The sequence below is a fragment of the Chlamydotis macqueenii genome, chromosome 3 (genome assembly GCF_036417535.1).
Source record: "Chlamydotis macqueenii isolate bChlMac1 chromosome 3, bChlMac1.mat, whole genome shotgun sequence".
Taxonomy (NCBI): Eukaryota; Metazoa; Chordata; class Aves; order Otidiformes; family Otididae; genus Chlamydotis; species Chlamydotis macqueenii.
Genome location: NC_141558.1, coordinates 65,009,193 through 65,269,008, shown reverse-complemented (window position 1 = coordinate 65,269,008; position 259,816 = coordinate 65,009,193). Strand labels below are relative to the sequence as shown.

At 38.5% G+C, this 259,816-nt stretch overlaps 4 protein-coding genes across 9 annotated transcripts; 1 reads left to right on the top strand and 3 right to left on the bottom strand.

Moving 5' to 3' along the window:
* Nucleotides 1-16,922: 16,922 nt before the first annotated feature.
* ADGRG6 (adhesion G protein-coupled receptor G6) lies at nt 16,923-131,332 on the bottom strand. Of its 5 annotated transcripts, XM_086745063.1 has the most exons (26): nt 131,231-131,332; nt 125,074-125,174; nt 85,360-85,701; nt 79,070-79,690; nt 74,064-74,132; nt 70,915-70,998; nt 64,694-64,779; nt 63,263-63,315; nt 63,129-63,182; nt 53,422-53,564; nt 52,601-52,715; nt 50,519-50,580; nt 48,822-49,029; nt 48,163-48,328; nt 44,810-44,950; nt 41,023-41,139; nt 39,923-39,968; nt 38,070-38,176; nt 35,769-35,896; nt 34,166-34,434; nt 32,484-32,598; nt 31,121-31,404; nt 27,084-27,185; nt 24,564-24,716; nt 22,277-22,323; nt 19,760-19,898 (listed from the first exon to the last, which is right to left on the bottom strand). In XM_086745063.1, coding segments are annotated over exons 1-25 (3,582 nt in total). In that variant the 5' UTR covers nt 131,233-131,332; the 3' UTR covers nt 19,760-19,898; nt 22,277-22,309. The 5 variants fall into 5 exon arrangements, with proteins under 5 accessions (XP_086601185.1, XP_086601186.1, XP_086601187.1 ...); XM_086745059.1 differs by lacking the exon at nt 22,277-22,323 and having other exon boundaries at nt 16,923-19,898; XM_086745060.1 differs by lacking the exons at nt 22,277-22,323; nt 131,231-131,332 and adding an exon at nt 130,393-130,514 and having other exon boundaries at nt 16,923-19,898.
* Nucleotides 131,333-170,156: 38,824 nt separating this feature from the next.
* Nucleotides 170,157-212,804, bottom strand: VTA1 (vesicle trafficking 1). 2 transcript variants are annotated; one of them, XM_086744089.1, is made up of 8 exons: nt 212,623-212,804; nt 198,063-198,157; nt 194,481-194,608; nt 192,590-192,665; nt 189,666-189,777; nt 179,418-179,594; nt 177,487-177,567; nt 170,157-171,302 (listed from the first exon to the last, which is right to left on the bottom strand). In XM_086744089.1, the coding sequence occupies exons 1-8, from the start codon at nt 212,729-212,731 to the stop codon at nt 171,157-171,159; spliced, it is 924 nt and encodes a 307-aa protein (XP_086600215.1). In that variant the 5' UTR covers nt 212,732-212,804; the 3' UTR covers nt 170,157-171,156. The 2 variants fall into 2 exon arrangements, with proteins under 2 accessions (XP_086600215.1, XP_086600216.1); XM_086744090.1 differs by having other exon boundaries at nt 179,418-179,591.
* A 4,129-nt stretch (nt 212,805-216,933) lies between these two features.
* On the bottom strand, nt 216,934-218,401 carry GJE1 (gap junction protein epsilon 1). The gene is given in 5 exon segments (XM_086744599.1): nt 216,934-216,999; nt 217,002-217,291; nt 217,294-217,327; nt 217,708-217,890; nt 218,270-218,401. Coding segments are annotated over 5 exon segments (705 nt in total).
* Nucleotides 218,402-227,803: 9,402 nt separating this feature from the next.
* On the top strand, nt 227,804-247,006 carry NMBR (neuromedin B receptor). Its single transcript, XM_086745053.1, has 3 exons — nt 227,804-228,219; nt 243,899-244,247; nt 246,605-247,006. The coding sequence occupies exons 1-3, from the start codon at nt 227,804-227,806 to the stop codon at nt 247,004-247,006; spliced, it is 1,167 nt and encodes a 388-aa protein (XP_086601179.1).
* The last annotated feature ends 12,810 nt before the right edge of the window (nt 247,007-259,816 follow it).

Here is a 259,816-nt window from a genome sequence, read left to right as displayed (position 1 = left end):
CTTTCCTGATTCTGAATAAACTGCCTTATTTTCCAAGCATTAGACTGATTTACTTGATTCTTCCTTAGGAACATATTATTTTTAGGAGTTTTGCCTATTTGGTTTGCTAAACAAATACAACTGTAAAATTAATGGGTTTTTGCCTGCCCTTGTGTGTTTAAGGCCTCATTCAAAGTGAAATCTTTTAGAAGGATAAAAAAATATTCCTCTACTGTATTTCCTGTCTGGGTTTTGATTTTATCCAAGTTCTCTTTTTAATGTTGTAATAATTCTTGTGGTACAATAGCTTTCATTTGAAGGAAGGGAAAAAAATATTCTTTGCTCTGCATGTCTAGTAGATGGCCTTGATTTTTCCTTTCTAATTTTTAATTCATTTATAGACCTGTAAGGTTTCTTGTGCTTCATGGCAGGAGAGAGTGTTATAAGAAGCCACATAAAGGATACTGCCTTGGTCTCGGCAGTTATGCTGCTGTGTCCCTTACTCTGAGGAGGGACCATGTTACCAGGCAGCACCTGCGACAAATAGAGCTCTTGGTATGTACTACAGCTCTTTCAACACTGAGGGCAAGCAGTCTTTCAGCTGCTGACCTCAAAACACAGCATCTCTGGAAATAAGGAAGGTTCAGTTTGAGGCCAAAGATCCCAAAGAGCATGGACTGTCTTAAGTCTGAAAATGCTCAATCTGTGAGACATGACAGGTCACACTCTACTTCCAGTCAAGCTCTAGGTCATTGCATATGACTTCCAGCTTATTACCCAGAGTATGTCAGACTAAGAGGAGAATAATTTCCTTCTCACCACAGGTGGTACCATTGGCAATTTGATTTCTTGTTCCACCAGCATCACCTTGCAATCCCAAATTAGAGAGGAATTTTTTATATATTACTTTCTTTCATAGTACAGAGTCCCACCTTTCTTTTACAGAGAGGTGTTCAGCAAATGTATCAGCAAATTGCAAGAGTGATGTTTGCAGGCATGGTTTCAGTAAGCCCCCTTGTTAAATATGGAACTCTCCCTAGACATTTCTCTGCAGCCAAAGATTTAAATATTCAAATAAATATTTAATGACTCGTTGGTTTTCTTCTTCACTGGTGTGAATTTTCCTTTACACGCCAGAGGAACTTAACAGAAGAGCCAAGTGGCTTGAATCATGATAACCATGTTGCCAGTAAATGGCAAGATGTATGTTTTGATTGGCAAAGACACGAAGGAACATACCAGCTGTGAATTATTTCTTCTCCCTGAGTAAGTTTTTGCAGGACAATTAAAAAAAAAGTCAGATAATTTTGGGCTGGAAATGACATGGAAGTTGGGGAAAATACTGAAAAGAGCTGAGAAAAGTCCAGAATGAGCTCCCCTATGTTCTTCAAAACTGTGCATAGTTAGCATCTATGGTCAAGCTACAGATGGCTCTACGTGCCTCTGAGAAAAAGGGAGTGGATGAACTGGAATGAGGATGAAGACTTAGGAAAATCTACATCTATTCTCCTGATGTAGCCGATATTAGACTTTCTAAAGAGGAGTGTGCATGTGGGGAAAAGCTGCGAATTAGCACCCTTAGAAAACTATGGAAAATCTTAGTTAAGAAATGGAAGCTGCAGATGGAAAGATCTTGTTAATCCATCTAATTCAGAGTTACCACTCCATGAGGGCTCCCTCATGATGCTTTCTAGTGACTCATCTAGCCTCACTTAAATTCATATCTTTGAGGTTATTACTTGCTCTTGCTTTTTAGGAGTCATGATCATGGAAAGCAGGAATCCAGGCTTAACTCCTAAGAAGTTGAATTTTTTCTGCATCAGAAGGCACAGTTTAGCTCCAGCAGAATGCTCCCTTATCCTTTCTCATTTAACAGGGAGGGCATTTTCACCTACTCCTCAAATACCGTCATTCTTTTTTGTCTTGTACCTGAAGTACTACATAAAGCATGTCTAAATTATGTTGTTTTTTTTTTTCTGATTAGCTGTTATGGAACAAGATTCCTTCAGTACCGAATTAGCTGTGGGATACCTACAGGGCAGTGCCAGTTACAGGCCTTGACAGATACTGACTTTATTGAAGGTATGGTTAATGCTGCGGCTGGAGTGGCAGCACGTATAGATTGTACACAGATTTTTAGGTATGTACTAATGACTGGTATTGTCCTGTGTACTTTGAAGCCCCAAACAAAAAGCAATTAGATGAATAAAGAAGGCCATTAAACTACTTCTGTCCTGATCCCATGAGGTGCTACTCACTGAGAAAAGGCTGGCAGGACGGAGCAAGAAGCCCAGAGGTGAACTGCTCCGTGCACCTCTCGTGGCCAGCTGCTGGCTGGGTGATGCCGTCTGCGTGTAGAGGCACAGCCTGAAGGAAGAGAGATCCCAGAAAAAGGCACAATGCATTTTCCTTTTGCTGGTAAGAGTGTACTGCCTTGCACATAAGTAATGGGAAAGACTTTGTTAAAACAGAAAAAACCCCATATTTTTCAGGTCAGACTACCATCTAAACCTTAACAGAAGTTCTGGCAGGTATTTAAATTTCAGGCTTTCTAGTGAACTTTACAGATCACCAGGACTAGATGATGCTAGTGCCATGAGTTCTGAAGAATCTCAAACATAAAATTGCTAAACTATTACCTGTGGCAATAACACATAGTTTAAAACTTCAGCAATCCCAAAGAAGTGAAAGCTGACAAAGGTAACTTCAGTCACTGAAAGAGTGGCCTTAAAAAATGTAGACTAGTGGGTCTAATTTTTAATTCTGGGAAATCAGTAAAAAAACAAATAGAGTTGAATAAAGTTATACTACGTGACATATTACAGGAAGGAACAAGCAGTATGGATGTTATCAAAGGCAGATAGGCCTCATGGAGCTGTTAGAGACCTTTGTAAGTAATTTATGTATATTCGTGTGGTATACATGGAGTTTCTACAAGCTTTCAGCAAGATCATTAGCCAGAGGTCGTAAAAAAGCTAAAAATGCGTAAACCCCCTCCAACTAGGAATGAAGCCCCTTTGGAGTAAATAATTGCTAAAAGATAAAGAATGAAAACTTTTAGCAATGGAATGAGGTTACTAATGTAGCCTTATGAGAGATGCATTACTGCAGGCTGTACTGTTAAATACAGCCATACATGATTTGTGAGGAAAATAGAGAGGTGATGAAGTCTTAAGGTGATTTGGGATACTCAGCTGGAAAGATGACAGTAAGAAGCTGGAGTGTGATATCACAGTACTGGGTGACAGGGAAATAAATTGAAATGTAATGTAAAGTACTGCATGGGAGAAAAAAATTACAAATCCAGTCAATGGGCTCGAAGTTAGCTACCACTAATCACTTCAGACATTGCTTGGTTTTTATATTTTTTCCCAAAGTACCTGCAGATAGCCTTTATTTGCCAGACAAAATACTAAGCTGGATGAATTTTCAGTCTGAATCCATGTGACGTTTTGTTGTGGTTAGAAACGTTAATTGAAATATTGAGAAGAGATGTAGGCTTCATAAGCCTGCTTTAATATTTTCTTCTTCCTTATCCTCTCTGTGATGATCAATATTATCTTAAAATGTTTGAACCCTTAGAACTGTAATAATGACAGAATACAGACTTACAGGACAATATATATAAAATTGTGTCGTTCCCACCATGCAATCAAAAAAGCAGGGGAAACTCAGGTGACATTGTAAAGGTGATAGGATTCAGGAATATAAGCACGTGTAAATACTTTAATGCTTCTGTTTTAGGAAAGACATTAAAAAAATTTTTTTACAATGCGAGTTATAGAACACTGGAACAGGTTGCCCAGAGAAGTGGTGGGAGCCCCATCCCTGGAAACGTTCAAGGCCAGGCTGGATGAGGCTCTGAGCAACCTGATCTAGTTGGGGATGTCCCTGCTCCTTGCAGGGGGGTTGGACTAGATGACCTTTGAAGGTCCCTTCCAACCCTAACCATTCTATGATTCTGTGATTCAGGAGTTCATTTCTGATCCTATAAGACACAGATAAAATGTTATGTTTTGAACAAGAAATGAATTTTAATATTAGCCTGGCTAAATCTAGCATGTATTATTATATTCTATTTATGTAAATATCATAGAAAGTTTTAACTTTTTTTCTTTGTTTTAACTCCTAGTATTCCTAAGTGTTCCTGTACAGACACTGTATTGCACTTGCATTTGTTATATTCCCCTGGTGCTTTAAGAGGTTCCATTCTGTGCCTTTTTCAGAAAGATCAAGGTTCTCTGGAGGATGAAAGTGAAAAGCAGTGTCATCAGTGCCTTGCTCAGGGCCTTTCAGTCTGATGCTGTCAAGTTACCGTACACCAAAAACTGTCTGGCAGTGGCCTTTATGCACCAGCACTGAGGGTGCTCTGCTTGTTCTTCGCCCTAGAGGCTGCCATAAATTCTACACTGGAATGTGCTGCACAGGTTTGAAAAGCATTATCTTGTGTAAATTATAAGCTCAAGAGTTGCAAGCATTTTGCGATCCTTGTGTGTCAGTGAGTGGAACCTGGTCTATTGCTGAAACAGAACCTCTGGAAAGGCAGCAAGAATAAGTCAGAAAATTGTTTCTGTCTGGTGAAGTAGGGGAAAAAAAAATCTATGGAAAGAATTCCCCTTTATAAACTTCAGATTGCACTCGTAGTTTCTTGAGCCCAGAACAAAGATTTGATATCTACTTCCTTTCTCTTACAGCTCGTGAACTCATAACTGGTATTTGCTTTTTGTGAAAAAATAAAAGGAGAAGAAAAAAAAAAGGTGCAGTCAGCCAGCCCATAAAACAGTATTGGACTCTTCGAAATTATATTCTAATTGGAATTTCTAAACCTATGTAGAATCATTACTGTGCTGAAATATCTGAAATAAGATATTTTCAACATAAAAGTTAAATTAAAATACATACCAGCAGTACAGGGTAGGAAATTACAAATTGAAGCACTCAGTTTAAAAGGGATTATGGCTAACGTAAAATAGACCTTTCACTTAACACTGCTCTGCTACTTTGGCAACTATGCACAAACACAGGGTCAAACAGTTGCATTATTTGTGGCTATAACATGCAAAGTCAAGTTATGGAATAAATAAGCTGAGAAAATTAACTTTGTGAGGAGTCCTCTTACACCCCTTAGGCTTACTCCTGGCCCAACGATGGTGATATAGAAAGGAAAACCAGAGCAGGTTCCCTAAAAAGAGCAAAACTGAGTGCCAAGGCCACAGTAATCTGTGACTCTCAGCTTACCTTCAGTTCTCCTAGTCTGGGATCTTTGGCTGCCCACCATGCTGAGGCCATTTTTTTTCTGAGACGAAGGAATAGCTCTGGGTTTCCCATGAAAAAAATAGCATGCAGGGCCCACAATGCTTGCCAAAGATCAGCAGGTCCATACAGGTAAACACTAAAGGGAGCCCAGCTTTCCCAAGCTGGTGTCCAGAAACATTTCCCTACAACCTGCCCTCTCGAGCGATCCAGGAGGAAGAGCAGAGGAGGGACAAAACAAAGGAGGAAGAGGAGTAAGACGACCAAAACCAAGGCAGGCTTAGCAGAGGAGTAGAAATGGAGATGTTGGCACTCCTGTGTCTGTGTTGGTTGCCCCTTTTCTAGGTGTGTCAGTTATGGTTAAAAGCAAAGCATTCAGATTGTCACAGGGTAAATGTCACTTTGTAGGCATTTATATCTTAATTCTTTAGAATTTATTACAGGGTTGGGAAAGAAGTAGCATGTGAAATAAATGGAGTGACAGAAAGACATATGGCAAGAACCTGTGGTTATTAACTGAAACAATTCACCGTAGATTGTAGTTCCACCAGTGTGACTATGCTGATTTACACCAACTGAAGTTGGAGTTTTTTGCTTGCTTGTCTTAATGGCATTTGAAAACTAAAGTATTCATTTCTAATCCTCCTATTTGCAGAGAAATGCTTGAAAACATAAATGTCTCTAATTGTTGAAGAAGCAGAATGCAATTATAGGAGAACCTAATAGTATTATTATTTAATCTTGTGGTGTTTAAAGAAAATTATTCCTATTTTTTTCAGACTATTTTGAGAATTTGATAGGAGTTCGGTGTAATGGCAGTTTCCTATGTGTTTTTGCGTATCTTTCAAATAGTGCCAAAAAGCAGTAAACATTACTTAAGGTAAGAAACCTTTAGCATAAAAATCAGGCAAGTTTGACAGTAGATGTAGTGAATGTCTCCTGCTTGTCTGGAGGAATTGATTAATTGCATCCTGTACAAAGATTCCTAGAAATTTTTGACACTAGAATTTGTAAGTATCTTTTTTTTCAGAATCTCACATCAAAATAGTTGAAACCTCCTTTGACTGAATGATCAGAAAGAAAAGAATTGAAATCCATGGCCACATTGAAATGAACTACAAGCTTTTTAGTCTTTTCATGAGGATTTTTTTTTCTGATCAATTTAACACAATAGAGCGTGGTAGTTGTGTCATACTAGAGATGGAATTTTCCGTCCATCAGCCAGATACAGAACAAGAAGCAGCACATACAATCTATCAAACCTTTACTTACTTGTATGGCTTGCCTTTAGTGGTGGTCTGCCAATGCTCACTGAGTTACTGGTTTTGCTGCTGAGCCAGCCTATAGTATATGCCTGTTTGCTATGGATGTTTTCATGGCCTCCAGAAAGAGAGGAGGCAATTATTTTCTCATACTTTCAAAGAGTGCAAACCTGGGAGAGGGTGAACTCAGTGTCTTGGAGGAATGAAGAGTTCAGATGGGAGGTGGGAAGCACAACAGCTTTGTGCTGCATCTCTGCATGACCGTGCTGTGTGTTTGCATGTTGCTCTCGTGGGCACTAGTCGGCGAAGGAAAAGACCAAACCCTTTCTGATACCTGCATGCCTGTCTTCTTCACAGACCAGTCTACTTGGTATGCTAAAAAGCCCCAGACACCATGCAAATGTAGAAAAATACTCAGTGAAGTGACAAAGACTGTTGCACGTGAACTTCACAAAGATGTCTAAATCTTCTTCTCTGCCTAATATTCTTGAAGAATACCAAAAAGAGTAAAAACTGACACTGAAGTAGCTCTAAGGCCCCTTTTATTCACAGCTGGGTGCTCCAGAGCTGGGACATCTTGCAGCAACAACTGATCAGGCATTTCTGCAGCAGCTATTTATCATTCAATCCCTCCACATGTTGTTTTTGTTTGTTTTTTTTTTTTTTCTCTTCCTTTTATTGAGGATGTCCTAATTTTGCTAAGCCCAACAGTTACCCAACAGCAGGTAGCATCTAGGGGGTTGACTTGCCCCCCTGGACACCAAAGAGCAGAGCCTCAAAGAATGGCCTACAAGCCAAATGGTACTTTCGGGGTGACAAGTTGAAGACCCCCCTGGGACCCCAGCACTATGAGGAGGTTGGATGCAGGCAGAGGTTGTGCAGCCATATTGGGAGGTAAGTTTTGGATGTACAACATATAACTTAGTCACTCTGTAGATACTACGTGAGACAAAATTCGCACATGTAAAAAGCCATATGAAACCTCTAAAACAGATGAAACTTGAAAGCCTATAAAATAGATAAGATCATTCAGGAGGCTGCCCGAGAGGGTGGTAGGAGGTAGAGGCAGTTTTTAGACTGTTTACTGCAGCCTTACTTGCCCACTCAAAGGACAGTAGAACTATTTTTAATTCAGCCGTACACCGCGGTCTGCAATGTCCTCAGTGGCTGGACCACTGCACTGGATGAGTTCAGAAGAAACTTATGCTGGTGCCTTGAGTTATTAGATCCTCTGCTGGGAATTCTCATTTCAGTGAATTTTCCTTGTGCTAAGCAGGAAAAATCCTAGAAGTTCTTGCAGAATGGGAAACATGTGTTGTCCTTGGCAGTGCTTGCGGTCAGGTGGCACTGTTCAGGAATAGAGGGGCTCCTCTGAACACGCTGAAGTGCAGGCTTGAAACTCATGTGGAATGAAGAGTGATTTCTGGCAACAAATAAAACTTCACTTAAACCACTGTTTCCCATAGCAGTTTTCTTTTTGAAAACATAAAAAAATACAATGAAAACATCTGTCAGTGTCTGCAGGTTTTTTGTATATGCAGTTTTTGTTTTAAAATGAAAAAAAAGGTGTGGAATAATTTAAAATATATAATTTGTAAACATATCCCAGTAAAGATATTTGAAACTTTTCCAACATTTTCTCTTACTTCTTTTGAATGTCTTTGTTGCCGTATAGCTTATGCATCAATTTGTCTGTGTCTTTATCTGAATTTGAAGTCAGTTGTGCCAGACAGAAGTTTAACATTTGGCATGCGACAGATTTCACAGGAACATCTTTGGACATGAGCCTGTGGCTCTTTAGCGTCACTGGTGAATCTCAGTGACATTTGCCTTTCCCTGCTTCCTCTCTGCTGTGCTTTTTCCTGAACTGCTCCATACAGAAGCTGGATTGGGTTTATTGAGCCAAGCACTATTCACAGGGAGGAAACAGCTCAAAGAAAGGTAAAGCTTCTGCTTTTGCATTGCTGCTGCTGCTGTGGCTACGGGACCACAACAAACACAGGCACAGCTGCATTTACAACCAGCAGCAAGGCTTCTAGTGGCAAAGACTTCCACATGGCTTGCCACGACTTGATCCACGGCTGCTTATCACTGATTACTCCTCTACATTTCTAGATGGGATTTTCTCTAGTTGCTCAGTACCCTGGGCTTGATTTAGGTTATTTTTAATAATCCGCTCATCCCTGCGTGCTCCCAACTTGCCTGAAGCCCCAGGGCTGCACAGCAGGATGGTATCGCTGTGGCTTTGCCCTCTTCCCACGCGTGGCTTTGTGCCCATGGCTGCACCTGCCGCCAGGCTGCCGGCTAAGAATAGTGCTCCATTAGCTGGAGTTATCTCTGAACTGCCGCCGAAGGAAAACAGATCATGAAAAACTCAGCGCTGCTGAGGGTCACAGAGGAAGCATAGGGCTGAGGTAAAGAGCACGAGGCTCTTAGGGTGCCAGCGGTGCGCTTTGAAAGCACGATCTCCTTTCTGCCCATGTGTCTACCTCCGAGCGTTGGTGTGCTCCAAGTGCTGGCGTGCTCACCAGGAGATCCACGGGGAGTTTGAGGACAAGATGACAGTCGGATTAATGAACTCAGAGAAACTGAGCTTTGCCTAACACTGCTGTCAGGAGGAAGGTCTAGTTTCAGTGGCATAATGATTGCAAGATGAAAAGGGCCAGGAATGAGAGGGAAAAGCAAAACAGTGTCTTGTTCTGTAATGCAATTTCCTGGTAGGGGAAATGCTTCTCGTCTTGTGCTCTAGAAGGACTCCCACTGAGCAGAGCGAACTGGGCTCACAGGACTCAGGATTTATCAGTGCTCCATTGCCCTTGTGGTGCTTTGATGCCTGTCTCAGTTGGGCTCCATTTGGTCTCAGTGCAGAGTGCAGGAGCTCTCACAGAGCCACAGTAAAGATGCACATGGCGCCCACACGTCAGGCTACAGGCTGAATGCTCAACTCCATTCTCCTCCCTCACTCCCCACTTTCCAGGGGAAGGGCAGCTCAGGTGGGTGCCCTGGCAGGTCCCTTCCTTTGGGGTTAGGTCAGGTTCCAAGCCCTTTGCTGAGCAGTGAATAAAAGTTCTTCCACCAGGACCTGGGCCCCTCAAGCCTGGACCCCTCATTGTAAGACTGGTGCTCTTCCAGCAAAGTGACTCAGAGGGCTGTTTGCCAGGCATCACAGGAGTCACCCACTGCCCATCAGACTCAAGATGACCTCTATCCCAGAGGTTCATATCTTGCAGGAGACGAATGACAAAATTTAAGGCTGCCTTTTGCCTTGATTTTTAGCTTTGACTTATTTCTGAGTCTTAACTATAAATTTGCTCTTGGTTTAAGCTATCTGACAGTTTCTTGCAACTGATAGACTTATTACAGCAAGTGGAGACTGTCAATTTACATTTTGGTAAGTGTATGTACAAAAGGTTTTTTGTCTTCCCAGATGGAGAATTGCAAGATGTGTTGTTCATTCTCTCTCATGAAGTGACTGACCACCTGCAATTCCCTTTTCCCTACTCAGGACTTTGAAATCTGCTTTGGTCTAAAACTCCACTGCCATAAACTTGTGAGTAGCCTTCCTTCTACTGACAAAAGTGTAGTGAATCCAGTATGGTAGAGAATGTATTTTCCTTCCCCCTCCCCTCTGCCCTGCAACCATGATATAGTGCATACTACTAAAAAAAGTATATCTATTTTTAAACAGTATATATGTGTCTTGGGCACGTGGTTTCTGTTACAGCAATTCAATGTGCATCATCATCTGAGTGACGACTGGCAGCAGCTAACTCAATTCTTAACTTGTGGCAAACGTGAGGTAAACACATTAGAGAGAAAAAGAGGTGGATGAAGAACCTTCACCTTGGCAGTCCCGATAGCAGGACTGAGGAGGATTGAACAAGCTTTTAAAATGGCGGTAACTTGGCTCTATGTCTAAACCCCAAGATTTATGGAAAGGGAAAGCTGAGTTCTCGAGAAAAGATGACAAACTTTGCGAATGTGAGAGGCCAGCCAAGGAGATTACACACGGCCAAGCATCAGCCCTGTGGCTTTAAGCTTCTGCTACCTCTACAGTGAGAATACATGTCACGTAACTACCCGAATTTAAAAATTATTGCTGTGCAGCTAAATGTCTCCTGATAAAATGGAAAAGTGAGAAACTCATAGGGGTTGTTTTTGTGCATTTTTGTTGCAGTGTGTGAGCAAGGCCTGGAGAACCACTGCACTAGTGCTTCACTGAAAGGAAATCCATGAGAGAGAACCAAAAAAAATAAATAGGCGGGCTATGCACAATGATAGGCTCAGGCTGAGCCCTCTATCTGAGGAGAGAAAGAAGGAGGGCTCTGTTCAGCCTGAGTGAAGCTGATGCTCCTCATCCTCCTTCAGTAGTGCGGCTTAATAAATAAACCACAAGTGTATGGCAAAAGAGTTAAAGCAAACTGGTCGTATTTTAGACTATACAAAGAAAACAATTTCTACAAGAGCTGTGTATCTTGCACGTGGGTGTTGGTCCAGTGGACCCTATCCATCCCAAACTGGACAAACAAAATTGTGCTAGACAAACAACTTTTGTTTCCTGAACTCAAGCACTTAGTCATCAGTAATTATTTAGAAAGAGTAAATGAGCCAAAACACTTCATAAAGCAATATTTTTTTTTTTGTTCCTCAGCAATTGCATCTGCTGCTTTTCCACAACCACCTTAATATTAAAATGCTTCTCTTGGCATTGAGCCAGCCATGCAGGAAACAAGCTGGTTGAAAGTAGCCACATGCCAATCACAATCATAGGGCTGCTCTACACATGTTGAAATGTCTGGTTTACAGGAACAAGGCACCACAGCTCCTATCATCAGGCAGTCAAAACCTTGTGATTTGTATGGGCCAAGGCAATTCAAGGTTTGTGGGCATAGAAACCCTGTTAGGCAGAAATTGAGATCTAAGGAGGAAGGACTCTCTGCCAAAGTGAGAATTTTTTCCTGTGGTATAAAAAAAAAAACAAAAATCCAGCCATTTCATTAGATGCCTAAAGGTGGAACTGGGTTGATCCATTTACTTGCAAATATAACGGAACACTATCTGTTAGATCCTGGACTTTGGGACAATTGCAGCTAATGTTTTGTGCTGGGTTGTGTATGCAGCAGTTTAGAAAAAAGGAAGAGAAGAAACATATGGCCTGTTTTTCAGACCTGGCTGGGATGTGTGTATGTGCATCAGGATATTCCTCCCTCCACATGTGGCACCAATATGAGTTGTTACTTTCATCCCTCCCATCCTGCTGGCTGATGAGCACCTGCTGAAATGGCTGCTTAAACAGGGAGCACTGCAGCAGCCTCTGCGTCTTCATGCTCAAGCATTTGAGAAGATAATGCTTGCCATCCCTGGCAAATGTCAACACTTTTGAATCAAACTTATAATGTTAACATTATCCCTGAAGCTTCTTTCTCATGTTCTTTTTTTCAGGCTCACCAAAAGAAAACTCTGAAATGTCTTTTGCAGTATCTTCACAAATCAATAGGGTTCTTTTAACTGTGAAATAAAGGGCCTCTCAACTTTGGCAGAGTCAAAGGAGGTGCAGGCCACCACGCTCAAGGTAGCAGCTCACGCAGGCAACTGCATTAATTCAGCACAAAAGTTAAGAAGAGAAACAAATACCTGAAGCTCTCTCACAGATTAGGCCTGGTCCATAAAGGCACTGGTTAGAAGCCCTGGTTTCTAGTGTTAATAGCCCAAACAAGTCTACTGGAGATGGCAACACTCCTACAAGGATGTTAATCTGAGTAAAATAATATTAGAAAAGGAAAATGGAACCAGAAGGTTTCTTAGGAGGGCATCTAATTTTCCTGCCTGCTTTGAGGCAAACTTATCTTTCCTTAAAATCAACCCTGAGATACATATGCCTAACCCAGAGGTTTGCAACCCACCTCTTAAACGATCCAGGGCTGAGGGGCGGTGGTGGCAATGGCACCTGTGACTGCTTCTCCAGCACATGCATTGCCTGCACACGGCAGGTTACTGCTGAACAGCTGCACCGCAGCACAGTGCCAGTGCCAGTGCTAGGCTGCCCAAAAGCTGGAAGTCGTTGCTGTTGCAGCCATCTCTGCTTTAAATCTGCAACAGAGGCTTCCGTAAGTGAAGGGATGGGAGCTGTTGCCTCAGTAAAGGGAGGCTGGTGGCTGGGGTGATGAATGGTAGCAGGGAAGTGTGATGGGTGTGGGGTCCTTGTTTGGGAGGGTGAAGCTGTTTGGTGGATCTGGCAGCTGTTACCAGCTGGTTTATGGCTGAGAAATTAGGTGGGGGGAGAAGAAGAGAAGCTGTGGAGGTAGGGTACTGATATGAATTTATTGTGGGAGCATCTTCCTCCTCATGCAGTGTACTGTGTTAGTAAAAATAGTTACATGAAATTAAAGAGGATCACAGGGCAGGAGGTTGTCTCTGTGTGTCATCTGATAACTGCTGTCGGTGTTGACGGCGGCATCCACATGAGTGGGTTTAGGAAGCCCAGGTTCAGCCTGTTCTTAGACATCTCCAGTGACAAGAGGGTCTCCTCTGTCCTGAAAGTCTTACAGTGCTTCACTAGGACATATCCTCCACCTTTGCCTTGTTCAGGAGGCAACTTGTAGACTATGCTTACACTAGTCTCCAATCGATGTCGAGTCCGGTTGCAGTGAAAGGATTCCTTTGCTTGAATGTAGGAAACATCATACATAGCATCTGGTAGCATAAAATATGGTCAGAGGATTGCTTATTTGCTGAACCAAAGCATGCATCAGTCTCAGTGAAAATAACAGGCGAAGTGAAAAAGACCCTTCTTTGGCACACATTAAAAAGCAATGAGAATAAAAGAGCGGTATGCATTAAAGTCAGTGGTGTTACCCAGCAACAATATCTGAGTCACACTCCCTGGGACAGGCTGCTTCTGCTTGTGCTCATCTTTTTGGGGTTGATATTTTCTGCAATGAAATGTGCATTTGACTTTTCTATCAGTTCTGCCCAGCCACCTCAGAAGTACCATGACAGAGGCACTTCACCCTGTCTGTATCTGCAGCAGGTACAAAAATCTGGAGGGGTGCAGGGTGGGGCTTGAACAGGCTCACCTTTTCTTTGAAAACCCAGTGAAGTATCTCCACAGTGTAACCCTTAGAGTCACCCACTAGGAACTGGCAGGCTTGACCCCAGCTTCTCTTCCATCTAATGTAGCTAAAAATCTAAGTTCCCAATCTTTGGTAAGAGCTGCTGCCTAACCAGACCAGGGCTGTGGGGGCTGGTTTGGATGACCATTTTAAGGCCCTGTCTGCCTAAATACATCCTGCTACCCTGCAAGAGGCATTAGCCTGACCGCTTCAAAAATCTTGCTTCTGTTAACATCGTTTCTAGGCTGCACCAAAGAAGCAGTGAAGAAACCATCCAGGGGCCAAGGTCCAGCTAGGCTGCTGGAGCTGCATCCCCCTGAGCTGCCCTCCCTGGGGAGCTCAGCCTGGGCACATCCCACACAAAACTCCTCTGAGAGATCTTTGAGTTGCAGTCTGTGTGGGAAGCCACAGTATTTCCCTGTTGAGGGAAAAAGTGGTGGAGAGGTATGGGCCTGCATGCTGCTGTTTTTTTTTTCCCCTCCCTGGACAACTATGCATACAGTGAATTTCAGGATGGCATCCTAGCAGACCCAATCATTTGCCCACTACTGGAATAAGCTAGTGTGCAAGCCTGAAATGGTGAGCTGGCTGGGTTTGCTCAGCTGACAGCAGCGCAGCAGTTGCTAATTCCATTGCATGCCCTCAGAGCAAAAAAGGAGAAAATGTAGGGACCCGCAAGAGAAAATACAAAGAGACTCTGTATTCCTCTTTCCAAATGTGTCCAAATGCAGGCAGACAGCTCTCTCCCCTCACTTCCCCGAGCGCACAGTGTTTGCTTTATCCAGTGATGTAACAGATTGCTAAATAATAGACAAACCTGATGTGAACTCTCCTACTTATCTCTGCACCCGTGCTCACACGTGGAAGAATCTTGGGTTTTTTTTTGCTTGATTTTAACAGCTTTACAAGGAGCAATATGCCACTGCCCTCTGCTGGAAAAGCATAAGCAGTTGTGGCAGGCGAGTGGAAAAGAAAACTAGAGTGGAATTTTGCAAATGCATAGTATTATTGCATTTACTGCACTTGGAACCAGAGCACTGTGAAACGCAGCATGACAGGGTCAGCGGGAGCAGGATGCACTCCCCTACCACGGCTGCCTTCTTCCTTTGCTTTGGTGGGCTCCCAGGGTGGGAAAACCCTAGTAACATCAGACCAGAGTTACCAGCAATTGCTCTTTCTCCTATACTTCGCATATGGAATTTAGTTGGGATTTTTGGGAACTCTTTTCTATCTGAAGTTGTTCTTTGAGAACGCTTACTAGAATAGTCTGGATACAAAGTGCCCAGTGTAAGCTAGCTCCTACATGCTAAAGATTCAAGTTGGCATTTATTTTGTAGGGTCAATCATGCAGTACTCCTGTGCCACTCAAACTGCTGTCAGATGGCTGTGGTTATACAAGCCATATAGACATCACCACAATCTGCATTCCTCATGAGCACTAAATCTGGGCTTAACCTAAGGACAATAGCAGCATTGGCTTTGAGCAAGCAGACATATCTGAGGAAGGGATATCTTTCCAGAAAAGTTTTCCATGAGATTTATTTAGCTGTTTCTGGTGTGGTGCTTGAACCTTATCAGACTAATTTCTCATCATGGGAGGCACTAGGTTCTTCCTGAGCTACAGATATTAATGCCAGGTTAGCCTCCAAGCATGGAAATACTGAATTGCTGCCCTGAAGAACCATGGTAGATCTTCAGCTTAAAGCTAGAGGCTCAAAATTATTAGTTTTACTTGACAGGTGCATAAATAGCCATGATTGCGTGTTCTACCTACTCCAATGGCCTACCTCCATCACTGATCAGAGTGACACATCCTGGGGAAGAGGCAAGAAGTCATGTGGAAAGTGTAAGAAGATGCAGAGCAGGCTTTGACAACCAATCTTTCCCTTCTTTCCCTTTCAGTTTCCCTTTCTCTTTTTTCTTTTCCCTTTCCCTAGCACTGCACCAAATGATTGTCCTGAGGATGGGAGTGCCACCATGGGGTCAGGAGATCTGAAAGCTACATAGACGGAGAAGGCAAACGCCGGATAAGCAGAGGTTGAAGGGGAAAGTCTCTTTAGCATAGCAGCAGCGGTATTACTGGGGATGAAACGGCTGCTCCAGACTCATTTGCTTGATTGGTTTCCCTGACATTAACTTCTAAGCCCTTTGCCTAATTTGCTGACCTATATATGGTTTTACATCTTCATATATAGTAAATGCATAACAACTTTTTATAACAGCTCCATGAATGACACACTGCTGCCCTGTAACTCGGTAGCTGTCCTTGTGGTTACATAGATATGTCTGATTATAGATGAGCCTTTCAAAAGTAATAACATCGAGTGGCATTTTATGTAACTCAATGGGTTACAGTAGGAAGTTGTTAACAGTAGAGGATTAAAATAAAATTGTTCTAGATATTTTAAAAGTGATGAAATGAGGAGAAAAATAAATCCACCCCCAAATGCTGCAAATCACTCCTTACAAGTTTGGCATCTGCCAAGATCCTACTTGGAAAAAAAAAAAATTTGGGCTCCTTCCCTCCCACACTGTTCAAGGCATAAAGCTCAAGGGTAGTGTCCACTGTCCGCAGACACACATGGACAGACCATCCACAGGCATGCCTAGCATCCTAATTAATAAATGCCACATATCACAGGGGGCTTTTTCAATTGTTTTCTAAAAAAATATTACCTCTAAATGTTCATATTCTGTGTATTTTCTGTGATGGGACTTAAACACAGGGGAGCAGCTCTGAAACATTTCAGCAAGCTTCCATGTTCTTTAGAGGTAAATATCTAAAGGTTGGTCATTAGTGTGTTACATTTAATGTTTATAAATTAGTGTGTATGAATCAAGTGATTGTCTGACTAAAATATTTCAACAGTGATCAAAGTACGACTACAAGTTAAATCAAATTATTGATAATGAGGGACTACATTCAGCTGGAAAGAAACATATTAATAGAAATAACTCCTGAATTTTACATTATTCATTTGTATTACTTCGAAAATATCATCCCAGCATATTGTATGTTGCCTTGATCTTCCTTTCATTTCTAGGACATGACTGCTACCATAAATAAATGAACTTGTGTAACTTTCAGAACATTCGCTGGATGAGGCATTGAGTAAATTACAAAAGGGAAAAGCATATTCTGCAAAATGTGTTTCTCTGATGTGATGGAGTCAGTTTGGCACATTTATTTCCAACTTTTTGGCTAGGCATGTACCTGTGTCACATACTTGATAAACACAAGATTATTTTCCAGAATTCCACTGAGTAATTTTTGCCATTAAACACTAAAAAAATAAATAAAAAAAAAATTCAACCATTCACTATTAAAAGACTTTAATTATCTGGAACACTAACATCAAGAATGTTTACTTGAAAATATTTCTTTCCACTTTAGTCCATCTTCAAACCTGTTACACTATATTCCACTGACTAGTATTACAAATTACACTCACATGTTTCCTCATACTTCTAAAAGATAGAACTACAGTAAATTGTTTCACAAGGTGTTTGGAAAAAAAACATATATAAGAAATTATTCCTTCCCTCTTCTTCTATGATGAAGCAGAAGCTTAGTTTTAAAGTAACAAAAACAGTCATTATAGAGCTAAATATATTTGACATATTTAACCTCACAAATAAATAAATATATACAAGGGAGGTTACAGCATGTCAACTACAAAGTAGAAGCTTTACATTGTAGAACTGAGAGCATTCAAGAGCATTTAACTGACACAGACAGTTTACAATTACTACATGGTAGTAAAAAAAAGAGAAAAAAATCTTAATTCAGCAAAAATATAGGTAGCTGTACATTAAACTGATAGGTTACAGCTCAGCTTCAGGCAGGATACTGTTGGCTTTTTATCTATATTTTACTAATCTGTTATGTTTTTTTGATTCCTCATTTTTTTGGGAATGTTTGGTTTTCCTTCTCTTAACTTCTGAACACCTTAGTCAGGTGGAAATCTCACAGTAAGCTGCTATGTGAACGCTATTATCTACAGTAGTTAAGCAAGTGGGATGATAAAACATAAGTTCAGTAAATGCTTGTACATAATCTCTCCCTAAATTATTTCCCTAAGATATCTGACAACACTGACCTCTGTCAATAATTATATTTTAAGTGAATTGGGTTGACTTTCATCCAGACCACCATGCAAGTATTTGCAGTTACGAGCCTGAGGTTTCGTTAAAGTCCGTGTAGCGACAGCAGTGCTTCTGGACGGAATACCGTCAGGACATCCTCCTCCCGCCAGGTGTTTGCAGCCAGGGAAAATATGCCATTTGTGCGGTCACAGCATTAAATGATCTCTGCACACAAAAGCGTGTGCAAAGAGTAGAGAAAGGCACAAATCCACATCCCTAATCACTGAACATCCACCTGCTTGGCCACTGAAAAATCTCACAGCACAACTTTCTGGTCACCTTCTGAAGACAATTAATTAAAAATTCGGCTACAAATATTTTGGTAGAAAAAAAAAAAACGCAACAACTTTTTAAAAATGAAATTTTCCATTAGGAGACCTTTTCCTCTTAAAACATTATTTGAAAACACCTTTGATGTTTTGGTCCATGTGTTCAGCCACATGTGCAGTTACAATTTTTATAAAACCTGTCATGGGGTGAGACATGCTTCGTGAGGAGAGATGCACTTTTAGCAGTCATGGCCGCATGCTAACGTGTCAGATATTTATAGAGATTAAAACAAGTAAGCATTTATGCTCTTGTCTGTTCTCAGCACACACGCACAACTCAGTGTCATTGTGCACACAAAACAGCGATGCGAAATTCCCTGGTGTTGTCTCAACACTGTTTGAACTCTGTGCCTCCAACAACCTCAATCGAGTCAACCAGCCGGGGGGCAGGAGAGGGATACTGATACTGATAACCTTATGTGCCTAGAAAGATGTTATTTATTTATTACTGGTAAATGTATTCCAGGTTATTCTAATGTTGCAATGCCATCTGATGGAGGTGTCTATACATACAGTACACCTGAAGTACGAAGACTGACAAACGAACACGTGGGCTTACAAAATATTCATCTTGTATTTAAGTTTTAGCACCGTTCATTGTTTTTAGACGGTCTGTAGTACACACTGTGGTTTCCTCTGTAATATTTACTGTGTGAATTATTATAAAAATATGGGTGGACAGCGACCTACGCATATATTTATTTATCTATATATAGTTGAATGTCTTCTACTTTGTTTCGTGAAAAAGAACATTAAACATAGGATTGCACATATTGGTGCAGACATTGTGTGACAAATGTTGCGATGGAAGATGCCGCATTTCATACATACCTACTAATAAATGTTGAAAAATGACTTTGTGTAAACTTTAGATTTACCTGTGTGCTTGTTCTGCACCGATGCAAATCATATGCACGACTGTATGTTTTCATATATATATTAGTGGGCTTAGAATTTGCAAGAGTGACTTGCAGCCTACACGCCCTTCTCAGCCAGCACATCTATCTAGTAAGTGTGTTTCTATGTACACGGATACAAAATAGCCTGAATTTACACCACATACTGTTTTGGTAAGCAAGATTTGCATGATTAAGTCTTTTTAGTAAAAAATGGTTTAAAATAATCCTTTAGCACTGGTATTATGGTTTTATCAACTTATGAATACAGACAGCACTAGACAGTCAAGAAGCAAGAATTTAACAAGTGTCATAGGGAAAATCCATATTCTTCAGAAGAAAAAGACCATCAGTAAACTGTTCAATAAGAGCTTGCCTGTTCTGCGTGACATGTCTGCTGTTTTCTCCAGGAGTCAAGACTTGCTTCTGTTTGGACTGTATAATTTAGATTTAGGCTTGTGGCTCTTCAGTCTTAAAAAATATTTACACAGCATTACAATTAGCTGTCCAGGCGTCATGTTGGCTGGCACACATTTGAAAACAGCTCAATACCATGGTGGAAAATTGTCTTTTTCCACAGAGTAAAATGGTAGAGGAATTGGTCCTTGAGTGGAAGCCGTTAACAGGAGACCATTATAAACTGGGAAAAAAATAACTTAACAGGTCACATTCTATGACATCCAGTATTCTCAGTTCCAGGCAGACTTTTGTCTTCCTTGGTTCAAAAAATTCAGAAGCCCAATTAGAACTTTGTGCTGCGACTAAATGTGTCAGACATGATGATATTTTTATAGAAGTTGTCGGAGTGAGGATTGCAGTATCCCTTGACCTTGCCAATAACCTGGTGGACAGGGATGATTGATGTCTGTTCTCCATCCTCTTGGGCAAATTTTGAAGATGGCTTGTCAAGAAAAACATTCTCTAGGAAGAGGAAAAAGGACAACAAGAAGTTAGCACTTCTTAAGCAAACTCATAGTTTAAGAGTTGTGTCCCTCTCACACAGATATGCCTTCAATTGCCACTACTGCTGAATGAAATTACTGCCCTAAAAGCCAGCAAGCCATTTTTTTTTGGCTTGGTATTGCTTCTTCTAAATTATTTTCAGACACCTGGTTTTGTGGGCAGGCCTCTCAGGTCTCTCTTGAAATTATCCCCCTATTATTTTGCCTAAAGTGTAACTGACTCCTACAACCCTTTAATATATTAATTTACTGTTGAGGCTTCGAATCTTACAAACTAAAAACATTTCAGTACCACTGGAAAAGGGCTGACCTCTGTAACATCTGGTAAATAATATCTCCACAGAATATAGTAGCAGAAAATGACAGTAAATAGATTTAATTATTTCAACAGTGGAGGTTTTAAGCTATGCACAGAAAAAAAAATATTCTGTGCAGAATATAGAAGATGACTTGCATCTTAAATCAGGTAACCAGAGCCAAAACTGGCACAAATCTTGCGCTTGCCTAGGATCACTCTGTCTTTTCCACAATGATGTGGAGGGCACAAACTGTGTGGGGAGGAAAAGATGCAGGAAACTGGCATCTCTCCAGAGTTCACGTGCTATGAACCACAGGTGGAGCTGAAGAGAAAAAGTAGTAAGGCAATTCCCAGCTGGGCTGGGAAAATCTGCTTCAGCAGATAACACTACTGCTGTTCGGAGAATGGTCAGCAGGTAGAGCTCATGTAGTGAGCAATGAGAAGGAGAAAGCCTGCATCTCATTTTCTCAAGTATGTTGTCCTAATGAGCTTTCTTATCTCTTCCACTGTAGTGAATACAGCTGGAATTCATTCTCTCAACCTAGGCAAGGTCTGGACCATCACAAGCCAACAGTAAGATGGAGTATCCTGTGAAAGAATGTTTTCTACAAGTGACATTTTTGATGTTTTTTTACAAGACCTTGGTGAAATGACCTTCAAAAAGATCTTGGTAAAGGATCATTTAAGAATTTAGTGTATTACTTAAACTATGATTTCATACAAAACTTTTTTCTTATAGGAATAAATTAACTAAAAACAAACAGAAAAGTAACCCACCCCTGCAGAAGTCATGATACCAAGCCACAAAGAGTATGAAGTGTTGCAAAGGAGAAATGGATTGCAGAGTGAGAAATTAAAAGTTTCACTCATGAAAAAGAAACTGTTCAGGCATATCAGGATGATTTTTTTTCAAAGCGCAAAAGAATGTCCATAAATTGCAGCAAATAACTCCATGTCCAACAGCAAACTGCTGAGCACTTTGTGCCTTTCAAATGTATGCATTTACTAGCTAATGGCACTGCATTTTGAAGTTTTTCTACATATTGAATATCTTACTACAAAGATTAAAAGTTAATTCTCAGTCTTTAGGGAAAGTCTGAAATTCCTCGCAGATATGCACTTTTTTTTTTTTTTTTTTTTTCCACAAGGCACAATTCCATTGTTAAATACCAGCTATTTCCTCATGAAATTTGCATGCACAGGAATTATGTAAGGCCTTTGAAACCAGTGAGGCTCTCTTTTTCTGTAGCTCAATGGCCTTCACACTCAAGTACAGCACTAAAATCCTGTACCAGTGAAGTAAATGGGAGCTGTACCACTAAGTTCTCTGCAGAAATAATCTTAACTTCTATTCATAGTAGTGTTACATATGGTGTTTATGTACTATCTACAACAGGTTTGTGTCAGTCTTGTATTCAGCAGTGCCACATGATGACAGAGAGATTTATTTTGTCCACCCAGTGGGGTCCACCCAACATTCGTGTCCCAGTAGCTGCATTCTGTATTCAATCAGCAGTTCATAGCATGGCTTTCAGGTATATATAGTTTGTCATTCAGACTTACTTTGGGTGTGATTGGATATGAAAAAAAAAACAATGGCTAGAAGACTAATTCCATAATGGCCATAGACTAAATAGAAATGCAATATCTTAAAATTTCTGTAATAACTTTAAAAAATATTAAAAACGTTTACATTATTCAATCAAATTGGTTTTGCTTTTTAATATATGCTTTGTGTAGGGGTGTTTCAGCTTAATCTCCTTTCCTCAGAATACTGAACACAGGCATTAATGTCAGGACATGGTCTGTTTTCTAAAACGGTATCTTTCAAATGCTTCATGCACCATGCAGAGTGCAGACACCCAGAGTTTGAAGCACACTTATCCTTTGATTCGGCATCAATGGTGCAAGATGTAATAGTGAGAAACAAGCAGCGTTTCTGATTAGCAAAGTCCTTTGTGCCAATGAAGACATCATGCAAGTGGCATCCCTCCACCCTGTTCAAACCATGCATTCAACAAAAGCAATTTTCACTTTACCTGTAATGCTCCACCACTGATGAGGAAAGGGCCTTAGAAGACATTATCTATACCACAAACACACGAATGCTTGTGTCAATTCCAGGGAGCACATTATAACCATATTAACAAGAGTTGCTACGACATGTCACTATTACATTATTTGCCTGCAGTTTGGCTAAGACATCAAACCAAGAAGTTCAGTTGTATTAAAAATCAGAATCTTAATGTTATTTTCTATTATTTTAACATGTGAGAAGACATGTCAGTATTTTAAAACCTAATGTTAGCAAAAATTCCTTTGGAGTATCGTAATAAAATGTATATTTTCAGAGGTCAAAGCAAAATGTATTAAAATTTTAAAAATATAGAGAAGACTGGTATTCCCTTAATGTCTAATAAACCATCACTTTTCAAACTATGATTACATTACCAACTGCAGTCCCTTTAGGAAATAATTTATGCATGGGATTAAGCTCACCACTTTTGAAGAAAGTACATGAGCATGTTCCTAGCTGCAAGTTTCTTTCAACTTACAGTTGCATCTGGAACTGTTTTAGTGTTTTGCTTCAAGACTTCATTGCAAAAACTCCAGCACTAAGTCTCTTTCATTGTCAGACTGATAAAAAGCCCTGAGTCCAACAAATCATATAAGCATATTTGTATAATTAATCCCAATAGTAAGGGTCCAAGGGTCTAAAGATTGATCTGCCATGAGTACAAATGGGAATTCTCTGTTTGCGGAACGGAGAAGTCTCTGCAGTGGAAAAGGCATGATGCTCTCCTTCTCTACTATTAAATTAATAGCAGCGCTTTGATCAGACTGCTGACAGCAGTGTTCCTTCATAGGAGACAGAGCTGAAGACAGCTTGCTCAGGGCAGCTGGATGTGTGGCACATCAAACCTGAGATGGCAGCAGGGACAGGCACCCTGGTGAGGCAGGTGCCAGCGGTGCGCTCCCACCGTGGCTGTGAATGGCAGTCCTGAGAGCAAGCTCAGGTGCACTGGGGAATTTCTAAGATATCGCTCATTTTTGCTGTATTGAAAGCAAATGTTCTTCATGTATATTCTTGATAACCAAAAAAAGATTTATGCTCTTAAAATGCCTGATGTGCAACCTCTCATGCTAATAGATGCACTGAATATCAGTTAGTGGTTACAGGCAAAGAAAATAACAATCTAATTCTTTAAAAAATGGGAATTCTAGATAAAAATTGTGTGCCTAACTGAACCAGGTAATGATAATCAATAAAAACAGGAAAGTGTTGCCTGGAAATGATGCCATATATCAAGAAAGGAGACTGTATCATCATAAATGAGAACTTGGGGACTTCTGAAAATCATTTATTCTTAAGAAACAATGTAACTTTCCTTCTGATAAAGACATTTACTTCATATCTAAAACATTGCCTTTAGTAAATACTTTAAAGAAGAAAATACCTCTTTGGGTTAAATATGCTTGCAGACTTTATTTCTGCAATGGTTTAGAAGAGGATTCTGTGATACTGTTATGTGACTTGACACAATACAAAACCACGAATTCACAAAACCCCAGTAACAAAAAAATTCAAACTATTTAAGTGATTTTCTGAAATACTATCATCTCAGACATAAGCAAACTGATTTGCAAATCATTCCATCTCCTCTCTTCTTGTGTGCCTTTATTCTTAAAATGAGCACATTTTTATGGAGTGAGTGGAATACAGATAAGACCTTTTATTGCATACACCGTTGACATCTAAATAAATAAGCAGTAGATACAGCATACTATTTGTAGAAGGGAAAGACAATGCATACTCTGGGAACACAGTATCCATTTCTAAGTAGCCTCCATTTGTCCCTTTACCCATAAATGTGTTGCAGTTAAATGGAAGCAGTTTGACCAAGTGAATCAGTTGTGGACTTGGATGCAGAAGACTTGATTGCCAGCAGTGCTGCTAGCTTTCATGTTACCTTGGGTGATGAACATCATCTCCCTGTTTTTTGGCTACCCCGTGTTTACAATGGGATAATAAGACTTACCCTCCTTTAGCCAAAAAAGTTGAAAGTGCTATAATAAAAGCAAGATTTGCTTCCATCACATCTACTTTGTTTAGTATGGGAACATACTGAGATCAGAACTATATCTTGAATGTATTGTATATTAGGTTAAGATTCTTATTAAACAGTAACACATATTTTAAAAATACTGAAACTATACAAATAGGTGACATTTTCTCACATTAACCTTTGGGTAGAAGTCCATACTGTACCTTTAACATGAAACTACATATTTACAGACACACTGTGTTACAGTGCAAGGACTCACCTGTATGGCTGTTTCGTTTGCAGTATGTATTCGTTGTAGATTTTGATTTGGATGTTAAGTAGGTTGAATTGGAGCCGATGGAACTAGAGGATAAGGATTTCCCAAGATTATCAGAACTCTTCTTTATAATATTTGTTGCTGTTTTGCTCCAATCTGAAAATGATGGAAATTTTTACATAAATAATTACCATAAGTACTAAACACATCATGTATTAAATTATGAACATTTCAAGTATCAGACGCATTTCATAATGTTGCTTATAACAAACAGTCTATCCTTTTCCTGTTAGGTATCCTCTCTAGTTCTTAAGAAACACAAAAATTATTCCAACATTATTTACTTTGCTGTTTACCACAGTAGTTAAAATTGGTGGCTCTGACACTCTAACAATCATTTGGCTGGACGGCAGAACTCTAAGAACTGGCTTTCCAGGATACAGGAGAGCAGTGAAGATCTGCAGCAGTATAAGGATGCCAAAGTTTCATCACCTGAACAGAGAAATTGAAGGGGATGGATAGGAAAGTGATGGATAGGAGCATTTACAGATATCTTATCATTTGAGGGCTTGATCTGTTAAGGTAGATACTTGTGCATTTGCACTTGTTGTTACAGGGTTTAGGATATTGGTGCACTGTTAATAACAATGAATAATAAAGGTTATTCAGCAGTTCACATTTGAAGAGTTTTGTCCGAACCATTAACACAACAGGATCTTATACTGGAACAACCTACAAATTAAATTAAATAACTACTACTACCAATAAATTTACTGAGGAAAACTTACACTGAAAAACTCATCACAAGTGTCCCAATAGCAGTATCCTGCAGAATAAATATATCTAACTACTTTTATATCATATACATGCAGGTAGGCACAGGTAGTTTCACAGTTTAGTCTTGTTGCCATTACCATTCTAATTCACCGTACTGCAATGAAATCCACAAAGTGGAAGAGAAGTCCACACTAAAGACACATGGCCCACTTTAGCCTTGGTTTAAATCAAAACAAAGATTTTAAGCTAAATCATTACTATACGGTATAGGTTACTATTTCTCTGCTCTAGCTGTAGCAGTGTTGCAAGGGTTTGGCTTGTTTGTTTCTTTTCTTTATCAGAGCATGCCCTGAAGCACACTTCAATCAGATAGGTATGCAAGCTCCCATTCAGCATATATTTCACTGTTCTGCCTGCAAACTCTGTTAAGTTCATGGAGAAAAGCAGACGGTGGTGATGGACTGGTTAACGCTAGGTGAAACGATAGCACATTAACTACACCACTGAAGTACTCGGATCCTTCAGGTTTTTATTTCTATCATACCCACATGCTGCCCAACAGCACCACAAAAATCTGAAAGTAATTTGATCCATCTTTGTTTTCCAGTCCAGGAGTTACAGTATGAACCACATGGAAACTGAACATATGAAACAATCTGGATGCCTGATCTGAATTAACACCCTTTTCCTAATTTGTGTTAACTCTTTGAAATTATGAATCAGGTTTTCCCACCACAAAGTGAAAGCAGAAATATTTTATAGTGTACAATGAGAATGCATTCCTTAAACAAAACAAAGCAAGACAAAGCAAAACTCTTGACAGCAAAGTAGTTAGTTAAAATCTTGAAACAAACCTTGGATGACAAGAGGAAGGACACGAGTATTTGGAGCACTGTTATTATTCTGGGTAGACTGGCTTAACTCGCTAGGCAATGAGCTTATGCTACCTTACATCAACTGTAGATTTCAACCCTAGCCATTGAGCAAGAATCATATGAGCAAGAATTATACAGCCCAAAATCTTTATATCATAAAGCAAACCAAGATCCAGTAGCCTAAACACAGATATCTAATGCCATCTGAGATGACTAAGGGTGCAGGAGACTATAAACAGTGTCCCAAGTGCTGCATTTCAAAGCATCCAAACCAACCACTCTCCTTTCTCTCCGAGAGTCACAGATAAAGGTGAACTTCAATTCTGGAACCTAATCAGGCTTCTGCTAAAGGAATTCCTTATGTTTTCCAGTCTCTAATGGTCTCTCTGAATTATATGGTGAAGGTCAGAACAGTTTGAAAAGGCAAAGATGAAGGCAAAAGACCTCAAAGTATTTCTACCTGCCTTTTAAGAAGTGCTCCTACATCAATCTAGCAGTCCACACAATTCAGTGAACGTACTGTAATGTAGGAGAAAATGAATAAGATTGGCTTTTGAATTGGCTTTTTTTTTTTTTTTTTTTTCCCCCAGGGTCCATAGGGCCCTCCGAAACCAACCTCATAGCACCACAAAATTTAACAGCTGCCTTCAGTGCAAAACTGAAAGAGAAGATGAGAATTATTATAAAGTGATATCTGAAAAGTCCTTTGGCAATTGCTAGTACTGAAGTGAAGTGACATCCTATGATTAATCTATTTTTCCACATCTCTGGCTTACATTGTATTGTCTTAAAAATAACATAGCAAGCTGTTCACCTGGATTTTTATGGACTACTGCAGCATCTAAGGAGGAGAGCTGTGACTTGCTTTTACCTGAATTGTCTGCCAGTCGGAATCTGCCACAACAGAGATGTCTTCTCCATTGTTTCTGCACATTTTCTTTCATAGCGCAATGGAATACAAATATAAATAAACCTGTGACAAAAGAAAATAGACAGCAGATGAAGTATGTATTTATAAACAGACAAACTGATTAACTGAAATCTGCTAACAAAAGACTATGAAGCATAAATATAGTTTGTTTTGCTTGTTTTCCTTAAAGTTTTCTTATTGCCATCTATGCTTCATTTAAGAGGTATGGAAATTAATTAAAGCTTTCCCATCCTCTAGCTTCTATGTAAGTGTCTGGGATATCACAGGAGAGAGAAGAGGACCTCTTTTATTGACATTGTTGATTTAGATCCAGCTTACCGTGGATCTTCTAATTATTACTTTTTTTTTTTTGCTTAGAGGAAAATAATTAAAAGCTTTGTCTTGGAACCAAAGGAATATTTTGCACCCAACAGGATTACAAGACTCATATTCCAAAGTAAATGCAGACATTATTATATTAGCAAGAAGATATTTTATCTCCTGCTGTTCCATATCTAGAGAACTGTGGGCTGCATTCTTTTAAAACCAGAAGTCTTGTAATTGGCACTAAAGAGTGCTCTGAAAAAGCACGCTTGGATTTATGTGCATCACACGCATGTACTTGAAATGATTATGAAAATGGTAGGAATATGTTCACAAGTACTAATTAGGTGTCCAGCTACTTACTTCTGAAGAAAATTACCTGGTTTGTGCATGCAATTGCAATAAAAGTGTTTTAAGAATGTTTTTGTAGAGTTCACATTTCCCATGCAATTGTATAATCTTCATTTTCAAGACAAGCATCTACCATGTGGTAAAGATGATCTTAACTGAGCGTATGGTATGATTTCATCATTCTACAGAGATACTTTGGAGCTAAATATAGAAGTTGTAAATCTCATATGCTCCTGGCACTTCCCAGGCAGGCACTGATTGCGGAATCTTCTGTTGTTCTCTGGCTTGGCCTGTTCTTGTTTTACTCACTGGGAGAAAGCCAGCCTGGGGCTGAACACCTGATGGCAAAATGTTGCCACCAAATCCCTCATGATTATATTTTAAATATGAATACATGCTACATAATGTGGGCAAACGTGGGTAAGTACCATCCTCTAAGACTGTTCCTTTATGATCATTATGAATAGCTCTGTATACTGATGCCTAATGTTTCAGCTGGTAGAACACAATGGCAAGGTATAGCTTGGAAAAAAAAATGCTCTGGAGCATAAAATTATCCTCTCTCCTCCAAAGTGCTGAGGTCTACTTTTGCATGAATGCTTGACATTGAACTGGACTTGTATTTGCTTATAGCCATCAGGCCAGGCTGTGACCAGTGAGATCAGTTAACTTTAGGTAAAGGTTGTGCCATGAAACACATTTTTTGCAAAATTTTTCAAAAGCTGATGGGAAAAATAAAGGAAAAGCACAATTTAAGAAAGGCAAACATACCTTAATGCATCCCATATGCAAGCTCTGCTGCATTACAGTTACTGTGTTTGCGTTTAGTGAAATATTTCTCTGTGTGATTTGTTTTAACACTGAGTAAATTCCAATGTAACCACTAGCAGCTCTTAGAGGCTTAGAGATATGCAGTTGTTTGTGGCCCAAAGCACCTCTTAGGACTTTTATACTGCTACAAACTTACTAAATTGATGATTAATTAAATTGTGGTGAATGTTTGGAACATTCTGAATGGTTAAAAAAGAAAATATGTATGTCTATAATAATATAAAAAAAAAAAAGTACCGCATTAAGTACTTTGCCTTTGCCCTGTCTGGGCTTGGTCTCCGTTTTTTTTTTTCTCTGTATTTCATTATTCATTAAGTTTACAATGTGCTTTAGTAATGCAGCTTTGGTTTTGTTTCCCAGAGCCAAATCAGACCCTAGGCTTGGCTCTAGCTTGGCCCTGACTTGAAAGTATTTGGCTTCCCCAGGCATATATATAAAATGAGCAGCCAAAAAAAGAGATGTTCCCAGATTTTTTACTCTGAGCATCAAAGAGGGAAAAATAATTTCCTATGTAGAGGAAATAGCAAAGTACAGTAACACCAGTAGTTGCTGCAATTTACTTTTTCACTGCCAGTGCACAGAAATCTAGGTTGATAGAGGGTGCTCATATAGCAGTGCAGTTTTCAAAAACGTGAGAGAGAGAATAAACACATTTACTGAGGGCTCAGTAATTAGATACATGCTAAAACTGATGACAGACTTGCCATACTGAACTGCTTTTTGCTGCTAGGAAATGACACAAATTCTAAATTTTTCTTTGCTCCATTCCATCCCCTTACTGCTTACTACCAGTAACCGCTTGCAGTGCACCAGTTACACGTTATTTTAAATATCCTCTTTCTCGTTTCTTTAGCTTTCTTTAGCCTAGCTTTTTCTGACACAGCAATAAGCATTTTCAGATAAGGCACTGTTATATTCCTGTGCTTGATATGACGTACCTGAAAATACACTGTGTCATCATTGCTACCACAATCCACAAAAAGTTAATCACTCTTCTTTTTGCATTTACCCCTCAAGTTTTTCAGTTTCATCTTCCGACTTAACTGCTTTCCAAATATTCATTTTCCATTGAAGAGTGCTATTACCCCGCAGAGACTTAAGCAGTGGTGGTCAACTTTGTGTGCACTCTGCACATACAAACTTAATTAATTGCACTGGAAATTCCAGTTACAGAAAATTTGTTGAAATTCACCCTTGGCATGCTTTTCAGAGTTTTAATCTTTTTTTCATGTTCTTCCCATAGCTTTAATCTCTCTAGGTCCTTCTGAATTTTTAACACGGACACATTGTCCATGCTAAAATAGTTCATTATGCTGCTAGGGGAGTATCAGAATCTGTCCTTGGGAAAAAAAGTCTTTAGTAAGAACACCATATCCAAACAATTTTTGCCATTTTGCCTAGCCTTTTAGCTTGAAACTGACCCAAATCCAAACCCACAATATTATTCTCTTTCCACGAAAGCTCAATAAATCTTTTAGCGCAGTAAATACATGTCGACTGTAACAGATAAAATCCAAACAGTGTAACATTAAGTACTTTTTCCATACAGGGAAGATATTTTCTGACCCTGGGAAAATTTATTTTTGATCTCAATATTTGTGTGGCATAACACACGCTCCTCCAATGACATTCTTGGTTTTGCTTTTTGTTATCTTTTTTTTTTTCAGGCAAATTTATTTTTTTTTAAGTCAATATGTGTGTGGTATAACACATGCCCCTCCAATGACCTTCTTGGGTTTTTCTTTTTGTTATGTTTTCAGTTGTTCTTTATTACTGGCTAGGGTAAGCAGAGGTGGAGATTCTTGCATCATTTGGTACATACACAAATTTCAGCTCTGAGATGAAATTCTTTTAAATGTCAGCTATATAATTTTGTAATTTATAACAATTTGATTACAATTGACAGCATTTTTTTCAAAAGGATGAACTACTTTGGAAAAGAAAAATATTCAAAACTTCAGTAAAGGAAAGAAAATAAGCTGACTATAATGGTCACTGGATTTTCCTTAAAGAACCAAAGAATATCCCATATTTTTGTGCTATCTCTCCACAAAGAAACAGGACAGACTTTTGTTTTACGAGCTTCTTATGCCTTAATAAAATAGTTATGGGCTTAACAGATTCCCTACAGGAATAAATTAAGGCAAGAGGCTTCCTATATTTGTTATAATCAGTGAAAGGAAATGTTGATGGTCATACAGCATCTATCTCAATAGAGATCACTGTGGACTGTTAGCTAAGAATAGCACTATTTATAATACAGTGGCCTTTATGGAAAAAACCTTGAAACATTAATTAATTTAACTAAGATATTCAACCCATATGTAGTTGGTATCATTGTTCCACATAAGGGAAAACTAATGATGGTTCAGTATCAAATAAAAATCTAGAGAGCTTGGTCTGAGTTCCCTAGTCAAATCAGCGGACATAACATGTCCCAGAAATGCAACAGCTCAAATATTATTTGTTCACAGAACAGAAATTCTGCTTACCTTGCAATGAATTGAAAATTGAGAAGAGGTAGAGGAAAGGAAGAGTTAAGGGACCCCAGGCAAAAAAGGCAAAGCCCCATGTCATGCCCAGGAGGAAGGTCAGGCTGACGACACTACGGAGGTTCCTCAGGATCTCTTCCTTCAGGCTCCGATTAGTTCTTTTCCCATTCCTCCCACAGATCTGCACCATCACCACAATAAACATGGCAACGTTCAACAGAAACATGATTCCAAAGTAGCCAGCGCAAGTCACATAAAAGACAACTTCATTCTTGATCCAGCAGCTGTAAAAAAATACAAAAATATGATCGTTTTTAGATAATGCAAACTATCCTCCAATTGTTTGAATGACTACAAGGAAAATAAATCTATGTCTGATACCACTGATGCAGAGCTACACTTTAAAATGAAGTCTGTCCATATTCTGTTTGTAAATAGAATGAAGCCCAGTGGCATCTTAAGTCACTATGGCCCATAGTATTATCATGTCAGAAATCTGAGGGTTATACCGCATTTTAGTTAAAACTAATTAAAAAGGAAATCGACCTTAGGTACAAGCTGTGGGTACTGCAGTCCCATCATGGAAAGTTTAGACTCAGTATGAGTAGCTCCACCACTTCAATCTGTGTGAAGCATAGGATGCTTTAGTAATAAAATGGGAAAACCTGGGTCTTCAGTGCCAAAATCTCAAGTTTCTGACACTTGAGCAAAAGGAAAACTCATATGTCTCTGGAGAAGAAGCAGGACACGTAGTCCTTTGAGGAAGCTATTTGACAGTTAGCCGTGTGAGAGATCTAGCTTATTCCTCTAGCAGCAAATGGCCAGAATGCTTAGCATGATACTTCAATAAAAATACAGAACGACATTTTTATTTATCACTATGAAGCTTTGCCAGGCAAGGAACAGAAAATGATGTAACAGTCACATAAAAATGTTGGCATTTGGAGATTATCTGGACATCAAGAGAAGAACATAGAAAGCTATTGAACTACATTGATAAAAGGTTGGTTTATTTACAAAAGGGACTATTTTTATACTACTTATTTTTTTTTGCTTTTACTAGAAGATAGAGCTTTCATTTAAGATAAACTAAAATAGGTATTTATATCTTATTTTAATGATAAAACTTATGAATTATTCTTTTGCCAGATGAATGTTTGTACCTGCCACTGGGTAATGCAGATTTCCCTCCAATTTTCTTATTATCTTCTTCACACTTCTTATTCAAATAATATAGAAGATTATTTTACCCACTTGGCTTGTTTAATGCACCTCTGACCTTTCCAAATCAATCTGATCAATGCTAATCATTCCTTTGCAGACTGTAAATGATAAATTGTAAGAGATTAAAAGAAATACTCACAAGTCGTCTCCTCCTTGCCCATTAGCATCTTTGCCGTATAAGTCTTTGCCATAAACATGACTTGCATTTGTATTGGCACTTGCTAAAACAATTGCTATCACCAGAGCTGGCAAACCTGTAACACAAAGAAAAGCTTGCAGATTGCTCTCAAATATTCTAAACTTTCAAAATCACCATGCAAAGTTGAATCCCTATGGCTTTAGTACAGAATATCCTGAGGTAGTACTATGTCAGAAAACTGCAAGAAGAAGTAGAGGGAAACAATTTTTCAAACAGTAAAAATGTATAAAGCTTTCAAAGCACTTAATGGGCATTAACAAATAAGCCTCATAATGTTCTGCAAAGTAGAAAATGTTCTTTTAGTATGTGATATAGAAACCAAAGTAAAATAATCTCTCTTAACCAAAGTTAAATTTGCAATTGCACACAGGCTCTCATAATATAGTAGGAAGAAGATTAACAAACTATTACAAAAATAAGATCTAATGAAGGGCTGGTATTGGGATTTATTGGAAGGATTTTTTTTTCAGAGGTGCTAATGTCACTTGATTAGGCTGGGCAACGGGGGGAACTGGGGAACATGAACTTGAACCTGTAATTTCTCCACTGCTTCTTTCAACTGCAAATGTCTTCTCTTTTTCTACAGTATTATATATCCTTTATATAAATGTGTCTGCCAATAAATAAAGCAAACTATATATTTTTTAATAATAAGGTAAAGGGAATATTTTGGGAAAATAGACAACTATGTGGAACAGAACTCTGTGCAGAGAGGTACAGCTCACACAAAAGAAACATACATTTCCTGACATGCCTTATTTACATGTCTTATCCTTGCTATGACAAAACAGATTCAAAGGGGAAGAGGTTAATTTGCTTTTCCGACCGCTCAGTTCTTGTCTTCTGCTGAGGTTGCCAAAGAGGATGCTAGTTGCCAATGGAAAGACATCAATTATCAGCTGGCCTGAGGTCAATGCCCTAGCCATGAGGTTAATGGTTTTGTATTGTGTTGTATTATTTCAAAAACAATATGTGCATTCAGGCAGAAGGCACAGATTCCTGATATAGAAAAAAAAATGAAGAATAAAAGCCTTGCTGCCTGAGCCTTGCAGATATTTTTCAGTACTCCATTTTCCATTTCAGTCCTGCAGTGTAACCTGCTTAGGGCAGGCAAGATCTTTCTATGGTTTAAACACTGTGCTGAAGCTCAGGAAATTTTGGTTGTTTCAGATTCCGCCACAGGCTTTGTACTTGTTGGCAAGAATCCTTAAGCTGGATTGAAAGCTTTTTGAAAGTCAATGCAAAGATCTCCTCAGGCTTTGTAGTAACCAGAAGAGTTTCTGAATTGTGGGCCACAGTTCTCTGCCTCTGATATGACACTAACATTTCCCCTCTCCCATTCTGGCCTCTCCGGAAAGTAAGCTCAGTTTATCTGGTCTCTCCGCTCCTCCTCGGTCTGTGACTTGCTCCAGGGGCAAAGTGCTAGTTATGATATATTTGCACAGAATTATATAGAGGAACTGGGTAGCAGAGAGGGCTGGCTGCACGCTGGCACTGCCGAGGGGCAAGGGGAAGGAAACGCCATGCTGATTTTGATTCTGCTCTGCATTTGTGATAGACAGCTTTTATATCACACCATTTCAAAATACATGCTATGCAAATACTGCATCTTCTGAACTCACCCCAGCCAATGATGCAAAACTTGAGTATGTATCGCCGTATATAGGTGTTGAACACTTTCACTAGAGCAATGTACATATGAACGGCTTCCAGTCCCATCCATGTGAAGGTGGCCAGCAGAAAAAAGTGCAAAAGTGCCGCTACAGCTATGCAGAGGCCATCTATATCAAATGATGCAATCCAACCATCAAGCAAGAAGATCAGGTTAAGAAAGAGCAGAGCTGTGCTCAAATTCATCAGGATTTTGGATGGATAGTCTCGTCGCAACTTCCTAGTGAGAGAAATACAGGTGCATACGGTTAGTTGGCTTCAATCACCCAAGCCACTTAGAGCAGCTGGGTTTACCAGTTTACCAAGTAAATAAAAGCAAAGGGATCTCCTCCTAGTTGTAAGTTTTTGTGGCAATGAAGCATAGTGATGTGTACTTCTGTGTGATATCACTGAAGGCTTCTGTTGTGTGTGGTGAGGGAAAGCCACCACTTCTTTGGGTCCTTCATGAGCTAATTAACTGCCACAATATTTTAGCAGCTGCTTTGTTATTAAAAACCTTTCAAATTAAATATAATACAATGTGGTTTGTACTTTAAATGAAAATTGAAGAAAATGAAGACTTTCAAAACACAGCTGGCCAGAAGCTCATCTCTGATCATTTCATATGTTAATCTTTGCTTAATTTTTGGAATATATTGTCCAGTGGATGCCAGTTTTTTCTGTTGTGTTTTTTTTTTTTTTTTTTGGAGGCGGAGAGAAGTTGTTGGGGTTTTTTTAATACGATCTTAGGAGGACTGAAGATCAAGCCAATGTTCTTTTTTATCTGATACACATTGAAATGTGTGAACTGAGGGGCAAGCCAACAACTTCTACTATCTTGGACCAGACTGTTACACTATAGGTAATGCAACAGGAGTGCAATAGTTAGGACGTATTTGGAACTCAAAAACATCCTTTCCTCCTCCCAGCGAATTATCCTTCTTTAGCAGCTACTCTATCCTGTCCAATTATAGGCAGAATGGTTTCTTTGTGTTGATAGGACTTAATTTTCTCTTTTCACTGTTCACAGAACTATATAACTTCAAAACTCTTCCCTTGAGTCACTTTCACATTTCAGTAGGACTGCTGTTGAAACTGTAACACATCACAATTTATCTTCACTTTACTTCTCTTCCCACTTCCCTCTGAAGGACTCTAGAATGTTATTGTTCTAGTTGGAAATTTCTCTTTTTACACTTAGGACTTGTTTTATTCACACAGGCAATTTTTTGTTTTGTTTTTACAAAAAGCCTGATTGTGGATTTTAAAATTATGCGTCCCTATTCAGAATCTAGAGGATACTGTATTCCTGACAAAATTTTGAGACACATTAGCCTTCTTGCCCAGCCTGAGCAGCACACGCATTGGAAATAGGAGGAAGGAGTCTGAACTTACATCCCTGTGAAAAAAAAATTCCACTTCATTGTGGAACTACATGATTTTGTAGTTATTTGTTTTTAAAACACAGATTTCCCTTCCTAGACAAATAAACCACACAAACCATATAACTAATTTATTTTATTCATCACACACATACAGGTACTTTGTGATGTTTTTCACAGAACTAATACTTACTCAAATGCAACATATGTCAGAAGAGTTGCAGCTGAAAATATAGCAGATATCCCACAGCCTACGTAAGTGATAAAGGTGAGGACCTTGGTATTCTGTGGGTCTATTTGTGTAACGGTTCTCTGAAGGTCCTATATGAGAGAGGAGGAAGAGGCATCAGTAAAAGCAAACACCTTTTCCATGAGCACAACAGTCTTTCTTGGTAATCAGTCAAGTAAAACTCAACAGCACTTTGGCAATACCACTATAACCCTGACATTAGAGTTCATGTTTACTGAGTATACTTAGTTTACAGTTGTTACACCTCTCATTTCCTTCCCATAGCTCTTGAAAACATTGTGCTTTAAGTATTATAACTGCTGGGATCAGCAGATAGAGCCTGATACTGACGCTTATAGTTCTGTACCAGCAATTCAAATGTCCTTCTCTGGAAAAGTCTCCCTTTTTCAAACTTTTTAGTTCGGTTGCTTGTAGACAACTCTCTCTAAGAAGATAGTTATGTTGAATGTGTACTGGAAATGTAACTTAAAAGTATTCATACTGAAATGTGCAACATTCTGGGGAGTTTCTGACATCACTCCTCGCTATTTAAAGTTCATAAGAGTCAATGTAGCTAACCATCTATGGGTGAAACCAAGGGCAAGATACTGGGTTTTGGTTTTAAGGTCTGTTTTGACATGCAAACTACAGTTTTAAATAGAATTGGTCAGGAAAATAGTGACAAGGACAACATTTAAAAAAAAATTGGAAATGAAGCAGGAACATTCTGAGGATTTTTTTTCCAGTTTTCTGTCCAACTGTAATTGCCACATACTACTGCCTGAGAATAAATGCCAGTGTTATTTCCTTTTTTAAGGACAAGAAAAAAATAATAATTTTTTGATCTATATCACTGTGGAGCAAATGTGAGCAAATACATTTACAACAGTGCTGTATACAAATATGCAAATACATTTTCATACATACAAAAATGCAAATACATTTACAACAGTGACACTGACTGTAAAATGGACACCATTATCAGTGTCATTGTTGTCCCTAGCAAAACTATCTAGCAAAGAAAATGCTAGAAAACACACCATTCTGTATAGGAACAGGAAAGCATTGTATGCAGTTTTTATACCCTGTCCCAACCTTATACAACAGTTTGATTATTTGTATAAGGAGGATGTTATTTGAAAATACTTTAATATGTAAATCAAAGTCAGAAAAGATTATTCAAATTGAAAAGCCATTAGAGGGCCAAAACTGTGTAAAAATCTATTGGAACACAGCCCATATTCAAAGAACTTCTGCCTTATTTCCTACTGCCAGAAAAGCATTTGGGGAAGAGAAGGGACTCATTGAATATATCCTAAAGAAAGCCCTTTTTTTTCTCCCTTCGAGGATGAAAAGTCAAACAAGACCACAATTTAGCTTGCAAAAAGACAAAAAGCTTGTGGCTTTTTCATATCTACATCTGAGCCTGACGTGAAGAGAGCAGCTCTATTAAGAAAGCTCAGGAAGGCCAAAGCTGAAAAAGTCAGTCCGTGTGGCTCCCTTGTGTGGTTAAGTCCAATGTGTCATTGCAACAAGTTAAACCAAAACCCAAATACTTCCACAACATTGCTGTGATCAGGAGCAAAAATCTTCTCTTCAAGTATGTTTTAGAGGCTAAAGAATGTTAATTTCAGATGGAAATAAATGTTTCAGCCCATTACTGAGTATAAAAAAATCACCAGATGTTAAGAAAAGAAAGCACTATTCCATCTTTTTCATGTTTGGATTTTTTTTCTCTTGAAAACACTTCACACGTGCAAATTGCTGGAGGCAACTGAATGTGAGAGGAATTATGCTACTGAGGCTGAAGTGCTCTATATGCTTCCCTCTTTCACCTCCTTGATAGGCTATGCTTTACCTATCTCAGCCACCCAGTCTGGAGACTTTGCTCCAGGCTGTGATAGAGTGCGAGTTACACATTTAGTACCAGCCTTCAGTGGGCAGATTTTTTCCAAGAGAAGGCTTATACCGCAAAACATCCCTAAAGCTGATTAAAGCCATTTATAAGAAAACAGCAAATATGAGTTTACACATTTTGCAAAACAAAGTATTGCTTTATAATTTCTGACATTAGATAAATATCAATCTTGTCAGACTTGCAACCTAAATTTGCAAATGGCAATTTAGCCCCTTGAATCTCAGGATGAAAGCTCATTTGACTTTTCATCCTCATTAGCAGTTTTACTGACTACAGCATATTTTTATTTCCCTGACTGTTTCCCTGTTCCTAGGAAAGATAACTTGGTGAACAGTAAGTTTGCCTACCATTAGGACCCCGAAGTGTGTGAGGTGATTGCATAAGCAAACTGTCTCATTTTCATTGGACTCTGCGTCAATGTGGCAGCCTGCAGGGTTCCAGCCACCATTGCCACCTGTGGAAGTGAAACAGGAAAAAGTGTACTTTCCATTAAACTCATGTCACCCTCTCTTTTAATAGATTTCCCGTTTCATCTTGTTCAAATGCAGAAGTGCTTTCTCAAATTGAATGAGTGAACATCAAAAACAATCAGGAAAGAAGTAAGAGTCAGATTTCCTAGTTTCTGCAAAAAATCACACCAGATGAGTGTCCCAGTAACAGACTACTGAGCAGAAGCAGTAGATGGAGATCTGTAATAAGGCTAGGGAGCTTTCTGGTTAATGACGGATGAATAAGACTTACTATGCGGGTCGCGTATTAAGGCACACCTTAGGCTTACCCAGCAATAATACGGCTTTAGAACTCCCTTTTACCACACTGATGTGATGTCTGCACCTGCCTCCCTTCTACTCATATATTCCCAGGCACATGAAAGCATTTATGTTCCAGGAACAGAGGGTCCCACCCTTCCTCTCTGCAGTATGTAATGCAGAAGGTCAGAGTGGATAATCTAAATGATCCTTTGTGGCCTTAAGAAAAAACACTAAGTAAACTATCCCCTACTCGTCCCACCAGAAAAGGTCATTCTGAAAAAAAGGTAGAAATATTTCATTTTTAAATTAAATGTTAAAAAGTAAAATCTGTACTTCTGATTACTTCTCCTTTCATTTTGCTCTGCTAAAATACGAACTAATGTTGTGAAATAGTTCATATTCTCTGAGCTCTTAAAGACATTTTTGCACAATACCAGGCGAAATTGAGCAAATTATCTGACTGGCCCTAAGACTTTACCTCAAATTCAAGACAGAATCACCCAAAAGACTGTGAAGATGTTCCAAAACCACTTAAAACTCTTCCTCACTCAAGGAGCCACTGGGAATAGTTTCCTCCCTGTGTGGTTCTCCTTTGATGTGCTTCTTAAGTTTAGCCTTCTAACTAGATTCTTTTTTTTCCCCTCTTTTTTATCCTTCTGCATTCTCCTTAGTTTTCCTGTCTGAATTTCTTGCTTTCAAGTACAACTTTGGATGGTAAATTTTATTTCTTGCAAGACTCTCTGTACTAAACCCCTCAAATCTGAGATCCTACTGCTAAGGACAGTTACTTCTTCACTTTCTCTGTTTCATCATAAGGAAGAGTAACATCTCAGTAGTGATCTCTAAAATAGAAGGATCTGGAAAGTCATCTCAGAGAATGACTTTGTCTGTGCAAAGGATGACGAGCCTGAGAATAGCATCACACATGGGTTAGGCAATAGCAATGATGAATGGGCTAAAATGCTGCCTTGTTAATGTATGTCTCCATACTGGACCTTATCATGCTATCATGCTGACTGTCATCCACTTATAAGGTGGATGAAGTTTTTGTAATGTAGTTCCTAAACTTCCACGGAAGGAAAAACAGCTTAAGATTTCTAACAGGCACAATCTCACAATTAAATAACCAGCTAAAAGTATGGTTAAGAATCATTCATGTGTCTGAGTAGCATTATTATTTAATTTGCATGTACAGACACAGAAAAGTACAGAAACTTAATTTACAAGTTTAAAATGTTAAACAAATTTACATTAAAAAACTTAAAAAAATAATATTTAACATCTGCTATTACAAGCAACAGTACTAACCAGAAAAAATGATACAGTCTAAAGACTTCTAATTCTGCAAGGATTATTAAGAAGGAAAATAGCCAAAGCTGAGAAGTGATTTTAAAACTTAGACACCTTTATTCCCCACATAAAAGAAATTATAGTATTTTTAAACTTACCATTTTTGTTCATATCCCAGAAGACACAGGTAGGCTTAGGATCTTCCTAAGAACATATGCAAAAGTAGACTTTGTATACCTCTTGAGACAGAAATCTTATCACCATACACATTTACAACAGATGTTTTACTACATATCTTTTCACTTAATGAGTAAAAGAATATGTGTCATTTGCATTGCTGAAATTTTGTCTAGTGTCAAATTAGAACTTATTCTTCTAGTAAGAGCTGCCCAAATTACAAAATCTAAAGCATTGCTCTTCTGCACTGTTCCTTTTCCACATACTCAGAATAATGAAGTTTTATTGTCTCCCTAAAGTTAACCATGAGTATGAGGTCTTTACAGAGTCTAAATACTTTTTACTGTTCACTTCCTTAGGACTTCTCAGTGAATCTTCTATGTAATTGGCTTTGAAAATGTACAAAAGCTTGCTGAACCTATGTGGACGCTGTTTTGTCTGACCTTAAAATAATCATTATAATAAAATGCAAGATAATTGAATTGTGAAAATTAGAAACCAGGTTCTCATTAGATAAACAACTTAGGTATTGCATTTAAACACCTTCTTTCTTAACTCCTCTAGTGCTATTGTCTCCTTTGCAGTAGCTACTGACAACATTTTTCAGAACACAGTCATGCTCACACGCTTTTTAACTGAAACAGTATGTGTCAAAACGTTACATTTGGTTTGTATTTCCCTAAATTAATTGTAGTCAGCTTTTAACAATGTGACTCTGTCCATTCTTCTTCTGCTGAAAACCACATAACAACAAAATAACTTGGGGAACTATTAACAAAGCTATCAATGTTTGATCAAAGAATTTAAGTCATTCTAAAGTTCCAGTGTAATAAATAGTGTCCCTGGTCACTGGTCACGAACATGGTCTTGAAGAGAGGTTTTGCCTACAGTTATTGGCACTGAAATTGCCCCTGAGTAGCAGAATCAATAGTCTTTCAGATAATGTTAGATCATGAATGGAGTAGGAATGTGTGAGGATGGGAGAGGTTATCTGTTTTTACTTTTTGCTTACTTGCTTTTGTTCTAGTTGTAATTTCCATTTGACTTTATGCATTCCTATAAACAGTCTTTTTTTTTTTACCTGAATTTTGGTATGCTTAATTGTAACCTTCACATAATCCTGAAGATCCTGAATGGTTATGTTTCCAATACTGCATGCCACCACAAAACTGGTCAAATTGGCAGGATTTTCTGCATCCTTCGAAAGATTCAGAAAATTATAATAAATGCTTACACAGCACATAACATAAAAGCCAGAGTACACAGTTTCATTTTTCCAGTGTGCCAGAATAAATAAGTTGTCAGCACTTCTACTTTTGATCATGCAATATAAGAACATTATGTTTATAAATCAAATTATGTGTTTGCCTCATGGAAGTTTCCCTATTTTCCTTATAGGCACAATAATGGAGAGAGGTTAGAAGGCATAAATTACCCTTTTAATCATTATGTCTGATGCCAACAAAATTATAACTCAAACAATATAGCAGATAACAACCCATGATATGATTAGCTCATTTCCCTAAAGAGTAATGAATTAGCTTCCTTATCTTATTGTTGACGCTATCCTTTTTAGTAGATGCAAAGATTTGGGAGAATAACCTATTTTCTGTGTATACTTGCGAAGTCATCCTCTACCATACAATTAATGACTAAGAAGTGGTAAACAAATTCAAAGCAATGTTAAATACTGTAGGAGATAATATTTTGTACAAGGTCTTACTTGATAGGAATTTAAATAGAAGACTGCTCAGTTATCACTGAGCAATGCCATTTCTAACCTGCACTGAAAAAGTACCAGGTTGACAATTTCCAAAAGATAAGTTTTCCTTGGAAACTGATGATGTATTAAAATGGAAGTGCTTTGGAAACACTATTTTCTTTTGATGAGCTTCCATTGAAACTTGCATAGTTACATGTCTGGTTGGCCTGGGAAGCTTGGTCACTGCCTGTGGAAGATTTTAAGTCAAATGAAATCTATTGCCACTCACTTTGTCTACAAAAATATGGGCTGCCAAACTCCTGATCCCTCCTCCCCCCGCCAGATTCCTTCAGTCTAGGGGTTTTGTTAGCCTGACAAGTATCAGCTCAGCATTCGGCTCATGAGATCCCACCACTCATGAGAGAAAGAATAGTGTCAGTTATTAAGTGCATGTTATCCTGAGAAGACTATTTCATTTCTTAAGAACCATATCTCAGAGTTTTCAAACATAGTATTTCAGATTATACTGGAGCTTCGTGACATAATTTCCTAAAAACTTAAATATTGCAGAGGAATGAAAATGTAGTTTTCTAGACGATTCTTTAGCATTCAAATAAGAGAAAATCTCTTGGCTACCATCTAAATTTCAACATCTGAGAAATCCTGTGAAAGCCTTTGGACAGATTTCTATTGGTTTCCGTGGATTCTGTCTCTAGTAGATAACAAAAACTAGAAATAAATATCAGATGGTCTCTTAGCAAAGGCAATTTAATATATTCTTACTTGTCCTTTGAAAGGACTAGAAATAACACATGCATTAAAGTGAAACACAGACAGCTGCTTATTTAGCTATAAAGTTGCACTCAGCTAAAGTTAGGAGTAAGGTTTTAGCCAATAAAATATACAGAGGTACAAAGTAAAGTAATGCTGAGGCTAGCGTCAATGACATAAATCTGGTCTGGTCTAGACAATCATTATAATTCTCATATTTCTCATATTTGTACATTATTTTTATGGCCTTAGAACTCCTGAGGAATATCCTTCCAACCTAACTTTAAACATGTAAAAAGATGTCTAGAACTGAAGCAACCGTTCTAGCATTTCTTAACATAGTTAATGAATTGGCACATCCAGGGCATAATCCAGCTTATTTGATTTATTATTATTCTACACATCTAAGTTGAATAGGAGTTGCCTAAAGATAAGTATCCATTTTAGAGGCTTTAAGGTATCCTGCCCAGTCTCCAGCTGCTACTGCAGAAGATCTCACATCTCTTACAGGTTTATTGTCACATCTGTCTGCCGGTAGTACCTTTGTACCTTGGGGTGTCTCAAATTGCACTATGCTCCTTTGTCTTGGGAATTGATACATACTCTGCACTAGGATGAGATGTGACACACCTCAACAGTGTTCATTCTTTTCCATCAACTGGCTTTGAAGGCTACTTATGGACAACACTTCAGGCATAGGTATGTACATTGAACACACTTGCCTTTGATGAAATTAATTCCACCCTGAATAGCTTACATAATTTTTTCGTATAGTCTTCTAAGTAATGTAACCATCAGATTTTATGGAATGACAAGATAAAACTTACTAGCATTCTCTCAGTTGCAATAAAATAACCTCTCCACCACTGTAAATTATGATGTTTCACTGTTATATTGAATGCTTATAAGAAATACAGCTAATAGCATTGGGATTTTTTTTAATTGCAACTGCAATAAATATATTGATGAAATACTTTTATACTAATGGATAAAGTTATTGAGTTTAAGATGGCATGTGGATCAATTTATTTTTAGGCTTTATTTTTAGCCTTTATTTATTTTTTAAGACTTTATTTTTAGACTTACTAAAATGTGAGTTTTACACAATTTTAATTAGTTGTGTTGAACATGTCACCCATGACTATTTCAAAAAAACACACCAAAAATGGAAGGAATTTTAGTTGCAAATTTAGATGCAAATTTTCCTGGTTTTTGCTTCTCAATGACTTATTAAGTATCCCTTAGAAACACATTCTAACACCATTAAAGGACACATTCTGACTTTATAAGATTTTATGACATTATGACAAGCCTACATCTGTATTCTTCTGGTTTCTTTATTAAATATATCCATCCTGTTTTCTCAAAAGTGGGCTTAAAACTATTTTAAATAGTCAAAGATACTTCAGGGTGTATTTCAGAAGGCAACTGATGGTCATGGGTATTTTCTTGCCTAGATTATCTAAAGAATCTGGATAGACTGCCAATATAAACGGTAATATAGGTACAATACAATACTCCAGAGTTCTGCGGATGCAGAAGAGCCAAAGGTCACTTGAAATACTAATGGGAAAACAAATTCAAGTCTTCTGAGGCTCAGTCTGCAGTTCACTATGAAAAAATGTTTCCTTCTTAATTAAAGCTTTTTTTTTTTTTTTCAAAATAGGTATGTTTTGGTTGTTTTTTCGAAGCTGTGAATTCTTCCTAATTTTTTTTGACATCTACCGCCAGGAACTATTTACAATTACCATGTGATGGGACCCAAAGGAGAAAAAAATCAAATCTACCTTGATTTTCAGGTACAAGTATTGTTATCCTTATTCCATATTAAAATACGGTATGCTTATGAGAATACATATATTAAAAGTATGTATAGAAACAAATGTTTTCTGGCTGGTGACCATCAGCCCAGAGTTTCCAGCTAAGTAGTCAGCTGGATATGAGTGCCAACAAACTCTGTTAAGGAAAAGAGAAAAAAAGAGTGCTTGGCAGTGTTATAGGCCAAATTTCCTTCTGATAGAAAAGATACCGGCTCCACTGAACATTAAGGACCTATATTAATGCACTTTAACAGAAGTTATGCCCTTTAAGAGGACTTGCTCTTCACTCTGATTATCAGCATCTGGTTTACAGTTTTCCATAGATTACACTGAGAAAAAGTTTATCTCACCTGTGACAGGAATTTGCAGTCAAATCACTGTCTTTTATTAAATTTGGGCACTTTGACTAATTTGTCGCTCTGAACATAACATTGGCTCTAGTGCCTATTATCTATTATCACCTTCTCAATCCTATAACTCATGAGATGCTGTGAAATAATTACACTACAGGAAAATTTTAGCAGCTGGCTTTGACTCACTCTAACTGAAATTACTTCAAACACATTAAAGTTTACCTGAAAAAGACCATTTTTATTGAAGAAAGTAAACTGAGCCCTGGATATAACTTCAAAGTCATCTTGACTTAAATTCTTCAGTAAACTTGGTGGCAGAACAACAGAAGCGAAGGTATTTGTCTGATCCTTGTCAAAATCTATCTGTTAAATAAAAACAACAGAAGAACATGCTCAAACAAAAAACAAACCATCCATTGTCCACAACTGGGTTCACACCCTTGCACTAAGATATTTAAACATGGGACTAGAACAAATTGATGCTACTATGACCCGTACCTTTGTAAGAGTTGATGCAATAAATAAATACAAAAAGGCTTAGGAGGTTTTCCCACTCTTCCCGCATGAGATTAGCCTTCTGCTATACAAAGGTATTGGATAAAACAAACAAACTCCTCCACTGCTGTAATGATGATTTGGAAATAACGAGATGGCAATAATGGCAGTCATAATAATTTTCAGGAACCTTCAAGATATTTTTCCTCATACCAAACAATGCTGAGAAGTGAAAAATATGCTTTGAATCCTTCTTTCTTGAGTTGTATTATTTGGCTTAATCTGCACATCTGAATTAATTCTCTTACGAGCTTTTTTAGTTTCTCTGTTACAGAAGGGAGATTTTAAAATAATGATTAGTGTCACCTGTCTATATTTATCATGCTATGTAGCACAAAAAAAAGACACTTTCTGCCATCAATATAAGCTTAATCTATCACAGAGATATAAGAAGTGAGCAGGAAATAAAGGAGGATGCAAACTTGCATTTCATTAGCTACCAGGCAGCAATTCTATAACTGCACACTCTCCCACCATGGCATACTCAAGGTGTGCCACCCTAGCCATCAAAGGAAGGGAGCAAGCCATCTCACAGTGGCTCTACAGTAAAAGTGTTTAAGAATTTTACTGTGACATAAGGAAACTCACACTCCCATCTTCTCCAGAGGCAACTTGGTCATGTATTTATGCCTCTCATGATCAGTCATATCATTCTAAAAGCACCATTAGCTAGTAGAAAGTTAAAAGCCATAGGCTGCTGATAGATTTATTTAACTTCTAAATTTTCACTGATTTACTGTGAATAACAGACACTCTTGGAAATTAATAAGAAGTGGTTCATCAATACCTCCTGACAGGGCTAAATGCAGTTGAAGGCTTTAAAAGGATAATTCTGCCACATTAAACAGAAAGTGTGTGTGTAATAAAGACGTCTGACTAGGTATTGTCTGCAAATAGAGTGGAAGAGGCTTCCATAAAGAAGTATGGATACATTACAGGAACAATTTAATAATATGAATCACCACAAGCTAACTTAGTCAAAGGTTTGGCAAGAAACATAGACACAGGAGACTGAAATAGAATATTTCCAAATTGCCATGGATACATTTACTTGATATCTACTTTAAGAAAAAAAAAAAAGAAACAAAATCTGGAAACATTCTGACATACAACTTGAAGAGTTTAATGCTCCCTGATGAGCCTGGGATAGACCATGACATCACTGGTGAAAAACCTGGGCTTTCACAAGGGAATCTCCCTCCAGCAGGGATAGCAAGTATCTTTCCTGATAGGCATGGAAAATATAAAAGGTGACCACAGCTGCTGCAGACTTTTCTGGTAGGAAGGATGCTAAGAATTCTCGATCAGCTGTTGGAAATGTGAAAAGTCTGAGAACAAACTCATGTTCCAATAGGAACATTATAAATAATTTGACGGAGTTTGGATTTTATGATTATTTAGACAGTGCTGTAATAAATGATTCCAGGGCAAGAAAATTCCTGGATGTCCTCAAGCCACAGATGGTAATTCTTATTATACATGCGAACATCCCAAACCTGGCTTCAGAATTTTTCCTTTCCTCTTTCCATAAATACAGGATGAAATCTGGAGGAGAAATGTTCCTTTGATAACAAAGAACAATCAGCTATTGAGCTTCATTAATAGAAGAGCTAAACAAATCTAGATTTACAATCATAAAAAATTTCTAATAAAGTTGATTCAAAGAAATTCTAGCCAAAATGTCTATGAATATAAATATATGAAAACTCAATTACATTAAATACATTTGTATCTATTTAAACCAGCATTTGAGTTTTGATCTGAAGTCTGTATACAGAGCATGTAAAAGGCCTGAAGCCTATTAAATTACTACTACTTTTCCTAGCACTGTCTTCATTACTGTTTTTGATTTTTACAGTACATAGTACTTTATAAAATTACCAGACATCGGGATTGTTGTCTTGCCAATTTGCATCAAGAATTAATTTGGTTCCATAAGATGCTTGTACTCTAGTGATTAAACTTCAACTGTTTTCATAATACCATGTTTTGTTTGAACAAATGATAGTAGATGTTTGATTTTTCTGTTTAGTCTTTTCTGTGTATTTCTTCAAGTAAGGCTCACTGTATTTGAGTGGTTAGACTCCCAGGAAACTGAGATTCCATTGCCTCTGTCATAGACTTTGTATATAACTGTGAAAAAAAATACATTGCACTACATTTTTAAAGGCTTTTAGGTGCCATAAGATGCAGACAGGAATACAGTGAAATCTAAAAAGTCTTGACATCTCACTGCTACTGATTTCAACAGAACCTTTGGAAAAACCCAATAGGTGCCCATATGCATCTCAAAGGTTATTTCACAGCTTTTAGATGTCTGAGCTCTTCTATTTGTGAAAAAAAGAAGAAAAAAATATTTTTTAGGTGACAACAAATATCTTAACTATAGCAGCCTGTCTAGATACTGTAGTACTGGAGACCATTCTGCATTTTGAGTGATCTGTGTTTCTTTTATTTTTCACATCTAGGCTGGCCAAGCTCCATTTGAATGTCTTGAACCATCTCGGATATCCCAAATGGCACAAGCCCATCAACCTACATGTAGACAACTGGATCAGCCTTAGGTCTCTGTTAGCAGTAGGTGTTTAAAATATACTGGAAGGTTGAAGATCTGTTGCATCTGCAGAAATCTACATGTAGATAAGACACCTACATTTAGGTGTCTTATTCTAAAGCTGAAATGCATCAATGGAGTTGTTAGCCTTAAAATTAAAGTTAAAAATTACTTTCCCTTTTCATTAGTAAAAAAAAAAAAACAACAAACAAACAAACTAAAAAGGATAAAGTCTGTTCTGGATTTGTAAGCAAATTACTCTTCATCCGTATGGAACATGTGAGTTTATCTGGGTTTCCTGTCACTCAAGGAAATACTACATTAATCTGTTTGGATGATTGCAGGAAAAAGGAAATAGAAAGTAGGGAGAGAATTGGGAGTTGCAAGTGGTTTTATGGGAACCACAGTAAACACACTTAGAACAACAGGCACATTCCACGTTCAAATACAACTGCTTGTTCTGTACCTGGAAATCAGATGCATTATTCTGTGCACTGACACTGAAAGAACCACCTTTGAATGAAGTTGAATTTATGGAAGACACCCCAAGTGCGAGGTTTCGTGTTGAAATACTCATGGATGGTCCAGTGAACTGGATCTTTAAAGCCAAGGCATCAATAGTCTTTAGAGCTCTAAAAACAGAAATAAAATTATTCTAAAAATCAAACACAGAAAAAAATGCTATGCTTCATATGTAGGCTCTCCATATTTAAGATGATCCTCTTATTACTGACTGACTATGTTTCTATCACTTATCTGTGTATTCACAAGGAGACTGTCAGTCTGTAAATTTATGCATCTCTGTAGAAAACAAAAACTTTTGATTGACAGAAACTATCTGACTACATATCACTGGTCCTGAAATAGTTTTCCAAGAATACTTAGATCTATCCTGTGTCATGTATCAGGAGACTTCTTTTCCATCCAAATACTTTATCTTTCTCATGCACATTAATTTTAGTACAAGAAGAAATATCTGTGTATCTAATTTGGAAATTTTTTTTTGATAGAAATTAGAAAAGTTTGATTTTTGTAGTGCAATTGTTTGTCTATATATGGAAGGATGAATCCTTCTAACCTTGCAGGTTGTACTCAAAAGCTTGTCTCAAATGCAGAAATACTTACTCTGAAGATGACGCTGCCAATACACTGTCTGAACTGGTTAGAATATTGGAAAAAATTGTCACCACTGTAGAACCCAGAGATTCATCAATTTCTTCATCGTTCACAATTTTTTTGAGCTTCTGCACAACATCATTTACTTTGTCTGAGGTTAGCTGCTGCCCTTCACCAGTGAGATTCAGAAGCTGATTGGCTATATCGGCTGCATTTTCTGTAAGTGTATATGTAAAATGAAGTGAAAAGAGAAAATAATGCAGATCAGTCCAGAAGAAATTCAGAAAAACAGATTTTTATCCTCACTGTTGAAAACTAGACCATGTTCTGTGGTACTTGTAATGAACATAGGATTTTATCATTTTATGAAATTTATAACCTCATGCAAAAGTATATAGAACCTGCTAATTATTATATACTGTCCTCATTGTTTGTGTTTTTCTTTTCCTTAATTTGATTCGAGACTGTAAATCAGAACTATTATTGAAAGAGCTGACTGAAAGAAAAAAGGGGAAGTAAGGAATAAAAAGCCTATTTTCTCTCTTTTTTTCTCCTTATACTATTCTTTCTTTCTCACTGGGAAAAACAGTTTCACTCCTGAAGTGAAACAAATGCATACAAGGTCACTATTACTAACAAAATGTTCACTCTTTTAAGCTTTGGGTAGAAAGTCTGACCCCACTGCAAATATTTCAGTTCCTTCAGAGGATTGTACTCTTACTCAGAGGGTTGGCAAGCACAAGACACAACAAATCTCATATGAAGAATCTTCCTGGTAAGGAAAGTTTGATAGTGTGTCCAATGGCAAACCATTAGTCTAAATCTCATGTTAAACTGTAAGTTTGATGCCACCTGGACAGAAAACTAATGTAAACACTAACATTTTTACAATATCAAAATATTTGAGATTTATTGGAGTTTGCAAATAAGATTTTGAAAGAAGATCAACCTTCTTTAGTCTGTAACTGGCTGTGGTTTTTTAATGTTGTGTTTTATAATACAGCTTTTGCTACATTTACTGTAGAACATTCATTTTACATGAAACGATGTTTTCATATACCCTGACTGCAAGTACTCAATAATTAAGTTGGGTAGCCAGGCTCCCTAGGACCCCTCTATCAGTGGAGAAAGAAAAAGAGGCTTCTCCAAGAAAGTAATTCAGAACAGGAGCTTAGTGTAGGTGCTCTGAATTACTGAGTATCATTCCCTTCACTAGCTCTGGCACTAAAAAAAGGGGCCATAAAATTGTTGTCTATTTACTTTATTACTCCTTTAAGGCCAGAATGACATCAAGGGGTATTTTGCAAAATGAGAACAAATCTGAAAACGTCTGATCGTAAGCCCAGTGAAGAGAGTGGGAGTCTTTCCGCTGGCACCTACAGACATTGGAAACAGTTAAAAATTTGTCTGAATCTGAATATCAAATTAAGGCAAGCTACCACTTGCCTCTATTCTTGCTTAAATTACCTGAGAGTTTGATTTACTTCATTAATTGGTATGCAGAGCTTTTCATGGATGGTCTGAAATAACTTGGTGCACTTCTCCGGAGTTTAAATATTTTCTTTGCACTGATTTTTGAGAAAGATTTTAAACAACTTAGCATAAACGAGGAAGATATTCTTTCTTAATGTAACTTCCTTACAGGAAGCAGTACCAAAGACTATAAAACTATTCCTTTACCGAAAGAACAACAACAATATACCCACCTGTGCAATTTCTAAGATCAGGCTGGCCCCAGTATGATGTATAATTCTGCAGACCCAAATAGCTAAAGAGGAAAACCAACAAAATTCACATGAAATACAGCAGCAAAATTATGTAAATGTTTCATAATTATTTTGTAGGTGGCGCAGTGGTCCACTCTTTTCAAGTCACAATTTTCCTAGCAACATGGCCTCTGGTGAAATGAAATATGTATGCTTGACAATGGAAATGCATGATCAATTAAGTGACAGTGCTGAGAGAAACCCTAGATCTTTTGGACAAATTCCCAGCTGATTCCTATACTAATTTGACATCAGTGGAAATTCTGACTTTGTATTTCAGGAAAGACCCAAATGTCGACACAAACTATTATAGCCTGATCAGATGCTGTTTCTATAATTTCCCTTTGATATAAATGACTTTGATCAAGTCCATAGCAGCTGTAATATCTCTCAGAAGAATATGCACAGGAGCTATGTGGATATATAAACTTATGCCACCCATAAAAACTAGGGCAGGTCACCATCAGATCTAGGTCCAAGGTGAGGGACAGATATAAAGATTTTTTTTTCCCAAATGTTTTTTTAAAAAAGCCTTACCATAGTAAAATACCCAGTTATGGCTCAAAATTAAACACACTTTTTCCTCAGTTTTCTTTAAAGACAATCATGTTATCACAGCATGACAAAGGTAGGATGAAGAATTGGAAGAAGTCATCCTTTCACTCGGCACAAGATAGAATAAAGTTATTCCTCAATTGATCACCTTTATTATAACAGCACACTAGCAGGTAACCTTCTGCTATGTGCTGCACAGGACTAGAAGAGACCACTAGAAGAGCTTCCTCGTCTCTCAAAACACATCCCACCTGTGCTCCATATTGGCAAAAGCTAGTGGCAAGGAAAGCATAGCACAGTGCAGAACATAAGTTGTTGTTTTTTTTTTAATGAGAAGTGCTGTACATGGACAATCAATGGTATTGTGTAGACCACAAATGAACAATAAAGATAAGCAATACTGGGGCAGCAAAGGCCAGAAGCCTTAATTTTTAATGATTCTGAGGCTCTGACATAAAAACAATTTTACTTCTGCACTACTCACTCTACAATAAAAGTTGGTCAGTCAGAATCCAACAGTTGTTGTACAAGATTAAGAGGCTAAGGAAGTGAGTTAGTTAAACATAATGCTGGTTGCTTTCCTGTTTGGCACAGAACCTCAAAGCTGATTCATATCCATGTTGCCATATTGTTTTCAAAAAGTAAAAGATCTAGTCTTCTCAGAACATGTTCCAGATTCAATATGGGCAGATAAGACTACTATATTGCATTTAACGGTGGTCATTATAAATACTGAAGAAATTAATTAGTATTGCATCATCACAGCCATGTTCAAGGCACTAAAAGGAGATCAAAGCCATATTGTTTAGGTAATATATCAAAGAAAATAATAATATTCTCATTTTACAAATGGGAAATAGAGATATAGTGTCTAAATCTTTTGTAGATGTTCATAAAGACAGCCTACATCATGAAAAATTGATCCTAAACCTTAAAAACACAAGTTTAAATCTTCAAGCATAAGATTATCCCTACCTTCAATTAACTACTGGCAAAATGCGTGCTTTACAGAATTTCTTTTACTTTCCATTAATGAGCTGAGAGGTTCTGGATTAAACCAAATACACATCTCATCTTCATAGAATTTTGTTAAGAATTTATTATACAGGCCACATAGTAGTAGTGGAGTGGTAGCAAATGTGAAACTTTGGTTTCGGTAACATATATATCATGATTTGAAGAAAGCAGTTTCATTCTGTAAGAAGGTGCTATTTTTATAGTCACTTTGAACATGTATCAATTGTGGGCCTCAATGTGCCCTATAGAAGTGGTAGATAAGCTTTTTTTTTTTTCTTACCAATGAAGTACATGCTCTTACTGCACACATATAATCACTCACAATATAGAAATCTTCTTCCTGATATAAAATAACAGCCAATGGCAACCATTATGGAGAATGCAGTTTAACTATGTAACCAGAAAGTTGCATTTGAGGCTCTCAGCTTCTCAGATATTTCGATATCTTACCAGGTTCTTGATGCAGTCTGAACTGAGCTCCCATGGCATAACGTGAAGTTGGTCACAGTTGGTCTGGTATCTGGCCAAAAATAGTTCGGAGGGTTTTCTTCAGCTAAACATTTTTCTGTAAAAATAAAAGTATACCAGTGTTAATTGTAAATTTCTTAATCTAATGATCTTCCATTTCTTGTCCTCAGCTCAGCAACAAGTCTACAAGACAAAGCTGTCTTCAAATGAAATGTTTGGTTGTTACCTATAGAGTAGTGGCAATGGAGGGGTGCACAACAAGGCACAACATATACTGCTGCTGCTCAAGCAAAAGGACTGAAGGCACATGCTGCATCCACTTGCACTCCACGAGCCTCCACCTCCTCCCTCACAAGGGAAGGGCAATTTCTGGCTAGAAGAAGTTGAATGGGAAAAGGTGAGAGCTAAAAGATTAATTAAAGGGAGCAGCTGTCAGGAGAACAAACAACAGGGTTGAGGAGTGGGCATGAGGGGCCTTGGAGATCCAAAATGTCTCTTTATAGCTCTGGCTGTAAATTATACTTCTTTATCTTCAAACTCCCAGAGAAACTATTAGGAACTGTCCCAGCCTCTTTGAATCAGACAGCAAAACACTGACTAAAGCAATCTGGACAACTGTGTGTTAAAAGAGGTATCTTGAGAACACCTCTCTACGATTAGTGGAACAATGAGGCTTAAAGGGACAATTTAAAATCTGAAACAGTCATACCATTTGGAAATGTGTTATTATTTTAACACAGAAGATACTTATTTATGGACAAGCAAACAAAATTTGTTGTGTAACAAAGCCGAAAACTACTTACCCACTGGATCAACATCCACAGTATGAAGCTTATATCCTCCTTCCATGGTCCCGTTATTACTTATTAGCTTCTGTCGGATGTCTTCCTCTTCTAAATTGATGTTGTTGGTAGAATTATAAACCAGAAGAGCCAAAACCTCAAAACTGAAAGGAAAATTATCCGAGTGTTTGAGTCAGAAGAGCAGAGGCCAAATGTGTGGAAACAAAAATATCTGACGAACTGGTTTTCTGAGGATGGAACAGTGTCACCAAGACAATGTTATTCATTATCTGTACATTACTATTTTTGTATATATAGAGCCATGACAAGAGAATACGGTTGGGAAATTTCATCTCTAGTTTCCATTAAAGAAGTATCTCATGAAAAGAGCTAAGAAACATTTTCAGAAGATTTAGATTTTTTTTTAAAGATATTAAAAGATCAAAGCATAAAGTTGTGAGTTGGGAGACTTAAAAGGGCTCTAATTAAATTTAAAACTCTGGTTGCTGATAGCTTAGGAATTTAAAAGCTGATTCATCCCACCTTACAAAACTTGTTAAGATGGACAAGTCATCGCCTAGAGGGTCTATCTGTCCACTGACTACAGAGCAACACTAGAAGATTAATGAAGAACAGATGCCTAACATTTAAATGTCTACATTTTGATGGAGTGAAAAACACCCTAACACACTTCTGAAACTTTTAGTCCTAATTAGGAAAGTTTAGTTGCTCAGATGAGTAATTCAAGTTTGAGCAGTAATAGCTGTTTTGTACTGTAGCCCACTGCTACTTTCTTGGGCATAAGAAGTAGTTCAAAGTGCCCAAGTCTCTTTCCTGTGAGAGAAATAAAACAGTCCCCACCCTTGTCCAAAAACATAGCTTTTCTGGAAGAGAAATAATGAACAGAAAAGCATTTCTGGCAGAACACAGGAAAGAAGCCCAGAGTGGAAGGCTCAAAAATTTCCTCCTGGGACACAGAAAACACATGTTGGAGATGACAATATGTTGGGACCCAAGGACATTGCTTGGCTCTGGCTAGTAGGAGCTGATGCCACTGAAGCCTGGAACGTTGGATATCCATGGGAGAAATGTGGAAAAAACGAAAAAGCAAGCCTGCTCTGGGCTGTCTTCATCTCAGCCTTGCCCTTGGATGCCCAGCAGCCTGAATAAAGACAGGCCTTCGCGGTGTGTGAGCAGTTCCTGTCAGCCTGGGAAGTGGCAGCGCTGCCAGCACACATACAGTGAGCAGGGCACACATCGAACAGAGCTGCTTTCACTGGTGGCCCCCAGTGCAAGAAAGCAGCAGTGAGCTAGAGTCTTGCGATCTACTTGAAGAAGAGTAGGAGAAAAAGTTTGTAGGGGTGCTGTATGGGAGAGGGCTAGTACCCCTTCCTAGATAGACCAGGATTTAATTTCCAAAAACATTCCAGAAAGACATCCCCAGGATGACAGCTCAGAGTTGCACTTTCCAGAGATGCCTAGTCTGGTACAGTACAAAACTACAGCTTAGTGTACAGACATTGCTATTAGAGGGCAGATTTAACCCTGTTTCTGTCAGACATCATTCTAAAAACTGATTAACTCCAACCAATAATTCTGAAGTGCTTTCATTAGTGAAATGGCATTAAAAGAGCTGGCATTAGAAAACAACCTCTCAGTATAGCAAAGAAATAAAAAAGAAAAGGAAAGCCCAAACATCATAACGAAACCCCAAATATGAACTAAATACTCCACACACTTCACTGTTGCAGATGTAAAGAAAAAAGTAAATAATTATACATAGTCCCTGCTCAGTGAGGTTTTCTGTTGTTGTTTTTTTTTTGGTTTTTTTTGGTTTTTTTTTGTTGAACACCAAGTACACTTTTCTTTTTTCTTGCCATATCCGCTGTTTTATTAGTGACATGTTGCTGGAGAAGAAGATAAAAATGTGACTACCTGCTGGCTTCACTTGTTTTTTTCCCCAGTGGATGTATTTCAGAAGAGAAATTCCAGCTATCCCTGGCCAGGTCACTCATGCCCTGCTCCCAGAGATACCGAGTTCCTTCTAACATTCCTTTGGTCTCTGTGGAGTGTTTAACATATGGCAACAGCCTCAGTAGGGTGGATGTACATTAGCAGGCTTTTGCTGTACACCTCAGATACATTACAAGGCACAAATTTATTATAACATTTATTTTTAGCAGAAGCATGGAAATTGCCTATAGGATTGCCAATTCTTTCAGCCCTCCAGTGTTTCAGCCCCAGAGTCTCCTGGCACTTAACCATCTTTCCTAAAAGATTCTGGCTTCACTCATCTATTCCCTTTACTTCAGAAGAGGAAAACTTAATATACTGATGCCACTCCCTACCTCAGCACTTTGGCTGCAAAACAGAAGTCGTAAGTGAGCAGTCACCACTACTGCTATGCTGCCTATTGCAGGACTCCCAACTAACCAAAAAGATATTTAGTACCCATAACTGTACGGAGGGATAATGGCAACAAGATAGAAGGGATAATGATAGATGAGGTAGAACTGGTTACATTTATCTTGAACAATTATATAGAAAAGTATTGATTATGAAGCACTGATAAAAATAATCACCTAAACCACTGTTATTTGTTTTCTGAGAAACTCTTAGACCTCAAGTCATGTATACTGTGTAATAAGAGCCTGTTCCATATTATGATGGAAACAATTTCTACAAACTTTTCAGAATGACTCATGCTAGTTTCCCAAAGTAAATAAATACCTTTTAACTTGACAGCTGATGCAATATGAAGCTGAGTGCTTCCTTCCACTTTTGTCACACTCACATCCCAGAAAGAAAACATTTCAATGGTGAAGAACAAAATTCTCGACTTAGGAAACAGTAGGCCTACACTCAAACAAATGGCAACATTGCCATGCTCTTCTTGTGTCACTGGATTTGCTACACCCAACCTTATGTCTTTTATTGTGTGCCATATAAAAGCAGATAGATTCTCACAGCAGTAATCAATTACAAATTATACATCACCTACAGTAACCTGTACTGCTAGTATTACTGCTGTCAATATAAAAACATGAACAGTGGTGTAGGTAAACATAATGGGGATAAGTATTTATGCCTCTCTCCTCTTTGACTGAAATGGTGACAGCTGAAGCAGGGGAAAGCAGGGGGAAAGACCAGCATCTACCCCACTTTGTCCTGATCAGTTGAGCTAAGCTGGCCCACAGAGAGGAGTTTACGAAGCTGCATCCTCATCAGAGGCACAGAAGGCAGTGGGGGTGCCTGCGCTGCCATGGCACGTACCACAAAGCCGGCTTTCTTCTCCAGCAGCATGACTCAGAGCTATTCCAGGACAGTGAGCCTACACACGGGCTGTGGTCTCACTGCTACACGATGCAAGGAGCCTGAAGGAAGGATTAACAAACTTTGCGAATCATGTAGCGCAGACTGTCTCATACCTGAAGATATGTGGTTGATAATTAGCAATGCATATTTCTCCTCTCATTTCAGTTGTACTAGACAGGCTGAACTACTGCTGAACTATTGTGATTGTCAAACTGTTTAACAAATCACTATTCATTTCTTTCATAGTTAATGTTATTTGATTTAAAGTATATAAAGAACAATTTTTAAAGCATCTAAGTACTCAGGGAGTTTAAATTTCCACTAAAAGTCACTGGGAAAGTAATTCCTAACTACCATGGCATATTTTTAAAAGTTTTAAGATATCAGAATTAAATTCTTTACCAACCTTGCTGTTATGTTGGCTTTGAAGATAAGCAATGATGGGTAGCTATAACTCAAGACTGGCAGCACAGGCAGGCTGACATAGTGACCTGTAAACACTATTAACTTTTTCACACTAACTGGACAGACAAAAAAGACCTGACTATTGCATAAGTCACTCAGTGAAGATGTAACAAAAACAGCAGACAAAATGTTAGAAAACATACAGAATGAGACAGAAAGAAATATGAAAGTAGAAGGAAATTAAAAGCATTCCACGAAAGCATCTGAGTTGTGGATAAACTTACACTTGAGGTGATATTAACTGTGATACCACTAAAATGTTCAGAACAGAGAAAAAAAATAGGACTGGGTGTAATAGACACATTCAAAGTAATGCCAAGGATGAAGAGGATTCTTTCTCATCAGAAGGTGATGTTACAGAAAAAATACAAAATCTGAGACTTCAGGACACAAAATTAAAAATTGCAGCTACTTTTTGGACTAAAAAAATAAGAGCATTCTAAGACTTCCTTTTATGTTCATGGCCATTGTATCAGAACAGCGCTGTGAGCAGCACTGTCAGGCCTCTGTGCCTGTGTCTCCAGGCCTTGCTCCTCCTTGCAGATCTGATGTGGGAATGCAAACAACTACAGCTTTTCAACAGAAAGCACTTATAATATGTGATGATTTGGTATGAAAACTATTTGTTATTAAAGAATGTAGTAGAAAGGCAAAACAAAAAGGGCTGGAATCTCTCACATTTCAACAGCTGGTCTACGCTGAAATGAGTTTCTGGTTACGCTTGAACGATGTTCCAAAACAACAAAGAAAATCCCCATTCCCCAATACATTACTTTCCTAAAAGTGGCATCAGACAACGTCAGGCCTAGCCTAAATCCAGCTAAAGCCAGTGGAAAGACAAAGGAAGTCATTGGAAGCTGGACCAAGAGCAGGCAGCTTGAGCAGCAGACTAAGCAGCTTGATCATCCTTCAGGCACCCAGGAGGAATTCCCAAATTCCTCCATCTGTGATGAAGGCTTTCTTTACAGGTCATGGACACAAGATGCCAGCAGGACACTGTGGAGAAACCTATGGATTTCTGTTTGGCTCTTTGTTGGTCAGGTTTTCCAAGCAGAAATATTACACTTAACGTACACATTATGTGGCAGTTTAAAATGTTGCTCAGTACTGGTCAAGGCTACCCCTTACTGCTTTCCATAACACTGAAGATGGGGAGCAGTAGAGGTGGGCCAGGTCCAAGTTGTTTCTAAAACCTCAACAGTAGAAACCAGGAAAATTTTAAAAATAGGAATAGGCATGGCAGATGTGTTAATTTATAACAAGAATAGCATGATTATTTCGTAACAAATAATTTGAAGTAATCTACAAAGAATGCAACTGTCTACTACTTTACTCATTAGAGATACTTAGGACTATAAAAGCAAAATTATGCTGCTCTGATGTTGCTAACTCCTGTTTAACACTATTACACAATCTAATTAGCTTAAGTTTTATCCAAGTGCATTAAACTTTCCATTAAGCAACAGAGCACCCAAGAACATAGCATGCAGGAGCCTGAATCTGCCTCACTGATACTTGTGGCAAAACTCCCACGGACTTCAAAAAAGCAGGACTAGGCATGGGCACCTCTGATTTCCTGCTTTCCTCTCTATTTTCACTCCTAAGAGAAGGGATTACTGTTTAAGCTTAGTGTTCTTCACACAGATTGCTACCACTGTGGTTTTTAATTTGGATAAGTTGTTTAACAGTAGTAACATTAATGTTGTTTCACGTAGTAGAAGCAATTGAACACAGGAAATAGGCCAAAATTATGACAATCAAGTAGTAGAAATTGGAGCAAGCATAATCTTATTTATATGTTAAGTGGAGAAAAGGTTACAAAATGAATTGGGGCCTAAACTCTCAAAATTGCTTGCAAAATAAAAGAAGTAAGGAGAAGCAGGAGAGCTGAACTGCTTAATCAAGACCAATTCCCCTACTGAGGCAGCACTACATAGTCATCTGATGAGTTCTAGGATCAGTAGGACCTTTCTGAGAAAAGCACCAGCAGCAGTCATAGAAACTTTTAACAAAGCTGCAAAGCTATAAAAGGCAAAGGATTAATGAAAGAAACAAACACATTCAAAATTTATCTACATAAAATCCACAAATAGGCTTCACTTTCAAAGGTTCGTGCAAAATAATGGGGGACAGAAATAGCTATGTCCATAGCCCATTCTGAACTCCTGCCTACTTTATTTTGAACAGCTGCCCTTTCATTAAGAGATGGAAACTGTATGATTAGAGGAAAAAATTAAACACAGACAAAAAAGTCAAGTATAGCTGTGATAAAATTCCATCTATTAAAGTAGTTAATAATCTACCAAAGTATTAGCTTGATATTCTGCTGTCATCCAGAGATGTCACAGTATTAAAGGTGCTGATAGTAATATGCACTTTTGGACTCAGCACTCTGTCTCTCATCACCATGTACATACACGCATAATAAGCACAGTGTACTTTGGGTTTCTGCATCTCGTAGAACACAGCAATGAAAGAATAACAATCCACTTCCATATATTTGTTTTGTTTTGCTCTTTTCTCGAATGCAGTACAGTTTAAAATATTTATTTGGAAAATACCTATTTTTAATGTGCAAAAAAAAGCCAGCTTCCTACCTCCTGCTTCCAGCTTCTATTTCTTTTCTGAATCATTCTCTCTAATGATTCTTCCTCTTTCACTTGCAAGAAGACTAGGTGGGGAGATCGACAACAGAAGTTCCTTGATAAGGTAGCAGTGTGGTAAATAAGCGTTGAAGCAAAGCAAAATGCATAGAAAAGGTTGATGAAGTTTGTTTCGTTGTTTGGGTTTTCTTTTTAATTGTTGTATAAAATAATAATCCAAAAGATAAGGAAAAAAGATCAAATTTGAATGGTAAGAAAATGAATTCATGTAAAGAGACTAAAGTTAAGGAATCTTGATAGTGCCTTAGAAATAAGAAAGCTATGATGATAATGTGGAAAATTCTGAAAAGAGAGATAAGGTTTAGCAAGCTAGAGTAAGACTAATATGTTCAATTCTGTGAAAGGTAAAGTTAAGGCCATGACACTTATGGGTCAGGTGTTAAATTTTAACTGTGAAGTGAAATTCTGTTCAGATGAATGTGAAGAATTTTCTAAGAAATGGAATGAAATGGAATAAGATGTACTTAAAAAGCAAGTGAAATAGTGGACTATCTAAAACTGAAACAGAATTCTTCTTGGCTATTCAAAACGGATAAATAAGAAAATCTTGGAACAACTACTCACATAAATAATTTATAGGAATATTTAATTAATAGAAACTCTACAAAATCACACTATGAGCAAGTTACATAAAAGAACTCAGCCATAACATTTCAGTGGATCAGCCTAGTAGTGAGAAATTAACATTAATACTTGGAAAGTAGTACCAAAAAAAAGTTTGCTTTCTGGATCTTCAGAAATTCAACAAATTTCTTCCTTGCAAAATCTAGAAATAGCTGTGTGAACCTCAAAGAACTGGAAACCTAGTGACTAAACCCAGGAACACTGAAGACTATGGGGAAGCTGATCCTGCTTTTGTTTGAGAAAGGAAGCAATATACAACAATAGACATATACTCAGAAGACCTAAAGCTGAGAGAACACCAACTTTTCCCAAATGTTCCTCCTGTAAAAGGTAAACAATGCATGAAAATACATGCATCATCATCATATTTCTTTTTTCAAAGAAAACATGCATAGCACAACAATCATGACAGCAATATTTTATGTGACATGATTAGTCTTTATACTAAATTACTGAGAATGATGACAAAATGCCATTTGGCCTTAACACAGTGCGCCAGAGCCCATGAGAAGACTAGTTTCTCATTAGATCAGGCCTTGAAAAACTTTATGAGATCATTACGAACGTGTAATTCCATTGCCTCTGAAATTACACATGATGGGCAAAGTAAATAGGAATGGAGTTACTTCCCCATAACAGTGATACATTATCAGTGATACATTATCAATACAGGCTGGGCAGAGAATGGATCGAGAGCAGCCCTTGGAGAAGGACTTGGGAGTGCTGGTAAATATGAAGCTCAGCATGAGCTGGCAACGTGTGTTTGCAGCCCAGAGAGCCAATTGCATCCTGGGCTGCATCAAGAGGAGCATGGCCAGCAGGTCGAGGGAGGTGACTCTGCCCCTCTACCCTGCTCTTGTGAGACCCTACCTGGAGTACTGCATCCAGCTCTGGAGCCCCCAACATAAGAAGGATGTGGACCTGTTGGAACGAGTCCAGAGAAGGGCCACAAAGATGATCAGAGGGCTGGAGCACCTCTCCTCTGAGGACAGGCTGAGAGAATTGGGGCTGTTCAGCCTGAAGAAGAAAAGGCTCAAGGGAGACCTTACAGCAGTCTTCCAGTACTTAAAAGGGGCTTATAAGAAAGACAGGGAGAAACTCTTTAGAAGAGCCTGTTGTGATAGGATGAGGGGCAATGGTTTTAAAATACAAGGAAGCAGATTCAGATTTGATATAAGGAAAATATTTTTTTACACTGAGGGTGGTGGAACACTAGAACAGGTTGCCCAGAGAGGTGGTTGATGCCCCATCCCTGGAGACATTCAAGGCCAGGTTGGACGGGGCTCTGAGAAACCTGATCTGGTTGGAGATGTCCCTGCTCCTTGCAGGGGGGTTGGACTAGATGACCTTTAAAGGTCCCTTCCAACCCAAACTATTCTATGATTCTGTGGCGGGAAGGTGAGATGAGAAATCAGGTGCATAGTCTAGGGGAGAAAAGATGCTGACAAGCTGGGCTGCTAGCCTCAGAAAAGATTCACGAATAAGGATGGGGAAAGCTTACATTCCTCAGCAGTCTTTGATTGTTGGTAAGATCTGAGGCACGGTCTCCACTTAAAAGGTTTTGCTGGCCTAACCATATCATTTAGAAGTGTGAAAAAAAATCCCAACCACATCACTACATACTACTGTAAATGTAGGTCAAGCAGCAAAATAGCCCATTCAGAGACCACGTTTACACTATACCAGTTAAATGGTTTTGCTAATAAAAGCTGTCTTTCTGCTGTGGGTGTGTGGGAAGGAGTAGTATCTTTTACAAATCTTTTCATGTCTAGGTACACTCTGTAGAAAACTGGAAACATCAGTAACTACTTCCTGATGGTAAACTGGGAGTAGTGGGCTATTGGAATTAAAAAGCTCAGCTGTTATCATGGCAATTCTCAAGAGTCAGCAGTTAATGTGCTCTCCTATGGGACTTTTGCCTACACTGCAAACACATACATGCCATACACGCTTGTTGCCTCTTCCTCACAAGACTAATCATGTTTTGGTTTCCCTCTCCTTAATTTGGTCCTAAGATTCACTCCTTCCCCATATATCCCTCAGAAATCAGCCTGCTGCTTTCAAAGAAATCCCCCGAGGCCCAGTTTTCAGGGGTGTGACCCATCTAACTTTCTTTGGCTGCCTTTGAGGCCGTCCCAACTCCAGTGCCTCTGAGCCCAGCAGAAGTCAGGAAATGAGAGCATATGGTAAATAGTTTAAGTCACACTAGTTTGGCTTTCAATTCCAGCATGATTTTTCAGTGTTTTGCATCTAGTAAGATGCCTGTTAACTCAAAAAGCTCTGGTTCAAGAGAATAAACGCAGTGACGGTGGATAGATACCAGTGTACCAAAACTTCTTGCTAAAGAAAACTGTGTGCCATACTATGTGTATACGAGATGTCTATTCAGTTTTGTGACAGATAAAGTCTGAGCTCTGAAAAAAAAGGATCTATTAAAGGTTTAAAGCTCAGTAGGTTTAAACCAAAACAAACACGATAACCAGTATTAGGTTTCTGAGCACATCCAGAGCACTCAGCTTGCCAGCAGTCACATATTTACAGACTGGCAGCATATGCCCAATAATAGACAATGAATCCAATAATAGACAACAAAGCCTGTTGTAAAGCCACTTGTAACAGCAGCCGTTGCCTCTATCAAGAAAATGTCTTTTAAAATGTTACCTCTTAATACTTCTTTTTTGTCTTACTCCCTCTTTTATGGAGCCAGGGTGGACGCTGTGAAAGAAATAAACATTAATTAGGGTGGGCTAAATCTCAGAAAGAATGTAGCATACACATCTTCCCCCTTCATTTACCTGATATTGACCACATACACTGTGTAATTCCAGTTCTGGAAAGTACGGTTTAGCTGAAAAACAGGAAGACATTGATCACATGAATGGTGAGATGTTAATGGGGCTCTGTTGCTTAAGACAGAGTTAGGATTTCGCCCTTCTACCCCTTGAGAAATCCCCTTCAGTTTTTCAAAGCAAAGAGAACACTCCCCCATTTCAGTGAGGTGATTGTTATGTTAGATGTAAAACTGGAAGTGAGAGATGTGGGCTTTTTTAGTGACAGATGAAAAACACTATAAGGTCCAGACACAGTGTATAGGTGAGTGCACAGGATGCTGAACTTTTCCTTTTCTCCCGCTCTTCTTCATCTTAAATTCTCAGAAACATTCTGATTAGAAAAGATTCACTGACAAAACTACAGGGTCAATTTTCACCTAAAAGTTTACAACCTGATGATAATGTTTTTTTCAGACCTTTGTACTATTTATTTGGAGTGGGCAATGGCTGCTCAGTTTTCCTCCTGGGACGCACTTCTGCAGACTCTGCTAGAGCCAAGTGACACCTTTCTAGATCATTTGGCTCAGGCACCTACGTACTTCTCCTGGCTACTGCTGCTAAGAGAATAACCTTGGTAGGTGTGGATGGCTGCACTTCTCATTTGTAGATCACAAAGGTGGTTTCCCTTCCTTAGCTTCTGAAAGCTGAAAGCCTCTATGTTTATTAAAAGAAAAACGTCGAATAATTGTCATATATTTATGACATCATATTTTAATATAGTTAGATAAAGACTACTTACAGATTGTGTGACTGCCACTATGTGAACTGTTAAAAAGGACAGAGAGTATCTGTATTCAGACAGGAGAAACTTTCAGAGGCAGGAACTTCAAGAACTGCCCACCTGGAGGGCCCAGGAAGTAGCTTATGTCTGCTGAAATGGGCTTAAAAACCAGGGGCTACTAGAAACTCCAGCTGACGTATGGCAGAAGACTTCTGAAGTAGAGAATATTAGGATAAATTGGAAAAGCGTGTTGCACACAAATGAACACTGCCTGGTTTTTTTTTTATTATTTCAATAACAATATAACTTCAAAACCACACTAGTATTTGGGGGGAAAAATTTTTGCTCTATATAGTGATGTTGGAACTTAGACAGCTACCTCTTTCAGTGGATAATTCTGATTTCTCCATACTTCCCAAAATCTCAACTAGTATCTGGATTTCTTATGAAGCTGGCTAGTATAGTGGAGATATTTCAAAATGTTACCTATAGTGCCTAATAGCCCCAGCTAGACCTGAATTTATTACTGTCCAAACCAACAACAGGAAGATCTTCCAAGAATACATATTAAGAATTTATTTGGTATTCTCTCTTTTTTTTTTCTTTTTCAGATTGATAACATCAATGGGGCAGATTTGTATATGTAATCACATAGGAAAGAAAACTTAACTTACCCATTCTGCAACCACATCATGTACTTTTGACATTGAGTTGGAGTTGGAACTAAAGACAGTTATAGATATCCTGTAGAATAGCCCACCTGTCCATTAAAAACAGCATTATCATGTTAGAAACTGAGCAAATTTACCTTTTTAATAATGAAAATTTAGTTTTATGATGAATACAAAGATTGGGCTGAACCCCAGGTACAAGGACACCTCAAGTTCTTGTTGGCATTATATAAGTTTGGAGTGAACAAGCCCTGCAGTCTTAGCCCCATTTTTACTAGTCCTGTTGAATTAGACAAGAATTCCCTCCCCCTCCACAGTTTCAGAGACACATGAAATGTGACATGGAGACTCACAAACTATGTACATATAAATAGTATTTTGCATATGCCTTTAATGTGGTATGTAAAAGCAAGATCACAAAAATGTAATGAATTTTAAAAATAATCAAAGTGACTCAAGTCTGTAACACGGATAAATTCTGCTTTCAAGTCATATTGCTATAATCCAGAATTCAACCACTGCAGATCAGATCCTCTGTGAGAGGAGATAAGGCTCATCAATTGAAAGTAACAAGATAACTGATGACAGAGTTAGGTGGAAGAAGGGATATCCAGCTCTTATTTTCACAGCACAATCTTTGCTCTCAGCCCTAGCAATGGCCAGAAAACTGGACATTGGGTAAGTTGAAAACACTCGCAAGACTTGAATGTACTTTATACGTATATATCTCTGTATATACATATATTCAATTTTATATCTATAATGTACCTTTTATATGTGCTATGCAGATACACACATATAGAAAGTGTTCATTATATATATTCTCATACATTCATATATAATCATATCTAAAATTATAAACTTATTTATGTAATTATATATATTGTCAAAATCACCTTAATATAGGAATATGCAAAGTATTTTTCAAATCAAACATAGTAACTACAAACTAGTCAACAGCTTCAAAATCTCCACCAGATGGTGACTCAAAGCATGTTTCTATGAGGCGAAAAAAGAAAAAGAACAAAGAACTAATCTACATTTTGAAACACTCTCAGGAGACTGCAGTGGCAGATAGTGAAAACTAAAAACGATTTCTCACTCTCCAAATTAAACAGTGGAAATTGCACCTTAAAATGCTGAATGAAAAAAAAAATTTTTATAGGCAGAAAATTGATGAAAAATAGCCAAAGATAATGTGAAAAAAGAGGAAAAAAGAACCTGGAAAAACAGTTCTCCCTACACCCACCACCAACTACAAAAATATAACAATCAATGAAATCTAGGATTGTTGTTGGTTTTTTAAATTCTGTTAGGCAAATTATTCAAAAGTTTCTTTTGGAAAATCTTTGCTTATTGAATGTTAAATCCTCAAAAATACATGAACAATGTAAGTAAAAAACATTCAGACAATCTCAAACAATAAAATGCCATAAAAATATATAGAATATATGTCAACCCAATTATGACTCTCACAGTCTCATGAGAGCTGTCTTAGCGAAGTGCACAAAAATTAGAAATCACATGTTAATGAAATTACTATCACTAAGATGTTACAAATTCCCTTCTACTAGAATGAAATTACTATTCTAAAATCTTTTCATATGCTAAATGGATCTATATCTAAAGGATGAAAGTCAGCTACTTCTATGATCCATCTACCAACTGAACATCTAATAGATAAGATGATCTGTTTTTTTCTACATCTAACTTAATGGTTTGACGTACTGTAGTTGATCTGAGGTTGGCACAGGCAGCCCAGCTCAGTGAAGGAATAACATAAACATGATAAAAAGACTGCAGGAGAGCTAGTAAGTTGATTCAGTGGTGGGTAAGGGGTGGTATTTTGGTTTGTCCCAGTTGATAAATTGTCCAAGGAATGAACATGCGCCAAAACTGTTGACTGATGGTACATTACAGAAGAATCTGGCATTTGAGATTGCATGAAAGAGTGATGGACTGCTGATCCATGTGTTGCCAGAGTGCTGTTCAAGATGGTCTCTTCAGGTTGAATAACTACTCCACTGTATGAAGACTGCAAAATTATTGGGTCATTCTTTATTGCAGTTCTTGATGATTCCAGAATAGAAGAATGATTTTCAAAACGTCCATAATGAGCATTTTCAAAATCCAAGGCATGAGTACTAACAATATTCAGAGAAGACATTCCTTCTCTGTCCTTGCTAAAGGATCCATCCACCTCCCCTTCTGAATTCCATTTGGAAAGACTCAATATGTTTGTTGATGTCAGAACAGGAGAATTTCTTACATCTTCCTTATCACCAATGATTTCTTGTTCTACTGCCCATAGAGAGTATCTCAGATTGTTCCCTTGATTTTCAATGGGGTTTTGTCCTAAAACAGTTAGATGACTTCTTAGTGTTACTGTTGTTGGCAAGCTTAACTCTACCACATCCCCTTGCAGGATCAGGCTTGGAGAAATTGTATCAAGATGATTCTGAAAACTTTGTGGGAGTGGAGGTGTCGAGTAGCTGTTAGGAGGCACACTGACTCTGAATTTTGAGTCTGAATGAAGAAGGTGCCTTAATTCTAAAGATAAGGTCATTGGAAGGAAGTCAGAACTCATGAAACTGATGTTTTTTAAAAAAACACCTGCATCTATATGAATTTTACTTCTTGCTTTATCAATAGTATTTGTTACAGCATCATTTGCTGAAAGACTTTGAGACTGTGGTGATCCATGTGTTCTTGTATTGTTTAACAAACTCTTAACTGGTGTACTGATCAAGAAAGAAACTTGGCTGTCCCTTGAACATGAAGGCTGGGTTCTTGATTGTGTTGGAAGGACAGAAACAAGTTGTTGCCTACTGTTTAGGAAGGTCATGTTGGTTTGACCACTTACTATGTCAGTTCCAATCTGCATGTGCAAACTACCAATTATCACTGATTTATTTGTGGAGTTTTCAAGTACCTTATCAAAGGGACTTACCTGTGCCTGTTCAGAGGGTTGACTCAAAGGTATTTCCAGAGAAGTGAAAGGAAAATCAAAATAAAATTCACTGTTGGAAGACACAGTTAAGTTTCCAAAGTTCACTGTTGACTGCAACTGTGATATTGTCCTGCCATTACTTTTTGAAATTCTCTTTGAAAGGCCTGGAACAAATGAACTAAAGATTTGTGTTTCCAAAGCTGATGTGTGACTAGAGAAGTTCACTTCTTCAGCCCTATGACCTAATAATCTAATGGCAGATGTTTGTTCAGAGATACTGTCAGACCTAGCAGGTGAACTAATGGATGGCAGCCTCTCTGTTGGGGAAGAAAGCAGTTTATTAAATGAGAGCCACCAATTTTCTGATGCCCCCCCAGAAAACACCTGAGATGCTTCTTTCAAATGATAGGAAGCAGTCCAGAAACTTGCTGTTAAAGAAGGGGAAACATCTACATATTTCATTGGAAAATCCAAGTAACCTGAGTCCCAGGAGTTGCCAAATCTATTCATGTTCTCTGGCTCTAATATGGAAAAAACTAATTCTTCATTTTGATTACTATCATGAAATGCATCTAAATTGTTCTCCAGTACCCCATTTCTGGGGCTCTCACTTGGCTTTTGAAAGTATCCTGAATGTTTTAAATAATGAGACCAGTAATTCCTATTAGATATAAATATGCTGTCACTTTCCAAATATATGTCAGTCAATGATTGTTGATAAACAGGCAGGGTCGTTACAATGTGCTTAAATACTGAGCTTGTCCAGCCTGTTCCTACCAGTAGTGCTGAAAATGTTAGTAGTTCTCTACTGTGTTCTAGGATGGAATTTGTCATTTGGACATTAGGTATAACTTTTGTGTATGTTCTTTTCTTGTTTTGAAAAAAAGTTGTTGGGCTTGCATGTGGAGTCTCCACAGAGGTTAAATTTATGATGTCTCCTGAATGATGTTCCTTAAAGTGCATAGATTTTCGAGACTGACATTCACTGTTTGCTGCTAACATAGAAAAAAGTTTCCTATCAGCCTTGCCTTCTGTCATTTCCAGGTAAAAATTTTCAGGTGTAAACTCTAGCAAATCTAGTCTACTTTTTTGGAATGATAGTTCCTCCTCTGTAGGCGATATAAACAAGCTAGAAAGAGAATGATGTCTGTCTTCTCGAATGTCAGACGTGATATGATGATGAAATACAGCCTCATTCCACCAACTCACAGGCTCCAAGATGTTGCTTATGTGCATGAAGTTGGTTGTGCTGCTGTTGGAAGATGAAATCCACGTGGTTTCTTTTTTGTGTTCATAAGTGGTGCTGTTACTGCTAATAGGAGAGTGAAACACTGACTCAGAGTCAGAATGACCTAGCTCATCTGCCAAAGTCACTGCTAGCTCTGCATTATGACTTCTGTTTTGAGGAAGAGGAACAGCCACATTCACGGAAGGCTCTGTAACAGTACCTGCTGCATCAGGAGTGCCATGAAATGAACTTCTAGAATCATTCAAAATATTTTCATTTTGTAACTGATTCATCACAGTATTATCTAGGTTGATTTTTTCTGTAAAAGCAGCCAAGGTATCGTTGCTAGTCCCCTCAGAAGCAGCTGATGTGGACACAGTTGGAAGAAACAAGCTGTATGTGTTTTTTCTCTCTTGGTTCTCATCTGCTGAGTTTTTACTGAAACGGAGAGGCCTTTGTTTCACTGGCCAAATAATTGGGGTTGAGATAATTCCTATGTTTTTCACCCCTTCTATCTTAGACTCTTGCTGCCTCTGTGGTTGTGAATGGGATGATTCTGGTGAATTTCTCTTCATTCTGAAGATAACTGTAGCAGGAAATCTGAATTCCTGCAGGTCTGTGTGTAGTAAGCCACATAGTTAATGGATTAAAGAAAATATATGCAACTTAACTGTCTGTTTTTGGCTGTCTGCTCTTCGTCCAAAAATCAACTTACCAAGAGTGGAAAAGTAAGCTAGTCAGCTGAGTGAAAGTTTAATTTGCTTCTACTGTAAATGAATTTGGCTTATTTTTCTTAGTCTTTCTATTTTCTCTTGGGAGTTTCAAAGCCAAAGAAAGGACTTAATTGTCCAGTTTTTATTCATACAAATATTAATAAGGTGCTCAGTCCCTTCTGTAGCTACAAAAATCAGAGTTAACTGAGTTAACATAGAGTGAGTGGCTCCACAAAAAGAAAAAAGCACAACTTAGAAGAAATTTTCAGTATTTTCTTCTTATTTTTACAGCTTCGTAAATCCAAACAGGCTGAATTCAGATAAATTCTTGCACATTGTCTACTGTACTGTCTGATTGCCAATGTAAAATAAATGATGTGCCAAGAGAAAAAATACTCCAAGAATCTTAAATCCTACAGTAAAAACTGATGCATTTGGGAAAAGAAAAAAACAAAACCAACCAAACTGACACAAAAAACCCAGATTCTAATTTACTTCTGTGGACTGGAAAAATAAATATTTACAAAAATATCTTTAAGCCTCAGATGAAAATTTCAGAAATCTATCTCTGTGTTGTTAAAAATGTTTAACAACCATCTTTAACAAACTAATAAATATTTTAGCAGTGCCTTGCAAAATTATGCTTAGTCTCTAGGAGGCAGTGATATAGAATTTGAGAAAATCTCAAAAGAAATCCCTGTGTTTTTCCTGTGCTAATAATAGGCTCATTTACCACCTTATTTTTTCCCTTAATCATTCTAAATGAAAAGTAAATGATATCTGATACTGTCAACATTTTCCCCAGTAAAGTCTGATCCAGCTCTTCTTGAAGTCAGTGGAAAGATTCCTGTTGACTCAGTGGAAGTGGATTTGCTCCACAGGAACGATTCCACTTGGCTCCTGCACTCGACTAGTGAGGAACAGACGATCCCAGCATACTACCACCCTGGCTGCATAGGCGGGAGCTACATGATGCCTCATAATCTGCAGCCTTAAAACATTTCAACAGCCTGATTCTTTTTGGGCTCTTCTTAAAAATACCACTCCCTTCCCTTGTACTTTCATGGGTAAATACAATGGATGACGCAAAATGAGCCTCTTTCGTACAACAGTCAGGTAAATATGATACAAATAAACACCAAGTTTGGTTCTGTTCTCATTTACACCATTCTTACATGGTCCAGTGAAGTTACTCCTGATTTATTTCGGTGTAAACGAGATCAGAACTGAGACATGACCCTTGACATTATGATAGTATGAAAAACACACCTTAAATTACAATAAATTTGCTCTAGACACAGTACAAGGAAAAATGTAACACAGGATTTCTTACCATTGTTTGGCTTATCGTTTCTATTAGTATCGGGCATGTTAGTGGTGACAGTGGGTGGTGTAGGAGTAGTAGCATTTACAGTAGCTGGTAATAAAGATGAGAAAGAGGTGAACTTGAATGAAATATGAATGTTAATGAGGTAAGACAAAATGGGAACAACGCATGACAATGTAAAATGAAACCATCTACACACAATGTCATAAATGTTAAAAAAACACATTATTTTTTTCTGCACAAAGTGATAAATGGATATGAACTGAGGTCCCAATCCTGCAATCTTCACTTTCACTGACTTCAGTAGCTTTGCCAGTGTAAGGGTTGCAAGATCAGTCCTGAACTGCTTTCATAAACTCTAAATCCTCTTATGAGAGCTTCAGATCCAAACAGCTGCCCGAAGACCAGAAAATAGATCTTGTAAGTTATAAGATGCATGCTTAGAATAATTGTCCCTACTCAGGGAACGAAGATGATGAACAAATGTGAAACTAAAATGCCCATGAACAGATCCAAGTAACTCCAGTGAACTCCATACAACGAAGAGAATTAAAATTAGACTTCGAATAACTGGAGTAGCAAATAACTTTTTAAAGCTTCACGTAGGATCTCAGCTGTACTGTTCCCACTGACACTAACAGGAGTCATCCCACACAACCCTGGCAAATGTTTCCCAGGAGAATCAGCTAGAACACTTTTCAAACTCAGCGTGAGGAGCCAAACCAGCAATTTCCCCCACAGCAGACTGGGAGGGTATACATGCTAGAGGATTTTAAAGATCATGCCACTAAATTTTAAAAGACTAATTTGGAAGATAATTTAGTTTTATCTAGTAACACCCAGAGAATGCAAATCCACTCATCGACAGGTTTCTTTTTTCCTGAAAACTCCTGCTAAAATGTGAAGGTTGGTGCAGTATAATCTCACAGTGTTACACGTTTTGCAGATTTTGACCAAGAACCAATCTGGAAAGGTTAAGCACTTGTATTTTAGTTTCTGTGAGATTGTTTTAGCTAACCTTTTGAGTCTGAAAGTCATAAACTCAGGTCTCAGCCTAGGGAGCAGGTTCAGGTTTCAGTGAAACAGGAAACTTGGGGAAAGAGAAGGAAGAGTTGGAGACCGCAGAAAACATATTCTAACTGGGGAAGTCAACATATATATAAATCGACAGTCTATAATACAAAAAAAAGCTCTTCTTCCATGTAACTTCAGGGCTATACTGTCTGAGAGACAAGTTTTAAGGCTTCTTCCTGATTGTATCTTCCTGTCAACACTGATATAGGAGGCATCTTCCAGTGAATGAAAATATTTGCTAAGCATAATGGAGAAAACGGCTCTTTCATCAGCCTGCAGCTGACATAATCTCGCATCCACAAACTTTGTTGGTGCTATTGCACAACACACAACAAACAAAAAAAATCCAAACTGGCCTCTCCATTTAAAATAAGTCTGAAGTGCTGACAAAAATAGACAGACAGACAGACATATTTATATGATTTTCATTATTATGACAATAATAATGATGATAAGGAAAAGGGTAAATCTGATCTGCCACTTCCAAAGTGACAAACACAGGACACCAGTGACACTTTACCAAACACTTTTCAGAGAAGGGAAGAATATTACCTTTGTGAAAGTACTCATAGGGTTTATTGATGATGGTCTAAGAAGTTAAGAGAGACAAGTTTGAAAGGTAGCATCTTTTATTAGAGGCATTATCTTCTACTAGACAAGTTAATAAAGCTGGAAAAAAGGATGAGGCTTTTAGAAATGCAGGCTTGTTTTGCTGCAGGAGTGTCCATTTCTGCAGCCATATTAGCTGGCCTAATGACAGACATTCTCTCTCCTTTTATACCACACCATTTTGATAAAGGGAAACTCTCAGAGTTCTTCTAAGAGGACAGACAAAAACCTTTATATGGTGGCTGTATTACCTTTTACGTGTAAAAAGACTAACACTGAATAATCATTGCTGTCACATTTACCTGAGGTATTTCAGTAGCAGTATTTACATCATATTGTGCTTTATGAATATGATGCTTGAAAATTACTGTTTGAAGTCTGACTATAGACAAAACTGGCATTTCACTTTCCCTATGGAGACCAGTACAATACGCTCCAAGACCCTGAACCAAATTTACCTCAGGAAAATCGGGAAGTAGTACCCTAAAGACTGACATTGATCTCTTACTGGGTTCCCAAGCCGAGTGCATTTTCTTTTTTATTTTTGAGCTAAATATGATTTACTTGTAAATGTTGGTTTTGAAAGAGTTCTGAGACTTCCTCCTCCCCTTTTATATTACATTCTCTCCTGTCTCCATCCTCCACCATTCAGCCTGGAAAGGGTTAGAGATAGACATTATTTTTCTTGCAGCTGCTGCTGTGATTAAAGATTAACATAGGATGTCACCTCACTAGCAGGTCTGTGTTCATGAAGGAATTGTGGAAATGGGCTGATCTTGTTCATGTCGAGCATTTTTATAGAACTTCAGCCTCTAGGCAGAGCAGAAGGAATTAGCTCTTCTTGCATGTCCAATGATTCGCATCATAGCATAGAAGTCTTTAGGGTTCATCTATTCCTTGCATTCAGTCGAGCTGACCTTTTAAGAGATCTTATGAGATCTTATATGTGGGGATTTTTACAATATTAAACCATCAATAAGTGCTGTAACAAGTGTTTCATTAACTAATAGCTGCTGGGTTTTGCAGTTTGATGTTTAATTTTTACCTGCTAATATCAAAGTATCTAGCGTTAAAACAGCTTGTTGGGAAAAAAATGAATAATAGTCAGTTCCTTTATTTACATCTGCTAATTTCTTTTCTTTGCAGATATATCCACTTCTCATCCTGGCTAATATTTTACTGTCAAAATGTGCAAAAGGAAAAGAGGTGGAGAAAGAAATTAAAGCAGTCAATTAATTAAGTTTTGATACAAAGGAGACTATTTGGAAAATGTACTATCAAAGGAGTGATTCCACATATTGTATGTACAGGACACCCACACACTTGAAGAGACTAAGGAATTCCTTTAGCTGCTATTTTTTATTACAGTTCACCCTTTTAGAAACAATAACAGAAAAGGACTGGAATTAAAAAATCAAGGACAATAAAGATTTAACAAAGATGAAACTGTGGAAATGACCTGAGCTTCTTACCTTGGCAAAGGCTTCCCAGATTTGCACAACTGGTTGGTTCAATTGCAGAAGAAGGAATTAGGTAAGAGCCTTTAGAAAAAGAAAGTAAAATAATTAGAAAGGTTTGGCTGCTGGGCATAAAACTACCATGCCTCTAAATATATTATATCCTGCAGTGATACAGTCCTCCTCTTAGTTTCAGTGGCAAAACTGATATTGCCATTTGCCTTTAAGACTTATGTGTTTTCAATTTCTGTTGCTGCTGAGGTATCCATGAAAACCCTGCCGACTTGCAAGTTACAGTCACTTACGTACCCTCCACTGGTTTTCTTAGCTTTCACTAAATAACATCCCATTAAATGCATGCAGCTTGCGCGTACTCTGTGAAACTACTTTAAGCGGAGGGGTTAGTATGGCTGTAGGATTTACGCAATCTTCATGAGTAACAACGTGCAACTGGGAGAAGTAACCACACTCTGCTGCTGTAGCACAGGTTACCCACCACACACTTCTGAGTAATCTGCCCGTGACAGACACCAACCAGATAAAAGGTGATTAAACTTGTTCCTCTACCCAGGGCGTGGGTGTGATTAATATTCTGGTATGCATGATTTATAAGCAGATAATGTTATAAGTCTGTATCTCTACTGAATTATTCATAACAACACGCACATACTTTGATGATCTGGAGACTAAACCAGGGCGTATAAGAATGGCTACAGAAAAAGAACCGGTCAAACTGTACTAATTACACTTTGTGTATCCCAGCAGTTCAGCTGCAGATACAGCTGCTTTTGCACACTGTGTTGAAAATAATGGGGCCATACAGCATGGCATAATCTGAACCTACTGGGAGTGTTGCCCTTTTGGCTTTTGCTTTACCACTTCAGAACCATACTGACTCAATGAGGTTCTCTCATGAAACACTGTATGCTTCCATAAAATTAAAGGACACACCAGCTCGTAAAGATAACCAGGAAAATACCTCCTGTGATGCAAGAACAGGTGAAGCAAGTGGCCTTGACACAGAAATCATGTCATGCCACAGATACCATTACAGGTGTTGCTGATACAACATAGGGCAGAATTTAAAACATGTGGTCCTCAGCAAATATTAAAGATTTTTTTTTTTTTCTTTTTTAAATGGATTAAGAGATACGGGCAAATTCACTTCTTTGGTACACTTCCTATGAACTCCAGGAAGGATGTTATAAGTGAATATACTACCTTCTGCATGAGATTTCTTTTTTTTTTTCCTCCTCAAATATATTTGCTAATATTAAACAGTCAATATCAACACCTGCTCTAAGTTCCTTCTTCTGGCTCTGTACCAAGGAAAGATCACCTGAAAGATAGCTTGGAGAATCTATGTACCTTCATATTTTCTTCAGTGAGTATTTAAAAAAAAGATAGTGATTTTAGTTGGTGAAACTAAAAAAATTCAACCCAACTTTACAAAACAGTTACATCAGAAGACTGTATACTTTAAAGAGGAATCTTTTCAGTGAGTCTATTCAATAAGCTTTTTAAAACTTCATTCGAGTTGAATTCTGTCCAGACTGGATTTTCCCTCAGCATTCACTAAAGAAAATACAATGATCTGGATATAAGCAGATACTTGGCATAAGCTACTTTGTGAAGCCAAGTGGCACCCAGTAATGCGAACAGCAGATATGGACCTGTATTATGGACACTTTGTGTGATATATGACACTCACTTCAAATGTCTAAAACTCAGACATCCATATCTGCTCGTCACGCTAGAATTTCTTTATAGTCAGTGGAGGGGAACGGGCATTCCTACAGCAAAAATCTTCTGACTTCACTGAGACATCTTCTCCAGTATGAGATGCGCTGACCTTTGGAACAGTTTCTTTCACTCCACTATTCATAAACAGCACTAAGCATAATTAGCTCAGCCTGAAACATCATTCAGCTGCCTTAGGCAGACAGATCCCACCCCAACCTAAGTCTGACAGTGAAATAACGAATTCCTTTGGCCTTTGGGAATGAAGGACCCAAATGAAGAGTACACAAAGCAAATGCAATTGCAGGCATGGACAGACATGCAGCCACCTTAACCATTAAACCAAGAAAGTCATACCCTGCTACAGGTGTAGCCGGTACAGGGTCCAAAATCAGTACTAGAACTTGGTTAAATGCTCCTGAGTTTTCCTTCACTGAGCTCTGAACTGATGTTGTTACACCGCTACCATTACCTAGGCTACTTTTTAAAAAATTTGTCTGGATACCCAGGCTATGTACATATACCTTTAAATGCAAGCCGCGCGAAGGTACAGCAATAAAAACAGAATTCTGTCAAGTCTTCCAGAAACACCCCACCATGATTGCACAGCTGTGAAAACATTAGTCTAAGGAATAAACTAGGAGAAGGTAAAAGTACGAAAAGATTAGCTGGAACAATTTGCTAGTGTTTTTACGCTCTGTAAATCTACTTGTAAAAGCTTTGTCTGAAAAAACCATGAAAATAATACCCCTTGAAAAATGTAAGCACTGTTCAGGCATAGATATGTTGAAATCACTGCTAAATGCTTGGTTTGGTTTTTTTTTAAGTTACGTGCTGCTTCCTGGGGAAGCATTATTGGAACTGTGTAAAAATCCCTTTTCTGCATAAATCCTTCCATTGCTGCTAAATGAAGCCTAATCAGTTGCAGTCATCTCCTCACTGCCAGTGGTTTATTCATGGTTGATAGCCTGACTCATCAACTCTCCTGTTGAAGGCTGGTTTTACAATGAAAGCTTTTATTCAAGAAGATGAAGGGAAGAAAATTCTAACAATTCAATTTCTGGGATTAGTGGTCATTTTTGAAATGGCACTGCACTCAGTATTTTCTTTTATGAAATACTCTGGTTCAGGAAAGCCTGTATCATAGAGGGTTATTTAACATCTTTGAAAGAAAAAGACTGACTAGTGAGTTTGTTTTCTCATAGCTTAGTTAGAGGAAATAAAAATGCTTATACATAGATATGTTTGAAGTGCCTTCTACAGACACCTGAGCCTAGTATATGAACACTAATATACATTTTCTGAAATAAAGTTCTGCTGTAAGGAAACCACTGAACAATGGCAACCCAAAGAATAAAGCTGTGGAATGAAAATAAGTGTATCGTTTCTATGACCACAGCTGATATTCCATTTGTGTCACAGGACTGTACAGTCTTTAACAGAAAAAAGGACAAGACCTGTACTCCAGTCAAAATTAAATGAGACTGCAACATTTACAGAGGCCATGGTAGGTTGTTTAGTAAAAGTAGTGTGGTAGTCTTCATGGTGTAACAGTGTAAAAGGTGTAAGATTTTCTGGGAAGTTATTTTCTTTTAGATCAGTTCATAGTGATGGAAAAGTAACAACTTTTGTGTCCAGAGTGCCTTCATCATCATGGTCAATATTTCAATTAGCCTCTTCTTCATTCAGGTAGACAGGTGAAGGCACCTACTTGTTCACGTTTTTAGAGAGGTGTTGCTTAAATTTTTTAGCAGAGGCATGCTGAGAGCTGTCCCAGCAAGTCCATTAGTACCTCATGTTTTGGTTTGCGGAAATTAAAGCAAGCAAGATGTTTGTTTTTTTTTTTGCCACCTTAATCCCTCATGAGCTATTAGACACAGAAACTAGCACACATTAATGATGCTAGCTTCTGTTTTAAGCTAGGGATTCTCAGAATGCTCTGTCAGGAGATGCTTATATTGACACTATTTAAATTATGTTTAAACTAATAAATAGTAAACTGTCAGAGGAGCAAGAAGTCAACATTTGAGAGGACATTAGAGCTGAAGAGATATCACATGGTTCAGAAAGAACCACTATTTGTAACTGTTTATTTGAATTTGGGGGATTTTTTTTAACAAATACGTATTTGTTATAATAGGAGGGCTCAGACCCTGTGGACATGGAGTTTGATATCAGTTGATTTTCACTATCATCATATAAAAACATTCCAGGAGAAAATTGTCAACCAGCTGTAATAACATATACATATATAAAAATTACACCTGGACATTTATGAGAATCAAGTATCTGAGCCACAAAACAAGAATAGGTTGCACAGCGTATTAACGTTTATCTTCTGAGTAATCTACAGGAAGAAAGGCCTTCAGTAATTACCAACTAAAAGAAGGACTGACAGTATATCAGCAGGAAGATAAAACTCAAGTGATTTTGATCTAAAATTCTTCCCCCCTATCTGCCTCCTCTAATTTAATAATTTCTCATAGTTTTCTGTCTCATATGCATTTTTGTTTTGCCATGGCTTTTGCTGGCTTTGCACACACAACACAAGGTAAACAAGTGCTCCTTATGGCTAATAAAAGGGCCAAGGTGCAGGTACAAAAACATCTACTAAATCAGTAGGGCCTGTTGTGTCAGGACAAGGGGTAATGGCTTAAAAATGGAGGGAGGTAGATTTAGATTAGATTTTAGGAAAACAATTTTTACAATGAGGGTGGTGGAACACTGGACCAGGTTGCCCAGAGAAGTGGTTGATGCCCCATCCCTGGAAACGTTCAAGGCCAGGTTGGATGCGGCGCTGAGCAACCTGATCTGGTTGGAGATGTCCCTGCTCCTTGCAGGGGGATTGGACTAGATGGCCTTTAAAGGTCCCTTCCAACCCTAATGATTCTATGATTCTAAATAGTTAATTAACATACTTTTTATTCTCCGGATACCACTGTAATCTTACTTGAGGCTAGCAGGTACTTGCTTGTTATCCACATTTCATATGAATAGAAGGCAAATAATCTGTTTAGGAAAAACTTCAACCTGCAGATCATTTCAGGCAGCAACTCAATATACTTAGGGGACTTGCTCTTTTCCTTTAGGGAATCAGCTCTATACCCTTTCAAAGCCTCTGTGTATGGTAGGAGTTGAGCTAAAGTCTAAGAAAGGTAAGACCTAGCTGTTTTTCTTTCATAGGAACTTTTTTTGTTTCCATGCTGGTATGGAATATGTTCAGCACAATGCAGAAGTGTGGGGGGAAAATAAGCAAAAAAGATTTGGCAAGGCGTACTCACCACAACTCAAATTGTTTTCTGCTTTCAGTGCTGAAGTTGGAATACTCCAGAATTCATTTTCCCAGTCTACAATGTTTCCTTTCACATCGCAGCTGAGGTTGGCCAGTGTTTGCGCATTCATGGTGAAATTCCAGAGGCGGAAGTTGTAAATGTCCCCATTTAGAGAGCTCACTTCATTGCTGTTAGAGCCCAGCACCAGCCTCCCGTTTCCAGGAATAACTTTGCCAAAGATACCCGGACAGTATACTATATGATAGGTGCTTTTGGCATATATGCCTATACTGCCCGAGAAGCTATCCCCTACAACACAGAGCTGTTGAAAGGTTCCTGTGAAAAATTCATCATTTCGGGGCAATGCATGCTCAAGGATGCACTGTGTGCCTGACATGGACAGAAAATGGCCTTTTGTGGTCTTCCCGAAGCTAAAGAATTCTTTCGACAACGCATCAGTGTAGGAGAAAACCTTCCAGTCATCGTTGTCATCGCTGCTGCCCTTGGTTGCTTCAAAGCACAGTGTAAACTGGCTGAGCTCTGGCACCGAGACAGTCTCCGCCACGGACACAGCATCAATGTCGGGAACCTGGGGAATGATGACTTTCTGATTCCTCAGAGACACGGCGACTGGAACCAAGAGCAGATAAACAAATTAACAAAAAAAAAATACATTCATCATATAGAAACAAAGGCAGACTGGCAGCAGTTTAATGGTAGGGATTAAAGTAACATTCACTAACTCAAAGTTTTACCAGGTGTTTTTTATCACTGTAATACATAATACAATTTGGCTTGGGAGTGTGCTTAGAAGAAAACATAGAGGGTTCCTTTTCAATGGCACAGAAATTGCTGTGCTACATTCAGCTAACGACTCCTGAAGTTACATGAAGAGCAATATTAGGGCATATTACCTACTAACTACCAACTCTACCTCAGCTCACTTTATAAAAACTACTACTCATTTATTTAGTAAGGATTCATTAGGCAATGTAATAAACGACTTATTTGAAAAACAGTGTGACTTACTTTTAAGATGTATTATTTTAATTACTTGTCTGCATGACTGTATTACACCAATGAACTTCAGACACTGCTTCTTTTAAATATTGCAATAGAAGAAAGGCCCCATTACATTCCTTGGCAAACTGAAGCCTTTTGTTCTTGAATTTAGCTAAGGAGTTTCTGCAAAGCATTAGACATCTTCTCATTTTGTCCCGAGCAGCCTTCTGGTTGAACACTGCAACCGTGTGTTCATGAAAACTTATATCCAAGCTGTTCACTATTTGCTAATATTTGTGTCAGCAGTTCTGGATTTTGCACAAGTATCTAGAAATGGTTGGTCCTCTTGCAAATATGCACTGCAGTAAGGGTATGTAGGTATGGGCAGAATTACTCTGTCTCTAGTTGTTATTAAGTGTCCTCATTTGCACTGGCAAAATGGCAGTTACCAAACGTGAAAAACAGTATCACATGACATATGCTTTTCCTCCATGAGTATATTACTGACAATTCCATTCACTCTACTTCGTTTTACAAAATAAAGCATCAATATGCTCAGTTTCATTGGCACATTTATGGCAGCAAAATACTTCTAGCAAATTTCTCCACAGAAAGAAGTTTCAGGTTATCAGTCGGACAAAGGCATAGAAGTCAATGAGACTGGATTGCAGCAGCCTTCAGTTTTACTTCTGGCTTAGCAGTTTTTTTATGTGGCAGACCATATCTCCAGCTAATGTCTGCTACCTCTTTTACACACTTTCACAATGTATATGGTGGAAGTGAAACTGGTTTTTGCTAGACCTGAAGAATAACTGCCACAGTAGTTAAACCATAGTCTCCCCTGGGATTTTTAAGTGATGCCATTACACATACTTTAATTACTACACCTGTTCCCTTCTCAGAATGAAGTAAAAACCTTCCAATCTGAGAGGGTGAGACATGTGAGGGAAGGATGACCACCACGCCACATTCAGGGAAAAAGTACAGATATATGGGGTATACGGATTCTGCACAGTCTACGGTATTGCAGTTTCCCTTTGCCAGCTGTTTGCAAAGACTCTGAGCTCCAAACTACCATATTTGGATATACACAAGGACATAATTTGACCAATATATTATATGGTAAAATAACATAAAGCATTGCACATTATCTGCCAACCCAGCAACTGGAGAAGGAGGGAAGAAAGAAAAATACTGGACTTCTATAGTCACTGGATTTACTCCATAGATATTTTTTCTTCCCAAGGGCAAAAGTATGTTGTAACAATTTTATAGATAGAAAATGTGTTCAGCTTTCCACTGAAAACAGGGGCATTTTTTTTCATGGGTTAATTATACTGTAGGCTTCTTTACATAACATGGAAAGTGTTCCAAAAGAAGTATAAGGATTCAAGACTTGAAAAAGAGGAAAGCGCATTCATATGAGGACTGTCCAGCCTGTGTTAGGGTGGTCAGGAGAGTTATGGATCACCGAGTTACAGTTAAACAGTATAGGAAGATAAATAAACAGGGAGGACATTGCTCTGGTACTTGAACAAGGCTACGCTCCGCTGTTCTCATATGACAGATGTAACCCTTGGCACCTTTCCCATGCAGTGAAAGGACAAAACTGACAAGTATTTTGTCTATGTGGAGAAAACAGAATGCTGTCATCAACATTAAGTGCAGATCTCTCTCCTGAATACTGTTGCACAGCCAGTCATCATACTGATGAATTTCAGATGTTAGTACTGGAGAAACTGGTAATTCTCTGAGGGATAATATACATATATTCTTGGAATATTCATCCTAGTGTTCAGACTACTTTCAGAAAGATGTTAAATTGTTTCTGTTAGGAAGATAATTGGATTATAATGAACAAGGAGTTTTTTTTAAACATTGCTATTTATTCACGAAGAATGTAGAAAAGTCTTGTCAGTGTGGACGCAGCAGGAGTGACCAGCAACAGGCAGCTCACTGTTCTGAGATCCACATCGGCTTTTACAGGAGTGCTGAGATGACAAGAACACTGCATCTGCTGCTTTTTAGAGCCCCTAGCTTACTTGCAGCTCTCTATCTCACATCTCATACACCTTTTTATATACAAGCCATGCAGGAGTCCCTAGACTGTATTTTACAGTCCCTTGGATGGAAAACTGCTTTCCTACCCATTGATGAGCTTTTCAGTATGGTTTGGTGCCTTGAGAGGTGGCAGAGCTGTTCCTAGCTTCACTGCTTTCATCTACCCTTTCACTGATGATGGAAGAAATGCATCAAACTTAATGAAGTCTGCAAGTGTCTACATATCAAATACGTGTTTCAAAGTTTTTATTACTACCACACCAAATTGTGCTTTTAATCTGGGCTACTGAGTACTATTCAACTGTGTTCTAATTATACATTACATTGTCTCAAGCATTTCTGTATTAAGAGAAGTCTGTTGGCTCGCCTTGCTCTCCTTTTGGTGACCGAGTGACTTCTGCTCACCAGTGGAGCTATTACTTCCACAGCTTATTACTAGAAAATTATTTACATGCCAGCTCTTCAGGTGCCATAAATTGACATAATACCCCATCGACTAGCAAAGCTGCATTAATTTACTGCAGTTGAGGATTTGGCCCATCCTTCTGTGTGTTGCACGAGGTGACAACCAGGAAAGCCAGCATTTGTGTAGACAGCCAACTTGTTATGGATAACAGGACGTGCTTGGTGAAACTCAGTTTGAAACTGCTCTTACATAAAACCAAGCAGTCACATAAAAGCTGTTCTGTTCTTGGCCAATTCCCTCCCAGAACTCACTCTCTTATATTTGTCTCTCCCCACATATATTTTTGTCTCGTGCACATGTTGTATTTAGGATGTACCATTAATGTATTTTAAAATGCCATTTCTAGATAGCAAATGGCTGTGTGTCTGAACAGCCTTTTACTTTCCAACTTTGCATTACTTTGTGAAACTCAAAATTGAAGAAACTACTTAATTTTAATTTTTTTTTACATATGGTCATTGCTGAGAAATGATTGTAAATATGAATATAACACTGTTCCCCTCGCTCTGGGAGAAATTAATGATTTTGCCCAGGTATCATGTTCGTAGTAGAAACAATAGTGTCAGCTTGACAAAGGAGCTTTGAAACTCCATTGGAGACCTGAAGTGAGGGAGTGTGCAATCTCTTCGATAGCTTTTGGAACTCTTTGCAAGGACAGGAGAGCATAGCATTGACATCTGCCGTGCAGATGTGTCTTAATTTCACTCTGTGTGTGCATTTATGTCCTATTGACTACATGCTTTTATAAGCTGAAAGGAAAGCAGTACTTTATCACCCCTTTGCCACGCCCCTTTTCTGTATCCATTGCCAGGTTAAATGTTGCCATGATCTTTGTCTGTAACTATCTTCTGAACCCAATTTAAGGGCACAGCTGTGGGCAATAAGCAGAATATAATTATAATTTGCCCTTGATGCACACAGCCACTTCTTCTGGGATCCACAGTCAAAACCAAGATGTCAAGTGAGAGTTACAGATTTGGAGCAATGAAACAAAATTTAGCAGCCTTAGTCTAGATGCTTAGCAGCAAGCCTTAACATAGAGTTTCTGAACTAATATATATGTGAAACATTAAAATATAAGTAACTGGTGAGGGTCACTGATACTTTTACTCACACTGGGGAGTAGTTATTCATAAAGAAAGGATATCTTCCAAGACTATTTAAGTTTAATGATGCTATCCATGAACAAAAGGTATTATTCAATTTGGCATGGAGGTAATATTTTTTCTTTCATAAAAATATATTACCTATAGGTGTTTATATACACAAATGGTTCTCTGACTAGGTCTGTGGACCTTTCTTCTCCTCATTGAACACATCTGAGGGCTACCTTGTGTCTTTCAATTCCAATTGTAAGTCATCTTATCCCCTATAGTCATACTTAACATTAAAATATTAGAAGAATAAAAAAATAAATCATTTGGCATAACGTGGTTGCATATAATTTTTTATGACCCACTTGATTTTACAACTTCTTACAATACACTAAGAGCTGCTATTTTCAAACAGAGAAGCCACTCAGAAAATCTGCTTCTACTTTCAGAAGACAACCAGTGCTCTTAGAATTATTACTACATTCACTTTGTCAGCATGAAAGGAACTCAGTAGAAAGAAGTATTTTTAGCTCCTCTGATATGATGCTACCTTTTTTTATTTTCAGAACTGCACATAACTGCTGGCATAATCAGGATTACTTCTATCTTATGATTCCTGGGATTACTACTTTAATGATTTAAAAAACATATTATATGTGCAATAAATATTTTAAAAAATTAACAAAGAAGATGTGCTTGTGATTGAAGAGATAACTGCAAACCTCCCCGCTCTGTGTTTCTGCAGCAGCCAGCCAACCAACAGAACCTAAGTGTGCTACAGTAATATAAGTGGTCAACGAAATACTAGTATTCAGTCTGAGATGTGCGACTTCAACAAAAAGAAAGCCTACTAAGAGCATGCAACTGTAAACTATAACCCTGAAGTGGAAGGAATGGTGAGTAGCATTTGAGGCCTGTAACTGATCATCCTAACACCCTCCATTACCTCACTGTCCTTTACAGTCATGTACAGAGCAGCTTCTAAATAATGCTTTCAACAAAAAAAACCAAACATCAATCACATGTTATTTGCACCCTTATCTTCTAGCGAAAAAAAAACCAAAGCATGAGTGTCCTTTTTTTTGCTGTTAGGGTTTTTCAAATCTAAATATTGCTATGTATTTAAGGAAGGGAAAGAAAGGTCCAGGAACTGCAGCCAAAGGTGGCCATATTGCAATGCCAGTTCATCCCTGGGAGTTTATTCTTAGGCTGCAAGAACCACTGAGAAAGTTCTGCCTTCTGCTCAAACTCCTTCCTGCTGTTGGGTGTTTCACTGGGCCAGAGGTCTGGGCTGGCGTTGTTTCTGGCTCATATAAGTTCCCTCTCATGCTCTCCTTTGGGTTTGTGTGTCTCTCTGCAGGTATGCTGACCTGAAGGATAAATGTCCTGTTTCCAAATCCTCCAGCATAAACCTACAGGAAGAGGCATGGTTAGGCATAAACTCTTTGCATGTGAAAAGTTTTTCTAACACACTTAGTGTCATGTCCAGAATAAAGTAATCCATTTTCATCCACAAAAAAACAAATTAGGCAAAAAACATACAAGAGGATTCTATAGTTTTACCCTGCAGGACTCGCGTCTCCTGTCTCCCTTTCCCTTCTCATGGAGAACTTGATTCCTTCGGAAAGTGTCATTTTTTAGCAATGGGAGGGATTAAATGCTTTAAGTTTACTTACTTCGTACATAGCTGGCATTAAAACCTTTCTTTTGGATACTGAAGTCGCTTTTAAATGACACGATCATTTCATTTCCGGTAGAGTTATAGGATAATCCTTTGGCAGTGATACCACAAAGGTTCATTGGGCTTTCTCCATTGTCTAATGTCAGTGAATCATAAATGCAGCCCGGAGCTTCTTCAATGTCAAAATCGATAAATGTCAGCTGGATGATGAATCCATGAGGTGCTCGGATGATCCACTTGCACGCTTGGCTGTTGGGATAATCACTGGGGAAGCACGGAGAAGTGAAAACTCCAGAAGGGTCAGTTAGCACGATCCTACAGTCATAGCATCCATGAGCTGGCAATAAAAACATAGAAAGGCTTGAGGTCAGGAAGAGAGATAACTGAACGGGAAAGCAATCATAAACACAGTAACTAAATGTATTTCTTTACAGAGAAACAGAGATGGGAGGAAGAAAGCCAGAAAAAGGCCTAGCTTCTAGTGAGCAAAACACTGGAGGAATAGTACAGCAAAATAATATTTTATATAAGAAATTGTACACAAAAGAAATGTAAATTATACTGCTAAATATTAATTTGTGCATACAATATCTATCTGCTATGCATATTGACCTGTTATGCAAAGAAAGGCAAAGTGAAAGCAACATTTTTTTAATTCAGAAAGGCAGACAAATCCTTAAACTGCAATTCTAAAAAGATGACTGGTATCATTTACATTTTTTGGCTGCTGGACTGATGCTGACTGGTGGCTATTCCAGCAGTTCTGTGCCATGCTATTGTTTCCAGTGGAATGTCCCTGGAACGCAGCAGCACAAGAGATGGGTTGAGAAGCAGCAGCTCTGCAGAGCTCTCAAAGGTTCGTCATCAGCATTTCCAGCAAATGCTCTCCACATCACCCAGAAAGGTAGCAATGTGCTACTGGCTTTTGAATCAACAGCAAACTACTGCACTCTTCCCATGCTGACTCAGCTCCATTGACATATTTGTGGCAACCGGGTTTTAAGAAATTCTTATCCTATTCCTCATTACTCCTTTGCTCACCTGCTGTGCTTATCTGCAAGAATTTCAGGCCCAGTCAGTTCCTAGGGATGTGTTTCCTGTTTGGTTTACATTTGCTCATTTATCACATATTTACTTGGTGTATTATGTGATATAATTACCGTGAACTGCCTGCTGCTAAAATCTGTAACAGTTTGCCATAGCAGCACTGAACAAACTAGGTGGGAACTGAATATCGCCAGTAGATAACCAAAGGAACTAACCAGCACATTTATGCAGAATTACTTTGCAAACATTTCATTAGGTCACAAGCCTGCGTCAAGTACAACAAGTATGAAAAACACAGAACAATGTGAACATACTGTATTAGTTGTCCAAGTTAAGAGCAACAAAAAAAAAGTTGTCAAATGCAAACTACATATGGAGCAGCTATAAAATGGGAAAAAATGCAATAAACTTCTTCAGAGAGCCCTTGATGTTTCTTTCCACCACCTGGGTCCTGATACTGTTCAGTCACATTCAAATGGTGTTTGGGTTAAGAAAAATGGACCTCTGAAGTGGCACAGCAAAAAAAAAAAAAGAAGCCGTTTACATCTGCAAGGAGAATTGCTAAGTGTATTTTGCAGAGTTTTTATGATTTTTATTTGCAAATCACAAACTCATATGGCTCCAAAGAGGTTAAAAGACAATTAATTAATTGGTGTCTCAGAACCAATTACAGGCTGGTTACATTAGAAAAGATCAGTGGGATGCTTATCTGTTCAAATGAGAAAAAAAGATTGTCTGAAAGATTTGCAGGTAGCTGTGGGAAGAACTGGCACACATGACAATGGAAAACTTGTATCTGTGTAGTACAAACAGGAGCCTGTCCATTCTTAATTTCTCTGCAAATCTTTACAGAGGGCTTTGTTCACCTGCTTTGAAATCCTGCTGTTCCATTTATTAACCAGAGAGGGAATATTTACTTATTAGTATAGAGACTATAAACCCCACAGTTGTATAAACAGATGACAGCTTCCGTCCAGTGGATTTTGCACAGAGAAGTATCGGTTTTCAGAGACCCACCCTAGCTTGAGAGGAGCAACAGGAGCAACATGCTCTAAACCACAAGCCACCGGGGTCTCCTTGTCCAGGGTGAGTGAGCTTCTACAGGGCAGAGCAGCTGTAAGACAGCTCCGGCTGGAGCTGCCTCCAGCTGGAAGGCTCAGTGATTCATGCTCCTGCCTTCTTTATTGCTAGGACGAGGGCTACAGGGGCTGAGGATCTGGCAGCACACTGCGCCCACTCTCCTACTCATTCCTGCCAGAGAAATAAATGACACAGAGCTATCTGGGCAGTTGGGAGCTTTCCCTCTGCACTCAGATGGACCTGAAGCCAGTGGGTGAACTATTAAGCAATGTAAATACATACAGGGACATGAGTGATAATGTACACTCATTCAGCCTTGGACCCCTAAAGTATATCTTGAAAGCATTATAAAATATTGCTGAACCAGAAAAAAATATGCCACTTGTCAGTAAAAGTGTATCTCTCAAACTGGTAGAATATTACATTCAACCTGAGACTGGAAAAGTCAAATTTGTCCATCAGAAAGAACACAGTCATTCTTAAGAGAAGCCTGCCTTTACGAATTCTATTGATTATCACCAGCCAAAACAGTACTCAGCTCTTCTATTTATCTTTCTCGAGTACTTTTCACTTTTCATTGTTTCTAAGCTATGTAAAATGTCAGTACATGTACTGAAAATACTTTTATCCCTGCTGTCTGTCACTATAAATACTAAAACATAAATGCTACTTATGTTATTGGCTTTTTTAGTCATTTAATTTTTTCAATAATATATTCTCATTTTATTATATCCATGCTGTTTTGTTGGTTTTACAGAACTAACACAAAAAAAACCAGTCCCTAAATTTAGGTAGGAAAATAAGTGCTCAAAACTTCACATATACAGAAGATACAGATTTGGTAAGCAAAATAGTTTACTTTTTTTGAAGTGGGTTGGCTCCATTTTGGCATAGTAGCTATTCTGTCCATGACTGCAATTTGAAGGAGAAATATCCTGTTTTCATGCAAATGTCCACAATAGTAAGTAAAAAGAAAAGAAAACAAACAACAAAACTATATATAAACAGAATGGTTTTGAATGGAACTTTTTGCACAGCTTCTCATGAGAGAGTTATTTTTCTATAAACACCATCAATTTTACTCATTAAAGAGAAAAATTGCTGTGGCAACCTTAGGCTGTCAGCCAAAGCTGACAGATATTTTGCAATTCCATTGGCCCAGAGCAGTTCTGAACTGTGGATATTGAATAGTTGTTGCAATACACACCACAAACATTTTTGCAAGCAATCTGAGATATTTTATTGATTTTAATGGGAACAAATTTAGGTATGATATTCTTGGTCAGGAACCCCACATACACAGAATGTGCCTGTCAAGTATTTCTTAACACCCTAGACCACAGGAAATTCACTCTCTAAATAGATTTTATCTAATAAAAGCCTTCGTCTTTTCTCTGCCCCTTTTTTTCCCCAAACCAAAATGAACACCCTCCTCATACAGAGAACTCAAGCACTTAATATCAACATTTCCTAAATTGAAAGTTTCTCTAGGCCATTCGTCTTCATCATGAGAATAACCTGGAGTATGGTTTTCATTTAATAATCTTTTTTTTTTTTTTTCCTCAGGACTCATACTTCCTATAATAAAAGAATAATTAAGGATTTAGAATGACACTTCAACTCTATACTAAAAAGGAAAATTAATAAATTCCTCTGGAGTATGTTAGAGCTGTCACCAAAGATATCTAAGTGATTCACAAATGTTAATTGACTTCAGAAGACGAATTGACTTCAGGGGAAATGGCTTTTTCCCTCCTGTGATTCTATGATAAAGTTAGGTATGGAGATAATGGGCAAAAAATGGCAAAAGTTTCCATAGATTTTGGGTTGCCAATCTAAGAAATTAGAGTGCTGATTTTCCTTAACTACTTAGTATTTGTACAGCATTTTTTTTTTTTGTCCAAAGCACACTACCAATGACTTTAAAATGCAGCTGGGAGAGCAGTCTGCCAATCTGGCCCACTGCAGAAAATCTAAATATCAGTACTTAGTGGTCAATGGAAAGTTTTGGTCAAAGTAATTTGGCCATCTTTAATAGGAACTTATCGGTTAAGGCAGGGATAGAATCCCATTCTCATGGTTGCCAATTTTCCTAACCACAAGACCACTCCCTCTCTTTGAGGAGTCTTCTGCCTGTTTCACATATATATCTTTTAATTTCTACAAAGAGGAAAGTACCCCTACACTAGTTTTCCCTGCACCATGCTGAATGATCTGAAGACTGTCCTAAAACTAAGGGGCTAGGAAACAGTATGTGACTCAACAAAGATTGCACCATACAAACAGACATGGGCACACACAAACCTATTGAAAAAAATCACCCAGCTTGTCCCATCTACCAATTTTGTCTCTTTAGAGCCCCAGCACAGAGTAACACCACTTGAACTCATGAAGACACCTGTAGGCACTGAGATACACAATTTGAAAGTGATTTTCACAAGCCATTTGTGGGCAGCTGAAGCCACAGTTAGACCCAGAGCTACAATGCTGAACTGCAGATTTGGGAAGGAAACATTCTATATATAACCTCCCATATGTTCGTACTTCTCTTTTTTTTTTTATTTCTTCTTACATGACTAACACATCCCGGCACTTGCCTCCAAAATCTGTGCTAATATTCCTATTTTCCTGTATCTCCTCACACTTCTCTACTTCTCTCCATTGTAATAATTTTCCCCCAAAACCTCGTATTTTGCCATATTATACTCTGCACTTCTTTCTCAGGCATGAGTTTTGACTTTTACTTCTTCACTTGCTTTAGAAGAGCACTTGCCCAACCTTGGAGAAATGCTGGGCAACATATTCTGTTTGGCCAGGAATTTTTTTCAAAAAGAGCAAAACCAATTCAGCTTGGGACACTGCCTATTTCAGCCCTAAAGACTTAAAGTTTGTGAAGGTTAGGATTAAAAGAAAACAGGGTCTCTGAGGAAAAATGTCTGCTCTTGCAATTTGTGCATTATCCCGTTGTTTTCATACTAAGTTACACCTTGCATTGGGTTTTTCTTTTTCCAATTGTGGCATGCAACTGGCCTTCTGTACAGCATTTTCCACCTGATAGAAGTGTAAATGACTACATAAGCATAGGCAGTGGCACAGGATACCAATGATAGCTTGCGTGGGTTGAATTAACACTACTAGTATTTTTTAAAAATCCATTAAAAGATTCCCTCATAAAAGTAAGATACAATATTGTTGGATTCCTTTTTGGCATGAACATTAACTCTGCTTCTCCCTGTAGAGGACACAATTTTCATATGAAAATATCCTGAAATAAATCTATGTAGCTCTGGGATCGAATTTTCCAAAAACAAAACAAACCAAAACATTTTATGTTAACCCTAGTCTCGTTTAAGTGAACAATAAAATCTCCCCTGCCTGACACAATTAGGCCAACTCTAAACCACAGAAAATCTTGGCTACAGTATCTAGCACTTTAGACCTAAAAAGTGGTACAGAATTAATTATAATTTGCATGCATGTCGTCATCTGAGAACCTTTAAGCACTTTACATACATTTGAAAAGGCAGCTTTTACACGGACGGACATTCTGAACGAGGTCAGAGAGAAGCATGGGGAGGTGACGATGTAGGTACTTGCAAGTGTGTGACAAAGCCCAAAATAGAAGTGAAACCTTACAATTGTTTACTGTGATAGCATTAAAAAAATACCTATTTTGATAAATATTAGGCACGAAAAAGTCTTGCTTTATAATAAGCAATTATTTTTTTTTCTCTGTTTCAAGGATACTGTAACAGAGATGTGGCCAAACATTAGGTTAAATGTATTTATGACTCAAATAGATGGGTAAATGAGGTCAGCAATGGACACACCTGCAGACAAGAAAGAGGAAGGGCCAAACCACCAAGATGTGGGTGGGCTGGAATGGCTACAGAACAAACAAAACTGTGTTATTCCAATGACACACAAACACTAAACCCAGGACAGCTATCACATGGCAAAGCCTTCAATAGTATCTTATCTTAACTTTAAAAAAAAAAAAAATCGTCTCAGATGTAAAGGGGATCTGTAGATCTATAGAAATGCCTATATGCAAAATGTGAATATATTCATTGCAAAGAAGTGTCATGTCATTCACTCTGGACATAAAGTAATGCTCTGCTTAGCTGCTTATAAGACAGTTACAAGACTTATACAAATTTTTATGCAAAACATTCAGCATAGCACTCTTCTGGAGCCTCTGCACACCAAACCATGTTGTCTGCTCTCTGCGCAACCCACAATTTGATCAAGTTCTGTCTGAGAAAGTGCAAATGAGGAGGTGTGACAGGCGTATTTTTGCTTCTTTATTTACTTTCCAAATTGTAGAAGCTGTTTGATCTCCCAAAAAGATCCTTATTTTGCTATAGTATGCTGGCCCTGATAAAAATTACTATACACAACATATAATTTAATGTTAGCATGCATTGTAAGCTTCCAATTAAACAGATAATCCTAATTCTAACTATTTAAACATCTGTTTTTTTTTTTTTTCAAAAAGGACAAAAATAAAAAGAAACAAAAAAGGATTATCTATGTAGTAAGCAGAAGGGAAGACTCTCATCCTGATGAGTATAAAAGTTTGTCCTGTACATACCACATTACAGAGCTGAGGTCTGCTGATTGGAAATATGATTGTGTTTGTGTATAAATGTAAATGTCCCCTGATTTGTAATGATAATACGTAACCATCCCTGCTTCGGCATTTCTACAGTGTGCACAGCTGTAAATTCACAGAAATCTTGAGCAAATGCTAAAATCTCACAGATATGATTTGGATTTAAGCATGGACTTAAAATTCAGCAGTTCTTTGAAGTGCTTTCCTGCACAATCATGCCTTTGAGTCCTGTATTTGAAGATTTACAGTTCCGTCTTCAGCCTTGCAGCCCCCTCAAGGCAGAACGGGAGGGCATGCCGTATGGAAACAACGGAGGAAGCACTGCACGGACCTGAGCAATGAGAAAAGCTGTGCCATCCTCTCTAGTTCTGATAATTTTCTTTTCCTTTTAAGGAAAAGAGTAATAACTGGACCAACATACACAAATATCCATTGAGGGAGAGAGATCCACTCTCAGATACACAGATTGCATATGAAAAGCTGGTAACCGTGTGATTAAATAATGTCAACCATTTCACACTTGGCCTCATGTCTACAAGTAATCCATACTCTTCCTTCCTTCCCTTGCGAACTCACTGGGCATATTCTAGATTCTGAAGTTGCTGATTGAATTTGGGGGGAGCGAGAGGTTGATATTTTATAACATACTGTCACAGAAACAGTTCCTTCCCAAGTTACTTTCTGCCTGAAGACTAAGAAAGGCAAGGTTTAATTCTAATTCAGTCATGAACTTTCTAAAAATGTCACTATGTCAAAGTCTCTTATTCCCTGCCTTCCCCACTTAAAAATACAAGCATTATTTCTGGGTAGGGTTCAAATCTGCCCCACCATCCTTTGTTAGTAAGATGTTACATTAAATTCCAGCTCGGCAAAGTGATCAGTAGCAGGCTTTGACTCTGGACAACTTGTGTGTGGAGAAATATACTTCAGCTCACCTGTAGTGGGTTTTAAATTTCTCCAAACACTGAACAGTTAAGCTGCTGGTTATTAAAATAGCTAGCAGTGTAGTATAGGTCATCAAAAAATGAAAACAAGTAAAATGTAAATAATTTTCTAAAACATTCCTAAAATATTTATATTAATAGGGGTAGAATATATAGAATCTCCAACAGGCTAAATATTACCAGTTTTTATGTGAAACCACCTCCATAGACTCATCAGTAATATAACCAGCATAAATCAAAAAGTAAAAATCTTACAAGCTTTATATGAGTGAAACTTTGTCCTACTTGAAGCTGCAACACATAATGAAATGTATTTTGCACAACATGTGTATAATAAAGATGTAATTAGGAATAATCTTTCATCTCTGTGTTATTCTTAGTTTGCAAATGTGACTTTTTTGTTGATTTGTAAGAAAACACTATTTTAAGCACTATTAAAACCTCAGTTCAGCCTCTCATTCTGCATCATTCTCATTGCATCATTTGTATAGTACTCCTTGTACCCAGTAAGAATTTAAAGCTTCCATATCCCTGACTGGAAATAGCACATAACCCTGGCAGAATCTTTTATAATTCAATCAAAGACAAGATTGTACTCTCACAAATTAATTCAACAATTGGGTTTTGGCCACTGAAGCCAGGAGACAAAGAGACTACTATGTCCTGCCCAGTCATATCAGCTCGCCTCGCATCTTCTTTTGCTGATGCATTAGGTCCTGCACCACACACTTTAAACGGCTGAACCGGTTGGTGCACCTAAGGAAAATGAAATGGTGGGGAAAAAAAATCTCTTCACAGGCTAATATATAGACATATATGAAAGTGTAACTGTTGCCTGTGAAGTCACTTATTATTCCTGCTTTCTGTTGCTCTAATCCTTACTGCTTATCGTATTATTAACAATTTTTTTTTTGTCACATGGAATTAGAGCTGGTTGTTTTCTCTCTTTTGTAAGACAAGAACAAGATACTTAATTAATGAAATTATATGTGGCAAATTGAAAACTAATAAAAGACAGTATTTTCTCTTATGTTACAACATCAGCCTGTGGAACTCTGATCTGAAAAGTATCAAAGCAGGGAATATAACATTCAGAAAGCCAACAGTCATTTTTCCAAGTATGTAAGATGTCCTCTGAATCACTCCAGATATATAATAATTGATAAGAAGAGACATAACTAAGGAATTGTAAACCTCATGGCTTATGCTTGAAACTAACCACAACCAACTGATCAGAAACAGTATTAATAGCTCCACCTTGATGATGGGGACAGTCCCAGGCTCCGGAACTCGACTGCCCATATGGCCATGGCATGAGGCTGACCCCAGCACCGCTCGGGCCAGCCCAGTCAGCTCTTCTCCGGACCTTTCCTGGGCAGGGCTCAGCAGCCAGCACAGGTCAGTGACCATCCCCAGCACGCAACCTGAACGCAGCTACCCTTGTTTTTATAACCATGTGCATTTGGGACATGGCGTGAGCTGGCCTCTGAGGCACAGAATAGCCCTGGGCACATCTAATTTACTGGAATAGAGGCAGGCAGTGCCTGGAAAGGGAAAGGGAAAGCAGCCATGTGAGGCAGACCACGAGGCCCTATCTTATGTATCTTACGTAGGAGCCAACACAGCAGTTCTCGCTAGTTTTGGTGATTCAAACACTACATGTAAATCTGGGAGAAACAGGTGGTAGTACATCCTGTTTCTAACATGATAATCAAAATTATCTTTCAGGATATGCTTGAGGTCAGTAACAGTAATAGTACACCAAAAAAATCAGTAAGAGCAAAGCTTAATTTTCAAATCTGACATTAAGATTAGAAAAGCAGAAGTAAGAAGAGTAAATTACTGATTTAGGAAGCATTTACCATGAAGGCAAGCAGCAACCAGCTACTCCTAAACCCATCAGCAGACTTTTCACTAAAACTAAGACAGCAGAAGCTGATCTGCTCTTCCTCATGACACAACTGTATAACACTGTCCTACACCAAGAGGCATAGTTATTTATTTTCTCATAAATAAATACATAAACCACAGCATGATTCTTAATTCTTTTTTGTAAGGGACATAGATGGACTGGAACTTTACACTGATTTAGCTTCATTACCATTCATACGCAAGCTGTTGAGACTCTGGACAGGACATTTCAGGAAACTGATCTCTTGAATTCTCAAGACTAGCATCCTACCCAGCCCTCAGGTGGAGTATCCAAGTATTGACATTATCAGCATTTTTTTATATACCAGATCTACAAAATGTTATGATAGCCCTGGAAAGATCAGAGCTGATGCTCTTCACTCTCTCAGAGTGGGATGCTAGCATGATACAGAGAACATTAGAAATTCAGTGTGTTAACAGATATCCCATACCTTGCTCAGGCCCCATTTTATGTTGGAATTCAGTAGGTATTTATTTCTGTTGGGCTACCATTGCCACTAAAAGCTCTGACTCCTCTTGATCGCTCTAGCACACATATCCTACCTCGTGACAGCAATCGACTTTATCACAGCAGTGACTCCAGCAGGTTTTGATTGATCTGGGAAATTGAGGGAACCAGCTACAATAGAAGAAAATATGTTCAGAGCCAGGGTGGGGGCCCTGCACTGCCTGTTTCCCCTTAGTTGTTTGGTTTTGTGCCAATGAAAATGGAAGTGGAAACAAACACACTGACTGGGTAAATCTGCCCTGACCCATATGACTGGAGTTCACACTGTAGACAAAGTTATGGATTTCCCCCAGAGGGAGGGGGTAATGTGAAAATCCTGTGTTACACCCATTGTAACTTAAGAATATTTTTATTGGCATTCCTGTGAAAATCTTACAAAAATAACAGAATTGACTTGCTAGTTTTGGCCTGAGTTGGATTTTTTTTTTTTTCACTAAGTAGCAGAAGTTTGGGACAAAGAGTGGTATTGACAGTTCAGTTTAGATATGCTGGTTAAAAAAGTATTAACTAGTAAGTGTGCGGGCTAGTACTATAAGCACATAACCTAATACACGTCAGTAAAGAAAATATTATGTTAGGGCAGGGATAGGGTGGGAACAGGTGAGGTTTTTTTGTGAGGTTGCTGTGTGTAACACACTGGTTTCAAACGGAGATCTACATATCACACTCCATCACAAATCATGCTGAGATTTACAAGAGGAATGGTCATAAAGAATGTCGTATTTTTGTCCACTCTAGTAAAAAGTTCTGTCTGCTGGCTCCTAGCTGTTCAGTTGCTGCCTTGTTACAAAGAGGATCACATCCTCAGCCGGAGTAAACCAATGAGTGCAGTTAGGTTCAACACAACTATACCAGGCTGTACAAGGTGAGGAGTTGTATGGCTAAATAATTTCTTGGGTATCATTTGTGCAAGCCTGGGAAGCTCTTCAAAAAAACAAATGGGAAAACAGCTGACAATCTTTCAGTGAGGTGTAGTTTCTAGGAATCTGAGGTCCCACCAAAGTGCCCAGAGTCATCCAAGTATTGACATTATCAGCATTTGGTTAAAATAATGTTATATCCGGGAACAGGTCATGTTCTTGGTAAAACTCAGACATACAGATGCATACAAGAAATAAATTTCCTCTACGTATACACTGGACACAGACTAACGAAATTGTTAGGGTGAAATTTCTGGGTAACAGAATATTTACTGCATTGAAATTACAAAATACTGCCTCTTCACTGGGTGCTTTACCCAACAAATCCTACACACACCCAATATCCAAAGCAGTCTCCATTTGACCCATGATACATTCAACATATTTTATTACTTATAAGAGGACAGTTCAATTGCAGAGTTTTCTTTCCCAGTCTGCAATGTTGGAATGTCTTTTCTGGTTCCTACTATCAGTATTCGGAATAAGCATAATTCTTAACTCTTATGAAGGCCTCTAGAAAGTACAAAGGTAGAGGGGGTTATTGCACTGCTTGTCACTGGTATTCTTCAAGCTTTGTGCATTTATAGGCCAAATTTTGGGTCTAGAGGGTTTTTTAGAATTTTTTAGCAATCCCAGAACATCTACTAGTAATGATGTGGATCTTTTGCAGTAGTGGTCAAAACTACAGTTTGCTGGTGTTTAACAATGTACAGAAATTATGCTCAATTAGTTTACACTAGAATTCACTATTATAATGCAATACCAAGGCATTCTAGACACACTGGGAAACTCTGACTCCAAAGTGATTTCACACAGAGCCTTTGAATTGTTTTTAGGGTTTTACTGCCTTTTGTTTTACTGTCCCTTTTCAAATAATCTATTTCAATAATTTGGGCTACTTATATGTCAGTACTTTAGTATTTTTTGAGTCCTTTCAGTAAAAAATAGACACTGTCAGTAATATATCTGTCTCATGTGATCTGCAAGAAAGAGCAATCCAGGTAAAAATAGTGGTGATTTTTTAACATCACAAAATAAGTTTTTCAGTTACACACAGAAATATTCTCTTCTACCGCTTCATAGAAAATTAGTCATGCTTTCATCTTTCAAAGACAATAACATATTCAGAGTTAACACTTATTATTCAATCAATTCTGCCCAGAGCAAACTGAAAAGATGTTCTGAGTAATGATATCGGGTATTTTCTTGTAAACTATTTATGGAGGGGTCAGCAGATTGGAAAAGGGTTAGAGCCTCTTTGCTAATTGAAGCTTTCACCTCTCATACTTCATTTAGAGACTTGCTGGAAACAGTGAAGCTACACAAGTAAAAGTGAGATCAGAAATTACTTCTCAATAGTTTACATTGCTAAAACCAGAATAATTCTATGTACAATACGGTAAACTACTATCTATTGAGGGGAGGACTGTGTACAATTTTGACATTTTAGCGTTACTTTGACATCTTTAGTGCTGTTTTTTGCTCTATTTTCTCAAACAAGCCATTCGTTATAATTTTGAGTAATTTCAGTGATACAGCATCTAGAACTGGTTTGTTAACGTGATGTTTCTATCACATGTAAAGATGGAAGGGAATTATGTATCTAGCTCAAAACAGTAATTCCTTCACTGCTGTATTACTAAATTCCACCCCTAGTTTGTTGGTGTATTTCTCCTTTACAACAGCAGAAAAGAAAACATGAATGCAGACAGCAAAGTATTGCAATAAACAGTCAAGTGTCTCCCTACTGCTTCCATTAAGCCTGCAATGACTGATCTTTGTGTGACTACATCTGAACCTTTTATTTTTGCCAGTCTGGGCTACGTGATTTATTTTTCTAACCTCCATCCAGTTCTCCAACAGCTCTAGCCACTGAACTCCCACTGCAATCAATCACAAAGTCTCCCTACACATTCCAGTGCTTTTTCCAACTCTATCAGCTTTACCTACCAGTTCCCTAGAGAAGAATATTCCATGGATGAATGGACTTCCAAGTCAGGAATTTGATTCTGATCAGGCTACATGTATTTAACTCCTTAAGGATGCACAGTGTGTGCCCCACTTCTCTTTTTGTCTCTGGCAAAAAAGAATCACCGAAAGCAAGAAAACAAATTCACAATGATCAAATCAGAAATAAATAACTGATGTAACTGTGTCTTTCTTATCCACTATGACTGCTTAATACATAAAACCCAGAAAATATTCTCTCTTTAGCAAGGAAATTATGATAGATTTGACTAAGTTTGGCCTGAAAACCGCTCTGCCAGGTTTCAAAATGCTTTATGTCTTGTTTTCATTATTTGTGTACTCTATGTCTTAATGAACAGGTTTCCGGATATCGATGTGATATTTTTAACATGTCTGCTACAAAGCTGAACTGGTCTCTGTGTTCAGAACATGTATTGCATTTAATTGTGCAATACTAGACTGCTTCAGCATTCAGATACCAGCAGAATTCAGTTCTTCACTGAAAGAGGAATTCTGAAAATAGATTTACAACTTCTTGTTTCCCCAAATTGAAATCAGTAAGTTATTCAGCTTATAATAAACAACAAAACTGCTTTCTTAATCTTAACAGAACTTGCTTCGTGTGAAGGAATTTATGCTATTTTCTGCGATGGTTCTGCAGTCATCAGTATTATTTGGAAACAACACCTGAAACATTTGCCACTTAATGGAAACTGCAGAGCTTTACAATTGACTTGCTCTGTAATTTCTGAAACCAGACCAAGCCAATCAACCAAAGGAAACCTCTTTCATGAATCTGTTATTTACATATAAAGCAGACAGGAAAAAGCTATTTTGTTAGCTCTGGAGACACAGTTTAAGGAGGTTTTTAAAAGATTAGGAAGCATAATGACAGGTGCACAGTGTTCCTTGAAATAAGACGGGAAGTGAGTACGAGTCAGAACTTTATGGCATCATCCTTCTATAAAACTAAACAGACAAACTGTTCTCTCTTAATAATGACTATACATTAACACTTACAACCAAGCATTGTACCTTTACTTGACCTTTAACACATTCTATTGCATTAATTGCCTTAACCATTAAATTAATGACAGCCAAGCCCCAGGTTGCTCCTATATTCCATCTGAGAATATTTTTAAAAAATATTTTCCTGAAATATTAAATTCTGCAGTTGTTTTGTATCCAACAAAGCTCTGAAGTTCAAGAAAGCCATAATCTCAAAACTTAACATCCTCACCTTGTAGTTTTTCAGCTAATGTTTCTAGCAAAAACCACCCTCAGAGGACACTAATGACAGTGGTGCTCTCCCTGCTTAACACTTTTTCCAACTCCGCTTCCAACACTGTTTGAACATTCCAGCTGTTCTCAAGGAAAGCTTATTTCAAAGCACAGTTTAAAAAAAAAAAATCTTCTCGTTTACAGTTGGAGCCCACTTACTATTTTTTAATGTGTTTGCAGCTGAAATACAAACTAATATGGAAGTATCTGTTTAAGATCTGCCATCATTACTGAGTATCTAGACAGAATATCTGGATCCCTCCGAGAATCAAACCTTAGTTTGACTGCAGGTTTACTATTGTTGAAATTTTCAAAGCTTCAAAGCCTGAATCATTCAAGATGGTAAGTCCTGGGCCTTCCAATGATGGAACCTCACTGACATCTAAAATAAAACTGGCTTAATAAAAAGAATAAATATGGAACAGACACTAATCAAACTCTTAATATGGAACACCTGACTCTGAAGTGACAAGAGTGCTTACAATTCCCACTGCTTTCACGTTACTTACCTTGGATTATAGTTTTTAATTGCAATTACTTTGATTCTGTAAATACTCAAAATCTTGAAGTTCATGATACTGTAACTTTTGAGCTAGCATTTGAAAAAGCAATGGTGCAAGCCCAGAGATGTAAATGTATGACAGCAGAAAGTGTAAGCATACTTCTTACAAAGAGGGAGGGGTATCTTGCCTCCTGAATGTAATAACAGTCAATAACAGGAGTTAGAAGCAAATAGGTAAAAGACATTATATTTTTACCCATGACTACAGGTTTGTGACAATGCAGAGTTAACTGCAAAGTTTGGAGGGAGCAAGTGAGAGAAATATCTCAGTGTCATGGCAAAGAATGAACAGAAAAACAATTTGCCATGTATGACAACTAATAAAAAAACCCAACAAAATACAAAGCATATGCCAATTGCTATGGCATACACCATTATGTTACCTGTATGACCCTTCACAATGCACTAAGAGTAACAGGATAATGAAACTTTACCTTATCCAATAAACAGAATAAAGCAGTGTTCTTGGTGTTCTCTTTTTTTTTTTCTCCTAACCTCTTTTCATACACTGTGTAACCTATGAAACCGTAAAAAACTTGAGTTCATAAATGAACCCATCAATTACTTTTATCTCAGCTCTTTTAGGACTTATCTCAATTATCATTTCCCTGCATTGAAAATTCACTTCAGAGGCTAATGAAGCATATCAGTAAAGTGTTCAAGAGCAGTCTGAGGACATTGGGGTGAGTAGTGCCCTGCATCCTATCATCCTGTCAAGTACAAAGTTAGGGTGAACTCTGTTCACAGTTGTCCACCCACATGTTCTAGCTATTTTATTGAAAGTCCAGAAAAACACTTAAAAACAGGAATTCAGGGTAATAAATTTCAAGTTTTGAAGGACAAGATGTGTTTAAACATATTAAATAAATAACATATAAAATACATCTAATTCTCTTTATTTTAGTTTGAGATTCTATGCTCACTAGAAGTTTTTCTCCTTTCACAGTCCTTGGCCAGACCATCTAGTTTTAGACTTCATCCAAAACTCTTTTAACTGAAATAAATGTTCTCACTTTTTGCAGTGAGATTTGGATCAAACCCTGTAGACTCAAACATGAAAAACTGTGGTTGACAAATAAGGGAACCTCAGAGGGTGATCTGACTGCTGATCATTGACAGTTTCTGAAACAGAAACAAATGACCTACTTTACTATCTTAACACACAAAGTGTTAAGTAGGTCATTAAAAAGCTGCTTGAAATGAACACATTAAGTGTGACAATTTTTTGTACGGAAGGCATACTACCTATGAATAGTCATAATATCTGATCAGAAAATAGCAGGCAACAGAGTGGAGAAAGGTCTTCTTATTACTTCATAAATCTAGTTTTAAATTGTATTCAAGGTGGTCCCTACCAGGCATACAGAATGAAGAGAAAATCTGCACAAACACGAAGTAAGAGTAGTCTCACAAATCGTTCCAACGGTGTCACCCTAGGTCCCTCTAACAATGCAGAAAGTAAGAAAAACTGTAAGATCGTGAAGCAGATCACAAAACATTTCCAGAGGGAAAGAAAAACATAACCGCAAGGTCTAATCTGGGCGATATGCTACCTTCATAGAGGTAGTGTCAGAAAAGGCAAGGCGTGGTCTAAAAACATAGAACTACCTGTTGTTTGGTGAGTCCTAGCTGTAACACAGAGTCATGACAGGAAAGCTACAGAGATGGAACGTAAGGTAAGGCACACCGTGACGCCACGTGGCTTGCTAAATGATCGTATCATTGTACTTACACAAGGGTGGAACAGAAAAAGGCAGACAAGGCCTGGTGAAAAATCAGCAAGGGCTATATCTGACCCTCCCTTTTTCCTAATAAGATTTCTTCTGAATATTATATACTGTATCCTGAGAGCAAGGATATTCCAAAACGTCCACCAGGCCACCCTACGGGTAGGAATTAGGAAGAGATATATTAATGCCGCAGTGTATAGGTTGGAACTCGCTGTACAGACCTGCTAAAACACAGCTCAGCATACTTCACAAGTTGGCAAATGTTCCTTGCCATGCCATGGTGAGATTTTTTTAGTGGGCATGTTTCACGCATGCAAACAAGAGAAGAATGAGTCATGAATGACTGCATAACAGCTCTGCAGAAATTAGTCCAGCATCATGGTTGTGGGAGAACTAAGCTGGACAGGCTGTCAGAGCACTGAAGAAGAAGGAGAAAGTCCAAAACCATCATTAAGAAGCATCGAGTAAAGAGGATAGAGTCTGTGTAAACAGGAAATAAAGGAAGTCTTGCATTTCACCCCGACCACAGTGTCTAATTACCATGGATAAGAAAAATTAAACAATTCCTTTCACACTACTATGTGCATAGCCAAGTAGTCATTGTATTCTGCATGCTGTCATGTTGACCTAAATCCACCTTGCTGTAGTCCTATGACAGCATTTGTTCTTCAACTCAAGTTAAAGACTAAACCTAGAACTATGACAGACTCCCATGGCACGAATGGCAGATTTTTTAGGCGGATCATTTGAGTTTGATCTTGATTTATGACAGATCCCCTTTGTTAAGACTAGGTCTTTGGTTGAGAGTTCAATTAATAAAACTTAGTGACTTTATGTTTTCTTCTAGATTTTTCTATCAAGGACCCTCAGCTAGTAGCTCAAACAAGGTACAGTCAATACAAACAGCTCCTTAGGGAAAGTATTCCTTCTTATTCTAATTACTCCAGCTGACCTTAGTGCCAAGGTCTGCAAAACAGCTGCTGCTCAAGAGTTAAAGAAATATTATACCTACTTTTTTAAGAGATGGGCTATTTGAGATTACCTAGTTCTTATGAAATTAAATCTATTAAGTATACTTTAGTAGCTGTATGCTGGCACTAGCCTCAATCGTTACAAGTTTTTCAGTGTGCTTTGCACACACTAAGCCTTGTGTGCAAATCAACAGGAAAGTCTTCATCATGGTTCAGAATAGCTCTCCCTCAGTGTGCACGGAAAAGTCAAGAAATATTTTAATCCTTGCAGGTATTAAAATCTAATATGAATCTAATACCTGGTCAGCTGATTCAGACATGTTAATTTGGTATAGGAAACAGTAACTGGAAGATCAACTATGTGATAGCTGCTAATGGGATCTCCTGAAAATAAGTAGCATAAGAATAATGAGAAAGGAAATCTTATTTAAAAAAAAAAAAAAAAAAAGTAAAAACTAAGAAATATTCCTCAAAAAAAATATTCTACAAAATAATACCAAATAAGTCACTTCAAGTGCACCAAAACATTTCTTTGTTATGGCCTTTAAGTTTTTTAGGAAACTTTTAAAAAATATTAAAGTAAATTCAAAACAATGACTGAAAACTTTTCTTTGAATTTTCAAAGCAGTATTTTTTCTCCATCATCAAAACATTTCACCTAGAGCTTTTATCCTGTCACTTTTCTTTAAAATTTATATACTTGTCAGTTTCAACAAAACCAATATATTTAGAGGAAAAACCCCAAATCAGTCTGATTTAACAGCAAGTTCATTCCTCACCCAAACAGCTTTCCAGGAATTCTGATTATTTTCTTTCCTCTTTGTAGTTTTCTTAAGTGTTACCATGCAGTAAATTTTGTGGTGAGAGAGAGTGCTGGAGATCCATCTGCAGTCTGAAAAGCCTTCAGGTGTGCTAGACAGCTCTCCTGTGACTCTCATGACTGAAAAGGCTTCTCCATCCAGGCAGTTCCCATCCCATCCTGTATTCAATCTCAAGACTACTCAGCCAGATCAGCCAAAATAGGCTCTGACAGTACACAGTACTAACAGCAATTACAGCGTTTAATAAAATGTGATATTTGAGTTGTCATGATCAGAAGAAGGAAAATTCTTATAATAGCTCAGATGATAACTGCTTGCATATTTTCTTTAGTTGGGTCTGGATTAGTTATGAAAACGGCAAAGTACTGCTTGATGGTCTGCCTAGGACAAAGTTGGCTGAAATGCCTTTGTTCCAGATGAGGAAGGCCTAAAATGCTGAACAGACTCATTCAGGTACCCACTTGTATCTATGCAATGTCATAGAAATAAAAGGTTGATATAATCCTGATCTAAACGACCACAAAACTGTGACCACATCTTCCAATACTGAATCACATGCTGCACTACATAGTAGTAATGGTGGCAGACTAAACACTTTTTTGCCTCATCTGGTAAATCTGCTCCAGCCTGAACGCTAACCTTAACTAAAATGAAGTACCAGCATCAATTTCAAGCAGTTTTTAGTTATGGAAATGGCAGAGGGCTGTTTGTATGTAATCAAACAACTCCTAGCTATGACTTGCAAACATTTGCCAGAAGTGTCTTCCTTCATTTATGACTAGATAGATAATTGCAACTTTTCTTTTCAAACCTCTTGGCACAAGTGCTACCTCTGAGGCTGACCCTACAGACAAAACAAATGCAAAAAATGATAACTGAGACAAAAATATGAATACCATAGCCTGAAACAGCTGATCATACCAACTTTCCAAATGGCATAAATCAAGAAAAATAAACACCACTATTCTTATATTAAAATCTTCTTAGTAGAGTAAAAATGATCTTATTTTGCCTGCTGGTGGAGAAAGGGTGATGAAGCAGCTCCAGTGAAGAATAAGGCACAGAGTGGGTTAAGTGATGCAGGTGTGATGGAGAATTGTCATGAGAGGTCTAGAAAGACAACCCTACTGCTTTTTTTTTCAGTACGAGGTGCTGCTGCTTGCAGGGGTGACCCCACCTCCTCTAGCATGAGCCATATGTTCACATCCCTTCCCTAATGGCAGCAAGGCCACCTTGGGCCGTGTGTAGTAGGACTACAGCTGCTCTGTTGCCTATAGCAGACTTCTGCTCAAAGCAACTCTCTGCTCTGCCTAAAGCTGGTCCTGCTCCCTGGACCGTGTCTCCAAGATTAACGAAAGGCCTACATTAATTTCAAAAGCCAAAGCAGGAGTTATAATGGGAAATAACCCTGTTCTGGTTGTAATTCATGACTCTTAGCACAGATGCAATGTGAAACGTATTATTTCATAGCAAGTGACAGTGACAATAAGAAAACAGTGGTTCCAGTGTAGGAATTTCTTAACCTCAAAAAGTCAAAGTGATGGTAAACATTTTAGAGAACCAAGATGCTATGGAAATCAGGTATATTAGAAAGTATTACAATAATCAGAAGTACATGATTTTTCTCCCATTTTCATGTGGTTAAACACAACTTTAGAAGAGAAATGTGGAAAAAACATTCTAGACAAGATACTAGGCAGGTATAAGGAGACATACTTTTACTGACTTCTTGCACATGAGACTACCATTGCACACCAGCAACGCCCTTAATTTTAAAAGAATTCTAGAAGTTCTAGCTATGAAGCACACTCACTATCTTTATATATATATATATATATATATATATATATATATAAATATATATAATTTTGTGAAGTGGAATGTATGAAAAGCTACTGTTCCAGTTGTAATGCTGATAGCCCAAAAGAATTTAAAAGCCTAACAGTTTAAATACATTAAATAATTTGGGTATTCTCATTCACACTATTTTGTCTCACACTTAAATCTGTTTTAAACCAATTTTGTTATTCCCTGCAAATGCAAACCTTGCTATTTCATTTACAAGTTACAAGCCTTCCTGTTTTAAGAAAACAATTACTTTCCAGGAAGTAATAGTATCAGAAGTTTCTTGGCATTTGAGTTTACTAAAAAAACCCAAACTAGCACAACAGTGTTATCTTCCACTTAGAACTGACTTCTGCGTGGTCTTTCAAACAGAAAGGTAAAAAAATCTCTTGAACTAGCTGATGTCTGACCTGCCTATAAATAAGGAATAATCTATTATATTTATCTGACCCTATCTGAGGCGATCTGAGTTGATACAAGGATATGCAGAAGTGCTCCATCCCTTTAGGGAGAGGTAGCGATGTCAGTCCCATGACTACCAGATCTGCACTGTGCAGAATAACAGGTTTGTCCCTACATTTGTGACACAGAAAGTATAGCATACATGGTGAACTGCAGCCTATCTCAGTTCCTTCTGCATTTTAGTTTATTCCTGTCTCTTCTCCAGCTCAGAAGAAAGCAGAAATTCATGCTTTCTTTTTCCAACGATAGTTCTGTTCTCCCCTTCACAGTCTGAGGGAGTGTCATATGAAAAACAGACATTTAATTCCTTCGTCAAGATGGTAAAACTGTGGTCTAGCTATTTGCTGCAACTGAAAAGGTTCTTCTGCTAATGTTCACAGTTGTGAGCCGCAAGAGTGGGTCTAGGACAAAATTATAATGAGGAACTACCACTCAAGCAAGCTGCTCTAACCTTTCATTACATTTTAATAAAGTACTAGAAGTACTGCTCGGTCCTTTCCACTGCTTGTCAACATGATCAAACACATCCTATTATCTTCCATTTCTGCAAGATGCAGTCCTTGTCCAATGTAATTACAAGGCATTCATCCTGAAGATATGCTAATAACTTTAACACTCGTAAAGGTTGCCAGTAGCTGGCACTCAGGTAAAACTGGTTTACTCCAATTTTATTTTTCTCACCAAGCAGACCAGTGCCTCAGCTACCACAAGGGATCTGTGGTATAAGAAATGCTAGAATTAGTGGACACCTGGATAAATAAAATCTATTTGGGAGAGTCAACATGACTTCTGTAAAGTGACATTTTGTCTTATAAACCTCCTGGAGTTCTCTGCAGGGTTCAGTCATGCTAGGTGGGTAAATGTGACCCAGCTGACATAGTTCACTTGGATATCCAGAAAGTTTCTGGCAAAGACTCACCAAAGGCTTTAAAGGAAATTAAGCAGCCATTACATAATAAGGAAGGTTGGGCATGGATAAGTAACTGGTTAAGAGGTAGAGCGTAGGAACAAATTTGAAGCTGTAAGAAGGCAAGAAAGTCACCAAGTTCCACAGGAGTCTTTTTTGGGATCCATGTTACTTAACATATCCAGAACGTATCTGGAAAAGCAGAAGAGTACAGACAAAGTTTGTTGATGACAAAAAGCTACTCAAAATAGTAGATACCTTGAAGGCAAACTGTAAATAACTGAAAAATTAATGTCTCATAAGACAGAGTGACTAGGCAACAAAATGGCAAATAAAATTCAATGTAGATAAGTGTGACAGTGCCCTGAGTGCACTAAAAGCCCTTAATTGGCTTTCAGTTCTTGCTGGACATATGCTGTAGGTGTATCTGTCTTTGGCCTTGTCTCTGGCTGCTTCTGACCTAACTCCCTGGATGGACCCTGGACCTCATTCATTGCCTCACCCTGTCTGTTAACCCAGCTCAGACATGGTGGGATTGTGCCCAGTCAGCAAGGGCCCAGTCTGCGGTGGAGTCGCCCTGCCTGCCAGATCCTCCCCCATCACGGGCCACACAGCTCCTGCCGCTCCCTGCTAGCTGACAGCCCTTGAGCCACAGACAGAGGATGCATGGGTGGGGGTCCTGGGTGGAGATAGACAGGGCAAGCAAGGGAGTAGTCAAGTACATATCAAGCTGGGAAAGAGAAGATGTAACGGAGATCCAGCAAAGGTCTACAAAAGGTCTGTGAGCAACAGGGAAAATGGGAGAGAGGGAGTATCTGCTCACTGTCTTCACTTGGTGGCCCCTTATTGTACAAGCCAGGTTCAGAGTAAGGAGAACAAGATAGTTCTTCATGCAGTGGGAAGTGGACACATGGCACTCCCTGCCTGAGGACAACTGCGGATGTGCAAGTTCAAAGGGAGAGTGGGCAACTAGTTGGCAGAAATCCACTGCAGATTACTAAACAGGCAAGCCACACCAGCCTCAGTGCGATTTTCATTCCCAAAATGGAACACTGGGCTGCTTGCTCCCCTGGCTTAAACCAGTAACAAATCCACTTCTGTTCCAAGGGCAGATGGGCATCAGGACCTTGTCCACGTTACAGAAAAATTAAACTATTTGATGACTTGTAATCAGAAAACTCCCACACTTCTTAAACATTTCTTAATTTCTGGAGGATGCATTTGTCCTACCACTAGCTACGTGTCTGGAGGGTAAGAAAAACAACCTTAGCTCTAAAGGAAATCCTTTCTCAAATCTGATGTCTTGAGGATTACAAGCCTTGTTCTTTTTGAGGATGTTGGCACCAAAGGCACTAAGGAAGCAAGGGGATGCTTGGCACTGCATGCCAGTTGCAGTCTTTCATCTAGCAGAAGATCTTCACATCAAAGATCTCCTACTCTTAACTAAATATAGTTGTTTATTTACTTATTTTATTTATTGCTGAAGAAGTAGGCATCTTTCCATAAAGCTCTGGGCACTCCGCCATTACTTCAGATACATGGAAAGATTTTATGCATTTCAGAGAATTCCACTTCCTAGCAAAATGGTACCTTCATTCAATCCTCAGTCCACACAGGACCTACTCATCCAGACTCCAACATTCCCCAAGTGCTCCTCCAGAAACTAAAACTGCAGAAGTAGAAGCCTTAACATCTCTTCCCTAGATAGCAAAAGAAAGACGAGAAAATATCAAAGTATAACACTGAATCCTCTGTTCCAAATGCAAAGTGTTTTGTTTTCTTTTCCCAACAGGATAACACAAATCAATTATCAATAAACTAAGAATTACAATGCCTTAAAAAAACCCAACAAAAATCCACAAACAAACAAATAACAAGAAAACACCAAAAAAAAAAAAAACCCAAACCCCAAATAAACCCTTCCCCCATCCCCGTGCAAAGTATCACTCTGGAAAGAACACTGGAGAAGATGGAGAAAGTATATTTTTCAAATGTGTAATCAGAATAGAATAATAGAACGGTTTGGATTGGAAAGGACCTTAAAGATCATTGAGCTCCAACCCCCCTGCCCTGGGCAGGGACATCTTCCACTAGAACAGGTTGTTCAAAGTCCCATCCAGCCTGGCCTTAAACACTTCCAGGGATGGGGCATCCACAACCTCTCTGGGCAACCTGTTCCAGTGCCTCACCACCCTCACAGTTAAGAATTTCTTCCTTATGTCTAATATTAATCTACTTTATTCCAGTTTAAAGCCATTACTCCTCATCCTGTCACTACATGCCCTTGTCAAAAATCCCTCTCTAGTTTTCTTGTAGGCCCCCATTACGTACTGGAAGGTCTCTATAAGGTCTCCCTGGAGCCTTCTCTTCTCCAGGCTGAACAGCCCCAACTCTCTCAGCCTGTCTTCATACAAGAGGTGCTCCAGCCCTCTGATCAACTTCACGGCCCTCCTCTGGACTTGCTACAACAGGTCCATGTCCTTCTTATGTTGGGGGCTCCAGAGCTGGACACAGTAATCTAGGTGGGGTCTCATGAGAGCAGAGTAGAGGGGCAGAATCACCTCGACCTGCTGGCCACGCTTCTTTGGATGCAGCCCAGGATGTGGCTGGCTTTCTGGGCTGCAAGTACACATTGTTGGCTCATGTTGAGCTTCTCATCAGCCAACACCCCCAAGTCCTTCTCCTCAGGGCTGCTCTCAATCCATTCTCTGCCCAGTCTGTATTTGTGCTTGGGATTGCCCCGACCCATGTGCAGGACCTTGCACTTGGCCTTGCTGGACTTCTTGAGGTTTGCATGGGCCAACTTCTCCGGCCTGTCAAGGTCCCTCTGGATGGCATCCCTTCCCTCCAGCATGTTGACTGCACCACATAGCTTGGTATCGTCAGCAAACTTGCTGAGGGTACACTCTATGCCCCTGTCCCTGGGATGTTAAACAGTACCAGTCCCAATACCGACCCCTGAGGAACACCACTCATCACTGTCCTCCACTTGGACATTGAGCCATTCACCACAACTCTTTGACTGCGATCATCCAGCCAATTCCTTATCCATTTAGATCAATTCCTTGAAGTTATGGATGGAATAAAAAAAATGCAGGGGAAAAAAAAAGTGATAGTAGCATGTAGAAGGTATTACAACATATCTCTTTTTCCTTTTTTTTCTTTTTCATTATGAAATACTATGTTCTAGTATTACATAGGCCATATAGAACCAGGTTGCTATTGTTCTAACTGCTGGGTCATTCAAAGGCCACAATAAATAATTAAATTAAAAAGAAAGTTCTGCTCCTAAGTGAATTGCTTCACAGTGAAGTGGCTTGATTACTCCAATCACTGTCAATCTCAGCTTCCTTAAACTGTCTCAAAAAAATGGTGGAGAACATCCTGATTAAGTGAGAATGAATGAAACAGGAAAAATAAGTAAATAACATTTTGTTAACAAGACTTTTTGCTCTACACATGGGTCAAATTAAAATTCTAAGTAAGCATCTCTAACAGTAATTGTATCTTTATCTGCATTTACACACACATGCCAACATTATAAACCCCTCCCAGAAACATGCAGACACCATTAGGACTGCACAATCAAGGACTGTTGAAGTTAGGAAATACCAGAGTTAACCTTCCTTTGGCCTTTGTGCATAGATAATTGGAGAAAAAAAAATCCTAAATTACATAATCACACACTACTGTTTTTGCAGGACCTCGTTCAGTGCACAGGAAGGTCAAATCCCATGAAATAAGAAACTTTTCAGTATCCTGCTGTACCTCTGTTCTTCGATGTGTGATCCTCAGCCTTGCAGCAACTCCAGTCCTCTCCTGAGACAGAATCACTGATTTCCTTGTGACTTTTTCTGTGGTTTTATTCGGTATAAAATGTGAGCGTTTCTCCAACAGCTATTAATTAAAAACTTACAATATGACTGTGAGGGAAGAAGTATTTTTAAATTCATTTTGTAGAAGGGTAGTTGGGGAATATCACGGTTGGAAGAATCCTCTTACATTAGGTGTCTAATTTCAGACACACAAGACCTAACATTCATGATTTGCAGCATTATTTAGAGGTTAATATAGTCAAATACAATTCCTGTTCACTTCAACTGCAGTTGCAGATGCAAATCATTCTAGAGCTTTAAATTAGGCACAGAAAATGAGACACATTAAAGACAGCCATGAAATTTATTTGCTCAGCCATGCCTAGCAGACAAGAGCTGGAGAGAGCATTCAGTTTTGTAGCACAACCTTCAACCACTCTAGCCATGAGATCTTCTTGCAACCCAGTGCCTCATTTGGTGTACATGTTCTAGCTCCTGTCACATATTAAGCAGAGGCCTTAAATATTCGTTTTCAGTCTCATAGCATGCCTGCTCTGTACAGATCTGGAAGCCAATAACAAAAAGCAGGTGGCTTTGAAATTAAAACCTGCACCATCATGGTGGATGTGAAAATGGAAAATCCCATAGACAATCTGAATTCTTCAATTTTGTTATTTCCAAATTATTGAATTTCCAGCCTTCGTATTTTCTTTATAATATTTTTCTTCCTAAAGCTTTCTTCTTTTATTTAAAAAAGACAAACTTTGAGAAGTGCCATTGTGTTACAATCAAAGGAAACCTACCCCACTGGTTTGTGCCTTTATTTCCACCACACAGGTCTCCAACATTTCAACCAATGTAGCAAGTGCTCATTCTAGATAATCATTCTCTATCTCAATTCACTAGCTGAATCCCAATCTTTTTCCTCACTTCCACATAAGACAGGAAATTATTAGAAAGTAAAAAAGTGTAAATGTCCTATTCTCTGTCAGAATTGGTAGGAATGAAGGGTTGTATTACTTTAAAGCAGTAACAGACAAGTAAGAGACATTTAATAGCATTTGAAGTTTCAAAAATAAATGTACTATGTCATAATTAGAAAAAATAAACTTCAGGGAAATGGCAGTATTCGTATGTAATTGAGAACCTGGATATTAATTCAAACCTCTCATATTGTTGCTGATAAAAAGGTGCTCACAACAAAAACATCATTAATTCAAGTCTCATACAGATGTATTTTTCCATGACCAAAGCAGCCCATGTTCAAGAACATAATTTACTTAAAAGTGTGGACAAAGGCTCTGTGCTATTGGTCTAAACTTATAAATCTGTCAGCGCTCACACAGTACAGGAGGTCCACCTGCACAATCCAAATACACACATGAACGTGTTTCCGTATGGGTGTTTGTCCTTACACCATTCCAAAGGCCTACCTCAACATTTTCCTGTATTAAAGTTTAAGTTGCATCATAAATATATAATGGTTTATAGACATTTTAATCAGTCATTTTTATCACATATAAATTATATTAATTGTATTTTTAAAGTAGTGCCAAAGAACAAGTCAAGTGACTTTATTTATGGCAGTACACAAGCACAGGGTAATGGGTGATCCTACATGCAGACAATGTATCTCCAGTGAGATATGATGATGTGTGGTGGTTTAGCCTGAGTCACCACACAGTTTCTCACTCACCCTCTCCCTCCCGAGTGGGATGGGGGAGAGAAATTGGGAAGAAAGGAAAACTCGTGGGTTGAGATGAAGACAGTTTACTAGAGTAGCAAAGGAAAACTACAAAAATAATAGAATATAAGGATATTAAGATATACAAAATGAATAATGCATGATTTGTCACCATTTGATGTCCCAATGACTGATACAGCCCGTCCCGAGCAGCAATCACGGAAATGAAACCGAGTGGCAAGCAAAGGAGTGAAAGCGAGCCAGCAAGGTAGATGGAAAGATGCCAGTGAGCAAGAGAGAGACAAGATGGAGAAAACGGAAAATGGATGATGCCCCCTCCATGGGCAACCCCCACATACATACTGAGCATGACGTTTATGGCATGGAATACTCTCTTTGGCCAGTTTGGGTCAATTATTCTGTCTGTCTTTCTCCCAGCTTCCTGCATCTGCACTTTAGCGAGACTTGGAAAGCCAGACAGTGTCCTTGGTCTCATTAACAACAACTCATAACATCAGTGTGTTTATCAACATTCTTCACATACGAAATCCAAAAACACACCAGCTACTGAGAGAAAAAGTAATTCCATCCCTGCCAGAACCAGGACATGATGCTAACTAGTATTAGTTTACTTATGAAAGATCACGCTACATGAAGAAAAATAACAAAATACCACCATTATTACTATTTAACATTTATATTACACCTTCAAGGGGACAACACTCATGGAGTTGCATTACAATTTTAAAAACATAGCAGGTGAACTGTTAATCTTTCTGAAAACTCTGTATGTGTAATACACACCACAACTCCAAGAAAGGTCCATATGGGAACATACTCACTAGATCAGTGTTTAGACTGGGCATATTGGTCTTCAGTGTTTTTTCATAGTTGTTGACAAACTGGTATCTAACGATGCAGATTATCTCCTTGCATTTCAGGTAACTGTTTTTTGAATGTATAGACTGCCTTGGCCATACAAAGTTTACTGCATAGCATTTGATTATCATGATATTTGCATACATACTTCTAAGTTTACACTCCAACTCCTTAAGATTTATGAGCAATTATATAGAAGGACTAACGGGGACAATTTATGAGAATTATTCTGAGGGACAATATAAAAAACTGAACTATAACCATGAAGACAACTTATGACAAACTATAAGGATCAAATTGCAAGTACCACAGAAAAAAAAAAGAACAAAACTTTCCTTTAATTTTCACCAACTACTGTTAAGTAATTTATGTTTGTGGCTCACAATGTTCATGTTTTGGTGACCAGATTCTATTTTAAGAACTTTTTTGTTTTTAAAATATGCAAGATTATTTTGCCTTCTGCTGGCATTGTATCATTACAATGAATTCTGCAAAGGAAAGCTAATAGAAATCTAATGTGAAATATCATGAACTGCTAAAAGACCAGATTCTACTTTTTTTTTTTTTTTTTTTTTTTTTGTAGTTTGGCTTGATCCCTGCTAATAGAAGATGTTTCTTGAGATTTTCACATATTTCAAGTGAATAAACACAGTAGCTGATTAAGATAAGAAGCATTGCAGACCTCACCCTAAAGATTAAAACCCTGGCCAGGCTGAGCTGTTTTCTCACTAGAAAAATACACACTACAGTAAAATATGAGCTAAAAAAAATCTTTTATGCCAGTATATCAAAAGCAATCTGTTTAAAGAGGAAAAATAAAGCTTTCCTCTGTGTGTTAGGATCAAAAACCAGGCAGATTATGGATGGATGGGTGGATAGAAACAAGAGTGGATGTCTGGATTCTCACAACGTTGTAATGAGCTCTGCCCTTACTGAACAGTCCCCAACAGGATGCAGTAAGCCTAGCTGAAAAGAGGGTGCTACAGCAAAAATTCTGTCTTCTCCTCAGCTCAGTTTTTGGGAGTGCTGAGATTGCTCATTTCCCACTGAAGCACTGGGAATCTGAGGTGCTTGGAACTTGTGCAAATGGTACAGAGCCCTGCCTAAAGCATGAACAGTGCTGGAAGACAAAGTCTTTCAGTATCAGTCCTTCCAGGAGAGTTTGTGCATTTGAGTTTTTTGCTGGAGCTCAAGTCAATTCTTAAGTACCAAGTCAGGATTCACATGACACGAGGATTATACAGACAAAAAAGCAGAATACAAAACACTCTTCCACTTCAAGCATTACTGAGTGAGATCACAGTAATCTGCAGACAAAACCCAGAAGTTACAACACGTAATCACTGCCAAGTGTACACAGCAACTCTTCTTTCGTTCTTTTAAGCCTTTTTCCTTTCTGAGGACTGGACAGCAATCCTGCAGCACCATGCAAGTCAAATCTTTTAAAGGCATGGGGCAGAACTTTGGCTTCCTCTGACATAACAACATTTGGCCAAGACACGAACTTCCAAACAGTTTCTATTTGTACATCTAGTGAGGGATTTTCCAAAGTGCTCAGCAGTGATGTATCTCAGCTTTTATTCAAGGGGACAGTAAAACTTGTACTGACTTTGGTGGGACCCAGTAAAATCAACGTTATTCAATCCAGTTCAAATGGAGAAACTGGCAGACTATATATAACTGAACATTTATTATTCCAAAAGCTGTGCAAAATTATTTCAAAGTTAAAGCAGATCTGTCTCAATTTCACCATTCCTGAGCATAAAAAAAGCAAATAGCATGCTTGCTATTAATTTATTTTATTATTTTTTTCACTTTATTATTTTTTTCACTCATGTTATTAGCAAGCTATTTTTCTTTACTTTCTTGATAAAAGATCTCCTTTTATTAAAGAAAATTAATTATTTTTAGAAATAAGAAAATATGGTGAAATTTTAAAGTTAACATTATAATTCTCTCCTTCAAATTCAGAATGTCTATTATGTCAGAAAACGGAATAAGATGATAAAGCAAGATAAATGTTTTGAAAACAATAGCTGTAAAAACTGGACTCTTCTCAGCTACATTTCTGATACATTCCATTGCTATGATGTGCTATTCAGAAAAGATTTATGCAGCCAAGCACAAGAAAAGAGGCAATTTTTTTCCTAAGATCTTGAGCTCAGCTATTAATTACATAATTAAACTGCCAGTCACTCAATTCTGATATGCTACAAACAATATAGAACAACTTCAGATACTTTTGTTGAGGGTAGTAGTCAAAGGAGTCAGTCACTACAAGCGTTGCCCGAAAGAGAATTCTTGTATCGCATACAGCAACACTGCTGACAACAGGGGGAAGAAAACCACCCAAAACTAAAAAGACAACTGACTAAGCCAGACATATATTATTTGCAGGTAACTTCTAAGTTAATAGTTTTTGGCAAAGGATCTAGAAACTACTCATTGGGTATTACTCATATGTGAAAAATACGTGCAAATTTTATTAGAGGGAGGGAGTGTATATAGAGATGTTTGCCTTTTTAAGCCTCAGGACTACTTTCTGATTGCTATGTGCCACCAGAAAGAGAAAGTTATTATTGTACCAACGCTATTTCTACCATTTTGACTTTCGCTGAAACCCTTCTGAGAACATGGAAGGGTTAAATGCAATTCATTTGCAACACAGTGAAATAATCCCTGAACAGAAGAGTAATTCCCCACACACAGAAACCGAGAGTGGGAAGCCCCAACTGGTGGTATCATTGCTACGCAATGTCTTTGCCAGTTCCAGTGGCAAGATTTTAGCAGAAGTATACCCAATTCAAAAGAAGATCAAAATACTGGACATCATGGAAATAGTATACTGCCAAATTTGACAGGTGAAAGAAACAAGCCTACATTTTATAAACTAGTTACATAATAAACTGTAACCGAAGCAGCCAACACACACAGTGCATTTGACATACCAGGCTTACCCATGCAAGGGAGGGGGCTCACTGTTTTTATAGTTACACTTCCTTTAAATATTTTTATCAGTCAAACAATATTTTGTTTTTTAAAAACCCCAGAACTCCTCATTGTATGAATGATGCCTTTGTTCAACACCAGCATTTTGCCCTTTTATTTTTGTAGGTATATTACAGATATGATTTCTTGAAATATAACAATTCTCTAAACCAAAGCTAAAATCCAAGATGGGTTGAACACAATTGGAGCAATTTGTTGTTCAAAACATTGGATAGGTGGACACCCATGCCCAGTATTAAATCTCTCAGTTATTTTAGATTTCAGTACAAAAGACATAATATTGATGTTCCTTCACTTATCTTTAATGACTCAGCAGGCAAGGTGACAGCATTCCCTGAACTTCCAGTTTCTGTGAAGTGCAGTACGATATATGACAAACATACCTTGGAACTGAAGAATATTTAGACACAGAATTAGAGGAAAAAACAGTAAAAGATTTAAGATTTAAACCCACTTATAAGACTTTCCTGTAAATTCAAGGCAATGAGTAACAAATCCACTTCCCCTCACTCCTCACACCACAAACCAAAAGTCATGGAGGACTGGGTCACTTGTACAAATGCCTCTGTGATAATTTCAACCATTAGGTCTTTTTCTCCACCTAAAAAGCAAGTTCTGATTAAAAAAAAAAAAAAATTACTTCAGCTTCATAGTATGGATTTGTCACTGCACAGCTCTTAATGAGAAGAGCTGTGAGAAGCCAGAGCATGCATCTGAACAAAACAAACTCTGTTCAAGATAGGGAGTTGCAGTTTTCTGTCTGACACCCATTAAGAAGCATATTCATGAGGGAAAAAGCTGGAATTGGAAAAACTCTGATCGCATTGTATCCTTTCAAAAATTAGGTTAGTTGTGTGACGATCTTTTCATGGATCTACCCTGTCTTCTGCAAGAGTTAGCTCTTCCAGATATTTAGCCCTGAAAAAAGAAGTTGTTTTACGGTGTGCTTGAAGATAGTTGGACTACTTTGGGGATGTTCAGAAAAAAAAAAAGAAAGTGGTTTTAAGAATGGGAACTAACTTTCTGTCACTCTTTAATTGAGCAAAATATTTTCCAACACATATTTTTTTAGTTCAGTACAAGAACTTTGAAAAAAATAAGTTATCTGAAAATATGCCATGTTGACACTTCTATAGATTATTAAGTCTCTTACATCTTAATTGACATAGCTGCAGTTTTGGAGTATTAAGCAATATGAGTTACCACCATGGTGGTCTCTTGTACCAAAAGTGACTATCTGCTACACTGGAATTTGGACGAACCAGTAAATAATGGGAAAGACATTCAGAAATTACCAAAGGGAGAATTCACAGAATGGGAATTGGTGAGCATGTTTGGGGGCTGAAACCTCAAGGAGAATTGGCAACATTGTTTCCAGCTAACAAATTGAAAACTGTTACCATACTGCTCAAGCTACTATTGTCCCTGTATCAAAGACAAGAGGCTAAAAATGACAAAATGAAAGATGAGAAAAAAGGAGTACAAGTTCATAGTGGTACCAAAAGTTTATGACTGAAGTTGGATTTAGAGAGCAAACTGGCTTCATTCTTCAAGAGAAGGCCAATAAAATGAATTAGCATGAATTATACCTGAAGGTTTGACCACATAGGCAGAACTCTAACTTTGAATTATGCACTTAATTTTCCTGCACTGCAGCAAGAGTTAGAGCTTAGTCTGTCATTTACAGGAACCAAGCAGACCAGCGAGCACTGAATCCAGGCAAAACAAGAGGTGTTTCTGGAAGCGCTGCTTCCCTTAATATGAGTGCCTATATTATCACATTTAGGGCAGGAAAAGTAGTTTTAGTTCAATGTAGTGCAGTAAGGCATGTACTTACTTCTCTGATGTAACTTATCATTATTACACTAATGTTTTAGTTAACTCTGTAGAAAATGTTTACAGTCTATAGCTGAAATACTTTATTTTCCCCTCATGGGAGAGAGATTTTTCTCTTCTATGATGAGAAGAAGAAATTCTGAGACAGTGCAGGTGAATTATTTAATCAGAGGCATTTCTGTACACAATCTTAACAAGGAATGTAATTTTCTGGGTGAGTCTTCTTATTCCTTAGTACCTTACTAAATTGTAGCTAAAATTCCTTTGCTTCATTTTTTTCCAAATTCTTGTAAAGTAAAAGTCATATATGCTTTTCTTTATTTTAGTATTGTCAATATATAATACATGGGGTAACTACATCGATCTCAGATCTCTCTGCTGTGGTTGAAATAAAAATGCAAATGTTAACATTTCAGTTATCAGATAGTGATAACTGAAGCCTTGATCTTGTGAACATAACATGTTACACTTCATGCAAACCACTTAAGCAATCCTATTACGTAACAAATTCAATATTCTTCAAAACAATCATGGACATAACAATATGCATCCAAAAATCTGCAAGATTAGCCCTTCTTATTAAATGACATTGCTGATTTTACAGTGGTAATAACTAACTTCTAAAAGGTCCACTGGTATACGAAATCAACCATTTTAATTATATTAACTGCCATACTAAAATGAATGTCACATGATTCCTAGACTTACATGTAAGGAACTTGTTCTGCTTCTAGTTAAGCCTTTCACTTCATGGTGCAACACTTCTCACATTACTAATCCACTAGAGAAAAAAGTGACATCCTCAAAGACTTCAGTCTTTTAATGAGACAGAAACACATTTTGTCCCAAAATATTCATTTACTTTATTGAGAGGAAGTCAGGAACATCACAAAGAATGAATTTCTTTACATAATAACCTCTGTCAGAGGCAGTCCTTTATAAAGCACAGGCCAATTGACCACAAGTCATTTTGGGACTGTTGCTGGATACACCACTGAGCTAGATAGTTCCAGTGTATGTTGTCATAGACAATATTGACAAACTGACAAATTGTCATTTGGCTATGTTTTTAATTTTTAACAGTGAACAGATAAAACAAGGCAAAAATAAATGATAAATGGATTCTAAAATCTACAGTTCATAAAGATAGGACCTTCACTATATTCTTTCTTTAAAGGTATATTCTTTAGAGAAACGTACATTATTTAGCCTACCTTCTAATAAAGGAGTGCAGAGACTCTGTAAAATGAGGTCCTAGTCAGCTTTGAATTTCTGTGATGTTCAACCATATTCCATTTGGGTTTGGCTACAGGTGCGTATCAGAGGAGGGGGAAAAAAATCACTACACTTTCAAGACAGTATTGTTATGGTTAATGCGATGATGTCCAAACACTTTATGGAAAAGTTTTATCAACATCATCAAAAAATTATAGCTAAAAAGTAAACAGGTAATGAGAGGCAGCTTCCTGTGAAATTCATTCCAACAGTTATTTACTTTCACATTAACCAACTGTCAACTAAGGGAAATACAAGAAAGCCAACTAGTTACTTTTCTCTGCAAGATTTATATCAACAGAAATTATAAACACATGCCTCAAGCCAGCAGAAATTTAGGCATTAAACAGAACAGAAAGGATTGCTTTTGATTTGTTTTGCTTAAGTTAAATTAAAATATAAAAGAAGACTGGCAAAGAAAGGGGAAAGAATAAAAACATTTTGGAGCTCTTTATTAAATATCCAGATTCCTTCCAACTAATCTCTCAATTACAAGGAAAGACACCACTAGAATGAATATTTTTTTCAAACTCTTCAGGTTTTCTGAGTTTTTCCATAATGTTTAGAAATGGGAATTTCCATGCCTGAGTCAAGGACAACACTCTGAGTCACATCTACCCTGCTCAGCAGTAATGTATGTACGCCCGTTCCCACCCCAGGGACGCCAAGGGAGATGTTTCAGAAGGTGCCAGTAATAATGTTATAAAACCATCCCCCGCCTCCCCGCTGTACGCGAGGATTGTGCTGACTGACTGGGTTAATGCCTTGGCACTTTAGTTCTTGCTGTGTGTATGGTAAGAGAGAGGAAGATAAGGGAATGTGCTGACAACCATTTCATCAGTCGCTTGGCGATAGGATCTTTGGCCCTGTCTGGAGTAGGCAGTTTCAGATCAGTGGTGAAAACACAAGCTTCCTGACTTGGGCCGTTCAAGATAAAACCCAGTCCCTTTTTACAGACGGCAACGTGACTGACTCTCGCTGCTGGCGCGGGTGGCGTTAGCAATACGTCCCACCATCCTCCCTTCCCACCTCTCACTAGGGTCCTGAGCCTGCAGGGTTGCTCTGAAAGTCTCCCATAACCAGAGGAGGACTTCAATCCCTCCTTTATCTACACAGGCCAAATTAAAGAGCATGCTGGACAGAGATGATACTATGTTGGAGACCGTTATCAGCCATATGGGTGAAGTACCTGCTTTCAGATTTGTTTTCTTTGAATCATCACTAAAAAATTAAATTAAAATTTCAGGGACTGTAATAGAATTGAAATTTATCCATTGGGGAGCTCCTGGGGATTGATTAAAACCCTCTGAGGACATGGAAATATGAAAACCCCATGGCAGGGAGTTGGGACTAGATGATCTTTAAGGTCCCTTCCAACCAAAATCATTCTATGATCTACAATTCTATGACTACTGATACCAATGCACTTTACTGACAGATGAACAAAGGGACAAATGCTCTGCCATTAGCTGCAGTCATAGTAACTCTGTGATAATAGCACTATGGGACATAATGCAGAAATAGTGTAATAAGAATTGTAGATACATGCATGGCTTTATTAAAATAAATATTTTCCACACCCTGAATAAAACTTAATATAGTTGCATGGTAGTCAAAATTTTAAACAGCTATTGAATTTATTTAATTATGTATCTACTGTTGACATGAGAAGGTAAAACCTCTTATGAGGATGTTGCAATCTCCTCAAGATGTACAAGTGTTCAAAACCCTGAAAGTCCTGTACTGACAAGACACTTGAAAACTAGATTGGGAAGTCATTATGCAAACTGGAATCCACTTTTAAGGTCACGGAAGAAACTCCAGTTCTGCTCCTGGGTTACAACATAGAGCATAGTCAAAATCAACAGACAGTACAATATTTAAACACTAAAGACATTTTGCTATGAGAGCAGAAAAGCCAAAAAGCAAGGGGAGAGTAAATGGGTTAGACACAGTAAACAGGTTACACACACCAGAAGCAACTGATTTTTACTGTCCATACTGAACTGCTGCTGCCTTACTTCAGACAAATATAGGGCCACTGCAACAGGACAAACACCAACACAATTTTGTAGGCACAGCAAAAGCACTGTCATATTCTGAGAAATGTAGTTTCCAATGGATCTTCTCATTTCCCAGATTTTGAACCAAAATAGATTCTATAGGGCAAAGATTAAGGAAGCACTATAGAAATTAGGGAATTGTGGAAGTCATCTGATCTATTTCTCAGCTCCACGGAAAGAGGGCTATAGATTTAAACCACTTCTGGCAGATATTACTATACCTTTCCAAGGACTGAGATTCCCCAGTCTTCCTTGGCAATCTATTCCACTGCTATCTATTGAGATTTCCTCCTCCCATTTATCTCGCTGTAATTTAAGCCTATTCTTTTTGCCCCTTCAACTGTCCAGAAAGATAAGTCTATTCCTTCCCACTGCAGCTATCTCTTTAAATACTCTAAATTATTATGCATTCCCCCTTCTGCCTACTCTAGACCAAAAAAAAAAACCTTAGTTCCTTCTGTCTGCCCTCATTAGTTATGTTTTCCAGAACTCTGTTCGCTTTCTTTGTTCCCTTTCAGGCTCTCTAAAATCAATGAAATATACATACAAATGAAAAGTTAGGAATGTTTGAATCTCAGATAAAAGTGGATTTAACTAATTCTGTTTAAAAGATCACCATTCTAACATATCGGCTTCCATACAGTCCTTTCACTGGAAGACAGGTCAGCTGTTTACAAGGGAGGCAAGACATACACTCATTGTTATAGGCAGGGAAACTGAGGCACGTCTAAATGTCTCACTCAAGGCCATCAGGGACATCTACCCTAGACACGAATGGAAACCTGTCAAGTTACTGACTGAGCTGCTCTGAAACTTCACCCCATGTCACAGCACATGACGTACTGAAGACAGTATGCCAAAACAGTTGAAGCTGCTGAGATTTTAACTAAAGTACCTATTGTGCTTTTATAATTTATTTTTTATTTTCAACAGTTCTTTCTGCCTTTATGTTTTAAGTGTCAGAGTTCATCCATTGATTCCTCTGAGGTATCAGACCTGTATTTTGGGAATATACTCCAGTACTGCACCTGCTTGTCAGTAGCTTACTGATCAATTTGTACCTAAACTTTCTTTTCACAGACCATCCTGCTCTTGTTCTAAGTTTTCTGCTGTGTAATCCTTCTTCTAAGCTCTGCTTCTGGAAGCAGGCCAAGTCCTGTAGTTCTTCTCAAGTTAAACTATAAAATTATTACTTTTGCATTTTTTTCCGTGTCACAGCATGGCTGATACTTTTATCCTTATGAATAGCCCCTTCAATAATCCATAAAACCTGTACCTGATGATCTTAATCCCTTGCTTGTATGTAACCTCCTCTCGGCAAAGCTTAGTAAGCCCCAATAGCTTTCTAAGCTTACAGCTCACTAGTGAAGCTGGACGAATGTCAGGTTTCATGATATTTCTACTACAACTTCAGTAAAGCTTAAGCTGCCAGGGAGATTATGGATACCATATGAATCCACAGCCTAAGTGACCAATACCTTTTAAGAACACAAAATAAAAAATGCAGGAGTAGCAGTGTTTCCTACCTCGTCTGCCCTGATCTATTAAAAAGAATGGATGAAAAGACTCCAATTTGCAGTGTAACCTATGCTTTTACATCAACATAAAAAGAAACATGAACCCTAAGGGTCTACAGGCAAGCACTGCCAAATGACAGGTTGCTGTAAAGGTAAATGTCTCATTTTCATTTCAGTCGAGTATTAACAGCAGGCTATCTATGATCTCTTTCACTGTTGAACAGCAAACATTTGTCTATTGAACCTGGGTGCTTCCAGTGTACCTTATTTATCTACTCATCATTCAGGCAGATAGGGAAATGTTTTCCATTTATTGAAAGTTTTGAAGATTTCAAATCTTTTCCAGTTGAAGCAAGCAAGAAAAAGCCCCCAGGGGCATGTGCTTGAGATATAAGAGACTCAAGTTCAAGTCTCTGCTCTGATTTCCATCAGAGACCTGGTTCTGAGTCTCCTACATGCCAAACCAGCACCTGAGAAAGGAGCACGGACAGTAATGATAATAGAGAAGACCAAATTAGCGAGAACTCTTCGGCTGCTTTTACCAGTCCAATGGCACCAACCAGTTTATTGCTGAAGCAGTTAGCCAGGGGCATATATGATGTTGTATAAGTGTATCTTGGAGTTTGGCATAGGGCTTTTGACTCATCTACTTGTTCAGACCCAGCACAGGTAGCAATGGTATGCTGCCATTACCTGAATGCACAGAGGAGCTTGTAGTTGGATTTTTCCAGTTCCCACCATACTGGCCAGGACCTTCCGGCCCATGGGACTAACTCTTGCTGTGTCACTTGCACTTTCAATAACTAAACTTTTATCAAAAGGAATTAACAAAGGCTTATGGCCTTGGGGTCTTAATGTTCTAGGCATTGGATACCAGCCCACAGCAGCTGTAAATTAGAGCAGGTTTTGCCTATTTACTTCATGCTGAGGATGGCAGCCCAGGATCACATACGGCTGAGGAACACAGGGACAGTCTATTGAGCCACAGGTGAGACTTGGGTCCAAAGTACATTACTGGCTACACAATTTAATGGAAATGGAAAACACCTAATAAAGTGACACAAAGCTGAAAACTGCTACTGCATATCTACTGCATTGTTTTTTCTCTACATAAAAAGTGCAAGTTTGGAAAAAAAAAAAAAACAACCTGCACTTTTTATGTAGAGAAAAAACAGTATCAAAACAGCTAGAAACTTTTTCTATATATATACACCTTCCTTTTTCCAATGACAAGTCTGTGACAGCAAAAGTACCCATCTGATACAGAATTAGCTGAGCACGACAAATGGCTCCAAAATTTTCATTTGCTCCAGAATAAACTCCAGAGTTTTTTTTTCCAGTAAAGCAGCTGGAGCTCCTAAAATATTTTGCACTCTAGTGGTTAGGAAAAGACATTTAGTAAATGAAATCGCTCATTCATATGTTAAATAAAACAGTCAGAATGTGTTACATTACTCTGTACTCAAGTGTCACTACAGACCAAGATGACGTTAAGTTTAAACTGATTGTTCTTTACAGTGTTTGATTATCTTACATACATATAGTTTGCTGAGGAATGTTTCTATTATTTGAACCATAAAAGTGTTTAAAAATATAAGCATACTACAGTTATTTTACAGTTTTGAACTAGAGAGAAGGGTTACTGAATACATAATCTACAGGCATAAAGAGTACTGTGGAAAAGGGAAGAACTACTTGATTACTCATCATATTCCAACCACCAGAGGAAATTCAAGGGAGGTAGGTATTAACAAGGTAAAAACAAAGGAAGGGCAAAATGAAATATTTCAAAGATCAAAGTCAAAGAAAAAAAAAAACAAAACAATAACAGCAAAATGATAAACAAAAAAAGAGAAAATTTGGCAGTAGCAGAAAATATGACCCAACCTATCAAATCACAACTAATAATTATAATGCATCACTTTCATCAGAATATTATATTGTACATCGTTCAGACATATATAAGCATAACCCTTAGTCATCAAAACTTTGGCTCCTAGACCATTTATTGAAGCGAGAAGATATTTTGCTGACTTACCAGCTTGCTGCATGCATATAATATATGTGGTAAACAAGCAGAGACAGTGCTGCAGCTTCCATTTCCAGTGATAGCACCACATTTCACTTACATGAGACATCCTGTGGGCAAAAAGCGAGGAGAATTCAGGGAGCTTTACAATAAGTAGATGAGAAAATATTATTGTTAGTCAAACTAGGAACTAGCAGTAACTAAAGTAGCACTCAAAAAATTACGGATGGCCCTGGTGTTGCTCAAAGCGAGACAGGAGTCTCTATGCTTGCTAAAAAGGATCAGAAATGATGTTGTCTGGTTCTTAGCAGACAACAAAGTGGAAGACTGGTTAGCGCTGGGCTTCCCAGCAAATAGGTGTGGGGTGGTATTTCAGTAAAAGAAACAAGCAGCCCATACAGCGACAGTCTGAAAGAGTTAAGGTGTAGGGGTTTTCTGGACATTGCAAAGTATTACTTTACCTATTTACATAATTTACATATACAAATACATTTATGCCATTTTAATATATGTATAATACATACATATTTGGTTTTAACTATATAAAGATGATGGGTGAGAATTCATCTCTGCCCTTAACCAGCCTTTCTAATTTTTTCAGTGCTAATATTTTGATAGTTACAACATTTTCTGCTGACAACTTTAATGAAAATGCTGAAACTTCCCTTGCCAAAATCTAAGGGCTCATCTGTGCTGCCAGTGAAGTCAGGGACGCCTTTATTATTTAATAAACCAAATGGAATTATATAAAAATCTTTATCTGCTATAGCTTGAAGTTAAAGTTTCCTTTGCCTTGAAGCGTACAGGACATTTAATGGCTAAACCAAAATGTTTCCTTCACAGTGGGCAGAAGAGGAAGCAAGAAAGCCTCAATAAATTCAGTCAGGCTTTTAACTTTGTATCCAAAATAAGTGCTGCTCCATTACACTCCTGTCTCATTTTATTCAACAAGTCAGCAACAAGCAAAAGCAAGCCACAAGTAATTAAACACAACACACATTATTTTGACCAACTCCTTCCCCTTCTATTTGGTGATGATAACTGGCTTTTGTTCAGCAAGATATTATCTATTTATACTGGGAAAAAAATCTCTAACAGAATCCCCCAAACATTTCACCACTCTATTCCCAGAAACAGTATGTGAAGAACCACCACAAATTAATAGACATGAAGAAACACCGATGCATGCAAATGTCTTCCAGGCTAGTGCACATTGAATACAGGGAAAATAAAGGTGTTTGGAATGGCCACTGGTATCACTTATCGGGATGGGAATGTGAAAGAGTAAGTGAAAGAAAGTACAGTGTTCATATTCAGTGGCAAGAAAAAATTATTTTTTTTTTAAACTTGGGAAAACAGTCTTCCTTCTGCTCCACAGACTTTGCTGTGTACCCACCAGTGAAACCTGGGGGCAAATGTAAATCCTTTCCCAGTATCGGCTTCTGTTTCTTCCCAAAGTGGAGTCCTGTAATGTAGACAAGTCAAACTTAATGCAGCAAGATAAACCACTGTAAAGGAACAACTAATGTTTCAGTTTTAATAGTGGTAGTTCATCAAACCACTTCTGTGGGCTAGATGCCAACGGGCCAGGTAAATGGCACTTAAACAGACTGCTGCAATCTGCTAGGCTTCCCTTCAGTGCCATGTTACATAGCACAAGTATCTGATTACAAAAGAGGTCTAGTTCTTTATGAGTAGTTGTATTAAATTAGAAATTTGAAGCTGATCTATTTTTCTGAGATATTGTAAAGTCAAACTTAACAAGTGTTGAAGACATGCACAGAAAACACTGGGCTCTGAAATACAAGAATCTCTTTGATGAAGCCAGACACAAAATAACCAGATTATCAAACAATAGAATTATTGTCCTTCAACTTAATGACCCAAAAATCCCTATTAAAATCTCAGACAACAGAATGCTGAGGTTTGGGAACAGCTACTGTTTGATGTATATAATAAATCCACAATGCCCTTAATATTAATTTAGAAAATTATTTTGCACAGAAGTTCTTTTAAGACATGAAAACAGTTATATGAACATGGAAACAAGTACAGCATGTGTATGTACTTACAGAGTGGTGAAACAGGGATGCTGAGGCTAACAGCATGGCATACCAGAGATTATTGCTGTTTCTACAGAAGAAAGAGTTTGCAGCTACTGATGAGATAAACGCAAGCCTACCAATGCAAACCTGTAGAAGTGGTTGCATTACTGGTGTTTGTTAGTTGGTTTGTTTTGAGCAAGCCCAGCTAAAGTTATCAGACTAGGAAACAGCCACAAACAATTATTTTTCAATTCAGAAGAAATCTGTGTTGGTTTTCATCATTCTGATATATTTTCTGTGTGTTACAGCAATCATTGTTTCTGACGTCTCTGTGAACTGAGCTGAAGTTTTTGCTCATTGAACAGCTGAAGAATCCAAGACACAACTTTTGAGACACTCAAGGAAAAAATAACGTGACAAGTTTCTGCTGCCTAGGTCTGGAGTGACTCTACCCAGTCACATTGCCTTTAGAATCTGAGATTCTGCATTAGTCTGAGCAAGCTATTTAATTTGGCCAATTTCTATTTGTTAATGTTTACTTGCATTGCGGTAACACTTACAAGCCAGTACTCCTCGGTATTAGCTTACAGTCTGTTTCCTCATCCTCACTCTTGTAAAAAGCACAAGTCAAGAAAGATTTCAAGAACATGGATAATCAACAACAGAGCAGAGCATAAATAAGTGCAGTCAAGAAGGCAGAAAGGAATAACTATAAAGATTTTTCCCTAGAGAAAAAGGCTAGATAATTATACAATTGCTTTAAAAAAACATACAATTCTCCACCCCCCCCCAAAAAAAAGAAAAAATAGATAGATTTGCTATTTTTTATCTCCTCCTCTTACATTCTGTACTGCTCAAGGACAAATCAATTTTCTTTACTAACTCATCTCAGTTGACAAGAAAGAAAGGTTTATCAAACTCAAACAAGAATGGCCACAGAAGAGGCACACCACCAAAACACTCCAGTAACGCAGGCATCATGAGTCAGATCTGTTTCTTTCGGAGAGGGCTTTTGAAGATCTATGTTACAAAGCACAACCCCTAGCTGAGTGCTATAAATGACTGAGGAAATCGGTTATTTACATGTTCTTGAGATCTTGCATAGACAAAAAGCCAAAATTCAGAAACCTGACTGCTCACAGCCGTACACTGTGATGGGTGCAACACCCCTGTTCATATGAGAAGTTGTCAGGGACAGGAGTCAGCTAACACATGGACAACAAAAAGTCTTCTTCCATACCAAAGTCCATCTCTGATATTTTTACAAATGCAACATCCCAATTGGCAGACAACTACAAAAAGGAGCCAGAGCAACTGGTAAATATTTCCTAGGCACTAAAAAAACCAAAACAAACAAAAAACCAAAAACTCAGTTGCATATATTATTCACCTGTTAATATCCACTATTTTTATATTTATTTTAAGGTTAGTTTTCCTGATAATTAGTGTTAATTAACATCTAGAACTGAATCCAAACAGCATATGAATAATTCAACTGAGAAACTAGCGAACAGTTCTGGGCTAGTTTACGGCTTATCAAGGGATGATATGGTCTTCTGCTACAACAACATTGACTTGATGACCCAAGAGACCTCTTTGGTCTTGTGTTCCTATTTTAAATAGTATTAAAAGGATGTGTTCTATTGTTTAATATTTGTCAATATCACAGAAAATGGATATCAGCACAGCAATGTACTAAAACACACCAAGAATTTAAATAAGCAAAGTAGTCTGTAACAAAGACCTCAGAACATACGTGGATTATTTCAGTCTCTAACCCTGGGTACATTAAAATTGCTGAACACTGTTCATAGTGGGTTTTCTTCTCTAGTTTGTTTCAATTTAAATGAGAAAGCTCTGGTTTTGTCCCCAGCTGGTAACACACTAGCAGCTCTGAACAAATCGTTGTAGATTGTCCGACAGAACCAAACCAACATTTTACCCAATATATTTGGGGACTATTAGGACATCTACAGTAGGAGATGCAGTCTCACAACAGCAGTCCCTCTTAATGCTTTTTTTTTTTCCTCCACAAAAAATGGATAGAAAAATTAGAAAGTGCCCTTCTATGTAGTCTAATAGAAGAACTACTAATTTTTCTATGGACTGGCATTATTCCACTGTAGACACTGTGTGACATGACCAGCTATGCACTCTAGTTACCAATTCAATACAGTCCATTCCATAGCTACTTTCATTTCCTATAACACAGGGAGACAATGAGCTTATTCACAATTCATTCCAGAAGAGCAAAATAGGCATGTAATTTATCTAAACCATAAATGGATAGTAACTTGACATAGTTCAAGATTAAATTAGTGGGAGTCTTGCTACATCTAGCTACTAACCTTTTTACTCTATGTGCCAGCTGCCAGCTAACACAACATCATCACCTTTCAGGGAGTATACAGCCCAGCAAGAAAATACACACAAAATGTGAATAATCCTGCAATATTTCATTTGTATACTGTACAGTCTCCAGACATGCAATATGCATTTGAATACATCATCTTCCTTGTTCAAAGCTTCGGCAAATTTCCCTGGAGTAGGATGTGAATTCTGCCCCAGGCAGACCGACATGACTTTCTTTGGTCTTTGACATGTCTAAAGCTATTAATGAAAAATGTTGCTGACACTTTAAAATTAAAAGAAAGATAACATCAATTTCACAATTTTTTTTTCACATATAGGTTGTAAACAAAAAGATTTCAAGCTTGATCACTCTGAAGTGGAACTACAAGTGAAAGGTGATTAAAACTCACAGTTTAGCTCCTGCAATTTAACAGAGTAGCCAATTTTAACTTTGAAACCCTTGCTTTAAACTGCAATACACGATTGTCTGATTAATTATACAACGCCACTTAAAACTTTCATTTTGTCAAGCATTACTTGTTCCTAATCATTCTCACAGGCAACCTCGAAAACACCCTCACACTCGTCGAAAGAGATGAAGAAAGAAAAAAGACATTGCTTTTTAATTTAAACCGTGCCAGCTCTGTCAGATCCGTCTCGGTCCCCTTGGCTTTCCACGCAAAATGAACTTTTTCCCAGTCGCAGACAACTCATCTGCTGGCTCGCTGCAACTCTGTAGCCCTGCAAACCCTGGGACTCGAGGAACTCCTCATTACTGCCTTAACTTCACTGTGCGCTGTTAAAAAGCCCTACCCTTTCCCGGGGTACCCATTCCCCCAGGTCCAGCCGCAGGTCTCCCCCTCTCACCCGGCTGTGACGGCACCGACGAAATCCCCGTAGCCCCAAACTCCTGCTCGGTACCTTGCCTCACCTTCAGCGCGAGCGCGTCAGCAAAGGCAGAACATATCGGGGAAGGCGCCCGGAGGCCACGGTGCTGGCCCGCCCGCGGACAGACTGGGTACGGCCAGAAGGGAGTGAGGCAGAGCCACCGACCCGCCCGCCGCACCGCGCCCCGCCCCTCCCGCTCCTCGCCCCCCGACGGCGGCGCGGCCCCGCGCTGCCACCCCTCCGCCGTGCGCCGCGGGAAGGAGCGGTTGGGGCTGGGAAGGTTTTATGGAGCCTGCCCGGCACTCCCTCTCCCTTTTTTCTCCCCCACTCCACTTGTGCTGGCACCGCACCTGGAGGGCTGGGAAGGGTGCCTGTGCCGGAGTGGGCTCCTCGACGTGAACGACCACGGCCCCGAGCCCAGAGGCCGGGCCGGGTGAGTGCCGCGGCACCGGCGTTCACAGCGGGCGGGGCCGAGGGTTCGCTACTCGCTTCCAAGGACCGGGAAACTCGCCAGGGAGCGGCTAAGGAGGGGATCACAGCGCTCCGAGAAAGGCGGCGGCCGGCCGGGACCCTGCAGGGCAGGGACCGGCAGACCCGGAGCCCGGTGGGAACAGAGCCCTGCCCGCCCTGCCTTCCGAGCTCCCGACGTGAAACGCTCTCGTTTCCCCATTCCTTCAGCCCTACCTATCTGCACGGCTCAGACCTGACATTACTCATCACCTACTACGTGAAGGGGGCGGAGGGGGGAAGCCCTGATGATCCGGTCCGAGTTTCTTGCCCCACGACGGAGCCCACGGAGGGGAGAGGGGATATCCCCACTCCCTGAGGGCGGCGGGAGGCAAGTCGCAGCCCTCGTCCCGGAGTCCGGAGAAGGGACTTACATGGTGACATTACGGGGCGGCTCTCCTCCGGCTCTCAGCAACCATCCTCCCCCGCTGCCGCTCGCTCTGCCTCTGGCCAGCTTCCTCGCAAGGGTCACCGCTGCTCGCCCACCTCTCTCTTCCACGCCCGCCCCCGCACACGCCGCCCGCGGCGACCGGGACCGCGCGGAGCCGCTCCTCCTCCTCTTCGATGCCCGCCCTCCCCGCCCCGGGACCTGCCTCTGTCGGCACGACGTCGGGGAAACTTCGGTGCCGAGCGAAGCCGCCCCCGCCGAGGGCAGAGGCCGCCCCGCCTGCCGCGCCGGGGACTCAGGTGGCGGCGGGGCCCCGCGGGCGGGCCCGGCCCCACCCAAGGGGAGCAGGAGGGGACCCGCGCGCCCTCCTCTGGGGAGAGGGGACCCTGCCGCCTGCCAGGCCCCCTCTCTTCCCGAGCAGCACCAGGCGGCCGCGCAGCGCCCCGGCCCATCGGTTTGAGGCCAGCCCAGGGGTGCACAATCCCCAAGCGCACTTAACGCTCCTTCCCCAGGAGGTGGTAGCCATAGGCCCAAAACCACCCCCAAAGGACACAGGTCACCTCAGCCCACAGACGCTGCCCTTGGTGACTACAACCTCCTGGGCACGCAGCACCCGCCCTTTGTCCCAGGGCTGCGGACACAGACCCCCCGGCACTTGAATTGTGTCATTTTTCTCCAATGCACGCAACACGCTACACTCGGGGTAGAAGACAGGCAGGTGGAGGTGACGTGTCTCTGACCCATTTTCCAGAACATACTGCACGTACAGTGCTGGCCCACGCCTTACTCCTGGGCAGTGTTTTTGAAGCATGGTAGTTTGCACCCTCCGCTAATGACCCTGAGTTGTTTTGTTCAATTAAAATCTGTAGAACGTGGTACTGCACTACAGCTGGGCATGACAACATTGGAATGATAGAAAGGGAAATGCAACAAAACACTAAAGGAGTCCAAAATTTTCACAATAGTTGGATCTGAGCTGGCAGGATTAGGAAGATTTGGCGTAGTGAATCATTCAATGAAATTATCAGCATCCAATGGCAGTTAAAAGCAAACAGAGTTCCTATTTAAAAAAAAAAAAAGAAAATATTACTAAATTTTTCATGAACTTTATACTGAACATTAATAGTCACTCATTCTGGTCAATTGTTAATATCTGCCTCTAAAACCAATGAGCTTGCTTTCATTGTAACTTCCTGGCACTGAATGCAGAACCACTGCGCCTGGGTCAGCCAAATCTACGTGGCCAACTCCATCCGGAAGGCAGCGCGAACATCTGTACGCGGCTGGCCTTTTCTCCACGTTAAGAGCCCTGTATTCTGAGTAGGCACTGCACTGCTTTCCACCCTGCTTCTGGGTCTGGTGTCACATGGGGGATCCCTGCAGGGGACTGTGGGACACACGGGAAGGGGTGCCTGCCTCCAAGACTTGTAGTCAACTGCCCTACTGCCTTCTGTAGCAATCGCCTCTGTTTTTGAATGTCTAAAGTCTGTGTAGATCAACTTTATATTGCATTCGCAATGAGTCCAATGTATCAACACACAAAAGACTTCTACTATGTTTGTGCTTGGGCAATAAACCTACAAGTTCTCACTGCCTGGATTTATTGTACACAGGCAGATTGCATTTACATCACATGCACGACAAAGTTTGTGCATCTAGAATGTGTTGGACTCGCTGTAGCTGTGCGGATCAATTGGAGAGTAAGCTCAATATCTCCTGTGCATATTGGACCCGCTGGGTATGTGATGTACACAGCAAGTCGAGAGCATCTGGAAGAAGTCAATCTGCTGTTGACGCAGAGATTAGCAATAGGTGTGTAGTGCATATCTACCGGCTGTGTTAGAAACTTACATCTTCCTTCCCTGCTTGGAAGGTCTTAGAGGTGACTGCAGTTCCAGAACCTGGGAGTCAAGCAAAAAAAAGGAAAAAAGAAATAATGGGATTTTTCTCTTGTCATGCTTTTGTTGAGCTGTTTCTAGGTTAATTCTCCTGTTCTGAATTTACCATCACATACTTTCTCAATTTCCCTTCACAGCTGGAGCACTGCCCCTTCTGGATCCCCAAACCGAGCACTGCCTGGTGAGAAATGCCTGTGCTGTCCGGTGGGGATAATGTGCGGTGCAGATTTTCTGGATAGCAAAGTCACATGCTGCTGGAGGCTGTCTCAGAGCTGCGAAGCAGCGAACAGCAGCATAACCATTCCGGGGAAGATGGCCATCGCTGTCTGGCAGCAGCTCACTGCGCCACATCTGCCTTTAGTCAAAAGTGAAACAACATGGTATGGGCTGGGCAGTCGAGGAGCAGCTACTTTTCTCAAGAAGATATTTTAAAGGTCAATTAAGAGGCCTAAAATCATTGTTGAAGCAAATACTTTGTAAGGGCACTGATCTCTAACCAACATAGATATTCCTTATTAACTTCCATAATGGGATTAATCATCATGACACATTAACCCATATTAACATGGGATGAGACTGAAAGGCTCAAGGCACTGGGAATTCACCATTTACATGTCATTAAAAAAAGGAAATATTTGCTTTCAAAACCAATATGGACAAGAATGATGTTAATATTCCTTTTCTAATTTTGAGAGAATCAATCTACTACCACTGTCACGGCTGCTTGGCAAGAGTGAGGGTTTGTGTGTGTAGATTACAGTGATTTTAAGGTCTCTGCCTCAGACTGAGAAATTGCAGGCGACCTTACAACACCTGCCTCAGGTTAACATTGCAGGCTGTGTTTTGCACAATATGAGTAAGAGGAAAAAACTTACGAAAGTCTGAGAAACAATGCTATAATCAGCTCGTGAAAGGTTCTTCATATGGACACCTAGTGAGCCATACCAACAGAAAGGCAAGTGGATCTTTTTATTATTTTTTTACTGTGTCTGCAGTGGCAATGTTGCTTTATTCTTATTTTTATTAAACTACAAGCAACAGTGTCTGAATATTGTTAGGTACAGGGGTAGCATAATCTATGACCATTCCAGACTGTGTCATGAATATTCTGAGATGATTAGTGAAATATTTTGTATGAATTTTATAGGCCCCATTTTGTATGGCTTTGTTCATATATTTTTTTAACATACAATTAAGAATGTTTCCTTATTTTGCAACATTTTTGCAACATTGCATGGACCTCTGAAAATATTTTATAAGAATGTTAAAGAATGTTTCACAAAATAATAATATGAAATATTGTATTTTATGTCTGGATACTTAATTTTAACATTTGAGAAACAGGATTTTTCTCAGAACTATTGCTTTGAAAATGTCCTCCTTATTATATCAATTACATTTAGGAAAAACTGTGTTTATTTTCTAAAGAAGTGCAAATACTTAAACTTTAGTGCCTGTAACAGTGCAAAAGAGAAAACTCCTGAACACACAACAATAAAAAGGAAGCTTCAAATAAATAAATAGTGCAATGCTATGAGCTTACAAAGAAAATTCAAGATCATACATGTTCTCAAAAAGTCTAAGGGCAAAAAAAAAAAAAAGGGCTTTTCACTCTACAACTGTTCCCGGCTTTCTGCCTGGTAATTCTTCTGTCTTGGAGAAAACATGACAGATACCTCAAGCTGAGTTTGAGAGTTCAAAGGTGGGGTCGCAGGGGCTGGTTTTGAGGATCAAAGTCTGGGCGTTGATCTAAAAGGTGAGGGAGCAGATTTGAGATTTGATTTGAACTGATGCTCCCAATACTTGTCATTCAGTAATTACTTCAGACTGTTGAGATATAGCAGACAAGGACTCAGTTTCACTATGCTTTTACACAGAGTAATCTTTGCAGTCCTGCAGCTCCTCCTTTTTGAGGGTCTTCTATCCCTCTGAACACTGCTTGATCAGCTCCCAGCCCTGGGACCTCCCAGCCCCAGTCAGCCTTGTTTGCCTCTAGCTGGGTCACAGCGGACCCCATCTTTCACAGTTCAGAGGACAATCTGCCTGAACCTCCTGGTTTTCCTATGAAGGCTGCCAGAAGGTCTCTAAACAGCTCCTCTTTCCTTCTTTTCCCTTCTTTGAGAGTTTAAGAGCCTTACCTTTCTGTTGCAGGTGTGGATGAGATGAGAACAGGAACAATCAGATCTTTTTCTTCATTCAGTTCAGTTCTTGTTTCCAGAGAGATGTTTTCCCTTCAGATTTGAGATCCCATCCAGGCAGGGCTGGTTTCCCTTACTAAGGGATTGAAGAGGTGGCAAGTCAGTTTTCACTGTGGTCCTTCATGTGGTGCTTTCATCTATGCGCTGGGCAGGGATGGCTGAATGCTGGGTGAGTGAATGTTTCTTGGAGACTGCTGATCCTGTAGGCAAGGGGAAAGTATGGGCTTCCAGGCACTTGGGAGGCAAGGAAGGACAGTATTGACTAGAGCTAGCAATCGGTGATACTGCCTATACTAACGTGTATGTTCTTGATGATAGTTTTTTGTCTCCTGAAAACAAACATAAAGTGAATTGTAACCCTAATGTATTTCTACAGTGCACGTGCAGAAGGCTAACATAGACTCATCTGTTTGCCTTGTTGGTACTTCCTCTGCGTGCTGTGATGTGCATAAGACTTAGGTTATGAAATATTTCCTGTCAGGGAGGTTACCAACGGCTAAAACGCTGTGCTTTGTGCCAGATGAAATGTCTTTGATGAAGTGCTGAGAGCATGGCATATATAGTGCCTGCACACATTGCACTCCATAAAACTCTGTAAAGTTTGTGACTTCAAGCAAGGCAAGAGACAGACTGGGCAGCAAACTAATTTGAATGCTTTTCAAAAGGCATTTCAGGTTTTTAATCACTGTCTGGGTTTTTGAGCCCATTTCAACTCCTTGCCTTTGATCAAGCACTCTAGGGGGGCCTAAACCTTAGCCTGCTGGAGCATGCTGCCACTGGTGTTCTTACACACATTTCTGATCTGTGGGGTTGGGAGGATGCTGGAGGTTCTTGCTTGCCTACTTGTAAAGGCTTCCAGAACTTGTATTTCTCTCATGGGGAAGAGGAACCTCAGAACTTTTCCCCAGCTTCAGATCAATGAACCTGGGACTAACGCTCATGTTACATGGTGCTGCACTCCATTGCTAAGAAGAACTTGTGGGATGATGTTGATACCAACAATGAACAATTATCAGCAGCCTGATCTGAGCTAGTGTCTGGTGTTTGAACAGGAAGATAAAGCTGGTTAGCAAGAGCTTGTAGAATCAGAGGCTTTGCAGGGAGAGCTAATCATTCTTAGTGAGATACGAAGTACGGGGAAGAAGCACAGTAAAGTGAAGATCATGGGTAGTGAAAATAGATCATTCATTTCTGGAATGTACACTTTGAATTTGTTAGATACCAACCAGCACAGTAGGACGTATTAAGCTATCGAATTCTTTTGTCTAAAAACATGTCTCTCTGGCTGCAAGTAATTTCAGTGTGAAGTTCAACACCAGCTAAACTCCCCCGCCTTCTCAAAAGACTAACTCTGAAATTACAGCTATTTAAAGAAGGTAACACTTATAGCTAGGGTCTCACCTAGAGTATTAATATTGGGAGGAAACAGACAGATATTTTTTGTACAAAACTGAAATAACATCTTCCCACCAGGATCTGTGTACTATCCTAGTATGAATGAGTAAATACTTGGCTGGAATGAGAATGAATACCTATTCCTGAAAGCTTCTGAAATGTCATAAAACTTGAATTTTCCTCTGAATATGTGACTTAGCAAATAATCAAATTCTAAAGATCAAAAGTTTCAGCTGAGGAGTCCATAAGTTCTGGTACCAATTAACCTGATCAGTCTCCAATTCTGGATTCTTGATTTTTTTTCAGTCATGGACTAACTGGTTTTGGAAGAGTTAAAAAACCAGTTGTTCTTCACCTATTTTTAGAACCCAACTTTTCCTATAATACAATTTCTGGGCAGGATTTCTCACTTCCGGTTTCTGTCCAGATGTTAAAGATTTGGAGCAACTGGAATAAAAGCTGATCTCATGGTATTTCCATCAGGTTCCACTAGTGGAACAACTGGAAACCTCATGAGGAAAGCCCTTCTCTGTCTAAGTGTTCAGACTAGTTTTGCAGACTCAAGAGCTTAGGAAACTTTGGATAAATTTTGAGTAAGCATCAAAATATTTGGATGATTATCAGAACTGAAACCAAAATGAACATTATGAAGTTCATTCATCATTCTCTGTAAAAACCATACAAGAGGTAATAAAATCACAAGATCGCATAGAAACAGAAATAATTGCACATTAATCATAATTAATTAGCTTTTTCCCATGTCATAAAAAATAATATACTCTTCATGCAGAATGGAAATCAGATGCTAAACACAAGTGGAACATTAAATCAAAAAGTTTTCAAAGAGCAGAGGGCTGCAGTTGTAGTGTGAAAGCAATAAACATACAGATGTATAAACTCTGTCTGACCTTTACAAGCATGAAAGAAAAATATGAGATAGTGCCGTGTTTGAGATTAACGAGCTATCGACTGCTTTTCTAAAGCTTTTCACTGTATTCAGACTGAAACCACAGGACTTACACAGCAGTGTTTGTAAAGTATTTTTCTGAAGCTACAAGAAAAAGTTCTGACAATTTCACTTTTCAACAAATTATACAAAAAAAAAGGACTATATTGGGTCAAAACTACATGAAAATTTGACTTGCCTTTGTAACTTAAATTCTATTTCCTGTGCATATACATGATTATGAATTACATGAGCATATGCTATCTGTTCCACAGGACAGGCAAGAACCATATCTGTTTCTTGAGCCTGAAGCACACAATGGAGTGACATAGGTAATACCTAGTTCGGCAGCCTTCATCTCCCCAAACCAAGTGAGTAGGAACACTTTAAAAGCTGAACTAAATAGGACAGACTCTGGTGTGAATTTAGAGTAATGATTAAACTCATGCTTCAGACTACCAGGCCCCAGCCAGTACAAGAACCTTTAATTAAATAAAAACATGCTTCCCATTAAGAGTGTGATCTCAGAGAATAAAAATCCCCAAACGGCACTTAATTTCAAAGTACATTTTAAATTACTCTCACCATAATATCTGAGTGCTTGATAACACAGCACCCTTCAGTGAATACATGGACTTACCCTTTTCCAAACAGGGAACTGACAGACAGAGAGATTAAAGGCAAAATTACAGAAAAGTTCCCACATATTAGGTGTCCAGACTGAAATTCTTAGGATGTAATTTTCCATTGTGATTTTTGTGCTATATTTTTAAGATGTATATGTTCTATACAGCAGATATATATGTTCTATACTTTTATACACAAAATATTCTGTATTTTAAAGATGTATTCCTGTTGATCTCGGTCTTCTTCATAGTAAAAACTAATAGGGAAGTGGAAATACAGCAGCTAGACGTGAATTTCTAAATTTAACAAACTCTATGGCAGTGTCAGGAACTGGTTCTTCACAGCTTCCTTAAACCAGTTTTTGCCTGCCTTCAACTCCTTTCCTATGTGTTGTTCCCCCTTTCTTACTGTTGCAGGAATAGTGCACAGTGAAGAAGCACCTCCAATTCTAAAAATAATCCCGACTCTTGGAGGATTATGTATAGACTCCCAGCAGTGAATAAAGCTGGGACCTTGAAGAGGGTGTGGTGAGAAACAAAAGGTTACATCACAATATATATTGTTATGTGGCTATTTTCTAACCATGTCCAGCTCACTGAGCTCCTCTTGAAATGGGATCATCTCTCCCATTAAGCCAGCATATTTTACTCCAGCTGGACCTGACACTGGTATAACATCGTTGTTAGGACCTGCAACTAAAGAAGAAAAAGCTGTGATGGAAAACAGCCTATCTGAAACAGGTTATAGTTTATTTATTCAAAGGAATACTGCTAGATGAGCCAAAATGAGTTCAGAAACACTAGATTCATGTGTATTTGCCTCACCCAAACCTGGACTTTTCCAGAAGATGATTTAGGAATCCACACCTCTGCAGACCTCCTGGCTACTTTTTCTTTGTATCTTTTCCCTCCACAGTCAGAATATAAAATTAAAAAAATATATACAGGAAAAAAAAAAAAAAACCTGAAAAGCAAAGGCACAGCCCCATTAAGAGAATGATTACTGGAACAGGAATATCTTTTCGTGATCATGGGGGATGAGGAGAGATTATCAGTTGTGACTTTCCACAGAACAGCTGCAGAACAGGGGAAGGAAATCAACAGTGCAGAAACAGACACCAAAGCTTTTTAGACAGCTTTAATTCAGAATTGTAATAGAAGACCTAGTCCACCATCTGAACATGCTTAATTCATTATGAAAGCAGAGCTGGTTGCATATGTTTTCAATTTGTTTTATTTAATTTCTTTTTAAACACTGCAGTGACTCTCATCGTAGAAGCAAGACTGCACCTACTTGTACTGCAACATGAATGTACAGTCCCATTAATTTCCCATTTAGTAAGGGGTAATTAAGATTGTGTTTGTAGGATGTGCTTGTAACTTGTCATAGCCTGAGTCACATTTAATTTTTAAAAAAATCTTTTAGATACTTTGTGAAAGTTTATGCATTTTCTTCCATTTTTTTTTTAGAATAAGACATAGTAAAACATTCTAAAGCATAGCCTCAGGAACTGAATACACTTAATCTTTTAGTGTCATTTCTATGGAGCACGTCTTGGATTACTACATCTATGCCTTAAATTAAGATCTAAGAGAGAGTACATAAGAAAAACAGTTGAGGCTATATTTCTTCATGATGAATAAGAAAGACCTGGAAAAACTTGTGGGAAGGAGGAAAGAAAAGAGGAATGTTTACTTCCCTAACCTGAAATCAGAGCTTGACCAGTCATAGAAAAATATGCAAGGAGAATTTCATTTAACCCTATGTGAAATTTTCATGTTTGATTCTTACCATTATAAAATTATTTCTTCCCTTCTTTCTCTCTTCCTTCCTTCCTTCCTGCCCTGTTTCCCTCTCCCTTCCCTGTCCCATCTTCCCTCACCTCCCTCCCTTCCAAATATTTGATGGTAAAATTTTTTTAGAGATTCTAAATTCAATGGTATTCAACTTAACTGTAAATGAAGAACTACTCAAATGAAAAATTATTATATACCTTTACAAATATTATTTAAATCTATATTTTGAGTGCATTCTGCAAAATAGTGAGTTTAACATATGTTTGTGGAAAAAAAACCCCAAACCACAAACTCCAAGCTTGTATTACCTAGATACATTCAGTCATTTCCCTGAATTGTATTAAAATTTTCAAAACATCATAACAAGAACAAACTGTATTACAGAACAAAGTCAGTCAAAACCTCTTTCTTAAGGCCAAAAAAAAAAAAAAGAAAAAAAAGGAAAAAACCCGCCACCTCTAACTTTTTAATAATTTTTAAGCACTTTTTTCCTTTTTTGTTTGGGAAATATGGACCAGACCTACTCTCAGTAGAGGCGTCTCCTGTACTCTTTTGCTATTACCCAGAGACTGTTTATTATACTTCCCTAAGCATTACATTATACATGGATATATAAAATAATCCTGCAGACTGTACCCCTGCCTGCCAGGAGAAGTTTAAGTGCCGGTATAGCCGGCCGCACAATCTCCCCCTCCCCCCAAGGCTGTGGCTAAAAAGGCAGGGGACAGCGTTTCCCAGCGACAGAGCCCAGAGTTTACCCACAGAAAATTTCAGCTGGTGAGAAGAAATTACCTATTACTTACTTGAAGCGAGGAGCGAGCTTTGCGCATGGACCAGGACACAGGAGGAGAGGACAGATCCCCACAGCCCGGGAGTTGTGGCTGCTCCTGTGTTCCCGTGGCTCGCTTCGTATTTCAGCCTTAATGTCTAGCTAATCATGAGAGCTGCTACTACTTACATGCTCTAAGTGTTACATTATATTGTGCTTCTAAGGTAAAAGAAAAAAGCAAAATCTGCTCTTATCATTATTAATTACTACTTACATACACTCTCAATCTCTGAAATCTATTGCAATAAACAATGACAGAGAGAAACCATTGCAAATAATGTAAATACAGATACAAACTTAAATATTCGAGATTCCTGAAGTTTAAAGATGTTTGACTATCATTCCCATTTAATTTTCTTATTTTGCTATTTTATTTTCACTAGAAACGGGCAATCATGAGAATGTAGAAGGTTAAAGAATGAATTCCAAATACATCTCTTGTAAGAAAACATCTGAGCTTAGTTTAATGATCTTTTTTGATAATCCACAAAGATTAATTTAAAAAATACAGTCATTCTTTTGAAGTTCACCATTTTCATTATGATGTTGAAATGTGTTCCTGTGGCTAACCTTTGTCTAATCTATCTTGAACATACTTATTTATTTTTTCAAATAGAAAAGGAAATTCAGACAGTCAAATGTTAGTGCTGCTTATTAATTTCACAACATTAATATTGTCAGTAATTTATCAAACTAGAGGTTTTTGGCGGACCAGTTAGAGTTAATGAGTCAGCAGCTCAAATATGTCCCCAAAGCAATGATCTAATATACAGGTTCTTTTATGTCCTAAGTTACTCGAGTCCAGTTCTCAGTGACTTGGTTTTACCATCATCACATCATAACTCTAAACATCTGCCTTGGGATCTTTATCTAAAGTCTCAGCGGAGCAGTGAATGGAACCATGGTGAGAGTCAACCTCTCTCTTACGGTAGGTACATACCACTCCACTTACGGACAAGACACGTCAGTGGAACAACCTGGGAAGACAGCGATGTCTACCCCAAACTCCTCCTGTGAAAAGGTAGTCTGCAGCACTGGAGTCCCACTTTCAAGTAACAGCCTTCGGGCATTTAAAGTAGTATGCTAGAAATATTAACATATTAGAAGTTATTTTGTGTATCATTAAATAATCCTACTATAAAAGGCTGCATTTAGATATTCGGAGTGGGTGTTCCTATGGGTACAGTCCTTTCTCTCTTTTTGCCAAATGTACTTCCTCCTCATCTCGTCTCTGCCCTTATTGCCTCATGTGTTTCTGGAGGGCAATGAAAAAGGAAACAGTGCTGTGTCCACAGACCACAATGATGGCTTCCTAGTCATCTTTCTGCCCCCCAGGCACACAGCATGGTCCCTCCACCTTCTCCTTGCTCAGCAATAGGCAACTGGATCCACTCTGCACTGGAATTTCACACATCATTGCAAATAAGGGACACATAAAGAAGAGAGTGAAAAACCCTAACCACTATTGAGGAGGAAGGGTAAGTGTATGAGGTGGTAGAAGACAGACATCTGTGGGGTGATTAAAAAGATAAAGGAAATCTCAGGAGGTGGGAAGTTCAGAAGGAAGATGCTGGGAAAACTGCAGAAGTGTTGAACATGGATTGGTGGAAGAAGGCTGGATGGGTAAACAAAAGTGGTGCTGAAGAGGTAGAGACAGGATCATATAATGGAGAGAAAAGAAATGGAAATACTGCTACAGAGTGAAAAAATGGCAAGAGGAGTAATGGTAGTGAGAAAAAGAAAGACTGGAAGAAAGTAGAAGGAGTTACAGGAGGAAAACAACAAATTAAATTGGAAAATGTGAAAAATATGAAACAAGCATTTTTACTAAAATTAAAATTAAAATCATTAGATCAAAAGGAAATGGGTGTGGAAAAGATGATGCAAAAGTTTGGACCTGGAGTTCATACACTGCAAGCAAGTATTTTTGTAAACATTTTAAGAATTTAACTGGAAATGCACTTCTCAGAGCACTGTTTTTAGGTATCACATGTATTATGTGAGAATGTGTGCACAGAGATAATGCCCACTATACTGAGTATTATAAGGATGAACAACCTAAATCATTAAAAGCCATGAATTTACAATCATTATATTCTTCCTCCATTTCCCATCCCTTTTTTTTATGAACTTGAATGCAGACATCCATTAAGCTAATGAGGAAAATGGAGTTGAATTTGCTCTAGTCTCCCTGGAATGCCTCCCAATGCTGCTTGGTTCAATAGTTAGTAAGATTTAAATCTGACTTTTTGTAGAGTTTCCATAAATAACCAGCTCAGATTCAGAAAGGTCCAAACACCCCAAATTCCTGTTGAAGTCAGTAAGAACAGTGTCTGTTAAGCTGCTCTCCAAATGTTGTCTTTTTATCTTATATCAGAAGAACTTCCTCTACTATTAAAAACAATCTCCAGACAAAAACTAAGGTTTTTTTTTTCCCTCAGTTGCAATGACTAAATTACCTTGTATTATTGACATAAACATCTCAAAAGACAAAAAGAATTGTTACGATGTCTCCAGTGATGGTTATTAATGACAAGGTCTTTAGAAGCTGTACAGTTCTTCTTCATTTTTTTTTCTCTCAGTAGAGAAGAAAAAAGTAATTTATTTGTTGTTTTTCTGGCAGCTGTTACTACTTAAGCTTCTTAAAGCACAACTAAAAAAGTATAATAGTAACTTAAGACATCATCAACTTAGCTGTAGTGTTGGATCTCAGGACAGGTTACTGATTTCAACCCGTACTTATACTGTAATCAGCAGTGGAAATAATTTGAAACTGCTCTGCCTACACAAGCAGAGCTGATTCCCCCTGAGGACAAGGGAAAGGTTCCCACAGACTTCAACAGGCTTTGGATTAAGTTGTTGGTAAGGAGCTGCGCGGAGTAAATACTGGTGACAGAATCTGGGGCTCTGCCAGATAAACACAGAAAGAGAAACAGGGAATTTCAGAATGCTTCATTCCTGGAAGAGATGAGACCTTCTATCCTTTGTTTTTCAGCTCTAATTATTCCCCATCCAAAAAAGATCAGGAGGAAAGAAACAGAAGACTGCATTTTTCTTTTGCTCTCAAATCTTCAACAGAATGTGAGTGCATTCATGAGAAACCAATCTGTTTTAAATAGTCTTTACTAACAGTGACAACAACCAAAATATAGGAAGGTATGGTCTAGGAAAACAGTCAATGGTGTTAGAACCCAGATACAATTCTTCTAAACAGAGTTGCTTCCCTTTTTATCGAATTTGGCAATATTAAGAGCCAAGAAATATCCCTTTTTTTCAAATGCTCTTTTTATGGAGATTATAGCAAAATATACCTCTAAAAGTTGATTTTGTTTGGATATACAAATACACTTTGTGTGGACATAGCAGAAATTCTAACTTCTATTTAGTAATGTTTCTCCTGATTTTCCATTGGTTTTCATGTTTGTGAATTAGTTAAGTGTTAATGCCTTCTGAGTTACAATAAATTTAAAAATTATTACAAGGGGGTGGGGTGGTTGAAAATAAATAATTCAGATACCAGACCAGAATTAAACACATTGATTCGTTTTCATGGCATAGGCTGAACAGGTACTAAAATTGTCATATTAAGCACTGCAAGTGGTTAAACATTGTATTCTTTAGATCATCAATGGATTAATCACTATTTTTGTTTTCAAGCACTTTCTGCTCAAGCAGCCATATGGACAAATGCAGCAAATGTGAGCAATGTGTTAAATTTACTGTGGCACTAGTGTTTTTAAGAACAAATAGATAATTTTTACCAGAACACCAGATTTAATCAAAGACTGGTGTAGGGAAGCAAGTTCATAAAATCTGTGAGCCTCCAGTACAGAAGAAAGCATTTGTCCTTTTCTGAGCCAGAAAGCACATTCGTCTTTCCCAGTGTCAGCAGTGCAAATACATGCAATTTACACATTGCTGTCTAAACTTCTGAAAAAATGTCACCCTTGAGGCTTTCTTCATTAGAAAATACAAAGTTAAGCTTCCCACTAACATTTTTTTTTTGGTGGGAATCATGTAAAAGCAGTTGAGAAGCACAACTAAAAAGTCCCTTGACTGTAACCCGTTCATCACACCCCCAAGCCCAAACTTAGCAGGGCTAAGTGATGCACTTGGGTTGCCTTCCATGGCATGACTAAGAAAGCCATCTTGACAATTAGATTGTTAAAGCATGGGGCCTAATTCAGTGCAATTTTAGTTAATGATGTAAAAGTTGTTGCAGGCAAGCTGGATCCAATATTTTATATTCTACTTTTGTTAGTTGATAAAACAGGTATATGATCCTCGATGAGATTGCAGGTCCTCTGACTTGGGTCTCTTTTAGCCTGGAATAGGTTTTTACTTTAAATGCACAATAGATCCAAATGCCTGAGGTTTTGGTTGTATTCTCCCTTGAGTTAATAGTTCCTTGGCAACTCACCGTGCCTCTTCTACTTGCTTTGCATAAGAAACAGCAGGACAGCATGAGTAGTTAGCACAAAAGACTTCCTCTTCAGAGAAAATGTACTGCATCATGATCAAGATATTTTAATATATCTTCTATATATGCACACACACATATAGATATATGTGTTGACAAATAAGTAATTAATTTTTTTTCTGAACTCAGTGTGTATCTATGAGAACTCCTAGATACACACCGAAAAAGAAGTGCTGTATTCAGAAAACAACACGCAAAACCAATCAGCTTGCTAATATATGTATTGCTCAAATAAAATATTACCTTAATAAAGGAGCTAAGAACCCGCTTGTGTCTATATAGATGTAAATATATTAGAGTTTATTATTTTAGCTCTTGCTTATGCTAGAATTTCTCATTTAAATTACTGATGCAATAAAAACAAATCTCGCACAGCCCAGTGAGTAAAATCACCAAGACAACAGTGAAGAACCAGTCCAAATGAGGGCAATACTGTCTAACCAAAAAATCCATGTTTCCTCATCTAATGCTTATACATTTGTTTCTGCTTGTATTTCAAGCTGCTTAAACCATGGCAAATGGAGCCTTTTAGTCATTCCTCTTACAGCCGTGACGCACTAAAATTTCAACATTGCCTTCTGCTTGACAGCAAGGTCAAGGAGATGCTGAACTGGCTTCCCATGGTGTTAATACCCTAACAATAGAAAGCAGCCACCTGGGAACATTTTGGTACCTGCAGTATGGTCTTCCCTCCAATCCGCATATTGCCCAGCTCTCCATGAAAGCCCCTTCCTCTTCTGACCCTCACCGTGTCATGGAGACCCCTGCCCTGCAGCCTCCATCACATCCCAACTTACCTCAGCACTGTTCCTTGTGGTGCTCAGGGCAATGCGAGAGGATATCTACCTTGAATCCTTTTCCCAGCCTGCTTTCCTCCCTGTTGTGTTCATAAAACAAATTTCTGGTACAGTCTTTTTTTCAAACCACAGCCTTTTACCCACATCCCTTTCCCTTCACACTCCCTCCACTCCAGCCTGCCTCAGTGCATCCTCAGACTCTGGAAGACCACCTCTTACATGAGAGAAGCAAGCTGGCACGAGTCAGATGAAAGAAAGCTAATTGGCAGAATTTAACTAATCTATGGGCTGTTCTTAAAGAAGACTGAATTAACCTCTGTTGAAGTGGAAAATACGTCTGAGCCATTATGGAAATATCCATGTACGTAAAACTCTGAGAATAGCTCTGTGGCTATTCTCAAGAGGAACACAGAACAAAACCAAATAAGCTAACACCAAGAGAAAAAAAATTGTGCCACTAAATTATACATTTCCTCACAATGGTAATGGACATTTGGTCTGTGGAAGCAGTGTGGATTTTATTACTCATTTTATAACTGATAGCTGATAACAGAGTGGGATTCATTGAGCAGATAAAAATGAAGCTACCTAGAAGATAGGTGTATAGTCTAATACAGGTGTCTATGCTACCTCATTCATTAGGGGAGAGAGATGTAGAAGAGCCATCCCATGTCTCTGGACAACTAGAACCAGATGGGAGAACTTGCTCACTGAAGGATGCAATGACCACAGGAGTGAAGACAATCAGCTTACCACGGATGCTTAACAAACTTGACAAATGTGAAATGAGATGAATCCCATACTTCCTCTGCAAATTCATTATGTTCTCCTTTCCCTTTTATCTCACCAACTCTTTAGAATCACCCAGTCAACTCTCATGTATTCTCCTGTAACTAGGTAACAGATCTATTAATTATGATATTTCATATTATTTCTCTGTAGAGGAGGTATGGTATGTTCAAAATCATCATGCTTACTGTATTGGGTGTAACTGTCAGGGCTTGGGGATAGGTGGCAGCAGAGAAGACCTGTGTAGGAGGAGGCGATGAGCTGCTCTGTGGTGGCTACAGCTGGGTCCAGCTGGCTCTGAAAACCATGTGGTCAAGCCATCATACTGGCTCCGAAACACGTATGGGTAACCTATTGCACACCACAGCAGGGAGGCACCCAGCACCTGTGCTCAGACATTTAAGAAAGAGCAGTAGCTGCCAGTGGCAGGAGGAACAGAGGAGGAAAGTGGAAGGGGACATGGCTGGTGACGTGGCTGGAGACGCACTTTCAGAAGGAGGTGCTCCACGATGAAGGAGTTATGGCTTCAAGGGACTTCGGCTATGAACGGCCCATGCCAGGGCAGGGACACCCCAGAGGGACTGTGGCCTGTGAGAAACCCATACTGGGGCAGAGGACAATGAGTAAGAAGAGAAAAGCAGTAGAGGAAGGAGAGTAAGCAAGGAGTGTCAGAAAGTAACCATTATGCACCAGCTCCAGTTGGATGCAGTGCCCGTTGTAAAGGCTTTGGGACAGTCTCGGTGCAGCAGTCGATGAAAACGAGCGGAGTTGAGCAGAGGAGAGATATTGGACTGAAATTGAGCCTAGGAAAGGGAGAAGGAAAGGTGTTCCCTTGCCGTTTGTTTAATTGTTTATCTTTCATTTTTCTGAATCCATGATTAGAAATTTAGGTTAACTAGAAGGAATAAAATAAAATTGACACTGTTTTGCCTGCAACAGTTTTGAGACCACTTCTGGTATTTATAAGCCATTGCAAATAATTTCTTCCCTCTTACCCTGACTCTGCCTCTGTTATGACTGTGTCATGGCAGGCTGCAGCTACTTCTCACATGCAAGAATGCTCCTCCTTATTTCAAAATAAGTCTAAGTGTTTGTCAAAAGGCTTCAGGTACAATTGTGACTTTAACTAACACTATTAAATAGAAATTCCAGGCTAACTCACTGCTGATTTTGTTAACTGTGTGAATGTCATTGAGAAACATGTTGAGTTTCACATACGGAGAGAACACAGGCAAAATCTTCCTCCCTGAAAGAGAGGCTTATTTTCATGAAAAGCTAGCTACATTTATATGTACATACACACATATATATATATAAACAAATTCCTATTATGCAACAGGCAATATCATGTTTATTGGCTGTTTCTCAAAACAATGAGAAGCATTTTTAACTGGTATGGCACTTTAAATATAGGATGGTGAGATGTGAAGTAATTAAATTCAGTACCAAAGAACTTGATATATAACTCTTGACACAACCTGTTATAAGCTTTAAGATAGTAAACTGCAATTTCCCAGTGCAAACACTTATTATAGGCTTAGTTGAAATAGAATGACTGTAAATCAACGAGTCACAAGTTTTATGTGCACATCCTTATTATAACATACACACAGCCATACTTAAGAAAAACCTAGAGTAGAATGTTACACATCTACAAGGGAGGACTGAGATAAACTCCAACAGAGTTTTTTCTTAGCATCACAGAGTAGCTTTTACTCCAGAAGAAAACATTCTAAAATTATTTCCCATTTTGCATGTCAGCTTAGGTGATATTCAAAAGATTGCCAATATTTCTTCAGAAGATGCTTTCAGTAGCTGAGGGCAGTTTATGCTGTGTGCACAGAAATAAAGTGACTACACTTTCCTCAAACGGCCATCAAATAAGTGAAGGAAAATCTTTTTGTAATGGTTGCCACGGCCATTTATAATATTTGTTAGTTTGTCATCCACTTCTACTCTTTCCTTCACAGAATTACTAAGAAAGAGAGTAGACCACAACTTAATTCAATCACAGCAAACAAAGGATGGAAACAGACCCCACACAATTGCTGTGTTTCCTTTCTCTCTTAAGAATGATACTGGCATCTAAACAAAGAAAATTTGAAGAGGAGAAACAATCTGGTTTTCATTTTTGGAAAGTATAACAACAAGCCAACAATATGTTTATGGAGACAATCAATAACATATCCATCTCTGCAATGGCTTTGGCAGTCATCCATTGGTTTCAATTTCCCATTACGCCATGTCAGAACTCAAGGTACAAATGCTGTCTCCACCTGGTCCAATCTCCCCTTCCCTCTGCCCTCCCAAAGCTTATTGCTTATAGTGAAGGAAGTCTTAGCCTAAAAGAAGTAATGTATAGTCCAGACTGGGCTATTTTGGCTCCTTTCCCCACATTGCTCCTAGGAATCTGAATGGTTTTCTGAGTTGCCTTAGCAGAGCACCATAGATGCCAAGTGAGATCCCATCCCATCCTCCATGGAATTTCATCCACCTCACTGGTTAATGTCTGCTGCTGCAAGGCCATCAGGCAGTGGCTGTGACAGGGCTTAAATGTTCACCTTACCTCTCCTTCTGATACTGAATCTGAGTTCCTCCTTCATTTGAAACGTGTATCACTTAATCTTTCTCTCTACCTAGCACCTCTGTAACATGTTGGTTGCAGTTTTTTAACTGCATGTGGTAATGCTGTCAGATTTACTGAAAGCTGCATAAGGCCTTTAAGATTTTGCCTGTTGGACTCTATGATGGGACAGCCCAAACTTTTGTGGTGGATCTGCCTGCCCTCCTTCCTGGAAGTGAGTGTACTGAACACCCCAACAAGACCTTCTACCTATTCTGGCATACTCAGAACACAAACTAGAACCAGACGACTCAAAAGAGGTCTTTAGATATGCTAGATAAATCAGACAAAAATCAAAGCATTTGAAAAGAAATTTTCTCCGTTGCCTCCATTATCTTCGAATGGTAAGACTTTTGCTCAAGGCCTGATTTCTAGTCCAGCCATTTCCAGCAGCTTTTTGCACAGCACTGAGCACTGTGCTGTTCCCCTTGGGTGTCTATCTATGTAAACTACTTTCTTTTCATTATTTGACTAGTCCCTGCTTTCCTCATAGTGCTCCCAGTATCTCATTTGTGCTCTCTTTCATTCTTGCGTTGTGAACCTCTCCCTTGCTAAGCTTGCTTGCTTTTAGCAATGGTGCAATCTTCACTTTCTTCCTCAGGATTTTCTGGGCTGAGACAGCCTTGACAAGACAAGAAGATAACCTGCTTCCTCTTTTGCCTTCCAGCCACAGTCCCCTCAAGAAAACACACAGCACTAAACACTCTTTGGAAATCAGAACGCCTTTCTTATACACATGTGCCTGTATGACTCAACAGTTTAGAACTGTTGTTTTGGTTTTTTTTTTTCCCCCCAAAGATCTGAATGCATTAATGGAACACTGTCCTTACTCTCTGCAGGTCTTTCCAGAGGTAATGGGATGACAGCCATGTGTGTATCATCTTCCGCTGCACGGTGCAAGAGATTAGAGCTATGGCTTTTGAAGGAAAGTCTGTATTACCCTTCCTTCTAGGTTAAACCTTTGGTATTGTCTTTCTCTTTAGATCCATTTTCTCGGCTGTCCCTTCAGGCTAGTTTACTCATAGGAGAGCTTCTAAACTTCTGGAGTTCCTTCCAAAGCTGTTCAGTATTTTGTCAGAATGACAAACATATTAGCACATGGAAACAGAAAATTTACTTGACTTTGTTCTGTCACTCCTGTTTTCTCTGTTGTGCTATTTTCTGTCTTCTATCTGGATGCTCTCTGCATATATTTGTCAGCAGGACTCAAAGTTTACAACACAACTCTCACCTTGGTATGAGCTACGGAATGCATTTGAACGTTGTATCAATGAGCGTTTCTATCTTGTCTTTTACCAGCCACATCAGCAAGAAAACTCCCTCCAAGCTAAGATTTCAGTTAATGAATAGTGCAGCAAATGGTTCATCTGCATTACAGTGCACAGCTAGAAAAGGCCATCTTTCCAAAAATCTATTTGCCCCTCTGTTCACAAAATTTAAAATAAAATTTCTTTGCTAACACATTAGTGTTCAGAATTAGAATTTAAGTTTTTAATTCTCCCTTAAAATGGCCCTAGGTGATGGGCCATCTTTAATTTATGGACATTACAGAGCCATATGAAGAAATTTATAAGGTGCATTTCATCATTCAAACAACAGGTCCTTAAAGGTGACAGCACTTCACTTCTCAATAGATGCTATGCCAAATATAACATTGGTCTTGTAAGTAGCCATCATTCTCCTGTCCACATTTGAAGGCTTCCTTTACTTTTTTTGCTCCTAATTGCTCTGAGTCAATGCTTCTGACATCTCTGTTCCTTTTCCTATTGCACATGTGAATTTCAAAGCTGATGCTTTCCCATCCAAAATATTTTCATACGTGGTTTAGTAGTTTGTGGAGCACATTTTAAGATATGGGAAAGGAACTTAACAATTAGCATATATAGACATAACCATGTTTTTTTTACAGTAGGTGGAAAGGGGCAGGGAGAGCACACACACACTCCTTTTCATTAATTAATCTTGACTCATGTTGGCCCTCCTTTTGCTGGAACTCTTTTTAAGAATTGGAATTTCCTTTGAAGAGCTTGCAGGTGGCTGTAGTACTCACTAGCTGGCTATATTATTTTAGACCTTTCTTGTTTACTGAAACTGCTTGCCCATTTGCAAGTATTTTGCAGTTTTTTTCCACTATTGAGAATGCCTGGTGCAGTCTACTTCATATGGGTATGTACTGCTTGCCTTCCATTAGAAAAATATTTCATAGAACACAGTACAATGCTTTAAGTATTTTGTTGATTTCATTGCACTCCACTGGATGGACAGGATCCTTCATTTACTTCTTTGCTTTGTCGTAAGATATTTATTTTGGTTAGATGCAACTATCAATCTGTACTTGCTCATTAATTTTGCAGTTTCACATTCAATATACTACTCAGTATTATTCAATAACATTTGATAAAGAAATTAGAGAGATTAAATATAAGGATAATTCCAGAGGCAAAGAATACGCCCTAAAAAAATGAAAAAGTATATAGGCCTTCTTTGCACAGAGATTGTTGTTCTTCATCAACTGAGACAACTGGCACAATCACACTGACCTGTTGATACTGAAATAATTTACATCCATCTAGAGGGAAAATTAAACTATGCCAGTAAGCATACTGATGCTCCCAAAAGGCACTGTATTGATGTAACTCCCTATGTAGCTCTACCAAAACAGAAATCATACAGATCCAGCCCTAAGGTGTCACTGAAAGCTGTTACCAAATACTACCTAAATTACCCAAGTCAGCTACAGACTTATCAGGGTTGATGTAGCAATTATTCAATAAAAAAATGGAGCCAGGACAACTGAGACACACTGTTCCTCCTAATATTAAAGTCTGAGAAACTGTACATTAAATGAAGATACTAGTAGAAAGAGAAAGCTTTGCTATTATCTGTCACTAACAGCACTGTAATCATAACGGCTCTCAGCACCAAGATTCAGTTAAACAGATTCAAACAGGAAGGCCCACAGTTGGAAGAGACTTAAGGAGCAGCATAGAGTCAGTTTTAAGGAAGGACTTACTTCTCATGCCTAATCTACTATTTCCAGTTATTATTTACAATTCTTTCATGTCAGAGCAGTGCCGCTAATGAAACCATTTGTGTTTACTGCTTTTTACAGGTCCCTCGAAAATTGATGTTATTTATCTTCTCTAGAACTAATAATAATAAATCTAATATACAAGTTATAAAGAGCAGGCTGCCGTCCAGACAAAGTCAGTTAAATTCAACGTTAGTTCAAAGGACAGCATATAAAGGCTAAAAGTGCAATGCTGTGCAATTAAAAGTCAAGCTCTACTGGAAAAGAAAGCACATGTTTACACAAAGCTACGTGCAGCTGAGAACTACAACACCTAGCAGAGATTTGGGCAGTTCCTTTGACTTTTGTGGTAAAATTCTTCATCGTCCTCACTTGTTCAGGTAACAGTCAAATCGTAATTACAATTCATCTTTTCTCACTTAAAAAAAAAAAAATCTTTTGCACTAGAATCAACTACATTCTCTATCTAACAGGTATTCATGGACCTCCTCCAGACTGGAAACAGCTTCAGCAAAGTTTGAAACTGGAAACAGATGCAGCAAAGAATCAAGTGTAACTGCGGATAGGGAACATATTATTACCTGGAACGGAAGATTAACAATGTACGTTAGGAAAGTTCACCTCTCTAGAATAAAGATTATCTACCAAAGCTAACTTTTCTAGCTGTATATAGACATGTAAACTAAAAATCAGTGAGGAAAACAGCACAGCTTGCCGTGGGAATATGATGCATGAATTTCGCTAGAGTAGCTCATTCGGCTTCAGCGAATTTGAGTGGAATTACAGCTGCATTGTGTTTGAAAATTGCATTTAGCTGCAGTGTATCTATATGATAAGGAAATTATATTTATTACAATTACTTCTTTAGCGCAAGTTCTCCATTGGTATTGAAGTATGAAAGGTCAAAAAGACTCTTCCTCCTCCAAGACACAGTTCTTTTCAAAGTACCTTATTTGAAGTGTAGGCAATTAATGTGAAAACCTTCTTTAAAAATACCTAAATATAAAAAGGAAACATTTTTTTTTCCATTTCTGTTATAGGGATATACTACTGAAGTACAGCTGATGCCAAATACTTCTCTACATCTGATTTGTTAGTAGGTTTGTACTTGTCGAGAAACAGAAAACATTGAGCAAATTAATGATGATTTGGTATATCTCCAATGGTGTTTCAGTGCACACCAGTTTTAAAATAGAATGATTATTGTACAGCAGTAAAAAAAGGCCTTCAAAGGCATTTTGATCTGAGGAAAAAAGTAGAACATGATCAGTAGCTACATTTTCTGCACTAGTAGAAAATGCAGATTTAATGCATTAGAAATAGTATTCCTAAAGTAAGCTCTTCCCTAGTAAAGGGCATCACCAAGATGATTAATTTGACAGACAAAGGAGTAATTGAGGACACTATTACTTCACTGTGCAGAATAACCTGTTTAACAATCTAATTTAATGATTTATGCATAATCTGACTACTTAAACAGTAATGCTCAGAGTCTAATATTTTAAGAAACCCAGGTCCAGAAAGCACAATAAACCACTTGCTGCACAGTACTGATTGTACCCTGACACAGGCTTCAGTTGTCGTACTAGCACTCCTAACCTCAGGCCAACAAGGATAACCAGCAACACTGAATTCCAGGTTGCCACAATTTTGCTGTCAGCGGCATTTAAGATAACTTAGGTAAGGCTACTTTTGCTGCAGTAACGCTCCTCACTTGAAGGTAAAATGCCTTCAAAAATATGTCCTTGCTCTGCACATGGAAACAAAGAGCTCCCTTTTGGCTTTATCAGTTGGTCTAAATATTCAGGATTTCAATGGCATGAGGAGCGGGAAAAGGATATTTACACTACCCAACTTTAAGCACTTAACGTACTTCCTTCCCTCTCCTTGTCTCCAGTGTCTGCCAGGTTTACATTTGCCACAGCTATAGCACTTCTCTCTCCTCTGGGAACAAAACACCAGAAACAGCCTATCGCCTCCAGCTTTCTGATAAGCAGCAAGAAAACAGGATTTAAATTCACATGACAGGTACTCAGCTAATAATTTTTCAGAAGTGATAGCGCTATTATATTAGAAATTAAATGGGGAAAATGTGCTTGTGTGTACAGAGCCATTCATCTACCTCAAGTCATCTACAGATAAATACTTTAAGAATCAGATTCTCATTTACTTAACTGATTATTTTTTTTTTTCTCCACACACACTTACACAAGATTATGATGTAGAATATCAACAGTTCTGGTGAAATAACAGCTGAAGAGAGACATCAGAGAATACCACTTTGTTTTCAACTATGCAAAGACTTTTATCTACAGAAAGCTATCAGTGTCATCAAAACTATCACTGAAATGAGGAATATTAGTATCAAACCAGGAGGCTGCCTTTGGAATGGACAATGTTGGATTAGTAACTATGAAGACACCAGAGTTCATAAACATAGTGCTTTCCTCAAATTTCTTACACTTACAACTGTAGTTTTCACAGACCACACATACTTGAGGCTTCCTCACCTTTTTCTGAGAACTGTAGGGGTATATAGAAGTTGCTGCCCAGAATAGCTCTTAACCCAGGCAGACAAGTAATTTAAACTGAACTGATATCTGTCTCGTATTTTGAAAACACAGACGCTTTAAAATGTATGTATCAACAAAATACAAAGGTTTTGCACCTCTATGGGCATTTTAGAATGGAATCTGATGATTCCGAAGTAGTATTCTATACTGTATCATATTGTCATGCATGGAATTATTAACCCTGCTCACTTGGATATAAGAAAAGCTGTAAATAGGAACAGTGACAAAAATGAAACTTTAATTCTTGATTGGTGTAAAAGTGTATTCCTACTGTTTTCCTTCAGCAGAAGAATTCACACTATGTCCTTACAGTTTATCCTTTCCTTGTACATGCAGTGAGTATAATACAGTCGAACCTTATCACTTGTCACTATGTATTTCACTATACCTACTTCTCCCCAGTGAAGCTTTTAGTCATGAAAGACAGAAACTGGAGGGCAATTAAAACTCCTGCATATTTGGTGCATTTGAAAATAACTGTTACCTTACCTGTGCTCATTCTCTGATTAAGTTTCTGTGGATCTGTCCAGAATTCATGTGTTAAAAAGACGCAATTTTAATATTGACATTTAGGAGAGTTAAAAAGATACATTCAGAAATTCTTTAGTTCACTTGGACAATATGATTGTCCTATTACACTGATTTACTTGTTTACATACCATTTGTCTGGTTTTCATTGTGATAATTACCACAGTGTACGGCTGCACCAAGCCTTAATTTACAACACCTTGTTCAGTTGTTCTGTCTAGAAGTTGTGATCTCCAGGCCAAAAGCACAGCTAAAACTCAAACACCAGCAGAATTGGACTATGAAATTGGAAGTATAAGCACTAATCAGAAGAAAGGGTTGGTTTAGACTTTCTAGAATGATCACGCTCATTGAATTCCAGCCATGATTTATTTTCCCTTCAGCGCTGTATGGAACCAGCTGTAGGTCTCCTGTGTAGTCCCTTTAACGATGCTGAGTGCTTAGATCTTCTTCTCTAAGTTTCAGAACCTGTGACAGGTTACGGAAAGTAGAATTTACTCAGATATCCTCCCCTCAGATTACTTGGACAGAATACACTGTTTCCCAGTGCGTTTCCCTTCACCCCGGCATCATTTATATCTAAATTATTGCATTGACACACTTCAGGATCAAAGGTCCTGCATTTATACAAAATACATATTAGAACATAAATGCTTCTTCCAGTTTGGCAGAACTACCAGAAAAAAAAAAAAAAGCAGGAAAACATTGGCAGAGGGGATTAAAACAGAGAATTAGATTAGATCATTCACTGGAGTAATCTATCACAGCGCTGGATACCAGCTCCAACCAGATCAGGAAAATGGGTGCAGTCACTGCTCCATTACAGCCTGAAGCCTGGTTAGACAGAGAGAGAATGGTCTGAGTGGTACGTGACAGTCTTTGCCCCAAGCACTGCCTCTCTCAGGCCTGCACTAGCATCCCTGCAGCAAGCATGCCAGGACAGATCCTAAGGAAACAGAGCTCTGAAGAACAGAATTTGTGCCGAAAATACCATTTGCAATAGCACTTTCTCATCGTGTATTTCAGGATTGTTGTTTACAAATTTATTAATAGCTTTTACTGCCAGCTATCTTTGCAGAAAAGCAGAGCGATCAGTTGGGGAAGTCAGAGCCCCTCTAACACGTATGTTTCCTTATGACTGATCAAGAAACAGCCACAGTGGTGATCCTTCTTTATTGGGGACAGATTAATTTTATCTCTTGTAGTACTCCAATGGCAAGTTCCTTTGGGAAGACAGTAAAATATATTAGAACTTTATCATTAGTAAATGTTGTAATTAATAAATTGTATCAGATGAAGTAAGAAACATTTGACGGTTAAACCTTTTATGATTTTGGTTCCCCTAAACAACAACTTTTCTTAAAGTTTATCGGTTTTATTGCATTTGTGCTATAGAAAACATAGAATAAGGGCCACTAGTTGAATGATACTTGTAAGAATTTCCTAGTAAAATAAAGTAAAAATTTAAACTCTAAACATTGTAACAGAAATCCATCACTGCATCAAAGTACAGGCTAGATATTTAGATTTTTTTTTTTTTTCTTTTGGTGCCAGTCTCATGTTAGGGATGGTTCGTAAAGTCTGTAATCAAAGTTAAAGATAAAAATTCATAGCTCTCCCTTTAGAAGTTCAAATCCATTAGGAAGGCAGGAAAGTCAAAGCTTTGTCTGATCCTCTTCTCTGCATGGCTCCTAGTTTTGCCAAGGAAGCAGCACACAATAACTCTTGACTCCAAATAGGCAAGAGTAGGAAGTCTAATTAGTCTGTAAAGAGATGGTTATTCCTTTGTAGTCTAATTGACAGTGGATATACTTCAACACATTAATACGCTCCCATATTTAAAAGAAGGGTGCTTTGTAAAACTCTGGCATGTTTACATCCTGTTTCTTTTGTAATGCATCATACTGTGGTCAGAAGTGCTGCTCTTGGATACCCATCAGAGCAGCTTCCAGGACAAAATTAAGACATACTTAAATCTTATTTTATTTTCAGAATGACACTCCTATTTGAAAGTAAGTAGTTTGAACTAAAGGAAAAAAACCAAACCTTAGCACACCTGGTGAATAGATAAATCCCCCATAAAGAAAACTGGCAGCTGTTATGCAGGGTAGTGACAGCCAGTGATGTGAAGCTGAGGGATGCTGTTTGACACAGTGGTCTGCTTCTCACTCCCTGCCTGGGTTCATCTGGGTTTCTACTCCAAGGTTTTTGTTATCCAAGAATCTTCCAAAAGACAAAACAAAACTTGATCAAAATGGACTCTGCACTGCAAAATACTGATTCATGCCTTTTTTCCCCCCTAAACTAGTCTTGGTTCACTGGATTGTAATTTTGGCAAATCTAGTCAAGTTTCACATCCACAACTGTAATTAGAGAAAATAAACAGAGATGTATCCTGTTAAGAAATAATGTGCTGAAAATTATAATGGAAAGAACAACCAAAACCCCAGTATTTGCCAATGTCGAATAAGGGTATATATTTTTAAAAAATAAATCATATGAAGTAATGTAATTTTGTCCTTTTGGTTTAGAAATTGCTTGTCTTATATAAGCAAGAAAAATACATTCAAGGAGAAGGAAATAATCTTTGGTTAGTCCGCTGACTTTTAGAGGAGTTGGCAAGATGCAGAAATAAGTGAATCCTTCCATGCAGAGCTAGTCTGCTTTGAACAAAGAATGTGGATCTAGAACAAAAAGTGAGAAGTTGTGAAAACCTGTATCCCAGAAGAAAAAAAGCAAGAAAATTCTGCAGCATGCCAACAATATCATGGCACAGGCGAAAAAACTGCACTCTCCAGGAGTGCCCAGGGAGGAGGGGTCATGCCAGCTGATATTCACAACTTCCACTCCCAAGCAAATCCTGGAAGTGGCAAATACTATAAAGGTAGGAAACAAAATATCTGAACAAATGTGACACAGAAAAACCTTCATAACATATACATAGTCCTTTTTATACCATGTGCTCCACAGATACCAGACCCCAGTATTGCAAAGCAAATGGACAAAATCATGACAGAGACTGATGACATTTAGTCTGCATAAACTTTGAACTTGTGTTTAAAAACTTTAAGAGTACAGTTTAGTAGCTGAAATGTTCAGAACAAATTAAACCCTAAAATTCTGAACTGATTCTTAAGAGTATTTTTCTGTTTTAATAATTTTTGCTTCCACTTAGGGTAAATCTGGATTTAAGTTCTCCAGCACTCTCAAATTATCCCCCCCCCGCAAATCCCTGGAAGTTCTCCCCACTTCTCCTTTACACACTCTGCAATCACATGCCACCAAAGAACATCTGTCCCTTCTCCAAGAATCTATCGTTCCTGTAGCAATTATACGGATTCACGAAAATCATGCTTCTGGGAATGTGTAAAATAGCATACACATAAACATGCTCCATCTTAGGGGAGCAAAGCAAGCCATTCACTAGAACCTCATGTGATTTTTACAACATAATATTAATTAAAAATAAGCTACTAACAAGTCTAAAGTACCTGCCATTACCGTTGCCATATTGCAGAGTGGGATTGGTTTCTTTTAAACTGTTTATGCCATTTGTTCATGACTCACGGCAACTCTAGGAACCAACAAGCTGGCTGCATGCACGAAACAGTAATTGAAAGCAGTCAGAGAGAGGTAAACAGAAAAAAAAGGACAATTTTTCTTGCAGATAAATATTCACATTGCATAATCTTCTCTGCACAAAATTCCACATACTTATTGTGATTTTGTCCCCAGGAAAGTGCTAATTTCATCATTTCAGTGAAAGATCTCTATGGCTCTAGATTTCTCCTCCCGTAAGCAGAAAACCTGACATCTAGACACTGAATTAGACATGATGGAATCAGACATTATTAAGCTGGAGACCAATGTTCATATGCTGAATTTTATTATCTTTCTTTGCATGTAGAATCTGACCAGGTAATTTTTTTCTCTCCCTGCCTATTTTGATGACACTAATTTGAATGTGTGGTGCTGGGGAAGGGAACCACTGAAGAAATCTTTATTTGCATTCAACAGCTGAACACTTTCAACAAATTCCAGGATTTAGTGTGATCGTGAAGCATGCTGGCTTGTTTGTAAATGCTACAACACAAGTTATGACCCTCCATTTGGTGGCAAGTGTAGCACTTAAAGAAATATCAGATAAAAATGGATGTGCCATGCTAACTTGTAAAGCCACCCTTCCCAAGTGTGGAATATGTTTAAATGTCTATGAGGCAGAATATAAATTTGGATCAGCATTTCCCAAACTTTTTACTTTGCCTTCATCTAGTCTAAAATACAATTTTAAGTACAACAGTAGTTAGTTGACCACTTTAATTTAGTAAAAACTCTGGATACAAAATGTTTGTGTAACTCTCTCTCATTCTGGACAATCAAATCAATCTATCGTGTAATCCACTATGAAAAAAACTTCAAGGATGAGTTAATTTTGCTGGGTAAGTTTCCTCTCCCACTTCTAGTGTCTCTTACATTTTACTGTTTTGAGACTTCAAATCCATAAACCCTCTGGTTTCAATTATATCTAGTCAGAGACAAATACTAATTACATTAAAAACTATAATTTCATTTACACTTAGAAGAGTTAAGTACATACTTGTCTTATTATGATGCTCAACATAGAATAAAAATAGAAGCTTACAGTATTTAAAGCAGAAATTAGCATACATGTCCCGAAACCCCGCTACTGCAATAAAGATGTAGGCAGTTAAATTTTCAACATTTGTTTTACTTCAGAATCTGCATAGATTTTTCTTTTTTCCATCCACTTTTGTGTGGAAATTTTTGTGTGGGATGTGCTTTCCAAATAAAGTCCTTTTACTGGGTACTGTCCAGAGCATAGCTGGAAAGAAGGATAAATATGAACATCCGCTCTAAGTTTTCAATTATTTTATATTTTGCATGTGCATTAACTTTATTGTTTACATTGTATCTATATCAACAATATCTTCTGTGGTCATTTTAGCAATGAAAACGTGTCTTAAAAACTTATAGGAAAGAGATTAGTTACCTATGACTAATTCCCCCTAAGATATATTACCTACAAATACAGTAGCACTAGCTAGCGAATTTCTGTTTTCAACCATCTCCATCCACTCCTTTACAATGGCGCATTTCCAGCAGCATCTATCATCTGTGGTTCTACCTTTCCCCATGTCATCTTGTTACAGTCTACTGAGAGGACCTCCACACCAATTGCTTATAGACACAGACAAGAGGACAACCTGAATAAACTTTTCCTATGAACAGAAAAAGATGAAGCCAATATAGCATTCACCCAGCCTCAGTTTTGTGAGTAGGCTTATGGATGAAGACAGACAATGGTTTCAAGTGAAACTTTTATATCCATTTTCAGAAAAACCTTACAGGGAATCCTCAAATTAGCCTACTCCTCAATAAAAGAAAAAGCCATCACCAAATGCTTCAAACATAGTAGAGGAGAATATTCATAAACCTGCAGCTACAACCACTAGCTGCACCTTGGCTTCTGTATTCAATGCTTGAGGCACTTGATTCATTGACTGACTCCCAGGAACATGAAGAGGACCACCCTCTGTGACTACAAAGAGGACTCTAGTCCGGAATGGTCTTGATCAGGTCTGATTTAATTGAGAAATACAAACCACTGTAGATGACATCTGAGACATTCTTCACTTAAGAATATATTTATGTTTTTGAGGTTTAAGACTGCCCTATGATATATTCATTTTTGATGACAAGAAATTATTGTAGATTTCGTTTCTTCTAGGCATTTGCTGAGCCTGATTCTATTAGCAAGTCTAATGAGGTAATGGGAGTCTCATAAGAGAAGTTCTACAAGAGAAACAAAAGAATGAGAGTTCAAATGTAATGAAGAAAATGTTTCATAATTTTGAGTGTGTCTGAAGTTACAAGCTGTCAAACACTGGAGATAAATGGCACGTAAAATGACATTAGGTCAAAGAAGCCAATCATAGTACAGAGAGGATGAACAACTTGGATTGCATTCCACAAAAAGATCTCCAAACAATTCCTTTATATCTAGAATGTGTAACATCAGAGTTCCTATCAGTACTTCTGTGGAGGTTCCTATGTGGAGTCTGCAGGAAATTGCATGTGTTGGATTTGGGAGGGCGCGAACATAGCATACACAATAGATTTCCTATTTTTTAGTGAAGTGAGGTCCTCTAGAGATAAAAAGTATCAGGTAGTTATCCTTTCAAAAATGACAACCTCACTGTACAGGTGCTAAACATGGTTTCCTTCAAAGGATGATTTCTCATTGCAGGAAAAATTTTATTCAGGAACCAAGAGACACACAGCAGACACTAACACATGTGCTCTGATATCCTCGTGGCAGGCCCAGGGAGTCATATGACAATAGCTTTGTGCTACTAACACGGCCAAATCCCAGAAGAAATTATGTAACGAGTCTTCAAATATTATCAAATTATCAAGTGGCTGACAGTCTTCTACCATAAACAAAGCTGCTCAGTTCTCGTTTGTTCACTCTTTCTAAAGGCTGCAGTAGACATGGTGGCTACAGTGTTTGGTCACAGGAAAAAAACAAGCCTCTTCTACAGTCTTTTGTAGTTGCAGTAAAAATTCCTAGATATTTAAGTATCATGCCAAGTATTTTGAACATAGCTACCCAGTGAGTGCCAGTCAGCGAGACCTTTGTTTTGGAGTGAGGAACCTACCAAGATGTTGACTGGTTCAATGTATTATCCTTGCAACGTACGTCTGCCAGCTGCTTGGCAAGATGTCAAGAAACTACTTTAAATCAAAGTCTTAATAGACAAAGAGTTTCAGAAAAATGGCTGATACTTTCAGGTCTTCTCCAGAGGGCCCTACAAAGAGAAAGTCTCTTCAGTCTCTAAAAGCCTTATGTCTGGAAAACTCAAGGTTCCCACCTTGTGTTTTGCATTTTCCTTTTCCAAAGGCTTGAATGTCAAAGAACTTTTAAGCTGGGAGGCATAAAAAGGTTTCTCTTTGGAGCTCTTGAGCCCTTACCTTTTGCATAGGTGAGGACTAAAAAGACAAGGAAGTTGACTGAAGATCAAGAAATTTCTAGACAAGAGACTAACAGAATACTAGTCTTTGAGAGTGAAAGCTTAATAGAAAGTAATCTTATTTTTATTTTAAGACTGGAGCTGTGCGAACCAAGCGGCGGGGGGGGTAGGGGGGGAGAGAAGGGCTGTTCTGAGGCTTGTCCTGAAGATTCGCACAGTATACAGATCTTTGTGGCAGAATACGTGTCTACAGTGACTGGAGAAGACTGATTGAAGCAGTCAAAAGAGACAAGATGATCTCTGAAAAGATGAATTGTGACAGAGGAAGAAGTTATGGAATTTCTATAGACAGTAATATTTATAGGTATTTCCATTGTCAGAAACTGAAGAAACTGCAGGTGCTAGAAAAGCAGTAGCAAGGAGTTTAGCATACTCTAGTGTGCTTAGGCTCAAAGACCTTAGTGATTTGACCAAACACATACGGATCTGTAAATGTGACACATACAGGTAGAAAAACAAACAGATTACTTCACAGCTGACTGGACTGTACCAATAACTTTTACACAGTTACTATGAACAGTGGCTGTAGAAAGAAACGTTCACATTCTCTGCTGTCTGTATCTCACTTGAACTTCAGCAGGGACAACTGCAAAGTACTCCAAAGAGTCTGTGGGAGAAATATATAACCTAAAACTGTGTGGTTAAAGGGAAGAAAGCTTCAATAGTGTTCACAATGCTGTCTTCAAAAGAGAGTTGAATGTTCTGATTTAGGTAGGTGGTTAAGAGTGAACAAGAATAGAAGCTGTCCTCTCTCATAACGATGTGCACTATACACTGCAGGGTCTGTACTGTGGGGCTCGTGCACATTCCTGCAGGTGTTGCCAAGAACAAAAATTTCTTAGCTAATAGGAGCTATGTTTAGATCTATCTGTACCATAAAATATACTGATAGAGCCTTCAAAGGAGTATTGTCTTTTTCTGCAAGTTTAGTGCAATTAGTTTCAGTAAGATTTATTGTTATTACTTTGTATAAAGTACAAATAAAACCTTAGAACTTCCCAATAGAAAACATAAATGGAAAAAAGTCAACACTTCTGTCTCAAAATCTGTCAGTATAAAGATCATGAGATTAGAACCCCCACACTGGAGAACTAGCAGCATACCACACGCAGATCCATTAAAGCCATTGCAATTGTTCTAGCTATATTTTACTGAACAACAAGCAAAGCTTTCTACCTGAACACAGCAAACACTTACGTACATGAGTACTCTTACGGCCTCAATAGGACCATTCAAATGGGTGAAGTTACTCAAGCAAGTAAGTGTAGGATAAAGGAGATGTGTGTAAAGCTTCTATTATCAAGGGACTGCTGAAACAAAGTGCAGTGGTCACGAGTACCTGCATACCTATTTTACAAATATAGATTTCATATCTACACTGCATAAAGTATTTTTCCCAAGACTGTGCTGATACACGTGATTACCTTCAGCACAAAATAAATATTTGCTGTTTTTTACAACACTTTACAGGGACTTCAGTATGGGCTAGTTCCTGCAAAGCTGTATTCACACCAAGAGATATGGTCTCTATTTTGAGCAGTGTCTTATCTTGACAATATGCTACAGATCTAAATCTTTGATAAGCTTTTCACATTGCAAGTTTAAAAGGTGTCTGCATTCAGAAACATGCAGACTGTGGATATTCTTCCACAGTTACAAGCAAGCATACACTAGGTATTGAATCCATACAACGCATAAAAATATCTTAATTCTGCCCCACACTCACTATTATTCACAAAATGCTTACAATGCATCACAACAAACATTAGACCTAATAAAGACAAAATTATGCATCACTTAAAAACACCGGAGAAATCAGGTTATCATAATGTCTCAGGTCCTACAATATATTTTTTTTTACAGTAACATTTCCAGGTGTTTTTGGGAGATGGACCATTACTCAAGGTTGAGCAGAAGCCAGAAAAACCTTCCCAAAAGTTCAGTGACTCACAAACTGAAGTTTTAACTCCAGAATCACTTCAATATTGCAATCCAATCCAATCCATAAATTTATCAAGACGTCTTAAAATAAATTAATGCTTTGTCTCTAATGCCTTAAGAAAGCCATTGCATAACTAGATTCAAATTTTTTCTATAGATAACATTTTCATCATCTCAATAGCTCTTCTTTGCATCTTTTACTAGTAAATAACTTTCATCAAACATGACCAGAATCAAATCCAGTATTGTAAGTGGCAGTGTCCTTACTTTCTGTACTGAAAGTACATCCCAAATTCACATTAGCCTGCTGAACTAGGTGAGGCTGATCAGAATTACTTCAGCTTGCAGTATTGTAATTTTTATTAAAAATTATTAACTTGTTAGAACTCAAGTCAGTGTTTTTGTGTTTTGTGCTTTCAGTTTCACGCTATTCTAGTCCTTCAGTCAGTCAGTTTTTTTCCCAGTGCCCTGCAGTATTTGCAGCACCTCCCAACTTCATCTCATCCAGAAATTATGTATGACTTAGATGGTGACCTCAACCTAAATCACTGATATATGAAACAGGACATGTCCCTAGGCTAATCTCTCTCCATTTCCATGCTGAAAACAATTTAGAATTTACTGCCATCTCTTTTTTTCCACCAACTTTAATCCATCTTTCAATTCCCGTGTTAATCTATTTCCACCTAAGTATTTTTAGAGCCTTATGTCAAGCATTACTTCATTTTAAGTAAATTAAATTAATCACATTCATTTTCTAAAAACTTAAGTGTCCCAACCCAGCTGGGGCAAGGGGCAGAACAAAAGGGTTAGGAGAAAACATACTATATGCTATCACATCCACATTTGAACTTCAAGTCTTTTGTTCACTATCTGAAGTAAGTCTTTTGTTAATCTTGTGGTTAAACTAACAGGTCTGAAGTTGACCACAACTTTTTTTTTTTTTAATACAGTTGCTTTCTTTCTTGTTCTGCTGTAAAATACTGTGAACTTACAGATCCATTAAAAGTTCTTATTAGTGGATTTATACTTATTTCAGTATGTAGAATGGAGGTTATGTTGGTCCTCTGATAAATCCAACATTGTAAGATCTGCATTAGATATTACTACTCTATATAAATTGCTGCTCCTGACTAACCGCTACACTGTCTCCATATCTCAGATCTCCTTATTGCTGCCCATTGTCCCGTAAATTATCCTATCAAGTTTTTTTCAATTTCTTCTGTTCTCATTATATATCTTCTCATTGCATACTCATGCCTTCTCTGCCTCTTCTAAAAACTCTATTTATTTTGGGAACTTACTACCATAATCAACCCTTGTCTTGTCATTACTTGTCAGGATTACAAAATCCTGTTAAATCTACAGAAGCCCATTTTACAGATGGGGTAACGGAGGGAAGGAAAAGTTGACAATTTGACCAACTGCTTAGCTGGAGGTCTCCAAATTCCTAGAGATCAGTTTGTGGTGCTCTTATTTGGAATATGGCTCTGAGTAGAGTTAATTTCCACATATCCTTCATTAAATACTGTAGTCATACTGCTGCCAAAGAGCCTCTAAAGCTCAGGAGGGAAGTCTCCTCTTTTCCAAAAGGGCCCCATCAATTTTAATTATTTAATAAATATGACATATTTAATGAGCACAAAGGTTCCAAGGATGAGAAGATCTTCTCTCCGTTTTCAGAATGCTCTCAACTTGTACTTTTTTTCTTCCCTTTTAGAGCTAGAGTTAGTCTCTGGTATAATTTCCTCAACTAGGTTAACTCTCTCCTGTGCTATAACTCACACTTTTCCCAGTTTGTGGTAAAAAAAAAAGGTGGGGGTTTTTGTCATTCTACTGCTTCTCCTCATCTCTCCTACCTTCCTGTAATCTTTTGCCTTAAGATCAAGCTTCTTTCTCATCTCTTTCAAGGTTCTAAAAAAACAAGACAACTCTAACCTCATTCCAGTCTTGCCATGCTCCCATCTCATATGAGATTGTAAGTATTTCTTCCTTTTTTTTTTCTGCAATCATTTCTGTGCTCCCTCCCATTCTCCACTCACTTTCAAGTTTGTTTTTAATGCTCTTATTTACAAAGCTCCTATTCTGAGATAATTTAGGGCATTACACTCAGAAGGATCTCTATGATCGGACTGTTCCAATACTCTTGTAAGCCAAAAAGAGCTCTGCTGGTAACATAACATTCTTGTCTTGCTTATAGTGAAATATCTAATGCAAACTCATGTTTTCTCCAAATCTCTTGCTACTAAAGCTGGGCAATGAAAGGTGCCAACGTAGTGAGAAAAAAAAGCACTGCTCCTTTTCCCAACAAATGTAAGTTAAAATTCCAACATTTAAAAATAGGTACACTCTGAAGCGATTGTGAAGAACAGTTGCTGTCAGTATCAGAATGCACTGGTGGTTTAGAAACTTAGCATCAAACTTTAGGTGCTCCTAATCCAGATATCCAGCTTCAAACTCTAATATCACAAATTGCACAAAAACGAGAGACATTTTAAAAGAAAGCAAGAACTACACCTTATAAGCACGTGCACTTTCCAATCTCAATCAAAACATTACCACAAAGACTTTACAATAACAGAAACTATCTTTGATCTTTTGTAAATCTGAATTCCTCTAAATTTGTGTTCTCATTCTTTTTGTACCAGGCTCCTATTTTACTGTTGACATGAAAAAGGAGAAAAATCAAAGATCATTCATTTGGAATACTGCACAATAAAGAGCTAAATTTTGGCACGACACTAGTACAATTAAGGTTTAGCATTAAGAACAACATTTGTCAGCAGTATCTATATATTTGAATCTGACTTTTCCCAATACTTGTAAATAAGGTACTAATTATGGTTATGGAAGGCACTCTTATAGCTCACCATTGAATTTACATGCATTATACTATAAATGCACAGGCACATGTGTCTGCACACCCCCACCCCCGAATCCTACTCAGACAGTAAGTTTCTCTGTTATTAATTTCCTGTAGGCAAGTATTACATAGCATCAAATACTACAATTACAACCACATTCTGGAATATGATCATACTTCAGTCTGTGTTTCTGAAACTTCACTTACAAAGGACATTATTAAAAATTCCACCTGAAATTATTTCAATAATTTGAAAATAATACCTTCAGTATTAGTAGATCCAATTAGTACTAATTTGAAAAAATCTCTACTATTTCCTAAACAATGACCTGCTCCCCAGGACACTTTTCAAAGACTTTTGTCGGAATCCTGAAGTGTAATATGGAACTCTCCCTGCAGAGAGGTGAAAGTACAAAGAACTGCAAAAACATTAAGTAATACCAAAAGCCTTTTAAGTAACAAACATTGAGCAGATTTACTAAAATTCTAGCTTACAGAAGTAGCAAAACTGAACATGGAATATCTGACAGAAAAGACTTCTTTCTCCCTTCTAAGCAAGATTGAGAAGATTGGGAACTCACAGCACTCACAATCCAAAGGAGGAGAGCGAGTTGTTAGCTGTAGCATGCAACAGAAACACACTCTCCTTTATTTAATATTGTACTTGTATGTGTTGGGAATCGGTTTAAGAGGAGCTATGGGTTGATACTTCATCATTCAGAGCAGCTGCAAAATGAATCAGTCAACACTTAAAGCTCACACAATATTTAACAATGGGGCCATAAATTCCAGTCCCTACCACAAATTCCAATTTGGAATAATTACAGGCTATCCACCTACATTCTCCTGACATTTTCAAATATTTACACTTTTTGAACTATTCTGCAAAATTGGTTTGTACTTTTGGGCTATATGCCACATTTAAAGCTGTCCCAGAGGCTATATTTAATGGAATGGAAATGTTTTGCTGTAATTTACTTCAAATATCAGTTTGGATGATAAAAACTCAGACTCTGTTGCACCAAATGTTAGCAGCTTAAAGATGTGTCCTCAAACATGGTTTGATGGGCTGTTACAAAACTTCTCAATTAAAAAATAAATTATTAGAGCAAAACAATTTTAAGCAAAATAAAATTAAATATGCTAATTCAGGTATTGTGGTCTGAAGGTTGGTATTTGTACATATGTAATATTACAGAATTAATGAGAATTTTGTATAGTAAGCGTTCTAAACACTAATTTATTTTCAGAAAGAATGTCCTGATAGCTCCTCTTAGAAATTCTTAAAACTTCTGTATTAGCATTTTCATCTCCATTCCCTTCAAAAGCACTTATTTTAATTTATTTCTAAGCAGAAAAAGGTTACACATTCATAAATATTCACTCAAAAAATTGCTTATGGCTTTTTAATTGCTTATTGCTTTTTCACTGATGATTCCCTGGTTTCCTAGAGGAACCCACAGGTTCAGTATAATCATGGCCAACAGACAATCTTTTATAGACTTTAAGAACTATTTACATTTTTGTTTAACCTTCTTAGTTACGTACTTCCATTTCATATCATTTAATCACCAAAAAAATAATAATATCCATTTTAACTGAAAAGCCTCAAGTTAATACAGTCTTATCATAGCCTGCTTATTTTAGCATGTAATAAAAAAAGCCTCGAAGTTCTTTTAATTATTTTATAAATAGAAACAGGAAAACTGACCTTCCTCCTTCAAGTGCTGGGGATTGAAGCTGGTATTAGTAAATATGGATATGATCCCCAAATGAAAGCAAGTCCTGATTTTTCATTGCAATGCAATATATGTATTTCTACATGGATCAATGTTCTGCATCCTTCTTTCAACTGAAAAGCAGCTTTTCCAATCACACCACAATAATATACATGGAATAATTTAGAGTAATTCAGTTTCATAGTGAAGTGAGCGATATATCTTGCACGAAGCACACTACAAAACATAGGCTTATCACCCACATCTATACAGCATTACTGTAAAAAAAAATTCAGACTGATTTATTCTAAATTTCCCCAAACAATTAAAATCTAATCCAAATCACTGTTCAGATTAGCATGCTATCCCGTATCAGAAAGCAACACAAACAATACCAGACATTTTAACTATGAAGTCTCAGTCAACTAAAATGCTTACGCATACATTTACAAGTTTCACACTACCCTTGTCAAACTTCAAAGATTCTACACTCTTAAAAGGATATGGACCAGCTAAACTTTAATGCATGCTTAAGTTTGATCTTCTTTTCCTCACCTTTTGGCTTTGAATATCAGACTTATTTTAGTCACTGCAAAACAGAACAGCTATAAAGAATATGTGAATTTGATCTGGCAGCTTGGAAAAAAAGACAGGTCAGATAATAGGTCATGAAAATTATTACATAAATCAAATATGCTTTATGGTGTATATAATTACTATGTCATGTCAGTTAAAAGACTACTTACTCTTTCTTTTAAACAGCACGGATGGATTTTTAACAACCAAGAGCTCTATAATTGCAAGGGCAGACCTCATAAAGACTCAAAATTCAGTTTCCAATATATTTTAATTAAATCCCAAGTCCAAAAAGTCTCCACAACAAAGCAGTTAGGAAGAATATTAGCTGGAAACATGAAACTCTATAACACTAATACCAGAGATGAACCTATACTGCTTTAATGGCTGAAGAACAGGCCTTTTTTAAGTTGCTTGAAACAGCTATGAAGTAAATCTCCCTAGAAGTTCATGTTGTTTAGAATCTCTGCCTCCAATTTCAGGATCATCTCTGATAAATATTAGTACTTTTTCTTAATTACCCATACATATACAAAATTGTAAGTGTTCACACAAAAGGAGCAAGAACCAGTAATCAAGAATACATGTAGCAGTCCATATAGTTGTGGGGGATTGGGTTGTAACACTATCAAAATTACTCTTTCTGAAGTTTCAAGAGATTTTTTTTTCCAGCATGTTCTGAAATACAAATGTCCTCAAGTCTCCCTCAACTCTGACTTATGTCTCAGATGATATCCAAATAATTTATGTATAGAAAAAAGTCCTTCCCACTGTGGATCTGTTAGGCTTCTTGCACGCTCTCTTTTCAAGAGGAAAGCACTAATCTTAGTTACCGTTTTAAAGCTATTATATATATTAAATAATTGTTTGAAATAATAAAATCAGAGTAAGAATTTTAACATAACATTCTTATGCTCAAGTCTTTTACAGATTCAGCTTTTCCTCGTTCTGATAACCTAAATATTTCAAGATGAATTCTAACTCTTGAGCAGTGTTCACAGTGCTTTCTACAGTATTTTGCTTACATCAAGCCACTGCATTCATATGTTTCTAGTTCCACTGTTTGTAAAATTAAAACAGAGATTCCTACTGTACCATTAATTGCTAATCTGACACTGAAACAGTGATTTCATTGTCATGGGTGACGAGATTGAGAATGTCTGTGTAACTCCACTCCCCTAACAGGGGAGGTGTACAGTAATAAGCTGTTAGTTCTTTAGGTAAAAAGACACGGATCTGTTGGATAAAGGCTTCATTCTCTGCCTGTAATCAGTAACTTGAGGGCCTTTTGTAGATTCTGCACAGCAGTGCTCACATCTTCATATTGCAAAGCACTGCCAGCATATTTGCAATATTTTTGAGCTCTGGCAAAGTCCTCTGGAGTCAAACGAACTTCCCCTGCAAAAACATAAGTATAATAAAAGTTACTATAAAATAAATCTGACTGAAGCTTCCTTTCACATGATTTCTGTGTTTTACTTACATTTGCGGCAATATTATGAAAACCAGTCTAATATTTGTGGTAATATTACAAAGACCAAGCTATAGTGTTTCTTCTGTTCATTTTTCTTTCCACTCATGTAATACTTAACTTCTTTGCTGCTGGCATTTGAAAAATACAAGAGCATCTTTCTAAACACCGGTATTTGTATGACCCAGTGCCTTTCAAAAGTAAGTCAATACCTTTGAGAAAGATCTGCTCTTCATCTAAGGCACCAAAGGAGAGCTTTTTCACAACAGTAAGTTAGCTGTAATCATATTACAACCAGCAAGAAACAAGGACAGTGGTTTTTGTCTTTACAATATAATTACTTTGCTCTCTTCTTCAGGAAGAATACATAGTTAGAAATTGTTCCTTCTCAACGGTAAGAACTTTTCAAAATATAGAAGCACTTCTTTCTGGCATGTTTTTGCATGTTTTATATTTCTGTTTTATCTAAGTAATGTTTATGTTTCCAATTTTATGTAAAATGACTGAAAACAAGATTGATCTCATTAAAGGTGTCCATTTTGGTAATACCAGGGAACACTAGTAGTCTCATAATATCGTATAAAACAATTAACTGTTATTTATTAATGAAAATATCTTCTTGACAGAAGTTGAAACTCTGGGAATTCTGTAATGCTCAGACACACGCATTCAGTCTTCTAGAAAGCATAGAAGGGATTTATGCCATAACTCGCTGAAGATTTAATACATGAATAACATCACTGATGTGTACATAAAATACAGCACTGTCATGTTACTGTCCTTCCTTCCAACCATAAATTCACTGAGAGTTTTAAGGCTAATCCCATGCCACTCCAATAACCTATGGGTAAATTATAAAACCTTTACTCATGTTCTTTCAGAATAACTTGTAAAAGACTTGATTTTTATCGACACAGATAAATAATAACATGCATTATTAAAGAATTATCTATTTAATTGGTTTCCCACACAGCATCGTATAAGCAATGAACACATTTCACAGATTAAGAAAAAATGCATTTTAAAATGCACCACTAATTTTATACACAATTGGTTAAACAAAGACACAGCTCTCTAAGTACAGCTTTCTAATTTTAAGCAAGGACAAGAATATACTTAAACTCTTTTTTTTATGGTACCATTTCACTTAGCTGGATTCCTTTCTTTCAAAATAAAAACTGTTAGCAATACTGTGAGAACGTTTACTAAAGAATCTCAACTCTTATCAGAAAACGTCTATTATATTTGCTTTTCCTTTCCCCAATCTTATTATTTAAGAACACCTTTTGAACAAATAAAACGGAAAACCTGGGAATATTAAAAACTAGACTGGTCTGTTGGTTTTCAAAACAACTCTACCCCAAGAAAGGTAAAGTGCTCTTAAGATTTATTTTAATTAAGATTTTAATTTTATACTTTTATTTAAAATATTTATTTAAAAAATATACTCTAGAAGTCTACCTATTTTCCCTTCAATAAATAAATAACCACAAAATAACTTGAATATAGAGACACATGACAACTTGGTGGGCTCATTATCATTACAATGTATATTAGTTTACTGCTGAATAAGTGAAACCACATTAAATCTCTTAAAATACATACAACACGTGAGTAAACACACATGAGGGAGTACGTAAACACAGGCACACAGTTAGGTTATTTTGTAACCTAAATAAAATCACAGACTAAAAGCAGCTGGGGTCAATCTGCGACCACGTTACTGAATATCTTTAAGAAATTAAAACAACCAAGTTCTCCTCAAAGTGGCTTTATGCTATGATGCCAAAAGAAACTACAAAATCATTCTTTAAAAACTGGCCAAGGCATCAGTCCAGTATTCAACTAATTTATTGGAAGGAAGCCTAAATTCACCAGTCTAATCTTATTTTTACAGTATGAGCTCTATTAATGCTTTGCTGGCATAAAGCCTTATTTATTATGAAATCTACTTTAGATGCTATTATGACATAACTTCAGGGGAAAGAAGTTCACAATTTTAAACTTATAAACCACAGTTTACACAGTAAGGGTGCTGATCTTTTGATGTGCTCAGTGGTTTCAACTACTACTGAACTCAGCACCTCACAATGGACAAGCAGAATAGAAATAAAACAGCTCAGTGTTCTTAGTTTTCAAAATGATGTGAAACTTAACTATAATGTCTGTACTTACATCAAAGATACAACCACAAAAGTTAGTAAGTGACTTCAACTTGCGTATTCTAAGAGTTAAGCAGCTTTGGAAAAAAGGAAAGCAGCCTTGCAGAGAAGGACCTGGGGGTCTTGGTGGACACAAATTTGTTTGTGAGCCAACAAAAAAAATCTGCCTTTGCAGCAAAGAAGGCTAGTAGCATTCTGGGCTGCATTAGAAGGAGTGTCACCAGCAGGAAGAGGGAGGCAATCCTTCTCCTTTATTCAGCATTAGTGAGGCCACACCTGGAGGACTGTCCCCAGTTCTTGGTTCCTCAGTATAAGAGAGAGACTGACATCCTGGACAGAGTCCAGTGAAGGGCTACAAAGCTGATTAAGGGACTGAAGGACCTCTCCTACAAGCCTGGACAAGAGAAGGCTCAGAGGGATCTTATCATTGTATATAAGTATCTGATGGGAGGGAATGAACATGAGGGAGTCAGGCTCTTTTCAGTGGTGCCTAGTGAGAGGAACAATGATGGTGGGCACAAACTGAAACACAGGAGGATCCTGTCTGAACATCAGGAAACACTTTACTGTGAGGGTGACCATTGCCCAGAGGGGTTGTGGAGTCTCCATTCTTGGAGAGATTCAAAACCTGTCTTCTGAATTAACAGTGACTTTTTTTCCTCAAACTTTTTGCTTCAGTGCTGCAAATTAAACCATGGGGAGTGTGCAGGGCAAGGGGATACATGAAGGACACGGTCCTGAGCAACCCATTTTACAGGACCCTTGCTTGAGCAGAGGGGTTGGACCAGATGACCTCCGGAGGTCCCTTCCAACCTCAACTATCCTATAATTCTGAGCTCTAAAAAAGCCCAACAACGTTGAGATGGGAAAAGTGTACTGTATTTATCCTGAAACAAGCCTGCTTCTGTGTTAATCTGAAATTATTAGTATAGTAGTTATATTTATTACTGAAATGTAACAGACATGTGGATTCCATAACCAATGTCAACAAACATGATCCTTCTAGTTTAAGAGGAATACAAAGTGAAAAATCAAAAGGTGATTTGAGTAGAGAGATGCTGAAAATCATGTTGGGAAAAACCCCAGTTTTATAATGAAAATAGTGTGTATTTTACATGATGTACCTGCTTCTCCTTGGTATCCTTTTCTATCCATGAGATGTTTTTCCTTTTTATGAATTTTCCCAAATACAAGGCAGCTGATTTAAGAACACTTTAATAATGCAACTCAGCGTATAAAAACAGCAATGGCAAAAGGTAACTGAAATTATTTTGAAACAAGATGCTCTTTTTTTCCCAGTAAAGCACTTCAGAGATTCAAAATAAAAATCCTCAAAGACCTCTTGTAAAGACCAAGAAAACATGTAAAATGTGAATTATTACTTCTACTTTATGCGTAGAAAATCAAACACTATTATACACTCAAACAGAATGGACAAATGGTTTCTCTATATTATGCCACCTACGGAAAGGAGCATATGGTAACGTAAGATTTTATAAAAACTCTGTATAGCACAATCATGAATGTGTTTAGTGTCAGAAAAATCTAGGGGTCATAAATTTTTTAGGCAAACTACACCAGAGAAGTGCATGCACTCATTATACAAAGTTGCTGTGTAGCTCTACATTCTGTTGTCAAAGACATTAACCAATGCTTAATTGTGTAAGCTTCGACACTTTCAAAAGTCAGTGTTAAACTCTGAAACCTGTTCCTATAGGACAAGACAATTATTGAAGGATTCGCGCTGACTAAAATCAAAAGAATACTGTTACTTTAACTTAATTTTCTTTTGATAAAATATTCCACTCATCTCCACCAAAAGTTTCCCTCCTGCCATACCATTAATCACATTGCTACTCCCATGTTATGGGAAGGAAAGAAAATATAAAATTTATTTTAAGAATGTACATTTGACCTTACTACCAGAAAGAGTCTTGCAGGAATATGTGGAATATCCTGTTTGGCTACGCCTATACTAGTACATTCAACAGTGCCAGGGAATGTGTCTCAGCCCTCAAACTTGACTGTCTACACTGTCAAACTGCTGGAACAGACTCCAGTATGGTTTTGGCCCATTCAAACTAGCGCTTTCCCAAACAATTCCTGGGCACGACTTGTGGTTAGAGCAGGCTAGAGACCATTCTATACTGGCAGCCTTCACAAACTACCTTGTTTAGAAGGTTTAAAAGTTTAACAGTATGGGATGTGAGTAGTTCTGTGCCAGGCATTCTCAGTGTCAAATATTTACAGGCATGATTAATTTATTAGTTTAGACATAGATATTGTGTTTAAATCGTGGAGCAAATTTACTTTGCACTGTGCTAGCTCTATGGATCTACTGGAGGGCAACACTGGCTCCTCCTTCCCGCCCAAAGGAAACTTTAGTTCCACAGGAATGGTGCATATCAAAATCTAACATCAATACACAGCCAGGATCTAGCCCAAACATATATATATTGCAATTAAAGAACTGGGGAGGACTCCTGGGTCCCACAGATTAGTATGTCTATTATGAGGTACAGGCATTTCTAAATCTACTTACATGCCAGGGACAAGGCTATTGTGGAACAGAACAGTTGGCCTAAAAAGGATTCCTCAGCAGGAGAATAATGGTATCTGCCATTACTCTTACACTTACAGCCAAAGAGAAGACGCTTTGGGTAATGACCAGGCATGCATGACAGGATGGCGACAGGCAAGGACAAACACTTCCCATTGCTCTCAAGCTCCTTAATTCTATGCATGCAAACAAAACTGTTACTGTATCTCTGCTGACTGACATATCCCGTATACCCTCTCAAACTCCTGCATAACTGACAGCATATTTTCTAAGCTTTCAGAACCAAGGATCTGTACGAGCTGTATAACCTCTGAGGGCGCACTTTTGCAAAACTGCCTCAGAAGAATGTAACACTTCAAGCTGTCACAAGACCCAAACTTGCAGTGACACAACAGACTGCAGAGGAGCAATGCAGGCATGCAAATACTCAGGTTAGATCAAGTTATTCATCTCTGTGCTTAGCAAGGGTCTTGATCTCTTAATTACAGCATAGTAGTTACCCTGTGTTTGAGAGAATTCATAGAATCTTAACCCATTCATTTCCTTTTTATTTGTATTTATGTACTTATTAAATCAAGTTATCACAGGTAAGTGGCTAGAGGGAATAATACTATATATACACTATATAGCATTATATATAGCACTAGAGGGAATAATACTATCCAGATATTGAATAATAGAACTTCTAAGACTTAATGAAGAATTAAGGTTTAAATTATTACATTTTTGACAACTACAATTAAACATTCAAACCAAGAAACAATGATGACTAAAATTTTCAGAGTCACAATCCAAAAACCTATTAGAATGACTGTCTAGAGCATCAAGATAAAAGCCTTGATTTAAATGGTACATCAAAATTACATAATTAGCAGTACCTTATAAATTATTTCATTTCATACGGTACAACTTATAATCAACAAGCACACATAACAATTATGCCGCAACAGAAAACACCACTGGAATACTGTGATTATTTAATCAAGTGAATAACTAACTTACATATTGACCTTGTAAAAGAAATTTTAAGTAAAGGGAATGTGTATTAATTACCAAAACTTAGCAAGGCCATTAGGAATATAGGCTTTGCTAAATATATCAGAATCTCATTTGAGAGGCAACAATATAAATAATAAAAAGCCTAACACAATGCTAGCTCATTCATTCAAAAAAGTTGTATAGACAACCATACACTGTAGCAAAGGTTTCAGAAACTACTAAACTCTTAGCAACACAATGTTTAGATGACGTTCATTCTCTTCAAAATTTCTGAACTAGTAGCATTCAGATAATTATTACATTGTTTCTTGGTCTTCTTCCTCCAATGCAGGGGAGACACACAGGACACAGCATGTCAATGTATACACAATACAAATACCACCACCTTACCTGCAGACTGAGCACTGTAAAGGGAAGGATCAACTAGAGGAATATTTTGAGGAGCAGGCTGAATGGTGTTACTTGTCACTCCTGCAAATCAATGCAAAAAATTGGACTTGAGTTGTTTCTATTTATAGACTTTAAAAGCAAGCAGACAAAATAAGGAAACAAAACAGATAAACCTAATGACTCAATGAATTTTAAATTAAGCAGCTGACAGATTTCCAAATCTGAAAGTTTGTAACAGATAATTTTAAAACCCTCACTTCAGACTGTGGATCTTTTATAAAATAATACAGAAGAATTCACAGGCTGTCATTCATTTTATCAGTACAATATTTAACAGAAATTTAATTTCAAGCATTAAAAAAAAAAAAGAAAATACTAGTCCAAAATACACTGGTTACCCTAGAGTACTGAGGAAAATCTGCTAAAGAAGAGAAGGAGTAAACTTTTATAAGTTTATAAATTCTACCTTTTAAGTTCAGAGTGTGCCTCCATTATTGTATTTTTAAAGCCCTATGCCTGCCATCTCACACACGATCTCCTTCCTAATTACTTAAAAAAAACAGCTGGTGAGAATAAAAAAGCTAGCTAGATTTAAAAGGGAAATGGTGACACTAGAAGAAGAAACAGCACTTTATGCTGTGAAGCATTCTTGTGTCTGTGCTCACATTTAAGACATTCTAATCTGCATTGATTCAAAACTATATTTTCGCAGTATGTCCAGAACATACCAGACTAACATGAGGTTATTTCTACAACATCTGCTATGTAGGAAGATGGTATAATCACTTTTCTAAGTTATCTGTTATATCATGGAATGACTGATGGGGTTAAAACTATGTAATGCAAAGAATTCATGTATTCCAACAAGGTACATGATCCGTAATTTTCAGATCTGGTAAAAACAAAGACCTAAACATTTACTCAGGCCAAATGTAAAAACAACACTCTCCATATCCTAGAGCCAAAAAACTCCATCTATCTGAAGGATTTCCCTTTGATAAAGCTGAAAAAAAGAGCATCCTGAACTTTTCATAGGGTGAAGCACTTTTGAAATGAGAAAATTTAAGAAAAGGAGCAGCTGTGTGACAAAAACGTATCGTATGTTCTGTAATATAAAAATGTATCTGAACAATCATATGATCATCAGGATTGAAATCAAGAACTTTAATTTTTTTTAGTCTTATTAAACATCATTATAAAAAGGTAACATGAGGTGAAAAAGTTGTATTCACAAATCATTGAATACAGCTTTTTTTTTTTTTTTTTTTAATTAAATACAGCAATGGGGAAGAACTTTGCATTTTTAAGAACTTGGTTTTGGTCCAAAAATGACACAGTATAAGAAGGCAGCTGTAGGAGCCAGGATGTTTAGCAGTAGGGACAAAATTTCCATTAATAATATTGTTTAAGGTCAATAACACTAAAGTACTTGCATGGGAAAAGAAGCATAAATCAAATATAAATGAAAGCATGAACAGTACATCAGGCATGATTGTTACAGTGTTGTTCTAACAGTTTCAACATTATGTTAGATATCTTCCCACATAAAGAACAGCAGTCTATCTGCGCAGGGAAAGCTAAATATAAAATGAAGTAATATAATTTCATCTAGCAAGTGAAAGATTCAAATGGTGCTTTGCAGTACAGATGTTGCAATGCACGATTCTAGAGAAGAAAACATCATTCTGCCTGCAGGAACACTGACTCTTTCAGTCCATATCCCTCTCCTGGCAAAGTGCTCCAAAAATGAATTATTTATTTTAAAAATCATAAAAAGAAAAAATATTTCTGATTGCATTTTTACGGTAATTTATGAAGTTGCTTTGGCCACAGAATAGATCTATATTGTTTTACTTTATATGTAATGGAAAGAGGGCTAGAATTCACCTCTCAATAAAGGTATGATTTTTTTGTGTGTGATTCGGACGTACCTGTGTTATGAGGTACTTCAGCTGGAGTGTTGGCTGGTGCATGGGCACCTGGTGGTATATGTATGCCAGTGTAATTACTAGTTGGTATGTTGTTAGCTTCATATGTAGATGATGATGTTGGTTGAGTTGTTCCGCTAGGGAGAGAAGATGACCCTGCTTCTTCTCTTTCAACATCTGCTAAGATGACACAAAACAGGAATTACTGCAACTCTTCTGTACAAACACTGGAAAACTTAGCCTTTCTTTTAAAACCTTTCAAATTTTTGTTCTAGGAAAACTGCCACCGCATTGTGACATAAAACATTTATCAATCCAAACCACCTATGGTTGATTTCGCGAAGTGAAAAAGCAACATTACACAGGATGAAGATCTAGAAACTCAAACGCTTCTCCATAAATAGAAAGACCATCTCATTACCGGTCTGAATATAAGCAATTTGTCTCATTAGTAGAATCCCTTCTGCTTCCATCTACTGCATTCACAGTAGTTGAACAAGATACTACAAACATGTAGTAATCTATGTTTTAACATATACGTGAACCAGAATATGGAAAACTGTATTTGTCTTACAAACTCTTCGTAAAGAGTGCCAATCCTTTCACACTATATCATTTAAACAATCCATAAATAAAAAAAAAAAAAAAAAAGAGGAACTTTGGGGAAGTAATACCAAACAGAAAAACCAAAATGCAGCTTAGCTGAGCCATAACTGTATCCACAACAGTTAAAGTACATAATGCACTATAAGAATAAAGAAGTTCAATATAACCCATAGCACGTACAAAGAACATATATATTATTTTTCATTCTAGTCATGGTCTTAAAGTTCTGGTCTAGTTTACTCAATGTTGCTTTGAAGGCTAATGGTCCAATTTTATTATGCTAATGACTTAGTTAATTTGGAATATGGTTGATTTCTACTCCTTAACTTAAATTCAGTTCAATTTAAAAAAAAATAATTTTCTTTTAGTGTGTATGTGTTCACCTGTATCTATACGTCAGCTGGAACAGGCATAGTTTTGGGAATAGCTTTGTTAACAGCCAGTTTGTGAAAGGGAGCAAAATGAATACGCGAACACAGAATTTGTATGTGTCTAGAGCTGGCAAGAGACATTTCTTCTTTATGGAATTCCCACTGATCTTCAACTACACAATACTATGTGTTACACAAACATCTCTACAGCTTAATAATTAAACAGTCTACTATTACAAATATCAGAATTTTTTTCCCATGCACGGTCCTCTTCCTCTCAGAAAGAGCTCAGGTACTACCTTTACTAAAAATGACTAAACACCTTCTAATTCACAGTACTATTTACTACAATAAAAGCCTATAATCCAGAGTAAAATAAACGGTATTGTCATTAGGACATTTTTACTGAACTTTAATAAATACACAGTTAAAGAATATATTTTTGTTTTACATTGGAAAGTTGTAGTTTGCTTCCACTCAAAACATCCAAGTACTAATAAACAAATTCACAAGCACCCCAAATCCACAGTCTAATACCTTGAATCTTTATTCAAGGTAAAAAGCAAAGAAACCTAGAAGCAAAGTTCTGTCACAAGTGTCACGCATTGCTAGCAAAATTTAATATAAAAACACAAAACATAGTAAAATTTTTGTATATTACTTTTGTGAAAGTGACTTTCACTTGCTGCAACCAGTTAATTCAGGTTGCAGTTTTGTGAAGCAATTTCTGACATGCAAACAAACATCTGGCAGATTTCTGGTAGGCAAAGGATATCTTAAGGTGCCAGATTTTTCCTTTGCTGTGCTTTTTGCTATAATTCATACTGCAATATCATGTGACCACATACATGGAAATAAAATTAAATGCATTAAAACTGGAAAAAAAAAAGGTGCGATTCAAAAGTAAACACTGGATATGCTACCTTTTAAATAGTAACGTAATGACAGGAACAAGACTGGTGTTAACTAAAAAAAAAATATTTTAAAACAGTTTCAGAAAATAAAACTTAGTTTAACAAAATCCCAGACACAAAATCCCAGCTTAACAAAATCCCAACATAAGATTGATTAAATAGTTAAGCACAACACTCATCGTGTTGTCTGATGGTAAGTCTGCACATGTTTACTTGTAATACTGGTATCAATTATTTATACCTTGGTCAAATTGTAGCCACAAAGTTGGATTTTCCACACCGGGTGTCTGCCTGAAGCTAGTATTCTGGGAAAGCTGTTGTAAAAATTACCAAGCCACTTTTGAGAATGTAGAAGTGGAAAAAAATATGTTTTCACTGTACTTAGTATCTCAATTAAGAGAAATTTCCTGTAAATTCTTGCCCAGACTTAAACTGTTAATGCATTTATTCCTCTATTCTGTTCCCTGCAGCTTCCTGTTGCCCTTACCTGGCTTTTCAGTCCCTTTTTGATTTCTCTTTCTCTGCACCAAGACTTCATTCCCCGTATCTACAACCCCTTGTCCAGTACCTGTGTCTGTCTTGCACCACCTCCCAATCTTCTTTTCAGGATATTCCTACTTTCAGCCTCAGACGTCCTCACTACATAGTTTACGGTCTCTAGTCACTCCTGTAGAAGTGTACTGCTGTAGGCAACTAGCCATGGAGGACATGAACTCAAATAGTTAAAGTCTGTCAATGTTATAAACAAAAAAAAGCAATTAAAAAAAAGCCTGCTAGAAGTGCTGACCACTCAGAATAACAGTGCCTGTAAGAGGCAAATTCACAGAAGGGGATATACTTTTTAATCAGGTATATGTATCAAGAGATCAAGCTCAATTATTTGATTTGCTTATTATGCAATCAGCAAATGTTAAACTGTATTAAACATAAAAGTAGCTTTGTTTAAATTAACTCTTTTTAGGTGTTTAATGTGTTCAAATACCACCACTAAAGTATTGTAACTATTCTTTCTGCAAAGCAAATATTTAAAATATTCTTTATCAAAGATTAAAGTGTTAGAACCATTTTGAGATATGCGCTTGCACTGTTTTAACAGTAGAGCTAAACAGAAGGTTTTCAGGCTGCTGGAAAAGAACATTTAACTCTAACTGTTTTTAGGTTCTGTGGTTAGAACATCCGTAACATTATTTTAAAACAAATATTTTCCAGGGAACAGGAATGAACACTAGGAAAATTAGAGAATTAATTTATCATAAGGCAGTAATAACCTAGAATTTAAAGTTCCTCGCAATTTGCCCAAGGATGCTGAAATACTAGGCTGCAAAACAGTGACACAACTGTTTCACATCCAGTTTCAGCTTCAGCTGAGTTTCTTGTCTTGGAACTTCATCAGCCTTTGCACTTGGATCCCAGCATAATGCTTTTTTTTTTTTTTCCTCAGAGCTACATTATACCAAGACTATCTACTTGTTTTGGTTTTCTAATTATTATCTACTTATTGAAGGTAAGACTTTGTGGATTAAGGCCAATACCCCTGCCACACAACCAACAGTCCAAACATACTTTCGTATTTCATAGAGGATTCTCAAGGCTTAATGGCACTGTAAGGAAGCACTGATTACAACCTAACTTCAGCAGCCCAGGGCACTAAACTGGAGTCCACACTCCTCCAGTTCTCTGGATTCCTATTTTTAAGAAGTCCAGAGAATTAAGAAGGTAATATTTTTGCCATAGTTTTAATTTAAAAATATTTCATTTTCCTCATTCTGCTGCACTGTTTTTCTCTAACTGGAGATGTTGCTAAAAGATGCAAAATGCAATACTCCATTGAAACACCACTTTCCCCTCATCCCAACATTGTGGAACGGACTTAAAAATCCATCAACTCTTCACACACTGTTCTTTCTCTTAGTTGGGACTAAACAGGTTTCCTGGAATTCTGCAATATAAATGTAGAATACATATCATATATTGCAATGAAAGTGGTGATATTTAATGTATTTTACTATGGCTATACTGTCACTATTTCGGAACTTTTTCATACTTGAAATTACATTTTAATTTTTTTTCCATTAGGATAAAATCTTGTTGGATGACCTAGGGCTACTGCTAAGTGACCTTTATGTGTACTCTAGGACTTGTATTCCAATTGCATTAATAAATCAAGTATGTCATTTTCAGGTTTCCACAGTGGCATCCTGAGAAAAGCGTCCATAAATCCAACAGCAGAACTGCATAAAACATGCCTATGTTACTGTAAAAGCATTTCCAAGAGCTACAGTACAGTTTTTAAGAATCACAAAGAAAATAAAACTTTGGAAAAAAATGGTAATTTGTCAAGCTACAAAGACCTAGTTTCACTCTGTTTAAACAGACTTTTTCCACTTGCAAGGGGAGAAAGGAAGAAAATGAGCAAGTAGAAAGGAATGGGGACGGTCCAGCCGTACGTTCAAACAATGTTGCTTTTCTTCTTATGATGCACAAAGCAAGAATTGACACTTTTTTAAACTGTTTTTTTCCAATAAAAATTAATTGCATAGAATTTTTGTATTTGTTGGGTAAAGCACTATGGACACCTACACTAAGGAGTTAATTTCAAAAAAGAAATGCCAGGAAGTATTTTTATTTCACTGCCCAAAAAATAAAAACGTGTGAGAAATTCTCTTACTACATAGAATCATAGAATAGTTTGGGGTGGAAGGAACCTTTGAAGGTCATCTAGTCTGACTCCCCCACAATGAGCAGGGACTTATTCCACTAAATCAAGTTGCTCAGAACATGAAATACTATTAAACAAATAACAGAAAACTGCCAAATTATAGATATTGCAGGCTCCCTATAAATAAGGATGTTAAAATTTTGCCTCACTCAGCATTTGCGTCCCTTTTAATTTGGACGTAGGCCAAACATATTCATACTACCACTTATAATGGCCCGCGATGAATAGTAACGGCTTGAGTAAATCCTGTATTCTACTCCACTCCTACAACAGTTTATTTTGCAGCCTTGAGCAAGTCAGCCACCTTTGCCTCCACATTAATAAAACGAAGAGCCTATTTGTTGCTGCTAAGGAACAACTGTTTCTACATGAGCTGCATACACCGATTTTTAGCAAAAGCTTTGTAATCTTTGCTTAGAAATTCTATTTATACAATTGCTCAAAATTCATAATTAATTTCAGATAATCAGGTGAGCTTTGTAAACATTACCACTCGACGAGCCAGACCACTAAAGAATACTCATTTAAAGCTAGAAATATTTAATTGGGTTATTCATTATGTTCACTGTAACAAAAGACTTTACCCACATGTTGTCTTCTCCATTAAATTATCAAACTGGTATAATTTGACTTACAAAGACGTGGCAATGTTTGCAGCTGGAATTGATTGTAAATCTCTCTTGCTGCAACTGCACCAGCAGTTAAGAAAATTGCCTTGAAAAAGATAATATGTTGAAAAAGAAATTAGTTTGCTAATGCTTCGCTTCAAATATAGCTGTGCCTAAGATAGCCATTCCAGTATTTAAGTCTGTAGGCCATCTTTATGTAAGGAAAGCATAACAACAAGAACAAATTGGTAGCTTGGAAATCAAACTGTATCATACTCATTATTTGTTCACAAATATTTTAATTTACTTATTTTGTAGTGTTTCTAGAGTCTTAACAGCCAAACAGTATTTTATCTGGAAACCGCAAAGAAATTATAATTGGCACCCAGGCTTTGAGACACTTTTGTTTACTTTTAACAAAATAAAGGCTAACAATAAACGGAGATAAATGTTTGGTACACATTCTCATTAAAAAAAAATGGTGACAATGTATTTTATACTTAAAAAAAACCCAACAAACAACAACCCAAACAACTGTAATAGGGCCCAGGAGATAAAATGATAAGAGATAACATTGTGGAGAGCCACTTTTCACACTTTTAGGGCTAAATTTGAACCTCAGAAGCACTCTTATCTGTCCCCCTCCCCTTTCCACCTGTTGATTCTCTTTTCCATGTACCACTGAATGACTTATTTTTTTTTAAGAATCGTTAAAAGGCCGAAGGATCCCTTGCAGGGTACCTGGTCCAATTCCTCACTCACAGCAGCATTAACATAGATCATGCTGCTCTTGGTATGAAATGGTTGAGGTTGGAAGAGACCTCTTGAGATGATCTAGTTCAACTCTCCGTTCCAGCAGGGATCAGCTAGAGCCAGTTGCCTAGGACTGTGTCCAGTCGGATTTTGAATATTTCCAACGATGAAGATTCCATAAACTCTCTTGAACTCTTTTTTTTTCAATAACTGACCACGTTCATGACAAATATTTTTTCCTGATAATTAATTCACATTTTCCTTGTTGCAAACTGTGTTCATTGCCTGTTGTCTTATCACTATGCACGTTCAGGAAGATTCTGTCTTAGATCTCTACATTCTCCCACCATGTATATTTTAAGACAGCAATAAGAATTCTCTTTAGACCCACTTAACTTCACCTTGTATGCCATGTTCTCTAGTTCACATTTGGAAGACAACAGCAAACTCTCATACTTCAGGCAATATACTACTTTCTAACAAAGATGGGCCTGGAAGGAGTGACTAAGACTGCCTGTTTTCGACTTCCTTATACTTTGCCCACTGTCTGATAAAGGTGGCAAGCTAGACAGTTTTTATTCATGTTACTTTGTCACTTTTTAGCTTCTGCTGTACATTTGTCTTCTGCTATAAATTAAGCTAGTGGCTGCCAAGCAGAATAGGACGCTATACCTTACTGAAAGGACCACCAGTTTAATACTTCTGTAAATAGTTATGCCCATCCTCCTGTTTCTTCACAGATGAACAGGGAAGAAGCTTCAAAATATGAGACTGGATGATTAAGACTGAGAAACAAAAGATAAAGCAGTTTTCTGACGTTTTGACATGTTTAAAATAAAACTAATGTGCAGCAAATGACAAGCCTACTCATAACATATTTGAAATTACAGGTTTAGACTTCAAAATTTCCACTGCAGACCCATGTACAGAGCCCAAACATAAATTAATGGAAACAAACAAACAAATACTTGTATGTGTGCACGTGTGTGTGCGCGCACATCTGCATGCATGTGCATGTAAATATATGGACAGAATCATAGAATCATAGAATGGTTAGGGTTGGAAGGGACCTTCAAAGGTCATCTAGTCCAACCCCCCTGCAAGGAGCAGGGACATCCCCAACTAGATCAGGTTGCTCAGAGCCTCGTCCAACCTGGCCTTGAACATTTCCAGGGATGCGGCTTCCACCACCTCTCTGGGCAACTTGTTCCAGTGTTCTACAACTCGCATTGTAAAAAATTTTTTCCCAATATCCAATCTAAATCTACCTGCCTCTATTTTAAAACCATTACCCCTCATCCTATCACAACAGGCCCTACTGAACAGCCCCTCCCCATCTTTCTTGTAGGCCCCCTTGAGACGTGGAAGATCGCTACCAGGTCTCCTCGGAGCCTCCTCTTCTCCAGGCTGAACAGCCCCAACTCTCTCAGCCTGTCCTCATAGGAAAGGTGCTCCAGCCCTCTTATCATCTTCATGGCCCTCCTCTGGAACTTCTCCAACTGGTCCATGTCCTTCCTGTGTTGGGGGCTCCAGAACTGGACACAGTACTCCAGGTGGGATCTCACCAGGGCAGAGTAGAGCGGGAGAATCACCTCCCTCGACCTGCTGGCCATGCTCCTCTTGATGCAGCCCAGGATGTGGTTGGCCTTCTGGGCTGCAAGGGCGCACTCCCGGCTCATGTTAAGCTTCTCATCCACCAGCACTCCCAAGTCCTTCTCCTCAGGGCTGCTCTCAATCCATTCTCTGCCCAGCCTGTATTTGTGCCTGGGATTGCCATGACCCAGGTGCAGGACCTTGCACTTGGCCTGGTTGAACTTCATGAGGTTGGCACGGGCCCACCTCTCCAGCCTGTCAAGGTCCCTCTGGATGGCATCCCTCCCTTCCAGCGTGTCGACAGCACCACACAGCTTGGTGTCATCGGCGAACTTGCTGAGGGTGCACTCTATCCCACTGTCCATGTCGCCCACAAAGATGTTGAACAGGGCCGGGCCCAGCACAGACCCCTGAGGGACACCACTCGTGACCAGTCTCCACTTGGACATTGAGCCGTTTACCACCACTCTCTGAGTGCGGCCATCCAGCCAACTCCTTATCCACCGAGTGGTCCGTCCATCAAACCCATGTCTCTCTAGTTTAGAGAGAAGGATGTCATGCGGGACAGTGTCAAAAGCTTTGCACAAGCCCAGGTAGATGATATCCGTTGCTTGTCCCTTGTCCACCAATGCCGTCACCCCGTCATAGAAGGCCACCAAATTGGTCAGGCACAATCTGCCCTTGGTGAAGCCACGTTGGCTGTCACCAACCACCTCCTTGCTCTCCATGTGCCTTAGCATGGTTTCCAGGAGAATCTGCTCCATGACCTTGCCAGGCACAGAGGTGAGGCTGACCAGCCTGTAGTTGCCCGGGTCTTCCTTACTCCCCTTTTTAAAAATGGGTTTATGTTCCCTCTCTTCCAGTCATCGGGGACCTCACCAGACTACCAATTTCTCAAATATGTTGATCATAAAAGTTTATGTAGCCACCTCAACAACTACTTCCTAAGAAGTTAGATTTATATCTTTTGTATTGTAGACTTGTTTATTGATTCCTTTTATTAGGAAAAATTGTATTACTAAATTCAAGCTTAAGTTAAGATATAAATGAGCATAACCTAAGTGACATTTATTCAACCCACAAAGTCAGAGGAAAGTTTCAAACCATTTAATGTTCTTAGTTGTTTCATTAGGTATGTGAAGAATTATACATAGAGGTTATTGTCATTGTGCAGAATTAGTCTGATTTAATTTACATAATAAAAATATCCATTCCAAAGACATCCTATTCCCGTAAGAGATTCACATATAAAATTTGTATTTCAACCTCCTGTGCTGACTGGGGAGGAAAACAAAGAAGTCCCTTATTAATGAAACTGCTATCAAAAGCCACTGGTGAAATACAGAAAGAATTAAACATTCATAAAGCATTAAGCATAGAAAAATGGCAAACAATGGAAAAGTAAATGGATTAAAATATTTTGAAAGTTAATTAACAATTATATACCATTTTAATTTTGATATATTTCAGAAATGCCTATTTTTTGCATGTATTTTGCTTTTATCAATAACTGAAAAGCATGGTCAATATATACAAAGAACAGCAGTTTAACAAAAAAAGTTTTGGAAGTGATTTCATTCTCACATGTATCTGTGAAGCCTCTGGATCTATACCTTAGAAATAGGTTCACATTATAAAGTTTAGAAATAATATGGCAGCTCTGTTTTGATCGTTTAGTTATTTTTAGTAAAAATACACATAATGACATAAGAGAACGAAGCTTAGAATAGGTTAGGATGTGATCAATGTGCTCTTGTAAGACAGAGTCTGCTTAGTATGTGTTCTGTTACTTCAGAGAGAGGCTAACTTGCATGCTCACAGTGGTGGTATCTGTCTTAAAAAAGCTCTAAATGAGAAAGGTTTGGATGCCCCTAACACTTCTTACTGAAGAGCTAAGATTTTTAGATTAGTAGCAGAGCTTAGACAGGTCTGAATGCATTAAATAGAAGACAGTAAAAGTTACAGTTTGGGAGGTTTTAAATAACCTGTTATGATAAACATTCATTTTAGTACGCGGGTGGTGCTGGAAATTGGCACTTTTTATCTAACCATTAAGGAGGTAACTTCAAGGAATCCTGTATAGGAAAGTCAAGTAGACAGAAGAACACAAAGAGTAACTAAAAATACAAGGAAAACGGGGATGAGTGAGAAAGTGGCAGGAAATCCTATCTAAAAAGAGTAAGCCATAAACTTAGTTTGAAAGACACCTTATTACATGGGGAGGAAGGGGTCGTCTCACAATCAGGTGTTTGCTTTGAAGCTGAATTCACCTATGATCAATCCATTTTCGACTCCTATTTAACTTCTGAGAGAGGATAAACTGACAAAAGTACCAGAATTTTACAGAATAGATTTAAAAGGACTGTGGAGAGTGCTAAAGAAATGCGTGGTTCTGGCCCAAAGGTAACAATGCTTTTATTCTTAGAGAGCAGCTGTATTCAAAATAATAATCTCCACCACAGAGGAAAGGAAAAAAATTATTATATAAGTCAGTCAAATAGTTAGGTCCAATAAAAATAACAGTAGGAGAAGCAGAACAGAAAAAGTAAAAGGTGGCCCCTCGTGAATGGAACATTAAACAAGGAAGCAGTGCTTCCTGTGGGGTGCTCCCTGAAGAACTGTGCATGCCACCATTTCAGTCTTGCCTTAGCCCTCTGCTCTTTTAAAAAGAAAAGGGAAACACCTACCGAAGCTCTCTCCTTCCATTCCAATAGGCCCAGGCTGAGGAGTCTCTCCGTTCTTCAAGCAGTTATGAATGTACGCTGCCTTCCACCTGGCGTACTTCCTGTGCTGGGCATTCTGGGGAAGGCAAAAGGCTAGCCATTTTAACCACGCACTTCTGTAAATTCATGCATTTAAAACAGAAATACAAGCAAGTTTTCCACCCTGAGATTATAAACTAAATCACTTTCTCTGCTATGATTTGACACCCCTTTAAAATAATTAACACATGTAAAATGAATTGATGAATGAAAAAAAAAAAAATAATAGCTCTAAGAGGATCTCAGCATGAAAGGAAAATGTAGAGATCTTCAATTAGTGCAGCAGGTCAGGAAAAGGAAATAAATTATAGCAGGGCCATCTAGTGTGAAAGACTGAGCACTGTGTAGTAATTACTGACGTGAAATAATACAGAAAACTTCCTATCTCCATAAACTTAGATGACTATTTACTTTAGATTTAAATATCTGAAACTTAAAAAGATACTCCTGCTGATCAAGAGTATAAATTCTTTTATACTTACATTATTTTAAATTCTAAAAATTTATTTATGAGCATGAAAACAGAAAGGCTGCTAGGTCCGTAGATGCAGACTAATGTAGTGTGTGTGTGATATTCTGAGACATACAATATTTTAATTTAATATCTTCACAACATAGCTAAAAATCAGATGAAGGACTTAGCAATACACAAACTACCTGTCGAGCAATGGATTATGATGATAACAACTTTAAACAAACTGCTAATGACATGCTTAATAGTTTAGTTATTTAAAAAAATTAATACTTCTCAAATAAATTAATTACTTGTATTGACAGTCAATAATTTTTTGCCAGCTATCATCTTCTGAAATAGTGTCAATACGAAGCAATAGCAGTGAGAAGCAAATCTGCTGTTTGCCTTTCTGATTTCATTTCCATGGTAACAGTCTGAAATTGAAAATATATGGTAGTCACTTCAGTATTTAAAAAAAGCAACATTTTTAACTATTTTCTGTTCCTGGGAAAAAGGAATTGAGGAAAAGCATTTCATTTGGGTTTTCAAAGATTCTTCTTTTCACAAAGCATGAGTGATTGAAATAAACGTCAGAATCAACTATTTTGAGATTTTCAATTTTATTTCTTAAAATATACTTTACTGTTCTTAGGTATGACTTCAATATGCCAAAACATGAAATTAAGATTGTCCACTTTATATCTTCTAAAACTGTTAAAATAGGGGTTTTTTTAATCCAGGAAGAGTTCTCAATTGTTATGAGAAATCTCGAACTGATTATGCAAACCAACTACTTTGTCAAAAGTTGTAGGAGAAATAACTAGATTCGACAGTTATGAGGTAATACATTTCAAGGAACAAGGCTGAATATAAAGATATGGGAAATACGGAAGGATGAGTGGAATAGTTTGGCCAAGCGAACAATGCAGGTTGATAGTGTGTTTCACACTGACATCATCACCTCCAAGGTACTGGTGAACTCAAACTTCCACAGTAATAATCACAAGTAAAGTGGTTTGGAAACTGAGGTAGACAGAATAATCTCTCTTTAAAAGTCCTGACTGAAATTACATTTAAAGTTTTCAAGAATTTATAAACTGAAATTCCAAATTGTACTTCACAAAGTCTATTGCACAGTCATCTAGAATAGGGTAGAGAGAGACAGTATAATGGATATCTCCAGCTTACTCGTCTAAGTGTGGAAGCCTATAATCATAGAATCACAGAATAGTTTGAGTTGGAAGGGACCTTCAAAGGTCATCTAGTTCAACCCCCCTGCAAGGAGCAGGGACATCATAATACCAAAGCATGTGGAAAAAAAACCCAAAACATTTGTAGATTACCTGTGTGGTTTTAGGTGTCCTGAGACATATTCAGCACTTCCTGATTTTGTCTCAGATTATTTAGCACTGTTGCTGTTTCTCACTTGTTTTTCCAGGTATTTCAGCTTTCCTTTAACAATCTTTGAAACTGATCTTCATGAGACAGTAGCAGCTTTCTCTATTTCTTTCTTCTTTGCCAGAAGTTATCAACTATACCATTACATTTTAAAAACGAGCTTCTCATTCAGTTAATTTAGCAAGGAAATCTCACATTTAATTTTCAGAACAAGGAATACATTTTTAAGAGTACCTGCTCCTCTACATCTGAGATAAATTCTTCTGTGGGGCATAAATAACAGACAGCAGCTGATCATGCACCCAATAGAAAAGTTTGTTTTAAAACAGACCAAGAGATTTGTCTGATGTGCCTTAATAAGAGTAATCGTGATCTTTTTCAGCCAATTCAGGTATACTTATTTGATTTAAAAAATACCTGCCATGAAGACACTGTGGTAGTTACTTTAGTAGATAATTTTTTAAATTAAAACATTCATGTTCTAATGGCCAGAGAGCGAGTAATTTTTTATGAAGTAAATTCATATTCTTCCAACTTAACTTATCACCTTTTAAAAGTGCTGTTTGCTGCAAAACAAAAAAATATTTATTCTAACTAAAATTGTACACAATTCCACCTCAATTACTATCACTAAAGTTCTTGCTTGCAGAGTGAAAAAAGTGAAGGTGGAAAACGCCAGGAACCTTGCATAATTTCTCCCATTGCTCAATGTGATGCCATGTGTACCTCAGTAATAATCAGACTTTGAATTTCTAACTGATACGTAGCTCAGGAAGCATCTTCTAACAAAAAGTTATCTAATCTTTCACATATAATTTATTTGAAATACTTAGCGCAATTCCTTCCAACTTACTAATATGTATTTGACTACACAATTAGAAACTATGTTCTTTGAAGTTCATATTCACAAATTATAAAAACAACTTCACTGAACCAGTAACTTGCACCTGTGCTAGGAAAAGCAATCAGATAATACACTGACATCCCTAACACTTACCTCTTCAGAGAGCTCCCCAAACACTGTTAGAACGTCTATCAGGAGACTTGCAGTATAAAAGGACTTTATCATGTTTCTGTAAAAAAGAAAACATTACACTAACTTGGTAACGTTAGTCTCTCAGGATCACATTTTACAAGCTGGCACTTTAGATCATACTGACTTATTTCAAGCCAATCATCACTATTTCTTTTTAATCTGATGTTACAGAACTTACTTCACAATGTTTAAATTTAACAATATATTGACTAGTCTCCTATGACCACTATGCAGAAATTTTTCAGTATTTTTTAAAGCTAGTCATGTGTTCTGCACTTGGTTTCTAGTTTGTAATGTTCAATATAGGACATAGGACATGCTATATTATCTTTGAAAAAGCCTAGCAAAGTCACCAACATGCTGTAGTAATTGATATGAATCAAACCACATAATGTATCATAACAAGTATTTCAATATCACTGGTTAGTAGAAACTCTGATTTGCTTCATGTCAAGCTCAATATTAGCCTGGAGTTTTAGAAGGCTTGCCAGTAGATGAGTAATCTCTTAAAGACGACATGAAGGAGGCTACCAGTTAATGTGTGAAGTTAGAGACATACAAGTAGTAACAAATTGAGTTTTCTAAAAGAGAAATGAATGCATTAAAGTCTAGTTCTTGTTTCCAGTCAAATTTAAGAGAGCTTAGATACTTCCTTCCAATATCTTAATTCAGTGTCGTGGTTTTATTTAGTGAGGGTGTGGTCTAAGGTGGTAGCTTCTGTAGGAAACTGCTAGAAGTCGCTCCCCTTTGTTCAGTGGACTTGGCCAGGCCTAGGGCGGACCCACTGCTGGCCAAGGCTGAGCCAATTGGTAGCAGAATGTCCCGTGATAACGCCTCTGCGATAACGTATTTAAGTAGGGGAAAACAGAAAAAAAAAAGAGAGGAGAGAAGATGTGAAGAAGCTGAGCGGGGGCAGAGGCGCAGAGGGGGAGGCGCAGGCCTCATGGGCCTTGCAGGCCTCACCCTCTGGCCTCTTGCCAGGCAGCCGACTGGGCCCGACTTGGTCTGGCCCAGCTGCAAGAAGTGGAAAGGAGATGAGAAGTGAATAAGATGTAAAAAAGATCCTGAGAGACATCTACCAGCCTGTTGTGAGGAACAGCTGCAGACATCAAGGTCAGTTCAGAAGTGAGGGGGAGGAGTAATGCGGCTCCTGGCCAAGATTCCCCTGCAGCCTGTGGTGATGACCATGGTGGAGCAGGTTGTCCCCCTGCAGCCCATGGAGGTCCACGGAGGAGCAGAGATCCACTTGGAGCCCGTGAAGGACCCCGTACCGGGGGAGGTGGATGCCTGAAGGCAGCTGTGGCCTGTGGAGGGCCCACTGGGACAGCTGTTCTGAAGGGACTGAACTCCGTGGAAGAGATGACCCACGCTGGAGCAGTTCCACGAAGGACTGTGGCATAGGGGTGGGACCCCACAACGGAGCAGGGGAGGAATGTGAGGAGTTCTTCCCCCAACCATGAAGCAGCGGCGTGAAACAACATATGATGAACTGACTGCAACCCCCCCATTCCCTCTTCCCCCCTGTGCCGCTCAGGGAGGGGAAGGTAGTAGAGATAATGTTAAGCTTGGGAAGAGGGAGGGGTGGGGGGAGGTTATCTTGTTCTCTGTCTCATTATCCTGCTGTTTGTAGTAATAAAGAATAGTCTTCCCCAAGTCGAGTCTGTTTTGCCCGTGACGGTAACTTTAAGGATTTCTCCCTGTCCTTATCTCAAACCTTGAGCTGTTTTTCCTTATATTTTCTCTCCCTGTTCTCTCGGAAGGTGGGGGGAGTGAGAGAGAGACTGCGTAGTCTGGTCCCGATCAGGGCTGAACTACGACACACAGAAATCAAAATCAAAAGATTTTCACCTACTTATGAAATTGCCCAGCTCTGTCTTCATTGTCTGCATACAAAAACATTTTCAAGGCATAATTCTCCACATGAGCAGAACCAACAATTTCCTGAGTAATTGCTTCATTATCACCAAACTGCTTTTTCATCTGCAAAAAGGTGAAAAAATATGTTAATTACTTTGTTAGACCCTAGCAATTTTGCAATCTAATTCAAACACAAGAAGAAGCTGCTGATTTAGACAAAGCCAAGTACAATTTAAAAAAGAAACAACATACACATCAATTATTTTACAAATCTCCAACTTTTAAAATAACAAATGCTAAAAGTAGCATGCTAAAGAGAAAGCATACTCTTTCAGAGGGAGAAATATTATGAATAAGTAGCTCTGAATACCATCTTCAATCACAAAATACTTTTAAAAATCCCAAGTGAAACTAAAAAATCTGTTAAAAATAAACACAAATACAGTATTGTGAAGGAATACCTACAGATATTTTTCCCCTTACTATCCAAAAGACCAAGCACTCTGAAGCTTGGTCTTGAAGTCAGGACTCAACACAGTTCAACTGATAAAGCAATACATGCTTTCTAAAGACACTGTAGGTCAGAGCGATCATGTATCTTTTCTCTTGTAAGGTTATTTCACTGCAGTTCACTACATCTTTCAAAGTGTCTGAGCGCTACCTTCACTGATCTAGTGACCTATGGATTTACTGGAATTTTAAGTGCAAGCAGTGTACTGTAATTCAAAGACCTCTTTTCAAAGACATGAGAGTAGAAGAATTCTCAGGTTTCCTAAAAAAAATCAGTACAGCAAATAACTCTCTAACAGCTACAACAGGTGGATTTACAGCTTCTGAATTGGCTTACTGTTCGCATATAAGGAAATCTCAGATTATCCTTAGAGAACAAAAACAGGAACACTGCATGATACTAACCTGCAACCTTTATTTTGCCCAAAGATTTAGAGACAATCTCTGAACAGCAGTTATTTTTCATTGTGCGTGTGAAGAAAACATAATCATGCAGGCTGTATTTCCATATTTTTTAGACTTCTGCCAACTTTTTAATACACAAAATGCTGCCGCAAAAGTTACTTGATTTCAGCAGTGAAATATAAACTTCCAAAATAGAACTTCAAATTTGAAGACTTTTGTCAAACTCATACTCTACATAGTTTTCAAAAAGTATTTGTGTTTTATAAAGTGTAACTGTTTTTCTTGTGAGTGCACCACAATTTATAAGTTGCAAGATATATAACTGAAATGAAACACTGAGATTGAGGAAGAAAATCATTTGTTTATATGTATATATCATAAGCCTTACACTAAGAAATGACTTCTTACTATACTTGATTTGATATCCAATGGAGATGATTTCAAGTACACAAATGACACTCAGTTACATACGCTTCTAAAAATATTAAAGTTAACTAAGATGTTTACTTTTGAAAATACCCTTCACACAGTGTAATTCACTACAACAGTGTACTGTGATTCAGTACAACAGTACTGATGTTTTACATGATGATTCATAATCTGAACTTAAAAATCAAGCAAATTTGGTTTAATTTTCCTAAAAACATTTAAATGTAACAGTTACCTATTGGAAAAGTAAAACAACATAATCATATGTAAAAATATTCCTGATAGAAACACGCATTTTGGATACAAAATCACTGTATTTAATTCACATATTTGGAATATTATAGTTTCTTGCAAAGAACACATCTGGTAATTTCCAGATATATTTACACTGTTTTATTCTTTGCTACTATAAAGTTAAGGATGGTTTGTAAACTTCTGTCTTAACCTCTACAATAATCGTGGCAACACACAGAAAGCTGTCAGAAACATTTAGTACAGAGCTGCAGCACCCCTTTGTGCCCCCTTGCTGGTTAAGGACAGACTGAAAATGGCTGCTATTAAATTACTGCAAAGGTCCAACTTATGAATATACCTAAGGTTCCTAGCCCCAAAACTACTTATTAGATCTCCTCAGAAGTGCTCTTTCCATCCTTCCATCACTTGGCTACATAATAGGAACTTCAATATCTGAGCATCAGTTGTCACACAGATAATCTTACCAGCCACTGAAAGATGAAACCCTGAGGTTTTTCTGGTTTTCTAGTCTTTCAATATTTAAAACAAAAGGGGTAACTGAACACTCCAGACAGATTAGTTGCTGCAGTACCACAAAGGATTGAATACATTTTAACAATTCTTAATGAACAAAAAGGAAAATCTTCCAGAGTTTTAATCTCATTTGTCCTGCTACCTCTCTTCCTTTTTGAGCATTCTATGATTCTACGAAAAATCAGACCCATTAAAGATCATAGAATCACAGAATGGTTTGGGTTGGAAGGGACCTTTAAAGGTCATCTCGTCCAACACCTCTGCAAGAAGCAGCAACATCTCCAACCAGATCAGGTTGCTCAGAGCCCCGTCCAACCTGGCCTTGAATGTTTCCAGGGATGGGGCATCCACCACATCTCTGGGCAACCTGTTAAAATTTGATGTTATTTGATGTTAAGGTGTTAAAATTTGATGAAATACACCAAGAAGTCCCTGTACACTGGATTTTCCATTGCTAAAAAAGCAGAGATAAAACAGAGCAAGAAGCACAAGGCATGTATAAAGGTAAAATGGTTCACATGTCATTTTTTTTTTTCTGAAGAACTGAAGGTTGTTGCACTAATTTCACACAAACTCTTCAGGCATTGCTATGGCTAGATTTTGGATGGAATCATTAATAATGAACACCAAAAGAACTGTTGCTTCATTTTTAAATGTTACTTTATGCTTCCAAATGAGCACTTAAACCATAAAATCCACACAATACTTCCTTCAGGACTATTGAAAACTCCAGCATATGAACATACACAGCTCCTGGAACTTAAGCTAACCATCTGCATAATGACCTTTCTTTATTTAAGTCTGTTCTATTTAAGGTTGTTTGCTTTTTTATACTATCAGGTCCACTCAAAAAAGCCTGGCATAGCTATGTCTTACCAACACGGAGAGAACTCTGCTTACAAAAATTCATACTGTAAGATCCCCAGTCTTTAACAGAGGATACGAACAAAACTCTCTTTATCTTTTAGAGAAAGTTTTAAAAAACTGCCTGGGTACAACAGTTTAAGTAAAAAATTTCAAAAGCACCAAAGACTAGGCTAGCCATTCCTACAGCAGTGAAAGTAACTCTCACAAACTTCAAGGAATCAAAGACAAATCAATAAAAAAGTCTTTTAGAACTCCTGCATTGTAATGAATTATGATTTCTCATGAGAATATGTACGAATAAAGCATTGTAATTCTTGTTGTCTAGACAAAATCTTACTGTAAATGTCTGCTGTATGAAATTTCAGTTGTTTTTGCATGCATACATACATATAAACATACATTTCCACATACAGCTTTATCTCCTTTCAATCCTTCTGCCAATTTATTACGTACAACTTACATTTATACATTATGCCTGCATACAGAATAGTTGCATCAATGACTGACGACAGAGGAAAAATAGTATTCACAGAAGCTTAAATACAAATTAAAATAACATTGTGAATCATTTTAGAGAAGAGCAATAAATTCTACTTACAGCTTCCAACTGATCCATAAGTTTAGATAAAAATTTACGGCATTCTGGGGTTTTACTGTCAATCTTCATCCCTGTTTGCATTGCATACAAACGACCTTTAAAGGAGACAGAACATACAAAAAAGTCAGAAGTTATTATCTAAGGCAAAACTCATAAGTAAACAAAGCAACGCCCCCCCCACACATCTGAAAGACAAACTCATCTCATGGTTTAACAATGTGCTACTACAGTACTAGTGAGCAATGACAGTGAAATCTAGATTCCATTCAGTCTTGCAGAGATACTAGGAGATATTTTTATAAGATTTATGCTTTATTTTTCTCAATTAGTGTTTCTGCTGATTTCAGATTGATGCTTTTACCACTATGATGCCATATTATGTGCTTTTGTAAATAATCACCATCCTTGTTTGCAAAAGTGCTTTTGTAGATAATCACCATCCTCATTTGCAACTCTCTCAAATAGGAACTTCAAGTCAATTTTTATCCCTGATCATGTACGAATAAACTTCATATGACTTCCATATATGTACAGAGTGTATGGATATATCTCAAAAATGGAAATTCATGTAGCAGGAACTAGCTAACTTTAAAACTCCACTTTAACAAATGGAATTAAGCATCTATTATTTCAATGAATAGGCATACATATCATCAAAAGACACAAGATACAAATCTGAACTTTAAATCAAACAAGACAAACTTTATTAAACTTTCCCAAGTAAAGTTGACAGTTTTTCATAAGATCTTGACAATGAAAAATGAACATCTTCTGATTAAAAATTATCATTTTTGTAACAAAAAAAATCTATGAATTTTAGATATGCACATAGCAGAACTTCATATGCTTCAGGAAACTGTGGGTAAAATGAAACAACTACGATTTTTTTTACTAGGATTATTTACTATTATTTACCATTCCACCAGCTCTCACTCCTGACCCTCACAGGAGTCCTACAAAACACCTTCAAATGCAGAGCTTAAGAACTAAAAGCTGTAATTCTACCAAATATTATCATGAGCTAGTTATTACAGCATACCCCACTGTCCTTTCTGTAGGTCTCAGAGTTCTGCAAGTAATCCTCATTCTCCTTCCAAGCACCTCTTCATGCACTAAAGATAGCTTTTCCCCTTCAGATTTTCTCAGTAAACACAAATATAACACAGTTGTTTTCAAACAGCACTTATCCTGATGTTTGCTGCAGAACAAAGCATTACATGCTCAAAAACTTGTCTGCCTTTTCCACTTATTATCAGTCTGTCTAATAAAATTAGACCTCTCTCTACAAAACTTACCTAGGTTCTGCTAGTGGGCATCACAATTTAACTCATTCTTCTGGATTTTAAAAGTAGCATTTCACATTTCATATACAATTGATTATGCAAACCAGACAAAGTGTACATTCCTTATTTGGGACTGCAAAGCTGACAAACTTTTTAAAGCTGTTGGGCTGCCCAACTATTTAAAGACCAAAACCAAAAAAGTACTTGTGCCCTCCAATGCCTCTCTACTTCTACATTTCCAATTTATAAAACCACCTAGCACCTTTGTATTCAAGTTTTCAGTAAAGAACAATCAAGCAAAAGTCTACTCTTGAGAGAAACTTCAGGAATAAATAAACGCTATGAACAACTGACCATGACAAACAAAAGACAGGAATTTTAACAAAAATTGCTATGCAGGTTTTGTGCTATGTAGGTCTCATCAGATATGTAATCTTAAGTCAACCTTATTTATCTATCTTCAGGATACTGACATGTTAATATTAAAAATTATGAAACCAGCACGTATAAACTTGAAATTGCATTTCAAAGAAATTCAAACACAGAAAGATACAGATATTTATACCTGAGGCACTCAAATTAATTTAAATCCACTGCCAACTAAAGTACTGCAATCACACGACGAAGAGTTAATACTTACAGTGTTCAACTAAGCTGACTTTAAGTACATACTTGATTGTAAGCTTCCCTGAACACATTTCATGGTTGATTTAATAATGTAAAACTTAGGAATTAACATAATGGATTCTAGACCTACGTGCCATCTAGAGCAGGTATTTATTTTTGACGGCTGCAAATATCAGACATTTTCAGAGGAAATCATAGAATCACAGAATGGTTAGAGTTGGAAGGGACCTTCAAAAGTCATCTAGTCCAACCCCCCTGCAAGGAGCAGGGACATCCCCAACTAGATCAGGTTGCTCAGAGCCTCGTCCAACCTGGCCTTGAACGTTTCCAGGGATGGGGCATCAGCCACCTCTCTGGGCAACCTGTTCCAGTGTTCTACAACTCGCATTGTAAAAAATTTTTTCCTAATATCCAATCTAAATCTACCTGCCTCTATTTAAAACCATTACCCCTCGTCCTATCACAACAGGCCCTACTGAACAGCCTTTCCCCATCTTTCTTGTAGGCCCCCTTGAGGTACTGGAAGACTGCTATCAGGTCTCCCCGGAGCCTCCTCTTCTCCAGGCTGAACAGCCCCAACTCTCTCAGCCTGTCCTCATAGGAAAGGTGCTCCAGCCCTCATATCATCTTTGTGGCCCTCCTCTGGACCTTCTTCCAACTGGTCCATGTCCAAGAAAGTAAATTAATTTCAGACTGATATGAGTTAGAGCAACACAAATTCAGAATACCCTTGGTCATTACAGGATACAGATTTATCTTACTTGCTGAAGAATTTTGGAAGAGAGATGAAGATGCATACATTTACATAAAAAGAACTCTGTTTCCACATAAACTGAAATCTTGTAAATGACTTTAGTCTTGAGGACTGGTTTAATTATTAAAAAATCATCTTATTTGTTATCTGCTTAATTGTTGCTCTTCTGTTACTTATATGCGGCTTTTTTTTTTTCCACATTCACTGCAAACACATCAGTTCGAACAGTGAAAGTAAGATAATTTTTTTCCTCAAGAACACCAAAAGGGGTGTATTTACAGGACTGTGACATCTGCATGCTTTGTAGGCAGCCCTAAAAAGCCAGTCCTCTCCCCTCTTAGGATTTCGAAGACTGAAAAAACTCGAAGACTCGGTTCAGGCATTCCAATGAACAAAGGCAGAAGAGTGAGTCTTGAGAGCACAGAGAACACAGGTCAAAGAACAATAGTTACAGATAAAAAACACGTTTTTCTTGTCTATATATAAATTTACACTGTGGGTGACATCAAGCAATGTTCCATACCCACACCACTTTGCTGATAACACAAGACTGTGGGACCAAGATGCCCATGAGTCCTCAGGTCATTCAAGACTGACGGACTATTATTCAAAGTGTACAGACCATCAAGAAAACATGAATGTGCTCTAGCAGCAGCTCAACTGATACTAAGAACAGAGACATCCTACAGACAGACTATTAATGTCACCTGAACTAACATTAAATGTGTTCCACCTGTCACAGCAACTACATCTCTGTACCACAAAATTGACTATACAAGACAGTTACCACATCTAGCCATCAAACCCCAATGCCTATATAAATTGAAGAGGAGATCTGCATGATCTCTTTAACTGGTAAAAGGTCAAAGGACACTTAAGTGACCCTAACAAGTCTACTGCACTCTAAGAACTTTCAAAGTTGAGAATTTGTGCATACTTCTTCCATTATAGTAATATGTTCAAAAGGAATACTGCAAAACTAAATCTGCCCAGAGACAGGCCTCTGGTAAGGCAATCACTGAGGTATGGGCAAAAGCTATTCCTTCTTTCTGAAGTAAGCGGTCATCAAGAAAGAGTATGATGTTTGTGAAAGCTACTACTGACAGAGAATCACTATCTAGCAGCATTCAGTAGTGAGAGGGAGTCTTGCCTGAAACACCATTGATAAAACCACCTGATTGTAATGAAGAACTAGGCAATCTGCTGGTCAGAAAACACAAACCATAGCCTACCAGTCAAAATCTCCTGGAACATCAGTTTCAATTGATGAACTGAAGATATAGAAGGGGAGTATTCTCCAGTGTTTGAAACTCAACAGTGACAACAAAACATTGTTAAGTACATTTAGGCATGCTTATTGCTTTACTTAGTGCTGCTCTAAGCTAAAAGTGTGGCTTGGGTGTTGAAAATCTCTATCAACAATCATTAAACTTATGAAGCAGACAGCAAGTTCAGTAGGTTTCTCTGACAGAAACAGAACAGGAAGAAGAGGAAGTACTTTGGTATTTGCCTCTACAGACACTACTGGAAAAAAAAAAAGATCATTTAAATGTTTTGAAATTTCCCTTTTGAAATTATCTGTATGAAGAGCAATAGTGAGTGAATCTGAAAGCAGTAATTCCTTGCCTTACTACAGAAACAGAAAAAGGGTCTACTAGTTCTATTCTTTGCTTTTTTTTTTTATTTTTATTATTATTACATCTTATCCCCAAGGCAAAGAATCTTAATTTATTTCCAAACACAAGTTTTTCCATGTCTGCATCTTTTGCCAGCCTTCTCTCTGCTCTAATTTTGAAATGTCCCAAGTATTCTATATGAAGGCTATCCGTAAGACCATGTTGCTTTGTGTTGGTTTTGATACTACTACCTTCGCCAATTAAGGCGTCACAAGTCTCTTACATGTGTGGCTTTTTCAAATTTTCTATGTGGTTTATCACACAAATATTACTCACGGCCAGGACACATGACAGGAACTAAAAGATAAGTTTTGATCTAGTGAAAAAAATATATTATGTCCTTTTCCTGTCTAACTTGCAGCAAATGGGCAAGCTAACTTCATTACAGAATTTTCAGCAGCAATAACCAAAACAATTTTCCTGTGTTAATATAACCAGTGAAATTTTAAACTGGCAGTTAATGGTCAAAGAACTGTCCTCCATGTTTATGTTGACAGGTAATCTCAGTAGCAAAGAACTCATAAGCAAGAGGCCAAACTTTTACCAACTGCAACATCTCTGCTGAGAAAAACAAATGTAACATGAGTTCAGTCTTCCCCCACCCCATACCTGAAAGAAATCAGAGTCATTATTTACATTCCTTTAAATACAGCTGTTCTGGTTTCTATAATATTGCAAAAGTAGTGGAATGTATTATTACTGTGCTTGCTAAGTCACAAAAATTTTGCTTTAATGCAAGTGGTTCAGTTTCTAATAACTAGAAGTTAATATCCTGAATGGTATGGACACCACAGAAAGAAATCCTCTTAGTGTTCTGTATTACAGTTGCATTATTTCGTCTTTTCAAAATACTACACTTCAGATGACATTTACATTAAAATTATCTCAGGGTTCTTCTCTTCAGAACTTCTCTCTACACACTGAAAAATGTTTAAAGTGCAGGTTCCTAACGACCACAGTAATATACTGTAGAACTAAACAACTAGACTTACAAAAGCCATTTGCTTGGTAACTTTTGATAAAAAATTTCCTCTATGAAAAGCCAAGCTGCTAAAAATTCTGACACAAAAAGACATCTAAAACCATACACTGTAGCTGCAAAAAAATGCAAGTTTTTAAAGCCTAAATGAAGTACTTGAGGAATGTAGACACTCTTGGAAATAAGTGTAATTCTCATCCCTCTTCAGTATTTGTGATGAACATCTGGAATATCTGGGAACAAATAAATGGAGTTATTGGTTCTTTTTAAGCTTGCTTTATGCACTTGGCTTCATAACAGATACAACCAAGATTTTTTTGCACCCTTTATCCAAATCGAGTAGCATAAAAGACTTGTGTGGCAAACAACAGTAGTATATGCATAAAATAAAGCACTATGGAGATAAAGGAGGCTACAAAGAACTAATCTCTAAATATGAATTAATATTATAAGTAGAACTAAAGTCATTAGTAATCTTCTATGCACAAAGGACTGTTTTGCTAATTATTAACTAAAAGAGGGTTTGCTCTCAGTTTGCAGACAGGACATTTATCTTCAAATTCATAAAGACTTGGCAAGTGATCATTCTCAGAAAAATGTTTTGCCAAGACAACTACAAAATTTATGCCTTGATTTGTTGCCCTTAATCTTTGTTCAGCAAATACTAAGTGTGGGTGTGCTGGAAGGAATTATACACTGAGCTTTACAGAAACTTCTCTGCTTTTATTTATGTCACGTAATACCACGTTATTTTTCCTTTGCTAACACACAGCACAATTTCAGGGAGAGTATTTTGTCTTTAGTATGTGCCAGGTATTCATTCCTAATACACAGTAAGTTATTCCAAATTTATGTTTGGATAACAACTGAAATTCCTCTCACTCCCATTTTAAACTAACTCCGTGCCAAGTAGAAATACTGGAGAACAAAAGTTCCAGCCAGCAAGCATGCACAATAGGTTAATTCTATTTTCTAAATTCTGTACTACTACCCATCTTTTTTTCCTAGTCTAACAGGATCAAAAGATTGTTCTTCCCCACACGTATTTAATTCTCTAGTACAGAAAAAAAAGAATTATTAGGAACTATTTTTTACATTTAAAAGTTACAAATTGACATTAAATAGTAACAAAAAAAACCCTCATAAATTTTACTCATATTTTGATACTGACTAAGAGATGAAAACTTTTTCAGGCCATAATTTATTACTCATTCATATTCTACACCTTCCTCTTCCCTTTGTCAAACCACTGACAGAAAAATGTTCGTTAACTGCTTGGTACAGGAAGACAACAGTTGGCTCACAAATGTTGGAGCAAGGGACACAAACACTAAATTGGACTGTACTCAAACTACTGCAAATGCATTTTCATAAAGAATGCATCTGAAAGAAAAATAACAATGAGTTACATGAACATTAATGCATCACACTTCATTCATGTAGTTTCTGTATGCAGATCAGAAATATATGCTATTTCTACATAGTGAGTCAAAGTTGTCCGAATTCAAAGACTTTAAAAAATAGATTTAATAGCACTGACAAGCAAACTTTGAAGGGCCTTATACCTCCTCTTCATTATATGATGCTGAGGGAAACTGGCAAAAAGACAAGGTAAGTATTAGGCTGGCAGCATGAACTCAAAATTTGAAACATTCCAGAGAAAACAAATTACTTCAAAATATTTATTTTCAAGTAAAATTATTCTAAGGAGAAATGCAAGAAAAAAAATGTTCTGAGACAAGAGTGGAGGGAAGGAAAACTACACACAAATTTAATTAAGAAACTCAAAACCAAAAAGGATAGTATCATGACCTCCTCTTCCTCTCAGATTCTTTTATAGAATTCTATAATCCAACAGAAGAAAATTGATTGATAACAGTATATTTCAAGGTTATGTTACATGCCAGACAAGCTTTGTCAAATCAAAACTATCTCACATAAAATATCTCTTACTTTAAATTACTGAAAGTTAGAATTATTTAGAATTCACTGTTACTTGAAGAATAGCAACTTGTAAACAAAATAAATTGGTAAAACAAAATTTGCAATTACAAACAAAAGTGGTAATTATTAAGGTAGGATGACAAAACAAGTCATCTAATAATATATATTATGAATCCTAGGAAATCACCACTCAGTACTCTACACTGTCATTCTTCAGTGTGGTTTAAGGACCAATTTCAGTCTCATAAAATGTCATTAAGAGATCTGTATGTGGAATTCATAGGTTTCTAAGCTTTTGCACAATATTTAAACTACCAGTATTTTTCAAAGCTTGTCTCTATAGTCTAATAAAGAAAATGAAATATTTCTAATTAAAACAGGAAAACTACCTTAACTGCAGGACTTATAGTAATTGAGATCTCAAGAAGGCAAAAGGATCAGAAGGCAGCCACTCTGGATTAGTTAGTCATGAGGATAAAACATCTTTTAGTGATCAGAGCACAAACCTGAAGCACTCCTGTGGAACATCATCCAGTTTAGTTTAAACTGGAAGAGACCTATTTCATGCTCTCAAACTACTGTGTGAGGTGAATTAAAGGACCTTAGATGGGTATGACCATGAGATAAGCTTCCGAAGTGCACTCCTGACCTTAATTGGTAACATTAGGAGCTGCATTAGGAGAAGCACTGCCAGTAAGTTGAAGCAGGTGATCTTTCCCTTCTCCTTAGCACTGGTGTGACACACCTGGAATGCTGGGTCCAATTCCAGGCTCCCAGTCCAAGAAACAAAGAAAGGGGCACAAAGATGATGAAGGGCTAGGAACATCTGTTGTACTAGGAGAGGTAGAGAGCTGTGACTGTTTAGTCTTGAAAAGAAAAGGATCAGAGGGTTCTTACCAACGTGCATAAATACCTGATGTGGGGAGTTGGGCAGTAAAGAGAGAAGACAAAGCTCAGTGGTGCCCAGTGACAGGACAAGAGACAATGGGCACAAAATTAAATACAGGAAATTCCATTTAACATAAGAAAAATCTACTGTAAGGATAACCACACACTGGAACAGGTTGTTCCTAGCAACTGTGGAGTCTCCATCCTTGGGGATATTCAAAACCTGCCTGGACACTGTCATGACCAACCTGCCCTACTGAGCATGCCTTGAGTAGGGGACTGGACCAGGCGCTGCACAAAGTTCCCTTCAACCTCAACGTTTCTGTGATTCTGCAAATAAGAATCCTGATATTGATGCATTCCTTCTTCAGAAGTAGCAGCAAACCTCAGACAGGAAAAGACAGTTCTTAAATCTATTTCCAGAGGCCCAAGTTGAATAAAGTCCCATCAAAATCTGTCAATTTTATGGTGGAAAAATGCATGTTAGTATATCTACACTGTACAATTGAACTTTAGGAGTTTTATACAAATTCACATAGTTCAGAAATAAAGTTTCAATCTCTGAAGTACACTTGTTCTATTTTATGTTCTTATTTGTAGGTCTGTAAGAGCAGATTATTTTAAAATATTAGCTATGTAATCAAAGCAAGTGCCAAAAATACTACAATAGTTAACATAATCTTTAGTTTTTGCTTCTACCCACAGTTTGCTTTGAAGACTGTGGGGTTTCTGCATTTATCTGTTATTCCAATCACTTCTCACTGTTTTTCTGTTTCCACAGATAAATCAGAGTTTTAAGAGTACAGTTTTCCCACTTCAAATTTTTGAAACAAATCAGAGTAAATAAGCTAAGATTGAAGACAGAAAAAATTTAAAGCACTGGGGAAAAAAAAAATTGAGAAATATTGTATTTATACTCACACTACGATTATAACAAGTCTCACAGTACACTATGAAATATGAAATGGATATCTACTTCTTAAATACTTGACCATTTCAATTAACTTATCGTGAGTAAAGAACAGATTAAATCTGTTCTTCAGTATGTAATCTCTAATAATAGGCTTTAAATAATGTTCAGTATAAGTAGCACACAAAAGTTTTACGCCACCAGCAATATGAGAGCATGGAAAATGTACTCTTACAAACGTATTCAATAAAAGCAGTACAAAAAATTAATATTCAAATTGGAAAGCTCAGGAATTTGATCTTATTAGATAAGGAACGTTATAAGAATATTATTTTATGCATTTTAATTCTACAATGCCCCAGTTAAACGAAGTCAGTAAGTATGTGCACAACCTCTGCAGTGAAATACAGGAAATACCAGTTACTTTTATATCCATTAATACTGCTGAATTACACACATCTTCTAAATTAGTCATTCATAATGCATCAAGATACAATAAAAAGTTGAATAAAAGCCCAATTAAAATAATAGTCTTGTTATTAGTCCTCTGCTTTGAGGAAGGATCAGTAAAAAATTAACAGTACTTCAGTTGTAAAATTGCACAGTAAAAAGATTTCCCTAATTCTGATGCAGGCCATTAACTTTATTTTTTTGTCTTTTTTTTATTTTTTAAATGAAAAAAAAAGTATTTTAATTGGTATGCAGCAAGAAGCTTGTTTCAAGGATATGACTGAATTTGAAAGTAAAAAGTCAGCCACATTTAACAGATGGGTATTTCCGTTAAAAGCCAAATTACTTTTGATTTAAGAGGTTTTCAACTACTTGTGGAAAAAAAAAAAAAAAATCTCTTTTGCTTTTCTCTGTGTCTTGATCCCACAAAATCAGAAATTTCAACACAACAGTAAGGTCCTTCGGAAGGACTTCTCTGGTGCTTTTCGATCTCAAGAATTTGAGAACTATAGGAGACTTTCTTCACATCTTTTTTAAACAGATCAAGTCTACCAATCTCACATGAATGCTTTCTGATGTTTACCATACTGTAAAGCAAAAACTATCACAGCCCTGCTTTTTGGAAGTTATTAGAATATTTTTTTCATGTTGCACTCACTGCATATCCAAACACCGTTGTGTGTTAGGATGTTATACATCATGAAACATCAAAGCTTTTCTGGCAACTCACTGGCATTCTCTCAATACTTTTGAATCAGAACATCAATGGCCAGTAAGCATAGAAGTATAAAATAAACTACCAATCATCTTTGAAAAGAGCTTAACATTACTGAAAGGCTGAAACAAGAGCCGTTAAGGAAAATCCTGCTTTAAACACTAGACCATAAGTTTTCAGAAGACAAAACTACCTCTCAAACTTTGCAATTTTTCAAAAAATAACATCTGAGTCAAACTGCCTATGGCACAGTTAGAAATACAATTTCTTTGGTTATTACACAGGCAAGAGATATTTTTAATCAAAGCCTGCCTCCTTGTGTTTGCAGAATAACATCTCAAAGTAGTCAAACAGACTCATGTACGTTTTCAACAAAAGAAAGTTATTTTATTGACCACTAATCACTTATTTTTCCTTTGCTATGCAATCAACACAGCATCCTTTACTGGTATTCCCTTATACCTATCGAATCAGATGACCTTTTCTGAATCTGAAATACCTAAATACTTATGACAATTATCAACAAAATAATAAAAAATGTGAGAAAAAGGGGAGGTAAGCATTTTAAAAGAAAGTGGTAGATTACTGATGAACACTTACATTAACCACAAAGCATCTAATCTCCTCAGAAGGAAAATTATTTTGTGAGATCATGTCCTGTACAACTTAAAAAAATAAGATTGGTTTCTTTATTTTTCTACAGTCTATGTTCTAAGTAGAACAAATTTTACAATCCTGTGAATTTATGGTACTTAATGTCAAGAAAAAAAAAAATATATATTTTTATTGCTTCAGTCAGTTATGTCCATCTACTAATAGTGGCCAGGGCTAAAAAATGTAACAGTTTACAAATAGCATATAAAACTACAGATTCTATGCTGATTTGAATTTCAATACCTAAAAATGGAGTTAAACATGAAGGCTTTGTAAGGAACACAGAGGATTACCAGAAATAAAACAATTTTTAATTTTTTGCAGTGCTTCTAGCAAAGCAAAGTACCTCACAAAAAAAAAAAAAAAATCTGTGATGTGTTATGGTGCACAAGAGCATCAATGTCGTTCTTTCAACACAGAAAATTATATGGCAGTTGAAAAATAAAAATCATCCCTGCTGTAGCTATCCATGCTACCCACATTGTGTAAACCAGAGATTAATGTTCATCAAATGACAGTTTCTTTAAATCAACATATGCCAGCAATATTTAAAAAGCAAGAGTCCTGTCTTCACCCCAAGCCACTGCGTCTTGTTCCTTGTCTTTGTCTGTATGGGAGCACAGCTGTTTAAGTGGCAGTGAATTGGCTTGGCTGAAAAACAACTTATTGTTGTTTTTCATCATCAATGTTTACTTCTGAAGCACACTAGGGTAGCGAATGAAATGCCAGAGCAGGCCTACAGCATTTTCTTTAGGTGGCAGTGCTGGTTTATGCCAGTTTAATGCTTCAAATGAACTACACTCAAAAAACATAAGAGGAAAAAAAAATAAAGTGATGTATACAAATAAAATGTGTAACTGCCATTCAAATTCCCAGCTTTGAGAGCACACCTCCGGTACCACTGTATGCTGACAACAGACAAAAATAATAAGATGAGCAGCAAACAGTTGCTCCTGAGCTACAGAAAGTAATGTTTTAGGTTGCAAACACATCTTTCTAGTGTTCACTTGCTTCTGATAATTTAAAATAGTTTGTGTAGCAGCTCTTATTATAAGAAATATACAAGTGGAATTGAGCTAAACTGCACATAAACCAAAACCTAGCAAACATACATCCATAGTGAAAACTACTGTGCCGTGGAAACTTTAATGGACCAAAGCTTCTGGCTAGGAATGAACCACTCCTGGCAACATTCCAAAGCTATAAACACCTTACTCTTCAGACTTGTAGTTACATCCATCAAATGACCAAAGTTCAGACATTCCCCCTCATATAGTGGCTGCGCAGACTTGTGACAGAACACACAGCACTGTCCCAGCACATGACCTTTCACCACAGGGTCCCCTCAGCTGGATGCTGCGCCACACCACCCTCCTGGGTCCTATGACACACAAGGTGCCAGGCACACGCCTGCAGACGAGGCTGGCAAAGAAGCACCAGCACAGAGAACACAACATCTTCCAGCACATCCCAGGCTTTCCTCACAGTATTCCTTCCACTCAATACACTGTAGCAAATGTATGGAGCTCCTCAGAAACATGTTTAAAAGAGTAAAGAAAGAGATGTTAAGTTTTTTCAGCGAAGCATCTAATGAAAAACGTTGCTTTAACTCCACATAAAATCTGTGCTGCTTTCAAAATGTTATCTGAAAGGTGTCCTGAATTTTTTTGTATATTCAGACTTACACTTTAAAAAACCCCAACCTTTTTAGGAAAGCTTTTCTTAGTCATAGCATGCTAGAAGTATATACAGTACATTTTTTTAACAGTAGCAATATGAATAATTAATACTTTAGGATTCCACATAATTGTCCCAAAACCACAATGTTCAAAATTAATGGTTCATAAACCTTACTTTTGCTTCAAAACCAGAATTTAAATAACAACAAGAAAAAAATCCCATGAAACAGGAATTCTGCATTTTAGTCAATCCAGACAAACTCATCAACCATGGGAGGAAATAAGTGTCATCAGTAGAACACTGGTGAAAATTAATTCTTCACCTTTGTGTATCTGAAAGAACAAAGGATCCAAGCAAGACCTGCCTTGAAATAGAGGTGTCACTGCTTTTCACTTTACGTAATAATGTAATGAGAAAGGTATCTCTAGCACGTATTTTTCAGCATACTCAGTAATGAATTGGATGTGCTGAAGTACTCAAATGAAAAAATAAGTTATACAAAACTTCAGGCTACCTAGGACAGACAATACAAAGGACTTTACAGAAAATGCTAATTATTCAACACATTTTTCCTGTACACAAAGACTTACATTAATTTTCAGAATGGAAAAGATATTAAGAAAATCAGAGATCAGACACTAAAACACTTCTGTTTTAAACTTAAAATAGACTTGTATTTTGTTACTTAGACTAAATGCTAGTATTTTTATTGTATAGCCAGACAGGGTGTTACATCTAATAACAAAACCCAAAGAAATAAAGAAAGACAGAAACAAACAGTGCAACTTGACCTAGCTGGTGCTTCCTGCCACATAAACTATGGTTTGTCCTGTGTTTTTCCAGTAAAAAAAGAGCGAGTACTATTGAAAACATTCAGTATTCTAATATATGGCTATCTTGCTTCCCTGGTGGCACTTTTCCACATTAGCACAGCAGTCCTAAACAACACGTAAAACTTAGAATTATTCTTCTGACACTGACATGACGGGTTTTCAGAGCTTTCTAAAGCCTGAATTTCATTAGTTCATCCTTCTAAACTTAAGACTGCCTTACCAATTAAAGTACCAGTTCTACCTCTATTTTTTATTTAACTATTTCTGAAGACAAGCTACTGACAAGTAAACCCCTCAAATGACCTCCTTGTATCTTAATAAAAAGAAAAAAACAGACAACGTAAGCATACATTTCTGGTAATCTGCTAGTCTTAGAAATTTTCCAAGTGTGGTGATTAACAATGACAGGAATTCAAGACTACTAACAACAGGTTTGCAGTTCTTAATTAACTATAGAAAGCCTTTTAGAAAGGCTCACAGACCACCCTGACGACCACCCTAAGTTAACCTGAAAAGTTTACATATTAATCTGAAAGATATCCAGTAAATTTTTTTTTGCTGTGTTCATTTCAATGAAACAAACAAAAAAGCACCACTGTAGAGAACTCGAAGAAGTCACAAAGCCTCACAGAAAACAAAATGAACACTGTTAAAGGGATAAAACATTCTTAAAGCCAATCTGCTTACTCAGACACAGGGCAGAAAGAAGGAAGTCTTTTCAGCAGGTGAAAATCTCTGAAAAGACTCTCGAATGTTAGGTTTTTACGATACTTAGGACTATCCCAACACAGAAGACTTGACTTCATACACCTGCCTACAAGCATGTATTTAGGTTTCGGCCGTACCCACTACAACTGCAAAGAAACTTAACTCTGCAGAAATAGAGCACACGAACGACAAGCCGGAGCTTGCAGCTGAAGCGGCAAACAAAGAAGACCCTGAACACCTCGTACCGCCCCGAGAGGTGGGGCTTCTCCTCCCGCCCCCACTTCCCGTACATCCGAGGGGCACTCCGCGCAATTCCACAAGCCAGGCAGACAGAGAGGGGGCGGCCGGGGGGCGGCGGCGGCCCCAGCTGCAGGGAGTGGTGGCAGGGCGGGGCGGGCTGGCTCGGGCCCGGCCCAGGCCCGGGGGGGGGCGGGTCGACGCTGCGTCCGCCTCACTCACAGTAGTACGCCACCACGGGTTCGCGCTTGTCCAGCTCCTGCGCGGTTCGCAGATGGTGCTGGATGCTCTTGAACTGCGGCGGCAGCGGGGGAAGCGCCGTGGCCGCCATCCCGCGGGCGACGACGCGAAGCGCCAACAACAACCGGCGGCCGACAACGGCTGTGGCTAGCGAGCCTGGCGCCGGTCGCTTCCGCTTCCGGCACGGGACGCCGGGGCGCGTGCGCGCGGGCGGGCTGACGCCCGGGGCGGTGCTCCCGGGAAGAGCGCCCCCTGCTGAGCGGGAGGGGCAGGGGACGGAGAGGGCGACGGGGCTGCAAGTGGAATTAATTTTCAGGTTGAAAAACCTTCTCCTTGAGCAGCCCTGAGGCTCACCCGAGGTCTGGGAGGCCCTCGTGCCCTCTGCTCCCAGGCATCGGCCCTTCTTCCCACAGCCCCTCGTTGGAGAAGCCTTGGGCAGCCGTGCCTTGGTTAATAGCGCTTCACCGGACTGGGCCGCTTCCCGGCAGCTGTTGGAAAGTCCGCCAGCCCTGCAAAGTACGGCTCGCAGGATCACCACTTCCCAAATAACTTTTTCTTGGAGGAACCTCCAGGGATTTCGGTTTTTACTGAGAGAGGATAAGAACAGCAAAAGAAATGGGAACTGTTGAAGCAAAATGGATCTCACAAATTGCAATATAAATTATGTTAGTGTCTGTCGTCTCGTTCTGACAGCATAGTTAAATGATTTTAAGATTTCTTTTAAATGACAGTGTTGCCAGACTTCCTCCTGGTCTCAAAATGCCTATCTGCAAAGCAAGAGAATGTCAGTGCTCCAGAGCATAAAGAACGATGTTGAAGAGAAAATGGAAGGGAGATGATGCCTGAACAGAAGTAAGGAAGACAAGAAAGGAACAGAACAAGGAGTGGTTATAGGACTGGGATCTTGTGGTGGTGTACTAGAAATTAGCTGTCTCAGAGCAACTATACCTTTTATGTAAAGGCAATCACATCACTTACTGGGTGTATTTAGCTTGTTTCATTGAAGATGATGGAGGAAACAATTACATCTCTTTGTTAAGTGAGAACTGAAATGGGCATGATGTCTGGCTAGAGATAAAACTGGCTGCAAATGCATGAGCTAGGGATTGCTTTGAGTGCTATCTGTGAAAATGAGGCAGCTAGAGTATGGTGGAAAACAATGAAAATGTCAAAGAAGCACTTAAAATGTGGCTATGATGTAAGCAACAAAAATACTTCCTACTGTCTTCTGGGAGACAGAACTTCATGTTTGCTGTGTAAAGAAATAGAATTGAATCAAAGAATCCCCAAGTGTATTATGTAATTCCTTTCATAATGGCAAAAAGAGCCTTCAGGATCATCTCAAATATTTGCTAAGCATTTCAGCTAAAATCAGTGCAACACTGAGAAACGCATGCAGGCATGTTATAAATCTCAGAGGGATCAAGGGTGGAAGAAAGCTGATAAAGAGCAATGTAAATGAGGATAAAAGTAGTGGGAGTTTGGAAGACTAGGAGGAAGAAAAATTTAGAGGCACTTGAGAATGCAATGAGTGCCAGGAAAACAAATGTCAAATATAGAAAAGAGAAGCGTTGACAACCGTGGGAAAATTATTTCTTTACATGGACTTAATATCTCCATCAACGTATTCCAGAAACTAATCACGGAATCAGTCACAGAAAAACATTTGCTCTAAAAGTCAATAATGCATATTTGACAATTTTAATTTCACAGGAAATGCAGAAAAAATCTGCATTGTATCTGATCTGGAAGAATAACGTGTTTTGCTATGTACCAGATTTTGACCACCAAGGGACAGGGCATGGTGGTGGATAATCCAGCTCCTAGAGTGCCCTCCCACCCCGGGATCCACAGGCAGTGGTGTGCCAGTCCTGGCTCTGCAAGGCTCTTGATGGTAACAGGGAACTCCCCTGAGGGGCTGGGGGTTTTGGCACCCCTCTGACCTCTCTGATGTGTTTTGAAATCTACAGAAGAAAACAAGAAGCAATGGAAGTATTAAGCACCATGGAAAATACTGACAAGATTTTGATGAAATTATTTTATTATTGTACAAACATCTGTTTAAGTGTGATTTTACAGTTGGTCACCACTATACCTACCACATGGAAGTAAATTCTTCTTTTTAGTAGCTATATGTACTGTATTTTATTTATAAGTAAGTTTTTTTTTTACCTGAGATTACAAGTTTAAATTGCTAAGAATAACTCCAGATGGATACCGATGTATACAACAAAAAATTAAGAATGTATCGACCAAAGCACGTGGCATATTACGCAAACAAGAAGTTAGCACAGTGATTCTTACTCCACTTGTAATTCTTGCAAATACCAAATAACTGGTTTAATATTCCACAAATTGGATAGCATGGACTGAACATACATTTAAGACAACATATAACTTATTTCTGTAGGGAAAAAATAACACATTAATGTTTTAATACATTGAAATTTGTCATCTTGTTCTTGATAAGCCTGTTAAAGAAATTACACATCTAGTTGTGATCCACTTTGATTTAAATGGCACAGAAGTAATCAAACCCAAGACAACTAAATCATGCAATCCCATTTATGTAACGAGGACTACTTTTGTGAGTGAGGATTACAAGGCTCTGATAACTCAACCTTGTTTGAGATGGCTTAACAGACAGCTGGTGCTAAAAGATTTTGTAGTAATTTTTCTGGAATTTTCAAAATATTCCTGAAAGAACCCAACACTGTCACTGGGATCTCAGCTTTTTACACTTTTATGCTCAGTATTGCCTATACTGTGTTTTTTTCACGTAAGTTAAACTTAGTTCAAGACGCAAAGATGTTCTTCACTTCAGTGTTACAGGCCTCAAACTATGTCCAAAGATGCTGACAGATTCCTTTTGACTTTGCTGGTTCCTGGATTACTGTTATGTACTGATGAATCTGAGTCTCTTGTTTCGCAGAGACTCAGAACAGGAATTGTTCAATTTAGTAGCCATAGAAAGTGATGAAAGAGGAAGAGGACGAAACCTTCCTTTTTTTTTTGTTCCTAGAAATTGAGGCTATTTGAAAAACAAATGAAAAATAGCTAATTGTTATGATTGCTATTTGTACATCTGTTATACAGGAAACTAATTCCTCCTTTCTTTTCAGTTCTGAAATCTGTGGGGTTTTTTTTCCATAACCTCACTTCAGCACAAGGAATGAAATAACTTCCAAGTTTAAGATGTCTATTAGTCCTTAAGAAGGAACTGTCACACGTGAAAACTTCTGATACTTATATAAAGTTCAAGACCTAACCTATCCAAATACACTTGTTGCATGGAATAGTTTCAGTATGCAGACTTCTTTTTAACTGTTATTCTAGCACCTTTAGTTTAGTTTAGTTTTAGTTTAGTTATTTTCAGAGCAATAAGAAGTTAAATGTGACTCACACAGCAAAAAAAATTCTGAGGTCCCAGTTCTACAGTCACACAGAAGCAGCAATCACAGAGATCAAGGTGTAACTGGACCCAGAAAAGACTTTTCTCTGAGATTTTCGTTTGACACTTTTAAGGCTCTTATGCGAAACTAACTCATAAAAGTCCTTTTACTCCTTCAAAATGTGGTTATAAAAAATCAGTAAAATCTCCTACATCATAAGCCAAAACGTAATGAGGGTAAGGCATTACAGTCAGCACAAAGTATACCATGCTAGTCTTTCACTTTTAAAAGGAGGTTCACAGCTAGCAGATGACACTATCTGGACTGCTGCACAGTAGGATGATACCGATGGGTATGTTGTCACTGCAGCCTAACCAGGAGTCTCTGCATTTGCAGAGATGCAAGTTGGAACAGTGGCACTGCCTGAGAAAGTGTTTCATCACTTTTTGGTACCCAGAGACAATCCACCACTACTGCTTAATTCTCAAGCCATAAAAACATGTAAGAAATTTGGAATAGTTTTTCCTGCAAGGTCAATAACTTTATTAGGTCCAATTGCATGTGTTCAGAAAAGCTGTGAATAAAAATACATTTATAAATAACCTCCTTGTCACACACAGATACTCCTCTGGAGGCAAAACTATCGTATGTGACAGGTCATGAAAACATGTTACTCTTGTAAATCTTATTGTCTTTGGTCTTGACATAGAAACAAAGATTATTCATGTAATGTGGTGGTTTTTAGATAAGTGTCAGATGACTACTCTGCAGCAGTAATCATGAGTGTGGTTCTCTTCTGCAATACTGCACAGAGGACAGGAGATGTTTTTTGTTCTAGCTTGAAATCATTGTTATAAAACTGCACGTGGACAAGGTGGTAAATGACTAGGAGTGACTGACATCACTGAGTTTTTAAGAAACCTAGCCTTCTACATGAGATCTCAAAAACTTTGGCAACACACACTTTTACAAGACCACTGTAATCACAGTAAATGTCTACACTGCAACAAGAAAAATTGTCTTTTCAGAGTGCCCTGGCACCACGTTAAACTTTTTTTTTTTAAGTGCTCCCACATCACACATGTAGATTGCATTCACTTTGAAATCAGAGAGCTGAATCTGAAGCCAAAAAGCCACAGCTTCAAGGATAATCCTTAAGAAAACAGAGAAGATACAAAAACTGCTATAGAATGACTTTTGGAGGGTATCTTCCTATTTGATGCTCTTACACACAGCATAAAGGTGAAAAATGCTCTGCGTACCAGTACAATCACCAGCTGTAATGTCCAGAATACCTAAAATGGAGCAGAAACATCATTGTCAGATCATTTACAAGTGCATCGGGACAGCTGAAACGTGCAAATATTGGAACATATGGCAAGTCTGTTTCTATATATATCAAATGTATAAACACTTAGATGACAATAAAGGTAAAAATCACTGTCTAGTGTTAATTTGAAAAGTTCAGTTGATTTCTGAAATGTGAGAATTGTTATGAGGAACAGAAAGTACAACTCTGTATTTAGTCACAGATGAAAGGTTATTAAAAAGAAAATATTCATGAAAAAGCTAAGTGATAATTAGCCAAATTAGTTACTATTTCTTATATGGAACAATTATGTTTAATTTTTGCAGTTTATTTTCTTAACATTGAATTTCTATGATTAAAAATTACCTGAGGAGTTATAGGCCTGAACTGCTTGCAACAGAAGAGATTAACCTTCCTCTTGTCTGGGTCACAGCTCAAATGCAAGGCCTCATTCTCATAGGCAGCAAAGCCTAAAACGCTGAGGAAAAACATACAAACTGATATAAAGAAAACAGTGTAGAATTGGCCAGTTACTGTTGGTAGCCTGACCTGCAAATCCCAGGTTTGTTCAACATGAAAACAAAAATGAACAGCATTATTGTCGGAGGCCTACTTGCTCTTTTTCATTATCCAAAATATTGATTTTATTCTGCTTGTTTTAAAAGGAGCGAGTTTGCCTATGAAGGCTGCAGTAGCCTTCCAACAAAATAATGGCTTAGAACACTTTATCATTGCTCCATCCGTTTGTCTAGCACTTACCAGTTAGTTTGTTTCACTGCCTTTATCTGTATTCTGCTGTTGCAGAATGCACCAAGCAGAGCCAGACGCTTCGACTGAAGGTCGGTTCGTTTTGCTGATGTATTGACTTACGTGGTGTCAGGTGACAGCAAAATAAGGACTGCCATGCCGTCATCAGACCTGACGATACGTGTTCTTGCAAATTAAGTTTCAGCTTCCCCGAAGGGGTCTTTCTAGCACCCAGGCAGGCTTGTTTTGGTGGGCATTGGGTCTCACCCAGGAATTCCTGCTGCTGGGCGGGCTCGTGAAGGCAGGAGGACATCGGGGGGAAGGGGGGAACATGGGGTAGCTCCCCCCCTGGTTTAGGGCCAGAAAGACCACTTGCTCCCAGCTCCACCCCGGGTCCCCCCTGCATGCTCACACACCTCTCATCTGGCTGGGGGACATGTGCAGGGACGGGGAGTTGCCGCACACTCTGCCCCCAGCCCTCAGGCCGGCAGCGGACCAACAATAGTGGGGCCGGGACCCCATGAATGGCAGCATCGTGTGCTGCTAACTGGCTCCATGTACCTGGAGTTTAATAATGTATTCTTAGCTAAGTCCAAGAAAAAGTCAGGATGCAACCAAACTCGAAAGTGTAGGTCCATGTCCTGGTTTTGGCTGGGATGGAGTTCATTTTCCTTTCAGTAGCCAATGTGTTTTGGATTTTGTATGTGAAGAATGTTGATAAACACACTGATGTTATGCGTTGTTGCTAAAGAGACCAAGGACACTGTCTGGCCTTCCAGGTCTCGCTAATGTGCAGGAAGCTAGGAGCGACAGAGCCAAAACAGTTGACCCAAACTGGCCAGAGAGAGTATTCCACGCCATAAATGTCATGCTCAGTATATAAGATGATATAGCTCGGGATGGGCTATATCAATCATTGGGACGTTGGGTGGTGAGAAATTGTGCATTGCTCATTTTTTATATTTTAGTATCCTTGTATTTTGTTATTATTGTCATTTTCTTTTGCTATTCTAGTGAGCTCTTCATCTCAACCCATGAAATTTCCTTTCTTCCTGATTCTCTCCCCCATCCCGCTGGGGAGTGGGAGGGAGAGCAAGAAACTGTGTGGTGACCAGGGCTAAACCACAACAATCCAAGATTCTGGATTCAAAGAAATAACAGCAATTGAATTAAAATAAATAATATTAACCACTCGAATATTGCTACAAGTAACTTAATGGCAATAATTGCTATTAATAATTTGCTCGCCTACTCCATATGCACAGTTGAAGGAACTTCAGAAGATCTGTGCATGCGAGCTCATGCATCCACCGGACGCTCCTGCTGATAAACAGCTGCAGGGACATACCTCAACACGTTCCTTTCTACCTAGTAGGAGTTTTATGAGAAGGTGGAGAGAGGAAGGAGATGGGAAACTGGAGGAGAGGAAGAGGTGGCTTCTCGTTCAGTTGCTGGTGCACATTAGCTTGTTGAGCATTCTGAAGAGGATGCACAGGAAGGTGAAATCCAGCCACGAAATCCAAGGGAGACTGACACTTTTGCTTCTAAATGCATGAGAGAGCCTCCCTTGTAATTGGTTGCAGTGTGACTTCAAGCTGGTGTAACAAAAAGTGTTGCTCCCTCCATGCTCATAGGCATGGAAACATAGGCAGGTGGATGGAAGAGATGGGAATCAGAGTTCATTTTTATGTGTGGGTTTGTCTGCTGTGGCTCTAAAAGGCACCACAATGATTATATTAATGGCACGATCAGGATAACTGTTGTAAGGCATCAGAACACCCTTTGTAAGGGGAACCTGCCCTGCATCTTCTGAAGTAGCCAGATTACGAAGAAGATGAAAAGCGCTTTGATAGTTGTGTGCTATTTACTACAGCTCCATTTTCAGGCAATTAATTAAATGTCTATTTATCTCCTGGAGGACTGTAAAAGGTGTTCTATTAGTAGCACTGAGACTGGGTTTCTAAACTTTTTTTAATGCAGTCTGCTGCTCCACTGCATAGAGAGAATGTTGACGTTTGTATCTCTTGAATGAACTAAAAGCAATAATATCTCACAGGGGTGTGCAATCTGCAATAAGACACTGTGGTTCTCAGGGTGTGTGGCTAACCTTCACAAAAGCACAATAATTGTGATTACAGTGAATTAGTTTCCTTCCACTTATAATACATATGGAGCTTAACTATCATCCAAGATCAATTTTTAATGTTCCCACTATACCATAAAGTTACTTAATTAGCTCAGCATGCTGGACAGGTGTTTAATATCAGTAATATTTTAATCATTTAATTATTTTAAAACCTGAATTGCTATTGAAAACTTACTGTTGAATGTACCTCAAAGAATACTTGTATTGGTATTTCTTATGATCTCTTTAAGCAGAAATCTTTAAAAACACAATAATGCGAAAACCTAAAAACTCTGAGTTTCTAAATTGAGCTAGATTTTTCAATGCTTTTTGTTATGCTTGGTATAGTAGCGGTTATTTTCATATTAATCAATCAACATGAACCCACAACCATCATTAAGTTTGGTCAGGAAGCACTTGTTTTCTCGATAGATAGAAACAATATTTGAGAACACATTTTAGGTAAAAAGATGCACTATACAAGTGCTACTTTGTATCTTTTTATTGTTAGGTGGGGATTACAGAATTGTTCACCTGACTGGATCATCTAATTGAAGACAATCAAATTGTTCTCTGTACGACCAATCAAATTGTTCTCTGTATAATGTATAACATTATGGAAACTTGAGTTTCTGTCCTACGATAAAGATGCTAAAATAAGAGTTAGCTGGCAATGCTCTGCTTTAGTTCTGAGAGCACATAAAGAATACGGCATTGAAATGAAAAATGAATTCTGGAGAGGCTGTCAAATAAACTCGATACAAACCCCATGGGTGTCTGCGCTCAAACCCCACTGAATGTGATTAATGCCCCCACAATAACACTGTTGGTTGCTTTGAAGTGGCTCAATACGTGTCATGTGAGCTGAAGCATGGGAAGCCCATTATCTTCGCACTAGGAGGAACTGATAGCAACGTTTTTTCTTTTGTCATGTGTGTTCAATAATGTGCTTCCTAACAGCACATTAAGAGGATGACTTGGGATGGGAGTAGAGTAAGCTGGCTTTGTGCAGTCCTTTCGAATGCAATCTGCTAAGGCAGCTCAAGCCTTTTCTTGGTACTTTCTTGACAGAAAATCATTATTTGTTTTGCATCTGCAGGAGCGGCTGTCTGTTCTTTGTCCATCATGCACAAATGGGGTGGAAGATGCTGATATCACACTTGTTTCTGAGTGAGCCCTACGCCTGGCTTTCAGCTCAAGGTTGCAACTCAGCAGTGTGCTCTTTAGCCTTTTAATGAGTTGAAGTCCTACTGAATAATCACAGTTAAACAAGTGGAAACTAAATGTATGCATAAAGCTGCACTTGTGCTTAGAGGGATGAACTGTGTGTTTAAGCACCCAGTTCATTGCTTTATCAGTGTCGTTAAATGTAACGGTACCTCTTATCCTCCTGCCATGAAAAAATGGCACCATGAAAATGGCACATAATTAAATAGCACAAAAAATGAACTGGTATAAGTAAGATAAGGTGTTGTTTTGGTTTTTTTTTCTGCCAAAAGAGAGCTTGCATGCCTAAATCTTGGAGAACAGCCTCTGCTGCCATCTTTCCAGCTTTGCCTAGTACTGGAAGAAGCTGAATTTCCATTTTGGTTTGCAGAGTTCCCCACGATGAAGCTTAGGCCCAGTGGAGGCGTCCAGTAGCTGCAGGTGGGTGCCTCCACTGCAATTCGGATCTGAGATGGAGGTTGCCTCACCTTCAGCTAGGGCAGGAGGTTTAGGAGGCAGGCAGCTTCCTCAGATCCTGCTGACTGCCTGCTGGTTTACGTTTAGCCTGAGGATGCAAAGTCTGTGAGTTGAGAAGGACAGACTAAATAGAGTCTGGGTTTATTGCACAGGGGTACGGGCTCAGCCATGGCTCTCAGTCCGCGGAGATGTGTGTCATAGATAAAGGTTCTTCGTCACCTTTTTTTTTTTTAATTAATGCAAAATCTGTTTAATCTAAAAGGCATATTTTGAAAAATTAAGAAATACGTGTGGTGAGTCACTCTAGCTTTCTTTTCTACAGTCACTGTGTCCAGTCATGTGACTTTAACAAAGAGGAATTTCCGTATTCATATTTGCTGCAGCTTTGCCAGGCCTGGGAGGCCACAAACTCCTGCCTGCAGCCAGTGCTCCAAGGACATAGTGCTGCCGGTGGATGCAGCTCAGCTCTGACCACAGAGTGTAGCTACTTCTTCTGTTATCTGGAGTCTCGAACGGGAAAGGGCTGCATGGCAGACATCTGACATCTTTTCTATTAGTTGGCTGTTTCTTAGAACTTATCCCTGAGCAGCCATAGTTGAACTCAGCGTTTCTCTTTAGAACAGATCTCGTTTGCTAGCTTATGTCATTTGTGACATTGTCTATACAAATCCACAACAGTTTTTCGTTTTAGAATAATTCTTCTCATATCCATTTCTCTCAGGGGATGCATTGGCATTGCCTATGAGATGATTAACTCTCAGTGCTATTTTACTAGTAAAAGAGTCATAGAGGTTTGATGTTAAGATGTCTAACCTTAGTTTGAGGTCTGGCCTTAGAGATGTAGCCTTAGAAGCTGAACGTTTGTCCTCCTTGGAGGCTTCGCAGCATGGATATTTTCGTACTTAGGTAGAGAGCCCTTGTCTCCATCTTCTCCTTTCTCCAACTCTGCCCACTCTTCCCAGCTGCTTCTTGGGCCCACTTCCAGCTACGCACATAGCAGCAGTAGTAAACTCTATTCTGAAAACTGAGGATAGGAGAAATTATCTGTTTCTATATCCTCTTATCCTTTAAATAGAGCCCTTGACTCAAGAAGCTGAAAGGTAATGGAAGCCTCTGCCAAAAAAACCCTGCCACCAAATTAAGAGAGCCTATATTCAAGTAACAAGAAAGAAAACTACTTACTTAAGGTTATTGTATGTCTGACTGTCTGGGAGAAGTCACTCTGTGCTACAATGCATGTCCACTTTTTCCAGGTAGCTGCTGGTCTAATGCATGATACTACAAAAATTTATCTAAGGTTTGGTTCCTAATGCTCAGCAGTTTAAAATCAAATAGCATTTGTTCCTTGTTTGTTGCTTTGTTTCTTTTTAATGCATGAGTGAAGATCAGGCCTTCAAACACGATCACTTCCAGGGCTACATTTGAACACAGTTCTCATTTAGTTTGCAAGCATGCATACTAATTAAAGGCTACTTACTGCAGGTAGTTTTGGTGGCAGATATGCTTGGCTTTTCATGGGACTACATGAAGTCTTTTGTGATGTGCAAATCTGGAATTAGCCCTGGAATTTTCAAGTGCCTTGAGCTCCACAAACACGCAAAAGGAGCCTTTTCCCCGGTTAGAAGCAGTTCTTGGTAGAGGGCGTTTGTGAGGTGTGTGGAGTTCCTCAGCCGGCATGGGCTGGTGTTGCATCCCTGTGTCGTGGTTTTGTTAGTGAGGAGGGGGCCTAAGGTGGTAGCTTCTGTAGGAAACTGCTAGAAGTCGCTCCCCTTTGTTCAGGGGACTTGGCCAGGCCTAGGGCAGACCCGCTGCTGGCCAAGGCCAAGCCGATTGGTAGCAGAATGTCTCGTGATAACGCCTCTGCGATAACGTATTTAAGAATGGGAAAACAGAAAAAAAGGAGAGAGGAGAGAGAAGATGTGAAGAAGCTGAGCGGGGGCAGAGGCGCAGAGGGGGAGGCGCAGGCCTCATGGGCCTTGCAGGCCTCACCCTCTGGCCTCTCGCCAGGCAGCCGACTGGGCCTGACTCGGTCCAGCCCGGCTGCAAGAAGTGGAGAGGAGATGAGAAGTGAATAAGATGTAAAAAAAGGATCCTGAGAGACATCTACCAGCCTGTTGTGAGGAACGGCTGCAGACGCCAAGGTCAGTTCAGAAGGAGGGGGAGGAGTAATGCGGCTCCTGGCCAAGATTCCCCTGCAGCCTGTGGTGACGACCATGGTGGAGCAGGTTGTCCCCCTGCAGCCCATGGAGTCCACGGAGGAGCAGAGATCCACTTGGAGCCCATGAAGGACCCCGTACCGGGGGAGGTGGATGCCTGAAGGCAGCTGTGGCCCGTGGAGGGCCCGCTGGGACAGCTGTTCTGGAGAGACTGCACCCGTGGAAGAGATGACCCACGCCGGAGCAAGGACTGTGGCCCGTGGGAGGGACCCCACAATGGAGCAGGGGAGGAATGTGAGGAGTTCTTCCCCCGACCATGAAGCAGTGGCATAAAACAACATATGATGAACTGACTGCAACCCCCATTCCCTCTTCCCCCCTGTGCCGCTCGGGGGGGGAAGGTAGTAGAGATAATGTTAAGCTTGGGAAGAGGGAGGGGTGGGGGGAGGTTATCTTGTTCTCTGTCTCATTATCCTGCTGTTTGTAGTAATAAATGAATAGTTTTCCCCAAGTCGAGTCTGTTTTGCCCGTGATGGTAACTTTAAGGATTTCTCCCTGTCCTTATCTCAAACCTCGAGCCGGTTTTCCTTATATTTTCTCTCCCTATTCTCTCGGAGTGTGGGGGGAGTGAGAGAGAGACTGCATAGTCTGGTCCGATCGGGGCTGAACTACGACACCCTGCCTGTGGGAATTACTGATGGAGTGGATTTGCCCCCCATGTTTCCAGGTTGTTGCAGTCCCTGCCCTGTGGTATTGCACTCCTCAATACGGTCCATCTGCACTGGCTGATTTCAGCCTAGGCAGTTTCTTTTCCACCAAGGAGACTTCCCTGTGACACTCGCTCTCTCCTTCGCTCTGGGGCTACGTACTGTGTCACAGTTGCATGATAAGATTGTCTCTAGACCATAATTTGAAATAACAGCCAAAGAGTCGGATGGATTCTTTTGTTTGAAAAGAGAATGATGAACAGTTTGTACACCGGGATCTGAATTCCGGCTGGTTTATGTCAGATCTTTTCCTGCTCCTTTTTGCCTCTGCAGGAAATTCTATTCATGCTCTTTGAGTATATTCCCTTGTCTTTACACAGACGTCTGTTGAATGACTTCAGAAGCATAATCCGACTTTCTTTTTCCTTTGAGCTGGAGACACTCACAGTCTCAAAGCTTATTTCCTTGCTGTTCAGAGTTCTGAAAAAACAGACAAGAGAAAATCAAGTAATAATAAAAATCAGGAACATAAATTGCCGCTGAATATGTTTCTAATTTGTCAGCCTCAGGAATTTAATCCGTTGGACTAACGGACAAGTACAAATTATTAGGATAGAGGAAATTCTCCTGGAGTGCAGCAGTAGGAGTGGGGATGGTGGTGTGCAACAAAAAACCAAATTGTCTCACTTTTCTCCATGCAAACTGCAAGAAGTTTATACCAATAGAAGCCTTTGGAGTGATCTGCTGATATTCATGCAAAAAGACTCAGCTTCTTGATGTCTCAGGTAAATCAGTATTAAAGACATGCTGACTTTAAACTATTCTCCCAATGGGAATCACATTGATGGTTCACATATAAACCCATTTTCAAATGAATTAGTGAAAGGACCATACTCTAAGGTCACAGTGTTAAAAACACATATTGGATCCAGCCAACCAAAAAGACTAATTCAGTTTGCAGAAATCTGAATGTGGATGGTCTTAGGAAAGTTTGTGTACACTCAGCAAGGTAGAAGGTAGCAGCAGTTGTGATAAATATCCAAGCTGACAGGAGGAAACTTCATCAGTAACATCAGTAACAAGAATCACTTCTAGAGGAGCTCTGTCACAGTTCCCAGTCACCTAGTGGTAAAGTCTCTGGCCTGATCATCTCTGAGGACTAGTACTGGCTGGGTTTTCTAATAAACTAATCAGCATTATATGAATCGGCAATTTACACAACTGTAACACATTTATAAATTCAAGGAAGTGAGAAAAGGCTTCCAAGAAGCAGCAATACTTTTTGTTTGTTAATGTTAGTAAAAGGTTATTTAAGATAAATCACTAATGTCATAGAATCATAGAATGGTTAGGGTTGGAAGGGATCTTTAAAGGTCATCTAGTCCAACCCCCCTGCTAGAAGCAGGGACATCCCCAACTAGATCAAGTTGCTCAGAGCCCCGTCCAACCTGGCCTTGAGTGTTTCCAGGGATGGGGCATCCACCACCTCTCTGGGCAACCTGCTCCAGTGTTCCACCACCCTCACTATAAAAAAATTCTTCCTTATATATAGTCTAAATCTACTCTCTTTTAGTTTAAAACCATTACCGCTTGTCCTATCACAATAGGCCCTGCTAAAAAGTTTCTCCCCATCCCTCTTATAAGCTCCCTCTGGAAGGCTGCTATCCTACACTGGACAGTGTGCCATGGGCAGGCTATGCGTTACTGAGCATGTGATGTTTTTTACTTTGGGGATTTCAGTGGTCAAGCTCTTTCTCCCTTTTCAGCAAGTCTGCTGTGCATTCCTTTGCTTTCTCCTTACACCTGTCATAAACCTATAAGGCTTCAAGAGAACTGTTTTAATGATGTGAACAAGCAAGTTCATTGCAAGCTTATACATCCTCCTTTTTGAGAAGAGGAAGGGAAGGAATCAGTCTGCAGAGAATGTTGCTGGCAAATGCTGTTATTCCTCTGCCTTAGCCCTTGATCTTGAAAACTTCGGTCCAGGAGGTCTGTCTCTCTTTCAGTATATTTGTATTGCTACTTAGATTCATGGCTTCTGCTGTAAACAGAGCTGTTTGGAAAGCCTATACATGTGCAGACACTAGGAAGTCAAAGATATTACCTCACTGAAAAGCACGAAACACTAGGGACAAATGCTACACTTCAAAGAAGCAAACAAGGTTTATCCTCCTTTGCGCTATACCATTTGCGTTTTAAGTCGTGGGTAAAGCACATCACCTGTTCCCATTTCCCCAGTCGAGACTAATGTGAAACGCAACTTTGCGAATCAAATCCTAAAACTTTAAAGGCAGCCGATGTCTTTGTGTAGGATCCATTCAGAACCTACAGGAGCACAATCTCTTCATCTCCGCATCCCTTGGTCCCTGTCACCCTGCGTGTCAAAGTGCCGTGGTTTCTCATGCGTAAGAAGACGGGTTTCGGGGAGGCGGTCCCGTCCGTGGCGGACAGCTCTCTAGTTTGCCGGGCAGCCTCTCTCAGGGGGGCTGCTGGCGGAGGGCAGCGGCGGGTGGAGCGGCCCGCCCCCTCCCCTCGCCCCCAGCTCCTGTCCCCATCGCGCTGAGGTGCTGGGACCCCGCGGGACGGCGGCGGCTCCACGCCTCCCCTCCGCGCAAGATCCGCCTCGGCCTCCCGGGGCCGGGGCTGGGGCGGGGCGGCTCCTCCCGGCCCCAGGTATAAAACCAGGCTGCGGAGCAAGGAGCGGGCTCGGCCTGTGCCTCGCCCCCGCCCGCAACCGCGGGGCGAGCACAGCAGCACCGGCGCCGCTGGACAGCGCCGGCGGCACCGCGCATCCGGACCCCGGGGCTCCGCCGGGCGCCCGCTGCGGGGGGCTGGGGGGCGGCCGGAGCGCTGCTCCGCAGCGGCGGCGGTTGCCCGGGGGCGAGCCCGGGGGCGCGGGCGAGCGGCTCTGCGGCGGAAAAGGGGGAGGAAGAAAGGCAGAAGGGAAAGGGGAGAAAGTTGGCGGACTTGCGGAGAGGTGAAGCTTTCCAGTGGTTGCCGCTGCACTTTGCGCTGGAGACCCCCGGTCTGCCTGAAGCTGGAGGATGGCGGCGGACCTGCCGCCCGAGCTGACAGCGATGCCCCCCGGGGGGAACGGGAGCGCGCGGCTGGTGCCCGACACAGCCCTGCTGCCCCCGGCGCGGGGCACGGCCGTGCTTATCGTCCGCTGCCTGATCCCTTCGCTCTACCTCCTCATCATCACTGTGGGCTTGCTGGGCAACGTCACACTCGTGAAGATCTTCATCTCCAACAGCGCCATGCGGAGCGTGCCCAACATCTTCATCTCCAGCCTTGCTGCCGGCGATCTGCTGCTGCTTGTGACCTGTGTGCCCGTGGATGCCTCCCGGTACTTCTCCGAGGAGTGGCTTTTTGGGGAGGTGGGCTGCAAACTCATCCCTGCCATCCAGCTAACTTCTGTTGGAGTCTCTGTCTTCACCCTCACTGCACTCAGTGCCGACAGGTAGGAAAAGCTGAGCTGCCCCTTCTCGGCTTCCTGCAGCTTAGGCTAAGGCAAGCCGGAGCTGGCGTGAAAGGTGGAGCGCCCCTCTAATAAGGTATCCCTCGTTTGCAGTCCCCTCATTCCAGCTTGTGAGGTGCCTGTCCTTCTCCTTCCCTCTCTGACTGATGGCAAGTCTGGTTGGTACTGACTTAAGTACAGCCTGTGCCTCCAACTTCCAGGGTGCCAGCTGCAAGAACTGCGTTTAGTCTCGTCTTCTGCACCTCTGGGATGGTTTTGGTAACAGCCCATGTATTGAAATCTTGCTCACTAGAGGAAGGTTTTAGACCCTAAATATAATCCATGACAAACCACAGTGATATGTCAACAGGCAGCGAGCAGCTTAAACCAAGTCAAGCACAGAGGTGTTTTTAATAAATTTGTTTCTTTCTGCTGGGAACATGTGTGTGTGTGCATGTGTGTATCTGTCCTAGTAGAAGAGCAGGTTACCAGAGGTGACTGCCACAACTTGCCTCTGGAAATTTGGAGGCACCAAACTGTTCTGTTGTAATTGTCAGTCTTAAACTTTTGGTTCAAACTATTCATTTTGGCTTCTTCTGAACTTACAGAAAAGGTAGGGAAAAAAACCCCAAATCCTCCCAAACTAGAAAGTAACACTACCATCTCTAGTACTTGCCAAATTAGGAAGAAATAAAGAGCTGTACCCCAAGCTTTTCCTTCCAATTAATATAAATGGTTACTTGAGGGATTTATAGCAACTGAGCGGCTGTTAGACTGTGCTTCAGGCTCTGAAAGACAAAATCTTGCAGCATAATTGGCAACCTTAAATTAAATGAAATTATATTTCTTTCCTTATCTAAAGACTTCTATTTTTTTTTTCTCTGTAGGAAATACTCCATTGTCTTTTGTTCTTCTTTTGTTGTTTTTTTTTTTTTGTTGGATTTTAAGCTGAACAAATGCATTACATTGGTGGATAATGTAAAGTCTTCAGTAATGTATCTTCACATTTACAGTAATGTTTATTTAAAACTTTTATTTCTTTTTTTTAATATAGTATAACTGTAATTTATTTCTTTGTTTTAGCTAGTTCAGTAAATCATTTGACTCCAGCTGAGAGTAGTCTTCAGTGGCCATCAGTTTCAGTGGTGTTTGAATCAGGACCTAAAATGCTTGTGTATAAAGACTTTGTAACATATTAAAATGGATTATATTTTTGAAGCAGAGCTTGAAAAACACACTTTACAGTGAGCTCCTGTAACTCCCAGATTAAAAGTGAACACCTGTAACCCCCTGATTACCTCAGTTAAAGAATACGTCAAAAACTGTCCTTGGAGAGCCAAGCGAACCTTGCAGTTTTCTTTCTGCTCTATTTCCACTGTTAAAAAAGAGTAATTGTGGTATCTTATTTGAAAAAGGAAGAAGTTATTTGCAGAGGATATCATATCTCTAGTGAAATATAATGTGAGGGAATGCTGGTGGTTTAGCGTTTAAGGATTCATTAATTCACGTTTTAAATAGCTTTGGAGCACTCATCGTTTTTTTTTTCCACATAATTTTATATCCTTCTTTTAATATCAGTAAAGATTCAAGAAGTAGTAATGCTGAATTGTTTGCACTGAATACAGTTAGAATTACATGTCCTGGAAAACAGCTACAGATGGTGTGCAGTGACCGTATAAGCTCATAATAAATATCTTCCTCCAGCATTTTGTAGTCCACAGTATATACAAATATCAGAAATGGTTATACTAAGAATTTAACAACTCTGTTTCTTTACCCTCTGTAGTTATATTTTCAGTTACTGAGAACAGAATGTATTTATTTTTCAGTCAGAAGAGCAGTCACTGACTTCAGAGACCAATGTCTTCTCTCCTAGGGGCCCAAGTCATCTCTGAGTGAAGCTGGCAGGACTCTCAATGGAGTTTGGGTTGGACTTAGGTCTACTTTTTTGTAAGACAGTTGTGTTAAACTAAAGGGGAGGCATTGGTGTGGAGAGGTTTTTGTCACACTAATTTGTAGCCAGATCCTAACATCTGTCATCCTGACGAGATTCAGTTATGGGGAACCTGTATGGGTAATTATGTTGTCAGATCAGAAGTGGTGGCAGCATCCTGTACCCAAGGGGATATGGGGAGGCGAGGCCTGCCGAGGGGCAGTGTTTGCTTCAGATAAGCAAATCTAGCACAGGATGTTAGCAGTTTGGAAACGGTGATATCTCTAAACAGCCTCCATTATAATCCAGTACCTATTTGGTCTGGTATACAATATCTTCTCAGTGACCCCTTCTTTCACAGATAATGCTCAAAGTACATTTTAATAGATGATTATTAAAGTCTTTCTTGGTTTTCACTCCTTATTACCACAGGGCTGTATAGAACTCCAGACATTGATTACACTAAGGAACAGATTCATAAATATTTAAAGTTCTTTACAATGTGCCTATGTGAATTCGGATCAGGGAGGTTGTCTTGGTTTTCACCATGTAATTAGCACTTATTGTTTATGTAGAAGTTCTGCATGGCAAATTACATGTATATGATACATTTAACAACAATGGCTACAGAAGCAATAAACTCTGAATGATCGTTACTTACAAACTGAAGCTATAAAGAAGAAAAAGTAGTATTCATTGCATATATATCTCTTCTAAAGTTGCTTTATGTTGTATGGCTTTTTGTCACAGAGGTCCCTGTCAGCATCACTAGTGCTTCCAGTGTGACAAACGTGCACCTTCTATTTGGAAGCTTCATTATCTAGTATTGAAATTATTTGGATTTTGGTTTGAGATTTTTTTTTGTGTGTACAAACATGATATGTAATTTGTAACAGTGCTTCCCAGACTTCCCTAGAACACACTCACAGATTGAAATTGGCAGCACACAGCAGATCTGCCCAAGGGTGCCCGTTCCCATCTCAGGAATAGCAGCCAGTCCCACCAACCAGCCCTTCCCACCCTTGAGCTCCTGTGGGTCTGACTGCCAGATGTGGGCAGTGGTGCCCTGCTGCAGCCCCACACATTTTGGGTCAGAGGAGGGTGGGAGGTCAGTGGCGGTGGGGGGGATGGTGGCAGCAGAGACGATGCAGTGGTGGCACTGGTCATGCAATGTGTTGGTGCCAGAGGTGGGTGTGATCTCCCTCTCCTCTGGGGTGCAGAAGGCAGCGCGGGAGCAGGACTTCCATCCCCTCTCACTGCCATGCAGGAGATGTGCAGGGACAGCACCGCTGCCCCTTATGGCCACTGGTCCTGTTTATTTTCCTCTATTGTGGAGAAACCAGACCACCTCTAGAAACCTTAGTATTTCTCTGGTTTAGAAAAGAGATAAGAAATAAAACAGAGGGTGGATTACAGAAAGAAAAAAACTAATAATTACAGTGGATGATAAATGAAAAAAAGGAAGGGAGCTGAGGGACAAAGAAGTACAATACAAAGAAAAAAACCAGGGAATTAAGTTAGGGCAGAACACCCCCAATAGTGCTCAGCACACCCTGAATATCCCCATAGAGTTGGTGCATGGGGCCAGGAGTGCCCTTCCTAGAGGTGTGGTGGGACAAGGAATTAAAAACAGGTCTCCTGTAGAGCTTGCTTCTTCAGGGTCCATGGATTGCAGTTTTGGCCAGGGCTAATGGATGTTGATGAGAAAGTCCCAGGACTTGGTGTGGTCTTGGATAAGGAGGGTAAAAATGAAGAGGTGAGGGGAAAAGTGTAGCCAGAGGGACTGTAGCAGGGCACACATGAAGAAAAGGTGTGCCGGCATCTCCTCACTGAAAAAAGGACAGAAGCCAGGGAGGAACCGGACTGGAACTATGTCTGAATTGAACCATCCCATGAACTCGTTCACTGCTCCAGGGAGTGTTTTTCCAATTTACATCCATGGTGGGCCATGCAGGTAGCTCTGAATGTAAGCTGGGCCCATGGGGCTCTGCACCCTCTTCTCAGGGTGGGAGGTCTTGCTGTTTTGTGCCTGGGAAGGAATGTAGGGTAAGGAAGTGGAGTGTAAGTACAGAAAGGTGTTTCCTCTAGCTTTACAGAGCTAGAGGTCTGAATGACATGTAAACCTTGGTGCAGAGAGGTGGCTGGAAAAGCTCAGGGAGCAGCAGGTTAAGATTGAGTGCTACAGTGTGCAGCCCTGGCCATCGCTGTGTTATTGTGTATGCTGATGAAAAACAATTGTACCCACAAAATACCAAAAGACCTGGGGTGAATAGACTTTGAAGGAATAAATGGCAACCACTTAAAAACAGCTTTAGATGTATCCCACATAGTCTTTCTTTTTTTTTTTTGGCTGTCATTTATGCCTCATTTTTAATGTGATCTGTAAAAATAGGATTAAATTTAATTCTGCTACTTTTTCTAGAATGAATTTTCTTTCTAATGAAGGGTTTAAATGTGTTAGCTCAAATACAGTCCTGCTGCACTCTAATTAAGACAGTGGAGCAACTAGCTCTACTGCAATTGAAATAGCGTCTTCTTTGTATTCTTCCTAAAAAATGTGACAGAAGGACACCTTTGATGAGACAAATACTTGATTAACCAGGTAACAGGTAAACAGGTAACATTAGTGGCATGACTATTTTCCTGTATCTTAACAACAATGGAGTTTGAAAATTTAAGTTAATACTTAAATAACTAAATGCAGTGCCTGACTGAGATGCTTCAAATATATTCTGTAGATTTGCATAGCTAAACTATTTGTTCCTTTTATTTATTTATTTGCTTTAAATTTGGAAGATTGCAATCTGTATTTTTAAGAGTGCAAAAAGACTCAAAAATATTTTGTGCAAGTTTAATATCCATGTGCTGACTTCTGACTACAACTGATAAGAAAACCAATTCTGACTCAGTTTGCATGTCTACTGAGACTTGGGAAATGTTTTGAAGACATTTAGAAGTGTGAAAAGGTGCCCTAGTGATTACTTTAGGATTTTTGATTGGTAAAATCATCCTTAATAAAAATTTGTTTTTACTCTTCTTCAGAATTTATTAAAAGTTTATTCTTTTGTTATGTCAGGTGCTGATTCACGCTGAAATATAGTGATTGGAAACTCATTTCTCATTACATGTAGTGGAGCAAGTGAAGCAGGAAAGTGGACATGAGTTCCTTTTGAGCTCTAATAGCTGATATTCAGGGACTAAAGAGCCTTTACAAGGAAAGCAGTATTAAATGACATCTTGAAAATTGCTTGCAATTAAAGAATAAAGACAAAATAATCAAAGGTAAAATGAAATGTTATATAGATAAGAGAAAAACAATGCCTTGACTGTGTATAGTAGACTGGAAAACAAAATTATATGGAACCAGTAGAACTATGAGGTCTGTAAGTATACATCTTAGAAACTCTAACACCCAAGGTAAACATGTTGCATGAATGACTGACTGAAGTACCTTAAAAGAGATGGTAGTCCAGATGTTTCTCTCACTGTAGACTGTAGCAGTATGGTTATAATTATGCAATAACAGGCAAAGCAAAATAAATATAAGAGATTTCTAGGCAAGCTTTGTGCCTCACATTTTTTTCAGCTGACCCTTTAGTTTATTTGTGCAAACTTTACTTACTCACTGGCCAGAACACCTTTGATGAAACTCTGACGTATTTTGTCAAGTTGAACAGTGAAGCTTGTCCTCACTCGTCCCCAACCCAAAATGTTCTAGCTCATTTGTTTCCATTCCATACTGCTAAAAAGAATGTGATGGAAACTATTCCAGAAGGAAAAAAAGTATGGCACCCTCCCCACCCCTCACCATGTAGAAGGAATTTTATGTCTGGAGTAGATTAGGGAATTAACCTATTTTAGAGTAAGTTGGTCCAAGTCAAGCAATTCAAATCAGCTGTTGGAGAAGTTCCTCTTGTGACCGTCTTTACAGAATTGAAAATGATTTCTCAGCAAATAACATTTTCCTCCCAAGTAAGGCAAATTTTTCTTAGGCTTCATACAGACACACACATCTGTTAAACTCCTGCCTTTGTGCATGTGTCCTGTGTATGCTATTCAACTCCTATGGATAATGGCTTAGTCCTGAGGATGGCAAAGTGGGAAATGGCCACGGTGCTTGTCCCAGCCAGGGATCAATGCCATGCAATGCCTTGTGCTGGCAGCAGCCAGCTTTGCTTCGATTAATGCAAATGCCGGCATCTGACAGCCTTTCATTGATTGATTGATTGCAACCTAAACCCTGAGAAACTGTTACAAACCCATTCCTCCTGCTTCCCATTTCTTTGATCAGTTCAGTAAACACCTGTGCCTGTGACAGACTAAATAGCTGCTAAACAGCAGATCCAGCTGAATTCTTCTCAAGCAGACCTGACTGTAAATCTTCATGCTTGTCTTTTATTTGTTTCCCTCTCTCTGTAACAAGGAACACAATTCCCTCATGTAGTATGCTGCAGTGGGCTCTTGCAAATTGCGTTGTTGGAATTCTCATGTCTGCATTTAGCAGGTCCTCAGAAAGAATGTCAAAGATCAGATATGCTCTACCAATGCTTTCTCTAGGGAAAAGATTTCACAGATTTTCTGTGACAATGAATTTATTAGAGAATAAATAGTAAGTCTATTTTATGTATATGCAGAGTGATAGATCTCAAAAATATCCTTCCCAAAAGGAACAATTTCACTGAACCCTGGTTTTAAATAGTTTAATTATAGAAGAACTACTGTATTTCTCATATAGGTTTTGCTGCAGGACCATTCTTCCAGACCATATATTCCTGGTGCTAAATTCTTTTTGTGTTTTTATATGTACTAATGAGACAAGACTTATGCAGTCACAGTCCCTAGCTCTAAACATGTACCTCCACTAAGTAACTTACAAATCTATGCTGAGATCCAGCTCAATTTGACAGCATGATTACAAACAGCAAGTAAGTTTTTAGAAGTTCATGAAATTTGTGGAAGGTGAGAGGAAACCTACTTTGGTGTCCATTGAAGGGAAGTGTGTTTTGGAATTAATTAGACACAACTTGTCAGTTGTCAGAGAAAATAACCAAGAGACAAACAATCCATACGAACCTTGGCATAATTATGTCAGCTGCCTGTAGATTTAATTGTGTATTTCCAGCTTTGAGCATATGTACGAATCAAATTGTGGTGCGTGTATGAATATAAGAGAAATGGATTATTCTGATATGTTGTCATTCTATCCTGCGTGATTCTCTTTTGTCCTTCACATGACTAAGCCAAATATGATTTCATTTTTTTTCTGACTACTTTCCACAGTATGTTTTTAACATAGTGTCATGTTTGTGCTTTGGCTCCAAGTTTGTTTGATTGCTTGTATTTTAAGGATTGCTATATTTACTTTTTTCTCTGTGATTTTTTACTGTTCCTTTTTTTTTTACTGTGTTGCGTACTTCCTTTTTCCATCTACACTGATTTCAATGCAAACTAAGAACAGAAGTTGCAAATGAAATTGAACTGGAAACAAGTTTAAAAGTGACACAGTGGAGCCTTCTAGATTATAATACTGGAGCAAATAAATGAAGTTGCAGCTTTTTTGATTTAGAAATTACCATCTGACCATGTAATATTCTCCTCAATATTTATGTTATCTGCCATAGCATGGACTTCTACTGAATTCATCGAGGAAATGGGAGGAACTCTTTTGTAACAGCAACAATTTTATAAAGGTAAACTGGCACTGAGCATACTTTCACCTGGGATTTCTGCTTCCAGGCACTTTAGTTTCTGTAACTGATATTTTTATTGACCTTCTACTCCAGCAGTGACAATTTTGTCAGATTTTCTTCATTCAAGTATGCATGGATATCCTTGCAGTAAGCATATGGTAGATATACAGATAAGCACGCACCTCTGTCTAATCAGTCTAAAGGCAAAGGTATCAACAAGATTTGGATCCAGCCCATTTGGGCAAATGTTCCTCTTTCCTCAAACTCCTTTGACCCTTCAAGATTCAGAATATAAACTCTGAAAGAGTAAGACAAGGTCAGATGTGGTTTTCTGAGATTTTTTTTTTTCTTAGGAGGGTATTACAGTGAGGAAGAAGTAACATGACTAAATGGAGAGCACAGCACTAGGGGACAAAGCCAAATGGTATATGAGCTTGTCTAGGTTACACATTGCAATGCCTAATTTCTAACCTAAGTGTTGACTTTCCCCTTCTGCTATCCACCCCTCCTGAGCAGAATCCTAAATCCAGAATTCCAAATTAGTGTTGGAATGAGATAGATGCTCCAGAAAAGCAATAAAAGCCAAGAGAATCACATGCTAAGCTACCTTGTACTTCTTAGTGGGAAATGCTATATCCAGGGGTTTGTATGGTGCAGTCTGGTAAGAATAAGGCTCTGTCCTCATTGATAAAATCTTAATTTTGAGCCATTGTCTAGCAGGCCTGGGCAATGACTCCTGGCCACTCTGGCTGAATGAATGTTCCATTTTGTTCTTGGAGAGGCAAGTACCAGAGCTGCCTTTGCCATGGCTGTTTTGTGAAGGCTAATGACTGATGGTACTTTTAACCAGTGCAGTTATAAGTAAATGGACTTAAACAGGTAGAGCTAAAAAGCCAGACTGAAGGCAGTGAAGGCATTGAAAGATTTGTACAAGCTTGTAAGAAGTATACTTAGTTAATGTGAAGTGAATGGTGAGAGAAAGAAGTAGCAAGAAAAGAAAAAATGAAAAGGAAAGAGAAAATATGTCCTCTGAAACACTGGATAGACAGGATGGGTAATATACTTCATGTAGAAAAAAAATGATCCTGGGAAACTTATGTTTTGATTCTTTTCGAGGTAGAGAAATCATCATCCGAAAGACTAAATCAGACTTTTTTTTTTTTTGTTGAAGCATTATTAATAGGTTTTGGCTCAACAGAGTGTATTTCTACAGAGTGGAAATTTTTTTTCCGCTTAGGAAAATCTTAGGATTTTCCCCCTGAGAAACACAGAACACATGTCATTGACATTCATTTAGATTGTGTTTACACATGGTCTGCTAGTCTTCATTTCAAACACTGTTCATTATATTCAGCTATCAGACCTCTGAGATGCTAATTCCTGATGAATGCAATTCTCTGCACTTAAGAGATAAGCACAGAACAAAATATTGGGACTAACTATAAAAAAATAAAGAAATCTACTTTAAATTGCAAGAATTTATAAGAATAAAATAGAATAAAAACTCAGACTGTTTGTATGTTGTGAAAGAAGTTCCCACAACAGTGGATATCAAATGATTCCACATTGTTTTCAGCTAGATAAATTGTGCTCCTCTTGATGATGCAACTGGAGCTGAGTCAAGAGAACTGCCCATAGACGGAAAAAGGATTTCATGTCATCCAAAATTTCATTATACTGTAGTGGAGCGGACTACAACTGGACACAATATTAGTATTTTTAACAAATATTGAAGATACAGCCATGTTTTCTATTCAGATATATTTATATCCTTTTATTTTTTGTGGCTACATGCTGTCTTTTTGTGTTTGAAATCTTCATGCAATGACATAATAAAATGCTAACATACAAATGGTTTTGATAAATGACTCTAGTTTGCAGGAAATGCAGTACTGTGACGCAGCAACATCACTTAAAATGGAAGCTTTATAATAAGGTCAATGATACCCACCCCTCCAGCTCCAGGATTAAAATGCAAATTAAATCAAAGCAGTATGGATCTGCCCTGCCTCAATTAGATCTCTGCTCGGTTTATAACAATTCACTATTATATTTATTTATTTGCATTCTGATAACATGTAAGAAACTAGGTGATAAATTAGGGTCCTGTTTGTGGTAGGTTCTGTATGAACAGGAACAAGAAGAAAGTTCTTGACCTGAAAGGTTTTTAAGTAGAGAAAACAGAAGATACAGAAACAAAAGAGGAATGAAATATTGACTCAATTCTGCTTAGAATGGTAAGTTGTAATCATAGTCTAGTGGCTGCCTAAGTACTGTCTAGTTTGTTTGGTTTTTCTTTTAAATTTGTTTTTGAAGGTCATCACAACAAAGTACTCCAGAAAAAGAGGTAGCGCTGCGATGGAAGGACAGCTTAGGACTAATCATGGAGCAGCTTCTTTTGAAGTCAAGTGTGTTGGAGGGGAATAGCATTGTGGATGCAGCAAAGACAGGAGTAGAGCTTTCCATTTTAATTGGGAGCTGAGAAATACTGTTACGAAGGCCTTTGAAAACAAAGATGGGGAGAAGCAGATAAGCTGTGTTGGAGTTTAGAAAGTGGCAACATGTTATAACTCTGGAGGAAGAGGTTATTCTTTTTTTTTCATGAATTTTTTTTTGGGATGGGAGGAGATTGCTTTATAATGAAAATATGCTATACTAACGAAACAGTATCTGCAGAATGGGCAAGTTTGTGCTTGTGTCTGTTGGCAGAAACCACAGCTCCAAAGAAAATAAACTTATTATAAAAGTATTTCCTGAGTTGAGGTGCCTTTGTTAGCTGTGATAATGATAGAGGATGTAGGAAGACAGAATTTACATGAAGGCTTTTAATTAAACCCAAATGCATATTTATAATTATTTCCTGAGCTTCATGGCAACCTGTAATTTTCTTTTTTCATCAGTCAAGTAAAGGAAAAGATGGATTTTGCTTACTAATTTGACTAAATAATTTGCACCCGTACTCTGATTTACCAGTATTGTTTTGTTGACAGAAAATATGCACTTTGTAATTTGAATGGTTGGTGGTATGTTTTAACCTTACACTGGTTTTACACAAAGGAAGAGGCTGGGTGTTCATTTTGAGAACACTTCTAATTTCACTCAGTTTACATTTGATTTTATCTGTAACCTGTCTCTTCCTACTCTCTATCTTTCCAGAGATACCAACAAGATGCCAGATTTTGTAAAGCGCTTAGTGCCTGTTTCTTCCCCTTGACACTGAGTACTGTGCAGGGCTGAGTCCTAGGAAGATGAGTATCATCTTGTAGTCCGCTGAAATAGCAAGCAGAATTTTGATAGGATTAAAGAAGAAGTTTTTTGGGCTGAACCCAGCTGTTTTTGTGAAAAAGGCCACTCTGCTCCAATGCTTTCCAATGTGGAGCCAGTCATCGCTCAGGGAAAAGCATGCTATTTGTTAAAACAGCAATATATGCCAAGGCACAAATATATGCCACATCTTCTGCTAATGTAAAGGCTTCTGAAAAGGTCTCCCATTTAGATATTAATGAGACCAAATGCTACTAAACCAATTAATTGTGACACGGTCATTGTCTTGGGTTGTAGGGCTGTGGTCAAAACAGTTTGAAGCACTGCAATAGGAAAAGAGAGGAAAAAAAGAAATCTGTAGTACAAAACATGATTTTTATCCAATGTCTTCCCCCCCGCCCCCAAAGTCCCCAAGCTAGATCTTCCCCAGTGATGTAAAGTTTTAAAGAAATGAGATGTAAGGACTTGACGTCACCTCAGCTGAATAAAATGAAATAGAAGGTCTGTCTTTATGTAATGAAATGTAATGAAATCAAGACAGACAGCAATAGGAAGCAAATTATTGAATAATAAGGTCACAGTTTGTGCTGGGGAGCATTCACGCTTTGTGCAGAAGCTTCTATCCTTCCTATGGCAGTATAAAGGATTTCTTTACACATTAGTGTCCAGGGACTTTCTCATTGTGTGTTAGAAAAAATGGTAAACATAAATTAACAGAGACAGTTTACTGAGTTTTATTTTCTACTCTATTATGTGGATGAAGACACAGTAAAAATTCTCTCTCTGAATTCAGAGACAATATGAACATAAATAGCCATTATTTTTAATCGAATAGTGATCACAGTCCTGAGAAAAAAAGACTCCAAGACACATTTTTACTCAAATATTCTCTGAATAAAAAGTTTGGTAGGGTACCAAGACAGTCCTGTGCTCCAGACATTATCATGGCATAACCAGTTGCACTGTTGATTGCCAGCAAACTCCCAAGTTGCTACGTGGGCATATAGCTTTTATCTGCAGTTCCTCAAACATCTGCTCAAGGTGTTGAGGGGCTATGAATTACTTGTCATGACGTGCAATTCAGCCATAAAAGGTATTTGGGATCACAACTCCATTTCTCAGCATTCCCTTCAGCAACTGTGTTGTATTTAGCCACAACCTAACCCTTGCTATATTGCCAGGGATATAAAAAGCAACAAGAAAAGCTTCTATAGGTATGTAGGGGACAAAAGAAAGTCCAAGGAGAATGTAGGCCCCATCCAGAAGGAAACCGGTGTCCTGGTTACCTGGGACATGGAGAAGGCTGAGGTACTCAATGACTTTTTTGCCTCAGTCTTCACCGATAAGGGCTCTTGTCTCGCCACCCAAGCTGTGGAAGGCACAAGCAGGGACTGGGAGAATGAAGAACCACCCGCTGTACTGGACGAGCAGGGCCGGGAATATCTGAGGAACTTGAAGGTGCACAAGTCCATGGGACCTGATGAGATCCATCTGCGGGTCCTGAGGGAACTGGTGCATGAAGTTGCCAAGCCACTGGCCATTGTATTTGAGAAGTCGTGGCGGTCTCGTGAGGTCCCCGATGGCTGGAAGAGAGGGAACATAAACCCATTTTTAAAAAGGGTAACGAGGAAGACCCGGGTAACTACAGTCCGGTCAGCCTCACCTCTGTGCCTGGCCAGGTCATGGAGCATATTCTCCTGGAAACCATGCTAAGGCACATGGAGAGCAAGGAGGTGGTTGGTGACAGCCAACATGGCTTCACCAAGGTCAGGCTTCACCTGACCATTTTGGTGGCCTTCTGTGATGGGTTGACAGCATCGGTGGACAAGGGACGAGCAATGGATATCATCTACCTGGACTTGTGCAAAGCTTTTGACACTGTCCCGCATGACATCCTTCTCTCTAAACTAGAGAGGCATGGGTTTGATGGACAGACCATTAGGTGGGTGAGGAGTTGGCTGGATGGTCACACTCAGAGAGTGGTGGTCAACGGCTCGATGTCCAAATGGAGACCGGTCACGAGTGGTGTCCCTCAGGGGTCCGTGCTGGGCCCGGCCCTGTTCAACATCTTTGTCGGCGACATGGACAGTGGGATAGAGTGCACCCTCAGCAAGTTCGCCGATGACACCAAGCTGTGTGGTGCCATCGACATGCTGGGAGGCATGCCATCCAGACAGGCTGGAGAGGTGGGCCCGTGCCAACCTCATGAAGTTCAATCAGGCCAAGTGCAAGGTCCTGCACCTGGGTCGTGGCAATCCCAGGCACAAATACAGGCTGGGCAGAGAATGGATTGAGAGCAGCCCTGAGGAGAAGGACTTGGGAGTGCTGGTGGACAAGAAGCTCAACATGAGCCGGCAATGTGCCCTTGCAGCCCAGAAGGCCAACTGCATCCTGGGCTGCATCAAGAGGAGCATGGCCAGCAGGCCGAGGGAGGTGATTCTACCCCTCCACTCTGCCCTGGTGAGACCCCACCTGGAGTACTGTGTCCAGTTCTGGAGCCCCCAACATAAGAAGGACATGGACCAGTTGGAGAAGTTCCAGAGGAGGGCCACAAAGATGATCAGAGCACCTTTCCTATGAGGACAGGCTGAGAGAGTTGGGGCTGTTCAGCCTGGAGAAGAGGAGGCTCTGGGGAGACCTGATAGCGGTCTTCCAATACCTCAAGGGGGCCTACAAGAAAGATGGGGAGGGGCTGTTCAGTAGGGCCTGTTGTGATAGGACGAGGGGTAATGGTTTTAAATAGAGGCAGGTAGATTTAGATTGGATATTAGGAAAAAATTTTTTACAATGCGAGTTGTAGAACACTGGAACAGGTTGCTCAGAGAGGTGGTGGAAGCCGCATCCCTGGAAACGTTCAAGGCCAGGCTGGATGAGGCTCTGAGCAACCTGATCTAGTTGGGGATGTTCCTGCTCCTTGCAGGGGGGTTGGACTAGATGACCTTTGAAGGTCCCTTCCAACTCTAACCATGCTATGGTTCTATGATTCTATGATTTAGATTAGGTATTTGGAAAATTTTTTTTTTTACAATGCGAGTTGTAGAACACTGGAACAGGTTACCCAGAGAGGTGGTGGATGCCCCATCCCTGGAAACATTCAAGGCCAGGTTGGATGAGGCTCTGAGCAACCTGATCTAGTCGGGGATGTCCCTGCTCCTTGCAGGGGAGTTGGACTAGGAGACCTTTGAAAGTCCTTTCCAACCCTAACTGTTCTATGATTCTATGATTCTATGATTTAGACACCTGTTCATATCCATACGTATTTATATTTGTATATGCCTCTATCTGTATCTACATGCATTCATAAGGAGTTTCATCACCAAGCAGAGACATCTAAGTTATAGTTCTTCTAACTCAAAGCTCATTGTATAGCGAACAGAGAAAAATAAGCACCTCAGAGGGTGATTTAATACACCTAAAATCTGAACTACCTTTTGAAAGTACAACTCCACTGGCTAGAAAGACCTTAAGATGAATAAAATTATGTACCTGGAGTATGAATCTCTTCTGGCTCCCTTCTTCCTGTTAAACTTTTCTTTAGATATTAAATGAGAATAATTATTCCATATCTCAAAACTCCTGCTATTTCAGAAAAAAACCCCACCCATCCCAAATCAAATAAAAAATAGAAACACAAAAGTGAAGAAGCAAAAAAACCCCATCAGATAAAGCAACCTTCCAATTACCACAGCTTAGAGAAATTGAAATGTGGTGTTTAATGTTCAATTTTTAATAAAACCATTAAAGCATAGTTTACTTACATTTTGAAAAAAAAAAAGTTTTCAAAATAAATATCTAAGAAAAAACATTAAGGTATCCTTCAAAAATTTTTTCTCAAAATGTATTTGTCCTTTTAAAACTGACCTTTTCTTATGGAAAGTTTCACTTTTTATTACCTTCTGCAAATTTTTTTTTTAATAAAAGGGTTCCTGACCAGAGTCTAATTCTGTTTATTTATTTTACTTTGCTATAGTGTGATATTTCTATTCTCTGCAATTCTTCCCAATTTCATTCTAAAGGTTATGAAATTGCCAGTTCTGCAAAGGCTTATATGCAATCATATATTATGAGACAGTTTCCCAAAATGCAGTGTATATATGTATATACACACCCAGCAGCTTCCAACTACTGATGTGGAAATATTTACTTTTTAAAGAGTTTATTACTTCTGCACAGGCTGTTGGGAATCATTCCTGCCTGACTTTATGAAGATGCATATATTCCAGGTTGGGACAGTGTATCTGTGCCTAGAAAGGTGCTGGGGTGGAAAGGCAAGAGCCACCACAGCAGTGGTTGTTGCTGGTCTGGCAAGAGCTGGTTAGTGCTGGTTATTGCTCTGGGCTCCCAGGGGTCTTGCGGAGTCTGAGAGTGGGAAAGCGGCGGTGGCAGGCAGGAGGGAGTCCTGGGCTGCCAGAGTTGAGGAAGGAAAAAAGCTGTAGTGTGAGTGTGCTGGTATGAGACTGAGGTGGAAGTATGGAGGTAAGATGTCCATTTGTGGGTTAGCTATGAGGGTTTGGGGAAAGAAAGAGCGGAGTCATGGCTGCTTCAGCACTTTCACCAGACAAGAGGCCACAGGTTGTATCCAGGGCTCCTTTTGCCACCTCTGGTGGGTATATGTGCAGATGAAGCTAGAGATTTTGAGAATGTAAATTTAAGAAATATTCCAAACCCATTGGCATTTCAAATAGGAAGAAAATATGACATGATTTTAATCAAAGGTGTGAAGCGGCCTTATGTATCTCATGTTGAATTTGAAAAGATACCTTTTAATTTGCCTCTGCATTTTGATTGATTTCAGGTACAAAGCAATTGTAAATCCCATGGACATCCAGACCTCCAGTGCAGTGCTATGGACCTGTGTTAAAGCCATTGCCATCTGGGTAATCTCCATGCTCCTAGCAGTTCCTGAAGCGGTGTTCTCCGAACTGGCCCACATCAATGACACAGATAATGTAACTTTCACAGCATGCATACCGTACCCCATGACAGATGATATGCACCCAAAGATCCATTCTGTGCTGATTTTCCTTGTGTATTTCCTTATCCCTCTTGCCATTATTAGTATCTACTACTACCATATTGCAAAGAGTTTAATAAAAAGTGCCCACAACATCCCTGGAGAATACAGTGAGCATTCCAAAAGACAGGTAAGCAATTTGGTTTTTACATCCTGATGAAAGATTTGTTTGCTCTATACACTTATAAATAAAAGTACAGGAACTATAACATCCAAGTTGTTGGATTTAGCAGAGAATTAGTTCAGTTTCCACATGCATGAACTAAGCTGAGGATTATCTGAAAAATCTTGTTTTCACATATACTCAGTTATGGCCAATATGTAAATGAATATGCGCAAGGGAAAATATAAATTCAATGCCATCAGTGCATATTCCTAACAAGAAATAGGATTGGTGTATGTGTTTGCATGTGTTGTTAGCATAACGTTTACTTCTGCTCTTACTGAGAAGCAATGTTTTTGCAGTTAATTATAGTGGCTTCACCTATCTCAATCGGCAGCCATTTGGGGAAGAAATCTTACATGAACTTTTTGAGAATCCTCCCTCAGTTTGTGCTTGGAAATGAAAAAAAATGACATAGGCAGGAAGAATTTTTCTTAAGGGATTCAAGTTTCTTCTCAGACCATGGAGTGCTGAAAATATGAACACGGAGCATGAACTGATTCTTTTTTTTTGGCTTTCTCAGTAGATCTTTCTTGGATACAATCCTGAACTTGCACTTTTGTAATATCCTTTCTATTACAGATGCTATGAAACTTTCAGTATAGGTTCTGTATGCCTTTGAGACAGCATTTTAAAATGCCGTAAGGCACAAGAAACAGTAAAATAGCAATAGGCTGTTCATTAGGAGGAACATTTATATATACAAAAAACAGCTTTTGCAGTGAAAGTGCCTCAACCACTTTACAAAAGTGTTAGTGTTGATAGAGAAAAATACTCATGCCTATTAAAAGAACTTGGAAGAGTTTTCTCTGCCAATATTTAAAAAAATACTTTTATACTCAATGAAATCTCTTTGCATATATAGCATGTACATATTCTTTCAAAAAAGAAAGACCAGGTTCCCTCATGTCCTTTTTTCTCAGCATTTAATTTCTACTCTAGCCTGTTTCTTGTAAAAAATGCCTACATATTAGCACTTCATGTATTATTTTATTTTCCTGAGAAATATAGAAAGCCTTTTGGCTGAACCTTCAGGATGGAAAACATTTCTGAACTCATATGTATTTTCAAAGTAAGACCTTTTTTTTTTTTTTCATTCTACTTCTTTTTGTTAATCTATGAGACTCAGAATAATAGAAAATTCTGGTGTACTTGCATATCTCCCAGCAAGAGGAAGTAAATTCAGGCTATTGCTGTCAATGCACATTTCTTTAGGCCATAGCACAGAAGTGTACTATTTGCCCTATACCTCTGTACCTTTTAGTCTGCCTTTGCAATCTGTCTGAGTGCAAATCCTACCAAACTGGAATGGTAAAGTTTTCCCATCTTTTATGAATTCCCCACTGGTTTTTGTTTAGATAGAGCCAAGAAAACTACTTACAGATTTATTTCACAGATTTTGAAACCTTGTTAGAATAAATCCACTTGAATTTTTCAGATTAAAACTGATAGAAAGTTGAGCAAAGCCAGAAAAATTTCTTGCTTCTGCATAAGTTTGGTACTTGACATACATAATAAATCTTTTGGAAGGAATATGTAGAAAGTTCCTACCTCCCTTTTAGTGCCTTCTACCTGGCCACTTTCCCTCCATCTCTCAGTTTGGAACCACTGTGTAGCCTAATTTCCTGTCAACTTTTCAGCCACTCTAGGTATGTACATTGTAATCCAATTATACTTTAGCACTGCAATTAAGGTACATTTCTTTCATGTCATTGTTGAAGATTAACTGAACCTTTCACCTTATCCTGGAATTAAGGTGCTTCAAACTGTGCAATGCAGTTTTAGTGCTTTGTCTAGCAGAGAAGTGCAAGCTGAGGAATTTCAAGTGAAATAATGGGATGTAAATACCATTGTATATCTATCACCCTACCAATGTCTCTACATTTCACTCACAATGTCTCTGCATTTCAAAGCCAGTGGTTTCTAAATAGCTTTCTAATTAAAGATAACTTTCAAGCCAAGTACTGAGATCTCATCAGGAAATATTATGTTTCATGACATCCTTTGGTGCATGCTTTCAGGCTAAAACCCAATGTTTACTTGGGTCATGAATCACTCTTGCTGCATATACCAGAGAAAGAGCAGCATTCTGTAACTGCAAACATCTAGGGTCTTTCACTGAAAGTAAACTGAAAGTGGGGAAGAAAAGTAAATGAGATAGATAGAAAAAGTAATTCAGCTCCTGAAGGAAGCATTTTTACTGGCATTACTTATGATAGTTTTAAAAGCTAATATAAAGCAAAATGCTACAGATATTAATTCAGTCTCTTATCTGGAATAGTTCAATTTGCTGTTATTCATTTGGATTTTCTTCATCTTTTTAGATGGAAACTCGGAAACGTCTGGCAAAAATTGTTCTAGTTTTTGTTGGCTTCTTTGCTATCTGCTGGTTCCCTAACCACGTGCTATACATGTACCGATCTTTTAATTACAATGAGATTGATCCATCAACAGGACATATGGTTGTTACCCTAGTGGCCCGAGTGTTAAGCTTCTGCAACTCCTGTGTCAACCCATTTGCGCTGTATTTTCTTAGCGAGAGTTTTAGAAGACATTTCAACAACCAGCTTTGCTGCAGGAGGAAAGCTCAGCAAGAGAGGTCTGCCAGCTACTTGCGCAACTCTTCTGCCATTCAAATGACTTCCCTGAAAAGCAATACCAGGAACACAGTGACTAGCATGACACAACTGAACGGGCACAACTTGAAACAAGAAATGTCATTATGATTTAATAGGTGTGATTTTTGACTGTGGAACAAATTTGAACTTTTTCTTTGCAGATTGTAACTCACTTTTGGCTCTCATGTGCTTAGGCTGCCTGAGTCCTCAGAATAGAGGATCTGGCCAGTCTGAGGTTTTTTCACACCTAGTCTTACTTTCAGATAGAAGTGAAGAACATGTTTTATTGAGGAAAAAAAAATGACTGGCTTTGTATTGTACTTCAATGGAGAGGCTAACATATGTTTAACATATAAGAAAGCAAAATAATGGTGTGAATATCGATGTAGCTGATCTACCATTCCTTTAAAAAGTACAAATTTTGTGATCTGAAAAATATGTATTTTTAACTGAATATTGATAAGGCTTATGTCTTACTCTAATAGATTTTGCATGATTTTAGCTGTGCTCTGTATACAAGCTTTGTTCATTATGACTGGTAGGCATTTTTTGAACCAATTACGGAGCCATTGCAATGCATAGATTCTAGTTTCAGATGAAAAAATATTCAGGTCTTGAGTGTCAGATCTTTAGTTCATTTAAATCTACCTTGTTTTTTTCACTTTCGCAGACATACAGGTAAGAATTTACTTTTTAGGGCCTGTGTTTGCTGTTGAGGTCAGAAAAGCGTCTGTGGAAAGGCTTCCAACAACTCGGAGCAGTCTCAGAGTGCGGAACCCAGATTACTACCAGAAAAAAAAACAAACTGAAGGATGTCCTGCAGGAACACACCTAACATACTCTGGTCGCTAATGATCATCCAACCTATGGGACCAGACAAACTCTAGTATGAAATAAACTGTAAGTGATGACACATAGGTAGCTGGTAGTGGTGGCTCACTACCAGCTATTTTGCTGTCTAGATCTACTTCTCCTCTTGCACACACTACTTATCAGTCTAACAAAGCCTAAGTACTGCTGAAAATCTCAGCTTTAAAAGACACTTGTTTTCCTGAAGGCCCTTGTGCATAAATAGTCAATGCATTTCTGAAAATCCTACCTGGGCTGCCTAAAAGAAAGATCTTCAAATTTTTTTTTGAGTCATCCCAGTGCTATGGACAGTGCACAGGTCTTTGTCAGTATTCACAGGAGAATATTTTTGGCATACATTGTCAGTGCAGAACTGGGATCAAAACAGCAGGGAGTGGTGGTTGAAGCTGTAGTTGCCTATTACCATCCTGTCCAGAATAAATTTTCTAGGAGTGCTTGCTTCTGTCTCTTTTTGTTCTCACTGTTCTGCTGGAGGCTTCAAAGCTGCCCTTCAGACCACAGGAAAGAAAGCAGTTCAGCTTTAAAATGCCTCTTTTTTTTTTTTTTCCTCTTTATTTTTCTTTCGTTTTTAAAAATCAGTTCACATGTCAACACAAGTAGTCAAATAGATACAACCGCTGAAGCTTGTTGCTGCAAAAACTCATGTAAGACCACCCATATAAAAGTTTCTAATCTATCCCAGGGCTGCATGAGCTTTTGCTGAAAGAGCTGATGGGGTTGGAGATGATTCTCCTCTTATACAGCTCCATACTGTTACACTAATAACCATTTCCCAAGCCAGGTGAGAGGTTAGCTGGGGCAGCATCTGTTCTGGGTCCGAGCTCCAGAGAGGAGGTGCTTATAATGGGGTTGGACTAGATGACCTTTAAAGGTCCCTTCCAACCCAAACTGTTCTATGGTTCTATAATGTCCTTCTTAGGAGAAGGGACAGTAGTGGCAGATAATGGCACCTTGTGGAAGTAGTTTTCTATGGCCAGTTCATGAGCCAAATGTAATTTTAAACAGCTCAAATCAGGTAGACCTGCTTAAGCATAGTTCTATCTCTGTCACAACACTGTAGCCTATACTTTTGTAGTGACTTCTCTAAGGTGAACAGTAGAAAGCACTCTAGAAATTTAGATTGGATTTCAGAATTAGCTGCTAGTCTTACAATTTCAAAAGCTGAAATGCTGATACAGTGTAGCAGCTTATAGTTCCTTTTGTTCTTATTAATGCATTTGCTGTTAATTTAGTTCTAGTTGTAATTCTGTGGAACTAGCAGAAATTCAAAATTTCTTTCCCAATTCCTGTACCTTCAAGGTTAGTATCTCCCTAGCCCAGTTTTTAAAGCAACAAGAAGGTACATTGATGTAATATGTACATGATTTTAGCTAATTACCTGAAAAAAATTCCCAGCTGTCAGCACTCAACAGAGGAAGTAACAGATTGAAGGTCTGAACGTCAAGCAGCGTGGTCCAGCTGGGGAGACCTATAGTACATAATGTAGTTAAAGTTATGTGTGCCATTCAAATGACAAAATTTATGAAGTTCAGTGTGGACCAGCTCCATACTGCCTGATCTAGCTGACTGCAGTGGCTCTGTGGCTTCAGTGGCTCCTTTGAAGACTTTACATGAAGGAGCTGATTAACATGATCTTGCTATTTGAAATAGTTTAAGAAGTTGTCATCCATAATTGTAACACTGCCTCATCCTCCTTTTTCTCCATTTTGCCTATTCTTCTTTCTCTCCATGCCTTAATTCCATGTGAGCCCACATGTTCTCAGAACTCCTCTTTAATTTTATACTACAAATTCTTCCTGGATGCCAGCCAGAATTTTGGATTCCTCTGCGTTGATCAGTCTTGAATCATTTTTACTCCCAGATATTTTACACCCACAAAGCACAAAAGCTTAAAGTCTTCCTTTCTCAATTCTCAATCGTGATCACTGACTGTGATTAAGTTTGTCTTTTATTTCTGCATTTTTTTTTATGGCTCCCTGCTTCTGATTTTGTTTGGTAATCTCTCTGTACAGCATAACATTTCATAGGCCTTCTAAATCCATTGTGTTTTTTATTTCCTCAAGGAATTTATCTGATGTGGACATTATCAGATGATACAGGTACCCTATTGGAAAAATAGTAATCTAATTTATGGTAGATTTGATGCTTGTGTTTGATTTGTATTCTTCATTCAGTGTCTTAAATAATGATGTGTGCTAAGGACAGCATGAATCCGCCTTCTGGCAGAACTGCAAGCTTCAGCCTATTCTTATTCTTTGTGTAGGGAAGGTATTCCCAGGTAGACTATAACTCCCTCTTGTCGAGAAATCAGCACAGTTTTGGTTTATTATTTCCCAGGCCTAATACTCAAAGCCTGTTTTGAATAAGTAACCTAAATGGTATATGCCTCCTCTCAAATTCCTGTAGCATGGTGTAGGGGAATTAGCTAATCTGTCTGGAGCTTTACTAGGCATATTGCTAACCCACCATGCACATTTTAGAAGTGTCTGTTACTGTGCTTTTGTACGTATTGTATACAAGTACAGCTGTGTGTATGATGCTATTTCTAGACAACACTGCTTGCTAACAATTAAAAAAAATATTGTAGAATGCATTATATGAAGTTTTTTCTTCTAACTCTGTAGTCAAAGAAACAAAGGAAATCTGTGAATGAGATCATGTCAGCTTTTCAGGTACTACATTGAGATCTATGCCAAATTGGTTGTTAAAATACAACCAATTCTGTTCTGTTGTGAGCACTTCCTTATTTCAGAAACATAGGTTCTTTTCTATCTTCCTCTCCTGAATTTTGAGTTGGTTTCTTTCAATATTTTGCAATGATTGAGGAAATTACCATCCCTTCTCACAGTCTTGGAAAAATAAGATAATAGAGGTAATTACTGCTTTGTCTGTGTAAGCCTTTTCTTTTTCTAGACTAGAACTAGCACAAAATAAGTCTGGTAGCATCTTGTCACTCCACCCTGCCTGTAACAGAAACATTACAATGCTGAATCCTGAAGTGTCAATACAGTTGAATCCTTAACAGACTTGAGGTATCTCATTCAGCATTACACTGTGAAGTGATAATTGTCTTCAACAAAGCCACTTTTGTTACAATACAGAACAATGTCTTTACTTTTCACAGCACACCTGCCCCACGATAATTTTCTTAACTCGTTCAAAACAGATTCATAGAAATATAAGCACTGGAAGAGTCAATTTGGGAGTAGGAGAGGAAAATGCTTTCTTGTAATTTAAACTGATTCATATTAAGTTGAAGATTTGAGTGTTGATTTACAGTAACATTTCTTTCTTCACTTATTTCTAAAATGAGAGTCTGTTGCACAACAGTCAGTCTTTCAGTGAAATAACAACTCAACCTCACAAAATCACTGAATGCCTTTGAAAATCCACCTGTATGTTTGTAGTACTTGTAACAATCACAGGGCTCTACACAGATGCTTTGTGTTACAGAAGCTACTGGCTTCTTCCTTCTTTCTGGTACTGTGATGAGTCTTCTCATTCTCCTCCCTTTGTAAGACTAGAGGGGCCCCATCCACTGTGGGAGGGGAGATGGGAGGAGGAAGAATGAGAACAAGGGTAGACCAAAAAGAGACATCTTCAAATGGCCTTTGTTGGCTCAAAGATTGCCAGCATGACTGCATCTTGGCCAACACGGTCTGAAAACCTAAAAGTTTTAGTAGGGTAAGAGTCCCCTTGGGATCTGGATGAGAAAGACATCTCAAAGTATGCTGTACAGCTCAAGAGCTGTAGCTTCCCAAAAAAGCTTTATATTTCAAGCTATGGAAATTTACAACAAAGTACAATTCACAAGCACATACAGACACTTCTGGGATTGGTCCTGGTCCAGTGGAGGGAAGGGAGAAGTCTGACTGAAGAACTCGACTTCATGCTTTACGTTACAGCACATTTTGTGGCCACTAAACTGGCAGGTCCGTGGCAAAAGTATATTACTTAGCCAGATAAGCTTTTGATTTCTTATTAATTTTAGACCATTATCTAATAATTTTTTTGAAAAGTTGCCTTAATTTCTGATTGTTTCTGGCTTATTTCTGACTCCCAATACAACAGCTTAGTGACTAGCAACAATGCGAAAGAATTGTATTTCCTTTACAAACATCCGTTAATAACTTCTATGACCTGAGTCAACAGGAAAATGGCAATATACTGGAGATTAATATGTTAATTTTTCTTTTAGAGGGTATAGTTGAGGATTTTCTGCATATAGGGTAAATTAAAGAACTTTGGATTTTGTATTACAACATGATACAGTTAGTAAATTTCTATAGCTTTGATTTTGAACAGAAAAGATATAATATGTGGCCATGCTTAATTAATCTGATGAACTGTTTTTAATCTATCAGGAAAGGGATTTTGTTATTTCATTCTTTAAACAAGGGAAGTAATTTTTGAGTCAGAAGCTCTGTGTCATTGCTGACTCAATGCACTACGCATTCACCTTGTACTGCAGGTTTGATTCGGAAAAGATGCTTCTATTGAGTGAACACAAGAAGATATTAATGCTATCTCTCTTCCAAGAGGGATGGTACAGTAACATAGCTGGTTTTGATCCTTCTAAATTCTGAGCTGCTCTCTATTACTGCTGTCTGGTGCCTATAGACTGCGTTTCCCATGCATCTCCAGCAGTCTACCTCCAGCAGACCCACTCTGTAGAGGTGGGCTGCGACTTTCTGCCTTAGCTCCTGTAAAGCTGGAGTGTCCCATCTATATGGCATCTGAGACACAATATCCCTGTTGACATTAGCAATTTTGCAAGACCTTGCCCTATAGCAGACAGCCCCTCCAGCATTTGTACCATGTAGTACTTCCCTGCCTGTCACATAAGGTCCCTCTCATTTCAGTCCTCTTAGCATCTTCTTGTTTCATGCCCAGGGCATGTAGCAGCCAGCTTCTCACAGTAGCTGGGGATTGAAAAGGGAGAACAGGAAAAGGATGAGAAGGAGGTGTTTCAGATGTATCCCAGACATGCTTATCCCCTTCCTATATGCATAATGGGAAATCATCTCCACCACAGGTGAACACCTTTGGAAAGCTACCTGTGCTTGATGTAGCTCCCTGTGGTCCATCTGAGCTACTAACAAAAATGTCCTATATATTTTAGGCATAAAAGTCCTGAGAGCCCCTTGTGCCTCCTCTTCATGCATTGCAACAGTCACTCCTTTCACTGCCAGCTCCAGAATTACGTTAAACCTATAAGCACATCTCAAGATTTGTCTCCTGTTGCTGAAACTCTTTGCAGCACCTGGCCTGGGCAACTAGCCCTTGCATGAGTGCCATGACTGTTGTTGTCAGAGCACCCCTATTCCCAGCAGCATGTACTGTCTCTTGGCCTTTTTGCAGTGTTTTGCACAGCTGTGCACAGCCGTGCACAGCCTTTTGCCTGGGCTGAGCTGGGGAGCGCATTCCAGCCTTAAGTTATGCGTAGCCGAGAGCTGTACGTATTTCAAGAGCTGTGAGAGTCTGGAGCTATGCTTCGAACTAAGGGTAGATGATCTCAAGGCAAAGAAATAAAATCAATATGATCTAAAAGCACTGCCAGTTCTAAGATAACAAAGTGCCCTTACCTTTGAGCATCCCAATGTCTGAAACTAAATGCTGCCAAGCCCACATCAGCTTTGCCAGTCTGAGAGCAGAGTTACTTAATTTCTATAACAGTAACAGTGCAGCCATTTCAGAAAAGCACAGCACATCTTTAGGTGGGCTCATGAGCCTACAGCAGCTTCTCCAATCTCATCCTGTAGCTGTGGAGAATGAGCAGTCAGCAGGAGGGGAAGTATCTGTAGGAGAGAATGCCAGCAATAGCAAATACTGTAGCTTTTACTGTGCACCAGCCTTAGTTAAATGCTTCTCCCATGTCTAGACACTGTTTACTTTCATTTCCTCTCCAGGGAAAGATAGATGTATTTGCCATATTTCATCATTGCCACCTTCCTACAGATTCAGTGAAGAAAACCCAGGGATGGTAGCAGTGCTCTGCTCAGTGAAGGAATGACACTGTTCCAAACCACCTTTGTACCCCCAGGAGCCATATGAGCTCCTGTGCCTCAGTTTAACATTATAGCTGTGACTGGTCTAGTAGCTTGGCTCAGATGCTGGACCTCAGCTCTGGCAAAGAAGGAAAAGCTAAAATCACTGGTGCCTCTCACTTGTCTTCTGAGTGAGACACCATTTAGGTTGTCATTACTTCTAGGACCACAAACTCTTCCACTCCCACAGGACTTAGCTTTATTCATTGCGCAGAACAGGAGCTAAAGATAGCAAGGATCACTGTAAATCCAGCATTTCCTGATTTTGGAGAGCTTTGCTTTGCTACTTAACTAATGGCCTTTTACTATGATTTTCTTGAATGTTCTGTGGGTTGTTTTTGTGGGTTTAGCCTTTATTGAAAGAAAGTGGCTGGGTCACCCTGGCAGCTAGTATTACAAGAAGTCAGGCTGCATTTTCCAACATACTGGCCAATACTAACAACAGGCTCAAGAACGTGTTTCAATTAAACATCAAAGCTTCAAATCAGCTTATACCTGGACAGGATTTAGCAGAGCCTGACCAGAAAAGCAACTAATAAAGACGAATTTCTGAATAATATAATTAAAACCTGAGCAGATGCGAATTCATTGTTTGGCTCTTTTGCCCACAATGCAATAGAGAACAGAGACTACGTGCGGAAGAGAGGAAATGGTCCTTTTACATAGAATGTATGGGAAGGCCAATGTGCTGATGATCACACTCCATGAGATTCCCAAATGGGCAAGTACGTGCTCGTACCAACTTCTCAACTTCTTTTCAAAGAAGTAAAGATGTTTTGTGATGATTTTAGAATGACAGTAGCAGCCTGATTTAGGTTAAAAAGAAAACTACATTGCTATAGAGTTTTCTACCTTTCAACAGTGTGCAATTAAGTATTGAATGCTGCAGATCAATGATTGTTTGTGTGGGAGACCATGGAGTCATGCCTCCTTTTAGGAACACCCATTAGCTTTCTGTGGCAGTGCTTGGATTGTGGATGCAAGTGTGACCTCAGAAGCTACGTGGTGATGCACAGTATGAGCATTTGGTGACATTTAGCTACCAACAAACAGAACTGTTGGCAATTCCCATGGCATTGTCGGATCTGCAATCAGACCGTGTTACTGGAGAAAACAGATACAAGAAAAGTATTTTTAAGCCTCTAGTACGTAAGAAAATAAGAGGAAGTAAGAGGAGCTTTCCATTACAAAAAATCACAGGTTTTTGTAGGTCTTAACAAAACACTTATTTAGTACACTAACTTGGTATCTTACTGCCATTCGGCAAGCCTACAAAACCTGATCATCATGCTGCTCATACAGAAAATTGTTTTTTAAAATGTAGGTTTCTATCTTACAAAAACCATTTTGAAAATAAAAAATGCTCTCTGGAGAAAATAGCTTGGTCTGAACAAGTTAGCCTAAGTCCACGTCAAAATTATCTTTTAGGAAGTGCTTATTTTGTTCATAACCAATTACCATTTAATCATTAACATTTCCTGTTAGACATTAAAAGATAATAAATTGCAGCTGTTTCTGATGTGAAATTTGTCCAAAAATTATTTAGAGCATGAGTAAAGAACAGCCATTTTTTGCAGACCAGCTGTTCCGTCACTATTTTTTACTCTGTTGATTCTCCATTGTCTTGTACTGTATGTTGTCTGTTATGTAAAGACAGCATGAAGATGTTCTCTGCTCTAAGTTCTGGTCATGTAAATAACCAGCGATCTCAGATACAAGCCCTTTAAAAGTGTTCAGGAATTCCCTGAGAGAAAAATGATGGAGAGTAAGAAAACATCTGGCAAAATATGTCTAGGTGGTGGGTTTTTTTTTTTAAACTATTGTGTTATGGATTGCTGTATTGCTTAGATATGTTTGTTAGACTTATTTTAAGTCTGGAATAACTAGAAATCATAAGTTCAGAAACATTATTTTGGGCTCACGTTGGTGTAAGTAGGTACAAAATAGGAAACCTTACTCTGTATTTTCTACCAAGGATCCTCTGTACTAAAGAATTAAGGTGATACTGAGGTTTCTGAAAGATTCAGTTATTTTCCTCTTTACTTTTCCAAAATAAACTTTAAGATTCTGAAATGCAACGTGAATATATGCATGCTTATTATTGTCGGTGTAAAGCCATAGTAAATATATAGCAAAATAGAGATTCTTATATGACTTTATTAAATATTTTCTCAAATGCATGCAAAGCAGCCGTACAATTCTTAGTGATATCAATAGGAAATGTATATCAATATATATCAATAAGGTAGTTCTTCAAAGTGCTTGTGGATTATAAATCAGACCATATAGTACTGAGTATTGCACTACCTCAGCAGTTACTTCAATTTCAGTATAATTGGGTTCTAATTAAATTTTACTTTTGGAGAAAGGCTGCTAAAATATTAAGTTCTAAAAGAGCTTTATTTTTCAAGCTGAGAACGTGTTGGCAAGTGTTCATTGTAATAAGCCTGTTAAAGATCCATTTATTAATCTCATTTAGCCTCTATAATTCCCATGGAAGCATAAACCCAACAAAGAACAAATGAAAACCACACTCAGGTGTCCTGACTGATGGTTTTTACTAGAATTGTCTGAAAAATGGAAATTCTTCCCAATAAAAGAAATTATGCAAACAATCTCAACATTTTTTTTTCTCGAAAATGTTGCATTTTATGTGAATAAAAGTAATTTTATATATATTAAGAACAACAGTTCTATTTTAATCTGAGCAAAAAAGTAGGGAAAAAATCAGATTTTATACTTAATGCCAGAGATTTTCTGGTTTTGAGTAGTCTAATTCAAATTCTCAGGCATTAGTTTTAGATCTAGGGGATGTTTGACAGTTCCCATGCAGCAGTGATATGTGCAAAAGGTCAAGTTTTAAAGGATCTGTCCTGTGTACAGAGAATTTTTACGAGAGAATCCCCTTTATATTTAACTAAATTACATAACTTTTATGTAATGTGAAAGATATTGATATGAACAAACACAACATAATAATTTGTCTGAAAGGCAAAAAGTAAAAATGGTTATTCCTTCAGTCTGTCAGGTGAAAATAAAGGTATTTTCTGACAAAGTCTTATATCAGACACTGCACAAGTGAAGCCATGGCATGTCAAAACCCTTCAGCATGTTCCCAGAGCTTGCACAATGACAGAACCAAGAGAAAGTTTTAATGCAAAAGCAGTTTCTCTTCTTACTGAAGCAAAAATGTACTCAGCAGATAAGCCCTTGGATACACCCTTGAGTCATGTCAAATAGATTAAAATATTTCCTTTTTTTTTTGTAAATTGTCTTTCATGAAATCTTGTTGGATCAATGACTGTGCACAGTACTCATAAAGAACAAGAGAAAATGTCAAGTCTGTTATTTTTTAATTCTCCTGTGTTTTCAAAAATATGGCAAATAAAGTGTCACAAGTGAGCAGAAAATACTATGGGTGGTGTAAACAATGGAGAATGCTGATTTTGCAATGCACCTGCTTCATGCTTTCTTCGCTATGAGGCAAATATATTTAGAAAGGTACAAATGCCTCACAAGTCATCAATACAAGGTGGAGAACCAGAACAATTCACACAGCTGATACTACTGAGCAGACACATAAGCCTGCGGAGGGCTTCTGTACCCTTCGGAGAGTGTCTTGCCTTATGGCATTGGTCAGACATGGCGACAGCTAACAGCACAGGACTTGTCAGGAAACTGAACTTGACAAAACCCCACAAAACCAGACCAGTATCAGTCTTTAGATAAATCAACAAAGATATTAAATATTAATTTAATATTAATGAAGTTAATGTAAATATTAACAGTGTGCTTCATCTGTCTGTAAGTATTCATCCGAATGTAGGCTAGACATATCTTTCAGAATTTACTCTCATTTTAATTGCAACCCACTCCTCCTAGCCCAGATGTGTAATTCATCTCCTACAGTGTGTTGCACTGTAGATGTCTATGCCCTCATCCAGAGTAATACACAGCCTGAATGCCTGGGTATTTGCACAAATGGACACACTCTAGTTCCTGTGCACATTTTCCCCCATCATAATAATTGTAACTGTTACCAAAAAAAGGGTGGAAATCCTTCCTGCTTTTCAAGATTCTACAACAGAAGAACCCCATGATCTGCAAATAATGGTGTTCTGCCAGAAGAGAAAGGCATAACCTCTGGAAGTCCATTGCTGGTTATCTGAGAGAACGCTGTTCCATGACCATAGTGCCTGCTTCACTTATTGCCCTAAATGATAGCCCCCTTCCATGTCTGCAAAAGACAGCTTGATAAGTCCTGCAGACTTCCCTGCACTGTTTAATAGCTACTCAGCAGGCACAACAAGTTGGGCATTACACATGCTCTTACCTGGGTGCTACAGTGGCATGTTCACCCAGGAGGAGAAGTTCCTCTGACATGGGATGGGGAAACAACAGGGAAGAAGACTATAGGAAGGTACCAGAGAAGAAGCTCCTAAGATTTCCCAAACCAGGAGACATTAGTCTAGAAATCTGACTTGGTTTCATCCTAGGACTTACAGAGCAAGGGGAAGTGGACATGTACTTCAAGGACCTCATTGTATATTTTCAGGATGTGGAGGATTAGAAAAGGTGAATGTCATATAGGTGTTCCTACATCTTCCGGGTAGTTGGAGCGCTTTCTATAGGAAGGTGCATGAAAAGGTGCAGTGTGGCATGAAAAAAAGAGGAGGAATCTGGTAATACATCCCTCATCAGGGAATTTGGGCAGAGATAGAGCTTCCCTTGCTCCCTTTCAGTGCGCACTTCTAATTGAGTATTAGAATGACATGCACATACAAGGATTTTCCATTCTATCAAGTATTCTTATAGTTCTCATCATGAGAAACATCTGGACAATTTCATATGCTGCAGTTTGTGCTATAGCAGTTGAGAGATATTTTTCTCTTCTTACCTAAATTCAGTGAGTTTTTCAGCTCCACAAGAGAAATAAAAAAAAAACCCAAAGCCAGAAATTAATCTTTCATGTAATAATATCATGATAGAAATGCCTTAGAAGAAAAAAAGGAGGAATAGGATATACTCAGTCTGTTTATATTCCCCCAGGCTATGGTGATAAATAACATTTTGCTTTTCTTCTCCTTCCCTATTCCTGAGGCAGTGTTAGTGTTATTCTTTCTGGAAAAACTCCATGGTGCAAATAACAAGATAAAACCATTTTCTCCGTAGTGAAAGTTGAAGATGAAACATTAACTTGAAAAGCCAATGGTCCTCATAAGATTATTGTTTTATGGAATGGGGAAAGGGGACATCTGAGATTAGTCTTTAAGTCTTGAGAGGTAATATACGAGACTTCACAAACTATGAAGTACTAACTTTACCTTCCTTTCAGGAAGAAAGATTACAGCATCATTGAGCCTGGTGTCTAAAAGAATTACCATACCTATGGAGTTTTAGCAAAACGGAACCTTCTCTTTTTTTTTTTTTGTTTGTGATTATTTTAAAAAAGAATGGTAAGGACTCTTACTGTGGTTTGAATGACCATTTTATTAGAAGTATGGCAGAGAGAGAGGAAAGTAGCTAAGAAGGTAGGTAAAAGGACCATGAAATACTATTATTTAGTTTTAAAATTAAATCTCAGCATCCTGTGTCAACAGAAGAGATTTTGTATTTGTTTTAAAAGCCTTACTGAAATAGGACACTGCTACCTTATTCTGAGCAAATAAAGGAAATTTCAAGGGGAGATCACGTCTGGAATAATTCTCAAACTATTGCAGAAAGAAAAAGCTATCTCAGTATCTTCTTTCCAGTCTTTAGATTCAAAAACTGCCCAGTACTGAGGCCCCCCAAAAGACCGAGGAGTGTCAGTCTCTTGGTGCATGAATGTGCCTTTTGTGCTGACTTAGCTAGCCTGACCTTGCTCCAACAAAACTAGCTTTGGGAGCATTGGTAACCACAGTACGTGTCTCATTGCGGTCCCCAGCTGAGCACTCCGATGTTAGGGGCAGCTTCTGCCTAGGGCACGCGGGCATGCAAGATATGATGGCAGCAACACGCT

Bases quoted from the DNA above. Each gene is read 5' to 3' on its own strand.
- VTA1 (XM_086744089.1), bottom strand. From the start codon at position 212,731: ATGGCGGCCACGGCGCTTCCCCCGCTGCCGCCGCAGTTCAAGAGCATC. The intron at 192,666-194,480 runs GTAGGTGAAAAT...TCTTTTTTACAG, and splicing joins AGAGCTGGGCAATTTCATAA to AAACATGATAAAGTCCTTTT. The intron at 171,303-177,486 runs GTAAGGTGGTGG...ATGTTTTTGCAG, and splicing joins TTACAGTGCTCAGTCTGCAG to GGGAAGTTCGTTTGACTCCA.
- ADGRG6 (XM_086745059.1), bottom strand. The intron at 64,780-70,914 runs GTAAGAAATCCT...TTTAATGGACAG, and splicing joins AAACGATAAGCCAAACAATG to GTGGGCTATTCTACAGGATA. The intron at 31,405-32,483 runs GTGAGTATTTCT...ATTTTTTTACAG, and splicing joins GGGCAAGGAGGAGACGACTT to CTGCTGGATCAAGAATGAAG.
- NMBR (XM_086745053.1), top strand. From the start codon at position 227,804: ATGGCGGCGGACCTGCCGCCCGAGCTGACAGCGATGCCCCCCGGGGGG. The intron at 228,220-243,898 runs GTAGGAAAAGCT...GATTGATTTCAG, and splicing joins ACTGCACTCAGTGCCGACAG to GTACAAAGCAATTGTAAATC. The intron at 244,248-246,604 runs GTAAGCAATTTG...TCATCTTTTTAG, and splicing joins GTGAGCATTCCAAAAGACAG to ATGGAAACTCGGAAACGTCT.